The following is a 288358-nucleotide window of genomic DNA, read 5'->3' as shown; positions in this document are numbered from 1 at the left end:
ATGAAGATTATCTGGGCCCCCCGATTTAGTCCCATTAAGCTGTTTGAGTTTCGCTTCTACCTCAGATGTGGTAATATCTGCCTCCATATCCTCATTCCCATTTGTCATGCTACCATTATCCCTAAGATCCTCTTTAGCCTTATTAAAGACTGAGGCAAAGTATTTGTTTCGATATTGGGCCATGCCTAGATTATCCTTGACCTCCACTCCATCCTCAGTGTTTAGTGGTCCCACTTCTTCTTTCTTTGTTTTCTTCTTATTTATATGGCTATAGAACCTTTTACTATTGGTTTTAATTCCCTTTGCTAGGTCCAACTCTACTTGACTTTTAGCCTGTCTCACCTTATCCCTACATGTTCTGACCTCAATAAGGTAGCTTTCCTTGCTGATCCCACCCATCTTCCACTCCCTGTATGCTTTCTGCTTTTTCTTAATCACCTCTCTGAGATGCTTGCTCATCCAGCTTGGTCTACAATTCCTGCCTATGAATTTTTTCCCTTTTCTTGGAATGCAGGCTTCCGATAGCTTCTGCAGCTTTGATTTAAAGTAATCCCAGGCCTCCTCTACCTTATGGATCTAAAGTTCTTCAGTCCAATCCACTTCCCTAACTAATTTTCTTAATTTTTGAAAGTCAGCCCTTTTGAAATCAAAAACCCCTGGTTGCAGATTTATTTTTGTTAATCCTTCCATTCAGTTTGAACTGAATTAGCTCATGATCACTTGAATCAAGATTATCCCCTACAACCATTTCTTCTATGAGGTCCTCACTACTCACCAAAACCAAATCTAAAATGGCATCCCCTCTTGTCAGTTCAGCAACTACTTGATGAAGGAATCCATCAGCTATCGCATCTAGGAAAATCTGAGCCCTATTATTATTACTAGCACTCATCCTCCAGTCTATATCTGGGAAGTTAAAGTCTCCCATGATCACGCAGTTTCCATTAGTATTTACTTTATTAAAAACATTAAAAAGGGCTCTATCCTTATCCAAATTAGAGCCCGGCGGTCTATAGCACGCCCCAAACACTATCCCAGGGGAGGCTCTAATAGTTTTCTCATACATTATACAAAGAAGTATCTGACAAACGTTCAAGGAGCAGATTTATACCACACAGATTTATACATTGGGAGAACTGATGCACTCTGACTTGTATATTTGGTATACGTTTTTGAAAGTCATAAAATTTCAACATAGAAGATAGTTAAACATTTTATTATTTTGCAAATGGCAGTTGCATACATGCTGCAATTATCTGTGCATTTGACCATCACGAGCATGAATACACAGTCAAGTAATTGAAAATAATCACCCCACTAGATATGAAATTGTTCTTTTGTGAAAGGAGTTGTGCTGAAGGATTGCCACGTTGTCAGAAGTTCAGAAGAATATTGGCCAAGATGAGCTTGTCTTTTCGCCAAAAAGCTCCCGAAGGTTGGAAAGCGGCTCAGGGGAAATTAGGATTAAAGGGATTTATTTGATGGCTCTTACTGGTTATCTAGCACAGTTTCAGTCTAACAGGGAGATGAAGTGGTCCATAAAAGGAAAAGTACAGGCAAGCTTGACACAGACCAAGAGAGAGGAAAAGGAGGAGAAATGATGTGGGAAATATGCCATGAATTATGTCGTGGTGCCATAATTGTTAGATGAACAGTAGGAGTAAGGGAAATATAGAAGATAATTATTTAGACCTAGTTGGAAGATCTATTATTTTCTAAAAGGTATTTATGGATTGGACAGCGCAACAGCGTTTGGCATTTTATAAAACCTCTAGCTTTGTGAAACAATTTTTATGATGGTGGCAGGACAGTAAACATAACAGTGTCTAGTAGAATGGAGAAAACATCCTCCCCAAAACAAAAATGGTGGAACAGTAAACTGGGTGCCTTGTATAAATATACAGGGATGAACATGAAGAAAAAAGACACTAAGAACTGTGAAAAGAAACCACCACAGGAAAAATATGTAGCTCACTTTCTGTGTTTTTTGACAGGTGGGATATGAATTTTCTCCACGGTTAAGAATCGAAAACAGATCCAAAAAGCAGAAGGTGTGCTTCTTCCAGGTCCAGTTATAAAGTAGCCAAAATCTCATGAGCGGGTCTAAAAATGGGATTTTTTTTTTTCATGGAAAGAGTAGGCACCAGCCCTGGCCTTGCTGACTTTCTTGGTTTCCTGTAGATGGCAACAGGCTGGGCAACAACTGTCTATTTGGATGATCTATATCTGCTTTTTCTACCCTATGCTTTTCCCAGGTTAGTCATTACTGATGGGAAGTTTTCATAAAGCCTCTGAAGATAGTATGTAAAAGTGAAGAGTTAAAATGGCCTGCTTGAAGAGAGGTTATATCAAGTTGCTTCTATGCTTTGGCTGGGCCAATATTTTTCTTGCCCATTCTGTCAAAGTAAAGTGTCTACAATTTATATGCTAACCTTTAGTGTTTTCATTAGAGCAATTTCCCCCTCAGCAGGTCATCCAACTTTGAAAAATATAGAAAAACCATGATGCTACTTGTTTGTATTATAGTGTAATATACCACCATTTTCAATTCTGTGTGGCACATTATCAAATGCAATAAAGTATGGGATCATATCTGGGTTAGCCTCACTCCATATCGGTTTTGCAATTTTGACATCAAACTGATTTACCTTGGTGCCTCAGAACAGCTAGCGTGCACGCTGCTTGATCTTTGCTTTAGAGTTTGGCAAGGAAAAGTGGTCGGACAAAAGGATAAAATAAGATGTCATGGATATGGAATTGACAATTTTGACATTAGTCAAACAAGCATCATTTTGTTCATGGCCATGCACATACATTGTACTTCTGTGCAGAAGATGACAATTATGTATTAGCAACTTGGAATGCACTAGCTGGTGCATAACTTTGCCCCCTTGTTAGTGAACCACATTTCCTTGGGCAATGTAGTAGCATGGGGTACCTGGACTGCACCTTTTAACACTATCTTGAGCACAAGATAGATACCCTGTACTTGGGGAAAGCAGCCCTGTATCTGCTTAGTCCTGAGAACTCCCAACTTATTGCTTTTTGTTAGGTGTAGCACTTGGTTTCCATTGCTATTAGTCATTAAACTACCCTAATTATCTAAGGATCCAGGATTGTTCATTCTAATCCAATGTGTTAAAATAAATTCGAAACATTTGGTAGAAGGTTGTAAATAAGGATTAAGAACAAATCAATACTCGGGCTTTTTTTTCCTTAAGCTTGAGGCTATGCTATACATTGTACATCTTAAGTTCATCTACTGCTGCTTATCTACCACATATCACCACTGCTTATGACATTAGAAACAACTTGCTATGGTCACAGAAAAGGGAAGATTATGGTATGCAAATATCCTTAGCAAGAAAATGAGGCAAGAAACAGCAAATGGTGCCACCTCTCATCAAAGCTCAAAAATCTGGCTTTGGGTGGAATATTTTGCCCCTTAACCTGCTGGGTTGGCATGGAATAGCTGCACTGGTGCTCTAGTGGGGTTCCTATATACCTCATACATTGGTTGTCACCTACTGCAGCACAGACCTGTCTAGTGGCTACACCCTCAGCCCTCTATTCTGTTGCAAAGAAAGGCATGAAAAGGGGTATATAGACTTCCCAGCACACACCCTGGTCTCAGCACAGTACAGCTATTCTGCTTGTATTCTGGTTTGGTATATAAACACAGGGTAGGGCAGCACGTGTGACTTAATATAGTGGTTGATTAGTTTCTAAAATGTTTGGGAGGTTTTCTACTCTAGGGGGTGCCGGCTTTCATTCTTTTACACAGCTAAACTGAGCAAAATTGAAGGACATGTAACCTGATCTTATGAGGTCTTGCCCAAAAAAAGCAAGTAATGTCTTAGACCACTTCACCTATTTACCTTGTAGAGACAGTCTCCCTTTGTACAGCTTATAGACTGTCTAGAGTATCTTATATCCTAAGATGCAGGACTGAAGGAGATAAACCTGGGAAATACTTCAGTCACCACAACACATTTTCAGTGTGTATATTTTCTTCACATAATGTGCTTGAACTGTTTTAAGCATTTTGCTCAATTTTACATAAGGTGGTTACATCTTTACAAAAGGAAATATGATCTTATGTATAATGTACATGTACTACGTAGCATGTGCAACATAAAGTGATGCTTCCTGGCCAATGCAATGTTATAACAAATATATACATGTGGGACTCAGTTATGGCTCTAAGAGTGGGAGAGGGCGCTGCACTGCCTGAGTGCTGGAGGTACAGAACATCACACCATGAAAATGTTATATTTCTTCTGGAAGGATTAGACCCTCAATAGCTGAACACATCTTTACCTTGCAACCAGAGTCAGCGCCGGCACAATGAGAGTCCATGAAAATGTTACATTTCATCTGGGAGGATTAGACCCTCAATAGCTGAACACATCTTTATGAAACCGTCGGCCAGAGTCAGCAGCAGCCCTGGCCCGGTGCCCAGAGTTGGCGCCGGCACAATGAGAGTCCATGAAAATGTTTCAGAGTAACAGCCGTGTTAGTCTGTATTCGCAAAAAGAAAAGGAGTACTTGTGGCACCTTAGAGACTAACCAATTTATTTGAGCATAAGCTTTCGTGAGCTACAGCTCACTTCATCGGATGCATACTGTGGAAAGTGTAGAAGATCTTATTATATACACACAAAGCATGAAAAAATACCTCCTCCCACCCCACTCTCCTGCTGGTAATAGCTTATCTAAAGTGACCACTCTCCTTACAATGTGTATGATAATCAAGTCGGGCCATTTCCAGCACAAATCCAGGTTTTCTCACCCCCCCCCCCCACCACACACAAACTCACTCTCCTGCTGGTAATAGCTTATCTAAAGTGACCACTCTCCTTACAATGTGTATGATAATCAAGGTGGGCCATTAATGTTACATTTCTTCTGGGAGGATTAGATCCTCAATAGCTGAACACATCTTTATGAAACTTGCAGCCAGAGGCAGCGCCAGTCTTAGCCTTGCAGCAAACAAAGTCAATATGTACAGCTTTCCTCTGGATGTCATCTTAGGGAAAGGACCCAGAATATCCATAGCTACATGCTGAAATGGAACCTCAATTATGGGGCGTGACTGGAGAGGAGCCTTGACCTGCGGTCATATGGCACTTGGCAGCCAAACAAACTCTTCCTCAAAGTCTAACTTCTTCATTACCCCTATAGTGAAGAGGAGAACCTCATGACAATCATTCCATCACATTGTTTTTAAGCTGTGCTACGTGGAAGAATCTTTTAATCTACTTAAGAGCTATTTGATGTTATCCATCATCTATGACTTCAGGTCTTCCTGTGGGAAAGCCAACCACAGGTTAGATAAAAAGGGAGGAAAACACCACTAATACATCCCCACCCTTATCATCCCACTCACAGGTAGGAGAAAATAGTTTGCCCCACTTTCATTGTAGAAATAGATGACCCGATGTCTTCTGCACAGAACACAAAATCTTTCCACACAGAGCGCCTAAGTGTCTGCATCACTTCTAGGGCTTTGTCAGACCTACCGTCTGGTCCCTATCAGTGTGCTTCCATTACAGCCACCCTGCCAGGGCTGCCCCAGGCTGGAACAATGAGTGCTAGGAGTGTGAAGCTTCAAGTAATAAGAGCAACCAAAAGAATGGTCTCATTCATATACTGGTGTCAAGGTTCCTTCCCCACTCTGAACTCTAGGGTACAGATGTGGGGACCTGCATGAAATACCCCCAAGCTTATTCTTACCAGCTTAGGTTAAAACTTCCCTAAGGCACAGATTTTTTTTCTTGCCTTGGGAACCAGCTTAGCTTAAAACCTGGTATGCTGCCACCACCAAGTGATTTAACAAAGAATCTGGGAAGAGACTACTTGGAGACGTCTTCCCCCAAAATATCCCCCCAAGCCCTTACACCCCCTTTCCTGGGGAGGTCTGAGAATAAACAAGATGAGCACAAACCAGCCTTGGATTTTTAAGACCCTAAAAACCCAATCAGATTCTTAAAAAACAGAACTTTATTAGAAGAACAAAACAAAGATAAAAGAAACACTCTGTAAGATTAGAATGGATGATAATCTCACAAGCAGTCAGATTCAAAACATAGAGAATCTCTCTAGGCAAAACCTTAAGTTACAAAAAGACACAAAAACAGGAATACACATTCCCTCCATCACAGCGAATTTACAAGCCAAAACAAAGAAAACCTAATGCATTTTCTAGCTAGATTACTTACAAATTTTACAGGATTTGAAGGGCTTGCACCCTTGATCTGTTCCCGGCAAAGGTATCACACAGACAGACAAAAGCCTTTCCCCCCCCCCCAGATTTGAAAGTATCTTGTCCCCTCATTGGTCATTTTGGGTCAGGTGCCAGCAAGATTATCTTAGCTTCTTCACCCTTTACAGGTGTAACGATTTTGGCTCTGGCCAGGAGGGATTTTATAGCACTGTATACAGAAAGGTGGTTACCCTTCCCTTTATATTTATGACAACTGGGTTTGTAGTTTTGTTATTTGCTTTTAGTACCCCGCAACATCTTCCCGTGGGATTTCACCCTGGTGTGGAATACAGATGCCTAACACCCTTGGAAGGTCATGGGAGAATGGGGAGCATAGCCCATGGCAATCTGGGGGCTCTGGTAAGTCTGCTTTCTTTGCTTTGCAGAGTGTCTTTCAAAAATTTGAAGCAAAAATCTCAAATTTCTTATAAAAGTGCAGGAAGACTTGGGAGACTCTAACCAAAATGTTTTCATGGTTTCTTCAAGTGATTTTTCTTTTTTAATTTCAGTGAAAATAGTTTTCTTGTTGAATTAAAACCCATTTCCCTGCATGATGGAAACTCCAGCACAACAGTCTCTGCTAGGGCTTGAGAACCAGAAAATGAAATATGACCACAGGAATTGAAGAAAATTAAACAAATTAGAAGAATTTCCCTGCCCAAGCTGAGGAGAAGGCAAATGTTAAGAGATGGAACCAGCAAAAATGGTGAACACTGAATTTGATTTTTTTTTTAATTATTTGAATTCTTTCATCCTAGGGACACAATTGGTAAAAAAAAATACATAATGTGATTTCTCTGCATAACCTCCTTCTGAACACATTGTAAATCATAGTCATCCATGTGGGTACCTCTCTAGCATGTGTTACAATACTAATTGCTCATCCTGTTTTATGAATTATTCTCAATTTTTCACTATTGTCAGTTACTTGGAGTTATCAACAGGACATGATATTCACGCCTTCCAACTTCATCTATTCCTCAGCTACAGTATGTATATAAAGACTTGGAAATAAACAATGAGTTAAGGTTTCATTTTCTCAGAGCATTCTATCTCCTGTGGTTTCACAGAAGGACGATACCAATGGTTTGTGCTGTCTACATTTTAAATGTGCCTTCTAAATTGGAAGAAATGGTTAAAGTTGAGATTTGCCAATATTTTTTCTGAGGCCTAACCCTTTCCTCCCACTTTTACTTCCTCCATGCCTAGCAAACTTTAAATATTTCTAAACTATTTCTGTCTCTCAGATGAAGGAGGTTATGAATGGGAAGCGCACTGGCTGATGAATTGGAGGTTTTTTCCATACCACTTTGGAATTGTAGATGATCTTCTTAAATTATGTAAATTAATGTATGATAAAAAGCCTGTATGTATGTGGATCCAACATGATTTAACAGGGTTGTGTATTGTCATGGCTGGTCACTTTCACCAAAAAGAAGAAGGAGAAAATGTGGTAAAAGAACTGGAAAACAGCAAGAAAAACAGAAAGAAAAACTCTGAAACCTCCAAGAAGGAAAATCTTGTAAATAGAAAATGATCAAAGAAACATTCTCCAACCAAATACTTAAATTCAGAGACATAAAGGAAAGACACAGCAGTCTACGTAGGACCCTCAACAAACTCCAGGCTCAAGGTTCCACACAAAGAAAAGGAGTGTATAAACATCATCATGACCACAGGTGTTTGCTGCATGTTTGCCTCATACTGCTCTTCTCCGCTAAAATCTCATCTTGGTTCTGTACTGTGCTTCATTTCTAGCAGAACAAAATGAACAAAGAGAATTTGGAGCTTATGCAGAAAATGAGCAGAAATTTCCCCTCACAATGCATAAATGAAAGGGCAGCTTTCAAGCCCACCCAGGATGTTGTCCAACTTTCAGTGTCCCAGAAGGAGAATGCCAAGGTGGCAATCCAAAAGATCCTTCAAGAGATCTTCAACATCTTTAGCAAAAACCTCACCCAAAGTGCCTGGGATGGGACTTCCATAGTCAGGTTCCAAAGTAGACTTTACCAGCAAATTCAGCAGCTGGAGGCATGTGTGAGAGCACAGATGGAGAAGGACTTAACCACCCCAGAAAGTGAGGACTTCCAGATTGCCAGTCGGAGAGTGAAAAAATACTTTCAAGGGATAGATGCTTTCCTGAAAGAAAAGCAATACAGCCTGTGTGCCTGAGAGATCATTCGCATGGAAATACCCAGATGTTTTGTACTGATTGACAAACTCACTAGAAGCCTGAGTAACTAAGGTACAGTACAAATCTTTTCTTTGGAGTAAATGAATTAATATTAGTGTCAATTATACAGCTGAACAGAGATAGCGGATATTTTATAACTGTTTATATAGGGCCTGATCCTCTTCTACAGGATCAGTGGCCAAATAGAAATTGATTTCCATGGCAGCAGCTTCAGGCTCTTCCTGTCCTGTGCTGGAAATGGATTTGCAATTACATGGATTTAGTTTTCTGTGTTTCTACTTTTATTTAGGTTTGCGATTCTTTAATCTCCCACATATCAGGTGATGTTGTTTATTACATAATTGGCATTCCACGCAACAAAGTACATATATTTGGAATCCTTAGCCACCTCACCAGTACTTTAGTCATCAAATAATGATACTTCCCCTACACCCCCAAAGTACTCTGACTTCTACATATGTAGTGTGTTTCTATTATGACCAGGGTTGCTATTTATTAATTTGTCCTCATCATATACCACAGCTTGAGAAGTTTCCTAGAGACATTTATAAAAAATATGAACATAGCATAAGACTTGTGAGATTATGAGGTGGAGAAAAGATATTTTCATTTAATTGATATTAATACAATGGAAAATTTATTTTTCCCTTTGTGTTTCAACCAAATCTTATTTCATTCCAGCTGAGGATGCAGCAACTACAGAGGTTAAAACAGTTGGATGAAATTATACCGTGCAGTGGATTCCCTCCTTTCTACTGATCCTTCTCACAGTAACTTCTAAGACTCCATAATGCTTGACCTTGTATTATGCAATACACTCACTCTATAACTAAATTCCAACTGCCTATATTACAATTTATGTGATAATACTTTGTTGATTTACTCAAAGTTTAAATTTCAAAATGAAGGATAGCGATGCAAAAAAGCTACAAGAAAATTAAGAAAGCGTTAGACCTTAAACATTGTTGACATTATGTGTTTCCTATATATTTCTGTGGTTCGACTTTTCTCTGATCAAATCTCATCTCTAAACTGTAGCATGCAGCTTAACCACAGTATAACAGCATAACAAATGTGAACCGAAAAAATTTTCAAACAAAAAAGATGTGCATAATTTTCCTCTAATGTCAGAACGAAGAGAGACGTTTCAGGTGGCCCCAAGAGGTTTTCAAGCCTCGAGTGTCCCTGAAGGGGAATGCCAAGGTGTCAATCCAGGAAATCTTCCAACATATTTCCTGCTGCTTTTGCAAAAATCTCTCCGAAACTACCTGAAGTGGCAGTTCCATTCCGAGATTCCAACATAGACTGATCAGCAAGTTGGGCATCTGGAGACATCTTTGGTTGCAGTGACAGAAAATGGGACTCTCTGACCAGGAAGAAAGGACCTACAGTTTCCCAGGATGAACTTGAAGAGATACCAATTATTTCATAAAAGACAAGCAGTTCAGCCTCAGTGCTAGCAGGAGAATCCATGTGGAATTATGAGGTTTTCAAATCTAGGACAAACTCACAAAGAAGTTTAGAAATTTAAATACCAACATTTTTAGAAGCATTAACAGAAATCAAGTAATATTTTATACATGATTTAAAATGAGATGCAGTGGAATTTTAAAAGCTGTTGTTACAATTTTTTCTGTGTACTGTGAAAATATTTTCAGATCATTTTACCATATTTGTAACAGGATATTTATGTCAGTTTATTATTTATGTATTGTTCTTATTTATGTATTTATCATAGATACTTGTTACTTATAAATAATTATTTTATATAAAATGGCAACCTATAGTAGTAATGATTTGAATTAAATACCTATTGAACCAAAAAGAAAAAAGGAGAATTAAAAAACAAACAAACCTGTAATTGTTCAGCCTTAAAACCCCAATTCCAGAGAGTACTTATGCATGTGGCTAACTTAAAGTATGTGAGCCATTCCACTGATGTTAGTGTTTCCAGTTAGGAACATGCTTAAATACATTGATGAATCAATTTCCCAGTTCGCAGTAATTCCATATTAAAAATAATCATTACAGAATGATAATTAGCCTTTCCATTCAAACAGACCACACACCACACCTGAACTCTGCCACCTTTTACTATTCTACTTTTTACCAGGCTACTTTTCCCCCAAAAAACTTGTCAATTTGGATGCTTGGTATACTAAAAGGTTGAGTTGGTAGAGGCTAGATTGGTGCCCTTTCCCCCCAGTAAGCAATATTGCATGCACCCCTTAACACACACCAATTGTTAATTTGTAATTAGCCTGCCCATACCCCATTAATCAAATTTATGTGCATTCACATACCCTCTCCCCGCACCAAAATCAAATCAGGTTTGTATGTATCCAGCACCAACCCACAATAGATTTACTAGCACTGCCCCAATATTAAGTCTGTGCTCACATACACTCTTATCAGGTTTGTGGCCCCACTGTCTGATCCCATTACCTCTGTGTGCACCCAGGCTAAATTCCCTTTTGGGCGTACACCACAAACAAAATTACATGTGAATAATGAGAGCAGGAATTGGCCATTTTGTATTAGGATTATCAAAGTTTCTCGTTGTCATCTCCAAAACGCAGCTCCCCATTTGGTGGAATATGTCAGTCAGTTACTATCCAGGAAAAATACGGAATTCTTAAAAAGTCTAACAACCCCAACCCTATTCAGCTCTGGGGGAAAACTATTCCCCTTCGTTCCATCACACCTTTAATAAAAAAGGGGGAATGCTGAACGCCGTGTTCAGTTGAGCTCTTTGACAATATCACCTGAATCATAAGGAGCAGCCATGCGTGTGGGGAATCCCAGCTCGCACTTCTTAAAAGAGAGGAAAATTTTGTAAATATCTCCCTCTGAGATTCTTCCACAGCCTTCCACTCATGGGCAGGAGGGACAGACTCATCCGTAGACTTTCTCATGGAAGTGGTTGTCGTTCCATCTCCAGACTCAGCAGATTCTGTAGTTTCTGCGCTGATCAAAAAGGTCTCACCAGACAGAGATCTGCAGTGTCTGTCTCAGCTCTGGTTCCAGTAGATTCTCTGCCCCCGTCCTTTCAGTGCCAAGTAGTATTTTCCAGGGCTGCTCCAGGCTACATGCAGTTGCCTCAGACAACCTTTTAAAGTGTCATTTTTGGGCAGCTGGGATTAGGGTGACCAGATGTCCCGATTTTATAGGGACAGTCCCTGATATTTGGGGCTTTGTCTTATATAGGCACCTATTACCCTCCACCCTCTGTCATGATTTTTCACACTTGCTGTCTGGTCACCCTAGCTGGGATATCAGCTGGGAAGTCTCTGAAGCTTGGGTTGGGCTTCCTCAACTAGGGGAAGTATGCAACCCATGCCTGGTTGGTGTGGTGCTCTGTCACCCTCTAGTCGCAGCTGAACCATCTAGAGATTGAGGAGTCTGCTACAACCTTGGCTTAAGAGGCATGTGGCTTTCAGCTTATACAGTTGAGGCTCATACACTAAGGTTCAAATGTCCCAGGTTTAATCCTGCCTGCTGACAATTGGGGTCTGTCGGTGTTACAAGTGGGGGCTTGTCCGAGATGTCAACTGGGAAGTCTTTGAAGCTCAGAATGTGCTTTAACGTGTCCTCTCCCAGAAGTACACCCATCGGTGTTTACCTCTTCCAGAGGCCATGTCGTAAATGTAGATTATAATACCCAGACACTTTGCACAGGATTCTAACACGCTATTGCTATTTACTTAATCACACAGAAAATACACAGATTGGAACAAAAATTGTAAACCCTATACACAATTCCCTGCCTCAGTTTTCTCAATACACCAGGCCATTCTATGGGCCTGGATCAAGGTCACTTGGGGTCATCCAACATCCTTCTGTTGCAATGCATCACTTATATGCAGAAAACCAGAGCCTTCTCCCCCAGCTTAGATAACCCTGACTTTGGCCAGTTCATCCCCTTCCTTCCTCTTGCCCAAATGTCCTGTAGGTCTCCCCCCAGTGATTTCTTTTAGAACCTTTTGGTTTTTGTCATCTGTCTCTTTGTCGACCTTCAGTAACTTTCCACTCCTAACCCCCATTCTCCTTAACACCAACTTGGCCAAACTGGCTTCCCAATTCGGGCATCCTACTTAGTGTAACAATGCTGTCATCAGAACATAGTTTTAAAGTTAAGTGTCCCGCACTGTCCTCTGCCTAGTGAGTACCTGCTGTAGGCCCTGTCCAACAGGATGGATACATATAGAAAGAGTTTTCCTATGTAGGAAATTTCATGACAACAACTTCATAATATCAACTAAAGTTCACAAGTCTTACAGACAGACCCCACACCGCCCCCTCCCCTCGCCCCAGCCGACACACACACAAACAAATCAGGCTTGTGTATACTCAAGTCAGCAATTCTCTCCCTCAGTTTTCTGACCAACTGGTGCCACCCCTCCACACCCTCCAAATCAGGCTTGTGTGGTCCTTGCCACCAACCACCAGTTTGGTGTACAGAATGTATTAAACTGTCAGTAATAACATGAACAATGCCTAAAAAATTACCTAAATCCAACATTCAAAATTATTAAACCTGCTGGTGGCATCAGACCTAGTGAGGATCCACCTCCCTACCAAGTTTTGTGTAGGTGGATAGTAGTTCTGAAAAACTACTTGGCTCTGAAAGGATGGGGGCGGGGAATCTAATGGGACCAGAGCTGAGACAGATGCTGCAGATCTCTGTGTCTGGAGAGACCTTTTTGATCAGTGGAGAAACCATAGAATCTGCTGAGTCTGGAGATGGAAGGACAGCCACTTCCATGAGGAAGTCAATGGATGAACCCACCCCTCCTTATTCCTGCCCACGAGTGGAAGGATGTAGGAGAATCTCAGAGGGAGATATTTACAAATTTTTCCTCTCTTTTAAGAAATGCAAGCTGGAATTCCCCACAGGCATGGCTGCTTCTTATGATATGGGTGATATTGTAAAAGAGCTCAACTGAATTCTCTGCTCAGCATTGCCCTTTTTTTTTTAATTAAAGATCTGACAGAATGAATAGAAATAGTTCTCCCCGCCCCTCCCCACCAGCACCGAATAGGTTTGGGGTAGCTAGACTTTTTCAGAAAAATTCAGTATTTTTCATGGGCAGTAACTGACTGACATAGTCCCTCAAACCAGGAGCTGCATTTTAGAGGTGGCAAAGTGAAACTTTGATAATCCTAATACAAAATGGCCTCTTCCTGCTCTGATTATTCACATGTAATTTTGTTTGTGGTGTACGCCCAAGAATGAATTTGGTCTGGGCGCACACAAAGGTAATGGGATCAGGTGGTAGGGACACAAACCTGATAAGAGTGCATGTGAGCACAGACTTAATATTGGGGGGCAGTGCTTGTAATATTGGGGGGCAGTGTGGGTCGGTGCTGGAAATACAGAAACCTGATTTGATTTTGGTGGGGGAAGAGGGTATGTGAATGCACACAAACCTGATTGATGGGTTATGGGCAGGCTAATTACAAACTTTCTTAATTGGTGTGTGTTAAGGAGTGCATGCAGTCTTGATTAGTGGGGAGGAGGGCACCAATCTAGCCTCTTCCAACACAACTGTCTATTACACCAAACAAGTTTTTGGGGGGACAAGTAACTGGGTAGAAGAGGAAAAGGAGTCAGAGTTCAGATGTGGTGCATGGTCTGGTAGAATGGAAAGACTAATTATCATTCAGTAACTATTTATTTTAATATGGAAGTACTGCAAACTGGAACACTGAGTCATAAACATATTTCAGTATGTTCCCAAACTGAAGCACTAGCATCGCTGGGATGGTTCACATACTTTGTTAGTCACGGGCATGAGTACTCTCTGCAGTTGGGGCTTTAAGGCTGAACAATTACAGGGTTTTTTTTATTCTCTTTCTTGTTTTTGTTTGTTTTGTTTTGGTTAAATAGGTATTTAATACAAACCACTACCACTATAGGTTGCCATTTTGTATAAAATAATACTTTATTCATAAATAATACAAAACTATGATAAATACATAAATAAGAGCAATAAATAAGTAGTAGATTTACATAAATATACTGTTACAAATCTTGTAAATATTTACAAATCTTAAAATATTTCCACAGTGCAAAAATGGAATAAATAGTAGCAACAGTTTTAAAAATTCCACTGCATCTCATTTTAAATCATGTATAAAATTTTAATTGATTTCACTTAGTATTTTTTAAAAGGTTGGTATTTTAATTTCTAAACTTCGTTGTGAGTTTATCCTATAGCTGAAAACTTTCTAATTCCACTTGGATTCTCTTGCCAGCACTGAGGCTGAACAGCTTCTCTGCTAGGAAATAATTGGTATCTCTTCACTTTCATCATCACAAGCTCTAGGTCCTTTCTTCGTGGTCACAGAGTCCTGTTTCGCATCACTGCAACCAAACATGTCTCCAGATGCCCAGCTGGCTGATGAGTCTATGTTGGACTCTCTGAATGGAACTCCCGCCTCAGCTAGCTTGGGAGAGATTTTTGCAAAAGCAGTAGGAAATACGTTGGAAGATTTCCTGGATTCTCACCTAGGCATTTTCCTTCAGAGACATTCATGGCTTGAGAACGTATTGAGGCCACCTGAAATCTCTCTCTTCATTCTGACATTACAGGAAAATTATCCACACCTCTTTGTTTGGAAGCTGTTCCAGTTCATATGTGTTATGCTGTTATAATGTGGTTATGCTGCATGTTAGGGTTCCAAGATTAGATTTGATTAGAGAAGTGTTGAACCACAGAAATATATACCAAACTCATAATGTCAACAATGTTTAAGGTCCCAACCCTTTCTTTTAAAATTACAATTGTCTGGTAAATGTTTTGCATCAACAGTCTTCATTTTGCATTTTAAACACTGAGTAAATGAACAGAATATAATCACATAAAATATAATTTGTGCAGTTGAAATTGTGTAATACAGAGCCAATTGCATAATTCAAGGTCAAGTGTTATGGGTGAATGCAAATTCTCCACACCCCAGGTTATGCAAACACCGTGCCTTTTTAAACTATGCTCTGAGGAGAAGGCCTTTGTTTGCTGATTACCTGTCACATGAAGTAAAGATCAAAGACCCAAACTGCATAAAGGAAAGACTGATCTATTCATGCATGTGCTTGGCTGAGCAAAGGCTGTTATGAACTGATAACCACAGAAAAAACCCTATGCGGGGTTTGAAGGACTGACTCTCCCACCAGAGCCTTTGTGATCTCTGGTAAATTGTAGGTTTTTTATTGTTTCAGTATGGTTTCTCTGTAATGCTTTCACCTTATGAATAAAGGTGTTTGCTTATAACAAGCTGTGTGGTTACTCATAACTATTGGCAATTACATTGTTCGTAGCCTTCTGAAGAGAAAGCAAAGTACAGATCTGACCTGTTTAGGCAGTCAGACTTGCTGGGAATATCACAGTGTAGGCAGGAATCTGTGCAACCTGGAAAACCCTGGTCAGAAGGGACAGAGACGTGGGTCTCTACCCAAGAGAGGTGACAGCTGAGGAACCAGGAGCCTAGAGTGGAAGCCCTTGGTAGACCTTGGAAGGGAAAACAGGTGCAGTTGCCCTGAACTGTGGTACTCCTTACCACCAGAAATAAGGATGAGCCCATGCTTCAAATCCATTAGACCTTGATTAAGCACGGTACTTGAACACATGCCTAATTTTAAGGAAACAAATAGTGCTACTGAATTGAGCATTCATCCCTTCATGACCCTGAAACATTTCCAGTAGGGACACATTTAAAGTAAATACAGAGGTTGATCGAGAAATGGGCCTGGTGGGCATTTTTAGCATATCACCAGCATATTTGCATTGTTAATATTGGATGGATGGATTTCTGGCACCATACCAACTTATGTAACAGATCTAAACTGAAAGTCTAATTTGTGCACTCATCCTGAGGCTTTGCACACTATGTTCCAAAGCAAATTTTATGCAGATATCTACTGATAGGATCATGTCTCATAATCAGTTTTCCTGCAGACCAAAAGCCATTCAAGCAGAACAACAGAAAAGAAGTTTAACAACATATAAATCTGTGAGTCAGTGAGTCTTTCACTGAGCTATTGAGATAACAAGAAATGATGTAAGATTATCATACTATAGAAGGCTCGTAAGCACATACAGTAGAAAATCATATATGTAAAAAGAGGTTGCTTTCTGATAAAAACTCCTATTTTCAGAGTGCAATGCCTCTACAGAGCCCTGCTGTAGAAATGGGATGTCTAGCCACATAGCTACAGAACCTTTCAAAGCAGTAGTTAGGGGCACACACAATTTCATTGAGCCAGACATTCCACGGAACAAGCTCCTTAGACCGCTCCTCAGTGCGGTCACTGCTAGCTAAACTCTTACAAGTGGACTCTATGGAAGCAATGTAATGACATATTACATACATGTTATGTAATATGTAACATACATGTTACACATCAGCAGTAATTCTTGTACTCTGAGTGTTTTGCCCCCACAAAACCACTCAGAATTCTCATGTAGTTATATTCGCAGGATAAAATCCTGGCTCCATTGAAGTTCACAGGAGCTTTGACATTGACTTCAATGGGGGCAGAATTTCATTCTCAGCCTATGGAATATTGGGCTCAAGGGACTTTCAGTTTGTTGAAAATCTTCTGACCGGTTCTACATCCCACCACAGACTCCATGGAGAGATAGACAACTGAGATATTTAAGGATATAAAGGGGATTTCAGACTGTAACTGCAATGACGATTCAAACATCCTACTCCTGGAAGAGCACTATAAAAACAACAAGATCTATAATTAATAATAGTATAGAGGCTATCAACATATAACTTGTGATCAACTTCTAATAAAAGCAGACTACTGAAAGGTATGAGCACACAGCAACAAAGACTCTTAGTCCATATTGACCACGGCTTGAGGATCCTTGTTGATAAATGAACCTGAATATACTGTACTGACACTAGGCCACTTGCCTGGTCCAATAAACACATTTATCTTCAATAGAGTGGAGAAATTAATTATTCTTACTGTTTAAATATAAACCCAGTAATGCTTCCATAGTTAATGCCAGTTGACATTATATGACACATAGATCCTAAGTGAATCAATCTGATCAACGCAGGGACTAATCTAATCTACTCTCTCAAATTTTCAGAAAATGTGCTCACCACAGTGAGTGGGTCTGGAAGAAAAAGGGGTTATTGTCCCTTTAAAGGCCCACCCTACAAAGGGGACAGAGAGGTAGGAGAGAGAAAGTTTCTAGGGAGGGAACAAGGAAAAAGTGTTCCATACATATTTCTGTTTTGGGGAAAAAAAACAAATGATGTAGTCATATCATATGATTACATGTTTCCCATTACACTAGTATCTCAGGAGAATGTTAAACAGCAGCTACTAAAGTTAGACATTTTTAAATCAGCAGGTCTGGATAACTTGAATCCAAGAGTTTTTAAAGAGCTGGCTGAGCTCCTCACTGGACCGTTAATGCTGATTTTCAATAAGTCTTGGAACACATGGAGTTCTAGAAGACTGGAAGAAAGCTAATGTGCCAATATGTAAAAATGGTAAATGGGCAGACCTGGATAGTTATAAACCTGTGAGTCTGACATCAATCCAGGAAAAATAATGGAAGATCTGATACAGAACTCTATTAATGCCAATCGGCATGGGTTTATGAAAAACAGATCCTGTCAAACTAATGTGATATCTTTTTTTGATGAGATTACAAGTTTGTTTGATAAAGGGAATTGTGTTGATGTAATATGTCTAAACTTCTGTAAGGCATTTGATTTGGTATTGCATGATACTTTGATTAAAAAACTAGAAAGCTATAAAATTAACATGGCACACATTAAATGGATTAAAAGCTGGCTAATTTACAGCCTCAAACTGTAATTGTAAACCGGGGATCCTCATCAAACAGATGTGTTTTAGTGGGATCCTAGAGGGAGCAGTTCTTGGCCATAACAACTTTTTTAATGACCTGGAAGAAACCATAAAATAATTAAGGCTAAAGTTTGCAGACACAAAAATTGGGGGAGTGGTAAATCATGAAATGGACAGGTCACCTATAAAAGTGATCTGGTGAACTGGGTGCAAACAAACAATATACATTTTAATATGGCTAAATGTAAATGTATACATCTAGGAACAAAGAATTTAGGCCATACTTACAGGATGGGGGACTCTATTATGGAAAGCAGTGTCTCTGAAAAAGATTTGGGGGTTGTGGTGGATAATCAGCTGACCATGCGCTCCCAGTATGATGCTGTCAAAAGGGCTCATGTGATCCTTGGATGCATTAACAGGCAAATCTCGAGAAGGAGTAAAGAGATTATTTTACCTCTGTTCTTGGCATTGGTACAACTATTGCTGGAATACTATGTCCACTTCTGGTATCCACAATTCAAAATGGATATTGATAAATTGAAAAGGATTCAGAGAAGAGCCACCATAAGGATTAAATTATTAGAACATATGCCTTATAGTGACAGACTCAAGGAGCGCAATCTATTTAGTTTAACAAAGAGAAGGTTTAGGAATTACTCGATTACAGTTTATAAATACCTACCTGGGGAACAAACGTTTAATAATGAGCTCTTCGATCTAGCAGAGAAAGGTGTAACACGATCAAATGGCTGGCCAATGAAGCTAGATAAGTTCTGGAAATAAGGCTTACATTTTTAATAGTGAGAGTAATTAAACATTGGAACAATTTACCAAGGGTTGTGAAGGATTCTCCATCACTGACAATTTTTAGATAGAGAGCCAATATTTTTCTAAAAGATCTGCTCTAGGAATTATTTTGGGAAAGTTCTATGGTCTGTGTTATACGGGAGGTTAGATTAGATGATCACAATGGTCCCTCATCTAGCCTTCGGATCTATGAACCTAGGAAAGAGCAGGAAGCAGCTGGATGAGGTCAAGGAAGAGGGAAGCACTGTATTTGCTGACCAAACGAGTGGAGGAGGTTATCATCCAGTCCCAGAGTTAAGTGGATAAGTAAGTCTTCCACATTTTTAATTGCCTTCTAAATTATTCTTCTCAGGTGAAACTCCCCATACCTAGTACAGGGTAATGGAAAGCCCTGTGTGTGTGATCCCAAAAGAAAGAATAAGCAGAGGGGCTCTAGATATGCTCGTGAATATATCAAAACTTTCAAAAATATCCAGAGTCTGCTGCAGGCCCCTAAACACAGTGGAGCCAAGCTTCATGGTGGCTCTCCATATAGAAGTGCAGAGGGTAAAGCACTGGAGGGGGCTCAGAAATTAGTACAGGTCAATGGGTCCATTAATTCTTCAGACCTAGTGGCCACAAATACTGCACAGTGAGGATGTAGCAAACTATGTCTGTTACTAGACCCCCAGGATATGGTAATGGACACAGGCTGACTGGGCAAGCACTCCGAATCCAGCCTCTGGGCTGAAAGAAGAGAGGATTCCATCTTTCTCAGCCTCCATATTTGTCCTCCCTATGCAAAGCCTATTTACTTGGGTTTTGAGGAGAGTCGTGGTGGGTACCAGAATTTCAGCCCTAGTGACTATTGTCCATCTAACACATCACTTTTCTCACAAGGAAGAGGAGAAGATGACAGAGAAAAAAAGATATGGCAGAGGGGCTCTTTAAATCCTGATAGTAGCAGATCATTTCTCCCTTTACTGAAAAGTAACCCTTTTCATCTGTGTTTTTAATTAAAAATATAAAAAAATTAGAAATATATTTGATCCCTTAAAATACAGTTACATGTGTTATTTCAGAAGAAAGTTCAGATTCTGGAGTCTGGCTAAAGTCCCCCTCCTTCTCCACTATCAAAAGTTACATGCCATACTTGCATCAAACCATTAATACATATTTTCATGATATTTAAAATATTAATTTACTTTGGCATATCGTAGATATATCTTCCCTGTAGAATCTGCAACACATTCAGTCTGAGAGATCTGGCCACATTTAGTGGTTACTGATTCACATACCGGAAGGCTGAATATTTTGAGATGTATAGACCATCTTCTTGCCTACATCAGCTGATACTAGTCTTTGTACACAGTGTGATCTAAATCAGGCAAACAAAAAATTGATGGAATAGTATATTTCTTTATTTGTACTTGCCCATCATCAGAGGCTAATAATATGTTATTTAATACTATGGATTGACAAATGTAGTGAGTAGGTTTGGCACTACAGCACCCACTAAATGGAAGACAAACGTAACTGAAATCATACCACTACTGTTTCATTAAATATATTAGGCACATTTATTTAAATACATAATGTACAACATATGTGGAGAGAATAAACATTTGATAAGCTGCAGAGCAGTATCAAAGAACATGGAACCATGGGGATAGCCATGTGATAAATGTTATGAACCAATTAAAAAGTCTACAAAACCTATTGCACATACCCAAGGAAGGTTCTAAAAAAAATCTTTTAGTTAACTTGTCTAGTTTAGAAATTTTAGTGGCTCTTAAAAAGAACTGCATGCAGATTCCTCCCACTAAAGTATTATTAGGAGACTATCTGAATTCAATCATGTGTGGAATCATCCCTTTCATTATCAGACATTATTACATCACAAATTATTAATCAGATCACCTCCAATATCACAGCATTCCTTTGGGCAATTTGACAAATGAAGGCAGAGAACTTGAGTCAGATGTTCACACCTCTCATATCTGCGCACAAGAACTCTGATAACATTAACTTTATTTCAAGAGGAGACTTTATTTAATTTCTCCTCATTAAGTTACTGTAGAGCAAATTAATACATGTACATGGAATTATACTACAAGTGCTTATTGAATCTTTCTTCCTTCAATGTTAGTACAAAGTATTGCTGCTTGCCCTTGTTAAACAACTGGGAAAAATACAGAGAGCCACAGTGTATAAATAGAGTTATTTTAAAGCATTAATGTTTATTTAGAAGTCAATTAGGAAATACACAAATACATATTAAAATGCAGATTTTAATAAAGCATTTGATATACTCTCTCATGACAGATTATACACAAAGTTCATTCAAATTTGTTTGGGTTTAGAGGAAAGTCACATGGAATAACTGAAGGAACAAAAGATAAATGACAAATTACTGAATGGAGGGAGGCATCAAGTGGGATACAGGAGGGATCCGGTAGTTTGTCCTGTCATAGGTAAAATATTCTCTAATGATGCAAAATAGGGAGTAAACTGATGTTAGTAAAATTCAAAGGTGATATGACGTTGGGAGATGTCAACATCAGTTAGGACAGAGGAATATAATAAGTTCTCAAGAAATGTTAAGAATGTGGGCCAAAAAGCCCCCCAAAAACAAATACAAAAAGATTCAACTTAGAAAGATACAAATTAATATAGCAGGGGTAAATTGATATGAAGCACATGTTAAATGGGAGAGAGCAATATCAATGGACGTAATGCCAAGTGATGTAGAGTTAGAATGTTTTGTTTGCTCTTAAGCCTACAATGTGACATGGCATCACAAAAAGACCAAGGCAATGTTGAGCTACCTACAAAGATGCAGTGTATCAGGAAACAGAGAACTACTAGTCTTTCTCAGTATTACTCTGGCAAGACCACACTGCAATATTATATTTACTTTGTGGTATCACAATATATGAAAGACATGGAATTCAAAGATTGAGTGACAGGAAATTCAGAAAAGATTAACCAGAATTAATAGGTGCCAATATGTATTGATTTATAAATTAAGCTGGATTTTAACGGTCGGTATCCTCCAAACAATCCTTTATAGGGAGCTAGACAGGTAGCATGTAGCTGTGCCCTTAGATAAGTTAGATGTCTTCACGTAGGCAAGGCCTGAGGAAATACATCCTAGAATACTTAAGGAACTGGCTGATATGATCTCTGAGCCATTAGCAATTATCTTTGAAATCTTTGGAGGACAGGAGAGATCCCACAGGACTGGAAAACGGCAAAAAACAGTACCTATCTATAAAAAGGGGAATAAGAACAACCAAGGGAATTACAGACCAGTCAGTTTAACTTCACTACCCAGAAAGATAATGGAGCAAATAATCAATATGTAAGCACCTGGAAGATAAGGTAAGTAACAGTCAACATGGATTAGTTAAGAACAAATCATTCCAAACCAACCTAATATCCTTCTTTGACAGGATAACGGGGAATCAGTAGATGATATATATCTCAACTTCAGTAAGGATTTTGATACTGTCTAACATGACCGTCTCATAAGCAAACTAGGGAAATATAGCCTAGATGAACCTACTGTAAGATGGGTGCACAACTGGTTAGAAAACCGCACTCAGAGAGAAGTTCTCAATGGTTCAGTCAAGCTGGAAGGGCATATTGAGTGGGATCTCACAGGGATCTGTCCTGGGTCTGGTTCTATTCAGTGTCTTCATAAATGATTTGGATAATGGCATAGAAAGTACACTTACAGAGTTTGTGGATGCTTTGGAGTACAGGATTAGAATTCAAAATGAGCTTGACAACCTGGAGAAATGGTCTGAAATCTGAAGGATAAAATTCAGTAAGAACAAATGTAAAGTACTACACTTGGGAAGGAATACTAAATTGCACACATACAAAATGGGAAATGACTGCCAAGGACACAGTACTGCAGAAAAGGTTCTTGGTGAATCCCAAACTAAATATGAGTCAACAATGTAATAGTGTTGCCAAAAAAATGAACATTTTGGGTTGTATTAGCAGGAGTGTTTTAAGTAAGTATAAGAAGGAATTCTTCCACTCCACTGAGCACTGATAAGGCTTCAACTAGAGCAGGGGTGGTCAAACCACGGCCGGCGGGATTGCCACCCCCATGGCACCACTCAAGGTAAGCGACGCTGGGCCGGAGCCCGCACCCTGAACCCATCTTGCACTCGGCACCCTACCCCCCTGCCCTGAGCCCCCTGCCGTACCCCGCAACCTTCCTGCACCCCAACTCCCTGCCCTGAGCCCCCTGCCGCACCCATCCTGCACCTCAACCCCTTGCCTTGAGCCCCCTGCTGCACCCTGCATCCCTCCTGCACCCCAACCCCCTGAGCCCCCTCATACACCCCACACCTCTCCTGCACCCCAACCCCTTGCCCTGAGCCCCTTCCTGCACCCAACCCCCCAGCCCCAGCCCTACATTCATGGCCTGCATGAAATTTCCCCACCCAGATGTAGCCCTCGGGCCAAAAAGTTTGCCCACCCCTGAACTAGAGTATTGCGTCCAGTTCTGAGCACCACACTTCAGGAAAAATGTGGACAAATTGGAGAAAGTCCAGAGAAGAGCAACAAAATTGACCAAAAGTCTAGAAAATATGATCTATAAGCAGAGGTGGATTATGCTTTTGTGGGGCCCTGGGCCAGAGCAAGTGGGCCCCCCCCCCGCCCATACTCCTGCCGGGAAAATGGGTTTGGGGCGCGGGTGCTTGTCTCATTCTGCCTGCCCAGCGCTCCTGCCGGGGATGGGGATCAGAGCATGGGGGCTTGCCCTGCTCCACCCTGCACTCCTGCCGGGGAGCTGGTTCTGGGTGCAGGGACTTCCCCTGTTCCCTGGCAGGAGTGCCAGGTGGCCAAAGCGGGGCAAGCTCCCATGCCCCAACCCCGCTCCCCGGCATAAGCGGTGGGTGGAGCGGGTCGGGGTGTTGGGGTGCCCATTTTTTCAGGGGCCGACAATTGGCTGGGGCCCCTGGGCATGGGCCCATTGGCCCAGTGGCTAATTCGCTACTGCCTCAAGGAAAGACTGAAAAAACTGGCGGTAGTTAGTCTGTGAAGGAGAAGACTGGGGAAGGGGAGGAAGGACACAACAGTTGTCAAACACATAAAAAGTTGTTATAACAAGGAGGGTGACAAATTTTTCTCCTGAACCACTGAGAACAAGACAAGAATGGACTTAAATTGCAGGAAGGGAGATTTAGGTTAGACTTTAGGAAAATCCTCCTAATTGTGTAAGTGTAGTTAAGCACTGGAACAAATTGCCTAGGGAGGTTGTGGAAAATCCATCACTGGAGGTTTTTAAGAACATGTTAGACAAACACCTTTCAGGGACGGTCTAGATAATACTTAGTGGTGCCTCCTTGCTGGGGACTGAAATAGATGACCTATTCAGGTCCCTTCCAGTCCTACTTTTCTATGATTCACAGCTTGGGGTGAATCAATCCGATGAAGTGAGCTGTAGCTCACGAAAGCTTTTATGCTCAAATAAATTTGTTAGTCTCTAAGGTGCCACAAGTACTCCTTTTCTTTTTGCGGATACAGACTAACATGGCTGCTACTCTGAAACCTCTCCTTAAATACTCTCTCATACACAATGGCTTGTTCATGAAACCACCCTGGGGCAGCACCAGCAATAGCAGCTGCCACCTGCTCCGTTACGCACATGAATGAGCTACTTTGAGGAAACATTTTAGAACTCCATTGGCCAACAAAGATTCAATGACAAAAGTGGTGGGAGTTTGAAGAAGAATGGCCCTGCTTTAAACAGTTAATTAGGGTGCAGTCCTTCTCCCACTGAAATCAATAGCTAAAGAAACAACGGAGCACAAACTTCACCCCACTCCACCAAACCTCTGTTCAGGTGCAGTGGAGTGAGGCTATTGAAGAATATTAGTTGCAGCTCCCTGATAGCCATCCACCACCACTGCAAATTAGCACTTCACAGGAGCACCTCTACCTTTCACCACTGTTGTAAGGTCCACCAGGGACCATAAGTCAACAGAGAACAGGGCACAGCAGAACTCCACTCGGCAGGCACAGGAGGTGGTGGAGCCAGGTTTGACAGCTGGCTGGCTGTGGAAAGTTCCTGTGTGCAAGGGGAGTTCTCCACTGTCTATTTCCAGCAACTTTAAGATTGCTTTGTGCAATCTTTGGCTTTAGTAGACCACAGAATCCATCCCAGTGGCTTCACAGGAAGCAGGGTCAGGCCCTTAACAAGGACAGAAATGACGCAAAACATGACAGAGGACGTGGGCAAGAGCACATGCACAGATTCTTATCACCAAGAACAAATCAACTGAAAATAAGAAAAGAGGCCATTAGTAACTGAATCCAGATTAAAACTTATTGGTCACTTAGTGCTAAGAAGTTTATTAATTATGGAAAAAGCACAACTGAATTTTTACAAATAAAAAATGCTGTCCTACATAAACCAACCCAGAGCATCTGAGTATTAACACAAAAAACTTTTTAAGTTCTCTGCTATCAAATCATAAAAATTTAGCCCTGTTGAGCAGATGGATGAAGAAAATTACTTTGTGTAACTTTAGTAAAAAGACCGAGATGTATTGGTTGATCACAGGATGATGGTGAGCCGCCAATGTGATGCGGCTGTGAAAATAGCTAATGCAATCCAAGGATGCATCAGGCAACATATTTCCAACAGAGATAATGGTACTAACACTTCCCTATACCAGGCACTGGTGAGACCTTGCATTTCTTCAGTCTCCTCTTGCACAACCACCTTACCCTCAAGATATTTGGTGATGTTTTTATCTTTAGAGAATCCACTGAATTCTCAGGAAGAAAATGGCTGGTGTCTCTCTTTTGGGATGAAGACGTCCTTCATCCATCTGGCCTTATTTAACTGATCCAAATAAAAATAATATTTATCCAAAACACTAATATTATGGTCTGACTATAACAGTGGTTTATCATCCCAGCATATCTTTTGGCAACCATCACTTCTTTCTCTACGTGCTTTTCTCCCACGGTCCATTTTCAATTGCTGTATGTCTTCCTCACGGAGGCAATACTACCTCCCAGCACAGCAGAACTCAAATATTTTATATTTTTCCTTTAAATGAAAATATGCTGTGTGAAGATTTTTTGTACTCCTTGATCTCACCACCAGACCTATTTGATCTCTTTGTGTTCACAATTCTTTCTGTACATTTCTCATCTGAGCTATCAACTAGGGCCCAAAAATAAGTACTAGGGTCTTCACATGGAGCCTCTGTGGTTTTACTTGAATAATTGTCAGTCTCACACAAACTGAGGTTGGGGCAGGACACTATGTATCTCTGACCACATATCTTTCTCACCTATATTTTGAAAATTTGATTTTTCTTTGCTGTTCCAGGTTTCATCAGCAAGTGCAAGTTGAGCCAAAATACCCGGGGAGATCTCAGGGTCCTGTCTTTGTCTCTTGTTCCTAATTATTGTCTCTCTCTTATCGTTATTAGCCTGAATGTTATAGAAACATTTGTCAGATCCTCAAGTAGTCTATGAACTAATTCTGAAATACAGGTCTGGCTCATACATTCTCTATGTGTTTCTGGATAATCGTTTCTTGTTCACTTCCTTGATCGTTTACTCCAGATGATCTCTAAATTAAAAGTTTTCTTCCATTGGTTGCATCATTAGGTTGCTGAGAGCCACTTAATGTGGAAATCTGATTTTCTTCTTCTTAGTGCTCACTACAGACTGTAAAACTGCTCCTCTGGAAGCTGATGAGCTTGGATTATTGTCAGCACCACAAGAGCAAATCTTTGTCCTTCCACTCCTTTCATAGTAAGCTAAGTGCCTGGCCCGAAGGAGTTTGAGGTTGCGGGTGCAAGGTATGTCTGTTTCATTAATGATTTCAGCATGGAGCCGTTCAGCTGCTTTTTCAGATAAATGCTCCATCTGCAAAAAATATATGTACACAAAAACGACATTTTTCAGCAAGAGTAGAACTACAAATATAATTCTTACAGATGAACTGAGGCATTCCATGAACATATTCAATGTACCATTACAGGACTGAAGCAACTAACCATAAGCAAAAAAGGTAAAAAATGCATATTGGTTTGGATTAATTAATTAAAACAAGATGCAATTTTATGTTTCCATTCTGAGACTAAAGTCTTGGTTCTGCATCCAATGACGTCAATGGCAAAATTCCAATAACTTATGTGGGTGCAGTCTCAGGCTGTAGGAGCTCTAGCCCCAACTGAGCAAAGTACTTAGGCATGTGTCCAACTTTAAGCATGTGAGTAGATCCATTAACTTCAGTGGAATGGCTCATGAGCTTAAAATTAGACACAATCTTAAGTATCTTGCTGAATCAGGGCCTTAGTTCAGACTTTTTGAAGCGGCGTGAGCTTATTGGCTTTAAGGCCAGACAGCTGCTTTAAGCACACAATTATCTTTTAAAGCAACACCAGCAAAATACTCATGCTGCTACAAAGACTCTGGCTAGAGTTCAGCTGAAGGAATATGTGATGAAAAAAGGTACATAAGAACGGCCCTACTGAGTCAGACCAATGGTCCATCTAGCCCAGTATCCTGTGGCCAATGACAGGTGCTTCAGAGGGAATGAACAGAACAGGTAACCCTGTTGCTCATTCCCATCTTCTGGCAAACTGAGATTAGGGATACTTCAGAGCATGATTTTGCATCCCCACCTATCCTGGCTAGTAGCCATTGACGGACCTATCCTCCATGAATTTGTCTAGTTCTTTTTTGAACCCTGTTATTTTTTCACACAACATCCTCTGGCAAAGAGTTCCACAGATTCACTGTGCACTGTGTAAAAAAATACTTACTTTTGTTTGTTTTAAACCTACTGCCTATTATTGGTGACCCCTAGTTCTTGTTATGAGAAGAAATAAATAACACTTATGTACATTCTCCACACCAGTCATGGTTTTATAGACCTCTATCATATCCCCCCTTAGTCATCACTTTTCCAACCTGAAAAGTCCCAGTCTTGTTAATCTCTCCTCATACGGAAGCCATTCCATACCCCTAATCATTTTTGTTCCCCTTTGTGAACCTTTTCCAATTCCAGTATACCTTTTCTGAGATGGGGTGAGCACATCTGCATGCAGTATTCAAGATGTGGGTGTACCACAGATTTTTATAGAGGTAATGTGATATTTAATGCAAAGCAGAGTAATAATTAAAAATAATACTTTTCACTTCTACAGTACCTTCCCTTAAAGAACCTCAGAAGACTTTACAAACATTACCAGTAGGATGGGTGAATATTATCCCAATTGCCACAGAGGGAGAAATTGAAGAACAGAGTGATTAAGTGACTTGCCCAAAGGCACACATCTGGCACAGATAGGAATACAGCCCAGATCTCATCTACTTTTGCTAGAAAGTAACACAAATGAAGCAACATTAAAAAACATTGTAAGTATTTACAAATAGTTTCAAATGATAAAAGGACAAATAAAATTTATCAGATACACAGAAGTCCATTTCAACTGAACAAAATACTATCTAAAGTCAGAAGAGAATTCTTCAACACTTTAGCTCTCCAACACTTTTTGGCACATACCTGTATACTCAATAACCTGGCCCTTCCGGTAATTAGACTCTGATCTTTAAACCAGGCTTCCTCAATCTTCATGTACCCAGGTTGGTCTCTACAGGAGTAGATCTCAAATACTGCTGCTTTAGAGCTCTCTTTCTAACATGAAGGTCAAATTAAAAAAAAGTGGATCAGGTCAACCTCTCATTTCACTTCTAATAGTTTATCCTATCTCCAGCCCACTTCCCACCCAGAAGGAATGACCCAAAGGAGTTACCATAAACACTTTAGAGATAAGTTATATCACATCAACAAACAATGCTGTATCTTCACTGGAGTGTCCAGACCAGGCTGCTCAAAATGGAATACTGCATTCCATGACAGGTAGTCTGCATGGACCTCTATTCTAGCCCCTCCCTGACTGCTCAAAGTGGAAGTTAGCATGGTATACTCCTCCCACCTCAGATTCTGTCTGAGTCCTTCTCCCCAGTGAATAGTGCTTCCTTTTACAACTGTTCAAAGCCTTCTCAAGAAGCAGAAGCAGAGTAAAATGGAACTTATTTCTGTCAATTACACAGCTCCCCGGAGTGTTCTGAATAGAAGCTAAACAAACTGACAAGACTGGTTAGTGTTTGCTGTGCTGCAGTTTTCACCTTGAGCAGCAGCATACTGGAAACATAAGATGTCTATCTGAAGATTACTCCTGGGGAATTCTGTGACACCACGCAATGCAGAATAGAATGTCCTTTTCCCCCCCACAGAACTGGCACTGCAGTGCTGCTGGCTGTCACAAGGAGTAGCTAGACCCAGCAGAGCCCAGCTCACAAACAAAAGACATTGTCAGGGGAGGGAGAAGGAGGTAGGAGCTGGCGAGTTCCCAGCACCTCCTGAAGGAAGGAGGTGGCATGCAGGAAACTCCATACAAGTCCGGGACTCAGCATCAGGCTTTCTCCCTCTGCATTCATGGGCTCTAGGAGGGGAAGCGAGCAGTTGTATGGGCAGCTGGATGCCTCCCTGAATGGGTGCATGGAGAGGTGGATGATTCATAGTTTCATAGATATTTAGGTCAGAAGGGACAATTATGATCATCTAGTCTGAACTCCTGCACAACGCAGGCCACAGAATTTCACCCACCACTCCTGCAAAAAACCTCACACCTATATCTGTGCTACTGAAGTCCTCAAATCGTAGTTTAAAGACTTCAAGGAGCAGAGAATCCTCCAGCAAGTGACCCGTGCCCCATGCTACAGAGGAAGGCGAAAAACCTCCAGGGCCTCTTCCAATCTGCCCTGGAGGAAAATTCCTTCCCGACCCCAAATATGGCGATCAGCTAAACCCTGAGCATATGGGCAAGATTCATCAGCCAGATACTACAGAAAATTCTTTCCTGGGTAACTCAGATCCCACCCCATCTAATATCCCATCACAGGCCATTGGGCCTATTTACCATGAATATTTAATTACCAAAACCATGTTATCCCATCATACCATCTCCTCCATAAACTTATCGAGTTTAATCTTAAAGCCAGATAGATCTTTTGCCCCCACTGCTTCCCTTGGAAGGCTATTCCAAAACTTCACTCCTCTGATGGTTAGAAACCTTCGTCTAATTTCTAGTCTAAATTTCCTGGTGGCCAGTTTATATCCATTTGTTCTTGTGTCCACATTGGTACTAAGCTTAAATAATTCCTCTCCCTCTCCGGTATTTATCCCTCTGATATATTTATAGAGAGCAATCATATCTTCCCTCAACCTTCTTTTAGTTGGGCTAAACAAGCCAAGCTCCTTGAGTCTCCTTTCATAAGACAAGTTTTCCATTCCTTGGATCATCCTCGTAGCCCTTCTCTGTACCTGTTCCAGTTTGAATTCATCCTTCTTAAACATGGGAGACCAGAACTGCACACAGTATTCCAGGTGAGGTCTCACTAGTGCCTTGTATAACGGTACTGAAACCTCCTTATCCCTACTGGAAATACCTCTCCTGATGCATCTCAACACCACATTAGCTTTTTTCATGGCCATATCACATTGGCAGCTCATAGTCGTCCTATGATCAACCAATACTCCAAGGTCCTTCTCCTCCTCCGTTACTTCTAATTGATGCGTCCCTAGCTTATAACTAAAATTCTTGTTATTAATCCCTAAATGCATGACCTCACACTTCTCACTATTAAATTTCATCCTATTACTATTACTCCAGTTTACAAGGTCATCCAGATCCTCCTGTAGGATATCCCTGTCCTTCTCTAAATTGGCAATACCTCCCAGCTTTGTATCATCCGCAAACTTTATTAGCACACTCCCACTTTTTGTGCCAAGGTCAGTAATAAAAAGATTAAATAAGATTGGTCCCAAAACCAATCCTTGAGGAACTCCACTGGTAACCTCCCTCCAGCCTGACAGTTCACCTTTCAGTAGGACCCTTTGTAGTCTCCCCTTTAACCAATTCCTTATCCACCTTTCAATTTTCCTATTGATCCCCATCCTATCCAATTTAACTAATAATTCCCCATGTGGCACAGTATCAAATGCCTTACTAAAATCTAGGTAAATTAGATCCACTGCGATTCCTTTGTCTAAAAAATCTGTTACTTTCTCAAAGAAGGAGATCAGGTTGGTTTGGCACGATCTACCTTTTGTAAAACCATGTTGTATTTTGTCCCATTTACCATTGACTTCAATGTCCTTAACTACCTTCTCCTTCAAAATTTTTTCCAAGACCTTGCATGCTACAGATGTCAAACTAACAGGCCTATAATTACCCAGATCACTTTTTTTCCCCTTTCTTAAAAATAGGAACTTTGTTAGCAATTCTCCAATCATACGGTACAACCCCTGAGTTTACAGATTCATTAAAAATTCTTGCTAATGGGCTTGCAATTTCGGGTGCCAATTCCTTTAATATTCTTGGATGAAGATTATCTGGGCCCCCCGATTTAGTCCCATTAAGCTGTTTGAGTTTCGCTTCTACCTCAAATATGATAATGTCTACCTCCATGTCCTCATTCCCATTTGCCATGCTACCATTATCCCTAAGATCCTCTTTAGTCTTATTAAAGACTGAGACAAAGTATTTGTTTCGATATTGGGCCATGCCTAGATTATCCTTGACCTCCACTCCATCCTCAGTGTTTAGCGGTCCCACTTCTTCTTTCTTTGTTTTCTTCTTATTTATATGGCTATAGAACCTTTTACTATTGGTTTTAATTCCCTTTGCAAGGTCCAACTCTACTTGACTTTTAGCCTGTCTCACTTTATCCCTACATGTTCTGACCTCAATAAGGTAGCTTTCCTTGCTGATCCCTCCCTTCTTCCACTCCTTGTATGCTTTCTGCTTTTTCTTAATCACCTCTCTGAGATGCTTGCTCATCCAGCTTGGTCTACAACTCCTGCCTATGAATTTTTTCTCCTTTCTTGGGATGCAGGCTTCCGATAGCTTCTGCAGCTTTGATTTAAAATAATCCCAGGCCTCCTCTAACCTTTAGATCTATAAATTCTTCAGTCCAATGATTGAGTGAGCAGGCGCTGGCTGAGTGGGAAAATGAGTGGTTGACCTAGTGGATGGGTATGTGGATTAATGGATAGCTGTATGGATGAGTAGGCAGATAGATGGTTGGGCGGTCATATGGCTGGGTGAGTGAACGGCTAGATGGGTGGTTGGAAGGCTCGGTGGCTAGCATCTGTATGGCTGGGAGGGTGGCTCAGTAATTGGAAGGCAGAACAGGTGGCTGTGTGGGTGCATGTGTAACCCTTCTGCCAGGCCAAGTTGATAGCAGCAAAGGCCGGGTTCAGTACACAGGGGTTCCCTCTCATCAAAGCAAATGCAAAACTGGCTCGAGCCCCCACCCAGTGACCTGGGAAAATCTTACACACCCCCTGGGCGCCTCAAAGAGGCAATACTTCCCCTCTCGCAAGCACAGAGTCTTGGTGTAGCAGAGAATCTTTAATAACATGAGGTAAACAACATCAGCATTAAGTTGGGGAAACACCACAACTAGTGTTCATTAACCAAACCATGAGCAAAGACCCACCCCAGCAAATTGGGCCACATCCTTTCCCTCGGGTTCTTGAGTCCCAGAACCCAAACATCTCTTGAGTCCAGCAATCCACAAATCACTCAAAGTCCAAAAAGTCCAGCCCCAGAGTTCAAAAGTTCATCTGCATAGTGTTACACCCCAGTCTGGCTAAAATGTGCCTGTCTGTGGGGGAAAGAGGTAAGGAGCACCTTACGTGTCCTGAAGCTGACTGCCCCACAGGGCTCTGCTCCGCTCCAGCACGACCGGCTCCGCTCTGCACAGCTCGCCGTCTCACGAACAGCTCTGCTCAGCTTGCCTCGCCATCTCACGAACACTCCGCTGTCTCACAAACGGCTCCACTCTGCGCAGCTCACCTCGCCGTCTCACGAACACTCCGCCAGCACCACGAACAGCACCACTGCACTCCAGATCTTCTGGCTCCCCACTATTTGACGCAGTGCTCAGTGATTCCAGCTCAGAGTAGTGGGAGCCTTAGTGCTGGTGCACCATAAGGCCAAAGTGAATTCAACACAGTACCTGAAGCAAGACTTTTAATAGACCCAAAATTAGCTCTGACATTCCACAGTGGAGAAAGACAGAGGTGCAATTGGTGTTTCAAGCCCCCACAAAGGGGCCCACACCACCAGGTACTAATACTTGTCTCAAGCCTCTCTCAATTCACAGAATTTTGGAACCCATGTCCCTTGCCTAGCGAGTGCTACTAAGGTGATGGTGAGTCCCTCCATCATAACAAAAGGCCAAGTATAGTTCCAAGCACAGTTCCCATAATCAGGGTAATAACAATTTATTCTTCCCACCCCAATAACAGAGACACTGGGGATCCCACAACAGCCAAAGTGACCATTTGGGCAGTTATGGCCTCATTCTAGGCAGGGTGGGTGTGCCTATGCAAATGAGATCAGCCCCTCAAGTTCTTTTCCACAACTTGCCACACCTCACCACCAGATGTCAGGGTGGAGCTCATCCTGACTCTGCTTACACATGGTTGGATGGGTGGCTGGGCAATTGGAAGGCAGAACAGGTAGCTGTGTGGGTGGATGGGTGGCTGGGCAATTGGAAGGCTGGGTGAGTGACTGCCTGACTGGGCAGGTGATAGGAAGGCTGGACAGCTGCATGGTTGGGCACGTGGCTGGCTGGTTGGAAGGCTGGATGATTGTACAGGTGCATGGCCAGGTGGCTACGTGCCTGGCTGCATAGTTGAACCTGCAGCAGTTCCACGGTGGGACAGGCGCATGGGCGATTGCGTGGGCAGTTGAATGGCTGGATGGGTAGCTGTAGAGCTGGAGAAGTGGCTGGCTGCCTAGTTAAACGGCAGGACTGGGGTGAGTGGGGGCAGTTCCTTGACTGTTTGGCGGGAGGGGCGGCTGCATGGCGGGAGGCTGGCCAGGCGCTCGTGTGTGGGGGTGAAACGTTCAGCCCTGCGCCCAGCCCAGCCCGGGACTCCCCACCCACCTTGCCTGCAGTGCCCACGGCGCCGACCCGCTGACTCCCCGGGGCTTCGGGTTCTGCCTGCGGCGCGACCCCTGCGCCGGGCCACACGGGGGTTATTTATGCCAGAGCCGGAGGGTCCGGTCGGACTGGGCGAGTCACCCCTGCCCACAGCCCAGCAGAGCGCGGGGCGAGAGCCCGGGAAGGGCCCCGGGAGCGGGTCTGGGGCGGCGGCTAACACCCGCCGCCTGCGGGGCCGAGGCGAGCCAGGCTGGGGCTGGCGGCTGCCCGGCGCGGCTCCAGGCACTTGCACCCCACTGTCTCCGTGGAAACCGCCGCCAGGGCAGGGGGAGGAGCAGGCTGCCGCCCGCGCCCCGGAGCTGAGGCAGGGCCCGGTCCCCGCCCCGGCCTGCCCGGCTCCTCCCTCACCCCCCGCCCCGTAGCAACGTACAAGCTCCAAAGCCAGGGGCCGGCCTTCCCGCCTCCGCTGACCCCGAGCCCGCCAGGCCCCAGCCTGCGCAGCGCTGCCCCCTCCGCCTCCACTGCCTGTCCCGCTCTGCGCCCCCGACCGGGCGCCCCCGCGCGCACAGGCTCCTTGGCCCCCCCCCCGGGCTCGGAGAGCAGCGAGCGCGAGCAGCGGGCCTGCCTGGCCACGGCTTCAGCCGCCAGGGTCCAGACGCGCGCCCCTCCTGCGCCTGGCCCCCGGTCTGGGCTGACGACAGGGCTTTGCTGGGCTTCATGCTGCTGCCACCGTGGGGTAGATGAGGACTATGGCATGAAGTTGATCAAACCCGGTCGCGTATCTTCCAGGTTGACCCCAAGGGGCCTTAACGTACCATTCAGATTTCCGGCTGTCCTACAAAAACCAACCACCATGCTATTCCGTTAGGAGTTGAACATGAGAAGGCCCTGAGCTCCTTAGCCGGGGAAAATACAACAATGTCCCAAAGAACATACAAGCTGCAGTGGCGTAGCTAGGTGGATCAAACAGAGGGAGCGGCTAACCAAGAGCGACAGAGCCAATAGGATGCACTGAGAAGCCCAGCAGAGGGAATAGCCAACAAAAACATCCTAGTTTTCTCCTTAGATGAAGGTGCAGATCGCAATTACCCTAGCCTGGTTCTGTGAGCAGGTAAAATACTAATGGTTACTTTTAGGAGAATCCTGCACAGATAGTTCTTCTGCTCTCCTAGCTGTTCACGAGAGTAAGGCAAGCATGTCTAGCGCCTGAAGTCTGATGTATATGTTCACCAAGGAAGGGTTTGTCTATAGCGGTTTCTAACAAGGACAGGATTTTGATGATTTTCACTCTTTCCAAACATTTTTCAGTCCCCGGAAAAATCATGGAGCAGGTCCTCAAGGAATCAATCCTGAAGCACTTACACGAGAGTAAAGTGATCAGGAACAGTCAGCATGGATTCACCAAGGGAAGGTCATGCCTGACTAATCTAATCGCCTTCTATGATGAGATTACTGATTCTGTGGATGAAGGGAAAGCAGTGGATGTATTGTTTCTTGACTTTAGCAAAGCTTTTGACACGGTCTCCCACAGTATTCTTGTCAGCAAGTTAAAGAAGTATGGGCTGGATGAATGGACTATAAGGTGGGTAGAAAGTTGGCTAGATTGTCGGGCTCAACGGGTAGTGATCAATGGCTCCATGTCTAGTTGGCAGCCGGTGTCAAGTGGAGTGCCCCAGAGGTCGGTCCTGGGGCCGGTTTTGTTCAATATCTTCATAAATGATCTGGAGGATGGTGTGGATTGCACTCTCAGCAAATTTGCGGATGATACTAAACTGGGAGGAGTGGTAGATACGTTGGAGGGCAGAGATAGGATACAGAGGGACCTAGACAAATTGGAGGATTGGGCCAAAAGAAACCTGATGAGGTTCAATAAGGATAAGTGCAGGGTCCTGCACTTAGGACGGAAGAACCCAATGCACAGCTACAGACTAGGGACCGAATGGCTAGGCAGCAGTTCTGCGGAAAAGGACCTAGGGATTACAGTGGACGAGAAGCTGGATATGAGTCAGCAGTGTGCCCTTGTTGCCAAGAAGGCTAATGGCATTTTGGGATGTATAAGTAGGGGCATAGCGAGCAGATCGAGGGACGTGATCGTTCCCCTCTATTCGACATTGGTGAGGCCTCATCTGGAGTACTGTGTCCAGTTTTGGGCCCCACACTACAAGAAGGATGTGGATAAATTGGAGAGAGTCCAGCGAAGGGCAACAAAAATGATTAGGGGTCTGGAACACATGACTTATGAGGAGAGGCTGAGGGAACTGGGATTGTTTAGTCTGCAGAAGAGAAGAATGAGGGGGAATTTGATAGCTGCTTTCAACTACCTGAGAGGTGGTTCCAAAGAGGATGGTTCTAGACTATTCTCAGTGGTAGAAGAGGACAGGACAAGGAGTAATGGTCTCAAGTTGCAGTGGGGGAGGTTTAGGTTGGATATTAGGAAAAACTTTTTCACTAAAAAAGGGTGGTGAAACACTGGAATGCGTTACCTAGGAAGGTGGTAGAATCTCCTTCCTTAGAAGTTTTTAAGGTCAGGCTTGACAAAGCCCTGGCTGGGATGATTTAATTGGGGATTGGTCCTGCTTTGAGCAGGGGGTTGGACTAGATGACCTCCTGAGGTCCCTTCCAACCCTGATATTCTATGATTCTAAAACTGCAATGCAGGGAAATAGTGAACACTACTACACACACCCAGCACAGAGGCGGTCTTGTGACACCAAACTACTTGAAGTTTTAATGTAATAGTAGTGCCATTTAGCTTCTACTCTGATTCATGGTAATCACTATCACCACTTGTACTGGAGTGCAATGATAATATGCACCCTAATTATCAGGGGGATAAATGGTTTCTCATCTTACTTCAATGAGCCACAGGCCTCTGGAGGACACATTATATTATGCAGCCAATGGGAGCTGCGGGGGTGGTGCCCTGTGTGGAGGAAGCATGCGGAGCTGCCCGGCCATGCCTCTGCCTAGCAGCTAAGCAAGGGGGATGTCGCTGTTTCTGGGGAGCCGCCCAGGTAAGCGCCACCCAGAGCCCGCCTCACCCTGTCCTGTGCCCGTGCCCCTGCCCCTGCCCACACCCAAACTTTTCTGCTGAGGGGGTGGGGTTGAGGGGAGGCTTTGGGGGGCTAAAAGAATGGTGCCTCATGTGAAGATTTATTGGGGGAGGGAAGAGAAGGCTGTCAACTTACCTGGAACCTTTTTATCCCCATTCTTTCCCCCCTTGATATCCTTTTCTTCGAGGGAAATTAACAGCTCACACACTGATTTCAATTTGATCAGACCAGACCTGTGGAAAAACTTAACACAGACAGCACACCCAATCCCACAGATTTGGCATGTTGTGTCTGAAAAGCACCACAGCTATAGATGAGTTTTGTATCTGGTATTTTAGAGACCTGAGTTCTATTCTTAGCTCCATTAGAAATGACCATGTGCAATCTCTCAGCTCCTCCAGCAATGCAGGGAATGATACTTGCCTGTCTCCCAAGGTAGGAGGGTTGAAGTACACCGAATTATTAACACAAGTCAGTAGAAAAGCTACAACTTGAAGATTATTTCCAGGTTCCCAATCCTGCACACCTTCCTCTAAGTCATACAATATTTTGCTGCTGATTGTGCTACTGTGTCCCACCAAGTCTTTAGCTCTGTACCTACTGTGACGAGTTGGTTCACAGAGACCCCCTTGGGACTGTCACCTGATGTGCTGAGGCTACCTCTGAGCCCTTTTTCGCCTCCAGAACCCTTTCTTGTTGAGCCAGATATGCTAATCTGCTGCAACATAGACCCAGGGTCTGACCCATGCCCCCAAAGCTGCAGACTTAACTGAAAATGGCTTAGGAAGTGCTCCTGTCTCTAGCACCCAGACACCCAGCTCCCAATGGGATCCAAACCCCAAATAAATTCATTTTACTCTGTATAAAGCTTATACAGGGTAAACTCATAAATTGTGCACCCTCTATAACACTGATAGAGAGATATGCCCAGCTCTTTGCTCCCCCAGGTATTAATTACTTACTCTGGGTTCAATAATAAACAAAAGTGATATTATTAAGTATAAAAAGTAGGATTTAAGTGGTTCCAAGTAATAACAGACAGAACAAAGTAAGTTACCAAGCAGAATAAAACACGCAAATCTAAGCCGAATACAGTAGGAAACTGAATACAGGTAAATCTCACCCTCTGAGATGTTCCTATAAGCTTCTTTCACAGACTAGACTCCTTCCTAGTCTGGGACCAATCCTTTTCAGACCAACATTGTGGCTTATGGCCTGGGTCCAGCAATCACTCACATGCCCATAGTTACAGTCCTTTGTCTCAGTTTCTTTCAGGCATCTCTCTGGGGTGGAGAGGCCACTTCTTGAGCCAGCTGAAGACAAAATGGAGAGGCTTCCAAGCCCTTTTATATTCTCTCTCTCTCGTGGGCGGAAACCCCTTTGTTCTTCTGTGCAAAGTCTCAGCAACAAGATGGAATTTGTAGCTTCCTGGGCAAGTCACATGTCCATGAATGATTCAGCTTTTTGCAGGCCGATGCCATTGTTTACATGTTAGTTTGAACATTCCCAGGAAAGCTCAGATGTAGATTGGCATCTCCCAAAGTCCATTGTCAGTTAAATATTTCTTGATTGGGTGCTTACAGAGAATGGTCCTTTCTCAAGAAGCTGGCCAAATGCTTCACTGAGGCTACTTAGAATCAAACACATTGAGATATAAGTACATAGCCCAGAGGTGGGCAAACTACAGCCTGCGGGCCACATCAGGCCTGTGGGACCCTCCTGCCCGGCCCCTGAGCTCTTGACCTGGGAGGCTAGCCCCCCTGCTGTTTCCCCCACCCCCTGCAGTCTCAGCTCACTGCGCCGCTGGTGCAATGCTCTGGGCGGTGGGGCTGTGAGCTCCTGGGGCAGCGCAGCTGCAGAGCCTGGCCTGACCTGGTGCTCTGTGCTGCGCTGCGCGGTTGCCTGTCCTGGTGCAGCCGTCAGTGCTCCAGGCAGCGTGGTAAGGGGGCAGGGAGCAGGGGGGGTTGGATAGAGGGCAGGGGAGTTCGGGGTGGTGGTTCGGGACCGGGGGGTAGATAGTGGTTGGGGTGGTCAGAGGGCCGGGAACAGGGGGGTTGAATGAGGGCAGGGGTCCTGGGTGGGCAGTCAGGAATGAGAGGAGGGGTTGGATGGGACAGCGGGGGGTGGTCAGGGGACAGGGAGAAGAGGTGGTTGCATGGGGCAGGGGTCCTGGGGGGGAGGGGCAGTCAGGAAGGAGAGGGGTTTGATGGGGCGGTGGGGGGCAGTTAGGGGTGGGGGGTCCGGAGGTGGTCAGGGAGAAGGAGTGGTTGGATGGGGTAGGGGTCCTGGTGGGGGCTGTCAGGAATGAGAGGAGGGGTTGGATGGGGCGGCAGGGCACAGTTAGGGGCAGAGAGTCTAGGGGTGGTCAGGGGACAGAGAGCGGGGGGGGGGTGGATGGGGCAGGGGTCCCAGGGGGCCATCAGGGAACAGGGGGTTTGGATGGGGCAGGAGTCCTGGGGAAGGGCCGGGGGGGGGGGGTGAGAAGCAGGGGGGTCGGATGGGGGCAGGGGCCATGCCACACCTGGCTGTTTGCGGAGGCACAGCCTCCCCTAACTGGTCCTCCATACAATTTTGGAAACCCAATGCGGCCCTCAGGCCAAAAAGTTTGCCCACCCCTGACGTAGCCAATATTCATAACTTCAAATACAAAAATGATACACTCATACAGACCGCATAATCATAACCAGCAAATTACAACCTTTCTACAACCTTGACTTCCTTTGTACAAGATTTGGTGCACCTATAGGACCTTGGTTGCGACAATAATCTGTACGGTCACAGTTCATGTCAATAACTTCACACCTACCATGCAGGAAGCTCCTTGGAGCCTGAGGGCATATTTCATGGAGATAGAATGTTTAAAGATTTTAGCAGCAAGCCTCTAACAAACTCCAGTGAATATGTAGAAATGGTGATTTTCAGTGTCTGATGACTTGGCCAAATCTGTGTAGATTATTCACGGGGCAGCAGAAGACATCTCTCTTGCCCCAAGACTGTTCCCCTGCCAAATTTCCAAGTTCCTGTTCCAAAGTCTGAAGGTGCTAAAACACAGAAATAAAGGTTTTGGTTTAACATTGGGAAAACTACATTTCCCCCCAATCCCATTCTCAGAAACAACTGAACCATTTTTTATTTTTATTTTTTAAGTTTAGCAAAATCAGGCTGTGGCAGGGAAGCAGCATGGAAAATTTCAGCCCAAGTTGTTACAGTTTGGAATAATTATAAGCAACTAAGAACGGGCCTTAAAATGGAAAGTATTATGTACTATAGGTTTTGCTGTCAGCTCAGTCCATAATTAATGTAGTATAGATTTAAGATGGACCTACCTGGATTACAGAAATGGGACAGGACCCTTAAGTCTGTGTGCTTTTTGTGCTCAAACTCAGTTTAAGCAATTTAAAGCAACCTCAGGGCTATTCTAAATTGTGCCGTCTATCCACAGGCCCCAGGAGATGTTCTAACAGCTAAGAATGACCAATGTGTAGGAAAATCCCAGTCATACCTCCTTTTCATCAACCTTGTCCACTACCCAGAGGTGAAAGTAAGCCGGTCCGGTACGCCATGCCAGACCGGACCGGCTTCCCCAGCAGTGATTTAAAGGCCCGGGGCTCCAGCCACTGTGGGGAGCCCTGGGCCCTTTAAATCACCACCAGAGCCCAGCTGCTGGAGCCCTGGAGCTCTGGCAGCCGGGCTTGGGAGGGGATTTAAAGGTCCTGGTGCACTGGGCACTGCGGGGAGCCCCGGGCCCTTTAAATCACTACCGGAGCCCTGCCACCGCTAACCCGAGCAGCCACAGGGCTCTGGCGGAGCCCTGGGGTAGCGATAGCAAGATTGTGCAGTGATTTAAGGGCCCTGAGCTCCCAGCCACCTCTGCAGCTGGTAGCTCCAGGGTGATTTAAAGGCCCTGGGGCTCCCAGCCACAGCCGGAGCCCGGGGGCCTTTAAATCTTGATTTAAAGCCCCCACCTCTTCCGGTTGAGGCCACACCCCCACTCAGGACTCCGGCGTACCGGTAAGTCCTTTAAGTTACTTTTACTCCCGCCACTAGTCCAAGGGCGAGGAGGAGACGGCTCTACACTAGTTAGAATTTCCTAATGTAGGGAGAATCATCTACTGGCTGGCTATGCCAGCTTGAAAACAGCTTTTCACCAGCAGAGAATCACAGTGTTGCCACATGGCAGGGAAGAATCTAAGTCATTGGCTTAGAGTAAAATAACATTACAGAGATCCTTCCATTCACAGATGTATTATTTAATTTCCCAGTAAGAGACTGGGAGATCTGCTCCAACAGGAAAGATGAAATACAATCAATTAATAAAACCTTCAAAATATTCAAATTTGATTTATTTCTATACTTGTTTTTAGAACTGCCAAGCAGTTAAAATAGTGTTGCCGGCAACCAGTGCCCAGAGACAAAACAACAGCAGGGGTTTGTTGCCCGATGTGCGTTACTTAATAAACACAACGGAGTGGAGAAGCATAAAAGTTTATTTGGAATTTTAAAGAAAGGTACAGGGAGAGAAATCTCAAATCCTGCACACCAGAGCAGGTTATTATATACACTTTTATATTTTTCAATGCTACTGCACTACATATTAGTTAAAGCTTTGCACAAATACTTTGGTTTTTTTTTATATGGGTTACAACAATGTTTATTTTTTGCAATTTTTAATAAACATTTTTAGCAACTTAAACAACTAGCACATTTTGTCTGGCTTTGTAGCTGTTTTTTTAAATTATTTTTAACTTGGCGTTAGCAAACTTTATATTATGAGACATTATTTACAACTGCAACATTGTTTTAAGAGCAAAAGAGCTTACTTAAACCAGCCAGGCCTGAGTTTTATTAAGGGGGGTTGAAAAGAAGCTCTTAGGCATACAGTAGGGAGACTTTTTTTACTTTTATGGCCTTTTATTTTTTTGACTTAATTAGTGGCTATGCCCTGGGGTTTTTAACAATTTTTTTTTTTGAGAATACTTATTTTTGTTGCTTGAGTTTTTTTTTTTTATTTGCTTACTAGCATAAAATTAAAATTTTTAAAGCTATGTAAAATAAGCATTTTTATATAGGACTACATATAATACAGTAAACATAACATGATTAATACTGGAAAAAAAACTTAAATAATAGGCTAAACAACCCACTTAGCCACGGGGAAAGGCCCCAACCAGAAAATTAAGAGCCTAGCCAATCCTCCCCAGTTTGTTGGTGAATGCTTTTTGCCAGCTGCTGTAAGCGTTGTAAATTAGCTTTTACGGATGGCCCTGCTAATCAACTGTGGAACATATCATTAGAAGATGAGATATATCTACCAACTAAGCTTTATGACTTGTGGGCAGAAATATACTCACCCTAAAAAGTGGCATTGTGTTGGGTCTGTAGCAGTAAAAGGCCGATGAACAAATATTATACAGGTGTAACAGGTTTCGAGGGGAACCGAGAAGAAAAGCAATTCTAAGCCCCTTCTCCCAAGAAACAACAAAAAAACAACCATCAGGAATTCTTACCATGGAGAAGACTCATAAGTATTATTGATTGCCCTCCGTTTATGGCTTGCTTGTTTACCTGGAGCCACAGAAGACAAAATCTAATTTGATTCCAGGGAATTTCAAAGAATTATGAGTAAACCTATACATTTCTGATTCAACCATGTTCCCAAGTCTTTCGTTACTTTTGAGGAAGATTTTCAAAATGTCTTAATCCAAAAAAAAAAAAAAAAAAAATCCAACCCTGACAGATCTGAAATATCTTGGTCCTTGTTAAGGAGTAGACCAACCTCTGAAAGATTACTGTCAAGTGTCACTAGAGGGCAGTCTTTCACTGTTTGCTTGCTTTATGAACAAATTTTATGTGTAATTTCTTTCATAGCATTAGTGCAAGAGATGAGGACAAAGTTCTTCAGACTGACCAAGAGAAAAGATCAGAGTTCAAATGGTAACTATTTAATAAAAAGTATTTACCATTTTGACTTCTGCTTATATACCTGTTGAGCTAATTATTTTAGCTGCTAGAACTGTGACCCCAGTCCAAGTGAGAACTGGAAACTGTGTCCTTCCGTTCAAATTCTGTGTCAGATTCAGCTCTTCTTTCCTGACATACTTATTTATATACTGCCGTAACTCCTGCCTCCAAGTGTTTTTCCTCAAACTGTTAGGTTAGTTTCCTTGAGTAGGTTTTTCTTTTTTAGTTCAATTGAGTTATTCAATCTCAATTAATAATTACTTTTAGACATTTAGGGCAAAATTTGCTAGCAGGATACAAACAAGAAATTCACAGACATACTTTTTGAGTATGTGCTTTAGTTATTTGAATTAATATAACCCAGTGTGACAGAACAGAAATACAAACATAAGAAAAGGTCTTCTTACTTTACAATGAAAGCTGATGAAGAGGTGGATGCTTTCAATTATTTTCAACCATTTGTAATGGCTTCCCTGGCCTAGTCTAGACAGGAAAAATGCTGCCTTTCAAAATCAAGTTACTAAATGGGATATGAAAAACCATTTTGCATCTAATGTAGACACAGTTTAACTACCTTAGAATCATGTTAGTTGGTCCTGGTGTACTGTAGACTGTCCCTTCAGATAGCTGGCCATGGTAATTTTATTTGGAATAAATTATTTTAATAAATTTTAAAATGAAATTAAGCAAAAATCACAAAATAGATAAATGGGACAGTCATCAGAGCCTCAGTCATTATTCTTGGCTGGTTGTTAGATCTCCCACCTCACCCCACTTCACATCCTTATTTGCCCATACCACATTCCCAAATTGTTTGACTTGGTAGTAGTCAAGTGGATGCAGATAAGGGCAGTCCTCCTCAGCTTGACTGCTGTGGACAACTCTGATGTCTTTCTGCCAAACTCATTTAGATAATTGCATAGTTTTACAACAGGCTACATAAAAAACACTAGCAAAGTCAGTACAAACTAAAATTGCATTTAATGACTTGTTTATACTACTATATATACTATACTCTGAAATTTAAGTACAATATTTATATTCCAATTTTATAATTATATGGTAAAAAGGAAAAAGTAAGCCATTTTTCAGTAATAGTGTGCTCTGATACTTTTGTATTGTTATGTCTGATTTTGAAAGCAAGTAGTTTAAGTGAGGTGAAACTTGGGGGCATGCAAGACAAATCAGAGTCCTGAAAGGGATACAGTAGTCTGGAAAGGTTGGGAGCTACTGCACTAGGCTAGCTCTGATCCATTGTCACCATTCCACTAGTTTGGCTTCAGCTCATCACAGCTGGCTCCAAATGGATGCTGGAGTTAAAGACTCTGGATTGGCACCTCTCCCCAGAACAAAGTGAGACCTCAGAGTTCTCACTCTTACTTTATCTTTCCACATACATGCATTCACACAAAATATGTTTAACACAGTTCCTACCAGACAAAAAGAAATACAAAATCAAATAACCGGATGCACCATAAAAAAATAAATTAAATTTAAAAAGCACCACTTTAGTAGATATAAATTATACCCTGCATCAGTAGGAAACCCCCTCAATTTTACCATTTTACCCCTCAGATGAGCCAAAGAGCTGAATATACAAATTCACCTGGCAGCTGCTAAGAACACACCCAGAATTTTCCCTTTTCATTTTGAGGGAGCCAAAAAAGCCATGCACTCCCAGCCTGGCTTCCATTTGTAATGTGATTTATTTCTGTGAAAGGTGCTATGTAAATGCTGAGTAATAATTATTATTAAATTTCAAATTTGCAAACTTTTTATACCCTTTTTTTCATCTCATTAGCCATGATTAGCTCTCATGTTTTGAGAACTGTCTTTTGAAGTTTCTGATGATTGATTTTGTTGATCATTCTACTCAGATGGTGAGGCCAGAGGGGGTCTGATGACTCTGCAATGACACATTTCTATGCAGAGCAACATAACCACCAAAAATTCAGCAGCGTAAAGTAATCCAGTCATTACTGAGAAGCAGGAAAGAAGCCACATCAGCGGACACAAATCTTTGAAGCAGATGTTCCTAGTCTTTCTGCCAACCCTGGTGGGTGCTGGATGGGCAAGGTAAGTTAAACCTTCTCAATTATCTAGCCATATGTACAAACTTCAAAAATGAGCCTATTATAATCTATAAAATCATGTTTGCTATAATTGGGCATTTTTAGGGTGTTCATAGGAATGGTGAGTATAAATGTAAGTAGATTTATAGAAAACAACATTTTATATCCTACCAATGACACACAGGAAATGATTGAACATGTTTTACTAACCTGGGTGACTTACTGGTTCAGTCACAGTAGTTCAGAGAAAAGGGTTTAGAGGTACAGTTAATTTTAGTGCAAGCAGTATGCTTTCAAAATTGGCTGTTTCAATGTAAGGGCTGCTTTTCAGAATGTGACAAAAGAGGTAAAAATATTTCACTGTGTATGAATTATCAAGCACTTAACCTGCCTCTGCCAGGGAGCTGCAATAATGCAGCTGAACAAAAATATGTATCCATGGCTCTTTAAAAGGACCATTTCAAAAGATGAAGATAATTATGAGCTCATAATTATGATGATTGGGAATTGTTTAAGAACACTTTATTAGATAACAAAAAAGGCATAATTTGACAGTCATGAAAGAAAGTGACCACCGTTAAAAACCATCCTGGTGAAGAGAGGAAAAGAAACCAGCACCAAAAATAATTATAAACTTTTATTATAGACAGAGCTGTTAGTGTCACCTATAGTTAAGGTTTCCATAATAAGACGCTGTTTTCAGTTACTTAGAATTTTGTCTATCTTTAGCAGTTTGGGCTGGAATTTTCTTTCCTGGGTGACTGTCAGGCTGTATTTTTTGGGAAGTTTAAGATAAAATGGTTCTGCCATTTCTGAAAAAGGGATTTGGGAAAATTATGTGTTTAAAAAATTCTTAAAATTGTTTAACTGAAAGCTGTAGCACACCTTTGCTTTGGAGCAATGAATTGAAATTCGCCAGAGGGATCAGTCTGGTGTCAGGCATGTGCCTTTTGCTGTCACTGTGAAAATTCACTCACATTTGACCAAGTTATGAGCCATGAAAAATCAAATTGCACATGCTCAGAAGATTTGTGGGTGGCTAAGTTCTCCAAAGCTTTCATCTGCACTGAGAATGCTCCAATCTGTGAAGCTCCTATGTGCCAACTGGACTAAGTTTTTGTCCTCTGCACAGTCATTGAATCTTCTCCATCCCAAGACTACAGGTGCTGAGCAGGATTTACCGTTATTGCTGTTCCAGATTGCTATGGGCCTGGGCACCAGAACTGAGAGCAGGAAGACTGTGTCTCCTATGCTCTCAATGTACCCCTCTGCTGGCACTGAGACAGCCTGGAGGAGGAATCCTCATGACTTGAATGCAGAGAGGGTGAGGAACTGGGGCAGGAGGAAGAGATTGCAGGGGGAAGAGGACAGCAGAGAGTGAGGGGTATAAGATTAGAGGGGTTTGAAAGCCACTAGGAAAATGTGTGTCTCATTCTTTTCTGATGTTTTGGTCCACATAGAGGATAACAACCTACTACTGCTACCAATGACTGCATTACTTCAAGTGGCAGAGGTCAGTGCTACTTTAGTGCTTAGGAGCCCTAGCCCTAATCTCCCCACCCCCACCCCTGCACTAGGCGCTGTACAAACACAGAACATATTCACTATTTCATCAACAAGTTATTGGACTCAATATTCATTTATATAGTAGAGAATAATAATTTTTTCCACTGTAGAAATGTCTAGTGAAACTATATGGCCTGTGTTATGCAGGAAATCAGATAAGATTATCATAATGGCCTTAAAATCTATGAATTTCCAATAGGTCACTGAATAACTTACTAGCCAGCAAAAAAAACAAGAAGTCCTTGTAGCACCTTAGAGACTAACAAATTTATTTGGGCATAAGCTTTCGTGGGCTAGAACCCACTTCATCAGATGTATGAAGTAAAAGATACAGGAGCAGGTATAAATACATGAAAGAGGATGTGGGTTGCTTTACCGAGTTTTAGGTCAGTCTAAAGAGATAAATCAGTTAACAGCAGGATACCAAGGGAGGATAAATAACTTTTGAAGTGGTAAGAGAGTGGCCTATTACAGACAGTTGACAAGAAGGTGTGAGTAACAGTAGGGAGAAATTACTATTGGGGAAATTAAGTTTAGGTTTTGTCATGACCCAACTACTCCCAGCCTTTATTCAGGCCTAATCTGATGGTATCTAGTTTGCACTTGGTAAAGCAACCCACATCCTTTCATATATTTACACCTGCTCCTTTATCTTTTACTTCATACATCTGATGATTTGGGTTCTAGCCCACAAAAGCTTATGCCCAAATAAATGTGTTAGTGTCCAAGGTGCCACAAGGACTCCTCGTTTTTTCTGCTGATACAGACTAACATGGCTACCACTGAAACCTGTTACTAGCCAGCCTTAAAGAAGAAAAGTTAGTTACAACTTTTGATTAAAAAACCTTGTCACAAATATTGCTTGCGAATGATAACTGTTGAACTCTGCTACAATATTGAATATGGGTGGATTTTATGCTTTTTTCAGAACCAAGGAAAAACAGCTTTGTTTTTCCTTTTGTGTGATTGTCTAGGAAGATGCAAAGACCATGATTACCTACAAGTTGAATAACTTTGGCATGACAAATTTGAATTTGTTCAATTTTTTGGTGTGCACAAAATGTTTAGGATTTAATAATTACAAAAGGATTGTTGAAAGGACCTTTGCCAGGTCCAAAATAAACTGACAGTAGTAAAAGCTGTTCTGAAATAATTCATGGCCTCCAGCAACCATTGATAATTAATTTGGGGGTTCTCAAACTGTGATGTGTAGAATACTTGGTGGTGGTGAGCTGCAGAGAATCATAGCTTTGTGGGGCTCACTTTTTTTCCTTATTTCCAGTTGCTAGATTGCATTAAAAGAGCCAAAAATGAATCAACCTCTTCCCATTTATCACGTTTTTTACATAAGCTATTGAAGTTGCATTGTATTAAAAACAACAGGAAAAATATTTAAGTGATTAAAAAAGTCCCTTTTTCAACATACATTTCATAAGCTAATTCTTCTTGTTAATTAAAGATTCTAAATAGGGCACACGGCAATGTAATTGAGAGGCTTTTCAATTTCTTTCTATTGACAGTTACCTCCAGTCATGTATAATTATACACTCCCTCCTGGAACACAATCAATAATGTTAATTATTTTCCAAAATAAGAAATTCACCTCATCTCACCTCAAACATTGCTCTAATTAAACCAATCAGAACATAAAAAACCATAAGACTGAACTTCAAGAACACAGTCTCTATCCAATGGGACACAATGCCCAAGTTTTCTTAGGTCACTGTTTACTTCCTTTCTGCATTGTATTATCTGCTGTATAGAAATAAGATAAAGGACCTCTCTCTACATAGAAAATGAAAGCTAAAGTGAGAGAGATCAGAATGCCACAAATATACAGTGTGTCTTATTCATGTTTTATTTTGGAGTATTTTAATTAGCCCATAAATTATGGACAGTGTTTTCATCCCTTCTCCCTGTCCTCTCCCCCCAAGTGAAAGCAGAGATCCCTTGTTCTCCTTTATTATGATGCAGTAGTATTGACAGGATTGATTATGACAAGCTGACTGTATGTTACAAAAAAAAGACTTTTATTGTTAAAAATTACACCATAGTTTTAAATTCAGGTCATTCTACGTCTCTATGCATCATTTGAAAGGACAGAGAGCAGCTTAATTCTCCGTGAGGGAGCTGTGCAGCATTTAGGACAGATTGTGGCCCCTTACAGTGGTGTACAATGGAATAATCCCACTGACTTTATCTGGCCAAGGTGATTGCCATTAAGCTATCTTGAAAAAAATCAAACACAAAGGAGACTGCTTCAAAGACTAAGATGGGGTTCCTATAAGGATCTGCAGGAGAGGGGTAAATCCCGCTGAGGAATGACTGGACCAGTCACTGGCCTTTGTAGAGCTAAGGAATGAAAAATTGCTAAACACAAGAATGTGGACCATTGTCTCTGCTGTCAACAGGGCCATTAACAGCTGCAATGGCTGAAGTAGACACAGGGAGATCACTCAGACATTTCTTGAAAGCTGACATGAGAAAGTCCAAATACGCTGGTGCAAACAGGACAGGCAGTGACGTTCCTGGAGTCACACAAAGCTGATGAGATCCTCCAAATCCTACTGCAGTTTCCCGTACTTTTGAAAGCAGAGACTCGCTTTACCAATCCTACCATGTGTCTTTAAAGGTCTACACATCTTAGTTTATACAGAGTTTGTGCTATTTCCGCCCCCCAGTTAGTCCTTTACACACATTTATTTTGGGAAATGGTTGTGCAGAACTTCATAATACAATACTTTGTCCCCTTCATGCTTTGATGAGTAGTAAACAATTTTGAAATTTAAAGTACTGTATCCTCATTCTCATTGGCATTTGAGTTAGCTCCTATTACCAGGAATGGGCCAATTCACAACTTAGAATTATTGTTTCAGACTCTCTGTAAACTCATTTTTAACTGGAACTAATAAAATATATTTGTTAACTTCCAGAAAATTTGTTCAGCATTCAGAGTAAAAGCAATAATTTTGGGGAGGATACACTGTATTCTTCATATGTTACAAAAAAGTTGAGTCCCTGCTTAAGTGCATAACTCAACACTACCTTAGCTGCAGAGTTGCAACTAGCAGCTCCATAACTGGGTATGTAGTGGCTTTCTATACAGAATACAAACATACATATGTAGAAATACGGTATAAGTCAACCGAACCTGGTTGGGTTTAGTGTGTGGATGCTGGGTGTTATATGTGGCCTGTGACCTAGAGGACCTCAAACTAGATGATGTGGTGTTCCCTTCCTGCCTCGAACTGCGTGACTTTATAACACTCTTCGAATGTTCAGAAATACAACAAAAGTCCAAACTAAATATGAAAATTGTTTTACATCAAAAATATCTTCTTTTAAAGACTGAGACATACTGTATACAACAGTTACTAAAACATAGATAGAAAACATCAATTTCAAACAGTCCCACATTCTGTACCATTTCATAGGACAGCACAGTCCCGAAAAAGTACATTGTGAACACTACATTTTGTTTGTACAGGATTAATATGAATTTAGGTTGATATCCAACACTAAGAAACATTCCTTTATCATAAGAAGTGCCATCATTGCGGAGTGCTTTTTTTCCCAGTGTATTTTTATTAGGGATTCCTGCCATCATATCAACATACAAAACAATCAGGATATTGACAGAGAAATGTGAAATGCACTATACAAAGATAAGGCTTGAGTTACAGGTACATTTTCCCCCCCAGGTCTTTTGTATTTCAATGAAATAAACCCATTTTTAATTCTTCCCAGAGTAGCATTTATAAATATTAGACAAACCACAAAATAGATTTCAAGTACATAACATTTTACCATATATCCAAGCACAGACAAATACACAATACTGTACCTACAAATTCTTCATAATCCAACTCTGTCATAGTCAGCACTAAATACAAGATTGTTTCTACGTGTGCGGATATGTATATGCCATACTGTGTGTTTGTGTATTACACACAGTGTGTGTATATTATACAAAGTTCCAGCCCTTTAAAGTCCCAAGTCTTATGTCGTAAAATGGTATGTTACAGGAACTCTATGTTTCTCAGTGGAATTCAGTTTATAGACCAGAAAAGCTCCTGCATGGTGGGAGGAACTTTAAAGGCCAGGGCTGTATACGCATACAGTAAAATATACACACACAGTCTCTCTCTTGCATTTAATCTACATATCTCCTTATTGCATTATCAGTTCTCTGAGGTAATCTTTTCCTCATGCAACTTAACCATTTTCTGATAGAGTTAAATCAAACAAAACAACTGCTCCTGTTTCTGGAGCTCTATGAATTTACATAGATAAAACTACACTTTAGAACACAGCGCCTAACTTTTTATAATAAAAGGACTTAATTAATAGGATCCAGCATGGAACCCTGCCCCTGTATTCTAGCAGACTGCCAGCTTTCATAACTATTACCACCTAGAATCCCTCAGCTGACATCTTTGTGTAGGAAATCATTTGTATGAATAATATCCTGTTAAGGGCAAATGTCTACTTTAGTTCACTCTCAAAAGTTCTATTAGGCTGGATAATTCTTGTTTAAGGGGAACAGATCGTTTAGCTGGATGTTACGCAAGATGAAATACACACAAGACGACTAATCAATAGTGATTGTCATTGGGACCAAGCTAGTGACGAAAGAGAGTTAGAAGAGAGGGGACTAAATGGTTCTATGTAGTCTTTGTTCGTTGGGAAATGGGGAAACAACCCAAATGGTCACAATGGAGAAGAACAATTCCTAAGAGCTATGATTGTTTTATCCTTTTAGAGGTGTCAAAAAAGAAAAAGGAGGAAAAATTCCCCTGTTGGAAATTTCATACTGATCATTTGCAAAGCTTTAGAGGAAACAGCGTTGCAATTCCCATTGTCAAGCATAAATGATTCTGAAGTATATGAATTACAGTTACAATATGTATGTACAATATGACAGAGACTCAAATATATCTCTTATTGAAAAAAATCTCTTTATAAAGTACACAGACATTATGAGGTGAAGTTGCAGCCAGTACATAGGCAAAACTTCCACTGGCTTTAATGGGAGTGTTATGGCTGAAGGATCACGCCTAATGATTTTGATTTAAAAAACAATCCTCTAAGATGATGTTCCAGTGTACAAAATACAATTTCCTTTTTTCTGCAGCATTTGGATTGGGATGGGGGTATCCTACTGATCTTTTTAAATGCTTATGAGGTTTTATGTATATTCTCTACACAATATTGGGAGCAAATCCTTAGCACACTAAAGTAACAATGAACCTCATTGACTGGAGTCCTATCAATAGGGAAATAGTACGGGTACAATGCCACACATACATGGTAAAACAATCAGCATGCACAGGAAGTAAAAACACATTAAATGATGATTCTCCGGGATGCGTTTCACAGAATAGTGACAAAAGGAATAAAGAACCAAGATATTTCTCTTAAAAATATTTTGACCTTTTATTATGATTCAGTAGAATATCTGCATGTCAACTGTACAATCTAACACCTTGATTTTTAAAGTATTGTATACTGTTTATTCTCTAGCCATTTAAAAAAGTAGGTTACTTATCTACCAATATAGCTAGACATTTCTGATACTTACTATCTCTTCATCTTTCCATGTTATGTACAATAATCTACATTTAGTCCAAAGATCCATCACCTTCTAGCAAAACTTACTTACACTGTCTTGTAAAAATTTACCTCTGATTGAAGTGTAAGATGACAAGACACAGATGAAGGTGGATTATCATTGTCTCAATGATATTCCCCACCTTTAGCTTTAGAACTGTGTCATTAAAAACTTGAGGATTTTGTGTCATTTCATCTCCCCTCACCAGTCCCCCCGCACTTGAATAAACTTTCTGTATGTTCTACAAACTGCAGGCCATCTTTTATAGAGTTATAATAAACGCATTGTCCATCCAAAATATTTTAAAAACAAACCATTGGTAAAACATTAAAAAATCCCCTACATGCCTTTGTGCATTAATTTTACCAATCTGTACACTTAAATAACTTCAGAAGTCATCTTTTGCTAAAAATTTACCAAAATATTTTAAACACATAAAAATATTTAAAAAAAACAAAAACAAAAAACAAACCAAGAAACAAAAACCCAGAATAATAAACATTGCTTGTATAGGCATTGGTTAGAAAAGATTGTTACACCACTAAGGAGTATATTCAAAAACATTTCCCTCTCGATTTTACTATCATTGAGATTCAGAATGTCATGGCTTGTAATGTTACAGATAATGAACTCTAGTACTATCCAGTCTTGTCTGATACAACAGATGATCAGGAAGTCAACACTGAAATAAAAATAAGACCTCTTCTTGGTTATTTAAAGGCCACCGGATAAGCCTATAACTAAAGCAACTGTTTATGAAAAGCAAATGTTAGATCTTGAACAGTCTGTAATGGATTGAAAATGAAGATAGCTACCTGCTGATGGCCCCATGGGCATTATGAGAAGCTAATGCTAACTAAAATTTTGAATATAGCCCTTAGTTGTATCATATTTCTTTAACATTTAAGAGTTTCCCAGCATGTCACGAATGAAGTTTATTTTACAAGCTATCCACTGCCTAAGAGGACAGTAATATTCAATGTGAAATTGCTGAAACTCTGGCGTCTGACGGATTTCATGAAGAAAGGAGATATCAAGGTCCGACTCCAAGAGGACAAGGAGGAGTGGAAACACAAACAACAACAGTCCAAGACCTACAAAAAGAAGCCTGGAGAAACTCTTCACGAAGGCATTTACCTGTATGTTGCCCATTACAAAGTCATAACTGCACCTAAGTGCTCTACGGGCTTCTTTCAGCTCCTCTTCCTCAGCAACCAGAAATGCATTTTCATCCGCTTCCAGTTCCTCAAATGAATCTGTATCTTCTTTCTCATTCTCTGCTCTTGATGGGGTGTCAAAGAGCATGTCAATCTCATCATCATCAACTGGGGTGGGCAGCAAGCTGGCACTTGGGTTGTACACCAGTTCTGAGATGGTTAGAGGTTCCTCTTTGATCTTCTCTTCCTCTTCAATGGTGAGATCTACACTCTCCCCAGCATCCTTAGCAGGGGAATTAGATACCACAGGTACGGAGATTTCATCTTCCTTAGGCAGCTGGATACCTAAAGAAGGGAGATAAAAAGGACTCAATTTCTGATGTCGGACAAATTCATCCTTTCAGTAGGATCTTGTATAAGAGATTGTACAAACGAAATGTTCTTTCAGAACACGGCGGCACGAGGATTCCACAATCACTTGCTTATAACTTGATTACTGAAATCAGTAAAGTTTTAGTACTGTATAGTTGTGGCTGGCTTAGATTAAACATGACATTCCCTTTTTAAATTCCACCTATTCTGCAGAAGAGGAGGAGTGTCTTTTACAGGAACTCAATCCTCTGAAACTTGAGACCTGGATTACCTTTTCATCTTAGCATACAATTAAGGCCATTAATATTTGTGGTTAACTGCAGCATATGGCAAGCGAAAGAGATAATTTTCTACTAGAAGGCAGACTTCCAATCATCCAGCTCCTGTTTTTACTATACAAACAGGTGTTACTAGGATGCAGCTAGGAAAATGTAGCTTCACCCTTCATTTGAAATGAGAGAGACAGGAAAGTGATAGGATAACGCCTAGAGGTTGGGAAATTTAATCCCTACCATTCAACCACAGGTATCATGACATCAAGACAGGTTATTATAAATTCTTGTCAAGAGGAGACCATGTGAAAGGAGAAGAGGGACTACACAGTAGGAGATATGGATGGAAGTGAATGGATACCCTGGGTCCTGATAGGAATCTCTCTCTCCCATGTCTGTCTCCTTCCTTTGTCGTCCCTCACTCGCCTACACTCCCTCCTTGTTATTGGTCTCATTTCCCTCTCCTTGATGCTTCTCTCTTTTCCAGCCCTCCTCCCTCACACTAAATCTTCCTTATTCTCATCACTCTGTGCCTTTTTCTTCCTTCCTTTTGTTCTCGAGTTTTCCATCTCCCCAATGCCCTGAAGTCTCTCCCTTCACTTTCTTCTCTGCTCCTAACCCACTAGGTTTCCTCCAATATGACACTATATTCTCTTTAGTTGGCACTGACAAGGATTCCTGCTTCTGATGTACTTAAAACATTTTTTGCTGTTAGTTTTTGTGTCTTTTGCTAGTTGATATTCATATTCTTTTTTGGCCTGCCTAATTATACTTTTACACTTGCCTTACCAGAGTTTATGCTCCTTTCTATTTTCCTTACGAGGATCAGACTTACAATTTTTAAAGGATGTCTTTTGGCCTCTGATTGCCCCTTTTACTCGGTTTAGCCATGGTGGCTTTTTTATTTTTGTGGTCCTCTATTTTTTTTTAAATTTTAATTTTGAGTACACATTTAGTTTGAGCCTGTATTATGGTCTTCTTAAAAAGTTTCCAAACAGTTTGCAGGCACTTCACTCTTATGAGTGTTCCTTTTAATTTCTGTTTAACTAGCTTCCTAATTTTTGTGTAGTTCCTGTTTGAAGTTAAATGCTACTGTTTTGAGTTTGTTTGGTTCCCCCACATCCCAGTGATGTTAAATTTAACTACATTATGTTGCTAATACCGAGCAGTTCAGGTACATTCACCTGTTGTACAATATCCTGTGGTCCACTTAGGACTAGATCAAGAATTACCTTTTTGGGTTCCAGGACTAGCTGCTCCAAGAAGCAGTCATTTATGGTGGCTGTAAATTTTATTTCTGCATCCCATCCTGAAGTGTCATGTACCCAATCAATATGGGGGTACCTGAAATCCCCCCATTACTGGGTTTTCTGTTTCTGTAGTCTCTCTAACCTTCCTGAGCATTTCAAAATCACCATCTCCATCCTACTCATAAATACTTATATTGTCAATGGGTGAAAGAAACATTGATTCCCCCATGCAAGTTAGACAGCTGAACGTCTATCTTTCCCTGGTTTGTGAATCGCTCTGGGGCTTAGGTGGGAAATACGTGTCCAGATGCCTAGAGTGAGGTGGCAGTGCACATGCCCTGAGGCCAGAATTTAGGCACCTACAGGGTTCAGTGGGGGTTTTGTGCTTTGCAGTGGTCCTGAAACTGAAACAGGGACTTAGACACTTAACTCCTTTTGTGCATCCAGGCCTTAGAGCTTTACAAATGATTAATAGAGCCTTGCAACAACCCTGGGAGGTACACAGGTGCATCCATCTTCGGAGGACAAAACCAAACACAAAGAGATTAAGTGACTTGCCCAAAGTAACCCCAGAACCTCATGTCAGAGCTGTAATTAGAATCCAGATCAGCTGACTCCCAGTACTTTGCTTAAAGCAAAAGCCTAGGTACCAATAGAAACAAAGGCCGTAAGCCACCATTACAGTTTTAATATAAAATGAGAGTAATGCCATGGAGGATCACAGTCAGATGCTACATGACAAAAGTGAGGTATAAAATAATAAGATGCATGGCCATTAATTACTGGATAATGAGAAATAAAATGAAAGCTGTTTCTCCAGTGCCACGTGTACTAGACCTGCAAAGTCTTTCAGTGTTAACAAAAGTGGCGATCAAAGTAGAGCTCCTTCATAGGACAACAGATATAAAACCAAATGTAAAATGAATACACATGAGCCCTTGCTTAACCTTGTATAGGAAAGATGTGAAACTCTGGGTTCTGCCACAGAGATGTGTGACTGCTTTGTAACCATATAAAACAGGGCAAGGACTGAAAAACAATAATCTTAGTTAAAAAGACAGCCACAGTACAGCCAGTTGTGCAGACGAGATCATTCTGAATAGGTGTTCACTACTTCAGTTTTAAAATGTAGCTGCATTATTGCTCAAATGACCAATTATATTAAAAATGATTTGACTCAGAAATCAGGGGCCTTCTCACTTTTTTTGAGGGGGCGGGAGGTCAGTACACATTTTTCTTGTAGTTACACTGTAAAGCATTACTAAACCAGCTTATGGAGACTGCTGGTGTAAACATATACATTATGTTTTCTCTAGTTGACTAGCTAGCTAAAGAAGACCACTATCATTCCATTTGTCTATGATCATTAAGACACCACCCAACATGCACAGTCTATCAAGGACTGTTGCACCAGCCAGAGTGGCCATGGCTGATGGCTTCACACCAGGCTTCGTGTAGTAAAGTTCCCAGATTCAGTCAAACCTAGGTCATGAGCCGTGTAATTGATTTTTGACCATCTCAGCACAGATGTCCTTACACTGGTATGAGAACACTAATACCTTCTTAACATAATTCCTATAACACAGGGGACAACTGCAACTGCTCCAAAGCAAGGTCACCCTCATTTGTGCCTCTGAGCCATCTCCCCCTCCCCATGGTGAATTCCAGTGTGCATAATACGCATAGAGAACACATACAAGGAAGATCATATTAGTATGATTAACATTGTTCTCATCTCAGACATCTAGCAAACTTCATTTGGCTTGCTGGTAACATGCAGGAAGAAGGCAGCGGAGTAAATTCCTTCAGCTCATGATTTTCTGAGAGGTAGCGTGAAGCGTTAAGACATGAGAATGGAATGGCAGGTCCCAATTACACAGCGCTATTATTTAGTTTGAGCTAATTATTTAGGAGAAAGGCTATCAAGGGGACCACTCATGAAAAAGCCAAACCAATTAGGGCTATCAATTTACATTATCCACAGTCATTCACCAATATGGTACTTAAAATATTATACATTATCCTCAACTTCAGCAAAAGAAAAATAGGGCATTCGCATGTTGGCAGTGGGCAGAAGATTTTTCTGAACGTCAAACAGGAATTCTGAATAAAACAGCTACAGCATAATCCAATGCTGCATGTCATGAGTAAATGTCCTATGTTGAGTTCTCACCATAAATATAAGCTTCAGCAGTTATCCCCTGTAAATGTGGGATTATGGCTAGAAAAGTGATCTTGTAAACATGTCAGTGTTCTACATTTATTCTCTGTATCAAGTGCCCTTAGTTTGCAAGTCAAAAGTGGGCTATTTTTTCCACTACCTTGCATATCATGTTGTCCTTTATAGTGGTGTAAAAGCCTATCAAATCAGAAAGGTAGTGTTATACACCTGCTTGGGACAAGTGTAAATTACTGCAGGTGGTGTCTGGCAATGAAGAATACAGGCCAGTGTTTCTAACTGCCAGGTCGATCTGAAAAATAAAAAACTAAAACAATCTCTTCTCTTCTTTCCTTCACACTCAGCACTTACAAGAACTTTTGTGGAATCAAGGATTCTGGAAACTTGCATTGTCCACTTATTTCAAGTTAAATTTCCAGTCCTAGTAAAGTAGAGTAGTATATATTTTGGGGTTCATTACAGTTTGATAGAGTCATGTCATGACATGGCATCATATCATAAGTGCCATGCCATTATGGCAGAACATGATTCAAAATGTTGAGATTTTATAAAATTATATGAGAACACACAGTCAAGAAACAGCAATGCAAACATTATGACATTATGCCACAACAAATTTTCCAGCAGAGTTTACATCATCTTAGAAGTTGGCCCCTTTGTTAGTGTTTGGATATATTTCAAGAGCATTTGATTGAAGGTTAACTAAAATGATGAGCCCATGTTAAAAGAAAATCCCTAAGACTTTGAGATCCTGGTGAAAGAGAGATGAAAAACCCGAAAGTAATCTTGGAGACAATTTTATTTAATTTAGTCTGTCACACTTGGGAATCTTTTGCACTTACGCGTGTCTGAACCCTATTTTCTGTTCAACCCTATTCAGTCAGGGAGGATACATTATTTAATAAAGTTTTCTGGGAGGTTTACAGTCTACTGTTTTTTCAATACTAGTTAAGGTGGGTTTTTTTTTTTTTTTTTACTGTGAGTATTTGGACTAAAAAAAGAATCTCTGGGTTGAATATTAAATTACATTCTGAAAGCACTGCTTCTTTCATTCATGCTTTGTGTACTTTATAGGCACTTACAGTCCATAGATAAAGATCCTTTCATACATATTATTTGCATCAGATCACTTTAGAATGGCATCTCTTTTATCTTCTATATTGTATCTCTATACCAAAGGTTTGCAACAGTTTGGGGCAATTGTACCAGTTTCACAGAATAAAATCTTACTGAACCAGTCAGGACCCAATTCCTCCCTTCAGCTATGTACTCTATACTCCAAAACAAGTTGGGATGGCTCTAAACCTCATTTCCACAACTGCAGATTAAAACATGAACAGTTGTATAAGAGGCAAGTAAACACTACAGCAGGAGTACACTGTGCACCAGGACCAAGCTGGTCCCCTGGCATAACTTTCACCAGCTATTATTAATGGCCCAAGACCATCAGCTGAAGATTAAGTAGGATCTAGAGGAGCCCCAGCTCCATTATATTTCCAGCTAATATAGATTCTTTATAGTGACCTAGAAAAATGTAGTGCATCTTAGTGAAACTTCTGCTTTAGGTGACTGGATATATTGTACAGCTTTACATACCAACTGGGGGGAAAAAATGGTGGGTGGGTGGGTAGTAGTAAAAAAAATTACATGAGGAGGAATGTTAGTTCTGACAATACGCTCAAAAGTAAAACTAAATCACGCAGAAATTTCAAAATGACACAAAGTAAAACAATTAAACCTGAGATAAGGCAGTTTCTTCTCCCCATCTCCTTTCTTCATCCTGCAAGTTTTTAGATAGGAAGGGAGATACTTCCTTGTGCATACATTATTAGTGCAGAGGAGTTATCAGCTACAAGTAATAACATCCACTCAAATATTGACTAACGTAGAAATACAGGGCATTTGCATGTTGTTTTCAGTAAGAATGAAATTCACCTGTGCAAGCCCACCATAGCACTTAAGCCTCAGAGCAATACTGTGTTGAGATAGTGAATACAATTATCATAGAGTGGGGGCCTTCACAATCCCGTGTGGGGGAGGAGTTGTCTGGCTTGCTTAGACCATAGTGAAGCATGGCAGTATGGGTGAGTTGGGCGATTACTGGGATCCCTTATCTCAAACTTCCTTTACAATTGGTTGGAGTAGCATAGCAGCCGCATGGGAACTCCACCACTGCCCCTGTGTTGTGGTCTCAGGGTTGAAAGTGAGTGGACTTCATCTCAAGCCTGCATTAATTTTGTACTTGGGGTTTATGTGCACTCTGGTTTTATGCAAGTGAAATGAATTTCACTCTGAAGAAGAGCTCAAGCTTTCATATCTACCTTGCATAATTAGCCAGCTGCCTGCTTTCCTGCTGGTAATTCCAATTTGTTTTAGTTGTACTATAAAGCTAACTAAAATACCATTGCAGTTGCCAACTTTCACAGCAATAATAAAACTAGCCTCTGACCAGAAGTGCAGGCAGGCAGGCAGGGATTTCTGCCTGACTATAACTGATGCTGCAGTTCTCACTGCAGCCACCGGAGGCTGCTGCAGGCTTTGGACAGAGGCCCAGGGCTCTGCTTTGTGTGTCCTGCAGAGACACCCTTTTGCTCCACTGATGGTGCTGCTGCCTGTGCCCAGGAGGGAACCAAAAGAAGCAGGGAGTTGTGGTTGGGTCAGCAGAGGCCGTTCTCACTCATCCTCCCCGTCTGTCCAGCATTAAGTGGGGTGAGGGAAGAAAAGCAGAGCAAGCCATAGAAAAGGGATCCCAGGAGTATGTTTCTCCCCTCCCTCCAGCCTCTAGGAATTCAGCTCCTGCCTAGCTGCCGTGTCCCAGAATTGGGCATAGGCCAGGGAGAGGGGAAGGAAGAGCTGTTCAGGAGAGCCAGGGGCAGTGTCCTGGGAGGAGGTACATAGCATAGGATAGAGTGTGCACTTGGCAGGGCCAGCACCCAGGGCGTTGGGATGACTGGAGCAGCAGGCTGTCTCCAGCATTAAAAGCTGGACAGGAGCTGTGCCCTGCAGAAGTAGAAAGAGCAAGACAGGAGGCTGCAAAGAGCAGGGCACAGAGGTGGCAGCAAAGATCAGTGCCTGGGGAAGGGACATGTGGGACACCATCTATCAGAAGTAAAAGGGAGGAAGGTCCCCAATTTCTGTGTGGCTTTTTTGAACATTTTAGGATGAAATTCCTGAAACACACTCACTCAAAACAAGACACTTTCCTCCAAAGTGTTCAAAAACCAGAACACACACCCAAAAGCATCAAGTTTGTCTTTTTTAAACATGATTTTTAAGTCAATCCAAGTATTTTGGGAGATTTCTCTCAAGATGTTTGTGAGGTTGCAATGCTGTAGCCTGAATATGAATAGGTTCCCTATCCAAGGCCGTTTTCACATGGGTTCACTTGCATCCACAGAAATCATGACAGCAAGGGTTTAAAACCAGGCAAACATACATTTCTCCTGGCCTTGTGTGGAGTGGAGGTCCCACAGCAGCAGCTCCTGCCCTGCAGGGCTGGGCCCAGCTCGTCACTCCGGATGTTGCAACCTGGTACACGGGGTCACAGCACCACTCAGTTTTGGCCCAGCCAGTCCAAACCTGAGTGGTGTTGTGACCCCATGCATTAGGCTGCAACACCACCCATTTATATTTGGCCCAGCTGCCTCCTGTCATGACAGAAAGGCAGCCCGGCCAAACATGAGTTATGCTGTGATCCTATGCACTAGGTTGCAATGCCCAAGTGAAGAACTAGGCACAGGGCTGCAGGACCGGAGCCACTGTGCAAGGCTGGCTCATTCGCCAGCCCGCCCCCCCCCCCCCCCCCCGAACCTCCACTCTGCACCAGGCCAAGATTAGGTTTGCAGTGCTAGGGCACAGGGTGCTGCTGCAGGTGGCCAGTGCCCCCTTGGCAGTTTAATATAATGCAGCCATTGCATCAGGAGGCCACATCCACCCCTGTTCCCACTTTTCTGTTTTAATCGGTATAGGGATTTTGTATAAGTTTACCAATAAGGATGAAAGCCATACAAGTAGCATTGTTTTCAATCCACATTATCAGAAACTAATTTATGTCCCAACGTCCAGATTAATCACTGCACTGGCTGTAGGTCCAGCAGGAGAGGTGATTTGCATGTACTCAGAGACTGCGTTTGGGCCACTGCAGGGATGCTGAATTTCTGGAGTGTAACACCACCCAGGCCATTCTCTCCCCCTGCCATCCGCCCTGGAATGCCCCCAATGCTGGGGCATCCTGTTGGGAAAGGTGGAGGTGGGGGCACACCCCAAAAGCCCTGCTGCACTGGGGGGGTCTTATGATACCTTTGTAACCCCTTTGTACCCACTACAGCAGCACCAAGGCATGGGGTGATGCAGTGAATTCTCTTGGAAATTTAGGTTTTGGTCAAAGAGAGAAGGGGTTTAAAATCTTAATATTAATAGGGATGTAGTTTAAAAGAAAATTAGACAAAAAACACATTGTTCTAAGTGCATGGAAACCAAAAAATTAAACTGACTGAAAAGAAAGTTAAACTGACCAGTCAATGTACATAGCCCTGGCTGACTGAAGTGCAATAAGTAAACAATCAGTATCACAAAAAGAGATATTATATAAAACTGGACTTGAGTCTGACTACATCTATTTTACGGTTAAAATTTTTTACTTCCATGGAATTAGTCCTGATGTACATCAATATCAAGCCCATTATTTTTCAACTGCACCCCATTAATTAACACATTGAATAAACCTTCAATTATTGCAAAATAAAGAAATCCAAAAAAACACTGGGGTTCAATTACATGAAAAAAATGGCATGGATTGGCAGTTCAACCTGGTCAGTTGTAATTAGTGAAATATCAGAGATAAGCTAAGAATAGTCATTATTGTATTTCAGCTATCATTCAAAAGGTCCCTAACTACTCTTTCTAGGGCTGTTTTGTTGTTTCTAAACTTATCATAGGTTTATATCTTTTTTTCTTTCCTGAAAGGCTGCAGGAGTAAAATTCCACTTGCTAGCAAAAATGAATAATTCACACTTAAATATACAGCATGTTAAATAATTTATCCAGTGGATCTCATTCATCTTTTGATCTTATCCTTTTTCTAGCTCTCAGTAGTTCCTCCTTCTCTCTACCCCATTAAAGTAGTATTCTGTTAACAACAATATATTTTGCTTCCCTCAAAATGATCTATTTTTAGTATGACAAACTACAAAGAAAATCTGGACACCAGACTTCTCTGAAAAGAGTCCAACAAGCAGCTGAGTATATTAGAATGAAACTTACCAGCACTTCTAGCTATGATCCTTGACCCATGCCTCAGCAAGCGAATACACACATCTTTGCTACAGTGGTTAACCATATGCAAATGAATACTTTTCCTGGTTTGGATTTTTACCAGACATTTCACCATACTGACTATTATATTTTCTATCACAGCCTTGTTAAACTACCACCCATACCGGCTCTGACCTTTCACTAAGTTTCCACTGTGTTTAAAGGACTAAAGCCAGTTGCTCAGAACGAATCAAATGACAGGCTTCTAACATGGCCAATAAAAATATCCCACTAGGGAACAGAAGAGGAGGTTATTTTTAAATATTTCCAACTGTCTCATAATGTATAATGCAATATCTTCAATACCATCTTTCTCACTTAGCAGTTGCTAATAAAACAGCTGAATTACACACAAATATAAAAATATGTAAAACATTACAACATAGCAAGGTGAAACAACAGGCCATAACAAAGACACACAAAGTATCTGGACAAAATGACACTATGATCCTTATTTTAAAAAAAATTAAATTCAGCCGTCAGAGTTCCACAACCAATGTTATCTGTGGGTGCATTTGTAATTATCTAGGGCTAGATCCCTAGCCGATGCATGGGACTTAAAGCTGCTCTCACCAGGAAGCTGGGTATTCCTCTTGCATGGGGAGGAAGGTTATAAAGGTATTCTACATTTCAAGGTTTGGGACTTAGATTCCTCAGCTAAGGGCAAAGTCTGACCTGTCCTGTGCCCTGGAATAGGTGGGAGAAGAACAGAAAAGTGCAACTGTGAAAGTGCATCTCCCTTTAGAGATGTGCTCCAGTTCTCGATGGTGGACAAAACCAGAGGATGTTCACATCCATCAGAAAGGTGTTGCTCTAGGAAGCACATTGCATTCACCGGTTAGCAAAAGATATGCTGGGTCACTAAACAGACTTAACCCATATGTGCTTATAGTTCATAACTAGTTCCAATTGGAAAATGGAATAAAACAGCATACATAGTGCCATCCTGACAGTTGTACTGGCAGTCCTTGCTGGTGCCAATGAAGCCACATGTCTCTTTCTACTCTAAATACACCAGAGCAAACCTTTTGTCTTTATTCATAAACAGGACAGCATCCCAAACTGACAGCATGCTTATCTCATGAAAGGAGAGTCCCAGGCCAGCCTGGCTGTAAAGTGCTTCAAGGATGTTGGGTGAGCAATACACTACAAGACATGAGAGCATCCTGTTAATTAAGTCTAGGCTCTAGAATGCATGTCATGATTTTATTTTATATGTATACATTTGTTTCCAGTACTTCTACTTGCTATTACTTGAATTCTGTGCTTTGTTAAATAAATTTATACTGGATTTCACTGTAAACATATGTAAGTGCTGTGTGTTAAGCGGAACAGTGATCTGAGGTGGAACTGGTAAGCTGAGACGTACTGTTTCTTTAGAAGCAGAGGATCTGTGAATACTGCTATTGTTCAGTGGACCAGGGCCTGGACACTCCAGGAGATGCTCAGAAGGTTCACGGGTTGGCATGTGCCAATTGCTACCTGTAGAGTGGCAGCAGGGCCTGCGAGGCTAGAGGGGAGCGCTTGTGTTGCCCGTGACCAGTGCAGCTGGGGAGCTGACCCAAAGCAGGCACAAAGTTTCCTCACATGAAGGGCAGGCGGTAGCAAGGTGCCTCACAACCCTGGGTATCCCGGGAAACATAACAATATGATGTTCAAACAAATGCAGAGAATATCTTAAAGGTCAGAATTCACAATTGTGTTCTGAGGGAATCCTGGCACAGCTGCTAATTGCCTCTAAAGGACATTAATCAGTATATTTTTGTAGGTTTTTCAGAGGGAATGTGGGGGAACATTTGTTATTTTTGCATTGACAGAACAATTTATGCTTGCAGAACTGGATGTTTCTGTCATGGGTGATTAAACCTCCAGTTTTGTTTGATTTGAAGTTAGAGGACTGTAAATTTGAAAAGCTCATGAAAAACAAATTATGCATTCTATTACATGTAGATCCACTAGGGGACTTCAGAAAGAAATATTTAAGATTCAGTACCAAGATAAGTAAAGGCAGACACTTCAAGTCACACACTATGGACTTGGCTCCACAAATGAGAGAAATTTCTCAACATCCAAAAATAACTGAGCAATAAGCAAGAAATTAAATTACAGGTAAATTGAGTAAAAGATGTCTATTATGTTTACAGGAATTTGCAAGAAAACTAGAAAACCTGCCTCCAATCTGTAGCAATCTCAAAATGGAATTATTTAATTTTAAAAAGCCACGGAGCCTTGATGCCCTGCTGCCTGCTCGACCCTGTTTTGTACAGCAGGTATAATCAGCACTCAGAAGTACTATTCTGCTAATTTTAAGATCAAAGGCAGTTTGTTTCTACAATGCAAGATATTTAACATTTTTCTCACCATCTGATATACAGAAATCTGTGTTGTATTTTATATTCAACTGGAATGATTTTAAGAATGCAAATGCATAATTGTACATATGTTTAATGGGTGATGTGCAGTTCTAACCTGAAGTAATGATTTATCAATAAAAATATTTTTTAAAAATAAAATTGTGTGATATAACACTGTTCCGTGCACTGAAAAAAGAAAAGTGGACTAGGTTATAAGTAGTACAGAATCCTTACTGCACAAAGGATCTTTCTGAACTTTAAAGATTGCATTAAACCCCCATACTAAAGGCCACGGACTGTTATTTTGTGTTTTTATTAACCTGTTTTAAAACATCAAAATTGTTATGCAAAAGTGGCCAAATATTTAAAGTTGTGTGCCTAAGATTATGCATAAGATTTCCACGTGTACCTGCTGCATGCATGACGTTCATATTTTGACATACAAACTTGGATTGGCAAATGTAAAAGGGGTAACAACTGTAAGCACCTGAGTGTGTGTATAGTTATATATATATGGGTGTGCAAGTGTAGGTTTCAAGTGAAATATCAACAAAGAAAGAATTACAGGTAAAGCATACCATCTGTACAGGTTTCTCACTCAAAGACTGAGCTGCTTGAAGGATTTGTCAAAATAAAGTAAAGCAATAGCACACAAATCTAGGCCAATGCCCAACGTTACTAAGCATTACTAAGAGAGGTAGCCGTGTTAGTCTGCATCCACAAAAACAATGAGGAGTCTGGTGACACCTTAAAGACTAAAAAAAATGTATTTGGGCATAAGCTTTCTAAGCTATTATTAAGTAAAAATGTATATCCAATTGTATACTCACTATATATCTATCTTTTAATTAGATAGGTAAAGGTACGTACAGAGAGCAGGATAAGATATCTCCAAACACAAAAAGAGGCACATACACAGACCCTGTCAGTCCCAGAGGATATATTCTCAGAAAAAATATGTCCCAAATGTGGCCAACTCAAATAGAACAAAGGTAAAAAAGTACAGAACTCTCTGTGGAGGAAGAGCTTGGGAAGCTGACTTTGGGAATTAGTTCTGCAGTGCCAAGAATCAGAAGGGCTCTTTCCTGGAGCCAACTCTCAATACTAAGACATAGTAAAAGTGTGCAGAGATTCATGCATAAATCTTCAATTGAAAAGGACTTGAAGCTAACAATTAAAGCTACTCTGCTTCAGACTGTTTGACATATGATCTGCAGCCCTCCATAGGTCAGAGCAGTAATTAATACAATGTCTTAAAATAGTCCCTCAGTCATTTAGACGTGGATTTTAAAACAGTGCCGACTGAATTAGTGTCAATTAAAACAAAAAGTTGGGTGGACTTCCTAAAGTCTTAGTCTACTCCAAATAAAGTATGACGGACCTTTGGCTGTCGAGCTAGTGGAAAAGGACCTCAAGGGGATGGGCATGAGAGCAAGAAAATGTTCAGAAGTGGCAGACTGAAGTGGAGATCCATCACCAACTTTAGAAGGAATTCCGGGTGAGACTAGAGCACCATCCTTTTTTGTTGTAAAACTTGGCATAAGGTAGAAAGTCACTAAAAAGACTCAAGGTTGCTCACTCAATTGGCGAACTAAAGTCACTGCTATCAGCAGAATAACCTTCCATGTAAGAAACTTGAGCTTACATGTATCAAGTGGCTTAAATGGCACTTTCATCAGTTTGTCAGAACCACATTCATATCCCATGACTCAGGGGGCTTTCAAATGCGTCAAGCCCTGCTTAACGGGGTGACTAAGGGATCCAGAGACACTGGTCTACTTCTGCTAGTTCCCGACAGGCAAAATAACAGCTGAATAAACACAAAGAGAATTAGGCTTTATTACAGACACAGAAAAAGAGAGCAACCTAGCAGGTTTTGTGGGGGTACTATGCTGATGTTCACTTGGGTCCAGCAGGCCGAGAGAGCAGGACATGGCTTAACAGTCTCATAACATTAGGATGGCCCTGCCAGGCAATCTGAGGGGCTGGTGGCCGAGTTAGTGTCCACCATCCCCTGGTACTTCCTGGGATCCTCCAGTGTCGGGGGGCATAGAAACGAGTGGGGGAACTGGGCCCTCCCTTTCCACCAGTCCCAACCCAGGGCCAAATAGGGAACAGGTTAAGAAAGTCTCAGTCCCCACTTGCTGGTACAAAAGACCAGCCTCCGCGGGGCCACTGCCTAACTCCCCTGTTCTCTCTTCATGTTTGTGGCATGTCCCAGCACTCATTTTCCCTCCCAGTTTCAGTAATTCAGACAGTCAGTTGTCCAGCTCAGTGCCCAGTTGCTCTCTCATCAGGAAGAACAGGGGTAGAAAGAGGACCCAGGCCCCTGGCGTCCCAGCTGGGTCTTACCCACAGTCCAGATCCTTCCCAGGTAGATCCCTCTGTTCCAGAAGCTAAAGCCTGGCTGCCTTCCTGCAGAAAGTCTCAGAGTCCCCTTTTAAGCAGGTCCTCCATTTGGAGCGTGCTCTGCTGCTGCTGTGGGGAAAGGCCTTCTTGGCCTAATAGTGCTCCACAATTCCCTTAGCCTCAGTGTGGGTCTGTAAACCCCATCACAGGCACCTAAAGAGATCCACATGGGCCCATTTGCCCCACACTGAAAATCTTTTTCGTGGTCCATAATACAGGGAGTCAACTTAGGCTTCTGCTTCAAGGATCAATTGTTTTAAGTACTCCAATTCAGCTTATTGTATGGACAGGTGTTTCTGAGGAGTGCCTCTAGAAATGTCCTTGAGCACTCCTCTCAGAGTTTCATGGCTCTGGATGACATCTCCAAGCATATCTGACACTCACGCCTGTAATGCTCATCTCCATAGAGAGGTCACGCTCACCTACGAGGGACATCTTGTACTTATAGTCACACTTTTTGAAATTACTGTGCTCCCTTCCTCCTTCTGCCTCATAGCCAGGGAAAACAACATTGCCGTATGTTGCATTTGTAGAAAGCAAGACTCCGGATCCATGCTGAGAACTGTACAAATCTAAGAGCGCTTTAGGCAGAGTCAATATGGATCGGGGGATTAATCGATCTGGAAAACCTGGAACATGACAAGTATTAATTATTTTTCTTCAGAAAAATACTCCAAAGCTGGCACTGAATTTTTTTTTTCAGAGTTCCTAACACACTGGAGTCTTGAGAACGCTGATCGCTAAGGCTTTGTCTACACTACCACTTTTGTTGGTAAAACTTCTGTCGGCCAGAGGTGTGGGGGAAAAAAAAAAAAAAAACCACTCCTGAAGACACAAGTTTCATTGGCAAAAGCACCGGTGTGGACAGCGCTATGTTGGCAGGAGAGGCTCTCGTGCCAACATAGCTAATGCCGCTTGTTGGGGGTGGTTTCATTATTCCGGCAAGAGAGCTTTCTCCTGCCGGCAAAGAGCGGCTACACAGGACACGTTACTGCAGCACAGCCGTAGCGCTACAGCTGTGTGGTTCGTAGGGTAGCCATAGCCTAAGAAATGCACCAAAGTGACACATAACTTGTGACAGACTCCAAGTGTTAAGGCTACGATGCTAAAGCATTAAAAAAGGTGCTCTGAGGATACCAATGAAGCATACCAGATCAGCCCAGAGGCAGTAGGAGGTCATGGATTCTGAAAAGGATTCTACTTCTGTGATCACCAAGCCAATAGTGCAGAAGAACAGACAGGCCAGTAAAAACTGAACATTTATTCAAGCAAAGATACCTGAGATGCTGTCATTGGACGAGTCGGACACCTGCAGAGAGCTCCTTCCCTGACCAGGGTTGAGAAAGAACCTGCTAGGAGGTTCCAGGAACTAAGACAGCGGAAGCTGGAGTGTGACTGGGAGGGTGTGAAAGGTTTAATTGTCTCACGTTTAACTCCCATGGCCTCAGAGAATAAAAACTGGGAGTTAGGGGAGTTCTGCACTATCGTGCACTGGGAGTTGGAGACTCAACATTGAGACTCCTGAGAGGACAGTATCTTTAAAGAAAAATATTTTCCATTAACTGTAAATAGAAAGACATTGACCTTCATTTCTATCATATCACCAGGGAAACTGTCCTGATAATTAGTGCCATCTCCCAGCACATTTCTTAAACAAATCTACTCGTTTCTCTAGGGGTCTGCATTCCTCTCTCTCATCTTGTCAGACTTTTCAAAGTTTCAGGTTGCTCAGCAATATAAACAGGCACCTGTTACTAGTCTGAAAAATGCAGGAGTACTGTCATTTTAAAAACTTTCAGGGGGGGGGGGGGAAGGACATAATTAAGGTATAATGTTGAAATGAGAGTGTGGCCTGCCCAGGACACATTGGGACAGGCTGGGTGGGAGAGGTGCTGACAACGTGCCTCTCAAGGCAGTGCTCCTGTGAAGACTAGGCCAGATTTTAAAGCTGTCCTCCCTAAACTGTGAATGTGACCTAGTAGTTTTGTTAAAATGTTTTAATGGTATGAAGACAAAGATGTAGAGCTTCAGAAAAGGGTGTTTCCCACTCTCCCTCTTAGCAGAACCATTGCTTTTAATTATAGCTGTTGACCACTTAGACTGTGTCTGTATGAATCAGCACTCTGTCCAGTGGTTCTCACGCACTTGTTGTTACAATGCATTGATTGAGAATGATCTTTTGAATGCTCAAGACACATGGGAGTGCAAAATCTGACACCTGGCACAGGAAGGGGCAAGGAGGTCCTTGCCAACATAAAAAAAATTAAACAAAGTATTAGAGATACATTTCCATCTCAATTCTGTTACTCATAGGCAGAGTTTTATCATTTTCCCTGAAGACATTCTAGTCAGTGTGACTAAGTACGAAGAATATTATCCTTATACTTGTAGCTCTTCCAGCACTGATCTGGTAAACCATCCACAAGAAAAAATGGTTACCTACCTTACATAACTGTTGTTCTTTGAGATGTGTTGCTCATATCCGTTCCATTCCAGGTGTGCTCGTGCCCATGTGCACGGCCGGAGATTTTTGCCTTAGCGGTATCAGGTCAGCTGTGGCGCCCTCTTAAGTGCCGCGCTCATGCATCAGTATATCAGGGGCGCTGGCCCTACGCCCTCTCAGTCCCTTCTTGCTGGCAACTCTGACAGGGCAGGAGGGCAGGTAATGGAATGGACATGAGCAACACATCTCAAAGAACAACAGTTACTAAAGGTAGGTAACTGTTTTTTCTTCTTTGAGTGCTTGCTCGTGTCGTTTCCATTCTAGGTGACTCACAAGCAGTATCCCTGGAGGTTGGCTCAGAGTTCACGGTTGTGCGGCTTGCAACACTGCTCTACTGAAGCGAGCATTGTCTTGGGCTTGCTGGGTAAGTGCATAATGAGACGTAAACATGTGGACAGATGACCAGGTAGTGGCCCTGCAGATATCCTGAATCGACACCTGGGCCAGGTAGGCTGCCAACAAAGCCTGATCGCTAGTCAAGTGGGCGGTCACAGTTGCTGGTGGAGGCACTTGTGATGAGATCCCCCTGGGGTGCCACCTGCAACTGCGGTACCACTGAGCCCCCTGACCCACCAGCCTGGGCTCCCTCTCACACTGTACTGCTGTGGAAAGCTTCAAAGCCCTCCAGCCTGTACTTTTACCAGAATTCATACAGGTAGGGACACACCCAGCTGCAGTTACACGCAGGCTCTCTAGCAGCTTCCCAGCCTGGGACCCCAGAGCAGTACCATCCTGCCCTGGTCAAATCTGGTCAGTATATGGGTTTAATACCCAGTCCGCCTCTCCCTCAATGTGAAGAAAACAATGCACACTTGAGTGAACCAAGCAGAGATATTCCGCAAGCACTCCGGTCAAAGCTCACTAGTTCAGATTAAAACATAAAATAACTAACTACTAACTAACTACTGTAAACAAACTATTTACAAGGCCTTAAGGCTTGAAGACTGAAGTAGAAGAACTGCTAACCCTTGGAAGGAAAGGGAAAGGCGCTCCGACTACCCACCACGGGCAGTAAGAAGGAACTGAGAGGGCGTAGAGCTGGCAGTGCCTAATATACCGATGGATGAGCGCGGCACTCAAGAGGGTGCCACAACCAACCCTACAGATACCGCTAAGGCAAAGATATACAATGGCTCCGCACGTGGGCACGCACCCCTACAATGGAATCGACATGAGCAAGCACTCGAAGAAGAATATAATTTTGAAACTTTGGGGCTTAAGATAGAGCAACCAGTTCTGCATGTGGGTGTTCAAACTGGCATCACGTCATCTCAACCTGATATTTGAGTGATTACTTGCAAATTTAAGTGCCCACATGACGAACCGGGCACCAAACTTTGAAAATTCAGATCTGCTTGTTTGTTCTAAACAGAAATGTTTTTTTATTATTCACTTTTAAAACTTCTCTAACTGACAGAACAGTAATTTTTTATGCCATCATCAAAGTCTATTGGCTTTTGCCTGCACTGCCATGACCTCTTGTCCAGTCAGAACACCTTTCCTTCTGTACTATTCATGCTTTGGCCTCGGAGAAAACTAGCAATACCACACAGCATTGCTGAACAACTTGTGTATTTATGGAAGAGAATTTCATTTTACAGGCAAGTCTACACAACGTGCTTAGATTTTTAGGAATGACATTAGATAGGTTAGAATGATGGGGATTTATTTTTAGTCCCTACATTCTGTTTGTTTTCTCTTCTGAAACAATTCTCCTACGCACAAACAAATAGGATATTTTGAACAACTTCAGACCTACACAAGGTTTCTTGTGCTGGAGTTCACTCTGATGTCTTTGTTACCTAGCAACTTTCAAATAATTGGCATGAAATCTACCTCATTACTTGACAGAAACTGCCAGGCAATTTAGTTTCATACTTCTCATAGACTTGACCAACTTGTGAATTAATCTCTCGGGCAATTTTAGGAAGCAAAGGGATATTTTCAAGGAGCTCATTAAAATGGCAACACGAAACCACCAAGTCACTGCATATTGGGCAACTCATTCAGCTACCATGTATAAGGTTGATTGAAATTCAGGGACAAGCAAGAGGTGCTAGGCTAACAGGTTAAATATTGACAGTGCTAACACTGGTCTGGGAGTCAAGAAACCTGGTTTTTACTGCTGGCTCTGCTACCAGTTAACCATGTGAACACAGACAAGTCATGTAACTGCTCTGGGACTCTGTTCCCCATCTGTGTAAAGAAACTACTAATGCTTACTCCTGTTCATAAGACTGACACAAGCACCTCTGTAGTCACACCCTACACACTATTGTAATAATCTTTGTACAAAATATGCTTTGTGAGGTATCATCTGAAAACTAATAACTCACTAATAATTAATATTTTTGCATGATGTAAGCACACAGTGGGTATTAAGAGTTATGAATATATGCTCAAAATTATGACTAACGTGTGTTTAAAGTAGGCATGCAGGGAGAGTTGGTAAATAGGTTTGCCTTAGAAAAAGAAACATGTATTTGATTCTCTGACCACCCCAGTCTTCAGACAAAGACAACGAAGGTCCATTTTTACATATTAAGTAAACAAACCTATTAAGCTAACAAGTGGAGGAAGAAAGAGCATAGAGCTTCCTTCTCCACCGGAGAACATAGGAATGGCCATCCTGGATCAGACCAAAAGTTCATCTAGCCCAGTATCCTGTCTTTCGACAGTGGCCAATGCCAGGTGCTCCAGGGGGAATGAACAGAATAGGTAATCAAGTGATCCATCCCCTATTGCCCATTCCCAGCTTCTAGCAAACAGAGGCTAGGGACACCATCCCTGCTCATCCTGGCTATCCTCCCTGAATTTATCCCGTTCTTTTGAACCCTGTTATAGTCTTGGCTTTCACAACATCCTCTGGCAAAGAGTTCCACCCGTTAACTGTGCATTGTGTGAAGAAATACCTCTTTTTGTTTGTTTTAAATCTGCTGCCTAGTAATTTCATTCGCTGACCCCTAGTTCTTGTCTTATAAGGAGTAAATAATACTTCCTTATTTACTTTCTTCACACCAGTCACGATTTTATAGACCTGCGGTTCTCAAACTGTGGGTCAGGACCCCAAAGTGGGTCGTAACCCCATTTTAATGGGGTTTCCAGGGCCAGCATTAGACTTGCTGGGACCCAGGGCTGAAGCTGAAGCCCAAACTCTACCCACACCTGGGCTGGCGGGGCTCAGGCTGCAGCCCCCTCTCCCTCCACCCGAGGCAGCGGGACTTAGTCTCCACCTCCCTCCTGGGGTCATGTAGTAACTTTGTTGTCAGAAGGGGGTTGCAGTGCAATGAAGATTGCGAACTCCTGTTATAGACCTCTGTCATATCCCCCTTTAGTCATCTCTTTTCCAAGCTGAAAAATCCCAATCTTATTAATCTCTCCTCATGAGGTTGCCTTCCTCACAGCTTAAATGAACTTTACTTTGAGGGGTAACTCTCAGAAGAATCCATATAAAGATGGGAGGGCTGAACCTTAAGTGAATTGAATTACCTGAATATATACAATATTAAATGAAATGTTTATATACAATATTACTGTATTATAAAAAAGTGTACTGAATGAGATCTTTTCTGAAAGCTGATAGCACACTGTTAATTAATATAATTGTGAAATGCCTGTATTAACACTAGATGAGGATATATGGATACTTAATGATACTATTTATTAAAGTATGTGGCCAAACAGGGAGAAATGGGTTCCCTGCCAGACAGGAGAGAAGGCAGCTATTTACCTGTCTCCTGTGTAAAGTAAGCATGGTGGAAGCAAAACAATAGAAGCCCCATTTACACAGAAATGAGCAAAGGACTGGGAAGTTCACAAGAAGAGAAGAAAAGCATGAGGTCATCCTGACTCTTGAAAAGAAGTCACTGAATGTTGGAAGATATAAGAAAAGACAGAAGCCATCTTTGGCCTCCATCACGAGACAGAAACAAGGGAGTGGAGTTTGTACAAGCCGAGAAAGATGGGTCCTTCAATTTGGGGTGTGGGGTGAGGGTCTAAAATCTCTGGAAACTGAATATGGTTGAGAAACCTGTCTAGGCAAAGATCTTTCACCTAGGAAGACAAGGAAAGACAGCACCTTGTACTTCTGTGGAAGGTCCTGACTGAGGGAAAGTCAGCCATGGCTGGGAAGAAGGAAGATTCGTGAGAGAAACCATCTTGAACAGTCCGTACCTTGCCAGATTAAGGTTTAGACTTTTAAATGCATGTTTTCACTTTTATTTGCTTGCAACCCTTTCTACCTTTATTCCTTTTACTTGGCATCACAACTTATGTCCTATTCATAAATTTGTTTTATTTTAACTATAAGCTAATTCAGTGTGGGTTTACCAGGAAGAATGTATTTACCCCAGTTAATAAGCTGTGATGTGCTTGTGTGTCTTTAGAGGAACAAACTAACCTTATTATTTCTCTGAGTGGTCCACAAGAGGGCTGGACATTACAGAGCATATGGTTTTGGGAAAATTCAGGACTGGCAGTGTGGTGGGATCACCTTGCTGGATGTGACCAAGGCTGGTGGTGTAAGCCAGAGCGGAGCTGTAGACAGGCTGCTGGGGTCACAGCCACTGAACTAGGGCTGTCTAGCACACAGAAACTTCAGAGTGTGACCTGTATGCTTGCAGGCTAGTTGTGAATATCCCAGGCTGGGAGCTACAACAGCAAAGCTGTTGAGAGGCATCCAGGGTTGCAGAGGAAGTGGTGACATAGCCCCTCTCTGTGCTGGATTGCACCCCAAACCCCATAACAAAGTCACTTTAAGATCTATGGAGGAAAATACTATACAAGTGCTAAGTATTATTACTAGCAGTCATAGTAATTTAATTAGAAAAAAGAAAAGGAGTACTTGTGGCACCTTAGAGACTAACCAGTTTATTTGAGCATGAGCTTTCGTGAGCTACAGCTCACTTCATCGGATGCATCCGATGAAGTGAGCTGTAGCTCACGAAAGCTCATGCTCAAATAAACTGGTTAGTCTCTAAGGTGCCACAAGTACTCCTTTTCTTTTTTCTTTTTACGAATACAGACTAACACGGCTGTTACTCTGAAACCAGTAATTTAATTATGCATATGGTACCTCCTAGGAGACAATCCATAGACAAACATTCACATTAGGTCTTACAACTTTACCTCTAGAGTAACTATATCAATATCTATTTGAAAGTCAAGGTGGCTACTGAACTGTACACGTTATTTATTTGAAGTGTATCAACATTATTCAGTGAGCACTACCCTTGACAGTTTTCAAAATTGGATTTCACTACTGCATACTTTTCATCATAACCAACAGTAAATTCAGCTGCTCCAGCTATATATACTTCTGCAGCTAGGAAACCCTAGATGGGACATTAGCTGATTTTGCAAAAAAGACTGTTTTTTACAAGTAACAAGGTGGATTATTCTGTAATTGTGGTAACTGTCTTCTAGTAACACAGTATTTGGTGGTTATCTGGGAACCAGATAAAGAAGTCACCATAAATACACACCTTTCAAAGCTGTAGCTAACAAGTAATTTATTGTAAATTAACACTAATTACATAGTTATCTACAGTAATGGGTGAATGACCAGATGTTTAGCTAAGTACCCAAACATTCAAATGCTTAGCCAATCATCATCCAACCCCTTTGGATGAAATCCTGACCCCACTGAAGTAACAGGCAAAATTCCCATTGACATCAATACAGCCAAGATTTCACTTTTGGGGTCTGTTAAAGGAAGGTAGAACTCTTATGAAAAAACAGACACACTTGTGAGATTTCTAGTACTTCCTGCTGCAGCAACGTGAAACCACAAATTATTTGATCTCCAGCCCAATGAAATCTAATTCACTGGTGAAATACCATTGGCTTTCCATATTTCTATTGAATCTACAGGGGGGAATTTTTAGGTAGAAATAATGTATTTATGTATGTTGAAATTAAGCCAAGATGTTAAGATTCATACCCTTACTTTTAAAAACCATGCTATGGGATCTTTAATGAACACTTTATCTGAGAGTAAGGTGCAGAATGTGGAGAAAAAGCAGTGAATAAACAAACATGTAGACATCCTCTTTACATAAATAATATGCTCAAATGTTCAGAGTCTCCTCAGAATAATGTCCACAGGAGCCAATGGAGTTACATTAGCAGAGAATTTGGGCTGGTATTCTTCACTATGTCCTTAAATTCTATGTAGTTTTGCAGTGCAATCTCAAACAGCTGCCACATTCCATCACAGAGTTCGTTGCATGTCATTATTTAGTGGAATGATCCCCATACTTCTTACCTATTTTGCAGGTATGTTGTGAGGCTATGTGTGTTTGTTTTTGAGTGCCTTTCACCTGAGGATCTCCAAACTGTTATCCCCATTAATTCCTCACCAAGACAATTATTCTTAAGTCATGCTACTTGCATGGAGCTTTCATACCACACAGCTCTCAGAATTAGTAATAATTTTTCAATACGGTGCACTGAGGAGTTAATGGTGTAATTCCTAGTGGTAACTGTACAGCTATTTCCACACTTACTAAGTTGATATTGCACCTTTAATTAATCTTTCCATGTGCACAGGAATGTTTTAATAACAGTTTATAACAGTTATGATTTCGAGTATGAACCAGTGAGGTAATTGACTCACCTTCATCTAAAGGAACCTCTTCTTCCTCACTTGGAGAAGGAAGGAGGGGCTGCAGTGGTTCCATATTGATTATGAGTTGTTTATTCAAGGAATGAGAGCTACAACTCTGAGGAATGCTGGTTCTAAAAGCAAAGATAAACAGCATCAGTTTGTTCACAAGAAATCATTACAAAATAAATACAACTGCCTTTACCCTTGCCTCAAAATAATTTTGAATAAGTTATAATGGGCCCCCAAGGAGAACATGCCACTTATGTTATGTTAGTGAATATGCTTTGACTCCTCCCCTATTAGGTCACACCCTTGGCTGAATGGTGGCTCTGCATCTGAAGTGCTGCAGAGGGGCCAGTAGTGGCTCTGCAGTAGGGGGGCTTCCTGCTTCATTTAGCCTCACATTTTCTCATTTTATACCGCATTTCAGCTTTACTGCTCCACTCTACGCTGCACTGCAGTGAGGAGAATACGGCCCCTTAGAGAGAGAATGCTAATCATTTTGCTGAAGAACCATGCTCCACTGTCTTTGGGACTGGGTCAAGGATCTTCTGTGGTTTTGGAAGTGTAGACTTAAGAATAAACCATGAGTGTTTCTGCCACTCTTGTCACTACATGAGGAACAGCTCTCACTCCAGACACTGTCTCTACAACATGCCTTCAATCTGTTTTTATTAGTTGTTTATTATTATTATTAGCTCTTTGGTACAGCCTTCCCTGTTAGCAAGTGTTGATCTTGTTAGGGAAGGTAAAGAAGGTTCTAACTGACTCACTCAGCCACTTGGCTCACTATCTTAGTCACGTGTTAAGAAGACAAGGACGTTAACTCACCTGTGCAGTAACTGACATTTCTTCGAGATGCGTGTCCTTGTGGGTGCTCCACTCCAAGCGTTGATGCATCCCTGCCCCTTCGCTCGGAGATTTTTACAGCAGTACCTGCAAGGGCCGCACATGTGCGGTGCCTGCCTCACGTGCTGACAGTGCCTCAATATGGTGCGCGCGGCCCAAGCTCCTCAGTTCCTTCTCTACAATGGCGACCACTCCACACTCCGAAGTGGAGGGGAGGAGGGTGGGTAGTGGAGCGCCCACAGTGCTCAAAGAACGTCAGTTATTGCATAGGCAAGTAACCTCCTCCTCCTCCTCCTCCTCCTCTTCAAGAGACGTCCCTGTGGGTGCTCCACTCCAGGTGACTGAAAAGCAGTCTCTCTTAAGGAGGTAGGGACTTCAGATCTGGTAAGAAAGCTGTAGACAGCACACCTCGGCCCATTCAAGTGTCGGTCAGGGGCTTCTGAGTTAGAGCATAATGTTTAGTAAAGGTATGCGCTGAAGCCCAGGTGGCAGCTTTGCAAATATCTGTGAGGGGAATGTTACGTAAGAATGCCACAGATGTTGACACAGATCTGACGGAGTGTGCCCTAACAGAAGTTGGAGGATTCATCTTCTTTAGTTGGTAGCATAGGCGGATGCAGTCTGTTATCCAGTTGGATAGTCTCCGGGTAGAGGTGGTATTTGCCTCTGGATCATTCTGCGATTGAAATAAAAAGTTTTGGGGAAGCCCTAAATGGCTTAGTCCTATCCAAGTCAAAAAACAAGGCTCTACGCACGTCGAGTGTGTGCATTTTTGATTCAAAAGAATTTGTGTGCAGTTTAGGGAAAAAGGTTGGTAAGTGGATAGGTTCGTTGATGTGGAAGGACGAGTGGACCTTGGGAATAAATTTGGGATGCATTTGGAGCATGACTTTGTCCTTAAAAAAATATATAGTGTACGGGGGTCAGCCATGAGTGCTCCAACACGTCTGGTGGATGTAATCACAACTAAAAACTAAGTTCTCATGGACAGATGTAGGAGGAAGCATGTTGCTAGCGGCTCAAATGGTTGGTGCATCAAGCATGTGAGAACCAAGAGCAGGTCCCAGGGTTGAGCGAGCGGTCTAATGTCCATTGCAGATTGCTCCTGTCCGTCCGCTGCAAAAGTGTGCACAGGTTCAGGAGCAGATCTTCGTGGGCTGTGTTGGTTACTGTGGTCCCTGCTGTAGAAAACCCAAGGGCTCCAGTAATGCCATTGTCTGGGGAAGGTTGCCATCCATGGGTGTCCATACCAGGGTGGTAAGTCCCTGGAATATGAGGACCTTGATCTCCTTGGTCCCATGCTAGCAGGAGTCAGAAGTGGGGAGGAATGGTATGGTTAAAAAACTCCCTCCAGTTTGTCGTCCTCATCACTAGAAAAGTGAGAGGGAATAGGGGATAGTTGTCAGTGCCATGCAGACAGTTCCAGCGAGAGACCGGTACCAAGTAATGGGGGTTGGTGAGACTAGCAAATCGCTCGAATGAATAAACTGCAGTGCCGAGGTAGAAGGAGCCAGAATATACTGCGCTGGGTGCAGCGGCGGTGCCATAGGGTCGGCCAGCGCAGATTGGTGCGGCACCGTATGCGTCTGCATAGGTGGTTCAGGTGTGGGTGCCACAACAGCAACTGTAGTTGTGTGGCCTGGGCAGACTCAGCTGAGTTGGCACCGAGTCCTTTGCAGTGCTGAGCAGTGGCGTATTAGAAGAGGCAGGCAACTTTAAGCCTGTAGCATAGACACTGGAGCAGTGCATGCTGGCAGCAGCTGGGGTACGCATGGTACCGGAGGTGCCCAGAGTGTCATATGTGCTGAGCAGGAGACTTGCTCGGAGACCATTTGGAGGCCGACTGGTTTCTGTGAGGTGATGAAGCCGGCCATTTTTAATCCTTCGTGGACTTAGGCGGGCTTTGTCTTGAGTAGGACTCCTGACCTGGATCAGAGACAGGTCTGAGGGACTTCTCCATTAGAATTAACTTGAGCCTCAAGTCTCCGTCCTTTCATGCCCTAGCCTTCAGCTTACTGCAGTGGGCACACTTTTGGGGGACGTAGGAATCCCCCAAACAACAAACACATTGAGAATGGCCATCAGAGATAGGGATGGCCTCTCTGCATGTAGTGCATCTCTTAAAACCTGGCAAGCCAGGCATAATATAAACTGTCTCAGTGAGTGACAGAAAAAAACTGGGAACGGGGGGGGGGGGGTAGTTAAGAGAAAAAGGGGAGAGAGGAAATAAAACTTATTGGACTAAAATACTAGATAAACTGTATAAACAACTGACTGACTGTCTAAAAGTGAAAATCCTTGAGTGAGACGGCTGAGCTCTGTCTCAGGCCGGGGACAGTAGAGAAGGAACTGAGGAGCCCGGGCCACGAGCGCACAATATTGAGGCACTGTCAGCGCGTGAGGCAGGCACCATGCATGGGCAGCCCGCAAAGGTACTGCTGTAAAAATCTCTAAGCAAAGGCACACACCAACACCTGGAGTGGGCACCCACAGGGACATCTCTCAAAGAAGAATGGAGTAGTTCTTTCAAGAGAATATTTTGGGTTGTTGTGGTAATTGGGCCCACATATTTACTGTAGTTGTGTGTTAACTATAAGAAGTGAGTGAAAGTTCGTAAGAGGTCACAGTAACTTAGAACAACAAATGTTGATGGGAAAAAGTATGAAAGGGAGTCAGACAGACCGAATTAGTCCAAACAAAAAGGCTACTGATATAAATCAATGACTCTGTTCAGATCATACTTGGTAAACAAGAAAAGCGTGGAACCAGAAATCAGTGAACCAAAATTGGTGTATCAAAAACTACGTCTTATGGGTGGACAAAATAATGAGGGGATAGGCTATTCCACCAATCACTCCCTTTGTGGGTCCTTACACAAAAGGACTTTCAGGAACAAAATTGGCTAGTGGAGGAGGCTTCACCACCCAAGCTGCTATCCCCACTGTCTCCTGTGACCCCGGACCTTCTTTGTCCTACTCCTTAGAGATGTTCTGACCAGAGAGAGAGAGAGACACACACACACACCATCACCACCTCAAATGTTTCCAGATGAATCCCAACCACCACCTGGGATGAAACAGGATCAGACAGGCACTGGCTTCCTATGGACCCCGGGATGCTCAACCCCCACCCCGCCCCAGGTCCCACTCCTTCCCTCATGCCCCCACCCCTGTCCCGCCTCTTCCTGCCCTGCCCCAGGCCATGCCCCCACCCCACTTCCCAAGTCCCCCGCCCGCCTCTTCCAGCCCTGCCTCTTCCCACCCAGTTCCACCCCCTCCCCTAAGCATGCCCCATCCCAGCTTTGCCCCCTTCCCCCCAGCGCCTCCTGCATGCTGTGAAACAGCTGATTGCGGTGGGCAGGAGGCACTGGGAGGGAGGGGGAGCAGTTGATCGGCAGGGCTGCCAGCGGGTAGGAGGCGCTGGGGGGGGGGGAGCTGGCTGCCAGTGGGTGCTAAGCACCCACTAATGTTTTTCCTGGAGCACCCACAGAGTCGGTGCCTATGGGATCAGACCTTAACAGCAACAGTAGCAGCTCCAAGCCGTCTCAACTAGCTTCTCTTTTCCCCCAAAGGACAGTCATTACCATCTCATCTACCATACTATCTAAGAGACTGTCAAACAAGGTGGCTTTTCCTTCTCAAAAACTCACTCCAGCTAAAGGGAAATGGAAAGTGAAAAGGGATGTTGTTAAAATGAAGGCCTCACTTAATACTTTACATTTCAAATGCTTCAACGGTTTTTCCTTCTTTTCTTCATCTTTAATAAAAGGGTAAAATAATTTTTATTAATGGTGTGTTTGCCATGGTGCTAAGCCGGCTGAGGTCTCCGTATACCAAACCCCAAACCTTGTTTAAACACTGGACAGTGAGTGGGTTATACTAACATCTTTGGGCTATATATTCTATTTAAATTAATAGAACAGGTTGTAGGCAGGAGCCCCAGTAGTATGCTGTAAAGGTTTTTGTTAAAAGAGCCAAACACTCGAATGAGGGCAAGTTTCCGATTCCACATAGTGTGTGGACCTTGTTTCAGTATAGGGTGAGAAGGGTACTTGCCCACATTCTACTAAAGCAATATTCTTCTCATCACAAAATGACACACTACTTAAAATAGTTATCAAAAGAAAAGGCAGTTAAGTTCATGCAGCAATTTTGTGCCATGTAGAGTAAACCCTCAGCGTAGGCAACAGAAGTTATGTATTTTGTCACCATTCACTTATATTATTTTTGCAATGCTTTAAAACACAGAAAAGCCAAATGCAAAAGAAATCTTTAACAAAAAAAATCAAAATCATATTTATCCCTCAGAAAGGACTGATAGAAAATGGACAGCAAAGAGTAAATCAAGACAACTTGGACAATCATATGGATCTCCTATGTTAATGTGCACTTGCACACTTAAATAGTGCATTCAATCTCAATGGAAGACCTGCCCACTTATTTTTGTATACTCTTATTTAGACACCTAATTTTTAGACCCTCCATTTGGTGCATCATTTAAATGTAACCTGGTTAATGTTATTCAATAACCATGTATACCCATGTTAAGGGCAACACAACTGAATCTTTATGAAGATTACCTTTTAGACATTATTAAGAGCCTAACTTAGGGCAATGCTCCATGCTTCACCAAGGGACAGCTGGTATTTCAGGACACAACGAAAAAAAAGTCACACAAACTCCACACACAAAAGTAATGGAAAATTAACTTTACACTGGCTGTGGCTGCAAATATTCAAAAAACTAAGCAATCACTCTGGTCTCTGACACAATAAATATGTTTTCAAGCTTTCTAATGTGTTTCTTTTCCTCCTGGCATTTCTTTCCTTTCTTCTGCTTAGTCTCTAATCATGGAGTTTGTGCAAGTTTTCCATTTCCATTTGTTTTGATCAGGGTCTGATCAACTCCTGCTGGCTGTACAATGAGTGACATGTCTCAGGAAGACACCTGTCTATTTTCAAAGGTCCAACAGTATAGCTTTAGAAAAAGCAAACCAGAGAACTTTTTCCCAGATGAGATAAGAACTATTCTCCTCTCTCTTTAAACTGGTTTTTAAGTCAGTGGATAAGTTGCTACATAAATCCCTCCTCCTAAAAAATTAAAAACAGGTCAATGACTGGGGCTGAAATGCAGGTGATTTTTTTTTCCCCAGGATCATACTTCCTACCTGGTGATACGGAGGCCAGTGAACTATTTTACTGATTGATTGAAAGGAATTTCAGGTCAATACTGATTCAACTCCCTTACCTAGGACAGAAAAAGTGATACAGAGACACTTGTATTATACTAACTTAGCATCTTCCATTAGGATTGATTGTCTCAAATGGCTGCTCAGAATGATGGTTCCTTTGTCCCATAGTAACCAAAGTGACTTTTTCTGTGTAAAGCAGACTCATCTTCTTTGGTCCTTAAAGTATCAAAACATACCTGTGCACTTCAGGAGGCTCTCTCTGGATTTTAGAGCTTGCTTCCACAACCTCTTTGGCGACCTTTCCACTGTAAGGAAACATGAATTCGAATGGTTTCAGAGTAACAGCCGTGTTAGTCTGTATTCGCAAAAAGAAAAGGAGTACTTGTGACACCTTAGAGACTAACCAATTTATTTGAGCTTAAGCTTTCGTGAGCTACAGCTCACTTCATCGGATGCAAGGTGAGCTGTAGCTCACAAAAGCTCATGCTCAAATAAATTGGTTAGTCTCTAAGGTGCCACAAGTCCTCCTTTTCTTTTTATGAATTCGAATATTCAAGCAACTTTTGAGGGATTTTTTTAATTTATGTTAACATTAATACGTAGCTGTAACATGAACTATTAAAATGGCCACAAAGAAAAGCAACACATTTTTAGAAGACAGGATACCAGAGTACTTTTATTTTTTAATTTATCAGAAATCAATGTAGTGCTCCCCCTGAAAATACGGGAGATCATTTATCTGCAGAACAAGTACAGAAGAGCTGTGTCAGCATGAGTATCACCCCGCTGTCTCACCAGTGTATGTCTACCCTGATTCTAGAAGCATCTGGTGAGAGCAGTTCAATCTCTATGCTATCCAAGTTTTGTCTTGTCTTGAGACTGCAACAAAGGATATTGTGGCTTTTTTTCTTATGTGAAACACTGTTCACTAGGATCTAAATGAAACCACCAACTAATTTCATAAAAGACAGTGAAGAGCAATCAGGCTTTGAATCCCTACTGACCTGCATTGGGTACCCTAGAGGTAAAGGCTCAATTTCCCATTAATAATTTTCCAAGCTCTCTTCCACCCTCGGAATGGTTAATCTTAAAAAAAAACATAAGGACAAGAAAGTGCATACCTATATCGAAATCTACTGCCTTTAAAAAATATTTTGCTGCTGGACATCGTCTTGATCTGACTTGATTTTGCATACCTTCCAGAAAAAGAAGAGTACATGGTTGTCACATTTTCAGAAAGTGTAAAAAGCAACTTAATATACAGAAATGAGCAAGACAAATGACCAACTGTGTTATTCTTCTACTATACCATAATATTCTATAATTGGCAGTTTAAAACTTTTGTAGTGGTATGTGTAATAATTTCAACATAAAATTACATGTGAAACATAACAGAGTTATCTCACAATTTAGATAGTATGGAAAGACTGCATACCAATGAGTGATTATCTGGATAACAGAGCAAGAAAGTAAAACATGTGCCTACAGGGCCCGTAGAAGTTTATATATACACCATGTGAATCAAGCACCATAGAACCCAGCAAGGGTTCTTACAATATCCTGTACATGGGAGGATTAGGACAGAGATGTAGTTACCTCCACACTGCCTAGCCATGCCAGAAGGACAGGAGGTAATGGATGTGGTTTAATTAGGCCACATCTTTATTCACCTAAAAATCTGGAAGAACCTGGCAATAAGTGGTACAGTGCAGATCATCATAATTTGCTTAATCATTTCCATAGAATCCTCACCTGGTCCCAGCCAGCCCATTACTGGGATCCTGCCAGTCTCCCCCTGTTTGAAGTGAACGGGGGCTATAAAAGGAGGGGGGGAATCGTCTCCCTGCTGTGAGACACAATAGCCCCAAAATCCCCCTCCCTCAGCTTCCTTAAGGGATGCTTTCCTTCAAATCCTTTTCCAGTCCATTTTATCTGATAACTGTATCCCTTCCATTATGGACATCTGCCATAAGTTTTATGTACTACATTGTGACATTATAGCCTAATCACCCCTCACACATGAATACACACCCGTCCCACCAGGTCCCAGACCTGCTATGGGCAAGACAAGTACCCTGCACAACCTCGGCCATTTGGTGGTGAGGGAAAAACTATTTCCCAGCCCCCAAAGAAAAGGGCAACTAGCATAGTGAGTAATGAGGAAACCTGGCCCTTTTACAAATTCATGGGTGCAAATGCCAGCCTGATCTGGGTAAGAGAAGGCTTTTTTGGGACTGCCTGGGATATAAATACCCAGCCCTCACACTCTCAGTCAGCAGGAAGGGCAGTGCCCTCCCCAGACCTGTCCCAACTGCATCTTGCTCCTCTCCCCTTTCCTGATCCATGTTGGTAAACTTTCCCTCCCTCCCCTTCTACTACCCATTGTAAGGGGAGGGCCCCTTAAAGTGGCACGAACCCTTTTTCCTCCAGCAAGCCACACAAGGACTCCCCACACGGATGCTGCAGTGAGCATGCTGGTATCACTGAAACAAATATGAAACAAAAGAACAGGAGTTCCTCACTCAGAAAACAGCCAGAAAACATATTTTCTGTGTCTTCACACAGTCTATGTAGGTGTAGAGTCTACCTAGTCCAGTCACTTTGAATCAGCATGCAACAGCCTTTGGCTACATTAATCAGAGCTTGGGGGAGGGAGGGGGTCTGGCTTATGAACATCAAGGAACAATATGGCTCCAGATATGCCAACCTCTCTGCTATTTTGTAGTTTTGAAATGTCAGGTGGATTTCATATTTCTTCCCCAACCTTGAAGAAACTCTTATTTATAACTGTGTGCAAATAATCACACAAATATTTTAATACAAGGCAGGATTAAGGGATAGGCATGTCTAGGTCCCTAGCTCCTAGAGTCACATGAAGAGAACAGAATCTCAGCCTTCATTTTTAAAAGAGTTAAGTTTCTACTTGTTATGGTTGAAAAGAAAGCTTGAAACCATGATTCAAATTTAACCAAGGGAATGTCTCACCAGCAGGAATTGCATGCAAGTCTGTTTGGTTTTTTTTAAATGAAATTATTTTTTGGGTAGCAAATTGATTGTAAGTAATTTTGTGTAGCCAGCCTACAGGATTTGTACTGTATGTAATGTTCCAAAGCAGAACTATTCATAGAGTCCAATTTTATCTTGGTTAGACTTTCAGCAGGGCTGCACAAATATTATGCTGTTGTATCACTTAGAATCATAGAATATCAGGGTTGGAAGGGACCTCAGGAGGTCGTCTAGTCCAACCCCCTGCTCAAAGCAGGACCAAGCCTGACCTTAAAAACCTCTAAGGAAGGAGATTCCACCACCTCCCTAGGTAAGTTTATGCACTTACAGTGCAGTTTATGTACTGTTTGGCAAGGTGGTCCGGTGCCAAGATAGGGATATGGGTTCTGACTATCGCCCCACCACAGTTAGGGAACCCCATTGCAGCAAAGCTATCCACTATGAGCTGTACATTTCCAAGAGTCACTACCTTTGTTAGCAGGTTATTGATTGCCCTGGCTACTTGGATCCAGCAGCCCCCACTGTAGATTTTCCCACTCCGAATTGATTCCGGACTGACCGGTAGCAGTCAGGTGTTGCAAGCTTCCACGGGGCTATTGCCACTCAGGACAGTTCTCATCTTGGTATTCCTGTGCTTCAGGGCGGGGGAAAGCAACTCACAAAGTTCCATGAAAGTGGCCTTACACATATGAAAGTTTTGCGGCCGCTGGGAATCATCCCATACCTGCAACACTATGCAGTCCCACCAGTCTATGCTTGTTTGCCAGGCCCAGAATTGCGTTCCACTACTTAATTGGCAACGTCCAATTTCATAAAGAACTTTATGTTCAGAAACACCAGCAATTTTTTAAAATTCCCCAATTCTGGGTGAAAAGGTGGGAGGTTTCTCTGAATCCCAAATCTGTCTTTGCTGGTTCTATACTATTATCCTAGGCTTTGGTTCACAGTTTTCTTTGGTCCCTCCAGGCTTCTTTTTGACTCTTTCCTATGAGCCATTGGGCCAGCTTTCTTTACTGTCTATGGCCCCCTTGTGCTCCTCTCATCTCCCTGACTTTGAGGTCTTCTGGCTCTACTGGCTCTTTTCTGGTCTCCTCAGCTCTGTTATCAATTTTATAACGTCTTCATGAATCTTCACATTCTCCCACATTACCCATTAATGAAACAGCCAGAAAAATCCCTCAACTTCCTCCAGCAGGCTAAGGAAATACTTCCTTCTTTCTTGTAGCACGTTAGTAGGTTTTGAGTGTAGATGGTTTGCAATGCTATGCAACCTATCTTCATTTCACTTTAACTCTGTAGACTGTTGATTTATAGCAACCACTAATCTAATCTACCAGTATACTCCTGTCCATGGAATGCTACTTCCAATCCTCACTCTACTCAATTAGTAACATACTTCCATTCTGTCTACAGACACTGAAATGAAACAGGAGAGTATATTTTCAAAAGCTTGACGAAACAACCTCACAGGGTTGTATGGAAGCCACATGGAGAGTGTGGCAAGGAAAAGAGTAGATGGGGTAATGATGCCTGAGACCCACATTATGAATATTGCTACTTGGACAGCAAAATGTCAGATGATATTTTATACCAGTCCACATTGGACATTCATACTTTGACAGCTCCTACTGTCTAATGTTCTTAAGTACATCTAATGTTCTTAAGTAGAACCTCTGTAATGATTCAGCTTCAAACATAGTTTTCAAATGGAATATAACTAAATTAATGGCTGTATTGTAACAGGCCTATATTTTATGCCTTTCATTCAATACACTGTTGCATCCGTGTTAAACTGAAAGAAAGAATCTGCTTCAACATAAAACAGATAATTAACAACCTTGTTAAGACACAAATTCTATCTCCCCAGTCACAAGTCATTCCCCCTCCCCTCAGTGTTGGCTACTTTGCAAGCACCAAAGACACAGCATTTTTACAAAACAAAGTATGCCAGATGCTGTAAAGAAACTCAAAGTAGCAGGAATAAAAGGAACATGCCCAAAGGGAAATGTTAGTATACAAGGCGAAAGATCTAATTAAGAAAACTGGGGAAAGGAAAAAAAATGAATGAGTACTTTGATGATTTATCTGCACGGTATCTTTTGAGGTGTAAGAGAGGGGATAGTTTCTGGACTTCTTCCTTCTCTTGCAACTGATTTATAGCCATTTACTTTTTGAACTAGATGAGTGGCAACTTTCCCAAATGCATCCAACAGCAGGTCCACCTTTTTGAAGTGTATTAACCCATGCTGTGGAATTCCTAGTCACCAGTTACCAGCCCTTGTGGCTTCACTGGAAAATAATGTTTATTCAAAAATGCCCGTAAGAATAATACTTACGGCTCAGCACTCTCCTAGCATAGATCTCAAAGCACTTAACAGAGGTAAGTAGAATTATTCTCACCATGTTACTCAGAGGAGAAACAGATACAGAACAGTTAAGTGCCTTGCTCAAGTTTGCAGAGGTGGTCAACAGCTGAACCAAGAGTAATATCCATGTTCCCTGACTCCTGGTCTGTCATCCTGTTCACTTAGCTACACATTGCTGCTACAATATTAGCTAATACAGGCTACTTGGAAGAAAGTTCTTGATCCTCCACCCTAAAAAACACCAAATGCCTCCTCAACTATTATCCTCGTTTGTAATGAAGTACTACCTCACCTCCTAGTATACCAATTTGCATATTTATCCAAATATGCTTTTTTGGCATCTACATTTAATGATGCAGCAATACTATTTTTGTCTTCCATCCTGTTAAAGACACACAGAAGATTTCACATGGAACCATCTTCTACCCTAGTTCACACGCTTTCCTTTTACGATGATGAACTGATGTAGATTTACTTACTTATAAAAAGCCTGGTTCTCCACCCCACACTTCCAAAGATGCTTGCAGGCTGCTGGTGTAGAGGTATGAAATGACAACATAGCCTTTTTCTAAGTGTAGAAAAAAGAAATAAGAAAAAACATAAAAGTTGAATTCTTTAAGACTGTGGAACTGATAGAAACTCTGTCCACTAGAAACATTTAGGACCAAATTTTCCTAAGTGACATCAATCCACACTTCATTGCAACCCATTTGCACTTGATTTTCCCCTCTATCTGTGAAAATGGATTTTTCACATAACCAAGCTACTTTTGTGGGGGAGAAGGAGATGGCTGAGTGATTTGTTAAGAGAGAAATGGACTCAAGGTCATACTCATTTTAGCTGTAGGTAGAGAAAGCTGAGTTTTATGCAAATGAAGCAACATCCCAATTTTCATATTTAATGAATATGCACTACCTCAACTCCCCTGTCAAATCCTTGAATTTTTTGCTTCTTCTGCATATAAAGACAATAAATTCTCTCCCTCAAAGCCATCACTTCCTTCTTGAGTTCCCCCCACCCTCTGACCTGGCTCCCCCTTGACTTTCCACTATGTTCTCCTCTCTTGTTCTTGTTCTCCACATAGCCGTCCCCCCACCCCCGTCCTCCTTCCCTCTCTCTGGCTACCCGTTCTCCCTGCTGACCGGCTCTCTTCCTCACTACTATGTCCATCCCTATCTTTGACTCTTTATCCACTACTTCAAGCTTCCCCCACCCCCAACCAGCTTTCTCATTTAAGTCTCCCTATTTCCCTGGACTGACTCCCCCCATACCATGGCTCATTCTATATCCCCCCTCTAGTTTCTGGTTCCCTGTCTCTAGCTTCTTTCTTCCATCCTCCCTCCCCCGTCTAGACTGTGGTCCTCAACATGGCCATAGCCTTAGAGACAGCGATGCCCAACATCACTCTGACCTGCATTACTCTACCATCCTGAAGGTCATGGGCAGGTTAAGAGGTATGCTCTAGGCAGAGCCTTGGTGGTCAGAACACCAGAGAATGAACAAATACTAGAAGAAACTAACTATACAGACACTAGATAGTGAGCTTTTCCCACAAGTCTGCAGTTCTCCCATTCAGCTGCTTGGGAGTCCAGCAGGATGCACCTCAAATCAGAAGGCTCCCAAACAATCAAGAGACTTTAAAATTCGAGTCTGATTTAAGGCCCATGTAACAGGGTCAGCTGCCTCCTGAGTGCTTCTTGTGTCTGGGGTGACTCTATAGCACCCTGCTTCAGTTTGCCTTTCTGGACTCAACTCCCAGAAGGTTTCACAAGTCAAACAGCAGCAGCCTTTCTTGGGTTCTGGCTTATTAACATAAAAGTCAAAATAATTCAAACTGTCCTCAAAGTCCCAACATAATTCAAGCAATCACACCAAGGCTCCTCTTAACTCAAGTCTTCCACTGATCCATGTCTGCTTTGTCCAACTCTCTCTGGCTCTGAGGGTATATCTATATAGCAGTTAAACACCCACGGCTGGCCCCAGTCAGCTAACTCAGGCTCACAGGGCTTCAGCTCTGAGACTGTAAAATTGCTGTGTAGACATCTGGATTCAGGCTGGAGCCCAAGCTCTGGGACCCAACGAGGGGGTAGGATCCCAGAGCCTGGGCTCCAGCCCAAGACTGAGCATCTATACAGCTATCTTTAGGCCCACAGCCTGAGCCCCAGCAAGCCCCAGTCAGTGGACCCTGAGCCAGCCATGGCCAGGCCACGGGTTTTTTATTCTAGTGTAGACATCAGCAGGCAAACCCCCTTTGCTGGTCCCCTGGTTTCTCAGAGTCACTGCAGGAGCCTTCTGCTCACTGCAGCTCTTTTACAGTAACAACCACAGCATCCTCTCCCTGGTTCCCCCTCTCTCTAGAAACCCGTTGCCCTCTGTCAGGCCCCATAGTTAGACTGTTAATTAGGCTCAAGTGGCCTGCCAGTTCCCTCTTAAAAATCCCAGTCCACCCTGTAACAGCTGTAGCAAGGTGAGCACCCACTCCAGCCCTGAAAGGATTGGAAAAGCCCTGCAGAGGGCTGGGGCTGGGGCAGAAAGTAAAAACCTGGCTGATTGGGGGAAATGGCGGCAGGTGAGGGCCGTGCCCCAATCAGCGCCCAGCTGGCTCTATAAAGGCTTTGAGCCAGAACTTTCAGGAGAGTCTCCCTCTACAGGCACAGGGAGAAGGGCCTGGCTACAAGGTGCTGAGCAGGACACACAGGGCCGGAGGAGCTAGGAACTCCAGCCTGGAAAGGCCCCATTAGGTATGGGGGTTGTAGAGGCAGCAGGTCCAAACCCCCTTGCCTCTAATGAGTGGCTTATACTGCAGTCTGCCCCAGGGAGCAGAGGGGCTAGTTGGTGACTGGCAGTAGTCTAAGATGGAGGTGAGGTGGAGACAGTGGGTGGGGGTTCACATGGGAGGGGGAGACCCAGAACTGTGGGGGTACTGCCAGGGGGCAGCACCCAAAACAAGGGCACCAGGGTCCAGGAGGGACATGGGGGCCAGGGGCTGCAAGACACTGGCCTGAAGGAGGTGCTCTGGATGCTAATTCCCTGATGATGACCAGCAGGAGGTGCTGCTGGGTGAGTCTGCACCCTGTGACATAGCCCACTTGAAAATTTAACCATAGGGGTCAGGGGCTCCTATTTTATGCTGGTGCAATTCCCACATTTAGATCATTTGACCCTTAAAACTAGACTAGGTAAACACTAGGGAACAAATTATAAGGAAAAATCCCTGCACTGCATGGTTGGATTAGATTAACCTAATAGGTGTTGTAAGATCTAATCCCTTTGTCAACTTAGATACCTTTTTCTCAAACAATAAACAACCACAAGTTTATTTTTATTTTACATGTAATCTACAATATATGAAATACAATTTGTCAAACCATCTGTTAAAAAAAACCTGTTTTAAAATTAAAATACACTAGTGACTTTTTAAAACTAAATCTAAATTACTCATACAAATTTAGTATAAAACTAATATCCAACCTCTTTCTGAGCTCCAAGCACATAAAATGTCTTCCCTTCAAATTTCAATTTACAGACATCAGCCCTAAAAAGAAAACAGCTTTTAAGTAAAGGAAAAAATTGCAGTGAACAAAAGTGATGTGCATTTTCATGCAAATTTAACTGATTCACAAATGTAGAGCAGGCTGTTATTATCTCATCAACAGTGCACTCTTGGTAAATAATGTAAAATCCATAGTGCTAGAGCAAATAATATACTAATTTTCTTCAGAGTAGAGAATATAGACTTGGGGTGTTATGCTTTCCACATTGTTGTGAGCCTTTAAAGAGTTCCTTTGGACCAGGGAGGAAAGAGAAACTTATATATATTTGAGCATGGGCGTCCACCTGGTGCGGTTCACCCCTACACCTGAGGCCTGCCCCTTTTGCAGCATGAGGGAGAACCTGGCGCACGCCTATCTTGAATGCGCCAGGTTGCAGCCCCTATTCCAGCTCCTCCAGAACCTCTTGTTGAGGTTCTGGCTACACCTTTCCCCACACTTGTTCCTCTTTGCACACCCTATCGGTGGCCCCACGAAGTCGCGAGACCTCCTTGTCAACCTCCTCCTAGCTCTGGCCAAAGTCTCTAATCTACAATACCAGGAGGAGGATGTTGGACGAGGGGGTGCTCTGCGACTGCGGGGCCTATTTCCGTTCCTCCCTAGTTTCACGCATCCGGGCAGAGTTCCACTGGGCAGCGTCCGCTGGCTCCCTCGACAGCTTTGAGGAGCAGTGGGCGCTGTCTGGGGTTCTCTGCTCGGTGTCCTCATCCGGTATCCTCATTTTGAACCTCTGACCCTCACTCCAGTCCCTGTTTTTCATTAGTTGTCCCCCGTAATCAGTTGGTCCCTGGGTCCAGTGGTTCCTCCCGCTAGGCTGGGGGAGGGGCCTTTAGCAGTGGGTGGGCTTGCGCCCACCCACTTCCCGGGTTTTTCAATAAGAACTTATATTTATGCTTCAGAATTTTTCTTATCTTTAAAATCTTGGAACCCATTTGGTACTTAAAATGACGAACAGGTAAAACCTTTAGGAGCCAGATGCTGCACAGAAAGGTCTGGAAGTTTCCATACAGAATGCTGCAAATGCATCTTATTTCTCACCAGCAATATCCCATCTATTTGCATATCTGCTTATTTATGCATTGATGTCACTCATCATTGTATCTGAACACTTACAAACAGCTCATAATATGCCAAAATGCATGGGTTTTTATGATGCTTAGTATCTCCAATATTGGGTACAATGAGATAAAACATATTTTACTGTGTGTCCTAATCAAGATTTAAACCACTAAAAGAGGACATATCAGTAGTGCAATAACCTCCTTCCCCTCCTAGTTTATGTATTTTCATTTAATTGCATGATAAATTATTAAATGAATAAAACTATTAAAATTACTGTAGTTTCTAAAACATTTCTAAGACTTTAGCAAGCAAATGGTTGGCACTGAAGAGATTCTAGATGCAAAGAGGAATGTGCTACAAAGAAAAAACTTTCTAACAGGTACTGCATTTTAATCATAAATGTACCGTATCAATGAAAGGACTGAGGATTACTCAGACATTTTAATTGAGCCTCTGTGATAAGCCTAATATTTTGCTGCTTTTTTCTTTTTTGACTGACCCATTTATTTGAGATGAGCATGTTTTGCCAGTACACAATGAAAGGTTTGAACCCAAGGGAAGATGCCTGAAGGTTGCAGATCACCAGAGCACCATGTGCTCCAACCACATTTCAACCAGACCCCTAGCCCCGCCCCCAAGAATGCTTTCATTTGACTGCAGTTTAGAGAAATAGATAGAGGTGGCTACTCTGACTTTAGGCAAGTGGGGGATTCCAGACTGGCCAACTTTATGGGTTTTTAGATGTTTCTGTACATCTGCAGGAAAAAAAAAATCTACAGAGAAATCCCCATCTGTACGGCTGCTCTTCCCTATTCCCCCACCTCTTGGGGAATGGCAATCAATGACAGCTCAGTTCCATCCCCTTCTAAGATGATGCTCTGGGAATATTTTGTGTGAAGAGCCATCTAGGAGGCAGTTGCTCCTGTCATCTGTTCAGCAATTTCTCTGATTACTTGAACTTCCCACTTAAACCTTTGGAAGGCTGAGGCGTCAATGAAAACTCTCCCAGTGCTCCCCACAATACTTTCAGTATGTGTGTGGGGATGTTTTGCAATTAAATTGGCATGGAGTGTTGGTTTTTGGAGCGGCGTTTGGTTTTATCTTGCAATGAAGGTGGTTATTTTGAATGGGGCTGCTTTTATTAGCAATTAGCAAAATTAAACTGATTTGGAAGAAGGGGTTATTTTGCAACGTAGATGATTGGGGAGCTGGAATTAAATCCTGGTAATAGGATGAGACGAATAAAACAATTTGCCAGGAAACAAATGGCAAAGAATATGAAATTCTGAAGACTTTTGCATTTCTTCTTTCCTCTATCCTTCTTTCTCTTAGTCTTGGTATGTATCTACAGAATTATTCAAAATTGTACACATTTATGAAGACTTGAAAGTACTAAGGTTTGCTCCAAGAATGTTGGAAGGTATGGGATTAGGCTATGACAAGAGAATCCCCCTCTGGGGCAGCAGTAATTCTCTTGTACCAATGGAGTCATGTAAAGGGAAATTAGCCTGTGCCAAAGACCTGGCTGTATGCCACACCAAATACAACTATAACTGCCAATAATTCTAATCAAAGCAGTGGCCTATTCTAGAACTTGACCATTGACCTTCTGCATAATCCATTTTGCTCATCAGAGCTATTTAAGATGAAAATAAGTGGAGTACACCATAATTTCTAAGTTATTCCATCAACCTCCGAAAAGCCGGAGATTTTACGAAAGACTGGCAATGCTGGCAAGAGAGCTTCAATCTGCCTTCACTAATGTTGTCATAGCTTCAGATGTGCCCTATAACAGTGAAATCCTTGAGATATGAAGCAAGTTGCCTTAAGAAAGAAAAAACATTAGGACCAAATCTACTTATATTTAGAAATCTGCAAGGGAATGATCATTTATAAACATATAAAATCCCACCTCCTCTCCCACCTTAAGTCCTTCTTTAAAAAATCCTATTTTTATTCATATTTGAATGAGAAATTGACAGCACATTCAAGAGCCAAGCATAATGTAGTAGGAATTGTGAAACCTTCCTAGGTACCCCTGCCATTATACCTCCAACGTCATAGCTATTCAATTTTTGAGCATCTCTGTCAATTAGTTTGACTTATTCAAGTTTATCATGTAGACTAATTTCCAGTAAGAAGTAGAATGAGACCAATTTCTTTTTCATATGTGATCTAAAAATCCTTGGAAAAATAAAATGTGAAAGGGAGAAGTGAATCTTCAATATTCCACCTCTAGTTTCCTTAAAGGAATTAGGGGGGAAAACACAAATAAAAGAATATTTAATAATCTAATTAGTTGATATGCTTACCATTTTAACAAATGAATTCTTTTATTTCCCTGGAAAACTACAAAGCCCGTTGCTGTGAATCCTAAAAAGGTAGTGGTCCCGGTTGAATCCTTAAAATAAGAGAAAAAACACAAATTAAAGCTATTTGTTTGTTTGGTTCCCCCCTCTCTGCCCCCCAATATATAACATTCATGGTTGATGGTGTAAAGTCTTAGTCCATTGCAGTCACAGATATGGTATCTGTGTCTTTCTTAGGACTAAGCCTTAACGGTCAACTAATTTTTTTTCTCAACATCTAAGTTCCCAGCTATAAAAAGTCTTGTTTGTTTCTTACTATTTGACTGGATAAAACGGTCTTATGCTTTTTCTTCACATGTAGATTTTGGCACAATGGTAGCACTTAAAGGCTTATTCTTTTCTACAAATACATACACAAATAGTCCCATTTCATATCAGAATGCCCACCAATACAAGCAAGGGATTCAGTTTTGCCCAGACGTGGTATTCTCATCTTATGTCCTTTCAGCCTTGAAATTCATAGGAACAAACTCTCTCATGTGATTTCCAATACTTCACAACATCGTCTGTGCTGGAAATACTGACACAAGACAGTCTTTCTTGCTGTATTTAGATATTTCCAATTTTGGTGGAAACCAGAAGTGCAAAGATAAGTGGTTTTCTTTTAAATTAGTACACCAAACTTTTTTGAATTCCACAAAGAAAAGGTGGGATTCAATTTTTTTGAGCAAAAGTTTAAGTCCGTTTGTTTTACACTAACCAGCTTTCCTATGGCTATTTCCAAACTCTCATTTGCCTGGCATAATCTGCTTCACTATTCTAGAAGCTTTATTTCAAATCATTATGCAGTCAAAGAATATTAGGGTTTTTTTAAGCTTCCTGTGGAAGGTAAAAGCAAAAACACAGAGGGACACAGTTTCAAATGTAAGTACCCTATTGTGATTACTATTAAAAAGTCTATAATAACCATACAATGACATCTAAAATAATGCAGAATGGTTCTCATCCAAAGCTGACTGAGGTAAAGGGAAGTCTCTTCATTGACTTCAGTGGGCTTTGGATCAGGCCCCATATCTAATTTAGAATAGAAATACCTGCAATAATGCAGATACTGCTTTGGATAAGGGTTGACTGTTTAATGGTGAGCACTGTAAACTGCTACATGTGTGCGTGGGATCTATAGGTCACTTAGTTTGCCCCATAAACCATGCAGTATTGTTGAAATATAACAATGCAAAGTAACAATTAGAGCATCATAAAAACGGGCAACCTTAAAAGCAAATTATACAGGCAATGCACCATCACTCAAAAATGCAGATGTATGGTGGCTTCATTTGTACATGAGACAACTAGTGGTTATAACCAAAGACACCTTTGTAAAAGAAACACAGAATAGTAAAGTAGTGGACTGTGAAGTTGAATACATAAGTACATGTCCAATTCACCCTTTTGTATATGCAATTTCCTGTTTGTGTTATGGTTTGTATATTTGGCTGCTGCAACTGAAACACGTGTGTTTGAAATGTCAGCCTAGAAGTCCTAGCAATTGGTGGTGGCTTCTGGACAACAGTAACACTGTTACTGAAATTCTCGGGAAAATGTCAAGTATTTCCCCTCTAGAGTATTTGTTTAACTCTAATATACTGTTTCTCAAGAATTGCATGTGCTATATAAGATTGAAACTTAGTAAACCCCTCCATAAGATGGCATTAAGAGTGTTTTGAATGGCAAAGAAATTATCAGTTATCAAAACTTTTCCCACAGTACACTTGGCAAAATATACTCTACTTAGTATGTTTAATTAGGCTATTTTCTGTTGGCTAGAAACAGTTTGAGCAATAACTGTTGTAAGAGGACAGCACAGAACTACAGGTTGTTCACATGGTTGGGATGGAATTATAATACTTGTGACCTGCCAGGACCCCCCAAAAATCTCCTCATACTGACACAGCATGCTAGAGTGTCATACTATGAAATACTGCCTATGCAAGGCAGTATTTCTGGGACTGACACATAGGTGTTTGTCAACCAACATTTTACAAAGCTGCAACATCTCTCACTTTCTGGGGAGGCACTTTTAGAAATGTTTTAGTACACATGGCTGGATAAAAATGGGACTAATTCATTGAATCTGATGGTTTTATTAACCAGTAAGATAATTTAGTTTAAAAACCCTGAACTATTACCTTGCAAGGATGGGGATCAACACCATAAGTTTCCAAAGAATGTGCTTTCAGTAGTAAATTAAATTCAGCAACAGCTGGGCTCTGTCCTCTGAAATTACACAATGCAAATGTAGCAGTTTAACAAAAACAAGGAAAAATGTATAATTCGGTTCAGTTCAGTAGGCCACAGTCATCAAAACCAGACAAAGAAAGAAAAGACCTACCAACACGTACACAATTTCAACCATATAACATTTACAAAGAGGGAACTAGGAGATCTTTCATGTGACTTCTACTGGTGCTCTGCCCTAATGCCTAGTCTTTTCAGATTAAGTTTTGATGTTTTTTGCATACTGCCAGGACTCCAGTGATCTGTGCAGTTAATCAGGGTTATCAAGTATCCATGAAATGTTCTCGTATACGCACAAGTCGAGTCTTACCATGAAATAAATCTCAGCATCTGTTTTTTCCACACACAACCTCCCAAACTAATTTAAAAGGATTGTCCAGATTAAGATACATTCCTTCCAGCTCAGGGTACTGACAAGGCAATCATATTACACAGACTACTGAGACACATGCCTAATTATAGCAAACCCCACTACCACCACCGTAGTTTAAAATCTGTCAGCATTTCTATTATATGGCCTTATTTTTAGGAAGCGCTCCATAAAATCAACCACAAATATTCACTAAAGCCTAAAACCTGGAATGCAAAGTCAACCCTGAAGCAAATTTTACTGGTTTTAACTCCTTCATTGCCAGCTTCCATTATAAACCATTGCAAGATTATTTTTTTAAGATGCTGTGGAATGCCAATATTTTCAAAGAGAGGTATTGGTGATTTGAGAGACAACTCTTTGTGGTATCCTGATATCTAGTTTGCTTTGACCACAGCTGCACACTGAAGCAAGGACTTCACTGAGCTGCCCAGATCCCTGTCCTGAGGTGATACAATCAGTTTAGTACCCTGTAAGGCATCAGAGTAGTTCAAATGCTTTCTTCCAATGTGCATGATTTTGCATTTACAAAACATTGAACTACATCTGCCACTGTGCTGCCTGCAGTGTTATCCTAGCTTGCTTAGGTCCTCTCTGGCATTCCTCAGTCTCCCTGGGGGTGACTAACCTAAGCACCTTTGTCATCTACAAATTTGGCTATGTCACAGCTCACCCCTCTTTTCAAATAATTAGTAAATATATTAATCAACATCAGATCTAGTACACAATCTTGCAGCACCCCGCTGTTCTCTTGCCATAAAGAAAATTCACATTCGTTTCTATGCTTTGACTTCTGTCTCTTTGCCAGTTTTTTATTCAGGAAAGTCTAAGTTATGTTGGTTCTCTACTAAAAGACCATAGATGAGAGATCCAGGAACAAAGCCCAAGTCTCCTGAGTCCCAGTCTAGTGCTCTCTATCCCCTGAAGAACAGTGCCTCACTGACTCACTATTTACTTTGGCATGTCTGTTCCTTATAATCTACATCAGAGCAATGTAAAACATTAACTCAGAGAATAAGAGAAGAGCTAGTCAAAAATTTTTCATTGAATTTTTTCATGATAAAATTTTTTTGGAAAGAAATGAGTTTTCACAAATTTTGGTTTCCTTCTAAACTGATTATTATTAAACTGAAAAAAAGTGCATTTTCTTTCAAATCAAAATTTTCATTTCACTTCAAGGTGAGGGTTTTTTGGGGGGGTAGAGATTGGGACGAACAAAGCATTTCTTCGCTTTTCCTCAACTTTTTCCAGTAGGAAACAAAAGGGTAAAGTATGAAAACAAAGCCATCTGAAATGAACATGTTTAGCCACACTGAAAAAATTCCATGAAAAATTTTAAAACTAAAAATGTTCATTTTGTTCAGAAATTTTTGCAGAAGAGGAAACCCACGTACCTCTTTTTGACCAACCCTACTGAAGTGTAAATCAAGTAGAAATAATGAGCCGGACCAATATAAATGAATATTATAAATTCTACAAGATTTTGCCTCATACTTGTAGATTACAGAGCACAAATTGACCGAAATAACTTCAGTTGTTGAAGTCACACAAATGGGGGGAAACTGGAGGCTCCGGTTGCTCATTCAGAACTGGTCCTTTTAGTAGAGACCGACCTCAAAAAATCCACGGATTTTCTGTCTCCCTTTGCTGGAAGGAAAGTACGCACTTTTATGGAGTAGCAGAAATTTTGGAAGCTAGCTTTTTTAAATTTCTAAAAGACAGGTTATATTTAAAAAATTATATCAAAAAACACAATTAATGTCCTTCATGCCCAACATAATGGGAAGAGCTCTCCAAATTCAATAATCTTTGTGCATGTCACATCGCATGCTGTACTCAAAACACAGCAGGGTGAGAGGTTTGGTCTTAATTAATTACAGACATAACTCAAAATAGCTATTGCACAAAGTATTAAAATAAGAAAACAAAAGTGCAAAATAGAGATGTTTTTAAAGTCAAGCACAGTATCAAAAATTTAAAAATGATATGCCCTCTATCAGGGGAATTATAGCCAACCATTGGTAATCAACTGCATTTGCAAGCAACCTAATGCACAACTGTGATAAATGAAGTGGGTGGGGGGAGCTTCCTTTGATGGACAGCCAGCCAGTTCGCTGTAAAATCCCTCTTGGTAGCTGTTCTTTACTTGCTTTACCTGTAAAGGGTTAAAAAGTCCACCAGATAAAGGGGAAAAAAAGTGGGCACCTGAACAAGAGAGCCAATGGGAAGGACAGAACTTTTAAAATTGGGAAAGAAACTTGCCCTTTGTCTGTTGCTTTCTCTGGGCTGAAGAGATGGGCAGCAGGAATGCTGTGTGAAGTTTGAACTGGATATGAAAATGATCAGATCATATCTAGAACGACTTTTAACAACCCAAATATGTAAGTAAATTAGAAATGTTTAGGAAGACACGATTAGGTTTATTTCTGGTTGTTTTTTTTAAGGCTTGTGAACTCCTCTGTGCTAACCTCAGATGCTTCTGGTTGCCTGTAACCTTTAAGCTAATCCCCAAGAAAGCTATTTTGGGTTCTTAATTTTTGAAATTGCTCTTTTAAAATCTAGCAAAAGCCAAAGTTCCAGATGTATTTTTTACTTTTTGTTTTTAATAAAATTTACCTTTTTTAAGAACAGGATTGGATTTTTGGTGTTTGATTAGCTGGTTTTCTTTCTCAGGTCTTTCTTTGCTTTCCTTCTCAAGTCTTCCCCAGAGGGGGTGGGGGTGTGTGTGAGAAAGGGCTTGAGGGTACCCCACAGGGAGGAATTCCCAAGTGCTCCTTCCTGGGTCCAAGCATTTTTTTGCATTTGGGTGGTGGCAGCATTTACCAAGCCAAGGTCAGAGAAAAGCTGTAACCTTGGGGGTTTAATACAAGCCTGGAGTGGCAAGTATTATTTTTTAAAAATCCTTGCAGGCCCCCACCTTCTGTACTCAAAAGTGACAGAGTGGGGATTTAGCCTTGACATGGTGTCAGAGTGGTGGGATTATTTTAAACCAGAAGGACAGACCTCAGGATTTTAAAAGGACACATTTTTCATTTTGGTTGCTTGAAAGCCAAGGAGTTCTTTTTCTTTTCTTTGCTGCCTGAGTGGGAACAGGCACCAAAGGATTAGATTGCAAAGCCAGGGAGTACAAGAAGCGTTTTGTTTTGTTTTCCCTAGCTTCGTGGCAACGAAATAGTTAGGCTAGAGATGGGATGAGGTTGAGGTCAGGCAGCATTACTCTTCTATCCATCCAGAGGAAAGTTTTTGCTTCTGTCTTATTGGCCTGACCCTCAGATATCTTCAGAAAAAAGACCATAAATTGGCTTCACTCCCAGCCATTCCACAACAGAGCAAATCTTCAGTGTGCCAGCTTATTGAGAAGGCATGAGAATTCAAGCATCCCATTCACACTGCATCTGTTATTTCACAACCGCTTTTCACTATTAACAGGGAATTGCTTTGACTGATTTTGAAACTTGCAGGCTTCCTTGACAAACTCTGTAGAATGTTCCATCTCTTATATGATGGCTCCTCAAGCTGCATTCTTGTAAATGGGAAAATAACTGCCTTCTTCTGAATTACATCAGGTGTTCGACAAGGATGCATTGCATCCCCAGAACTCTTCAATGCAGTCAAAGACTAAGTGCTTGACCAGACACTAAGTAAATGTATTTTAGGCATACCCTTTGATAAGAACCTTACCAACATCGATTTTCCCAATGGCATAGTGCTAGTTGTTGAACTAGTGGATGAGCTGGTTGTGGCACTGAAAGCCCTGGAAAGCTCAGCCTGAAAATTAATCGGAGAAAAACCAAAAGTCTTCCAGTTGGTGGTTTTGAACATGCTGTGGGCTCTAGAATCTTAGTGGGCAACCACCCAGTCAAGATTGTCAGTGATTTCATCTACCTTGTCTCTGTCAATAACATGGTCAGCAACAAGAAAGCACTTGAAGCCCACATTGCAAAGTTGTTATAAATAAGAGGGTACCTCATCAAGAACTTCTTTCACAAATCAAAGACCTTGATAAGCAGAGAGATGAAGCTAAGGATATATGCTGCTTTGGTTAATATGTGACTTGTGGCTGATCACTATAAAGAGGTTTGACACCACTCAAATGAAGTATCTACAAATGATCAAAAACATCAAACAGTATGAATTCAAGTTGAATGAAGAGAGCTTCTTCCTAACTAGGCAGATCATGCTCTCTCAAATGGATGTCCAGCACTCTCTAAGGTAGTACAGTCATCTATTCTGCCTGAGCTTTCCTGTGAGAAGTATCTTTGACTTTGACCCAATGAAAGCAGGATGGAAAAGACCCCACAGAAGTCCTAAAACATGATGGCTAGATGGCATCAACAGACATGTCCCTCACAGCCATCCTACTGCATAACATGGCAAAATTGTCTCAGGACAGATCATCATGGAGGCACAGAACATGTTTGACCTCTATGCTGTACAAGCAACATCATGAGAATGAACCAAAGCTTACCTTAATAATCTAATTGGCCCTTTTCATAGTGAGGAGATCATTTCTTTTTCTAAATAAATGTACCTATGTCAAATCCTAACATCAGGGCGAGCTGCAAATTGATCACTGTCTTAACATTAGATGCTACTTTTGATCAGAGTCAGGAGCCTTTAAACTTTCTGTTTAAGATGGCCTCACACAGACAAAATCCTTTCATCTGGGGGAAATCCTCTAATTACTGCCCTTAACCTGCAAACTAGGAAGGAAACTGTTCCCTTATCTCTGTGGCTTATATTTCACTTCAATCAGGAAAGCTAGGTATGCTTTCCTGATTGAAATTATTGTATTTCCAGTAGGCTTCACATGTGCACAGATATATAATTCAGCATGAAAGAGAATCCTATTACATCTTCAGAAATTTTACATGATCAGTTTCCAGGTCAGAAAGCCCAGAACCATGCACTCAGGAAAAAGGACTGGTTTTTTGGGGGGCAGAAAAGCTTGGCAGCCTACAGTACAAAATGAAAAAATGCATTTCTGATTTGAATTCAGAGCTCTACAACTGGGATAAGCTATGTATTAATGCCTCATCCTGTGTGCACTCTGCAACTATCCCATAGGAATCTATCCATTTCAAAGCTCCAGCTAAAACTCTGAAGAAGAGATACTCCAACTGTAGAACTGAGCAGCTCACAATGTGTTCTGCTATTTTCTTTTAAGCTAATGAGGTGTACATTAGCGGATGCACAAACTCTCACTATTTACTTCCATATGCACCTCTGGCTCTGATGCACTTTGAAGGCCAGGGAGTTATGTAACTCAATGGGAAATGCTTTCCAGGGATGTGGATTAAGGGAGATGTACTGGTTTCCCCCCCCCCCACTTGCACAAATTCACTTCTAAAATACTTTTTTCTTTCATTCCCTATCATTTGGGGCCTGATGAGAAGCAGAGCACATCCTTTGCTGCAGTCAGAGTTGAGGGTGCACTTTAAAGGATTATTGGTCTTGTTTCTTTAAATAGCTTGATATATATGTTTTTTTTAGGGAACCATGGAATAGTGAATCAAAAAAATGGTCAGATTTATTTCCTGCCACTGGCCTGCTGAATGACATTGGGCAAGTCACTTCTGCTCTCTGTACTTCAGTTTCCCCATCTGTGAAACGGGGTAATGACACGTATTTCTAAAATGCTTTGAGAGACTTACCAGTGCAAAGCATTATTTAAGAGGAGTTGTTGTTCATGATTTCGTAATCACTTCTGTATCACTTGGAGCGACCTGCTGCTGAATATTTATACTGTGTCCCTTCCAGAAGTCATTGCTCAACATTTAAGATCTAAACTGTGGACAGGTTAAAAGCAATTCAAAGACTTACGAAGTATGCACGTAATCTAATATTCGTAAGTGTTCAGCATCCTCACTTTCCACTGAAACCAATGTAAGCTGTAAGCCCTCCACTCCTCTAAGGTTATACAGGTTTAAACAACATAGAACAAAGTCCCTTTTGAGATTCCACTCAGGGTTGTTGATGCTGATCATCCTGTACTGCAAGATAGATCACAGGGACTTTCTATGAAGGCCCTCCATCTCTGAAATGTTCTCCACCTCATTATATGAGATCACGTGTGGCATCTTTTAGAAGAACTCAAGACATTCAAGTTTTCTTAAGTTTATGTAGATTTGCCTGTGTCCTATAAAGGATTCTCTGGGTGATTCATTTCTTACTTGTCAGGGGCAGCTACCAGATTGTGTGGGGTTGCTGGTTTTTTTAATCTTTTTTATCCATAGTAGTTGAGAATTCTACAAAGCTATGTGTCTAGTATGCTGACGTCCTTACATAGTTTTTAGTTTGCCCTTATTCAGACAAACTTCCTATGTGCTCAAGAACAGTTTTGATTGCAGGCTACATTAAAACCCAAGTAAAGACTTCAGGACTTGGTATTAGGTTTTCAGTTTTTGGTGCGGAGACGAGGAGGATTAAGCACCTAAAACTCTATCAGAATGAGGCACCATTTAAATACAAATATATTAATTACTAACAGTGCCTTTTTTACTTCTGGGCTAAACTCAGTTAGTATACCATTTTTGACTACATTGCTTTGCAGTAGTTACAATGAAATTACTATGCAGATAACTTTATAGAGAAGTGTAGAATGAGAAATCTTCTAAACTACTTACTTTCTAACCCTGTTCCGTAGTTTGTCAATGAGTCTTTTAAATTAAAAATAGCAAGACAAAACTTTGCAAATTATCTAAGCAATGGCACTGCTGCTCTTGGAATTCCCCTGGCAACGGGGATCACAACAGAGCAAAAGCTTTAAATTATTCTGTATGTGAAAAAGAAGAAACACTAGCAACTAGTTAACAGCCTAATTGCTGAAATCCTAGTGGAAAATTTGAAAGCCAGGAAAAAACAAACACAAACATCAAGTCCATCCAGATATCAGAATCCTTTGTGTTCTTTATGTAAATTTCCCATTCCTGATCATAAAATTTTGAAGATCATTCATTTAAAACAAATATTTACAGTATTTGATTTAATACCACAACAGTAATAACACAACTTCAGTTCCTTATCAGATTTCAAAGCACTTAACTAAGATTTCTGAAGTCACACTATCTCAAACTGTGTTTAAGCAAACCACCTTTTAGATACTTGTATCTCAACATAATGACATTCCATCATAACAAAGCAGTGATGAAAACAACTTTGTGCTCCAGGAGCTTATCCTAGGAAATGGACAGCAGTGAGACTGGCCTCTGCCCAAATTGAAAGCCCTAGTAAACCTACTTCCTAGGACACAGTTCTCAGTGTGAAGGAGAAGGGGAAGGAAAAAAGCTGGCCACTTCCCCTTTATTGGATAACCCAAAAAAACCCTGCACTCAAGAAACCCTTAACTGGAATGCAGAGAGGCATCTGGATTCTTTCAGCTTTGTGATGAACAGCAGAACCCAATCCCCAAAGTCTATATCAGCTAGAGGATGATAAACATGGAGAAGACAACAAATGCCTTCTATATTCATGGTTCCAACTACCTTTTCTAGAAGAGAACTTTGCTGGGAAAGCAGCAGTCTCTGGGCAGCTCTAACAAATGGCACAGCATGAGATGACCATATTTTTCCACTTTAGCAAGTCATTCCTACTACTGAACAGCATGTGCTCCTGACTCTCAAGAGATTCCTAGTAAAATCATGCAAACCAATCTAAATTTTGTTTCTTGTTATTCACAGTAGAAGTATGGGGTGGATTTTTTTTTTTTTTTTTTTTTTTTTTTTTAAAGACACAGAGGGTTTCTCCAGACGTTCCACTGCTGCTCTAGTCACCATTTCTGAGACACATCAGCTGGTTTCATATGGAGATTGCTCCCTAACTCAATGCCTCCAAAAACTCTCTCCCGGCTTACTGTGTAAATGTTAGTTCTGGTCTGATTCACTCTCTCCACCCTCCATTATTCACACACAATTACAGATTGAACTTGTTTTTTAAAATTTCTTTGAAATGTTTTTTCCTATGAAAAACAGCTTGTTTTCCCCCCATGGAAGTTTCCGTTTTTTTCTGAATATTTTTTGGGGAGTTGACATCAAAAATCCAAACCCAAAACTTTTCTTTCATTTTTCGCAACCAAAATCTGCAAAATTTCAACCTATCTGTTTTGCCAAAATGAGTGAAATGTTTCAGCTTTTGTTGCTGAAATATTCCATTTTCTGGTTGTCAGTAAAAAATATTGTAGAAAAAAATACGACAATGTATATAATTTTTGTCAAAATATTTTATGGACAAAAGAAACACTTTCTGACCAACTAGTTACAGGGCTTACAAAGCTTGAAAGGGTGCAGATATTTTGTGCTGGACTGGGTCCTTATTCTGCTTAATCTCTATTCCCATCCTACAATGTGTCTCCTCTGATGTTAACCCACATTGGCTCCTTAGCTGTAGAGAAGGCGTTCAAAGAAGGCAGACTAAAGAAGTAATGTTAGTGGACAAATGACTGCCTCCTTTAAAATTGGACAAGACAAAGCCATTAGACTGAGGTTTGTCTGCTGAAGGGATCTGCTCACAACCTCTTGACAGGAAAAATCTCTCAATTCAAATAGACTCATTTGCCTACGTACTGAGACCAACGCAGCTACCACAGCAAACAAACAATCTGCCTATGTCAGTCAAGACTGAAATGGAAGTCCATTAATCCAGACCGGTGGTTATGTTTGTTTTTTAAAAATATTCCATGTATTTACAATAGCCATTTAAATACATGCTGAAGATATTGAGGGTTTTACTGACTTCTGAAAAGCGCAAAGTGAATTGTGGCTGATGCTTGTTCCCCCAAATGCAGTTTATACTAGAATGGGCATGTTGAGTACAATGATCATAAGAATGTAAATTCATTCTCTATCAGACATTTCTGATAACTGTCTGGTATTACTATGGCAACACAGGCTGGGCAGTAGCTATACAGCTTGGATACCTCTAATGCCAGCAATAGAAAGAATTTTCACTGTTAAAGGGCAAGATCTTTACTTTGATGTAGTTATTTTCATCCCCAATGATACGAACATGCTTTACAAACAAAATGAAACTAAATATTAAGATCACTTCATTCACCACTGAAATGCAGCCATCTCTAAATATGAGCCACTTGTTTCAACAGCTTTCAGATTTAATTCAGTGTCCCCACATAAAACAAAACAAACCACTATCAAAATAGCTGTTTTTATAAGACATGCCAACATTAAGCATAGAAATGTCTGGGACTCCTGGAGTTAGAGGTATCTGCCCTGCAAAATCAGGATGAATGTACACGATGATATTTAGTAGTAAAGTAACAGCCAGTTGAAATTGCAGGAATAAGTCAGACAGGCAGAATGCAATTTTTGGTAATGAATACATTTTATTTAAATTATGAAAACAAAAGATATATGACTATATTTAAACTGACTGTACTTAAATATTTTCCATATTAAGATGGTCCTAACGCTTCAATGTCATTTTCTTCTCAAAAGAAAGATACCCCACAATGATCACTGATTTCTTATTTGTCTGCAACCAGATTGAAAAGTCTTTTTTTAACTGTAATACATCTTAAGTACAACTATGCATATATCAGTGTAAACAGAGGTGCGATATAGTTGAAAGTTTATTATAATAATTACCTAGTTTCCCCTAAACAATAACCAGGAAGTAAAACCAAAACTAAAAGGTTAACCAATTATTTGTTTTTTCTATAAAATGAAATGGCCTATTCAATCTACATCCTCAAAATCTAAAAGGTAAGGTGTAGAAGCTACTACAGTAGCTGAGAACTGAATTAGATTCACAGCCTTTTCAAGCATTTGCTTTTGATGTCTTTTAAGGACATTCAGTCTTCTCTACCAAATGCAGCTCTACCTTTGCTGGGAGATTAAGTTATTGAAGAGAAAACTGGAGAAAAGCAAATGTTCTTCAACGAGCAAATTGAACTGAGTCGCTAGAGAGGTATCCGTTTCCTTAAGAATTTCAGTTCCCATCAGAACAGTCTCTCAAAGACCATTAAGATGATGTTGGAGCATTTCACTGCAAATTCTCTCATCTCTAAAACATACAATGGCACAATTATGTTAATTATTTGTTCTCTATAAGTCATCAGGCAGTTATTGATCAGTGTTAAAGAAGAAAAAGCCTCAAAACATTTGTGCGAAAACTTACATCCAGCACAGACAGTTATTTAAAAGTTTCTTTTTTTTTTTTCAGGGAGATACTTTAGTAAAGTATTTTTGACTTTTCCACTAAAGTATCATTTGAAAAGAATGTCTTTACTTGAGACTGCCATTTACTAATGGAAAGGGATCATTTCCAGCCTCTCCACTTGCTGCATCAAAAATGTTTGCTGTCATGTTAAGATGAATTATCCTCCTGCAAAACCTCCTTAAAACTCTCCTCTGCCATATTGCATAGAAAAAATGTAAGTTATGTTGCTAGCATGCTGATACTTCTGCTATCATGCTGACCAACATTGTCTCATTGTTTCCTTGTACTTCCCCATCTGCATCCATCTGTTATCTCTTGTCTTACACTTTGACTGCAAGCTTTTGGGGGCAGGAGCGGTCATTTTCTTCTGTTTATATAGCACCTAGCACTATGGTCCATGAGTAGATGCTCTGGTAATATAAATAAATAAATAATAAGATATTTATTTTCAGTGTGAGAAATATAAAAACAGATTATTAATCAACGCTTGGTGTAACAGAGCCTTCGTTTTCAGTTGTTGACATTCATGCTAGTGTACTTTCCAGTCAAACTGGCAAAAAATATGCCAGACCACTATAGTCTTGAAAAGGAAATTTGAGTATCACAACCCTAGCAGTCTTAGTTCGTCTCATATGTCTCATCTCAGGGAATCCTGGCTGTCAGCCAGCTGTCAACAGCTGTTGGACTGTTATCAAAATGGTAAATCCTCCATTAGAAAGTCATATGATTCCTTGTAAACCATACAGTGTATTTGTGTCTTTGAACAAAGAGCAATCATTTTGATTCCAGTAAAAACATTTGTGATGTTCAGCATTATTGTTCTGTCCTTTAAAGTGAATGCAGATATTGTATCAGCAATAGGGAAACCATTTGGAAATGGCATATTTCCTTTCCTCTGTAAAAGGAGTTGCATAAAGTCATACACTAAGAGCTGCATCTCTAGTTGGACCAATAATTATTATGACTTAGTAGCCGAAGGAAGCAGAGTCAGTTATGTAATAGAAAACATACAGTCTGGTGAAGGAACTACAGTAATAGAGACTAATTACTGTGGATGTTTTTCTACATTTTCAAATATATTTTAATTACAACACAGAATACAGTGAACAGTGCTCACTTTATATTTTTATTACAAATATTTGCATTGTAAAATGATAAATAAAAACTATTTTAATTCAGCTCATACAAGTACTGTAGTGCAATCTCTATCACTGAAGTGCAACTTACAAATGTAGATTTTTTTGTTGCATAACTGCACTCAAATACAATGTAAAACTTTAGAGCCTACAAGTCCACTCAGTCGTATTTCTTGTTCAGCCGATTGCTAAGACAAACAAGTTTGTTTACATTTATGGGAGATAATGCTGCCCGCTTCTTATTTACAATGTCACCTGACAGTGAGACTAGGCAGTTGCATGGCACTTTTGTAGTCAGCATTGCAAGGTACTGAGTGCCTTTCTTAAAGAGACAGTGCACAGCTTCTGAGATTTGCCCAGCAGCCAGCTCACACTGTCTGTCTGTCTCTCTCCCCCTCCCCATCTCCACAGAGCAGGTGAGAGAAGACAACAGGACTCATGACAGAGCAGGAGAACTTTCAGTGAGTGCCTTAAAGAGACAACGCACGGCGTCTCAAACTTCCCCAGCACATACATAGTCTCTGTGTCACACACACAGTCTGTTTCACAGTCACCTCACAACACATACTTGTATCATCATTGTTGTTGTTACTTTCTTGGTACTTCCTAAAATGCACGCACATTCTCTAATTTTATTTTTCAAAGTGTGCTATTTTAGTGTTTTGATCAATCTATGCATTTCATAATTTGTATTTCTCGTATACTTGAATTTAATTCTTTGAGTAGTGAGTTCTAAAATGCCTAACCTGCCCTGGCTGGAGTAATTATCCCTATTGTAACTTCTTAAATATATATATAGGTCTTTTGTTTCTACTGGTGGTGCACATCCACACTTACCTTGGTGCACATAAAATTTATTCCACACATGCATGGAAAATACTAGAGGGAACATTGCATGCCGGATATGCTAAACATTCATATGCCCCTTCATGCTTCAGCCACCATTCCAGAGGACATGCTTCTATGCTGCCAATGCTCATTAAAAAAATAATGCATTAATTAAATTTGTGACTGAACTTCTCCGTTATTCTCAGTACTTCTCAGATACTTCTCGGTACTTCTCAGAATTATAGGTCTCCTGCTCTGTTTTACCCACATTCTGTCATACTTCTTGCCATCCTATACTTCATGTTATATCAGTCTTGGATGATGACCCAGCACATGTTGTTCGTTTTTAAGAACACTTTTCACTGCAGATTTCACAAAACACAAAAGATATCAATGTGAGATTTCTAAAGATAGCTACAGCACTTAACCCAAGGTTTAAAAAGCTGAAGTGCCTTCCAAAATCTGAGAGGGATGAGGTGTGGAGCATGCTTTCAGAAGTCTTTAAAAGAGCAACACCCCAATGCAGAAACTACAGGACCTGAACCACCAAAAAAGAAAATCAACCTTCTGCTGGTGGCATCTGACTCAGAAGATGGAAAATGAACATGCGTTGGTCCGCACAGCTTTGGATAGTTATCGAGCAGAACCTGTCATATGGTGGTTGAAGCATGAAGGGACATATTTACGGTATCTGCCACATAACTATCTTGTGACACCAGCTACAACAGTGCCATGCAAATGCCTGTTCTCACTTTCAGGTGACACTGTAAACAAGAAGAGGAAAACATTATCTCCTGCAAATGTAAACAAACTTTTGTCTTGTTCAGCAATTGGCTGAACAAGAAGTAGGACTGAGTGGACTTGTAGGCTCTAAAATTTAACATTGTTTTTGAGTGCAGTTATGTAACAATCTACATTTGTAAGTTGCACTTTCATGATAGAGATTGCACTACAGCACTTGTATGAGCTGAATTGAAAAATCTTTTTTACAGTGCAAATATTTATAATAAAAAATAAATATAAAGTGAGTGCTATACACTTTGTATTCTGTGTAACTAAAATCAATATTTGAAAATGTAGAAAACATCCCAAATATTTAAATAAAAGATATTATTGTTAATAGCATGATTAATCGTGATTAATTTTTTTTAATTGCTTGACAGCCCTATTTAAAATGTTACTAGACTTTTTTAACCTGGGCAGAACCAATGTTCTTTTCCCTCCTAGCCTTATTCTCTCAAATGGCTGGGCCAGTTTGGCTGAAGTTCTCCAAAATAAATGCAGTCTTAGGCAGACACTCAGCACGGAAAATTTGAGCCCAAATGGTTAAAGTCTGGCACAGATATAAGATTCTGTTTTCAGTTGCTGTAACAGGAATTGTCAAGCAACAGTGCTACAAGGCCTGCCTATGAGAGATAGATATATATTAACTAAGGGCTTGTCTTCACTGGCAATTTACAGCATTGCAACTCGCTGTACTCAGGGGGTGTGTTTTTTCACACCCCTGAGCAAGAAAGTTTCACCACTGTAAAGCACCAGTGTAGACAGTGCTCCCAGCGCTGGTAGCTACGCCCCTCGTGGAGGTGTGTTTTTTTTTTTTTAAAGAGCGCTGGGTTTTTTAGTGTGCCACGACCACACAAGGCATGTTAAAGCGCTGCCCGCTTTAGCGTTGCCAGTGTAGACTAGCCCAAAGTCAGGGATGCCTTTTGTTTCAGCAAGGAAATACATCTGTTTCTCCCTTATAACAGCTGGCATATTGTATTGTCTTAAATACCAGGGCTGCTTGTTGAAGGTAATATTGAAATTATAAACTGTTGCTATTTGTACATAAAAATAATGAAAGTAATAAAAATTATTAAATGACACCTTATATGAGTCATAATACAGAATTTGTGAACTTCAACTGTTATCCACAGACCATATCTGAGCTGAGAAATGGCTTGATCTTGCAAGCCTCATGAGTAGCCCTTGCTTCGTGCATAAGCAATGCCAGCTAGCTTGACTAAGGATTTGCAGAATCAAGTCCTTAGAATTATCTCCAAGTTTACATCCTATCACATTGTACAAGTACAGCATTTTAATTAAAAAATAATCTTTCCATAGTTATTTTTATTCCTTTTCAACAGCATATATAATAGAACTTTACAAAGGTACGTTAAATTATTCAATTGTGTTTAACAAAAAATAATCACGGGTTGAAAATAGAGCACTGCAATTATGTTTCATTAAAATATTGTTAGATTTATAAACTTGATACCATTTCTTCTTTCAGGCCCTGATTCAAGAGGATATCCCTATTCAAGACAGCACTTAAACATGTACTCAGAGTTAAGCATTTCCTTACATATTGTACTGAACAGGGGGTGGACTTAAGCACATTTAAGTGCTTTCCTGAATCAGAAATGTCTATATGCATTTATTGGCCCTGCTCCTCCTCCTATATTCCTTCACTGTGCAGTGCAGTGCAGCCAGCCCCACAAGTTGTCCTTTTGCTTTATTGGTTTATCAGTCATAATTTGCTCCTAAGGACATAGACCTCATCTTCCAATTGTCAATTTGTATATTTCTACTACTGGCAAGAGTGTGTATCTCTATGGTGCTATATAAATAATAAATAGCTGTAGCTGAGCTCTGGTAAAATTTGACTGCAGTGATTCCAAACCCTAATGGTATAGCCATTTTAATTACAAAAAGCTATGTTAAAGCTAGGTTTTAATTGCACAAAAATAGGCAATTTCTTAGCTGAGTTTCTCTCTGCAATCTTAAATCTGCCCCTTTTGTGAATGTGATTAAAACACCCTACTGTAATATGTACAATCAGCAAAATTTTACTCATGTACTGGGGCAAGGTTTTGGGGGTTTTTTTTATTGTTACTGGTATAAAAATATTATTCATGTTTTCACTTACAATCATCATTGTATCACTGTAAAGGCGAAAACAAGCTCTGGAGAAGGAGAAGCCAGAAATCCCAAAGGCTTTGAAACAAAAAGCAAGGGGGGTGGGAGGTTTGTTTTTAAAAAACGATGTGCAACTGTTAGCTTGACATTAATGGTAGGAGCTCCAGTTTTAAGAGGGCTAGAAAGACGTTGTTTCTATGCAAAATGTTCACCCTCTTCAGATTCGTTTTCAAGCAGCAGCAAATTATACGCTGGAGCATGTCCCCAGGCTCACCAAGCCCAGTTGATACGAGTCCAGGAAGACCAGAAGTCACATTTATCAGTATCTCTACTCCCCCGCACTCTGCCAGTCAGGCCAAAATTTAAAGGTCAGGCTCAACCCTCCAAAAAGCTGAGCACCCTCAATTCCCATAAACTTCAGCAGGAGTTGAGGATACTGAACACCTTGCATGGGTGCTCAGAATCCTACAGAATCCAACCCTAAGAGGCAGTCCTGAGTCCTTAAGTCACAAGGCTCCTAAGGGTTATCCCTGTTTGCTTCTCCTCGGCCGTGTAAGGTGCATGCGCAGAAATATGACAGGACTCCATATTCAAGTCAGACAGCTGGAGATCAAACAGCTTTGATTTATTTAAAGAACCATTCACAAAGTCCTGCTAATGCATCTTAAATCTTCCAACATCTACTTTGCTTCTAGTATCCAGTTACAAAAACTGCTTCTTCTCATAGGTAAGCTGCATTTCTAAAGAGCCTTTATTTGTGATGACATGAAAACCAGAATATCTGTTATGAGGACAGGCCTGCATTTAGCCCCTGGTAAGGTTTGATTCGATTGTTACAGTACCCCTCCCCTACTTTACTGAGGTGGACAACCATTAATTAAAATTCACAAGACAATTAATCACAGCTCTATAAAGCTGTCATGTGTCTCTGCCTGTCACAACCTCTGTATCAGATTAAATTTGTTCAGTCAGGTTCAAAGAATGGTCACATGAAAGGTCACAATTTGATAAAAACCTAACAATGTATTCACTACCACATAAAGAGAGAGAGAAGCAGCATATTGTACATCTGTTTAATTAATTAGAACAAGCCTTCTCATTGAGTCACCAAGTCATTTGTAGCTGTCACTGTGCACTATCAGCTACTTTCCAGGCATTTCTTTCACTGTTTTCATGTTGACATCAGGAGACAAACACTTCCATCATGCACTGGGATAGTAGAAAAGATGTGCCCACTTAATGGGCCATGAGAATAATGAGATAGGATTCAGTGAGGAAGCAGATTATTCCAAGCTACAGGGGCCTGGATGATGGAACAACATTCTGCAAAAGTGAGAAATCCTGATTTGTATTAACTCATTTAGCCCTGGTCTACACTAGGAGTTGAGGTCGAATTTAGTAGCATTAAATCTATTTAACCCTGCACCTGTCCACACAACGAAGACCTTTTTTTTGACTTAAAGGGCTCTTAAAATTGATTTCCTTACTTCACCCCCGACAAGGGGATTAGTGCTGAAATCGACCTTGCCAGGTCAAATTTGGGGTACTGTGGATGCAATTAGATGGTATTCGCCTCCAGGAGCTATCCCAGAGTGCTCCATTGTGACCGCTCTGGACAGCGCTCTCAACTCAGATGCACTGGCCAGGTAGACAGGAAAAGGCCCGTGAACTTTTGAATTTCATTTCCTGTTTGGTCAGCATGGCAAGCTGCAGGTGAGTGCGGAGCTCATCAGCAGAGGTGACCATGATGGAGTCCCAGAATTGCAAAAGAGCTCCAGCATGGACTGAACAGGAGGTACAGGATCTGATCACTGTGTGGGGAGAGAAATCCCTGCTATCAGAACTCCATTCCAGTTTTCGAAATGCCAAAACTTTTGTCAAAATCTCCCAGGGCATGAAGGACAGAGGCCATAACAGGACCCAAAGCAGTGCCGCATGAAACTTAAGGAGCTGAGGCAAGCCTACCAGAAAACCAGAGAGGCAAACGGTCACTCCGAGTCAGAGCCCCAAACATGCCGCTTCTATGATGAGCTGCATGCCATTTTAGGGGGTTCAGCCACCATGTTGTTTGACTCCTTCAGTGGAGACGGAGGCAACACTGAAGCAGGTTTTGGGGACAAGGAAAATAGCTCACAGCAAGCAAGCAGAGAAACCGGTTTTCCCAACAGCCAGGAACTGTTTCTCACCCTGGACCTGGAGCCAGTACCCCCCAAACCCACCCAAGGCTGCCTCCCGGACCCGCCAGGTGGAGAAGAGACCTCTGGTGAGTGTACCTTTTAAAATAGTATACATGGTTTAAAAGCAAGCGTGTTTAATGATTAATTTGCCCTGGCATTCGCGGCCAGTACAGCTACTGGAAAAGTCTGTTAACGTGTCTGGGGATAGAGCGGAAATCCTCCAGGGACATCTCCATAAAGCTCTCCTGGATGTACTCCCAAAGCCTTTGCAAAAGGTTTCTGGGGAGGGCAACCTTATTCTGTCCACCATGGTAGGACACTTTACCACTCCAGGCCAGTAGCACGTAGTCGGGAATCACTGTAGAACAAAGCATTGCAATGTATGTTTGCTGGCGTTCAAACAACATCTGTTCTTTATCTCTCTGTGTTATCCTCAGGAGAGTGATATTATTCATGGTCACCTGGTTGAAATAGTGTGCTTTTCTTAAGGGGACATTCAGAGGTGCCCGTTCCTGCTGGGCTGTTTGCCTCTGGCTGAACAGAAATGTTCCCCACTGTTAGCCAAGGGGAGGGAGGAGGGGCTAGCCACGTGGTGGGGGGAGGCAAAATGCGACCTTGTAACGAAAGCGCATGTGCTATGTATGTAATGTTAACAGCAAGGTTTACCGTGAAAGAGTGTACTCATTGTTCTATAAAATGTGTTTTTTTTAAATACGACTGTCCCTTTTTTTTTCCTCCACCAGCTGCATGTGTTTCAAGGATCACAGGATCTTCTCCTTACCAGAGGCTAGCGAAGATTAGCAGGTGAAAAAAATGCACTCGCGATGAAATGTTCTCTGAACTCATGCTGTCCTCCTACACTGACAGAGCACAGACAAATGCATGGAGGCAGACAATGTCAGAATGCAGGAAAGCACAAAATGACCAGGAGGAGAGGTGGTGGGCTGAAGCGTGATGAGAGGAGGCAGGAATCAATGCTGAGGTTGCTGGAGGATCAAACTAATATGCTCCAGCATATGGCTGAGCTGCAGGAAAGGCAGCAGGAGCACAGACCGCCGCTACAGCCCCTGTGTAACAAACCGCCCTCCTCCCCAAGTTCCATAGCCTCCCTCACCCAGACACCCAAGAATGGGGTGGGGGGCCTCTGGCTACCCAGCCACTCCACCCCAGAGGATTGCCCAAGCAACAGAAGGCTGGCATTCAATAAGTTTTAAAGTTTTAAACTTTTAAAGTGCTGTGTGACCTTGTCCTTCCCTCCTCCACCACCCCTCCCAGGCTACTTTGGCAGTTATCCCCCTATTTGTGTGATGAATTAATAAAGAATGCATGAATGTGAAGCAACAATGACTTTATTGCCTCTGCAAGCGGTGATCGAAAGGAGGAGGGGAGGGTGGTTAGCTTACAGGGACGTAGAGTGAACCAAGGGGCAGGGGGTTTCAGCAAGGAGAAACAAACAGAACTGTCACACCGTCGCCTAGCCAGTCATGAAACTGGTTTTCAAAGTTTCTCTGATGCGCACCGTGCCCTCCTGTGCTCTTCTAATTGCCCTGGTGTCTGGCTGTGTGTAACCAGCGGCCAGGCGATTTGCCTCAACCTCCTACCCCTCCATAAACATCTCCCCCTTACTCTCACAGATATTGTGGAGTGCACAGCAAGCAGTAATAACAGTGGGAATATTGGTTTCGCTGAGGTCTAACCGAGTCAGTAAACTGCGCCAGTGCGCTTTCAAACATCCAAATGCACATTCGACCACCATTCGCAACTTGCTCGGCCTGTAGTTGAACAGCTCCTGACTACTGTCCAGGCTGCCTGTGTATGGCTTCATAAGCCATGGCGTTAAGGGGTAGTCTAGGTCCCCAAGGATAACAATAGGCATTTCAACATCCCCAATGGTTATTTTCTAGTCTGGAAAGTAAGTCCCTTGCTATAGCTGTTCATACAGACCAGAATTCCTGAAGATGTGAGTGTCATGTACCTTTCCCTGCCATCCCATGTTGATGTTGGTGAAACGTCCCTTGTGATCCACCAGTGCTTGCAGCACTATTGAAAAGTACCCCTTGCAGTTTATGTACTCACCGGCTTGGTGCTCCGGTGCCAAGATAGGGATATGGGTTCCGTCTATGGCCCCACTACAGTTAGGGAATCCCATTGCAACAAAGCCATCCACCATGACCTGCACATTTCCCAGGGTCACTACCCTTGATATCAGCAGATCTTTGATTGTGTTGGCTACTTGCATTACAGCAGCCCCCACTGTAGATTTCCCCACTCCAAATTGATTCCCGACTGACCGGTAGCTGTCTGGCATTGCAAGCTTCCACAGAACTATCGCTACTCGCTTCTCAACTGTGAGGGCTGCTCTCATCTTGGTATTCTTGCGCTTCAGGGCAGGGGAAAGCAAGTCACAAAGTTCCATGAAAGTGCCCTTACGCATGCGAAAGTTTCGCAGCCACTGGGAATCATCCCAGACCTGCAACACTATGCAGTCCCACCAGTCTGTGCTTGTTGCCTGGGCCCAGAATCGGCGTTCCACCGCATGAACCTGCCCCATTAGCACCATGATGCCCACATTGCCAGGGCCCGTGCTTTGAGAGAAGTCTGTGTCCATGTCCTCATCGCTGACATCGCTTACTCACCCGGTTTTGCTTTGCCAGGTTCTGGTGCTGCATATACTGCTGGATAATGCGCGTGGTGTTTAATGTGCTCCTAATTGCCAAAGTGATCTGAGGGGGCTCCATGCTTTCCGTGGTATGGCGTCTGCACAGAAAAAAGGTGCGGAACAATTGTTTGCTGTTGCTCTGACAAAGGGAGGGGCGACTGACGACCTGGCTTACAGGGTTGGCTTACATGGAATTAAAATCAACAAAGGGGGTGGCTTTACATCAAGGAGAAACAAAAACAACTGTCACAGAGAATGGCCCCCTCAAGGATTGAACTCAAAACCCTGGGTTTAGCAGGCCAATGCTCAACCCACTGAGGGGAAAAATTAGCATGGGGAAATAGTTTTTAGTTTGTGTAATGACTCATCCACTCCCAGAATTCAAGCCTAATTTAATGGTGTCCAGTTTGCAAATTAATCCCAGTTCTGCAGTTTCTCGTTGGAGTCTGTTTTTGAAGTTTTTTTGTTGAAGAATTGCAACTTTTAGGCCTGTAATTGAGTGTCCAGCGAGGTTGAAGGGTTCTCCTACTGGTTTTTGAATGTTATAATTCTTGACGTCCGATTTCTGTCCATTTATTCTTTTGCATAGAGACTGTCCGGTTTGGCCCATGTACATGGCAGAGGGGCATTGCTGGCACATGATGGCATATATCACATTGGTAGATGTGCAGGTGAACGAGCCTCTGATAGTGTGGCTGATGTGATTAATTACATTGATCATAGGACCTAATCACATCAGCCACACTATCAAAGGGTCATTCTAATTTTTCCCCTACTGTTACTCACACCTTCTTGTCAACTGTTTGAAATGAGGCATCCTGATTATCACTACAAAAGTGTTCAGTTTTTTTGTTTTTTTTTCTCCTGCTGATAACAGCCCACCTTAATCTATGAGTCTCCTTAGAGTTGATATGGCAACACCCATTTGTTCATGTTTTCTGTACATATATATCTTCCTACTGTATTTTCCACTGAATGCATCTGATGAAGTGAGCTGTAGCTCACAAAAGCTTATGCTCAAATAAATTTGTTAGTCTCTAAGGTGCCACAAATACTCCTTTTCTTTTTGCTGATACAGACTAACACGGCTACCACTCTGAAACCTCTGAAGTCAGTAGAACAACACAGGTTAAAATCAGTGAGAACAGAATCAGGGCCAATCGCCTGCCCTTTACATCAACAAATACATCACTCAAATGCCTTTGTTACAAAACCTTGGTAACCTATTCTCAGATTTTTTTTTACGCACTGGCTGATTGACAAACTCCTGATTCACAGGTTATCTGCCTATTTTTCTTATTGGAGGAAAAAATCAGGAATCTGAATTTTATAGCACCTATCAAGTGAAAGACATGCTAATAAAATACATCAACAACATATAAAAACTGATAAGATTAATGCCTTTTCTGATTATTTGTCATAGTATACAAGTTTTTATTCTACCATTACTGAGAATGTGATATCACAAAAATAGAATGCTGCACTTTCCCAATTACAATCAAGTTTCAACGTATTCTCAATGTCCACTATGCGCAACAAAAGTAAGGACTTGTTTTCTTGACCTTAGCCTCCACTTGTGCACATACGCACGCCTGTGCATTTATTTTTCCAGCACTGGAACTTGAATGGAATAGGTTAGATCAGACAGACAAACATGCCAGTGACATGTTTCAAGAATCTGTGCACACACATGATGGAATCTATCACCTCTGTGTGCAGGCATTAGTGCTGAGAAAATGCATGCATGCATTTTGTGTGCGTGCACACAAGATTGTACATGTATAAATGGAGGCCAAGCTGAGGTCCCAGTGGAAGTCAGGGCCTAAAACAAATGTAAAACAATTTTGGTAAACAAGTTTACAGAAGAATGTTTGAGTACAAGATGTATTGAATAAATAAATCCTCCTTCCCTCATTATTTTTCTGCAATCTGTTTAAGGGAGTAGTCTGTTCTTGCACAAGAGTTTTGACTAAATTCTCTTCTCTAACACACACACTTTGTCATTGAAATCAATGAAAGTCCTGTGCCTTTGGGAATCTAGAAGACATGGTTTGGAAGAGGTTTTAAAATCAAAATAATATTTATTGAAAAATAGAGTGTTTTTGGCTTCTCTTTGGAAATTGTTTTAGTTTAAAAGTTTAACGTGGTTCTAGATACTTCACTCATGAGATATTATCTTTATGTCACTTAAGGTATGATCCTGGCAAAAGAGATACAAAACAAATACATAGGCTTTGGAAAGGGAAAAAAGGAAGGGAAACAGGATAATGCTGGCACAGTTCCTTGCACTGAGGTATAATGGCATGTTCAGGACATCTAGTAAAAAACTAACTATTGCTGTGACTGTCACGGAGGTTGTGTTCAAGTGTATAAAAAATACTTGATACACTTTAGCTGTTTATCACACAGGCAATATTTAAAGCTTTAACTACATAAAATCTGAAAACTTTCAGTTTCAAAGTTGTTCGGGTTTTTGTTTTTTCCATTCCCCACCCCTTTATGGTAAAAGTGATACTTCTGCATAGAAAGAGACCATCTATCTACCCAGCTAAATACAGTCATTATTTAATATAAGAAATACAATACAAAAGCAAGTAGAGCTAGTTGAAGTCTTAATTCCTGAATCCTTAAATAACAATCATTCTCCCTCCTCTGCGTAAACAAAGAGTTACAGTGAAAATTACAGAAATAGCATGCAGATCACGTTCTGTTCAGGTCACTACATTGCCTTTCACTGCAGTTTGTAGAAACAACGTTTTTTAAAGTTATGAAATTTCACCGGTACACCTCACTGTTACTGTCATGTCATGTCACATCAGCGTGAACAAATTCCTATTAGTTCCTGACAACTTCAAGCATATACAATGCACTGTGGATTATAAACATTATGTAATGCAATCAATCTATTTTTCTTTACTTTTTTCCATGTCACATTCATCTTCCACTTCTCCAACAACTGCTCCTTTCCTCTAAGCAGGCTGACAAGAGCACAGTTGCCTTTATTACTACTGTCCATGTTATTCTTATATGCGATGTTGCTGTAGCTGTGTTGGTCCCAGGAGATTAGGTGGATGAGGTAATATCTTTCATTGGACCAACTTCTATTGGTGACAGAGAGACATGCTTTTGAGCCACACAGAGTTCTTCTTCAGCTCGAAAACATCTCTCTGTCACCAACAGAAGCTGGTCCAATAAAATATATTACCTCACCCACCCTGTGTCTGGTTATTCTTAGGCAGTCCTGAAGGGAGTATACATGCACAAAGCAGTGATTGTTCTCCATAGAAACACAGGGTGCTTCATCTCAGGATCATGGTTAGCTTCTATTAGACTAAGAAGTATTTTAATTTTTGTCTACTCTGGTCCCATATTTAAAGATCAGAGAAGAAGAGGGAAAGGGTCCTGAATCTAATCCCCCTCAGCTTTCCAAAAAGCTTTATACAGAAATCACCATCCTGGCTATTGCTCTGTTTTTGTATGTGCGTGCATGCACACATATCCATAAATGCAAAACACACACACACACTCACACAAAATCATAGCATTACAGCAAGTGAATAGTTCCAGCTAAAGATACAAACAAGATGACAATATGTGCAATTTAATACACAATGCAAGTGATCAAGTATCATAAATCTCACTGTAAAAAGCTCTGCATGGCTACCAAGTTTTCATTTGAAAATCAGATTCACGTGAAAGACACAACTAGGGTGACCAGATGTCCCGATTTTATAGGGACAGTCCCGATTTTTGGGTCTTTTTCTTATATAGGCTCCTATTACCCCCACCCGCTGTCCCAATTTTTCACATTTGCTGTCTGGTCACCCTAGACACAACTCTGTACATAAACAGCAGCAGCCCTCATAGTGTAAGCCATGCCCACTTATGAGAGCCATACATTTCATGCTCACCACATACCATGGTAACCGTTGGCAGCACACACGCAGCAGTCAGTTGTGATTTATAGTGGGTTTTGCATTCCTGTTAATATTTTTAAGCTGACATTGCATTGTCAAATAATGCACCTTCGACAGCATGGATGTATAGAATGCGTGTGGGAGAGAACCTGTATCTTTATGTATATTTAGGGCCCTTCATTTTCGGTTTTTACTGAAAACCCCTTAAAAATTCCCATGTTTTGAAAAACCCAGTATTTGGATTTTTCTAATTTCTACCCAGATTTTGTACCTGCTTGAACTTCCCGGACCCGGTGCCATGGCCACTCTTAGATTCCCCACTGACCTCCTCAGCATGCCTGTGTCAGGGAGGGTAAATGCTGGTTAGTGGCCGCTGCCACAGCTGTCCAGTGAAGGAGCAAAAGAGGCAGGGACACTGCTGAGACCACCAAACACTGTAGTGACAGGCTGCAGGGAGAGGAAGGCTGTACCCTGTAAGTCCTGGCCCTCTTCTGGCCCCGGCCTTACCCCTGTCCAGCACCCCCTTCTACGCCACCCACTGCCAGTGTATCAGGCACCCCCTTGCTCTCACTGGATGCCCCCATGAGTTCCAGGAGCATCCTCCCCACCACACGTGCTGCCACCATGAGTACTGGACATGCCCCTCCTCCCCATCCCCTTCATAGCCACTGCGAGCAGCTGGGTCCAGAGATCTGTCACTGCCTGGCGAGGAACCCCAGGGCACAGAATCCCCTCCTGCTCCCAGGACGGGAACAATGAAGAGGGTGGAGCTGAGGAGCACCGAGACACACTGGAAAAACTGTTGCAAGCCTGTACCTTCAGGCTTTTAGAATTCACACACTGAAGATCCTTATATCAAGTGTAACTGCACAAGTCACCAACAGTGAACTGACTTAGTTTTAAATGCAGTTTTATTTTTGTACTGGGAATTAGATATACACAATAAATTTTTACCGTTCTCTATTTGTTGTTTTTGTTCTGATCTCCCATCCCCAATATTAAACCTGATATTCACCTAGAAAACTTCTAAATTAATTTTCTGTACTTATTTTCACCCATTTTTCATTTTTGAAATAACTATCAACACATTCCTCAGAATTTAAAAAGAAATAACCAGAAACCAAAAGGCTTATGCATATTGTATAGAAACAGACACACAATAATTTACAACTGCCTCTTTCACAAGCAGCCCTTTAAATTACCTGAATTCATTTTGATGTATTTCAGCAATTTTCTTTTCCAGCTTCTGTGACTGTTTGGGAAAAATCTTGAAGTCACTAATGTAATTGTCTGGGTGTTCATCAGGATCATAATCACCGAGCTCAGCTGGACAGGTTAAAAAACAAAACAAAGCAGCAGAATGAGTTAAATTAAAGAGTAAGTTAATGATGGAAAATAGAGATAGTGAATGAATGTGTCCTCCTGTAGATCAACCTCCATGTGTCATTCAGAAAGTTGCCAATTTTAGTAAGAGTTCAATAAACTGCATTTCCAAAGGAAAGCACGCTTGTTGCATTCATAATTAAACTAAGGCTACAAAATATCTGGAGAGATATCTAGTCTTTGAGGAATGTGCATTACCACTTTGGGAGCACAAACTCCTCCCCATCCAATAAATGAATTTCAAAGTACAGTTTGCAGGTAATTGATTATAAAGGTAATTGAAAACCATTATTTGGTGATAACATGCTCTGAAAAATATATATAGTTAAACCAAACATCTGCCCTTCATCACTCGGTAGACAAGCAATTTAATAAAACAGACCAAAACACTCTGAACTAGATTCTCCTCTCATCTATTCCAGTGTAACAACACTGAAGAAAATAAGTTTAATCCTACCCTAGTATATAAGCACAAAAGCTGTGCTCACTAACATTAGTCAATTTGCACCAGTTTATGCCAACGGTGAATTTGGTCAACTGACTTCGATGGGAGCTGTTGGGTGTTCAGCTCTTTAGAAAATCAGGCCACTTATTTAAGTGCCTAAATATGGATTTAGAAGCCTAGTATTAGGCACATATTTTTAGCCTTGTTGGCCTTTGCTATCCAGCTCTGGGCCTCAGTCTGGCTTTGGATATACTGTACATGAGGGACAATGCTCCCTAATGCAGCAAAAGCTGCATGTACGAATCTGGAAGCAGAATATACAGCCTCTTTTTCCAAACCTTTATACACTCCTGCTGATCATGCTAATAAGGTTGCCAACCCTCCCAGTTTGGCCGGGAGTCTCCCGGTATCGAGCTCTACCTCCTAGAGGCGACCGAAGCCAACCCGGGAGATTTTAGGATGCTAAAAGTCCGGCGGCACAGTGGGGCTAAGGCGGGCTCCCTACCTGCCCTGGCTCTGCACCGCTCCCAGAAGTGGCAACATGTCCGGCAGCAGCTCCTAGGAGGAGGCGTGGCCAGGGAGTCTCTGTGCGCTGCCCCCGCCCCGAGCGCTGACTCTGCAGCTCCCATTGGCCGGGAACAGGGAACCGTGGCCAATGGGAACTGTGGGGGTGGTGCTTGCAGGCAGGGGCAGCGCAAAGAGCCACCTGGGAGCCTAGGAACCGCTGCTGGACATTACACCACTTCCAGGAGCCACCGGAGGTAAGTGCCGCCCAGTCAGAGCCTGCCCCCAGAACCTCCTCCCACACCCCAACTCCATGCCCCCTACAGCCCGCACCCGCTGTGACACCCCAACCCCCTGCCCCAGGCTCAGCCCGAAGCCCCCTCCCCCACACTCCAAACCTCTTGGCCCCACTGCCCTGACCAGAGCCCGCACCGCATCCCCCTGTCCCAGCCCAGTGAAAGTGAGTGAGGTGGGGGAGAGCGAGCGACAGAGGGAGGGGGGCTGGAGTGAGCAGGTGCAGAGCCTTGGAGAAGAGGCAGGGCAGGGGCATGGCCTTGGGGAAAGGGTGGATCAAGTGTGTTTGGGTTTGTGAAATTACACCGTTGGCAACCCTTTATGCTAATCACTTAGAAATTATTGTGAAGGACATTATTAAAAACACTAAGATAAATAATAAACAAAACTGTAAATAAATTGAGGTATTTACTAGGAACAACATAAAGGATAAGAGAAAGAAATGTCACTTCTAAAAATATTACAAAGATTTTAAAAAGATTATTTCAAAAGAGAAATCAACTGAGCTCTTTTTCCTCATACACTATTTCACCACTCATTCATGTGGGCAAAAAATTGGCATTTACATCACAGTACTACCCCTCTTTCTATAAAGGCCTATCCCCTTTCAGGGGTTTGGTCACTTCTTGGCATATGCAACAGGCACTAGGGCAAATGTAATTATCAAAGTCTCCCAATCTGATGGTAGAATTTGGTGATATACTTCCAACACATTATTGCTGCCAAATTACTACAGCACAATGTATGCCTACACATTGGGTATCTGTGCACACAAATTTCCAGATAGACATCTAACTAGCAATCTGTGTGTGCAATCATAGAATTGCCTGCACCAGTATAAGGATCCAGTTACATATCCAAGTTTTGCATGTGCACCTCCAGTTTTTCCTCAAAATTTGGCCCTAAAAGTCAGGCCAGTACAGAACAGCCAGGGAGAACCTATTCCCACATTTTTAAGTTGGTGTCAGGAATCTCCAGCATCTTCAATATTTCCGGAATGTCACTGTCATACTCTGTTATCCTCATGCCCAGTCCTCAGTTAACACAGACACAAACAGGCTACATCTTATAGTGCTCATTAGCTTTTCTAAAACTGACTTAGTACAGCCTTTGATTGGCCACCAAACAGTAAAGGAAATGAGGATGGTACTCCAATCACCTAGAGACTGAGACCCCATAACCATGATAATCTACTTGTCTCCCTCTGCCCTGGGGTCCAACTATCATTCAGCTCTCCTTTGTTTCAAGGTGGAAAATGCAATCTGAACCACTGCCTCTGAATCAATTAACTTTTATCTTTTGTTTAGTTCATACGGAATTGAATATGTTTATATTCAGAAATATAAAGGTACAGAACCTCGATTTCTTTTATAGCTAGAGCTGAGTACCATACACAAAATACTGTATATTCTCATATAAAAACCTAACAGGATTAGTTTGTTTTTTTACAATGTCCTAATTTGTTGCTGGTTTCTTACACTTCTGAACCCCCTCCATTTTTGAAGCACATGTTCAAGTTTAGAGAGAGGATGGCATAAGGACAAAGGGCTCACTATTTCTTTTCACCTTATTCTGAAATACACTTCTAAACCCTTTGCTGTTTATATTGAATACCACTCTCAAGGTGCTGAAATAATTCACAATGTGCTGTGGGTTGTACTTACCTTGGACAATACAGGCACCGAGGTAGGCAGCATCAGAAAAAGAGCACAGCAAACGACCATGGAAAATGTCCCTTTTTATTTGTAGATACAAAAGATATCTGCAATATAGTTTAAAAAAAGCACTTTAGAGTAAGAGTGAGGCCCTGTTGTGAGAGCTTTTCATGTTGTATTTACTTTACCACCAAGACCATCATTGGGTCAACTATTCTGGGTCTTTCACTTGCTGCATGAAAGGCAGTGAAGGGGAATGGGAAGGAAGGTATGACCTGCAAAAAAACTAGACTACTGACAAGAAGAGAGCTGTTGATTTCCCTCTGGAAAAATATAATTGGGAAAACAAGAGTGACAGTACTTTACTGAGAGAATGACGAAGAGCACAACATAAGGTGAACCCTATTGTAAATTTAATGTCAAAAATCTATGTTAGCTCAGAGAAAGGGTGTTTGGGGGTATGTCATCCCCTTTCAGAATGTTCATCTGAGCAAACTCAAACTTCTGAAAACCAGGAAATGAAATGTAAAAATTGCCCATGTAACCTTAACTCTGCCCTTTTTCAGCAATGCCCCAATATGCCCAGTTTATTAAAAAATACCTTTATTCTGGCAACCCCACAGTTACTGAAATATACATGCTCTTCACCTCCTTTTACAAGCCATTCACTTTCACCCACAGGATTCTAACTAACACTATTTAAAGGACAAAGCAGGGGGAGGGAGATTGCCCATGCCGTGTTCACCAGAACATCTGGTAGGTCACCACCTCTTAAGTCACCAGTTAGACTCTGCAAAGTGGGCAAAACATGATGCCAATGCAGGCCACCCCAAATCAGACTGTAGTCAGCAACCCCTATATAGTCAGTTTACTCCTTGCTCTCCCGCAAACTACTGCAACCTCCTGGTCCAAGAATCACCCAGTATCCACACACTGGCAACCCCGGCAGCATACACATTTATTTTCCATCAGCGGTCAAGCTACTGTGTGCTGTCGATTCCAAATATCCACACTGTGCATCTTGGGAAACACCACATTAATCTGCCCCGAGATCAGGAAGTAGCCACTTGGGTCCACTCCCAAGGCTAGTAAAATACAGATTTTCTCAAACCACCAATCTAAGGTTTGTCTACCACCCATCCTCATGTCCCATCCCCTCCACAGCCAGAACTCCTCTCCCTGTTCCTGTCCCCACCACCTGACACAATATCAGTCTCCAGCTCCTCTCCCAATATAAGAAAAATTTTCGTTAGACCACCTGCTGATTATTCTGCTGTGTTCACAGTAAACCTCCCCATAAAATAAATATATTATAACAGACACCACTTGTAGCAAGCAACATGAATTATTAGATCTTCATTCACAGGGTTACAAAAGTTCCAAATAGAAACATCAGTGATGGGGTATTCACAAGGGGAAACGGCGTTGGCACGTTCCCTCAAACTATCCAGGTAACCAAAAAGCAGCTGCCTAAAAACCTTTTTTTTTTTTAAATTGGTGCAAGCACAATTACAATCCTTCCACACTACACATCTACCCACGTGAACATGTTCTTAAATACTGATCTCAGTGTTGATCCCCCAGGGATTTAGTGAGTTCCAAGCACTACCTTGGATAACGCTTGACAGATTGAGACCATTTTGACCCATATCACATCAATAGTTTGATCTGTAGCTCCGCACAAAAAATCCCCACCTAGAAACTTTTTGAAAAATAATTTTTTTTCCAGGGCTTACATCTCCACAACCCCTACCTCAAACAATTCCAAGTTTGGCTTACTAACCTTATCCTCCAACCTCCTGAGGCACACCAAATTTCAAAGGAATCTAACAAAGCATCTATATTTTAGAGGACTTGGAAAAGTTGACTGTGACGGGTTAGACTACCCTTCTGGGATGCCACCTGATGTACTGGGATTTCACTGAGCCTGCCTGCTCCATTAGCCTGGGCTCCCTCTCCCTGTTTTGCTGAATTATGCTATCCGGCCTCTGGCAGCACACATACACACAGGTAGGAACACAACAGCCGTGGAATCACAGAGTCTGCAAAACAGTTCTCTCTGAGAAGACTCAGCTAGGAAATCACCCAGCACTCAAGTACAGCTCCCCTCTGGAAAGTACCCCCAAAATAATATTGTTTTGTGCTGTAGAGAAATCTATACAATGTAAGCTCATAAATTTGCCCCGTACCTCAATGTGGAGGAAGATACACACAAGTTCTTGCCCCCCCCCCAGTTAGTAATTGCACAAACTGGGTTTAATAATAAACAAAAACGTTTATTAACTATAAAAGGCAGATTTTAAGTGATTATAAGGGATAGCAAACAGAACAAAGCAGATTATACCAAGCAAATAAAACAAAACATGCATACTAAGCTTAAGATTTTAAAGAGACTGGCTTCAACAAGTAATTTCTCATACTTAATGTTGTTTTGGGCAGGATGCAGAATTTCTGTAGCTTAGAGTTCCAGTTATTTCTCTTTACAGACTAGACTCCTCTGTCTCAGTCTGGATTCAGCCCTTACCTTTCTCACTGCTCAGCTCCTTTGTCTCTTCAGGTACTTTCAGCAGTCTTTCTTCTTGGGCAGGAAGGCAATGGAGAAGAGTCCTGATTGCCTAACTTCCCAGCCTTAAATAAGATTTACAGAAGTGGGAATCTTTTGTTTCCCAGACTTGACTTCCCCCTCCTTTCAGTGGTTAATTACTAGAAGTCCAAGGTGGTGTTTAGTACCAGGTGACAGGACCACCTGACCTAGTAGTGTCACAGCTACATCCCAGGACACCTCTCAGGAAGGAGAGAGATTAGTATCTTTAAAGTCTTATTGTTTCTTCCTAATGGCCCATCAAAGCCAATGGCCTGTTGTTTGGTGGGTGTCTCCCAAATACACCCCCAGTTATAATTGTTACATAGTCAATATTCCTAACTTTAGATACAGAAATGATACATGCATACAAATTGGATAATCTCATTCAGTAAATCATAACCTTTCCGATGATACCTTACAAGACTCATCTTACATAAAATATACCTTAGGCCATATTCATATTATAACCATATTTCTATGAAGAACATGAGGTGTAATCTGACATTGACCTTTAAACAGAAGTTTAACAGCACCACCTTAACAGCACCACTACACTATACACTGGTTAGAATACTCACTTGTTATCTGAAATGCCATAGTAAATTGTTAGTTTGTGTGGACCAACCCACTCATTTAAACACTGGCTGCACTATGGAATCTCTCTCTCATAATACTACAGATAATAGAAACAATATCCACGACGAACGCACTGGCTCCTGCTGAAATTCTCTCCTTTAGCTCTATAGAATCTGAGACAAGCTTCCAAACAAAGCTGAGAGGCCTTGGGGCAGAAGTGGGCACTGGGGCACAGGACACCTGGCTGGGAGAGTCCCACCCCACCAGAGCTGCTCACATTAGAACAGAACTGATGAAAAGGCAACAGTCACCTTCTGTTGGCTACACTACAGAGCAGCATTGAACACCAGAAGCAAGAAGAGAGGCATTTCTTTAGAGATATTTCTCTAAGGGACAGCTGCCCAGGAACTCAAGTACAGTACCACCAACAGCAACAGATCATCTTGGAGCTCAGGTGCCAGCGCTGAGCTCCCTTGTGAGCCAGCTGGCTCCTTGCAGCTCCACCATGCAGCTTCCTAACCCCTTGTGGGAAAACAAGCCATTTGAGCACAGCCGCAGGAAGGAAATCAGCCGGGAGGGATTTTTGGAAGGTCTGTGTACTACTGGAATCCTTCAAGACTTGCATTCACCATGCTCGGTCCACTCTCATCTTCACCTGCATGGACAGCTTATGGAAATGAACCTCCTGGGCCCCTAAGGCAGCATTGTCAACAGACATCCTGGCCGGGGTCTCGGTTTACATGTCTAGGTTATCTGGCTATGTATTTACCGCATACATCCTGTGCCAAGCAATCTTGCCTGTAAATCTGTAATGAACTCCAGAATGGAGCATGACTCAAAAGCGTTAAGTCTTCCACCAGTGTGCCTCCTCCTTCCCCCAGAACAGACTATTGCTAAATATTAAATCAATAGAACATTATATCCCTCTTCAAGCAAGTAAAAAGGTCACTTTTCAGGAATTGCCTTTAGTGTCTTACAGTGTTGGATGTTTCCGTAGGAATCTTGTCCCTGAGAGGCTTCATTTACTCTCACACTGCTCTCTACTATTTATTTTTTTCTGTCTGACTAATGTAATCTTTGTCCAGTCACAGTTCACTAATCCATTTTAAACTTGACATTATTGGATCACAGGTGGTCCCCATGAGGAAAAAATGTGCTCCACCTTAGTAAACTGAAGGCCTTGGTGATACGAAAAATCCTTAATCTGCAATGATAATGTGCTAAAAGAGGTTGCGGTAGCACTGCATCGGGGCAAACCAGCAGTCTCAAAGCTTGTTTTAATCATCCTCTCCAGTATTTAAATCAGTCTGCACAGCCCTGGGAAAAACCAAAACTCTGGGAACAAACTTGAGAAAGCATGTTCACTGTCTAGTGAGTAACAAAACAAATCCTATGAAAAGGCAGCTCATGGGTTCATCACAGCACTTCCTAGCCAATTCTGAGGCAAACAGGTCTGCTCTAACACTGCAGGTTGATGGTTTCCGAGTCTGAAGGTGGGGTAAAGTGAGATAATATTAACCAGCAAATGGTGAACAGAACTGAGGAGAAGCGACATTAATCATTTAGTCCTGGCCTGCACTAGGCATACTTCTGATTGAGAACAAAAGGTACACACACTTTCAGAATACAGCACAGGAACAGAGATCATTAAAACAACCATCTTCTCTTGTAGTATCAACTGCAGTTGACACACTGACAACAGTTGACCCCATTAAATTACATTACTGCACACGATGGTCAATAATATGTGCTATACACAGAAATCATCCCAAACTGCAAATTCCTTAGCCAACCACTTACACCTAATGGCGTCCTGTAGCATTTCTCAGGCAAATAACAAAGAAATGGTAGAAGTGTTATGTTTAAGAAAGTTAATATACACCGGATTATTTGGTATTGACTTAGAATTGTATTAATGGAACCAACTGTTATTAAAATAGGAATGTTTTTGCTAATTACATCACTTTTAATGCAAATGGGAAGAGGGAAAAGGCTTGCACTGTAAAGGAAAGAAAAACACAGTATATTCTGCCTTTACTGCTCCATTATGGGGTGCAAAACGCTGACTGTCTAGGCTCTTCCATGTTGTTAGGCACCCTCATCCAGAAAAACAACCCCAAACACATACATGTACATTTATTAGCACCCAAAAATAGACCTACAAATGAGTGAGAACTATTTTGCCACATCAGTGACAACATTCTGCACCTAGTGGATAAGATATTACTGTGCCACTTTAGGTCAGCAGCAGCATTTCTAGGGCAGCTGGAAAGCTAACCTAATTTTTCATATGCATTCCTGTAGATCTACATACAGGGAAAGGGAGTGGACGAGTGCAGTATTTCTAAGCAAACAGTCTGGGCAATTTTAATCTCATGAATAGCACTGTCTTTATTCTACTTGTTTGCCTACAACAAATTAAAACAAAAACAAGCCTGTGCTCTCTACTCTCCCAAAATAAAATCCAGACAGTTTTAAAATCATAGGTCTTAAGTGTGGAAGACTGTGATCAGTAACTCCAATGAACTCTGTATTCAAAGATTTCCTGTTAGAAAATTATAGCTGTATAGCCAGCATTAATCAACAACTCTGGTCTCTAGTCCTATTTAAGGTTCGGGGGGCAATCTTCAGAGCATCCGTGACAGCAAATGTCTGATTTTCTGTTAACATTACCAAAAACAAATAATGAATGAACTATACAATAAAACAGAACCCTTATTTTAATGAATTAATTGGGTATTGAGGAGTTCATAAAATTGAACATTTCAAAATTACAATAGGTATGGTGCATAAATTGCACTATGGCGCACTTCATCGCTTTCTTCTTGTGCTTTAAACCGCTGCAATTGCGATGCATTGAAGGCACTGGAATACGAAGAGATGTCAACTTGTTCTTATCGCTGTTATGACGCGGGTATTTTTTTCCATGTTAGGAAAAAATGGTTCATATGACAGGCTGCTCATAAGACTGGTGTTCATAAAAATCAAGGTTCTACTGTACCCCCATTTTATTACTATAACCCTAGTTGCAATAAAAAATACTAATATTAATTAAAATCTTTTCTGGCTCCAAATTAAGTCATTACCATGACTCCTATAAACAAAAGATGTTGGAGCAGTGTGGGGCTTTTTGTCTGCCTGTTGCTTTTTTGTTGATTTGTTTGGTTGGTTTGGTTTTTTACTTTTTCTGTAGTAAGACAATGTTGTTAATTTAGTTTATAATGATCATAAAAGAAAACAGAGCAAATATTTGAAAACTTCTGAAAGGGCAAAAGTTGTACATAAAGACCAAATAAGTATCTCTAATAACTAGTGTGTGTCTATTTCTTTCTGTTTCATTTAAGTCTTGCGAGTTGTTGGCCCTAACATGGGCTGCTTTAAAATATAACTTTTATTGAAGCACCTAATGAGTAAAAGCTTTTGTCAAGCCACTTTACAGAATGTACACTGCCTCAGATGCAAAAATAATTACTGGATGGGGTGTGCAGAATATAAGATCACAAGAACATACAACAATTGATATTTATCAAATCTAGCATTTGCATCTCAAGATCTGCACAGTATTTTTCCTGATGTATACATTACAGATACTGAGGTAACAAGAAGCAACATCTAAGGTCAGTAGCACAGTCGACTGTTTCTCTCTACTAACAGATTTCCCCTAATCTCAGTCTCTCCAAACATCTCTCTCTATGCATATAAAGTACAGTGTGTTACAGTTCCCATGAGCAGATAGCTTTTAGATTCCTCTTAAAAATTTGAAGTTTTGATATCTTGGGAGCCAGTTTGTAAATTGCCCCTCCTTTATGCTTTCTATCTGAATGATGAGTAAGTACATTATTTTGTCTGATACAGAATTGGTAAAAAAATTGTCAACATTTTGTAAGACGGTTGAAAAATAGCAAAACCAATTTTTTGAAATTTTGAAAAACCATCTTTGCAAAAAAATTTCTAAAAATTTCCACCAGTTTTATTTTCATATCACATCTTCCCTTTTCTTCTCATCTGCTTACAAAACCAGACCAATTTCTTCTTCTTTTGGAACTTCAACAAAAAAAACAACACATTAGTATTAGGATTTTTTTTTTTTAAATCTAAAAGTAGTTAATTTCCTCCCTCCCCCAGTCCTGGGTATACATAACCTGAACTCATTATAGAACGTCATAATTTTGCAGATCTCTAAATCTCCCCCTGTTGTAGGAGAGAGACTAATTAATCTAAATGTTTGCTTTTTAATGCAGAGAAGCGTTTCTTTTAATTGAAGCGAACAACAAATACCATGCTCTATCATTAATTTTGGAATGAATGATCATTTGTACTAAATTTCATTAAACTTTCAGGAACTTTCACAAATAAACCAGCAGTCGTCACAATACTCTCAGTTACCACGATTACTCATAAAAATATTCATAAGGGGTCCAGCCTACACAGAGACTTGAAGGAATAGGGCCCCGTCTGCCCCTCAGCTCCCTCATGGCATCCTTGGACCTTGGTCTGGGGGGCTCAGAAGCATTGTTTGCCCACTATTCCTCACCTACCCCAAAGCAAGTGAGGTGGGTGTAGATAGAACCTTGGCTCTGGCCCACCCCCCCACACTCCCCCCAAAGCACCAGCCAACATAGCTGAGCTACTATGGGGTGGAGGGTTACTACCCTTCGGAGCAAGGGGGAGCAGGTCAGGAATCATACCTGAGAGCTATGATTCTCTTTGTGTTGGACTTTGAACGACAGAGTCCTTACACCGAGTCGATCACATCCGTGCACTCTAGCCATTCGTGTGCTATTTGATTAGCTCTACTTTTAACTATTTATATCAGCAGCAGCATTTTAAATTCTCAGCAGGCAATTCTATTTGTTCCCCCTCCCCCTTAGACTTAGAGGAATTTTCTTATTTTATTCCAACTTTTGAAGTGCTCTCTTAGTAATTTAGAAGCCCTCTTTTGTCTTCACTGAGGTTCTACTCAACCTCACAAATTTGCTGGATTTGTTTGACTGCAAGATCCCATTCTTGAAATCAGGATTGGTTCACAGATTCAAGAATTACAAGGTCAGAAGGGATCACTGTGATCATCTAGTCTGACCTCTTGTACACCACAGGCCATAGAACACCCCCAAAATAATTCGAGCATTTCTAAAGAAAAACATCCAATCTTGATTTAAAAATGGTCACTGATGGAGAATCCACCACACACTTGGTAAATTGTTCCAGTGGCTAATTACACTCTTAAAAAATTACATCTTATTGCCAGCCTAAATTTGTCTAGCTTCATTTTCAGCCATTGGATCATGTTATACCTTTCCCTGCTAAATTGAAGAGCCTATTATTAAACATTTGTTCCCCAGATAGGTACTTATAGAAGGTCATCAAGTCACCCCTTAACCTTCTCTTTGTTAAACTGCATAGCAAAATGCTCAAAGAGCTCAATCTATAAGACATTTCTAATCTTTCAGTCATTCTAGTGGCTGTTCTCTGAACCCTCTACAATTCATCAACATCCGTCTTGAACTGTGAATGCCAGAACTGGACACAGGATTCCAGAAGCAGTCGCAGCAGTGCCAAATACAGAGGTAAAATAATCTTCATACTCCTACTTGGGATTCCTTTGTTTATGCATAAGCCCTTTTGGTCACAGTGTTGCACTGGGAGCTCATGTTCAAATGATTATCCACTGCAACCCCTACATCTTTCTTAGAGCTTGTCTACACTACCAAGTTTTGTTGACAAAACTAATGTTGACACCCGAAAGTCGACAAAACAAAAATCGCTAAAGGGTGTTCACACTTGCTCCCTCGGTGGACAGATCATGTCCACATTGGGGACACCATCATCGAGAGGGTGAGCAATGCTCTGTGGGTATGTATCCCACTGTGCAGTGTTGTGGGAAGGAAGAGCTGATCTCTGCGCATCTTGGGATTCTCTCCGAGTTCTCCCACAGCCCCCTCAGCTGCCGAGAGCAGCATCATGAGTAGCTCTGTGAGCACTAGGTGCTGAGAAACGGCAAAGCAGCACAGCAGTCTGTCCCCCTCCCGCTATGGCTGTGTTCTTCGGGCAGAACAGGAGCATTCCAATGATTTGCTCTTTGTTTGTTCCCCAAAGGGAGCAGCACACAGATACTTCCCAGCGCTTTGAAAGGGGAGGGGCGCATGCCTGCAGGGCAGCAGAGATCAAAACACTGAGCAGAGCAATCAGGGCAGGCATTGTGGGATACTGGCAGGAGCCAGTTCTGTCGACAAAACAATCAGCAGTGTCTACGCTGGCTCTTTGTCGACAAAGGGAGGGGAAAAGAAAAGTATCTCATAGGGGTGGAAGTTTTTTGTTGCCAAAACAGGATGTTTTTCGTGACAAAAATCCCATTGTAGTGTGTCCGCTCTTGCTGTTTTGTCACCAAAAGGCAGTTTTTGGTGACAAAACTTGGTAGTGTAGACAAGGCCTCAGAGTCACTAATTCCCGGGATGGAGTCTTCCATCTTGTAAGTAGGGCCTACAGTCTTTGTTCCTAGATGTACACATTTACATTTGCATCCGATGAAGTGAGCTGTAGCTCACGAAAGCTCATGCTCAAATAAACTGGTTAGTCTCTAAGGTGCCACAAGTACTCCTTTTCTTTTTGCTTTTTACATTTACATTTAGTTGTATTAAAACTCACAGTGCTTGCTTGCACGCAGTTTATCAAGCGAACCTGCCCTCTGTAGTGACCTGCCCTCTTCATTATTTACCACTCCTAGGTTGTGTGTCATCAAACTTTAACAGGGATGATTTCATGTTTTCTTCCAGGTCATTAATAAAAATGTTAAATAGCATAGGATCCAAACCACACCCATTTGATGATGATTCTCTATTTACAATTACATTTTAGATCTACCAATTAGCCAGCTTTTAATCCAATATATAATGTTAATTTTACATCTTTCTAGTTATTTTTAATCAAAATGCTATGCAGTCCCAAGTTCAATGCCTTCCATAAGTTTAAGTATATTACATCAGCACTATTACCTTTATCAAGCAAACTTCTAGTCTCATCAAAAAAAGTTATCAAATTACTTTGACATGATCTATTTTCCATAAACCCATATTGATCATCATTAATTATATTACCCTCCCATAATTCTTTATTAATCAAGCCCCATATCAGTTGCTCCATTTTCTCGACGTCAGACTGATAGGCCTATAACATCCTGTTTACCCTTTTTAAATGTTGAAACAACATTAGCTTGCTTCTAGTCTACTGAACTTCCCTGGTATTCCACGACTTATTGAAAAAATCAACATTAATTGTCAGTGAGCTCCTCAGCCAGCTCTTTCAAAACTCTTGGGTGCAAGTTATCCAGACCTGCTGATTCAAAAAATGGATGTGCAACTTTAGTATCTGCTGTTTTGTATCTTCCTGAGGAATCAGTGGAATGGAAAGTGTGTTATCATATGATACAACCACATCATCTTGTTGCTTTTAACTACCTAACACAGGGGTACGCAAACTTTTTGGCCTGAGGGCCACATCTGGGTATAGAAATTGTAGGCGGGCCATGAATGCTCAGAAAATTGGGTTTGGTATGGGAGAGGGTGAGGGCTCTGGCTGGGGGTGCACCTCCAGAGTGGGGCCAGAAATGAGGAGTTCAGGATGCAGGAGGGGACTCCAGGCTGGGGGGGGGAGGGGTAAGGGCTCTGGTGTGAGGCTGAGGATGAGGAGTTTGGGTGTAGGAGAGTACTCCGGGATGGGACTGAGGGCTTCAGAGGGCGGGGGGGGGGCAGGGCTGGGGCAGGGGGTTGAGGCACGGGGAGAGGCTCAGGGATGGAGGCTCCAGGCGGTGCTTACCTCAAGCAGCTCCCAGAAGCAGCGGCATGCTCCCTTCTCTGGCTCCTATGTGAAGGCATGGCCAGACAGCTCTACTGCACGCTGTCCTGTCCGCAGGCGCCGTCCCTTCAGCTCCCATTGGTCATGGTTCCTGGCCAATGGGAGCTGCAGGGGCAGCGTTTGGGGCAGGGGCAGCATGTGGAGCCCCCAGGCTTCCCCTACACGTAGGAGCAGGAGGGGAGACATGCCACTGCTTCCAGGAGCCGCGCAGAGCAGCCCCCTACCCTGCACCCCAGCTGGAGTGCTGGAGCGGGGCAAGCCCCAGACCCCACTCCCCAGTGGCAGCTCAAGGGCTGGATTAAAACGGCTGGCGGGCCGGATCCAGCCCACAGGCCGTAGTTTGCCCACCTCTGACCTAGTACAATAGGGCCCTAAACCGGCTGAGGCCTTTGGGAACTAACTCATCATAAATGTTAGATAATAATACCACCACCATAGGAATAGAATCATAGAATCATAAGAATATCAGGGTTGGAAGGGACCTCAGGAGGTCGTCTAGTCTAACCCCCTGCTCAAAGCAGGGCCAATCCCCAATTAAATCATCCCAGCCAGGGCTTTGTCAAGCCTGACCTTAAAAACTTTTAAGGAAGGAGATTCTACCACCTCCCTAGGTAACGCATTCCAGTGTTTCACCACCCTCCTAGTGAAAAAGTTTTTCCTAATATCCAACCTAAACCTCCCCCACTGCAACTTGAGACCATTACTCCTTGTCCTGTCCTCTTCTACCACTGAGAATAGTCTAGAACCATCCTCTCTGGAACCACCTCTCAGGTAGCTGAAAGCAACTATCAAATCCCCCCTCATTATTCTCTTCTGCAGACTAAACAATCCCAGTTCCCTCAGCCTCTCCTCATAAGTCATGTGTTCCAGACCCCTAATCATTTTTGTTGCCCTTCGCTGGACTCTCTCCAATATATCCACATCCTTCTTGTAGTGTGGGGCCCAAAACTGGACACAGTACTCCAGATGAGGCCTCACCAATGTCGAATAGAGGGGAACGATCACGTCCCTCGATCTGCTCGCTATGCCCCTACTTATACATCCCAAAATGCCATTGGCCTTCTTGGCAACAAGGGCACACTGCTGACTCATATCCAGCTTCTCGTCCACTGTCACCCCTAGGTCCTTTTCTGCAGAACTGCTGCCTAGCCATTCGGTCCCTAGTCTGTAGCTGTGCATTGGGTTCTTCCGTCCTAAGTGCAGGACCCTGCACTTATCCTTATTGAACCTCATCAGATTTCTTTTGGCCCAATCCTCCAATTTGTCTAGGGCCCTCTGTATCCTATCCCTGCCCTCCAGCGTATCTACCTCTCCTCCCAGTTTAGTATCATCCGCAAATTTGCTGAGAGTGCAATCCACACCATCCTCCAGATCATTTATGAAGATATTGAACAAAACCGGCCCCAGGACCGACCCCTGAGGCACTCCACTTGACACCGGCTGCCAACTAGACATGGAGCCATTGATCACTACCCGTTGAGCCCAACAATCTAGCCAACTTTCTACCCACCTTATAGTGCATTCATCCAGCCCATACTTCTTTAACTTGCTGACAAGAATACTGTGGGAGACCGTGTCAAAAGCTTTGCTAAAGTCAAGAAACAATACATCCACTGCTTTCCCTTCATCCACAGAACCAGTAATCTCATCATAGAAGGCGATTAGATTAGTCAGGCATGACCTACCCTTGGTGAATCCATGCTGACTGTTCCTGATCACTTTCCTCTCATGTAAGTGCTTCAGGATTGATTCTTTGAGGACCTGCTCCATGATTTTTCCGGGGACTGAGGTGAGGCTGACTGGCCTGTAGTTCCCAGGATCCTCCTTCTTCCCTTTTTTAAAGATTGGCACTACATTAGCCTTTTTCCAGTCATCTGGGACTTCCCCCGTTCGCCACGAGTTTTCAAAGATAATGGCCAATGGCTCTGCAATCACAGCCGCCAATTCCTTTAGCACTCTCAGATGCAACTCGTCCGGCCCCATGGACTTGTGTACGTCCAGCTTTTCTAAATAGTCCCTAACCACCTCTTTCTCCACAGAGGGCTGGCCATCTACTCCCCATGTTGTGATGCCCAGCGCAGCAGTCTGGGAGCTGTCCTTGTTAGTGAAGACAGAGGCAAAAAAAACATTTCAATTAAGGGCAAAACTCACCTATATGATCACATCTTTAATGCATATACTGCAGCTATTTGGCACACAGAGCCCCCACTGAGATCAGTAGATGCCCATGCGCAGAATATGTAAGAGACTATCTTCATTGTGGTTGCAGATCACAAAGAGGATTTTAATCTCAACAACCATTTTCTTCTATTTTATGTCCAACTAAGCAAATAAAATAATTTTCTAGTAAACCTTGTGCTGTTTTACACTTAATGGATTTTTGTAATTTAGTCTGCAAAATAATTCATCTGCTTCTTTAGACTACAGATCACATCTCCCTGTAAAATTTCAAGTAATCTTGTCACAAATATCATACCTGATCCTACAAGTGGCTCCCCATGGGTGGACCCCACATGAAGTTCACCACAGGACTGGGTTCTACATTCACAAAATTGCAGGGAAAAATACAGCTGACCACTTCAACCTTCTTTTATATAGGTTCTTCGTCCACGCTGTCAACCTCCCAGGGGCAATTTGGGTTTATTGTCCAGAGCGCATGGAATAGTGCATGGGAGTATACATTTCTAAATCAGCCATGAAGTGGAAAGGGGAGCATGAAAAGCAGTGAAAATGCTACAGTCCTCTGCAGATGTCCTGAGGCCCACGGGATCTCCCATATACACATATATCAAGATGTGTGAGTATTTGGAGGATCATACCCCCTGCTCACTCTGCAAGCAGCAAAACACCCCTTATCCCCCACAGAAATCTCAAAAGTTGGAACAGAGTTTCTGGCTCTTATCCAAACTTTTCCTGCTACAGAGATGATTTGGCTCTCAATTTTTCATTGAAAATATGGAAGGTCAGGGAAAAATGGCTGAATATCCAGCAACTACTATTTATATTGGCCAAGATATTTCAACCTGAGTGCCTAAAATTAGGCTCTTAAATCCAAATTTGTGTACCAAATCAACTGGCCTTATTTTTCAAAAGTACTAAAGACTAATCACCAAATACTGACCTGCTGAGTACGCCGCATGTTTGAAAATCAGACCACTAAATGTTAGCCCTTATATGATATTCACAAAATTAAATGCTAATCTGACCATAAATAATGTTTTTATTTTATCTACTTTGCTTGCACAGAAATATTTTATAGTGCTTTTTTTTTACAACAACCAAATGATTCAAAATCTGTTTCTAAAACATGATTTAGAAAATAACACGAGGGTTTGCTGAAAGAATCCACCTTTAACATTGGTGTGTTTTATTTCCCCTGTAGGGATATTGGTTTCAGCTGCAGATAATCACGGATTATGGCTGATTCAATATTATCTTTTAGACCTTAAAGGGACTTCGGATGCTCTAATTTTAACAACACAATTATAGACAAGACACACTTCTAGTCTTTTAATAGGACTATGTAGGGATTAAGAGTTAGGAGTGCATGAGGCCCTTGGGTTTGAATTAATGGCACAAAAATAAGTAACACTTTTTTTTTTTAACCAAAGAAAAGTGAAATGAACTGACATTTTTAAAAAAATAAAAGTTTGTGCCAAAGTAGATCTGAGAAACCTACAGATCTATTTGTCTTGCTCCTGTCACGGACCCATTCTTCCCATGCACAATCCTACATACTTCCATAGAGCAAGCTGATACACAGCCCATCTATAGGACAAACAGGGGTTTTGGAGACCCTCTCTAAGGCTTCTCTACAGGCTGCTCTGAGCCCCTTGCTTTTTCTCTCCACACAATACAGTTACAGCAGTTTAAGCAACCCTAAATTTCAAACTAAATAAATAAAATAAATCACCACTAGTACAGCTAATTAAAGTGGATGTTACTCTCCCCAGAGCAAACTAGATTAGATGTTTATGTAACATGCTGGCTAAGTGCATTGTTTCCCTTTCTAGTGTCTGGTCTATCAAGAGATTAAAAGCCTACTTATACTAATAACAAGCAGTTGCACCGTTAGCTCCAGTGGTAAATATGCTTTGGAGCAGAAGATACTGAATTCTATCCCTGCTGATGACCGTGGTGATGGGGTTGTTACACTTGTATCTCTCTGCACATACACACCCACGCTGCTAACCCTGTCAAGTCTGTGATGCTTATGTGACACAGGTTTGTGGAGGATTAGTCAGTTGAAATGTGACAAAATAAGGCAAGATGGTTTCAAAAAGAAACTTGGAAGAACACTGAAAATATGTATGCTTTCAAGCTCTCTATCACAGTCCTGCAGAGTCTGTGCCCCGAAATCTGGCTGCAAGAAGGGGGTTGAGTCAATGAAAAGAGAAACTAAACTGTGTTTGTACAGGGACAAACAAGCAGATGAAAAACACAGGATGTTGACTACTTAATTACTGTAGGTTAAAAATTAGTAGTTACTGTTGTGGTCTGGGATGTTCAATAAAGTCAGACACTTTTTACAAGCAGAGTTCATTACTCTATTAGAGACAGGCTGCTGCCAACATCAGACCTCCAGATATCTTGTATTTCCTGTATCAGGCTATGTCATGCAGAGAGACACACACACACACACACAACGGACATAGTATCTGAGGCCAAAATCACACAGACTACAGACACTCCTAGTGAAATTATAATGCCTGCTCTACAAATACCAGCTCCTTTCCCCACAGTTCCTCCCCATGGCTGCTTCATCAGGTGAGGGGGTGGGGGAGGGGGTACGGCTCACAGGTCCCCTTCCCTCTATTGCTCCCTGATCAGCTGAAAGAACTAAGAACTCCTGAATTAATCTGTAAGAGTAGAGTGCTAGTTTGTGCATTATGGGTAAGGCTGCAAGTTTGTCACAGAGGTCATGGATTCCATGACTTCTGCAGCAGCTGGTGCACCTGGCTCAGGGGCAGCTTGGGCAGCCCCTGCACCAGGCGCACCGACTGCTGCTGGGGCAGTCTCGGGCCACCGTGCCCACCCCCCAGCAGCATAGTTTGGGCATGGGAGGGGGCAGGGGCACAGGACGGGGTGAGACAGGCTCTGGGCGGCACTTACCTGGGGTGCTCCCCAGAAGCAGCAACATCCCCCTTGCTCAGCTGCTAGGTGGAGGTGTGGCCAGGCAGCTCTGCGGGCTGCCTCCGCCCAGAGCTCTGGCTTCGCAGCTCCCATTGGCCGGGAACCGCGGGCAGTAGTAAGGTAGTGTTGCATTTCCTGATTTTCAGACATTAAAGTTCGTATTTCCTTACCTCTACCTTTCCTGGTTTTCAGAGGTCTGAGTGTAGCTGAACTAAATGTTCTGGAAGGGCATCAGGCATCACTGGGCAATCTTAACTTTGCCTTAAGAAGTTTTCATGCAGTTAATTACAGTGTGTTTATCCTTCAGTCTATATAGGCACCAGGTTCTCTCAGGCCTCTGTTTAAAATTTGATTTCTCTGTTATCTAGTCTAATCCTAAGAGAACATAAAATAACCTAATAATAAGAATTAAATGGAAAAAAATCAATATTTTGTTTGTTTTAGTTTGGTTTTGGCTGCAGCTGTTAGCCCTTAGGTCACTTTCTACATTGATTTGCTCTAACACAAGCATTACTTGGCTAAAACCAAAAAGATCCCATGATATCTTTCACAAGTCAACAGCTGAAGTGGAATGCCACATGAAAAGTTTCCAACTGAATCCTTCTGCTTCTAGTTTGCTCTGTTTCAAAACCTAATGCCAAAGGTGTGTTAGGCTGCTGAATCCTGAAGCTACCTGGTCCCACAGTACAAAAAAACAACAGATTAGCTAAAGGAGTCTAGTGGAGTCTACTGGAATTGCCATTAAGGAGCAGGGGCTGACCTTAAATAATCTAGCATCCAGATCTGTCAACTTCTAAAAGGGCAAATCTGTAATATGTTGGGTCTGACGACCCAGCTACCCCTTCCCACCGCTGTGCTAATTTATTGGTCCCTGAGCACTGTGGTTTTCAACAAGGGGTACGTGTACCCCTGAGGGTACACAGAGGTCTTCCGGGGGGTACATCAACTCATCTAGATATTTGTCTAGTTTTACAACAGGCTACATAAAAAGAACTCGCAAAGTCAGCAGAAACTAAAAATTTCATACTACTTGTTTACATTGCTCTATATACTACTATACACTGAAACGTAAGTATAATATTTATATTCCCTTTGATTTATTTTAGAATTATATGGTAAAAATGAGGAAGTAAGCAACTCTTCAGTAATAGCATGATGTTTTATATTTTTATGTCTGATTTTGTAAGCAAGTAATTTTTAAGTGAGGTGAAACTTGGGGTATACAAGACAAATCAGACTCCTGAAAGGGGTACAATATGGAAAGGTTGAGAGCCACTGCATTAGCAATTTGAAACACTTTACACAATTAAAGCTACCTGCAGCTTCACAGTTAAATTTACACACAGGTCCTTTATCATTTCAACATGTGTAGCCACCGTTTAAACGGACATCTAACAAGAGACCCGTTAGCTTCACTGTTGGTGGCACCCACCAGGCCTTTTAACTCCTACTTAAATTCTACACCCGTTACCACTTCTCTCATTTTTTTCAATAAGCAAAAAAAAGTCAGCAATCTGATACGACTTTTTTAAACACTGGCATTGAAAAGCAAGGGAAATGAGACCACCTCTTGTGAAAGATCTTCCCCTTTCCATCTATCTATATATCCATCTCTCTTTGATGATTATATTCCATTAAAAGTTATTTCTATAAAGCTCTGTAAAGACTACAATGTACAGTAGTTCATATTGTATATTTAGAGAGGGTCAGCATATGTCAGATTTAGCCTTGTGTATCAAACAATGCAAGAGATGTGATACAATAAATACCACTCTATATACAGCATAGGGAGTACAAAGCTAAGTACGGTCAAAGAGAAATGCTCAGAGAACTATAGCTAGGATTCGTAATTTGTGCACTACAGCAGTGGTGGATTAGCCACTGGGCCAATGGGGCCTGTGCCCAGGGGTCCCGGCCAATTGGAGCTCCCCCGCATCCCAACCCGCCCAGCACTCCTGCCGGGGAGTGGGGTCAGGGCATGGGGGTTTGCTGCACTCCTGCAGGGAAGCCCCTGCACCCTGACCCCGCCCCCCCAGCAGGCGGGGCAGGGCAAGACTCCGCTCCTCAGCAGGAGCACTGGGGGACTGCAGGCAGAAGGGGTGAGGAAGGGCCCCCACTTGCTCTGGCCCAGGGCCCCACAAACCCCTAATCCGCCTCTGCACTATGGGACCTCACCCATTTTTTCCTTGTCATATAGCTGTAATCTGTGCCTATAAACCGACTTGCTTTTGGGCCTAGCGATTAGAACAGGAGATTAGGAGAAAAGAGACCAGATTTTATTCCTGAGTCTTCCACTGACTTCATGTATGGCCTTGGGCAAGCTACTTCACCTTGCTGTGTCTCCGTTTCCATATTTAAGCAAGATACACTTATCTTGCTTGAATATGCGTGAGAATAACTTCAGTGAAGTGCTTTGATCTTTGCAGACTCCAGGTGCAATCAGGAGTGCAGCATACTATCATGCTGACTCCACCACTTTTCAGGAGAGAGGTACACTCCTGTGGAGCACAACTGGTGCAGAGGTCAAGGTCCCAGAATGTCCTTAATTTTTTTTCCCAGTGAAGTATCTGAAAACATCCACGGCAGGAGATGTAACTCGTCAGCAAGGAAAGGTACAATGTGTGTGTGGAGGTGTCCTACTGAAAAAGGAAGCCAGGGCCAAGAGGAAATAACTGTTTGCACACTGCTAAATACTGACACCTTTTATATCTTTTTAAATCCATGGTCATTTTGATAGAAGAAAATGAATTAACTTAATTTAGTTTATAGAGGGGGTTTTACCTCCCATTTGTAATCCCACACACTGCCTCCTGTTTTAGCTGCTGCAGCAAACTCTCAGAGCCTGTGTGATTATACAATTACATTTTCCTGTTTTTAGAAATGTTTCCTATTCCCTGTCTCTACGTGAAAGACCCATACAAGCAACAAAAAAACCTGCCAAAATGACAATATAGGGGAATGAGTGAAACGGACTATACATAAAATGCTGTCAAATGAAAAAGTTAAAATGAAAAAGAAATTAATCTTCCTATAGTATTGCTTCTTAGCTTTTTGGCTAAAATTAGAGTATGTTGCCTTTAGCGTCTTTCAATTTATAGTTATATTAATTTATACTTATAAAAACAGTAGTTAAAAAAAATTTGGACAGCAACGTGATTTTAAAATGACAACTTTTTTTAAATTAACCAGAATCCCTCCCAAAAAGCCTACAGCTATGCTATTTTGCTTCTCTAGGCCCTGTACAGTGCATAGTTCCTAAAAGAAAGCAACATAAAAACAAGAGAAGGCTTTGATCAATTCAAAAGTTTTATAAATAGCAAAATACATAGAGTAGCATTACTTATATACCATAGCTGTTTTATACCTATAATACACGTTAAAAGAATGCATTCTGTGTAATAATTTATATGGATGACATAAGAATGGCCATACTGGGTCAGACCAAAGGTCTCAAGCCAGTATCCTGTCCTCTGACAGTGGCCAAAGGCCGGTGCCCCAAGGGGAATGAACAGACAGGTTTTCATCAAGTGATCCATGCCCTGTCACCCAATCCCAGCTTCTGGCAAACACAGGCTAGGGACACCATTCCTGCCCATTCTGGCTAATAGCCACTGATGTACTTATCTTCCATGAATCTATCTAGCTCCCTCTTGAACCCCGTTATAGTATTGGCCTTCACAACACCCTCTGGCAAGGAGTTCCAGAGGTTGACAGTATGTTGCGTGAAAAAATACTTTCTTGTGTTTGTTTTAAACATACTACCCATTATTTTTATTTGGTGCCCCCTTGTTCTTGTATTATGAGAAGTAGTAAATAACACTTCCTTATTTACTTTCTCTATACCACTCATGATACCATCGTATCCCCCCTTACTCATCTCTTTTCCAAGCTGAAAAGTCCCAGTCTTATTACTCTCTCCTCATACGGAAGCCATTCTATACCCCTAATCAATTTTGTTGCCCTTTTCTGAACCTTTTCCAATTCCAATATATCTTTTTTGAGGTGGGGCAACCACATCGGCACGCAGTATTCAAGGTGTGGATGTACCATGGATTTATATAGAGGCAATATGATATTTTCTGTCTTATTATCGATCCCTTTCTTGATGATTCCCAACATTCTGTTCGCTTTTTTGACTGCCGCTGCACATTGAGGGGATGATTTCAGAGAACTATCCACAATGACTTTGCACTTATACAAAAACTTTCATTATATGGCCTCAAAATATTTTACAAAGATTAATTAAAGAAGCCTTGCAGCAAGTTTGTTGCATGGCCCATGGTTAAACCAAGTTTACACAGAGACACACAAAGAGATTTGTCCAAGGAAAGATACTAATGATTATCCCAAATATCCTAACTCACAGGCCTGTTCCCTATCCAGTAAACCACTTAGTTCTAATATTTATCAAAGGAAAATAAATGTAATATGAACACCATTCTATGTCGGTTGTATAAATACATACATATCCAGAAAAACAGCATTTAGCAGAATGCAAGCTCCATCTTTCAGTACAATATTCAGTAGTAATGGGACCATCCTGACGCATCAAGATAGTCACTTGTATAAGAATCTGCAGGATTGGGGAGAATGCTATTGAAGTGCTTTGAGAATTTCCACAACATAGGACTTATTTCATTGCACTCCCAGCTGTGAGGCATACATGCACTCCTGAAAAACAAAACTGGTGCAGAGGTCAAGAGGGCCACTACCAGACTCAATTTTTTTCCAGTACATTTTTTGAAAATATCCATGGCAACAGAACACATGTGTTAAACAAGTGAGGGCTACTTTAAATAAATAAATAAAATAAACGATAGATAGCAAGCCTTATCCCCCATCCATCGAACATGACTGTTCTGCTGCCACGGGCATCTTCAAACAATTTATTGGAAAAAATTCAGCCCTCGACCTCCATACCTGCTGTGCTCTGCAGGAGTGCATGCATGCTTCACAACTGAAAGTATAATCAGCTGAGTAATAATAATAAAAGTATGCAGCAATTCTATAGCACCTTCCTAAGGAAGGTCTCCAAGTTCTTTACAAAAACAATGTACCTAGTCCTGCAAACATGTGCACATGTCAGTAAATTCAGTGGGACTACTCATGTTTATATTTGAAGCATCAGGGTCATTACTGAATTAAGCTTTTCTACCACAATGGTATTATCCTCCTTATTTTCAGATGAGGAATCTGAGGCAAACTTACCCAAGGCCATACTGCTAGTCAGCGGCAGAGCCCACAATAAATCCTAATTCCAAGTCCCCTATTCTAACCACTGCCTCAATCTATGGTGCATTCCGTTGGAACCCACACTCTGTCACCGCTCGTTTATGTTAATCAGTTAAGCTCCCAAAGAGTGCTTGGAAAAGTGAAAGATAAATATATGTTAAATAAATGCTAGCAACAGCTCAAATGTTTAGCACAGCATATGTGACTTTACATTTTGCTGTGAACCAAGGGAGACCAATCCTGTAACTAAATGTATGATTTCTTGACTTGGTAAAGATTTACATTAAATGCACAGACAGAAAAAATACCTGGTGAGCTCTTCTTTAATCTTCAAGGGTTCATGTGGGTAGAATTTCACTCTAAAGCACATGGTATATGGTGGATGAGCTGAAACATTATTAAAAAAAAAAAAAAAGCATAAGAACAGCAGCAAAGAACATCACCTCAATCACACTCCAGGAGAAGCTTTCAACAGTCTTACCAAATAGCCTGTGAGATGATTTGCTCTGCAACATCAGGCAGCACACCAAACAAAAACAAAAAATAAAAATATTCTATGGAACTTATTACAGGAAAGCCCAAAGCATATGCAGGATCCAGCCAAACTACGCAAATCAATTATTACATGGTTTTGCCTCTCACAGTATTTATTGCTCAACACATGCAGTGGAAAAAAATGTAGTTGTTTTTCATGTCAATTAACATAGTAAATCAGAAGCTTTAATCTCCTCTCTTGTTGCAGTGAAGTGCAAATATGTCCTGTATAACTGTTTTTCCTGGTGATGGTAATGCCTAGATTACAAAATGGAACAAGCCATTCACTGAATTTCATTTGTGTCTGCAAACAACTTACCTGTATCTGAACCAACTGTTTTGTAATTAGAGATCATCATCACTTTCAGATAATCAGATCTCAAACTGAAGTACTGTTTCAGCAGTGGGGTTTGATTAAGTTTAATGTTTTAACCTTTCCAAAGAGGACATATGCAGTGCTTAATTACTCCAGTAAAATTACAGTAACACAATCTATATCTATTTCACTGATCTGATATTTCAGCTGTCATTCTAGTGTTTGCCTATTATACACACACATTTTTGAGAGGGAGACAGCACACGAGAGAGAGAGCGCGCGTATATTAATGAACACAGCATTACACTTTCTTACTTCATGCCTTAACATGGCAGCAGGGAGATTCTGTAGTTCTATTCCAATAATGTAGTTTCCAGTGAGCACTTAAGTGTAACTGCAGCCCCGGGAGGCCTAATATCTAGTAATCATGCTAGGGTGAGAGAACCATGAGCATAGAGCAGTACTAATGTGAAAGTAAGAGACCATGATCTATTCAGTTAGGAGGAATCACCACAGATTACTTTTATATATATATTTATATTATATATATATAGGCCGTCAAACAATTAAAAAATTAATCATGCTGTTAAACAATAATAGAATACCATTTAAATATTTTGGGATGTTTCCTACATTTTCAAATATATTGATTTCAATTACAACACACAATACAGAATGTACAGTGCTTACTTTATATTTATTTTTGATTTAATATTTGCACTGTAAAATACAAAAGAAATAGTATTTTTCAATTCACCTAATACAAGTACTGTAGTGCAATCTCTTTATCATGAAAGTGCAACTTACAAATATAGAATTATGTACAAAAAACCAGCATTCAAAAATAAAACAATGTAAAACTTTAGAGCCTACAAGTCCACTCAGTCCTACTTCTTGTTCAGCCAATCGCTGAGACAAAGAAGTTTGTTTACATTTGCAGAAGATAATGCTGCCTGCTTCTCGTTTACAATGTCATCTGAAAGTGAGAACAGGAGTTTGCATGTCGCAAGATATTTTGATGCCAGATGCGCTAAAGATTCATACGTCCCTTGATGATTCAACCACCATTACAGAGGACATGCATCCATGCTGATGACTGGTTCGGCTCGATAACGATCCAAAGCAGTGCAGACCAACACATGTTCATTTTCATCCTCTGAATCAGATGCCATGAGCAGAAGGTTGATTTTCTTTTTTGGTGGTTTGGGTTCTGTAGTTTCCATATCAGAGGGTTGCTCTTTTAAGACTTCTGAAAGCATGTGCCACACCTTATTCCTCTCAGATTTTGGAAGGCACTCCAGATTCTTTAGCCTGGGGTTGAGAGCTGTAGCTATCTATAGACATTTCACATTGGTATCTTCTTTGCATTTTGTCAAATTTGCAGTGAAAGTGTTCTTCAAACGAACATGTTCTCGGTCATCATCCGAGACTGCTATAACATGAAATATATGGCAGAATGCAGGTAAAACAGAGCAGGAGACACACAAATCTCCCCCAAGGAGTTCAGTCACAAGTTTAATTAACACATTTTTTTTTAACGAGTGTCATCAGCATGGAAACATGTCCTCTGGAATGATGGCCGAAGCATGAAGAGGTATACAAATCTTTAGCGCATCTGGCACGTAAATATCTTGCGATGCCAGCTAAAACACTGCCATGCGAACGCCTGTTCTCACTTTCAGTTGACACTGGAATTAAGAAGTGGGCAGCATTATCTCCCGTAAATGTAAACAAATTTGTTTCTCTTAGAGATTGGCTGAACATGAAGTAGGACTGAGTGCACTTGTAGGCACTAAAGTTTTACATTGTTTTGTTTTTGAGTGCAGTTATGTCACAAAAAAACCTACATTTGTAAGTTGCACTTTCATGATAAAGAGATTGTACTTCAGTACTTGTATGAGATGAATTGAAAAATACTATTTCTTTTGTTTATCATTTTTACAGTGCAAATATTTGCAAAATATAGAGTGAGCACTGTACAATTTGCATTCTGTGTTGTAATTGAAATCGATATATTTGAAAAATGTAGAATACCAATTGAAATTTAACAGTGTGATTAATTGCGATAAATTTTTTTTAATCAAGATTAATTTATTTGAGTTAATCACGTGACTTAACTGCAATTAATTGACAGCCCTAATATATATATAATTTCAGTTTTTAGATTTAAATAAAAATTAACCTTATTTTATAAGAAAATACTGTTTATTAGGAAAGCAGACATTTGTGGACAAATGTCAATATTCTATAAACCACCACCACAGCTTTGCCAGAAGAGAGACAAGTGATGGAATGAGCACAGAGACTGCACTTTCCTCTCAACAACTCAATTCTTTGTACACTTACCAATATGAACACCTTTTTTTTTTTCATGGCTACCACTAAGCTGCCACAGGCCAGAGGCCTTTAATTTTAATGAATATTCATGCTGGCACGTATCAACACTAACCTCCCTAATATGCCTGGGGGCATTGCTTTTTCTGAATGCCTAATCAGCTTGGGAAAGAGAAGAGTTTTAAAAGAAATAAGAGAAAACAGACAAAACAGGCAAAGAGAAATTACCGAGGAGGAAAAAAAAAAAAGTTGGAATGGATGTAAGACATATAGACATTTGAGTGAATACGATCCCATAAATCAGAACATAAGAATGGCCATACTGGGTCAGACCAAAGGTCCATCTAGCCCAGTATCCTGTCTTCTGACAGTGGCCAATGCCAGGTGCCCCAGAGGGAATGAACAGAACAGGTAATCATCGAGTGATCCATCCCGTCTCCCATTTAAACCTGCTGCCTACTAATTTCATTTGGTGGCCCCTAGTTCTTGTGTTATGAGAAGGAGTAAACGCTTATTTACTTTCTCCACACCAGTCACAATTTTATAGACCGCTATCATAGCCCTCCTTAGTCGTCTCTTTTCCAAGCTCAAGAAGTCCCAGTTTTATTACTCTCTCCTCATATGGCAGCCGTTCCATACCCCTAATCATGTTTGTTGCCCTTTTCTCAACTCCAATTCCAATTGTATTCCAATTCCAAAACATCGTTTTTGAGATGGGGCGACCGCATCTGCATGCAGTATTCAAGATGTGGGTGCACCATGGATTTATATAGATGCAATATGATATTTTATGTCTTATTATCTATTCCTTTCTTAATGATTACCATTCTGATTACCATTCAGATTACATTCTGTTTGCTTTTTTGACTGCCACTGCACATTGAGTGGATGTTTTCAGAGATCTATCTACTTTGACACCAAGATCTCTTTCTTGAGTGGTAACAGCTAATTTAGACCCCATCATTTTACATGTATAGTTGGGATTATGTTTTCCAATGAGCATTACTTTGCATTTATCAACACTGAATTTCATCTGCCATTTTGTTGCCCAGTCACCCAGTTTTGAGAGATCCTTCTGTAGCACTTCACAGTCTGCTGGGACTTAACTATCTTGAGTAGTTTTATATCATCTGCAAATTTTGCCACCTCAATGTTTACCCCTTTTTCCAGATCATTTATGAATATGTTGAATCGGACTGGGCCCAGTACAGACCTCTGGGGGACACCACTATTTACGTCTCCTCGTTCTGAAAACTGACTATTTATTCCTACCCTTTGTTTCCTATCTTTTAACCAGTTACCAGTCCATGAGAGAACCTTCCACTTATCCCATCACTGCTTACTTTGCTTAAGAGCCTTTGGTGAGGGACCTTGTCAAAGGCTTTCTGAACATCTAAGTACACTATATCCACTGGATCCCCTTGGCCCACATGCTTGTTGATCCCCTCAACGATTTCTAGTAGATTGATGAGGCATGATTTCCCTTTACAAAGACCATGTTGACTATTCCCCGACAAATTATTTTCATCTATGTATTTGACAATTTTGTTCTTTATTATAGTTTCAACCAGTTTGGCCGGCACTGAAGTCAGATTTACCAGCCTGTAATTGCCAGGGTCACCTCTGGAGCCCTTTTTAAAAATTGGTGTCACATTAGCTATCCTCCAGTCATTTGGTACAGAATCGGATTTAAATGATAGGTTACAGACTACAGTTAGTAGTCCTGCAATTTCACATTTGAGTTCCTTCAGAATTCTTGGACGAATACCATCTGACCCTGGTGACTTATTACTGTTTAATTTATCAATTTGTTCCAAAATCTCCTCTAACACCACCTTAATCTGGGACAGTTCCTCAGATTTGTCATCTAAAAAAAGAATGGCTCGGGTTTGGAAATCCCCTTCACAACCTCAGCCGTGAAGACCAATACAAAGAATTCATTTAGTTTCTCCACAATGGCCTTATCATCCTTGAGTGCTCCTTTAGCATCTCGATCGTCCAGTGGCCCCACTGGTTGTTTAGCAGGCTTCCTGCTTCTGATATACTTTAAAAAAATTGCTATTACTTTTGGAGTCTTTGGCTAGCTGTTCTTCAAGTTCTTTTTTGGCCTTCCTAATTATATTTTTACACTTCATTTGCCAGAGTTTATGCTCCTTTCTATTTTCCTCACTAGGATTTAACTTCCACTTTCTAAAGGATGCTTTTTTGCCTCTCACTGCTTCTTTTACTGTTTAGCTATGGTGGCTCTTTTTTGGTTCTCTTACTATGTTTTTTAATTTGGGGTATACATTTAAGTTGAGCCTCTATTATGGTGTCTTTAAAAAGTTCCCATGCAGCTTGCAGGGATTTTACTTTTGATGCTGTACCTTTTGATTTCTGTTTAACTAACCACCTCATTTTTGTGTCATTCTCCTTTCTGAAATTGAACACTACAGTGTTGGGCCACTGGGGTGTTTTCACCACCACCACAGGGATGTTAAATTTAATTATATTATGGTCACTATTACCAAGCGGTCCAGCTATATTCAACCTCTTGGACCTGATCCTGTGCTCCATATAGGACTAAATCAAGAATTGCCTCTCCTCTTGTTGGTTCCAGGACTACCTGCTCCAAGAAGCTCTCTCTGCATCCCTTGCTGAGGTGATATATACCCAGTCAATATGGGGATAGTTGAAATTCCCCATTATTACTGAGTTTTTTAGTTTAATAGCCTCTCTGATCTCCCTGAGCATTTCACAGTCACTATCACTATCCTGGTCAGGTGGTCGGTAGTATATCCCTACTGCTATATTCTTATTATTTGAGCATGGAAATACTGTCCATAGAGACTCCATGGTACAGTTTGGTTCATTTAAGATTTTTACTTCATTTGATTTATGCTTTCTTTCACATATAGTGCCATTCTCCCACCAGCACGACCTGTTCTGTCCTACAATATATTTTGTATCCTGGTATTACTGTGTTCCATTGATTATTCTCATTCCACCAAGTTTCTGTGATGCTTATTAGATCAATAACCTCATTTAATACAAGTCACTCTAGTTCACCCATCTTATTATTTAGACGTCTAGAATTGGTATATAAGCAGTTTAAAAACTTGTCACTTTTTAGCGGTCTCCCATTACATGATGTAATTGAATAAGACATTTTTCATTTGACTGTTTCTCATCAGATCCTACCTGTATTTTATCTTCCATCCTCTCCTCCTTACTAGGTCATGGAGAATCTCCATTACTAGATCCTCCCCTAAGGGATGCCTCTGTCCAAACCACATACTCCTCCGTACCTGTCAGCTTTCCCCCAGCTTTTAGTTTTAAAACTGCTCTACAACCTTTTTAATGTTAAGTGCCAGCAATCTGGTTCCATTTTGGTTTAGGTGGAGCCCATCCTTCCTGTATAGGCTCCCCCTTTCTCAAAAGTTCCCCCAGTTCCTAATAAATCTAAACCCCTCCTCTGTACACCATCGTCTCATCCATGCATTGAGACCCTGCAGTTGTGCCTGTGTAACTGGCCCTGCACGTGGAACTGGGAGCATCTCAGAGAATGCTACCATGGAGGTCCTGGATTTCAATCTCTTACCTAGCAGCCTAAATTTGGCCTCCAGGACCTCTCTCCTATCCTTCCCTGTGTCATTGGTACCTGCATGTACCATGACCACCGGCTCCTCCCCAGCACTACATGTAAGTCTATCTAGACGTCTCGAGAGATCCGCAACCTTCGCACCGGGCAGGCAAGTCACCATGTGGTTCTCCCGGTCATCACAAACCCAGCAATCTATGTTTCTAATGATCAAGTCACCATGTGGTTCTCCCGGTCATCACAAACCCAGCAATCTATGTTTCTAATGATCAAATCACCCATTACTAATACTTGTCTCTTCCTATGGAGTTCCCTCCCCCAGAGAGATATCCTCAATGCGAGAGGATACCACATCATCATCTGGGAGGAGGGTCCAATCTATGGGATCGTTTCCCTCTGTTCCAGATGGATGTTCTCCTTCCCTGAGACTTTCATCCTCCTCAATAGCACAGAGGCTGTCAGACCGCGAGTGGGATTGTTCCACTGTGTCCCGGAAAGTCTCATCTGTGTACTTCTCTGTCTCCCTTAGCTCCTCCAGCTCAGGCACCCTGGTCTCCAAAGCCCGTACTTGGTCTCTGAGGGCCAGGAGCTCCTTGCACCGAATGCACACATATGCCACCTGCCCATAGGGCAGGTAATCATAAACTGGGTCACCCCCACTCTGTTGCTGGAGGTCTCCTGCATTTTCTTTTTACTCCTGCAGCTGGTTCCTTTGTTGCTGTTTTTATCAGGTGGTGTTTCTTGGCTTAAGTTTAAAGAAGTTTAAGGAATGTTAAGTGTATGTAGCCCCTCCTCACACTCCCATTGTAAACTCCCTTGCAAAACTCCCGTTAGCCGCTCCTGTCCCCTAGCTCCTCTGGTTGCTTAGCAGCGGGCTTTTTAAAGCCCTGGTCTTCCTGAGTAGCCCCGCCCTCTGGTTAAGGGTTGCTGGGTGCTAAAGGGCTTAGGGATCAAAGCCTCGTTAAGAAGCTCTCAGCCTTGCCTAGCAGGCCGCTAGGCTCAGCACCTACGCAGTCCCCCAAACAAACAGATCACACAGTATATTTCAGTCCAGCAGCAAGCACACCACAACACAAACACACACAACAGACAACAAACTTACCCCAAGGGTCACATAATCGCTTCTCCTTCACCTGGAGAAGTCCCTCACAAAGCTCCCATTAGACTTATTCGATATCTGGATACACATATATAGCAGCTTCCCAGACTTATTAACTCATGTGCTAGTTATAATGCCTTGTGAATTGTGAAGTCATTTTCATATCATGTACGGAAGTGATAGGAAACAAACATTTGTTTCCTTCTTTGTTATGGTTGGATTTTTAGGTTTATTTGTTTTTTGTTTGTTTGTATTTTGTTTTTTTTTTTAAGGTGGTGGTTGTTATACTTGTTTTCAGGAGGAATATATTTTACAAGATTTCATATTTGTATATATGGCTAACCACTACAGAATGTATATTGCACTTTTTAAAATAAATAAATAAATATAGTCAAAAGAAACATTGGGAGGAGTGCAAAAAAAGAAAAATATGAGTGCAATAAAAGACAAAAATAAAGAAAGGGAAAGGACACAAGTAGAAGGTGTTAGTGGAGAAGAGAATACATAAGTAAATGGAGACAGAGCAATGAGTTTGGTTCAACTCACAATGGCACAGAGTTTTCTATCTTTTCTCTGTATATTTCTGTTACTCCACAATGTACAATACAGTGACTATGCCATGGTCAGTGTTTGAATACTGAAGCTAATTGATCATAGGCCTGACCCAAAGCCAACTGAAGTCTAAAGAAAGACTCACATTGGCTTTGCCTTCTGTGGACTTTGGATCTGGTTCCTTGTTATCAAACACAATGCCAACGTCTTCCGAATACAATTGCAATCCAGCAGTAAAACAGAGAAGGGAGTAAACTTCTGGAGGTTTACTGTATACTCATCAGGTGCGCTGTGAGGGGGCAAAGTGGAAGGTCAAGTGAACCCCCCCCCCAAATGAAAAGAGCTGCTGTCAGATTCAGAGCTAGCCATGTATGAAATCACCACATAAAGAGCTAGTACATGCTATAGGCTAGTGCAGGGCCCTAACGCATAGTGGGCCTGATCCAAAGACCACTGAAGTCAATGAAAAGACTCCCATGGGTTTCAGTGGGGGCTTTGGTTCAAGACATTGTTTTTCACACAGGGAAAAACACATCTAAAGAGATAAAGAAAGGTCAAATTCTGGCCCCCATGCTGGCGATGTGCGGCGGACATAAAGGAGCCATAACAGCCCCAGGGAGAATTCCCCAGGAGCAAGAACAGCATTGGGCCAGCACTGGGTCTTGGATGAAGAGTAACCATAGGTATAGTGCCTTGTGCTGTGGCTATTTTGGGCTTCAGAGTAGCCCATAGGCAGACATGGATCATGAATCTAGCCCAAAATCTTCAATATTTTTCCCCTTAGCATGTGACATTTCATGGACATTTTGAAAAGAAAGATGACAACATCACTAACAAGTTCTGTCCTATGATCCTAATTACAGTGTTGTTCAGAACAAATGTGGCCCTGTCATAAAAATAAAGGGAAGGGTAACCACCTTTCTGTATACAGTGCTATAAAATCCCTCCTGGCCAGAGGCAAAACCCTTTCACCTGTAAAGAGTTAAGAAGCTAAGATAACCTCGCTGGCACCTGACCAAAATGACCAATGAGGAGACAAGATACTTTCAAATCTGGAGGGGTGGGGGGAAAACAAAGGGTTTGTCTGTCTGTGGAATGCTTTTGCCGGGAACAGATCAGGAATGCAGTCTCAGAACTTCTGTTAGTTAGTAAGTAATCTAGTTAGAAATGCGTTAGATTTCCTTTTGTTTAATGGCTGGTAAAATACTCTGTGCTGGATGGAATGTATATTCCTGTTTTTGTGTCTTTTTGTAACTTAAGGTTTTGCCTAGAGGGATTCTCTATGTTTTGAATCTGATTACCCTGTAAGGTATTTACCATGCTGATTTTACAGAGGTGATTCTTTTATCTTTTAATTAAAATTCTTCTTTTAAGAACCCGATTGATTTTTCATTGTTCTTAAGATCCAAGGGTTTGGGTCTGTGTTCCCCTGTACAAATTCGTGAGGATTTTTATCAAGCCTTCCCCAGGAAAGGGGGTGTAAGGCTTGGCGGGATATTTTGGGGGAAGACGTCTCCAAGTGGGCTCTTTCCCTGTTCTTTATTTAACATGCTTGGTGGTGGCAGCATACAGTTCAAGGACAAGGCAGAGTTTGTACCTTGGGAAAGTTTTTAACCTAAGCTTGTAAAAATAAGCTTGGGGGGGTCTTTCATGCAGGTCCCCACATCTGTACCCTAGAGTTCAGAGTGGGGAAGGAACCTTGACAGACCCTATCTATCCAATCCCAGGAAAGTGACTACAAGATATCCTATATTTCTTTGAATTGAAGGTTATTAGGTACAGTATTCTCCTTCCCCCCCCCCATTGATAAATGAGGCAGATCAACCAACATGGGGGGGGAACTCATACAATTTCTTTCCCCCATTTTACTTTTAAAATAATCATAAGCCTAATGGAATCCTAGTAATCAATCTTTTCAGTGTAAGTGACCAGCAAGTAAAGTCCTTATTTTGTGCATATTACAGCACTGAAGTCAACAGCAAGAAAAAATAATCATCTCTCTCACACATTCCTATACATTTTATGACAGCAGGCATGACCACAAGAACAGCAACAAACACTACTGGTTCAGGGGAAACATGATTATCAAGCTTGCCAGTCACTTTCCTAAGACAGAATTACGTTCAACCAATCACTCAGACATTAAAAGTGGAAACGGTGACAAATAAAACAGAACTTCATTTTCAAAAGAAAATTTCTCCACCAAAAAACAAAAATAAATACAAAAATAAACAAAAATAAAACCCCAAGGAGAATATAATTGGGTTTATAATAGCTATAAGGCTTTTCTGTCAGAGAAGTCCTTTATCTGTCAGATAAGGACCAGCTGCTGTAGAAAAAATGCCCTAAGGCTTTGTCATGATTTCCTCCTGTGAGGCTTTGCCATATTGCTTAAATATATTCATAATTATAATTATTTCAAAGGATTGTAGGACAGAGAATTGCACTGGCTGCAACTTCCTCACAATTAGGTTATTAATTCAGCAGTTTATATACTAACAGAACTCGGGAGGTGAAGGAAGTAAATGGAATAAAATCCACTTGAATTATATCCTACATTGAAACTGTCAGCTGCAGTAAATCAAGACACAAATTCCATGTGAAGGAACTTTACACATAACATGGCATGTTTCCAGGCAATTAATTGTAATGTTTGTATTTATACCCAGTTGCAGAAAGCAACACTTAATTGTAAGAAGTTCTTAGTTGAAACTAGGCATCAACAATGATTTCTAGAATAATGAGGGCCTTGTGTCCTTTCACTACACACACTGGTGTACGAGTATCTGTCTCATAAATGTTTCAAAGCAAACCCACCTGAACAGCTCTGCTCTTCAAATACAAGGCAAGGAGAGTTGACTAGACAATTTCAGGAGAATGATATGCCTAAGAAAAACTATACACTCACTTCTTCCGTCACTTCGTTCACAGAGTGATCATCATCAAAAGCAACCCTATTCTGGAGAACAGCTATTTATATCAGAAAAATCCTCTTGAAACAAAAACTCGTGAAAAGCAGGTGTAAAACATAATCCAGAAACTTCAGGTGGATGGGTGGCAAGTAGAGAGGCATGCCAACTGGTAGGATTTCTTAAACAAGCTGCCTTTGCATGAGGACAGAGTGACAGGGCTCCATATATACCCCCAATAACACTGTTACTTTCAACCAACAACATGGAAGAGAGGCAGTCACTGAAGTCCAAAAGCAGATGTTTAAGCTATTTCTGTATTTCTGAGAGTGCAAGTATGCAGAAAACTTTCTGCCTACCTCAGTGATGTTCCATGTTGCCTGGGCAGTGTTAACCTTAAAAGCTAGCAGGCTTTTTAAAAAAAAAAAAAAATCTAGTATCCAAATATTTCCTATTGTTCATCAGCTCTGCAGAAAAATCTCTGGAGAACCCTGAGGATATGCCATTATTCTGCTTCCCCTCTTGGCAAGTACATCAAATGTTTATGCAATCCACTTGCTGAACACCTGTAAGTGAGCCTGAGAGAATGCTAGTCTGTATGTGGTGGGGATTTTTGGTTTTTGTTTTGGGGGAAGGGGAGGAGAGGGATACCAAATGCACCATAAAATTCCATATCACAGGTTCTTCCTCAATTACTGCACAACACAGGTAGGAAGAGAACACAGCCTGTTGACAAACCTAATGATTCAAAGTATTTTAACAAGACTTTGTTAAAGGGAAGTGATCATATGGGAAGGAATATATGATTTAACAAAACTACTTAAACAGGGATTCATGCAAACCCTTTCTACCCACTTTGCTTTGCATGGAGTCACATCTATTGAATTTTTCTCTCAGTGTCTGTTTCTAATAGGTTGCAGAAAAGTCAGAACCAAACTCAATTAAAATCAAGTTTCAGACAGTTTTTAAAACTCAGAATGCTTAGGGTATGTCTACACTTTATTTAGAGACCCACAGCTGGCCCATGCCAGCTGACTTGGGTTCATGGGGCTCAGGCTAAGGGGCTGTTTAATTGTGGTATACATGTTTGGGCTCAGGCTGCAGCCCGAGCTCGCAGACCCCCAACCCTGCAAGGTCCTAGAGCCCAGGCTCCAGCCCGAGCCCAAACATCTACACTGCAATTAAACAGCCCCTTACAGCCCAAACCCCATTCAGGTGGCATAGGCCAGCTGCAGGGTTTAATTGCAATGTCAATGTACCCTTAGACCAGTGGTTCCCAAACTGGGGTTCGTGAACCCCTCGGGGTTCATGAAATGTTACAGGGGGTTCTCAGGAAAAAATTCCCTAATGGCAGACAGAATTGTCCATAGGGACCCTGGGCAGCATGGTGCCAGGAGCCTGGAGCCCCTGGACTTCCAAGAGCTAAGCAGATCAAAGCAAGCATATCTATCACACTGATGAGCTTCAAGACTCCTTATAAGAAATGGAAAGGTGGATATTTTTTGCTGTTTTTAAAATTAAATAGGAAGCTAGTATTGTTTTTAAAATTATTATGAAGAATAAGTTTAAGCTTTGTTGTAACGTGTGGTGTTTGCTCAAGACTTGAATGCTTGTGCAGGAGGAACTCTTTGAGTTGGCTTCTTAAATACCTTCATGCCGTTTCACATCTGATACTCCTTGATGAAACACAGGAGCCTTGTCTTAGAACAGGATTATTCAAAGTGATACAAGCTACGAAAGTGAGATCTTGGAAGAGTGTTGCTGTTTTCGTAATGCAGTAAAAATACTGTAATGATAAATAATAATTAATAATAGTGTGTAATAAGCATGGCATAAAAACAAATTTTATATTTCCAAGATCACTGCTTTTATAATTTATACTCAGGTAAAGGAGAAAATCCCTGGAAATATTCATTTTTAGGAGGGGGTTCACAAGACTTGACATTTTAGTGAAAGGGGTTCACTGGTTGTTAAAGTTTGGGAACCACTGCCTTAGACAAACCTGGCCTTTGGTTTAGGTTTCACTGCAACAATGAAAGTCAGGTGAGCTTTGCTTGATTTAATATTTTGTTATGAAGTTCTGAACGGGTCTAATTTCTGCATCTCTCTTCATTCTGGACTACCTAACTTCACCTCTTCTCGGGAGCATCGGGTGCGCGTGTTCTGAGAGCGCTGCTGCCCGAACCCTTTTGGCTAGCATAGCAAACAAATTACACTACTCCCAGATAGCAATGTCATTAGGAGTGGAGGTGGTGAGAGATTAACAAATTGCAATGGCCTCGTGCCAAGAATATCATCCCAGCTCATCCTAGGAGCCAGGCTGCTGAAGCCTAATACAAACTCTGATTTTGTGGATTGTAGAGCAATGTGTTACCAATCAAGCCACAGAACTGATCTTCACAGATTTTATTCCTTCTACCATATCATTTCCTTCCATAACAATTATAAAGGCCAGTCGGGAACTAGACCCCATAGGACTGAATGTTTCTCCCCAATGAGCCAAGTTTACAGAATGGCTACAGTACGTAGTACACACACAATTTACTTTTTTTAAAAAAAAGGGGTGGACAAATTGCACCCTTGAATACACTCAGCACTGCTGTTGAGGGAGCCATTCTGGCATAACCAAGGGCAGAATTTGCCTCAAGAAACTTGAGGGTGATGGAGGGAGAAGGAAACTTTATAGATCAACATTTTGGGAGGAGAGAGGAAGGAGTGTTGCTTTGTCTTTATGACTCTTAATATAGCAAATTCACCCCAAGGACAGATGTGTACAGAAGAGAAAAAAAATGTAATTCCTAGTTCTACAAAGACATCTACCCTACTTACCAAAGGGGCACCTTTGTGAATTTTCTAATAATACATTAGTGTAAGTTGATCCCACTGACAAGAAGTCTGAAGCGTGCAGGACAAATCTATTGATTGCTAGCCCTGGACAGATTTTTGACCTGTAAAAAATGAAACTGGCAGTAGTTCAACAAATGGGAGACCCTTGAGAGCATGTTTCCTTTCACAGGCAGAACTAAGGGCAGTAAAAATGGCCAGGGGGTATACTTAGAACTTGTGTACCAAATGTTCTGATGCACTCAACTTACTAATGAAGGTAGAAAACTAAAAGTAAAGTGCTAGGAGAAAGGCTGGATGCTGTGGCAGCACTCATACTGTGTTGTCCCAAAGCAGGCTAATGTATTAGTACATGACAAAATAGAGCAGAGATTCCTCTCCACTTCCAGGTATTCTTACTAAATATAAACAACACTCTTACCATAGTTAAAGAGGAGGAAATTGCAGAGCATCATATAAAAAAAAATCAATATAACTTATCCAGTGTACCTTAAAACTTTCTTACAAGAATTATTATGACCTATTGAATGTATGGCTGCTGAAATACGATAGCTTTGTAACATGATTAAATACAGGGATTATGTTTGAATTGTTTTATGTATTATTCAACACCAAGAAATCTAGTCCCTGATAAAATATGCATAAGAAAACTATTCCCATCCGTTCCTGTCTGCTCATCAATGCTGCACTCTCTGTGAATACAATATATAGAAAGCTTGGTACTGTGCTGGAGGAAAATTAAATCCCCGCATATGCCAGCTGAGATCAAGTAAACAGTCTGGTTACAGACACAAATGGGTTTTTTCCATGCTTTTCTGTACTTTTGCTCTATCTAACCAAGAGCTTCGTAATCCTGTCTAAATCTCACTGGTCAATTACGTTTAGAACATTTTAAATCATTAGTAGTAAGAACAGCCTATTTTTGCACCGTAAGGGAACGGATGTCCCCCATGACAGCGTATCACTGTTTTCTGAATTCTCTATATTATGCTTACTATTATTCCTAACTTTTTACATAAAGTCCCTATCTAAGACACTCCATGTAAAATACTCCCTACCATCCCTCTCCTACTCCTTCTCCAGTCCCCCACACAGAAGTTTTTAACTGAAGGCTGTCCTATTTGATCTGTTTACCAATCACTTCCTCGTTCTTGTTTTCATACTCCTTATCCTCTACTGATCTCAGGTTTTCCTTTGGCCCACCTGGAATCATGATTTCATTTTTTATTTTTTAATATATTTATTTATTAGTGAATACCCTTAAGTTATAAAAATGGCTTTTGAATCTGAACCTCTGAGATATATTAGATATTTTTGATTTATACAAGAAAAAATGCTTTTTGCTGGATAAAATGAACATTCATTTTGGGTATTTTTTAAAAGTGCTTATTAGTTATCATTGGTATGATGACTTAGGTGTGTATGGCCTTTGACAAATAAACTTGCAGGTCCCTGCTGTGAGAACAGGGCAATTTTGAGTGATCCATTCCCTGTCATCCAGTCCCAACTTCTGGCAGCTGGAAGTTCTTGAAGGATGCTCTATCTTCCAATCAATACATTTGTTTACGAACTACCCTCTTTTTTTTTGCATAGTAGATAAAAGCAAACATTAAATTTCACCTCTTCAGTCTCACCACATTTTAAAATAATGAAATAGCCTCATATGTAAGTAATGTGAACTCTGCCACCCAGTGGAATCAAACTCTATACTGAAGCATTCATGTTTTTTTCAAAAAGATTATGCCTTCAATGGCATGTGAGCAAAATTCTCCCTCCAGTCATAAATAAAGCAGGTTGACAACACTCTTTAGTAAATCAAGCAGCAGACCCCAATGACTGATTTCAAGTCTCCATAGACTATGAAGCGAACACTCTCCTCAGCTCCTGGAAGGAAAGCATTGACAAGCAAAGTAGTTTTGCTTACTGAACTTTTGCTTACTTTGTTATTGGTCCATTTATGAAAAAATAATCCAGGCCATAACATTTCCAAAGCAACTTGGCTGATCTGACCGCTAAAGAGCAGGCAAGGTTTTGGAAAACAGGAAGCTCAGACAAATGTGAAAAGATTTAGTCTAACTTTTTAGAAATCTTTGATTAATTCCTAGTGAATAGAAACCAAAACGTCCAGTTAAATATGAGTGAGCAGTGTAACGCCATTGCAAAAAAAGCAAACATCATTCTGGGATGTATTATCACCAGGATTGTTGTAAGCAAGACATGAGAAGTAATTTTTCTGCTCTACTCTGCACAGATTAGGCTTCATCTGGAGTACTGTGTCCAATTCTGGGCGCCACATTTCAGGGAAGATATGGACAAATTGGAGAAAGTCCAGAGAAGAGCAACAAAAATGATTATAGTCTAGAAAACATGATCTATGAGAGAAGATTGAAAAAATTGGGTTTGTTTAGATTGTAGAAGAGAAGATTGAGAAGGGACAGAATAGTTTTCAAGTACATAAAAGGTTGTTATGAGGAAAAGGGAGAAAAATTATTCTCCTTAACCTCTGAGGGTAGGACAAGAAGCAATAGGCTTAAATTGCAGCAAGGGAGGTTTAGATTGGACATTAGGAAGAACTTCCTGTCAGGGTGGTTAAGCACTGGAATAAATTGCCTAGGAAGGTTGCGGAATTTCCATCATTGGAGATTTTAAAGAACAGGTTAGACAAACACCTGTCAGGGATGGTCTAGATAATAGTTAGTCCTGCCACAATTGCAGGGGACTGGACTAGATGACCTCTCAAGGTCCCTTCCAGTTCTACGATTCTATGTCACTCTCCTTTTCTCTCCCACCTCACTCCTTTTCTCTCCCTTCTGGGGTGGGAAAGGAAGGGGGAACAGGGGAGGGGAGGGGGAAAAATAAAAAAAATAAAAATTTAAAATAAGACTACCCTTAAATTAATTGATAGCCAAATGTCATGTGTTGTAATTTTCTGCTTGACTGTTCCTGGTATTTAGCAGCCCACTGAAACTATCTAGCATTTGAGATTAGTGGACTGAACTGATGGTATAGGGCTGTGTCTACACATAAAACACTAAAGCAGTACAGACGCAGCAATGCAGCTGCACCGCTGTAGAATTTCAGTGTAGACACTTACTTACAGCAATGGGAGGGAGTACTCCCGTCACTGCAGGTAATCCACCTCCCCGAGAGGTGGTAGCTAGGTCGATGGAATAATTCTTTTGCTGACCTAGTGCTATTTACACAAGGGGTTAGTTCAATTTTAACTCTTGTGGGGAGGAGATGGATTTTTCATATCCGAGAGACATTCTATGCTTACGTAACTTTTCAGGGTGAACCAGCCTTCACACTCTGCATTGCCACAAGGCAGAAGACTCCAGTTTGATTGCCACTGTGTCTTGTTTCTATAGTCTGAAAAGGACTGGGTGCACAACAGAGCCAGAGCACTCAGTTCTTTTCATGAGGGAAGGATGCACTGAATCACTCCAGAGATGTTGCCAGGCATCTGGTTATAGTCTTAACCCAGAAAGTCTGTAGTCATAATGAAGGGCCTTGATGGTAAGTGCTGTACAATATCAGAAGTAGTGAGGAGAGTATAGAGTTCACAGGGCTTCAGCAAGAACACCAGGAAACAAACAAAACACACTGTAAATGACTGCAGAGAAACACAACACAACTCATGGGCATTTCAAAACAGAGTACCAAGACAAAGTGGGCTGTTAGCACTTACATTTCATTTGCTTGGAGATGGACTTGTTGGGCTCAAGCCAGTGCTGAAAAGAAAGAGCAGAGGTCAGCAGTTAACGTGTTGTACAGTACAGCATATACTTAAAATTAAGAGGCTGTGATAAACTGACACACAATATTTTCATTTTCCAGTAAAAGCTAGTTTATAGGGGGCACCTCAAAGGTAGAGAAAACAACTCCATTGTGTTACAGTATAACCATAGTATATAGAGAGAGTATGGCACAATTATATACACAAATGATGCTCTAATAATAGAGTAAGAATTGCTATTTATTGTCTCTATTTAGCATGATACAACAAGCATTCCAAAGAGATCCATTCAATCAGAGTAGCGCCACTGATCAGTCCCCAGCAGTGATTTAGACCTTATTTTTTCCTCCTCTATTCCAAAGGAGATGTTCATGTTTGTGAAATAAGGAGAGAGACCATTCAGAATCTAAAACCTATATTTGCTAATCCCATTAATGAATTGGATACATAGTATAGTCTTTACAACTGCTGCATATACTAAGTTTTACACTCTCAACCCATATCAGCATAAAAGTTCCTATCCTTTTCCAGCAAGAACTGGAAACCTGATCAAAAACAAAAATGGGAAAGGACAAAATACATTTTAAATTGAATGGTGTCGCTATTAGGATCATACAATGCACAATGGGTGATTATGGACATGTTTTGGTCTCTTCACAGCCCACGGGGGACAGGGTAATAATAGCTAACATTAGTAAATTTTTGTCTTCTTTGGAACAACAAACAGTATGAGGTTGGGAGAGATTTTCAGTCCTGCAAGATGGACTCATACCTATACAAATATCTTGGACTCGGATCTCAGCAGTAGATGGACTAGGGCACTTAACTAGCAATTGCAACAACATTGAGCTGAGCCACCGAGGCAGCTGTTTTGACCGATGTATGGATGGGTTGATACTCATTTGTCACTTTTGAAGCAGCCTTTCCACTGAGATTTTTCATGTACGTGAAAAATCTCCACATTAAAATGAGATTTGTTCTGCAGCAACAGTTGGTCAGCAAGTGTGCTGTTCAACTTCACAAAGCATAATCAACACTGTGGGGCCTCGTACATGCTAGCTCAAAATCAACCTTTAAAAGTTGTATAGGGGCACTAAGCAATGTAAAAAAATACCAGGAGAAAGGGGCTTTTTCAGTGCCTACAATGTCTGTAGTATTGCCTGTCATAGCTATTGTAATGGTACCAACATGCAGAACAAGCTCAAGGTAATTTACAGTACTTGTTAATGGGGTGGTACAGTAATTTAATTTAGAAACAAACTGGTGACTGCCTGAAGAAACAGCTAAATTCAGCTGTAATTAGTGGTGTAGTGGGTTGCTCATGTACAATTGAGAATGAAAGACAAATGCCTCTAAAAAACACATTTCTGAAGGTGTGCAACTCACAATTTAGGGCTGTTAAGCATCAGTATTAATGGCAGTATTCTGGGTGGCAAGCACTGCTCCATAGTTATTTTAGGTTGATTTTAAAGCCCATCCCTAACTGCCTCAAAAAGAAACCCATTCCTCCTCCCTGACATATCCCACACCACATTTCATCCTTGGGCGGAGAAAGTTGGAGAAAAAAATTAAGACTGGAATAAATTTAAAAACCAGAAAAGCAGTTTTTAAACTAGGGTGTTTAAAAAGCATGACCGTCACGAACTTACTGGAAAATGTACTAGCACTTATTTGATGATCTCCCCCCCCCCCCCCCAAATCTACAAAACAGCTTGGATTACACGTGATAAAATGTTGTTCACCTTGCACTGGAATAATGCATTTTAGAGAATTTCTTGGTGGGAAGTAGGCGATTATTGAGGAAACTACAGATATATATTCTAAAGAGTTTGCAGTAGGATCTACATAACCCATGCTAAGTGAGTAGGGAAGGGATTAACACGGAGCTCATTAGAGTAGGGATATAAGGAATTTGCACTCTCTCCCATCTCCGTTCAGGCAGGGCCAGGAAGCTCCTGGGCCCAGATTCAGGTAGGAAGGAGACACTTGGAAAGTGATGACCCTGCTGACTTGGTATGCAGGAGAATTTGAGAGTTAAGAAATGTTCCTTTTATCCCTGACTGAAGCAAGCTGTTTTTGTTTGCCATTTTCTTTTTAAAAGGCCAGGCTGAAGTAAGTGTCTCTGCTGTTTCCCATACACTATGCCAGGACTGAAAAACACTGTACATAGCTGTGTGTGCCTTAAAATGCTAGGATGCAGATTTATTTCATGTGTCACAAACACCAAAAGAAAAAAACTGTTTTGCTCAGAGTTGAATTTCAGTTAAACATTGCAGCTTCTATTATTTACCAAGCAAAATTGAGGCTAATTCATCAGATTAGATTTTTTGCTTCAAGGTTAAAGAGGGATCAAAACAGTGCTTAAAAGATCAAGTTTCTGTGATGACCTTCCATCAGTGGGGATCAGGGGAATTTAAGGATAGCTTGTTTGAATACACATGCGGAGGAAGCATTCAGCTGGGTATCTGAGACATCTGAGCAGTTACATCAGCTTTTTCCTGTAGTGTATTGGTGGAGATTGTCAAAGGCACAGACAACCTAACTGTTGTTTGTGCCTTTGAAAGGCTCCACCACTGTACATTTTTTGAATGTTCTATGTAGAGTTTTGAAAGATTCTCTCTTAATATCTCTCTTCTACCTTTGCAGAAATAGATATTAACCTAGACTACACCTCACAGAGTATTAATGTTATATTTAGTCTCAGACTATGAAATAGTGTTTATATTTAGGACCAAATTAAGGCTTCTACATGTGAGGAAGGGGAGATGTATTTCTCAGCAAAGGGTCCCTGCAGACTACAGCTGTTTGGGAATTCTCACAATGGTTTTTGCTACAGAAAGTCTTTATGCAAAATCAAAATCTTCTTTGGGAAATTTTCAAATTGTACTGACATTTTTCAAATTTCTCCTGGAAAACTGAAACAAAATGTTTTATTTAAAATGTGTGTGTGGGGGGGGGGGGGTTAAGCCAAATTAAACAATGTTTTCAGGTCAGTTTGACATTAAACTCTGCTCACCTGTGTTGCTGCACTCCCTCATGAAAAAAGACAGTTTGGGTGCCTCATGTCCCTATTTTTCTCTATGGACTGGACTCCCTGGCTGGACTGCATCTCCTTTGATACACTGTGGTCTCCCCTCTGGCTGACCCACCATGATGCATCATGGGTAAGGTTAAGATTTTTTGTCACAGGTATTTTTAGTAAAAGTCACCGACAGGTCATGGGCATTAAACAAAAATTCACAGAAGCCCATGACCTGTCCCTGACTTTTACTAAAAATACCGGGGGGGCGGGGGGACGGGGGGGGACGGGACACAGGACGACTAACAATTGGACCCCTGCCACAGGCTGACCACCAGCCACTGCTCCAGTCCCGCCGCTCTTTCTGCAGCATTGACTCAGACCGGCCGCTGCTCCAGCCCCAGCTGCTGCTCCTGCAGCGGGGGCTAACCACCAGCCCAACCAGCTACTGTTCTGGCCCCAGGCCACTACTCCAACCCCACCACTGCTCCTGGGTGTGGGCTGACAGCTGCTCCAGCCCCACCATCGTGGCTGGCTAAAGACGAAGAAGTCACGGGGGGTCTGTTGAAATCATGGAATCCGTGACAGAATCAGATCCTTAATCATGGGAAACCCATTGCCATAGTGCAATACAGGAGATGGACTCCTACCAGGGAGCCTGGCCCACAGAAAAGAATGGGAGTATGGGGCATCTGAATTATAACTCTCGTGTGGCAACTCAGCCACTCTCGTGCTCAGCAGCTCAGGCAGACACAATTTAATATCAACCCTAGCCAACATTAAATATTTTGATTCAGGAGTGTTGAAATACCTAGTTTCTAGCAAAAACGTTGATATGGGATATTCTGACATTTATAAATTGAATTTTTTCCTAAACTTTCCATTAAAAAAAAAAATCAGTATTTTGACCTTTTGTCCCAATTTGGGGCAAAAACAAAAGGCCAAAATATCAGAATTTCGTGTACAATAGAAATTCCAATTTTTAAACAGCATTACTGGAGACATTCAGAGGCCACTGATGGTCCCTGTGACACTTACAGAACAATTAGAATGATCTGATCTTATTCAGACCAACTCCTTTTATTCACTCTAGTTGTCAGGCAAGTATAATAACTGAACAAGTTAGTAACAACAGGATCTCTGAATGTTAAAGCAATTTGACTCCTATTTCCCTCCCCTAGGATGCACCTGTAACTGCAGTGCTTCTCATTATGTGCTGCATTTTTAACTAAATGGGGCTTTACTTTGTAATGGCATGTTGACACTTAAAAGGCTGCAAAAGTGCAGCTGCACCAAGGCAGCTGCGCAGCTGGAGCGCTTCCGTGAAGACACTACCTACGCCAATGGGAGAGCTTGTCCTGTTGGCGTAGGTAATCCACCTTTCTGAGAGACAGTAGCTATGTTGACAGGAGAAGCCCTCCCATCAACATCATGCTGTTGCTGACTACACCGCGAGTTAGGTCAGCACGCCGTCACTCAGGGGTGTGGATTTTCCACAGCCCTGAGCGATGCAGTTATACTGACATAAATTGGTAGTGTAGACTAAGCCTAAAAGTATTCACCTCTGATCAGCAGAAAAGTGACACTGAGTAGCTATTTACGACGCCAGGTGTCCTCTTATTGACCCACAATGCTGATGTGTTATGCATGCTTCCACAGCAAAAAATTTACAGTTAGAAAGGACACCACAGGGCGAAAAACAATTTAAAAATACATAATATTTAACCCAGAAAGCACCAGAGCTTTTCCACATAAGTATATTTAACAAACTGATTATTTCATTTAATGTAATTAACTGACATACAGGGCCAGATTATGCGTAGGATTTATTTATATATCTGAGAGATTGAGAACAGTGGGGTAAGGAGAGTGCAAGGAGCCTCCCAACCCTCCTCTCAGGGACAGTGTAAGGGTATGTCTACACTACGGAATAAGGTAGAATTTGTAGAAGTCGGTTTTTTAGAAATCGGTTTTATATATTCGAGTGTGTGTGTCCCCACAGAAGTGCATTAACTCGGCGGAGTGCTTCCACAGTACCGAGGCTAGAGTCGACTTCCGGAGCGTTGCACTGTGGGTAGCTATCCCACAGTTCCCGCAGTCTCCGCTGCCCATTGGAATTCTGGGTTGAGATCCCAATGCCTGATGGGGCTGAAACATTGTCGCGGGTGGTTCTGGGTACATATCGTCAGTCCCCCCCTTCCCTCCCTCCCTCCGTGAAAGCAAGGGCAGACAATTGTTTCGCGCCTTTTTTCCTGAGTTACCTGTGCGGACGCCATACCACCGCAAGCATGGAGCCCACTCAGGTAACCGTCACCGTATGTCTCCTGGGTGCTGGCAGACGCGGCACGGCATTGCTACACAGTAGCAGCAACCCATTGCCTTGTGGCAGCAGACGGTACAATACGACTGGTAGCCGTCCTCGTCATGTCCGAGGTACTCCTGGTCGCCTGTGTGAGGTCGATCAGGAGCGCCTGGGCAGACATGGGCGCAGGGACTAAATTTTTAGTGACTTGACCAGGTCATTCTCTTTAGTCCGGCAGTCAGTCCTATTGAACCGTCTTATGGTGAGCAGGCAGGCAATATGTCCTTCTGCACCGTCTGCTGCCAGCCAAAGATGTAAAAGATAGATGGAGTGGATCAAAACAAGAAATAGACCAGATTTGTTTTGTACTCATTTGCCTCCTCCCCTATCTAGAGGAATCATTCCTCTAGGTCACACTGCAGTCACTCACAGAGAAGGTGCAGCGAGGTAGATCTAGCCATGTATCAATCAGAGGCCAGGCTAACCTCCTTGTTCCAATAAGAACAATAACTTAGGTGCACCATTTCTTATTGGAACCCTCCGTGAAGTCAACCCTGTAAGCCGTGTCCTCAGTCGCCCCTCCCTGCGTCAGAGCAACGGCAAACAATCGTGCATCTGAGTTGAGAGTGCTGTCCAGAGCAGCCCAATGGAGCACTCTGATTGGGCTAAAACATTGTCGCGGGTGGTTCTGGGTACATATTGTCCGGCCCCCATTCCCTCCCTCCCTCTGTGAAGGCAAGGGCAGACAATCGTTTCGCGCCTTTTTTCCTGAGTTACCTGTGCGGACGCCATACCACCGCAAGCATGGAGCCCGCTCAGGTAACCGTCACCGTATGTCTCCTGGGTGCTGGCAGACGCGGTACGGCATTGCTACACAGTAGCAGCAACCCATTGCCTTCTGGCAGCAGACGGTGCAGTATGACTGGTAGCCGTCCTCGTCATGTCCGAGGTGCTCCTGGCCACGTCGGCTGGGAGCGCCTGGGCAGACATGGGCGCAGGGACTAAATTTTTGGTGACTTGACCAGGTCATTCTCTTTAGTCCTGCAGTCAGTCGTATTGAACCATCTAATGGTGAGCAGGCAGGCAATACGGATTGCTAGTAGTCGTATTGTACCATCTTCTGCCGGGCAGGCAAGAGATGACGATGGCTAGCAATCGTATTGTACCATCTTCTGCCGGGCAGGCAAGAGATGACGATGGCTAGCAATCGTACTGTGCCATCTTCTGCCAGGCAGGCAAGAGATGAGGATGGCTAGCAGTCGTACTGTGCCATCTTCTGCCGAGCAGCCATGAGATGTGGATGGCTTGCAGTCCTTCTGCACCCTCTGCTGCCAGCCAAAGATGTAAAAGATAGATGGAGTGGATCAAAACAAGAAATAGACCAGATTTGTTTTGTACTCATTTGCCTCCTCCCCTGTCTAGGGGACTCATTCCTCTAGGTCACACTGCAGTCACTCACAGAGAAGGTGCTGCGAGGTAGATCTAGCCATGTATCAATCAGAGGCCAGGCTAACCTCCTTGTTCCAATAAGAACAATAACTTAGGTGCACCATTTCTTATTGGAACCCTCCGTGAAGTCCTGCCTGAACTACTCCTTGATGTAAAGCCACCCCCTTTGTGGATTTTAGCCTCCTGAAGCCAACCCTGTAAGCCGTGTCGTCAGTCGCCCCTCCCTCCGTCAGAGCAACGGCAGACAATCATTCCGCGCCTTTTTTCTGTGCGGACGCCATACCAAGGCAAGCATGGAGTCCGCTCAGCTCACTTTGGCAATTAGGAGCACATTAAACACCACACGCATTATCCAGCAGTATATGCAGCACCAGAACCTGGCAAAGCGCTACCGGGCGAGGAGGCGACGTCAGCGCGGTCACGTGAGTGATCAGGACATGGACACAGATTTCTCTGAAAGCATGGGCCCTGCCTATGCATGCATAATGGTGCTAATGGGGCAGGTTCATGCTGTGGAACGCCAATTCTGGGCTCGGGAAACAAGCACAGACTGGTGGGACCGCATAGTGTTGCAGGTCTGGGACGATTCCCAGTGGCTGCGAAACTTTCGCATGCGTAAGGGCACTTTCATGGAACTTTGTGACTTGCTTTCCCCTGCCCTGAAGCGCATGAATACCAAGATGAGAGCAGCCCTCACAGTTGAGAAGCGAGTGGCGATAGCCCTGTGGAAGCTTGCAACGCCAGACAGCTACCGGTCAGTTCGGAATCAATTTGGAGTGGGCAAATCTACTGTGGGGGCTGCTGTGATGCAAGTAGCCCACGCAATCAAAGATCTGCTGATATCCAGGGTAGTGACCTTGGGAAATGTGCAGGTCATAGTGGATGGCTTTGCTGCAATGGGATTCCCTAACTGTGGTGGGGCCATAGACGGAACCCATATCCCTATCTTGGCACCGGAGCACCAAGCCGGCGAGTACATAAACCGCAAGGGGTACTTTTCAATAGTGCTGCAAGCTCTGGTGGATCACAAGGGACGTTTCACCAACATCAACGTGGGATGGCCGGGAAAGGTACATGACGCTTGCATCTTCAGGAACTCTGGTCTGTTTCAAAAGCTTCAAGAAGGGACTTTATTCCCAGACCAGAAAATAACTGTTGGTGATGTTGAAATGCCTATATGTATCCTTGGGGACCCAGCCTACCCCTTAATGCCATGGCTCATGAAGCCGTACACAGGCAGCCTGGACAGCAGTCAGGAGCTGTTCAACTACAGGCTGAGCAAGTGCAGAATGGTGGTAGAATGTGCATTTGGACGTTTAAAGGTGCGCTGGCGCAGTTTACTGACTCGGTTAGACCTCAGCGAAACCAATATTCCCACTGTTATTACTGCTTGCTGTGTGCTCCACAATATCTGTGAGAGTAAGGGGGAGACGTTTATGGCGGGGTGGGAGGTTGAGGCAAATCGCCTGGCTGCTGGTTATGCGCAGCCAGACACCAGGGCGGTTAGAAGAGCACAGGAGGGTGCGGTACGCATCAGAGAGGCTTTGAAAACCAGTTTCATGACTGGCCAGGCTACGGTGTGAAAGTTCTGTTTGTTTCTCCTTGATGAAACCCCCCGCCCCTTGGTTCACTCTACTTCCTTGTAAGCTAACCACCCTCCCCTCCTCCCTTTGATCACCTCTTGCAGAGGCAATAAAGTCATTGTTGCTTCACATTCATGCATTCTTTATTCATTCATCACACAAATAGAGGGATGACTACCAAGGTAGCCCAGGAGGGGTGGTGGAGGAGGGAAGGAAAATGCCACACAGCACTTTAAAAGTTTACAATTTTAAAATTTATTGAATGACAGCCTTCTTTTTTTGGGGCAATCCTCTGTGGTGGAGTGGCTGGTTGGCCGCTGGCCACCCCACCGCGTTCTTGGGCGTCTGGGTGTGGAGGCTATGGAACTTGGGGAGGAGGGCGGTTGGTTACACAGGGGCTGTAGTGGCAGTCTGTGCTCCAGCTGCCTTTGCTGCAGCTCAACCATACACTGGAGCATACTGGTTTGGTCCTCCAGCAGCCTCAGCATTGAATCCTGCCTCCTCATCACGCTGTCGCCACATTCGAGCTTCAGCCCTCTCTTCAGCCCGCCACCTCTCCTCCTGGTCATTTTGTGCTTTCCTGCAGTCTGACATTATTTGCCTCCACGCATTCGTCTGTGCTCTGTCAGTGTGGGAGGACAGCATGAGCTCGGAGAACATTTCATCTCGAGTGTGTTTTTTTTTCTTTCTAATCTTCACTAGCCTCTGGGAAGGAGAAGATCCTGTGATCATTGAAACACATGCAGCTGGTGGAGAAAAGAAAAGGGACAGCGGTATTTAAAAAGACACATTTTATAAAACACTGGCTACACTCTTTCAGGGTAAACCTTGCTGTTAACATTACATACATAGCACATGTGCTTTCGTTACAAGGTCGCATTTTGCCTCCCCCCACCGCGTGGCTACCCCCTCAACCCTCCCCCCTCCCTGTGGCTAACAGCGGGGAACATTTCTGTTCAGCCGCAGGCAAACAGCCCAGCAGGAATGGGCTCCTCTGAGTGTCCCCTGAAGAAAAGCACCCTATTTCAACCAGGTGACCATGGATTATATCTCACTCTCCTGAGGATAACACACGAACGGATGTTGCTTGAACGCCAGCAAACATACACTGCAATGCTTTGTTGTACAATGATTCCCGAGTACGTGTTACTGGCCTGGAGTGGTAAAGTGTCCTACCATGAAGGACGCAATAAGTCTGCCCTCCCCAGAAACCTTTTGCAAAGGCTTTGGGAGTATATCCAGGAGAGCCGCGAATGCCAGGGCAAAGTAATCCTTTCACATGCTTGCTTTTAAACCATGTATAGTATTTTAAAAGGTACACTCACCGGAGGTCCCTTCTCCGCCTGCTGGGTCCAGGAGGCAGCCTTGGGTGGGTTCAGGGGGTACTGGCTCCAGGTCCAGGGTGAGAAACAGTTCCTGGCTGTCGGGAAAACCGGTTTCTCCGCTTGCTTGCTGTGAGCTATCTACAACCTCGTCATCATCATCATCTTCTTCGTCCCCAAAACCTGCTTCCGTATTGCCTCCATCTCCATTGAAGGAGTCAAACAACACGGCTGGGGTAGTGGTGGCTGAACCCCCTAAAATGGCATGCAGCTCATCATAGAAGCGGCATGTTTGGGGCTCTGACCCGGAGCGGCCATTCGCCTCTCTGGTTTTCTGGTAGGCTTGCCTCAGCTCCTTCAGTTTCACGTGGCACTGCTTCGGGTCCCTGTTATGGCCTCTGTCCTTCATGCCCTGGGAGATCTTGACAAAGGTTTTGGCATTTCGAAAACTGGAACGGAGTTCTGATAGCACGGATTCCTCTCCCCATACAGCGATCAGATCCCGTACCTCCCGTTCAGTCCATGCTGGAGCTCTTTTGCGATTCTGAGACTCCATCATGGTCACCTCTGCTGATGAGCTCTGCATGGTCACCTGCAGCTTGCCACGCTGGCCAAACAGGAAATGAGATTCAAAAGTTCGCGGTTCTTTTCCTGTCTACCTGGCCAGTGCATCTGAGTTGAGAGTGCTGTCCAGAGCGGTCAAAATGGAGCACTCTGGGATAGCTCCCGGAGGCCAATACCGTCGAATTGTGTCCACAGTACCCCAAATTCGACCCGGCAAGGCCGATTTAAGCGCTAATCCACTTGTCAGGGGTGGAGTAAGGAAATCGATTTTAAGAGCCCTTTAAGTCGAAATAAAGGGCTTCATCGTGTGGACGGGTGCAGGTTTACATCGATTTAATGCTGCTAAATTCGACCTAAAGTCCTAGTGTAGACCAGGGCTAAGGGTCAGATGATATACTTGCAGGCCCCATAGCTCCCAGCACCACCTCACACTGCTCCAAGACCATGGCCCAGCAACACTCCACAGCAGCCCACAGAATAGGAAAACAGCGTAGAGTCCAATGTTGCAATCCCCTGCTACTCTCCCTGGAAACTCCACACAATACAGGGATTATTATCTTAAAAAGCTAAATTAAACCCATGAAGATTTATTGATGAACAAATCATGGACCAACACTGGGAACCTGGGGCCTGACCATAGGGAAGACTCCCATTGACTGCAGTGCACTTTGGATCAGGCCCCTGTTTGGCAAGGATGTGGGAAGGGGGAAGTTTGCCAAATAGTATGAATATTGGTCATATTCAGAAGACAGTGTTCAATCACATACTCAGGAGTGCATGTGGCTGAATGGGATTACAAGGAGAATGCCAGATTTCATAAGTGCATTCCAACCAACCTGTATTTAGCGCTAAAGATGCCCATTCATGCAACAGTCATTTTACTATAATTTTGTATGCTATAGGGAAGCAGTTTCCTGGACTTTTCAAAGTGGAAGCAGTTTGCTTCTGTTCATGGAAGAGGTAACAAGAATTATCTGAAGAAGGAACAGTAAAACAAAAACAAAAAAACCCAAAAGCCTCTGTTATAAATTAGAGCCTCATACGGAGTTTTGGGATAGAAGCAGAAACTGAAAGATTGTTATAAAGATGTGACAAAGAGAAGTACAGTAAGACCCTGAGTTTTATTTCCTGATCCCAGTTATATGATTTGAGTCAGGAATGCAAAAGTTTGGGTCTGTCACATAACAGAGGTCAGTAGTCACTGTACAGTTGTATCATCTTGTTGTGTGCCTAAGAAACCAAGTTTGTCCATTTTAAACAGGACAACCAGATGCAAAGAGCACAAGAACATATAGAAGATACATTGCAATATTATTGAAAAACTACTGGAGATGGAACAAAATTAAAGTCTTTTATCCAAACTTCAATCCAAAGCTAAACTTTAAGATAAATACCATCCTGCACCCCTTCTTTGAAAAAACAAAACAAGAAACAACCCCTTTTTAGTCACAATGCAGTTCCTTTCTTCAGGTCATTGCCAAGAACAGACACAGAGAAGGACAAACAACAGTAACAGCAGCTATAGCTAGTACAGGACATCCAGGCACAGACAGGAATTCATGGGTGACCACTTTATGCTGGTAGAGCTGATGCAAAGTTGTCAACACCAGCTCCAAGTGTCCCACAAGCAATATCCACAGTGTAAGGGGACTACCCAGCAGGTCTGGAGCCTTGCCACTAGCTCTGCATCCCCAGCAGGAGCTCCTAATATAGGAAGCATGACAGGGGCTTTCCACAGCAGGAACGAGCTCTAGGGAGAGAGGAGTGTGCTGTTACAACCTGGCTATTCTGCATTGATATAATAGCTCACAGGGCATCCTACAGGGACACTCATTTGGGCAGCACCCAGGAGACCCCAGAATAGGGGCGGCACAAGCAAACACCTCTCAGTCCCTGCATTGGTTTCTTCACCAGTACAGGGATGAATCTGCTCTAGAAGAACAGCTACGAGAACAAGACCACCAGCGTTGGTGGCCTTCAGCTGCATTGTTGTGGGCTGAAAACCAGTAGTGTGGCCTGGCAGATATTTCAGCTTCGTACAACGAATATCACACAAGCTGTATGAACATACAGTAATGTGACATGGGAGAAACCCACAGTCGAATCCTCTCCAAAACCACATACTCCTATTTAATTCATGATGAGCACCACTTGGTGCAGCAAAAGAAGCCGCTTGTGTGGCCCAAGCCTAGTCCCCTGCTGCCTATTTCCCTATGCCAGCACATATTCTGAATCACTTCCCGAGGAAAACAACATTGTGACACAATCTCTCTTCCCCCCTCCTACTCCTCCATGTCATCCAGTTTGCATACTGCTGGCACTCCCACCTCTAGGATTGCAGACTGCTGGTATTTTTCTTCAAGAGGAAAAACGCTGAATGATCCATAGCCATCAAGCAGAGCACATAGTTAACCTACGGAATCATGTGTTCTTATTCCTACTTCCCTCATCCTTCCTCCCCCAGGCCCTCCTACGATTTGACAAACCCACTTGTGGTTGCCTTGTCTTAAATTAGACTAAGTTCTTTGGGCAAGGGACTGTCTCTTCCAATGAGTATGATCAGCATCTAGAATAATGAGTCCTGACTTCACTCCCGGGTGCTACTATAATTATAGAGGTGCTGTTCGCATTACCATATGTAAGATCGTAGTAAGAGAGGAGCAGCTGTGACCTTGGCTATATTAGTGCCCCTCAGCAGAAATGACAGTCTGGCAGTGCCAGTAGCAGCACCATCCATGAATGGACAGAGGTTCAGCATTTCCCTGATTGATGTATAGTTGGCAAGGACTGAGATGCACTTTCAGCTGAAGATTTATTTCAGATTTACACTGATGAGGCCATCCAGCCAACCCTCTGGGCTAGTGAGCTCAAAGGCAACACTCAGAGTCACAGAGTTTAAGGCCAGAATAGACCACTCGATCGTCTAGTCTGACCTCCTGTGTATCACAGGCCGCCACCACCACCACCCACCACCTGCACACTAAGCCCAACAGTGGAAAGGAGACCAAAATAAATGAGTCCCACCAAAGACTAGACTATTATGTGCCACAGGCAGAGAATAGGAGGGAGTGTGGTACACCAGTGCCTGAAGCCCCTGCAATGGCAGGGAAATTATTTAATGTGATATACCCACATAATACTGACTAGTGACCCTCACCCACATGCTGCAGAGGAACGGGGGGGAAAAAAACCAAGGTCACTGCCAAACTGACTTGGGAGAAAATTCCTTCCCAATCCGACATATGGCGATCAGTTAGATCTGTGCAGGTGAGCGTTAAGCGCCTGAGAATGTTCACTGCCCCCTCAAAGCACTGACTCTCCCCTGTCCAGTGACCCATCTCCAGCCCTGGCCATCCCTGATACTTCAGAGGAAGGAGATTTTTAAAATGCCCAGACTATATTGGGGGAGGAAAACAATGCCTTCCTGATCCCTGCAGGTGGCCAGCTGAAACCCTGAAGCATGAGCCTTAGAAATACAAGACCTAAACAGGAAGTGAGCCCCAGGGCAGTTGACCCCTTCTTCCCACGTCACAAGCAACTGAGTCAGACAGTTGCGCTCATAAATTTGGTCAGCTCTCTCTTAAAACTAATTGTTTGGCCCCGCAATTCTGTGATCGAATGTACCCCTGTATTCACACCCTACACACCACTGTAATAATAATGTACAAAGTAAGCCTTGTGAGGTATCATTTTAAAATTCATAATTTGCTGATCAGTATGGTCCTGATAAAATGTGTGTCAACATTGTATGTGAAGTTATAAGATAACTCTATATGGTGTTTTTAATGCATGTTCCTAATGGAGGTCTGTCTTAAGCAAAGAAAAGTGTTCTATGCTTAATTTGCATTAAAGCAGTAAACAGAGTCATCAAGCAGGAAGGGAAAGAAAGGAAGCTCAAGTAGGTGAGTAAAAAGTAGCAGGGGACATCCTTCCCCATAGACTTGTCATCTCCTGGTATCCAGCTGGAAATGTATTTTTCTTGTAACCACTGCTGACTTTTATGCCTCATTACTTGTACTCACTTAAAATCTCTTTGTGGTTAATAAACTTGTTTTATTGTTGTATCTAATCCAGTGTGTTGCAATTGAAGTGTCTAAGTGGAAACTCCATTTGGGGTGGTAAATTTGTGCATATTATTTCTATTAAAGAAATAATAGACTTTATATAATTTGTATTGTCCAGGAGAAGACCCAAGGCTGCAGGACAAAGGTGCCACAGCTGCTCATTAGTCTAGATTGTTCCCTGGTATGTCACGAACTCTGACTAGGAGGCTGTTCCAGAACCTCATCCCTCTGGTGATTAAAAACCTTCTTCTAATTTCCAGCCTGAATTTGTTCATAGCCGTTTAGAGCCATTTGTTTTTGTGCCAGCTTTATCCTTTAAATTTAAACAGTCTTTACTCTTCCTGGTATTTACCCCCCTAATGTATTTATAGAGAGCAATCATCTCCCCTCTCAGCTTTCTTTTGCTAGACAAAACAAGTCAATCTCTTCCAGTCTCCTCTCATAAAAGAGGCCCTCCATCATCATAGTAGCTCATTCCTGCACCTGTTCCAGTTTAAGTTGACCTTTCTTGAACATGGGTGACCAGAATTGTAAACAGTATTTAAAGTGAGTTCTTACCAGTGCCTTGTACAATGGCATTAATACTTCTCAATCTCCACTGGAAATTCCTCGCCTAATACATCCTAGGGTTGCAGTTGCCTTTTCCCCAGTCATATCACATTGGTGGCTCAGTCATCATCCTGTGATTGACCCATGCACCCAGGTCTCTCTCCTCCTCTGTCACTTCCATCTGATGAGCCCCCAGCTTGAAGGAGAAATTCTTATTAGACCCTACATGCATGACCTGCTGTGCACTGTCCACCCAGTACCACCTACGTCGGTCTTCAACTGCTGCCAGGACTATTGCATAAGGTCAGAAAAATATCCAGAGTGCTTCTCTCCAGGCTATTTTGATACTGCCATAGCCCTCACTCTGCTGCTCATCATACTTTATACTTTACCCCTCTTAGCTGGAAACCCAGCTATTCCAAAATAACGTTTAAACAGGACTTCTGAATCCAAATATCAGTTCCTTTCCAAAATCTGATTTCAATATTAAAGTAACATTCAGAGAACCAGACCCGCTACTGAAATAAATCAGCACAATTCTACTGAAGGCAACAGAGCTACAGTGATTTATACCACGTAAGGCCCTAATCTGCATTCATCAGCATACAGCCAGTAGGCCACACTTTTCAGTAGACAGTGATGTACGTGTGCTATTGATGGAAACTGGCTGATTTGTTTTAGTTTTGTTTGCATTCATATTAAATTGTTTAGCCATCTGTTTGGTTTGTGAAATCATCATTTAAAAGATATTAATTTTCACAAATTATTTCAATTGGTGATACTATTGCAGAATATTGTGTTTACAGTTACACTATTGATTTTGATTATTTATTACAAAATTTTAGTTATTAGAGGAGTACTGGAGAGATTCCCACCACACTTACACACAAACTATCATCTAACCCTAATCTATAGGTCTAAGACACAATCTCTTCCTGGCGCTATACATCAATCCCTTCTACGAGTCTGTGGCCTAAAAACCACAATCTAGCCCTCATATATAGCTGAGCTTTATAACATGCTACATGTAGGTGTAGTAAACAACTCTTCTACCACAGCTGGCAATTGTCTAATTTCTCTCCCTTCCTTCTATTTTAAACCATAACCATCACCTGGGACCTAGTGCAGATTCTAGAGAGCAAGTGTAATATGTTCTCCTTAGCCAGCATGGCTCCGTAAGACAGCAGCTGCACCCTGCACTTGCTGAAGCTGCCAAAAGGTCTTAGTGATGCAGGATGTTGTTTTGGATACTCTGTGTTAAACATTGTGTGGCTTCACAAAACTACCTGGGGGTTTTCCTCCTGAAATAAACCTACCTGCCAGTAATACAAATAATTCTGTGCACTTCTTAAAGACTCTACAATTAAGCTGTATCAACTGACAGAATGAGTCTCTATTATCCTTAGCTCAGAATAGGCTCAGTGCAGTATTTGAGTAATATCAGCTGATGCATGAAAACCAGCTAGCTGAAGCTGAACCGTGACAAGCCAAAAGCTGGTGGGCAGAAAAAAGCATTTTCAAGAGTTTGCAGCCACAGTGCAGCTTTCTTTGGTTGAAAGTCCACACCCACAACTGTCAATTCAGCCAGTAGTTCAGGAGCATTCTTTGATTCCTAGCTTGTGCTAAGTTCTTGAATAGCAACAGCCACAAGTAATGCCTTCCATCATATCCAGCTGGCCACGAGACTCCATCCCATCTTGGAGAACAATGACCTGGCCTCAGTTATTCGTGCCTTTGTCATTTTACAGCAATGCGATATACCTGAGCATGAAGCCTTCAGCACTTACGAAACTCCAGTGCTACAGAATACTGCAGCACATCTCTTCAGCAACACAAACTACCATGAGAGCACATCTATCATCTGCCCTCTAAACTTTCTGAGGGGCCAGTCTGTGTCTGTGCAATGAACGCCCCCAAGACTCAAGGACCAACACAAACCTCATCACATTCCACTCTAAGAGCAAGGCACGTCTGTGACCATGCCTTCTCTAATATATGCACACATAGCAACAGGTATATTTAAAGAAACAAAACAAAAAAATACCAAAACAAGATACTCCTCCGCACATACTTCTCCCCCTATGGAGAGCATGAGACAACAAACACATGACAGATATTAGTCAGATACCACAGTAATGACTGCAGTGTAAAAATCTATATAGAAGTGTTCTCCTATGGAAGTGATGGATGCATTCTCAATGTCAGTCACCCTCAGTGCTACACCCTCTGTCTGGGAGGATTGCTGGGTTTCATACTTCTTACAGAGAGTTTGGGAATTTGTCCAAATCCTATTTAGAAGAAAGTCTCTAGACACTGCATCACTGCTAACTTGAGAGTCTGCAGACTCTCCCTTCACTCATTCTTTTCCCTTGCCTACACTGTGATAGGACAGTGGATTCCAACTTCTTCCAAGTGTCTAACAGTTAACTGGCTGAACCTGCAGAATTCCGCTGTCCCTCACTTATTTCTGCCCATATGTAATGCAAACTAATCTTGGGATTGCAAGACAGGATATGGCAGCAACCCAAGATCCACTGTGGGAAAAACTATGCACAACTGAATGGGAAGCAAGTAGCAGTGGCATTCTCGAGACCAGCTCAGAGGCTCATCATTAAAGGACTTTGGAAGGATTTTTAGGGGAATCCTACAGCACCTGTTAAAATACTGGTACCTGAAGTACCCAGTGTTGGTACATGTACTGGACCAGTAACTGGGATCAACTCTGTCAGAAGTAGGCAAACAGCAAAAAGCACCAACCTTTAATCTCAAATATTTACAGCCCCATGGCTGGGGAAGACTGTTTATTAAGTCTACAGTTTATTCTTAGGCATGCTGAATCATATCCAGACTGAAGCAATTGTCACATTTACAGAGAAAGTAACTATGCAGTTGGGCATATGTGAAACTCTAGCAGCAGAATTCACAACTCCAGAGAAACAATTCTACAGCAGCAAGAACTTTACTTTTTAGGTATCAGATTTTTCTGATTCAAATTCAGATTTTTCAGATTCAAAAAACGTTCTGTGCATTATTTGCTACCCACCTCAACAACACTATTTTCATATGGGATCTGTGCTTGTTTTGGCTTTGCTACTAGAATAAAATGCAATGTTAAGGTTGAACAAATGTAAATGGTAAGGCTTTGCTATGGCAATTGTGCAAGTTAGTCTTCATTTATTGTCTAAAGTTACACCCCTTTGTTGGCATATGGGACACTGAAGCATATTGTCAAACATAATGCTAAATAATTTATACACTGCAATGGTTTATCATAAATCAAGTTCTGAAGAGCTCTTAGTCAAACCACCAGACTCCACAGCTTTAAAAAGAAGAAAATCTTATTTTAATAATGCAAGAACACCACCTTAATTTCACATAATGGACCTGATACACTCTGTTTATGGACTTTGTTTGAATTCATTCATTCCTGTTTTATTATAAGCAAGATCAAATTAATCAGTCAGCAGGTATTATGAAAAATAGGGACTTTCTTCTTCCTTGCAGAGGCTGTGAGAACAGTGTGACACTTGGGAAGCCTCTTCCAAAGAGTACAGTTGCTTGCCGGTGGCAGTCTCTGAGCAGTACTTGTGCTGCTACCACCGGCGCTAACCTCTGTGCTGAGGACCAACTGTGATTTCATGCTTTCCACAACCTTTCTGTATCTCTACAGCTTCATCTCTCACAATTCACCTCATCTGCTGGGACCTCACTTTTTATTAGCACAAGTGACTAACCTCAGGAAGCTGAATCATACAAATGAAAGTATGGAAAATGGTATGTGTAAAGCTATGACTCCGACGTCACTTCAAATTTACTGTTCCAGCTATTTTTTGTTGAGCTGCATATTTCTGAACTTCATCCAGTATTTTCAAGACAAGTTAACAATGTTTGGGCCCCAGCAGGTTACGTGATACGTGGCCGACCATTTCACAGTAGTAGGAACCCAGGGGGAAGAATGTGCATCAGGATCTGGAGAGAGTCTCCTATTCACTCATTTACAATGGACAGTGAAATTGCACAGATTTTCCTCACAAGCTCCAGCTACATGTGACACTTATGCCTGTGTCCGAGGTAGAGGTAAAACTCAGATAAGTGAACTCAATCAAGATCATGAGTAAGGGGAATACAGAATAAACAACGTTGCTTCCTTGGAACAAAGGTATTATATTTTTAATCCATATTCATCACTCGATATGCATTGTCTGAAGTCAAGACAGTAAGGGACTCAAATATTTGTTTAAAACCATAAGCAGCATTGGTAGCAGCAGTACCCAATATTTATATTATGGTATTGTCCAAAGGCCCTCATCTGGACTGGGGCTCAGCTGTGCTGTGCGCAGTACACACGAGATAGCATCCCTGCCCTGAAGGGTATACAGTATAGTCCCTCAAAGAACACAATCAAGGTATGTATCACTGGCTTCCATGAATTCAGCGTCCAGGCAGCAATCCTGCAACTCCTAAGAAAGGCCAAAACAGAATCTACAACTAGCATAAAAGTGCATATTCCTGACAGCGAGTAGTCAGTGACTGCATTGGTGTATTGACTGCACCTTTTGACTTCTCACTTCTTAAACAAATTTGTACTGGGGGATAATTTCATGTGCTTGCTTAAGACTACGCACTGCTTAAGGGAGGGTGGCCCTTAATTTCCCATATAATTCCACAGCATTAACATATTTACCCATGAGAGGTTTAGGATCACACAAAAAAGCCAGAACTGTTGTCTAATTAGAAACAGATATCCCTCTATTTATGCTGGTGTTTAAAAATTAAAATATATAATTGTTTCTGCTCATTCTAATTTGGGGTAAATATCTTTAGTTTTACTGCTTATGAAGGATTAACTACATTGATCTGAGCTATTGCTAACTGAGACTCTTCTAATAAGGCAGGTGACGTGCAAGTGGCCCAAACATAGCTTAGCAATGCAACTTCTACAGTATTCCAATTCTATAGGTCCGAGCAGAGGGTGCTAATCATCCTGATTTTTGCCAAATTTATTTTATTTGTGGTGCTGACAAGTATCCAATGGGAGCTACACTGAGATGATCAAACTCGTTTACATTTTTGACCCATATCCAATTTCAGCCTATTGTAGGTCCCCAGAGAGAAAAGGCTTGTGTGCTTGCCACTGTGCCATTTAATTCCCCAGCTAAACCTTATCTGTGCAACAGAACTATACGGCGCTGAAGCTGTTCTCAATTCACTGTCCAAAGGCTTCAGTTTCTAATGCTGATTATCGCTTACCACTCGCAACCAACAATATTCATTCAAAACCACACAGAGAGAAAATAAGGATACACAGACATACAAAAAACTGTGACAGAGGACAAAGTGCAAGGCCACCTTCCCCTAGAGGAAAATGTGCTCATTGCTGTGCAAATGACTGCACACAACATTGGCATTAATACACTTTGCAAAGTATATCACCTGATAATAATGCAAAGATGCTAATGGTGAATGCTAATTGGAAAATTTCATCTGACGAGCTGTTTTCTATATTTACAGCTCTCCAAGCTCATGCACCCTGTAAAAAGTGAACTGGGATAGCGGACTGCCTTTTGCTGTTAAACTGAATGTTCTTTCTGCGAGCAACTTCAGAGAAGCAGTCCCTGCATAAAATGTACTGCTACAGAATCCACTGCACTGTCAGAGCCTGGAGCTAGAACCCTTTAGCACAGCCGCTGCTCCTCATGAGTCATGACTCAATCTTGCCCCCCTTCACTAGCAACTAAGACAACGGCAAGGTGCAGTGCGCAATTTAAAATACACCAATTATCCTCACGTCTATAGACCTACCTTTATTGGTTCATTTGAATCATATGAAGTGAGGGAAATGAATTTAATAAGTGAATTTAGAATGAATTATGGATTAGGGTCTGAGAGCACTTCAACAGTAATACTGTAGCTTTGCATTAGAGCTTGCCTGCTTGTTACCCATATCAATACAATGTAACTTAGAAATAAATGTAGTGAGTGTTCCTCTACATACCCGCTGTTTCTCAGGGTCGACATATCGAATGCCAAAATAGTCTTTTTCCAGTAAGCTGTAATAGTTGCAGATATGATCTATGAGAAACTGACCTTTGGTCTCCTTCTGGAAAAGAAAAAAAATAGTAACCTTATATTGTATTACTCTAAATATACTCAGCACACATTCTAAACCCATTATTTATGAACTTTTAGAAGTCTAATAAAGAGAGTTACAGAAGGCGGGAATAAGAGCTTTTATGGCAATCAGGTGAGGACAAAAGCAATGAATAACCACTTCCCTTGAAGCAATACAAAAAATAAAATGTGTTCTAAAAATGCTCTTGTATTCATCTCTGTCTCTTCACAGATTGCTACATCAGAACAAAGGGTGGCGTTTCCTCAGGTATACTCCTGATTACTTCTAAAATTGCACATTTAGAAAATCCAGTTACAGCTTTCCAAGCTCATGCACTCTGTAAAAAGTGAACTGGGTAGCAGACTGCCTTTTGCTGTTAAACTCAATGTGCTTTCTACGAGCAACTTCAGAGAAGCAGTCCCTGCATAAAATGTACTGCTACAGAATCCACTGCACTGTCAGAGCCTGGAGCTAGAACCCTTTAGCATAGCCGCTGCTTCTCATATATATACTGTTAACCACGTTTCTATGGGATGTTAGTCTGTCCACTTAACCTTCTGCCCACACCTTATCCATCCTTCTCTGCAGACATAAGCATTTTGCATAATGGCACTATGGGCCATTTATTTAGCCACAGAATTTCAAACCATTCACATGTTTTTTGCAGTCATAAGACTTATGTGTTGGACCTGATTTTGCACTTCTAAGATCTGTTTGCAGAGGCACACCCACTCTGTGTGCACCACTCCAGATACACTCATTTGTTCTACCCATCCACTCATATGTGCATGCAATTTATGGATTTGAGTGCTCACACAGATGTGGATAAATCAGTTATAGAGATGCCCAGGTATCTTGGGGCTGAAGATCAAATTCCTTACTATGCACCAACACCCTAAAGACTTATCAGGGATTTCTCATTTAAAAAAACAACAACAAAAAAAACCTAGCCACAGACAAATCACTTGAGAATTTTCATCTCTAGTCAGACAATTCTGGAGATGATTCCCTGATATTACAGACAGAAGTAGTATTTATAGCATTTATTATATACCATACCTACCAATAGTTTAAAGCTACAAATACCAAAGGGACATTTGTGGATAAAGATATGAATATACTTTTTAGCACTACTAAGATACATAGGATTAGGATAGTTTTGTGAGTTTTTAAAAGTGACATGGGGGCAGGGAATATTAAACAATTTACTTGAAAAATAAATATAATTGATAGATATGCAGTACTTCTCATTGTTGCGCACAGTGACCCTCAGTGGAAAGAACTCCCCACCTACTAAGGAAAACCGTGAAAGTCAGAGAGCCAGGGAATAAGAGCCTATGCTAAAGGTCTAGCACTAAGTATCACCTGTCTTTCTTGGGACCTTTTTGTGGATAAGGGATTCCCAGTGCCTCTATCCTCACAGCACAGGTTGTAGGGGGGACTTAACTGCCACATCCATACAGATCATTTAGTCCAGTATCCCCTCTGATAATTGCCAATACCAGTAATTCCAGAGGAAACTCTGGGGAACCCCATCTAGAAAGATACGGAGAAGCTATCCATGAGGTTAAACGATTACTTACGCTCTGAAGCATGAGGGTATTTAACCCCACCCAACTACATACATTTTGTTTTAATTTAGCCAATGTAAACTAATCCTTTCCTGAATCCTGTAAATTTTGGCTTCAATGGTATTTTCTAGCAATAAGTTCCACTGGTTAATTAGGTGTTGCATAAAAAAGAACCCAGAATATAAACTACCTAAGGAAACCTTTTTAATTTTTCATTCTGAAAGGAGTAAGATCATTTATACAAGCCTTAACACTGATTCACTCCAGCAGGTTTAAAAAAAAAAAAAAAAAAAAACAATTAAGCAGGTTTTGAGAATGTCACAATAAATTTAGCTACCTTGAAAAGCTTTCATCACACAGAGGACACATTCAATTGTTTGAAATTAAACCTACGTCTTGCACAACAATGCTGGTATCCAGCCAGGCATAAGAGGCCTTTGGTACAGAATACATCATACTGAATAAGTTATTCCTTTGTTTCCTTGTTATCAGCATGAATCTAATGATGATCAAGCTATAAGGGAATATGGGATTCAGAGCAAGCAATACTTTCCAAGTGAAACACACGCATCACCACACCTCCAAAATGCACAGGTCAAAGGTTAAGAAATTAAGAAATTAAGAAAGCAGAGCATGCTTTTTTCCCCAAAGCGTATGTTGAATTGCAGAAGTTTACTTTCGGAACACATTTCAATCCTTCCATGACAACTGGAGTTCCAAGCTGCTTGTTGTTGCACTGTTTCTCATGATAGTCATACACGAAAATTTCACTTGTATTGCAAATACTGAGATTTCAGATTACTTATTCCAAGAATTGTATTCTCAGTACTATACACCCTGATACTATGGGTGCACAGAAATATCTGTTGGTCTCATCCCCTGCATCTTGTCGGTACCTAGACTGTGAGCTCTTTGGGGCAGGGACTGTCTTTTTCCTGTATGCCTGTGCAGTCCTCACCACAATAGGGCCCTGATTCTTGATTGGTGCTCCTAGGCACTATTGCAACACAAATTATAAACAAACAAACAAATAAAATAGACTGGGATTAGACAGACATTAAAGTACATAAAAATAGCTCCCTTTCACCCCTCAGACAACAATGTCCTTAAGAGACTTTAATTAAACTGCACTACACATGCTGTAGTTACCAACAAGATCCAATATCTGGAAGTTGAAGTAGACAAATTCAGACTGGAATTAAGGTGTAAATTTTTAACACTGAGAACGATATACCCACTGGAACAGAGGTTCTTGATCTGAGGGTTGTGATGCAGGGGGTCATGAGGTGTCAGCCGTAGGCCTGGTGTGGGGCTCCAGCTGACAGCCCAATCCCCACCAGGTGCAGGGTTGACAGCCCAAGCCCCTGTTAAATTAAATTAACACGCACACATGTTTTTAATTCATGGGGCAGTGTCACACTCAGGGGCTTGCTGTATGAAAGGAGTCGCCAGTAAAAAAAAGTTTGAGAACCACTGGACTAGATGATCACAATGTTCCCTCGGCCTTGGAACTTATAAATCTATGAACTTCCTTCCTTCCTCCTGCTGCCCTTAGCCTCAATGCAGCCTTCAATATTGTGTATCGTCACCCACTCTTCCTGGACTATCATGTCTCTCTCTCTCTCTCTCTCTCTCTCTCTACTCTGCATAAAGACGCTTCTTCTGTGGAACCCAGAGGTATCACACTTTTTGAGCCTCTGTCCTTTTCTATTTTCCCTCTTTTGACCATCTCTTTCTCACAGTCTCTGCCTTCAAACCCAGCTACCACTTATGCACTGATAGTCCTCACTTGAATCTGCCTTTTGTTTAAAATCATGTTCCCTTTGCATCTTCTGTTTCTCCACAATGCATGTACTTAAACCACTCCATTTTTTCTCCTAGTCCATTCCCTGAAAACTAACATCCTATATTTCAATTTTTAAATGGATCGTTAAATTACAAGCTGTATGGGTAGGCAAAAAACTAACAATTAGCTCTCCCGCCATGCTTGCTATAAATAGATCGCATAGCACTTTACAAATGAGGGTGAGTATTATCATCAGCGTTTTATACAAGACGTAGCTGAGGCTCAGAGAGAGAGATGGAGCGACTTGCCCAAGGTCATACACTAAGTCACTGCAGAGGCCAGGTCTTCTGACTCATCAATAGTCCAGTGTACCTGACTGCTTTCCACAGGTAAAAATTTTGTACATCATGATTATGCAAAGTGTTACACAGATAACTATGTAAGCAATAACTATTGCAGAGCTTTGTTATTTGTATAATTACCATTTTACAGGCAAGTTTTGGTACGTGCATACACTTTTGGTATGGATACAGTTGCTCTTCCCTGAATCCTCTTCATTGTTCAAAAACTTTTCAGATTCTCTCTAGGGTCCCAATCCGGAGTGGTGCTGAACAGCTTTTACATGGAGTTGTGACTCCTTAGCCCCTTCCAGGATTGCTCTCTCCCTCCCTTCTGCGTTACAATGATATACTGAATCTTCTCTCTTCCTCTCAGCCCATCTCTAGCTCATACTCTAGTTATTCAGACTTTTGTCTCTGTGTTGTTAAATTCATTTCTAGATTTCTTTTTTGCTGTATGTGGGAGCATCTGCCATTTCCGCCCTCCCCCCAACACAAGCTTCTCCTGTTGTGTTCTCCCTTCCTCTCATTCCTCTCCACCTCCCATTTCCTATGTATTTAGTCTTCACTGTATGTCCCCTACTCTTCCAATCAAAACCCTGCTTCTTCATGCCCAGGAGATACTACTGCCTTCATTGATCTGCCCTTTATTTCCCTGTCATTAATAACTTTCCGCACTTCCAAATGATGTTAAGCCAGTTTGTCTTTTGTCTCCTTGTATGTCATCCTCCTAGTGACAGAGGATGTGGAAAAAGCTAATGTACTCAATGCTTTTTTTGCCTCTGTCTTCACGAGCAAGGTCAGCTCCCAGACTGCTGCACTGGGCAGCACAGCATGGGGAGGAGGTGACCAGCCCTCTATGGAGAAAGAAGTGGTTCGGGACTATTTAGAAAAGCTGGACGAGCACAAGTCCATGGGACCGGATGCGCTGCATCCGAGAGTGCTAAAGGAGTTGGCAGATGTGATTGCAGAGCCATTGGCCATTATCTTGGAAAACTCATGGCAATTGGGGGAAGTCCCGGACGACTGGAAAAAGGCTAATGTAGTGCCCATCTTTAAAAAAGGGAAGAAGGAGGATCCTGGGAACTACAGGCCAGTCAGCCTCACCTCAGTCCCTGGAAAAATCATGGAGCAGGTCCTCAAGGAATCAATTCTGAAGCACTCAGAGGAGAGGAAAGTGATCAGGCACAGTCAGCATAGATTCACCAAGGGAAAGTCATGCCTGACTAATCTAATTGCCTTCTATGACGAGATAACTGGCTCTGTGGATGAGGGGAAAGCGGTGGATGTGTTGTTCCTTGACTTTAGCAAAGCTTTTGACATGGTCTCCCACAGTATTCTTGCCAGCAAGTTAAAGAAATATGGGCTGGATGAATGGACTATAAGGTGGATAGAAAGTTGGCTATATTGTCGGGCTCAACGGGTACTGATCAATGACTCCATGTCTAGTTGGCAGCCGGTATCAAGTGGAGTGCCCCAAGGGTCGGTCCTCGGGCTGGTTTTGTTCAATATCTTCATAAATGATCTGGAGGATGGTGTGGATTGCACCCTCAGCAAGTTTGCGGATGACACTAAACTGGGAGGAGAGGTAGATACGCTGGAGAGTAGGGATAGGATACAGAGGGACCTAGACAAATTGGAGGATTGGGCCAAAAGAAATCTGATGAGGTTCAACAAAGACAAGTGCAGAGTCCTGCACTTAGGATGGAAGAATCCCATGCACCGCTACGGACTAGGGACCGAATGACTGAGCAGCAGTTTTGCAGAAAAGGACCTAGGGGTTACAGTGGATGAAATGCTGGATATGAGTCAACAGTGTGCCCTCGTTGCCAAGAAGGCCAATGGAATTTTGGGATGTATATGTAGGGGCATTGCCAGCAGATCGAGGGACGTGATCATTTCCCTCTATTCGACATTGGTGAGGCCTCATCTGGAGTACTGTGTCCAGTTTTGGGCCCCACACTACAAGAAGGATGAGGAAAAATTGGAAAGAGTCCAGCAGAGGGCAACAAAAATGGTTAGGGGACTGGAACACATAAGTTATGAGGAGAGGCTGAGGGAACTGGGATTGTTTAGTCTGCGGAAGAGAAGAATGAGGGGGGATTTGATAGCTGCTTTCAAGTACCTGAAAGGGGGGTTCCAAAGAGGATGGATCTAGACTGTTCTCAGTGGTAGCTGATGACAGAACAAGGAGTAATGGTCTCAAGTTGCAGTGGGGGAGGTTTAGGTTGGATATTAGGAAAAACTTTTTCACTAGGAGGGTGGTGAAACACTGGAATGCATTACCTAGGGAGGTGGTGGAATCTCCTTCCTTAGAAGTTTTTAAGGTCAGGCTTGACAAAGCCCTGGCTGGGATGATTTATTTGGGGATTAGTCCTGCTTTGAGCAGGGGGTTGAACTAGATGACCTCCTGAGGTCCCTTACAACCCTGATATTCTATGATTCTATATGCTCACTCCCTGACTCTCTCTCTCCACCCCTCTCCCACTAAGAGTGCTACAAAATATCTGCTTCTATAATTAGCTCTGTATAGCCTCCAGGCATTTACAGAATGACTTGGTACTGGAATAGTTTACACGGTGGCTTGTTAAACTATATGTTTATCACTATGGACACACTAATGAAGGCAGAGTGAAGTGTTGGCTCAAAAGGAAGATGTCTGTACCAAAAAACACAAAATGTGAAAAGGGAAGGTGTCTACTGGATGTCTCTCTGATTGACCAAGAGAGGTGGTGTACTCATCAGACTTAGCTCTGTGACAGCAAAATCTAAAAGAAACATCTCTCTGATGCAAATTTTAGGGGTCACTGCTACATATGCACTTCATGTTTGTAAATATGCTACAGAAAGAAAAGCAAAGAGACTAAAACAAGAACAGTGATGCCTTATTACACAGGCAATCAACAAATCTAAAACACAAATTGTTGAAATTCAAGATGTATTTAGTTATAAAATAAGCATGCAATAATCAGATTAACTAGATTTTAGGAATAAAAGCCATTTTGGTGAATCACAAAAGGAAGCAACAAGACGTGAATTTTTCTAACAAAATACATAAAGGAATTCCATTTTTAAACTAACAGTTAAAAAAAAAACAGACCTAAAATGACATTTTCATTTTACAAAAGTTATACAGAGGCAGGAAGAACAGTCAATGAATGCACTCACTTTTATAGATGTACTTTCTAAACCATTCATTTTAATGAGTCTGTTGCATCACCCAAATCACCACACGTGGTATTTGAGCTCATTAGTGTGTTATCATCAAAGGCTGGAGCAATCATCCTGTTTTTCAAAACAACAAAGCTCTCCTTCTGAAATCAACTGCTGCACTAACTCTATTGCATGGAAGATTGGTGGATCAAAAAAACTGAATTGAATAGAATGGAATTTTGTTTTATATATGACTTTCATATTCCAGGTATCCTTAAACTCTTTATAAAGGAGAATGCAAAGATAACCATGTAGGTAAATACAACATTTCTTATACACTCAACAATAGCTCACGTATAACCTCAGGATTTCATCCTGCAAAGATTTAACACATGCTTAGTGAGCAGGCCTACTAAAGTTAATGGGTTTTAAATTCCACCTGGACTCTGACCAGGTTTAAGAAAAAATTCTACATTAATAAACACACACAAAGTTACATTTCTCAAAGTTGCAAAATTTTGCCCCTTCCCACAAACACTGTTTTAAATATTAGTTTAAAACGTTTTAAACTAGAAAAAAGTAAGGAAAGTCTCAGTTATGGATTTTTTTCCTCATTAGCTTATAATGAAATCAGAGGTTCTGAAATCTGGGGGCTGGTCCCCCTGGAGAGGGGTATGGAATGTATTCTGGGGGAGGGAGCAAGAGAAGCTTTAGGGGAAAAAACTCAGGGGGGGGGTGGATAGCGGTTGGGGCAGTCAGGGGACAGGGAGCGGGGGGGGTTGATGAGCTGGGGGTTCTGAGGGGGGCAGTCAGGGGGCGGGAAGTGGGAGGGGGCGGGGACCAGGCTGTTTGGGGAGGCACAGCCTTCCCTACACGGCCCTCCGTACATTTTTGCAACCCCGATGTGGCCCTCGGGCCAAAAAGTGTGTCCATCCCTGCATTAGGGGATGAGTTGGACCTTAATCTTTCATGACAGACCGTTTGCTTCAGTGTTACAAGGCAGTGGGTGGGTCTTAAAAATCATCAAAATATGTGCTGTGTAACTTATGGACAGCTCCTAAGCATGAGTAGTTTTATTTGTGTGAGTAGTCCCTTTGACTTCTATTGGGCTACTTCTATTAATACAGTTACATGCACTGCTTAAATATTCGGGAGATTAGGCCCTACAGCTGCATACTTTTAGTCCCATTTTAAAACGGGTTTTAATTGAATTTGCTTGTGTTCAGAAAATACCATTTGAATGAAAACAAACAAGGTTATTCTGTGTAATATTGTAGCAGAGATAGATTACAATATTAATGGGACACCATTAGTTTGAAATCTAGCCAAAGTTAAAGTGAGTGTGAAATAGAAGCACCTGCTTCTCTGAGTCCCCCTGTCAATTTTGGTGGTTTTGCAATGCTTTTCCCTCTCCTGTGAAATATGCGGAAGGCCCACAAAAGCAACAGGGGAAACTGACTGAACTGATTATATGCAAGTGATCTCAAATGCACAAATTAAATAAACTGGAAAGAGGGGCAATTTCCTTTTCCTCTCATTTTTTTAAATTATAGTTAATGCTAGGTGTTCCTTGTAACAATGGTAGAAACTAGGAAATTTTAGTAGGTAACAGTTTTTCAGGCAAAGAAGTGATATTTCAGTATGAAGAATTTATATGTCATAAAGGATTTATATATGGAAAGAAATACCTGAAGCAGCACATGATGCCACTGAAGCCTGAGATCATAATGAATGATTTAACAAAACAGAGAGTGGTGTAATGCTTCGTCCATCCATGCACTGCAGAAACCATAAACAGCTGCTTTCATGATTATTGTAACATTGCTGAAAACCCTCTTGAGCTTTGACAACTTAGTGATATCAGTCTTTTCTTAACTATATGTTTGGTACACTTGTCACGTATGGTAAAAAAATGGATATGTTAAATACAGTTCAAAAACTATTCTTATTTGCAAAGGAATATGGACAAATTCAGTGAAAAACTGCCAATCACACACAACAGAGCATGGGAATCAATCTGGATCTTAGAATAATGAATATCAAATCCATCCTGAAACTCAACAAGCACCCAATAATAGAGCCAGGTTTCAAATTAAACACAATCCTTACCTAAAATGCCATATTAAGAAGCATGTCAATGCATGAAAATAATGTATATGTTGGAGTGTAACATTCTTGTAAGAAGATGACAAAAAGGCTTTACCAAAGTACATTACTTGAAACTCCACACACATACGAAAGTGTCAAAGCCAGGCTGGGTCAATACAGAAATTGAAACAGCTGCAGGGGCATGAGGGCAGCACTCAAGCCAGATTTCTAAAACCTGCCAGCTAGAAATCTCAGAGAATAATGTTAAGATCTAGCCTGGTGACCATCAAATGTTTCTCAAGCATATGATGCAAGACAGCTGGAGAGGAACACAGCAAAAGTCACAAAAGCATACAAAATGGAAGAGCTGAAATATTCTGGAATGTTAATCAACAAAGTGTCCTTGAAATACTGAATAAGAATGCCAAACAATTAAACCATTTAAACTTTTTTAAAAAAGCAGTACCATGTAATTCAAATCTAACATGTGACCTACATCAAAGCTGATGTGGAGTATCTAAAGGGAAATGTCATCCATATTCCGAGGAACATCTTCAAAATGGCTTTAAATCAAATCCCAAAACAGCACAAGCTGTGCACAAAGAGAGGCATTTGCACTTACACGTTGAGTAGTCAGAGGCAGCATTATCTGACTTAAAAACAACAAGGAGTCCTTGTGGCACCATAGAGACTAACAAATTTATTTGGGCATAAGCTTTCATGGGCTAGAACCCACTTCATCAGATGCATGGAGTGGAAAATACAGGAGCAGGTATAAATACATGAAAAGATGTGAGTTGCCTTACCAAGCATGAGGTCAGTCTAACGAGACAAATCAATTAACAGCAGGACACCAAGGGGGGAAAAAATAACTTTTGAAGTAGTAATGAGAGTGGCCCATTTCAGACAGTTGACAAGAAGGTGTGAGTAACAGTAGGGGGAAATTAGTATTGGGTAAATTAGGTTTAGGTTTTGTAATGACCCAATCACTCCCAGTCTTTATTCAGGCCTAATCTGATGGTGTCCAGTTTGCAAATTAATTCCAGTTCTACAGTTTCAAATTGGAGTCTGTTTTTGAAGTTTTTTTTGTTTAAGAATTGCTTCTTTTAGGTCTGTTATTGAGTGACCGGGCAGATTGAAGTGTTCTCCTACTGGTTTTTGAATGTTATGATTCCTGATGTCAGATTTGTGTCCATTTATTCTTTTGCGTAGAGACTGTCCGGTTTGGCCAATGTACATGGCGGAGGGGCATTGCTGGCACATGATGGCATATATCACATTGGTAGATGTGCAGGTGAACGAGTCACTGATGTGGTTAGGTCCTATGATGGTGTCACCTGAATAGATATGTGGACAGAGTTGGCACTGGGGTTGGTTGCAGGGGTTGGTTCCTGGGTTGGTGTTTTTGTTGTGTGGTGTGTAGTTGCTGGCGAGTATTTGCTTCAGGTTGGGGGGCTGTCTGTAAGTGAGGACTGGCCCCCCCACCTGAAGTATAACAAGGTCAACCTTTTTGTTGCAAACATCTGTTAAAATCCACTCTACCAGTAGGATCAGAGTTTTGTTTTCTATTCACTGCTGAAGCTTCAAGTATGCATCAAATAGATGAGAAGAGTAACAAAGAAGAAAAAAAAATGTAAAAGCAAAAACAATGGACACCTCTCAAACCCAGGGCCTGATTTTGTAAAGTCCTCCAACTTCTCACAAAAGGCACTCAGCAACTCTGAGGATCAGACCCTTTTTTCCTGATTGTTGTTGTTTTCAGATTTGGCTATAACACAGCACAGACATGACACTTAGTACATACAAGCCACTGAATGCCATTATAGTGAAGTTTTATATAACTGCAACCTGGCAAATTTACAGCTGCATATCTGTACCTATTAGGCCATATCCTTCAAGGCTGGCACTTAGTCAATAAAAAGATCATGCTGACTATTGTGCATTTAAAATCTCATACCATAATAATGCAGCAATATAGCTTTCTTCTTCTTGGCATTTAATTTGCCTAGTTTCTCTATTTACGAGAGAGAGAGAAAAAACTGTAATTGTTCTCACATTCAGAGAGAGACAGTGAGTCTGATTCTCCTCCCACGTAGAGAAGATTTACGCTGACAGAGTTGCACCTAGTTTACATTTATGTGAGAGGAGAATCAGGACTACTATATGCATTTATTGGAGTCCCTAATTTTATATTAAAATTAAGTGGCTAGTCTACGTGCATTTATTTGAATGTGAAATGTGAGAATCAAATAAGTGATCCGAGCCTATTTATTTGAATGCTGTCACAGATATAAGGCATCAACATAAGCAGAGACAATATATGCATGTGCCCTGATCCTGCAAATGTTTTTATACATGTGAGAAGTCTTCACAGCTGTAATTGTGCTTGCAAAAGATGTTTGCAAGAGATTAACTTGCAGAATAATCCATCAACTGCCCAAGAGAGTTAACAATTCAAAATTGTCCAGAGACCTAGGATTAGAGGACACATTTTTTGGACAAAACTTTTTTTTAAATGAAGATTTCAGTCAATCAAAACATTTCATGAATTTATGCCAAATTTGCCGAATTTTGTTCAAAAATCCAAAATAGTTTTTAAAAAAATTTCAAAAATCTCATTTTTACATTTTTAAAAATGAAACATTTCATATTTTATTTTAAAAAAGATAAACTAGAAAATTAAATATTTCATTTTGGGTCGAACAAAACATTTAGTTCAAACTAACAAAAAAAAATGTAATCGTTTTGGTTCAGCCAGCAAACCGAAAAATCAGTTATTTACACAAATCTGCTGGGGATACTCCCTGACCATCACCTCCTTCATTCCCCAGCTCTTATATCACCATGTCCAGTCATTCATTTCAAGCAGCAAGAGCCTTTTCTTTCTATATCTTTGTATAATGAACTTGTGTTTTCATCCTAGCAAGAATAGAAAGTCCGTGCTATTGACATTTAGTCTGCAACCAAAGACAGAGGACTTGCACTTTTACCCAGAAATGTAGCTTTAAAAAGGACATCTGGGAACAATCCTCTGTTCATTTGTGGTTTGGAACAGTCAACATTATGTTTGTTTTCATTTGCACTGGTGTAGCAATAAAGCTCACTGAGTAGCACTGCCAGATAGGGCCACGTGCTGTGAGAATTGGACAGATTTTAAAACAACATTGTAGAGACGTCTTTTGCTGCTTTTGTGGGGGATGGGAGGGAGGAAAGGGGAGAGAGAACATGAGTGAGTGAGAGCGCACGCCTGCATTTTCCAATAAGGAAAAGCTTTTTAAAAACTAAATTCTGAAAGTTCAAGTCCTGCACTAGCAAACAAGATCCAGCCAGTGACAGGATGGCAATAACTGGTGGTAGCAAGCTCATGTGTTGAAGCTGAATCCCAACCCCACCCTTGCACCCACTCACTGAGAGGCTCTGGACAAGTGTTTCATGACTTGGTGAGCTCAATGGGATTACTCATGGGAGTAACTGCTCATCAGTGTGAATAAACTGGCCCTCAACCTCTCTGCCTTTTTTTTTTTTTTTTTTTTTTTACACATGAGAGAAATAAAGAGGCAGTGTTAGCCTGTTAGGTGCCCTGCGCAGGAATACTGAGGGGCGCTTAACCTTCAAAAAATACTAATTGCATTATTTACACAGATCCAAAAATATACCAACACAACACACACTAATACAGATGTTAAAAAGTCCATGTTAAATAAGGTGAATGGTATTTTGGAAATACTACTAAATCAGGTGCCCTGTAAAGGTTCGGACCCTGCGGCGCCTCCTGCTGGTAGTCGTTGGGAATTAGCTCGTCCAGCCCCAGAGCGCCCTCTGCAGGCTGATGATCCGCCTTACCGCTGGCCCCTGTGTCCCTCCCAGGACCCGGTGCCCCTTTCTCTGGGGTGCTGCCCCCCTGGCAGTACCCCCACACCCTTGGGTTCTGGGTCTCCCCACCCAGGGGAACCCCCACCCTCTAACCCCACCTCACCTCAGTTTGGGCTACTGCCAGTCCCCACTTACCCCCTTATTCAGGGGAAGACTGCAGTGTATACGCCACTCATCACCGGCAAGGGGGTTTTGGACCTGCTGCCTCTGCCTACCCGTGGGCTGCCCCTCTGCAACCCTGCACCTATTCAGCCTGTAGTCAGGCCTGCAGCCTGAGGCTTTCCAGGCTGGAGCTCCCAGCTCCTCTGGCCCTTCTCCAGCCCTGCTCCACTCTAGGTGTCCTGCTCAGCACCTTGCAGCCAGGCCCTTCTCCCTCTACAGGCAGACTGACTGGACTCCTGACTTATAGCCTCTTATAGGGGCAGCTGGGCCTGACTGAGCTGGCCACAGCTGCGGCTGCTCCCTTAATCCAGCTGGGCTTTTCCCCAGCACCCCAGCCCTCTCCCCAGGCTGGCCTCAGCCCTGTCAGGGCCGGAGAGAGTAACCACCCCGCTACAGGCCCCTTGAGTTGCTTCTGGCCCTAAGCAATTGCTACGCTATTGCTTCTGACCCTAAGCAATTGCCTGGGCTATACTGGGCGGGGTTCGAACTAAGATACGCAACTTCAGCTACGAAGTTTGCTAGTTTGATTTACCTGGCTGTCCTCACGGGAGCGAGTCAATCGCATTGGCTCCCCCGTCAACTCCACTTACTCCTCCTGACGAGGTGGAGTACAGGCGTCGATTTGGGGATCGATCTGGCGGGTAGTGAAGATGTACCCTAAAGTCTGCTTATGCCTAGCCCCACCACTGTGTATAATGGAGATAGTAATAATCACCCTACATCATAGGAGTTTTGTGAAACTAGATGTTTAGATTAAGAGTGCTTTGAAAATACAAAGCACAGTAGAAACGCTGTGACCTATCAATGACATTCTCCTTTTCCTCTCACAACTAGCTCCCTCCAATACGTTGCAAGTAACAAGTTATTATTATTCACTTCTAAGTTGCAAAATTTGTGGAATACCAGGAAGACCCAAATGTTATTTTCAAGTTAAACAAACAAAACGAAAAACAATGTAAAAGAGGCATTTGGAGCTGAGCAAAGCCCAGCTTGGAACTGGAACATTTTATGCCAGGAACAAAACAATTATGCCAAAAAAATTGTCTTTGCTATGGAAAAGTTCACACAAACGTCTACACGTCTGAATCATCATCAATATCAACCCCTCTAGGATAGCTCAAAAGCAAATACTGCAAACAAGCACATTTACCAGCTGGTCAGTCAATTAGAAAAGCCCTCTCCCCTAGACTATCTTCGCATGAATAAGGTCTTGCACATGGTATACTTTACTGTGTATATTCAAACATCTAAGTATGTTTTGTATAACCATTTCCAACATTAAAACATGCAGGTTGTTGGAAGTTTTTTTTACTAGTGGTTAGTAATGCATTTTGTAACTCACTCATAAAGCTCACTCATTATACTGTGCTCTAAATTTAGATTTTGTAGAAACTAGGTGTTTTCCAAACCCCATTCATCTGTGCTTCCGCAGCAATTCCATCACTGTATATAGGCATATCTAACAAACAAATTAATAAACATCCATTTTTTAATAAATGATTTTTTAAAATTTATTTTATTTTAAAAACATTCCTCTGCAACATTGGAAACAGAACCACATCATCGCCACACACCTGTAAACCAGAAGGTGAAACTATATATAATCTGAAAGTCAGCTAACTGATTGGTCTTGATTCACAGGCCACATTGATTGAGTGAAATGAGGGGAAACAAACAAAGCAATTACATGAATATAGAAAAGTACTGTCAAAGGTCGGGAAGTGACAATCTAATCCAAAACAATATCACTTATTAGAAAAAGTAACTACTTGCGAAATGCATACACAAACACACAGAGAGAACGAAGCTCAGAGAAGATATAGTTTTATTTACAGTAAAGCTGCTAAGGACATGCAATTAGATTACATGCTTAATTCACTCACCGTCCTTTCATAACATTATACAAACCTCAGTGAAGGGCTTTTCTCATTGTTTTAGTGAAGGGGTGAAGAATGGTATAATTCATAGGGTGGTGTCAACGAATAACCCAAAACTGAGAGGTTAATCATCAAAAGTAAAGCTTTCTCTCTTTATTGATCCATTATCTTAGACCAATTTAAAGTGGTAGAGGCTTTCAGAGAAAGGAATGTGTGACTACACAAAACAAAAGCACAGTGGAGCTACAAGGATATGAGCCCGTTTAATTAGGAGTGTGGCAGTCTCTAGTGATGACTTGGCATGCAAAAATACATCACATTTAGTACCAGTGTGAGCTTTGAACTATATAAAACAAGCACCTCTGGCTTAAGAAGGCAAGAGTATACAGAACTGTAGGTATTATAATTATACTGTACAAGAGAGTCTTCTATCTTGAACATGCAGAGCTGATCTTTATTTATAGAATATGTAAGCCTATGTTTTGTTAAACCAAAGTCTCAGACCTCAAATTCCACGGTTCCCTCTCAATGCCACCTGGTGACTATGCTTTCTGTACATGAACAATACATGGCTGCACAGTGCATTACATAAAAAGATATGTATTTCCAAACATCTTTATTAATTTTCCTTTCCCTCAGAAAAAAACAACAACAACATCATCAAACTGCAAAAGCATCTGAATTGCCTTTGTCAATGCCTACATCTTACCCAGGATTATGTGATCAAGTCTTATTTCTCCCACAGGCAATGGAAAGGATTAGCTTAAAAGGAGAAAAAACACTGCAATCTCCAATGTGCCATAACTCAGGAGACAAATTCAAGAACTGTATGAAAGACACACCACAGTGTAGTTTTCTTACATAAAATTTATTAGCTGATGGATTTACTTCTGCAGAAGGGCCGGGATTGAACAACAACATGTCTCCCATATGGGCAGGGGTACTACAATGCTGTTTGCAAACCTGATTCATGGATTTGCAAATGGGATCTGAAAACATTTTTAGAATGACATTGCTATCTCCAGGGCCAGGTTTCTGAGCCCTTAATTATTACTCAAACCCCAAGTGTTAATTAATAATTACTGAAGTGGAATAAAATCCTTTCCCTCTATTCCCTTTGGACCGTGAGGAACAAATGACTAAGGCTTTGTCTACACTGGATTTTCGTCAGTAAAACTTTTGTTGTTCACGGGTGTGAACAAAACACACACACCCCCAAACGACAAAAGTTTTACCAATGAAAAGCACCGGTGTGAACACCGCTTTGTTGGCAGGAGAGCTCTCCTGCCAACAAAGCTATCACCTCTTGTTGTGGGAGGAATTTTTTTTTGTCGGCAGGAAAGCTCTCGCCCATCAATAAAGAGCAGCTACACTGCGCACCTTTTAGCGGCATGGCTGTAGGGGCACAGCTGTGTCGCTAAAAGGTGCATAGTAGAGACATAGCCTAAGAAAAAGGAGACATAGTCCAAAGACAAAAGGGAGGCAAGAGAAAAACCTTTTTAAAAAATTCCATGCATGTTAAAGAGTGTAAAATTTCAGGGTTGCATGTGTACATTTAGCTTTGTAAGTCCCATTGCTGTTAAATGGAACCGTACACCTAAACCCGAGCCCACTGAAAATTTAGTCTGTCAAAGCATATGCTGAAGTGAGCTCAGAAAGAGATAGCTTTTTAAAAAGTTCAATTTCATCTGTTCCACCTATTATCTCAGATGTTACATGAGAAGGGTAAATTGGAGTTACCTATTTTTCTTTACTTTCAGATTCTGAGTTTGCAAACAGCTGATAATACTGTCCAAATAACCAAATTTAATGAGGTATTCTCATCCTCTAGCAAATAAGAATAATTATAGGGCAATATTGGTCAAATAATAGATTATGGAAGAGAAACTAAAGGATACAATTATACAATAAAAATAAAGTGAACAATATGCCATTTGCCAACCCACACTATCTTTGCAAAGCCATCATCAATCCATAATTATACAGGAAGATGGGGGTTGTATATTGCTGATTGTACAACAAAAAGGGATAGCAGGAGTAGATTATAAAAATAGTGGGTAAAGAGACTTCCCCAGATAATTTGCTTTCTATTGATCAGCTATTGACCTGACTTCTATCCAGCCAGTAAATTAGCCTGACCTGGGAGTAAATTACAAATATTTCTTTTACATACTGAGGCTCTCAAAGCCCCCATCAACACACAGAACAGCCAAATGTACTGCACACTGAATGCTCAGCTGGAGAGTTCATTATCATTACTATCGAGTCATGTTCCTCTCAGTATGGGCAACACTTGGCCATTTAGGTTTCAATGGCCCTGAAGTGCTAGCCTTACAGAATGCCCTCCAGCACTAATTGCTTGGTTCTGCTAGTTGTTTCCATTAGTGCAGTAGTCACAATGCTATCTGAAGGCACAACTGATTTTCTTAAAAGGAACGTGCTTCCATCAGGAAATCTTCATGACATTTTCTTCAGTTTTCAGCTTAATTCAAAGGTATCTGAAATAATCCCTTCCTGCTCTCCTGTTATGTATTCTGAGTTAAATCTAACTTGCAGAAGACTGACACTACATAGAACCACAGTAGACCAACACACCAGAATTGACACAGCAGATGAAGTCGACATTAATTGGGTATGACACTGATGCGAGGGCAAGGATATAGACTTCAGACCTGCTCACTGTGACAAAGTGGGAATGTTCTTAATGTTCTCTCTGAATACTGTGTGGGTGCCTCAGTTTCCCCATGGCATTTCTTAAGTATCTAGGTGGTGGGATAAGGGTGTGAGATTGTTGCAGAGCCCTACAGGGCCAGTGTGATGGTGTCTGCACAGAGAATGGCCGAGACCCTATCTCCTGGCAACTGATGGCCTGGGGCCCTCCTCTGCAAAGGTGCCAACTGAAGGTGTTGGAGAACAAAGAGATCAGGTGCTCTCCTGGCCCAGGAAAGAGACAGAGGCCAGAGGAGGGGCGGGAGAGTTTCAGTTTGGAGCTGGCTGGGGAAATGAAGGGAGGCTCATTTGCGGCTCTGGGTTCCCTGGCCCCCAAGATGGACCTGACTGAAGGGTCCTGTTTCCTGTACCTACAAGCTCTGTTTTAGACCATGTTCCTGTCATCTAATAAACCTTCTGTTTTATTGGCTGGCTGGGAGTCATGTCTGACTGAGGAACTGGGGTGCAGGGCCCTCTGGCTTCCCCAGGAGCCCTGCCTGTGCGGACTTGCTGGGGGAAGCACACGGTGTGAGAAAGGGATGCTGAATGCCCCAAGGTCAGACCCAGGAAGGTGGAAGTTGTGTAAGCTTCTTGCCCTGGAGACAGTCTGCTCAGGGGTCAGAGTCCTGACTGGCTTTGTATAGAGCAGTGCCAGAGCATCGCCCGGTGACTCCGTGACACCCACAAACTGAGATGCCTAACTGTACATTTGTATTTCAGCATAATTGATCAGGGCAGCCAATTTTACATGCAAGAAGAGGGCATTCTGCCATATTTGTACTGTAATTATGAAGTTAAATTATCAGAAATTATTAAGAAAATGATACTTCAGTTGAAACTTAAAAGTTAGATACTATCACTCTAATGCAAACTAACAAACAACTATATAACTAGAAGTAATAGTGATTATAGTAGGGCATAGTTAAGGTTGCACCAGGATTTCCATTTTAACAGGAATGGAAATAAGAAGTCTGTGTTTTGATCTAAAAGATCAATTCCAAATACATATTGCAGTGTTTGAACTTTCTTGAACATTGCAGTTTATGAACTTTCTATAACAGTTTGTGGAGAAAAAAGTTAGTTATGACTGTTTTTTAAAATGCCATGTAATGAATTATTCTCATGTCCAGTGTTTTCTTCTGATCCCTTATTTCCTACAGCAGTCTGAAGTAGGAAATTAAATGTATGTGAATGTTTGCTATTAGTATAATGAAAAATGTTTAACCTTGCAACATGTTTTGAATAGTTAAGTTTTAAAAAAAATATCAGTGTTAGGATTGATAGAAGGTTACTGCTCAGGGTTGATATTTTTCTACATTCAGCTATTTTTTTTTTAAAGGAACCTTGGAATAGCTATTGATTTTGAACTAAAATGCTTCATACAGAGTTCCCACTGAAGTAAAAAACGACTATATTCAAGGGCAGAATTTCGTCTATTGTTTATAACGTCTGCTGGGAAGAGGGAGCTGTCAGATTTTACATATAGAACATTAAGTATACCCATATATGTCCAAACATGTCCAAAATCAAATGTTTATATCTATATACATCACACATACAGAAGTGATTCATATAATAAATTTATCATGAACTGTTGAACACCTTGCCTACACTCTACCCTATGTTGTGATGAGAACCAGACAAGCACCTGGATAGAAAAAATCCATTTCCCCTAGGACTTATTCTAACATTCCAACTCCAAGAGCAACTTCAAAGAGCCAGCATTTTATTTTTCCATTTGACCTACCAGAAATGTTTCTCCTTCTCCTCCCACCTTGGATAGAATTTCCTTCACAAATTAACCCCTCCCAAAGCCCAGGATGAATAAAATTCAATCTGGGACCAGCAAAAATGTTTCTGCATATAAAAATGCTATGATTTTCAGCCTGTTATTTTTGCGTTTCCACTGGGAGAGCCCAACACTCTCCTAATAGCTGTCCCTGAATCAGCCTCTTGGTTAATAGAGTACTCTAAGGGTGCAGCAGTGTCTTTGGATCAAGACTGGACAGAGTGATGACATAAGGCTGTTCCTAGAGTAGATCCAGTCTTTAAAGGGGAAAGCAGTCTTATAAAGCTTACCAAGCTTACCCGGGTCCAATATTTCACATAGTTTTTGGAAAGAAGAGGAGCTTATGAGAAGCTAGTATTTACAGTCTCTTATTTTGAAATAAAAATTAATATCCAAGCCTAATTCTGATATTTTCATATTGTGTGCCTCATCCCCCTGCTTTTCCCAAAAACATTGTTCATAAACTGTACACTTTTTTAAAATGTGAAAGTTCCAAAAACAGTGGAAGAACAGATACGCAGCACTCAACACACCCTTTGCTCTTAGGAATAGGATTCTTGCAAGTACTTGAGAAAAGAATGGATGAGCAGCCAGTCTTGTGTCTGAATACAGCATTAATTAATTAGCTGCAGCACAGGAAAAACCAATCAGCTAATAAAATATTCAACAATCCACCTCCTCTTCCCATCCATTTCACAAATAATTCCAAAAGCGTGCACTCAGATGTGCTTGTTGTTTTCCTTATATCTCCACTGAAGTCAAAAGCAATTATGTCTAAGAAACTTACTCTATGTAGCTGAGTAGACAGCCATCAGCAGTAAATAGTACACTATCATTTTCATATGACACACAGTCAGATTCATCACTGAGTGTTGTGTGGGTTTGATTCAGCAGCAGAGACTCAACCTTGTAATCAGTGTGATGGTAATAGCAAGTTTGAAACAAAATCTCTTGGAGTGCTATAAACTGGAGACAGATTCTGCTATGGCAAGGTCAACAGCTGCAAGTAACTTGGCTAAGAGTGTAACAAATACAAGTGTAATAAAGACCCAGATAAACTCTTAGGGATGGACAATAGGGAGGCCTTCCCTATCATGTATTAGTTGGAATAACTGAAATCTGTACATTATTACATGGAATGGAAGATGGTAAAGAAGCCCAGCTAGCTCCACTACCTCATGATGAATTAGCAAGATTAACAAATAGTTTTTCTTCCACATACTCCTCCTTGGCACTGCTGACAAGTAGAAACCACATTTTATTTTAGCTACAGCCAGAACACAAAGTGAAGACAGTCCTTTTTGTGTTAACATTACATTGTCCTCAAAAGACATCAAATGGTATTTCCAACAATCAGTTAGATTTAATCCAGATTAAATAAACTCAAAGACGTATTTATTTCAAAATACAGAAGCAAACACAAAATAAAGACTTTAGACAAATGTCCGGCAGGAAAACTACAAGAAGATTCTGCAAGCTGTTTTCAAATAAGTTATTTAGTTACAAAGCAAAGACTGTAAAAGTAATAAACTTTACAACTCTCGTAAGAGATAAATTGTTGCTTCTCCAAAGATAAGAAATGTTTAATTAAAATGGGTATCAAGACTGCAATCAGAGGAAAAGGTGATCCTCAGAAAGCCACTTTGGGACTGGTAAGCCATCAAGTGCTTCTTGGGCACATATCATAAATCACGTATCATGTCTCAAGACATCAACGGGAGCTGCATCTACTTACACCAGAACTGAATTTCACCCATCCATTATCCCTAATGGAACAAACTCTGAAGTTGCACAGATGCTACGCTTTCAGACAGAAGGCGCTTTCAGGCATTTTCACTGCCAATGGAAAGTTGCTGTGAGTGTACAAAGGACTAGTCTGCATAGAATCTAGCATCACAAGGAATATCGCTGAACTATGGAAAAGAAAAGTCACTTATTCTCCCAGGGCAATCAGAGTCTCTTACACAGTGTGCAGCATTTGAAAGACCTAGAACACATTCAGAACAGATTCACATAAAAAAGTACTGGACTCGTGTCATTTACAAATGAATGCTGTCTGAGATTCCAAACTCTTGAAGTCCTACCAGTACCAAATGACAGTGATACGGCTCACACTCAGGTGACTCCATTCTGGATGGGTTTCAACCACTAGCTTGCAATAAAGAAAAGCACATGCACAGCAATTGCATATGTACCTATTGTGGATGCCACACCAGCTGACATGGCCACAGGCTGTACTACAAAGTTGAAATGTAAGGAAACGTCAGCAGCTCTGGGACAGCAGCAGGCCATTCAGATCATGGATCAGCAGCTGTATGCTATTGCTCAGCAACCGAAATACACTCTCTCAAATGAATCCTGGTACCGATGTGATTTGTCTGTGTGGTTTTCACACCCGGTGCTATTTTACTGCATGTATTAGGAAATTTTGGGGAGGTGCAGGATTGCCTGACCTTCTAGTGGATTCTGATGTGTATGCGGCATGTACTGCAGATCAAAGGCTTGCTGTTTATCAATTCAGTCATGCTATATGGGGCTTGACTCTAGCATTTGAGGCCCTGAGTGCTCTGAAATTTTATTCATATGTTAAATGGTGTGAGCCGGGAGGAGATACTCATGTTGTTCCAGCATTTGTCTGGCAGATGTTGGCTGATACACAAAAGGTGCAAGGATTCAGTGTGTTAGGACTCAAACATGTCATTAAAGAGCTTGATGATACTGTAATTCAGCATATGTTACCACCACTGGAGGAATTTCAGACATGGGAGTATGCTGAGTCTCCTAGATTAAAGTTATGGGATCATTTTCTCCAGATTATGCAGATACTACTTCTAAATGTCCATGCAGAGTAAGACTGTGGTTGGAAACTTCACCTGCATGCGTGTGCGTGCACGCATGCGCGCACACACACGCACACACACACCCCATGCCATGCTTCCATACTTCTTTACAGCAAACAGGCCCAATTATAGGCCTGGTGGATACTTTCAAAGTGGATATTTCAAAGTGGTCATTTTAATGTATTGATGGTGTCATTGTTTATCTCTGTTTCTATGGCTCGACAGCACCACATCATACCTCACATTGAAATACACATAATAAGCTTTCAAATGATGTATATTGTGTTTGTGTGTGTGTGTGTGCGCGCGCGCGCGCGCATGCACACAGAGAGGGTGCATTAAGTTGACCAAATCAATCGTGTCTGCCTCTCACCTACAAGAATAGTGGGAGGTGATCAGGCAATTTCACTCAGGTTGAAATATCCCAGAGAAGGACTACCATCTGGAGAGGCTCCGTGCACCCGTTCACACTGGATTCTCCAGAGACCAACAGACAAAGAAGGAAGTTTTGGATAAACAGACTGAGTTAGGACCTTCTTTCTGATCCAGCAAACAGAAAGGACCTTCGGTCCTGGGGGGCCCCCAATCAATCCTGGGAGGGGTTGGAAGGACTTTGGCTCACTGAGGCCCCAAAAGACTGATGGGTGACCTCTGGTAAGCTTTTAGCATGTGTATAAGAACATTAATTGTTTTCAACATGTCTTCTCTGTAATGCTTTCACCTTAATAATAAATGTTCTTGCTTATAAAAAGCTGTGTGGTAATGTGTAACAGCTAGCAATTACTCTGTTCATAGCCTCTGGAGAGGAAGCAAAGCACAGATGCTGGCCTGTTTAGGCAGCCTGATTTGCTAGGAATATCATAGTCTAGGCAGGAAACTGTGCAGCCTGGAAGATCCCCATAAGGAAGGAGACAGAGACATTGGTCTCTTCCCAAGAGAAGTAATAGCTGAGGAGCCAAGAGCCTAGAGTGGAGGACTTCAAGGGAACACGGAGGAGAGTGGGAAGAGGGAATAAAAGGGGAGTTGCCCTTAACTTTGACACTTTTTTAATACATTAAAACTACCGCTACTACTTTGTTCTAGAACGAAGATATAAACGCTATTCACTTCTCTGAGTGGAATGCAAAATCTCATTAAAAAATAAAAAATACAGGGTCAAGGCCTGCATTCTGTCTTCCACAGAAAAAGTACTCCGGAAACCTTTCAGCATTTGGTCCTTATGGCAGGATGGGTTTGCCACAAGACTAGGGGGTACCTGGAGGCTTTCAAGAAGCACAGAGCCTAAGGATCCACAAACGAGTCTAGGCCCATCCTTCTGGATCTCAGAGCCTCCAGGCCCCTCAATGAGACCTTTTGTCCCCGGCACAAAAACTCCTTCAGGAATTATACTGACAATGTTTTCCCAGCATAGCTGTACACTAACACCATCCTCTGAGGGCAACTGTCACAGGGCATGCTGGCCTTTTCAAGGGGGTTCTGGGTCCAAGCTGTAATTGGTTTCTGCTTTCCACCCAGAACAGAGTGATTCTGAGACCCAAGACCAGAGGGAACATAGCAGTTGGAGGCTGTCAAGGGTTACTGGGAAGGGGGCTGGCAAGCTATATGCTCCTTTCCCCCAGCACAGGTTTGGAGAGGGAACCACTTGTGGGGCTCTCCTGTTCTTGCATAACCAAGCTGTGGATCTCTCCAGTGAGAGGGATCTTGGGTGGCTGTTGGATGAACGAAAAAGAGTCAGATGGAGAGAGAGAGAAAACCAGGAGAGGAAAGTTTATATTTTGAAACAACTTATGGAAGGGCACCCCAGAGAAGGCAGAACGCTGGCAGCAAGCAGAGAAAATGGCCCCTGGGGGCACCAGACACTTGCTTCCTCTTCTCAGCTCTTCTCCAGAGCTGAAGCTCCCTCCCCTCCACGCTATTGGACTAAGGGGAAGAAAGCACATCAAAGGAGGGAAGGACTGGATTTTCATTGGACTTGCTGTCCCATTTATTTCTGAACATTTGTTGCCGGGGCCAGAGTTTTCATTTTAGCCATGTGCTAAACTACCCAGCCAGCAAGAGGCTGCATTTGTACAGCAGACCAGGCAACAGTTGCACTGCACAGGGACCAAAGCCACTAAGCAGGAGTTAATGCCACGTGGGCTTTCCTTGGAGAGAAGCAGGCTTCCTAGCCTAGTTGTTCTTCCCTCCAAATACTCCCTTCTGCACCACATGTTGTAACATGCTACCCAGGCTGTTTCTCCTCTTTCCATGCTCTTTTTCCTCTGCTTGGCTCCTCACTGTATGTCACAGCAGAGGAGAGAACAATAACTGACAAAGGAAGCTAAAACTGGGGTCTCTCACATTTGCATCCTTAGTGCAGGAAGCAGAAACAATCCTGGTCCATATGCACCTAGAGCACGAGGATCCAGAGAGCTTTAGCACTGCCAGAGAGGCTAGCTTGCAGACTGAAATCAGATAGGGAAGTGACAGTCACATGCTACACCTCCAAGATGTAGGTATAGAAACCACCTCTGAGTTCCCCCCACTCCCAATGCCCCAGAAGCATGCACCTGCCTGTAGGCTTGAGAAGTCAAATGCCTTAGATGGCTGGGCTATTGCACTGAGCCTTGGAACACCCAGGTCTCATTGTAGCTGAGCTATGAAAAAGCCCTGAAAAACACTAAAGGAACAAAATAGAAACAATGGAGGGAAAAGGAATGCAAGACAAAAGCAAGATAAATGAGTCACATCTTGTGAGCTCCAAAAAGTTGTTGTTTTTTAAAAGCAGTATTTGTAATGCAGGCTGAATTATGAGGCAAGGCATGAAAGCAGGGGGTGTTAGTAGTAGAAAACTACCAGAAAGAAGCGAGTTTCTGAAGGACTTAAGGGAAGAAAACAAGTTTCCTTGGGCCTAGTCTACACTAGAAAAGGGTTGCTGATATAGTTATACTGGTGTACTGGCAATCCTCCATATAGATGTCACTTATACCGCAAAAGAGTGCTTTTGCTGGTATAGCATATTCAGGCTCCCCGAGTGAATTAAGCTATACCAGCAAAAGCACTTTTATGCTGGAATATAACTGCATCTACACTAGAGTTTCTGTTGGTATAGGAATGTCAAAAAAAAAAAAAAATCGCACCCCTAACCAACCTGACTATACCAACGAAAATTGCTTGTATAGACCTGGCTGTGGTGTGGTAGAGAAGGGAGGCTTCATTAATTACATGTGAAAATAGATACATGCATCAGTACAGTTACCTATTTGTGCATATCTTGTACAACTACAGGTGCACAACTGCACATGAATTTTGGGGTTTCGTAGATCTTTATTTTTGATAATTTGGCTTCTAAGTCCTCTAGCACATATATCAAAAATATGTATAAGGCTGATCAATATACCCATTTTTAAAAGTTCCACTTACAACTGATAAAATACATTTGCATGCCTGGCTTATTAGGATGCATTTTTGGTATCACTTCTTTATGCATTTTTGCTTGGTTTTATGTATCTATTCACTATACATGTGAGTGTGTGTTACAGAAAGAAAGAATTAATAAATTCATAGATTTAAAAACCAGAAGGGACCATTAGATCATCTAGTCTGACCTTGTTTATAACAAAAGCCATAAAATTTCAGGCAGTTGCTTCTGTATTGAGCCCTATAAACTTGTGTTTGATTAAAGTATCCCCCAGAACGGCATTCATTCTTGATCTGAAGGCTTCAAGAGATGGAGAATCTACCCTCCCTTGGTAGTTTGTTTTACTGCATGAGGTTAGAGCTTTTTTAAAAAAAGCCTGAAAAATCTATTTTACTAACTGGTGGCACAGTATTCAGTGAACATCAGATTAAGATTCAAACTTCTGAGATTTTTTTTTCTAAAGATTGATCCATCCAGCACGTACTCCTGCAATCAAATCGGTTTAATGAAGGACAAGAATCTATTTGACAACATTCAAAAGTTGTTAGTTTTTTTTTTAAATACATGCTGTCACATTTAATAATATCCACTTGGGGAGCTATTTTGGTAAAACAGAAACCTTGAGTATAAGTATTCATATAAAAATTCTGAAAAATAGCCTCATCTTTTACAGAGTTCCCAAGATAGCTATGAACAGCCCAGCACTACACTTCATGAAATAATCATTTTTTCCCCAAGCCAAACAAACTCTATATCTACATACATACTAAATTTCACATTTCCCATGTTGGTCATCAACATCATAATTTAAAGAGTTGATGTAATTTTTTGTTTTTCACAGAAAATCATGAAATTGTGAATAATTCTGAAGATTAAATATTCCTCCCCAAAAGTGTAAATTGAACAAAATGTTCGAACATATCCAAAGAACAAACATATAATAACTAGTCATTTCAATTGCTAATTTTATGTTAAAAATAATTAACATTCCACAGGGAGTTTGTGGTAACATTTACTAAATGATGTGTAATTTCTAACAATTTCTCTGAAAATGGCTGCATCCCTTGCACACAAGGCAAAACTCTCTCCTAGCATAAACAGACAACTCCATTGACTTGCAGTTTTGCTTGTTTTCTCCATTAGAGAATTTGGCCCCTTATATGTCAGGGGTTTTGCCCACTGAATCCTCAGCCACAGAGCAGTTGCCATGCTAGCACTCCTCCCCAAGATTGGAGGAAGAAAGGAAAGCAGCAGAATACGGACCCTGGACTTCAGAAAAGCAGACTTTGACTCCCTCAGGGAACTGATGGGCAAGATCCCCTGGGAGAATAACATGAGGGGGAAAGGAGTCCAGGAGAGCTGGCTGTATTTTAAAGAATCCTTATTGAGGTTACAGGGACAAACCATCCTGATGTGTAGAAAGAATAGTAAATAGGGCAGGCGACCAGCTTGGCTTAACAGTGAAATCCTTGCTGATCTTAAACACAAAAAAGAGGCTTACAAGAAGTGGAAGATTGGACAAATGTCCAGGGATGAGTATATAAATATTGCTCGGGCATGTAGGAATGGAATCAGGAAGGCTAAATCACACCTGGAGTTACTCTTAACATCTCTCGCTAGCTGCAACAAGAAGGGTTTCTTCAGGTATGTTGGCAATAAAAAGAAAGCCAAGGAAAGCGTGGGCCCCTTACTAAATGAGGGAGGCAACCTAGTGACAGAGGATGTGGAAAAAGCTAACGTACTCAATGCCTTTTTTGCCTCTGTCTTCACGAACAAGGTCAGCTCCCAGACTACTGCACTGGGCAGCACAGCATGGGGAGGAGGTGGCCAGCCCTCTGTGGAGAAAGAAGTGGTTTGGGACTATTTAGAAAAACTGGACGTGCACAAGTCCATGGAGCCGGATGTGTTGCATCCGAGAGCGCTAAAGGAATTGGCGGATGTGATTGCAGAGCCATTGGCCATTATCTTGGAAAACTCATGGCAATCGGGGGAAGTCCCGGAAGATTGGAAAAAAGCTAATGTAGTGCCAGTCTTTAAAAAAGGGAAGAAGGAGGATCCTGGGAACTAAAGGCCGGTCAGCCTCACCTCAGTCCCCGGAAAAATCATGGAGCAGGTCCTCAAGGAATCAATTCTGAAGCACTTAGACGAGAGGAAAGTGATCAGGAACAGTCAGCATGGATTCACCAAGGGAAAGTCATGCCTGACTAATCTAACTGCCTTCTATGATGAGATAACTGGTTCTGTGGATGAAGGGAAAGCAGTGGACGTGTTATTCCTTGACTTTAGCAAAGCTTTTGACGCGGTCTCCCACAGCATTCTTGTCAGCAAGTTAAAGAAATATGGGCTGGATGGATGCACTACAAGGTGGGTAGAAAGTTGGCTAGATTGTCGGGCTCAACGGGTACTGATCAATGGCTCCATGTCTAGTAGGCAGCCGGTATCTAGCGGAGTGCCCCAAGGGTCAGTCCTGGGGCCGGTTTTGTTCAATATCTTCATAAATGATCTGGAGGACGGTGTGGATTGCACCCTCAGCAAGTTTGCGGATGACACTAAACTGGGAGGAGTGGTAGATACGCTGGAGGGCAGGGATAGGATACAGAGGGACCTAGACAAATTGGAGGATTGGGCCAAAAGAAATCTGATGAGGTTCAACAAGGACAAGTGCAGAGTCCTGCACTTTGGACAGAAGAATCCAATGCACCGCTACAGACTAGGGACCGAATGGCTAGGCAGCAGTTCTGCAGAGAAGGACCTAGGGGTGACAGTGGACGAGAAGCTGGATATGAGTCAACAGTGTGCCCTTGTTGCCAAGAAGGCCAATGGCATTTTGGGGCATTGCCAGCAGATGGAGGGACGTGATCGTTCCCCTCTATTCGACATTGGTGAGGCCTCATCTGGAGTACTGTGTCCAGTTTTGGGCCCCACACTACAAGAAGGATGTGGAGAAATTGGAGAGAGTCCAGCGAAGGGAAACAAAAATGATTAGGGGACTGGAACACATGAGTTATGAGGAGAGGCTGAGGGAACTGGGATTGTTTAGTCTACGGAAGAGAAGAATGAGGGGGGATTTGATAGCTGCTTTTAACTACCTGAAAGGTGGATCCAAAGAGGATGGATCTAGACTATTCTCCGTGATAGCAGATGACAGGACAAGGAGTAATGGTCTCAAGTTGCAGTGGGGGAGGTTTAGGTTGGATATTAGGAAAAACTTTTTCACTAGGAGGGTGGTGAAACACTGGAATGCATTACCTAGGGAGGTGATGGAATCCCCTTCCTTAGAAGTTTTTAAGGCCAGGCTTGACAAAGCCCTGGCTGGGATGATTTAGTTGGGATTGGTCCTGCTCTGGGCAGGGGGTTAGACTAGATGGCCTCCAGAGGTCCCTTCCAATTCTGTTATTCTATGATTCTATGATTCCCTTCATGTTGGCCTTACATGGAGCTGGCACAAAGCCCAGGTCTACTGCCCCACAGAGCCATGCAGTCTCCTCCAGCCTGCATCCACTCTGCAACCATTCACCCAGACATAGGGAAAATGCAGTTCTGCTGGGTCAGAGCAGTTGAATCTCACTCAAGGGACGTTATGAATAATTGATATAAAGGCTTAGTAAAAATATGTTGTGCATACTTATTCTTGTTATTTCTGAGATGAAAACTTCTTTGTTGTTTCAAAACAGTTTATGATAGGTTAGCAGAGAGATGGCTACTCTAACAATTCCCATAAGAAGGTAGGAAGTCTCTTCTCTTGACCCACCCTGCCAGTACATCTTCAAACTCTGACTGGGGATACGGTTTCCCGCTGACTTATTGTGGCAATACACGTTATTAACTCCACCCTACACATAATGAAACGAGTGTGGCTCTTCAAGCACGAAAGTCTTAGGAACAGTGCACAGAAAACTTAGGCTGAAGTTTACATCTGATGAGTTGCCAACAAAGTTAAACTCCAGGACAGGGTGACCAGATGTCCCAATTTTACAGGGACAGTCCTGATTTTGGGGTCTTTTTCTTATATAGGCTCCTATTACCACCCACCCCCGTTCCGATTTTTCACACTTGCTGTCTGGTCACCCTAGACAGGGGTAAAATTTTGGACTAAATACAGAGAGTAGATTCTGTTTAGGGCAGGATGAAAATTCCACCCACTTATGCATCTTTACTATAATATAGCCTTTTCAGACTCTTTTGCTTTACTCTAATTGGAATATATCCCCAATTCATTTCAACTACGATCACATGCTACCTAGTGACTAGGGCTCTGTCTTCAACAAAATTGGGAAAGCCTCAAAATATGAAGTTAATGCATTTAATTACAGTTTTACAAAAAAAAGTCAGATTTCACCCACATGTAAAACCCTGACATTTTAAGGGATTTTTGCTCAGAAATGGTTCTCATTTTAAAATGAAAAAACTTGAATGCCTTCAATATTTAAAATTATTAATTTTGAATTACAAAATATCTGGCTCAAGAACAATTTTTGCATCAAAATGTATGTTAAATCTGAAATTCACATTTTGATGTGAAAAAAATCTCATTTTGTATATCTTTATAGTAAAAGTAAATTTGGGGCCAGGGGTTCAAAGATGCTCAAAATAATTATCAACATTTTTGTTCAATGGTAAACATTTTTTGCATGTGCCTATTGACTATCTTGTAATTAGATTATTAAAGGACACCATAAATAATAAGAAGCACAACATTTTAACTCATTTTAAATTTCATATTGTAATTTTATTTTAACCTCCTAATACTGAGAAAATGCACCTGCTCTCCGAAACAAGGGCTGCAACAAGGGTTGCAATTTCTCAGCTTCTTCATTGAGCAACCAGTCAATATCCACCCCACCTCTCCATAACAGGGGACATCTACTGCATTCCAGAACACTGCCCTCTCTTAAGGAAGCAACAGACAGGCAGAGTAAACACTGTTGTCAACTCTTAGGATTCTATTGCAAAATGATGTGATATTTGCTGTTTTTCTGAAAGCCCCAGCTCCTAGGGTCATGCAAGTAGGTGAGAATCTCAGATTTAATTTAAAAAAGTAAGTTGTAGAGAAAATATGAAACCTAAATTTTCAAAAATTAGAAGGGAAATACAAGGAATTATTTTTAAAATTCATATTTTAATATAATTCATAATTTGGGGGGGCTGACTCCATTTTTTTTATTCTTGTGATTGGCACACTTGTGGTGTGCAGAACAGCCTGCACACTAGTATCACATGCAGCAGGCATACTGGTAAAACCAAAACTCAGCCAGTAGACCTGTTAGTCTCGACATTGTCCCTTTAAGACTGTGCAAGTTAGACAAAACAGATCTCTGCCTTAGAACTGAAAGATAATTAATCCATATCAAGGACTAACTGCAAGAGATTCTGCTTTCCTAAAACTATGCTTTTCTGTCTTATATAGTGGAAAAGATAAAACTCTTAACACCTGCAGATTTCAAGTTTTAAAAAGGAAAAAATATATATATATATAAATGTTTTTTGAATTAGAAACCATCATTTGATTTAGCTCAATGGCTTGAAATAACTGCACTATAAACACCTGAAAACTGGCATAATAATAGAAATACTGACAGTGCTTTAACTAGAGTGGCACTGACCAAGTCTAGTAAAATAACTTGTGTTAAGACACTATACCAAGTGCATATATATTTTTTACATTTATAACATCTGTTTTTTTCTTCACCTCATGAACTCTAAGTTCAGCCAAGAGTTCAGTATGGAATTTTCTAGCTTTAATGGGCATATTTTATAGCTTCCTGCTTTAATCCCCTGTGAACTTTTTTTTGTTGGGGGGGGGGGGGTATGTACAAAACTGTTTCTGCATTCCCTGATATTTCACAGCCTGCTCTGATAAACCACGGGACAAGAGACTATGGGTCTCCAAATCCTTTTCTACTATATTTTTCTTGCACTGGAAACACAGAGACACACTCACAATGTGAAAAGAATGCAACTGTCCAAATTCTGGTTTCATGAAGACAATATACTGAATATCCAATCCATTCCATCCTTTGGTGCAGTAACATTTGTGCCAGTGTTTCAGTTAAGAGAGAAGTCTTAACCCCAAAGTTAAGTGCAATAACTGAATCAGCCTCCACAATAAGACACAGCAAGCAAATTCAAATGGCTTTTTAATTAATAGCATCACAGTGGTCTCATCATGGGCATCTAGACCGTTAGTAACTAATGTATTTATACAACCTAATTTCTGCACTGCACTGGTGGAGGCCCAGGAATATGGTCCAGCATAGTAATGTCACAGACTATTTTGTATATAGAATATGACTAGCCAATTTATTTAAAGTCACATATTTTTCTCTGCAAAGCAGTGTTTCTTTTACAGATCTTTAAAAATCATTCTGTAATAAGGTGTTTGAGTGCACGAATACAAAATGATGCAGAGCGTCTCCTCAGCAACCAGGACTACGGAGACCATATCAGACCTGTCCTCTGCTCTCTACACTGACTTGCCATAGAACATCGGGTCAAGTTCAAGGATTCAGTCCTTATCCTCAAAGAGCTCAATGGCCTGGGCTCAGGATATCTTACGGTAGCTCTACACTGAAGAAAAAACCCTGCAGCAATGAGTCTCAGAGCCTGAGTCCATTGACTCAGGTGCGCAGTATGGGGCTAAAAGTAGCAGCACAGACATGACTGCTTGGGCTGAAGCCCAGGCTCCGAGGCCTCCTCTCTCACCGGGTCTCAGACCCTGGGCTCTAGCTTGAGCAGAAATATCTATGCTGCTGCTTTTATTCCCATAGCACAAGCCTGAGTCAGTTGACTGGAGTTATTTTTGCAGGTAGACATACCCAAAAAGATCATCTGAAGCTCTGGAATAAGGACAATGCTCCTCAGGCACAACGAACCTGTCCACCACAAGGGTAAAGCTAATCTGAGCAAGGTAGAGCGCTTTCTCACACAGGAATGAAGGACCATCACAAACCTCATCACTTTCTGCTCCGAGCACAAGGCGCTCTTCTTCCATCTCGCCTTCTTTGGCGAACACATCGCAGCATGCGCATATAAAAAGAACCTACTAAAACAAAGTACAACACTGCACACACAATTTTCCCCATATTGAGAAGATAAGAGTAAAAACCAACCATACATATCCTATATTAGTCACAGCGCTTAATGCACTACTAAAAGGCATTTGAATATTATGGTGGTGAGGGACATATAAGAACTTGAATAGAATAATGTTCCTATATCACTGATATTAGCAATCTTTAAAAGGAAGGGGTAAATGAATGCTGTCTGCCACTGACTGCAGTCCACAACCATACATACATACATTCCTTTGACTATAACACATTCTCAGACAACAGGTCACTTTTGTAAAGTTTCAACAAAATGTATTAAACCATTTTAATCAGAGTGTGTTTTTAAATATGAAATATTTTATTAAAATATGTCAAAGGGTAACTTTTTAGGTCCTGCATACTTATAAGCAGTGTGTTTTAAATAATATATTATTTATTTTTATACACCAACTATGCTTCCTTGCGCAAGTTGCTGGGATACCAGTCAACAGAATAAAACTAAAAATAAACATCCATAGAAATTAATGAATAGAATCCAATTTAGAAGAAAAAAAAAAAAGAACGAACCACGTGTGCACAGACTCCTCTTAAATATATATTTTTAAAAATTCAATAATCATCCCCAAGCAGTCAAGTACCCTCATCTTTCACTGGTTTATGGAGTTTGAGTACATTCAGAATTTTGCAGTCTGAGTTATTAGCATTCTGAATAAGTACTGAGTGCTTCCCCATCTGGATACAAATGTGTGCCATTCCCAGAGGGAGGAACCTGACTTTCAGCGTTTCCAATGCAGAGTCGCATGCCAAAAATTTGCCAGGTGAGCAAGCTATTTGTGTATCACAGAAGGACTTCTGTGCTACATTTTATTTGCAGAAGCTTTCATACAGTAGTTAAATCCGCACAACGCACTTCAGGACTTCAAGTTCTCAACACTGAAAGAGTTCAGTACCGTGGCTAGTTCTTTGTGGTATATGACACATACCAACTCTCCCCCAAGCTCACCTCTGCTTTGTCCTCTGTGTTTATCTCACCCTTACGCTCCTTATCTACTTTCTGTTCTCTCAAATTAAAATTTCATTCAATATTTTCAGTGTGTTGACATCATGAAATGCAGATTTGTAAATCATACACACCTTCGAGGATTTGAAATGTATACAAGTATACGTACATTGCCATAAGCATTACAACATGTATTTTGGTACATTCCCAGTATGTAGGTCAGGGTTCAATGATATCAGCCAGAAGCTGGTGGTGAGGGAAGGCTGCAGAGAGTGTCTTCCCCACAAAAGGAATGAAGCAGAATGTTAGGCCTCGCATCGCCTTAGTGCAGGATGGGGATGGCTAGCAAAGCCAGCAGCCTCAAGAGGCCACAGCAATGGCCCACAGGGATCTATCTGCAGGAGCAAGAGGGAGCACATGCCACACCTTTCACCAGCAGGTGAATAAAAATTGCAACTCAGCACCCTTCCCTGCCTCAAGCTTTCCAGGATGCATTCTGCCTGCCTCGGTCCTCCACAGATGGAATACTTCCAGCCATCTCCTCTTGTCCGTTACTGCTCTTCGGAGGTGAGCAAGGGCCCAACATGCCCTTTGTTAGGCTGCCAGTTTCTTGTTGTTAGAGCTCCTGCTGCTCTTCTAGGGGCAGTTTTCTCACTCAGTGACCAGCAGAAGTTGGCGCTTCTAGAAGTTCCAACTTACTGCGGCAAGGAAAAGAAATATTTTAAGATGACCAGAAAGCCTACAGGTAATATACAGATGTTTCATTACTTCCTGAGTGGGAGGTGTACTCTCTCAGTCTAAATGTGTTGTGTCCCCCTCTAGTACATGGCCCACAAGAAGGATAACAGCCTACTACTGCCACTAGCAAAGGGAATAATTCCTTTAGCTCAAGTAACAGGAGTTTATGTTTCTTGTTGAATGAAGGTAAGTAAGCAACTAAGACACCTAATATTCTAACTTAAACAAGTTCTTCTCACAGGTTCACCAAACCACAGAAAAGCAAGTTTTGCTTTCACTGAGATTTCTAGGTTGCTGGTTGATTTTTTTTTTTTTTTTTTTAAGCGTAACGTGATGTATAGCATGGCCACTTTCCACGTCTTCATGCTTTATTATTGTAAAGACATGGACTAATGAATTGACAATCCTGATGCTTGTAAAAGCAGAAGATGAGAAGTATGATAAATTCTGAGTCTATTATTCCCTTGATATGTACTTGCAGGTCCCACTGATGCAAATAGGAGAAGGAGGAGACATCAGTGAAAGTTTGGAACAAAGACAGAAGGCAGACTATAGCCCAAAAATGATCAAAATGAATAATGGCTGACTTGTCTGAATTTTTAAAATCAAGTCTGTCCAAGGAATATTACTTTGGATTAACATAAGATAATAGTAATGTTAAGCAGAGTCTCAAAAATAATGTGAAATGTATTCTTGAGAGATTAAAAAAAGAAGGCATCTATAAAGCTTCCTGCAAACTGTGCATTAGTTTTCCCATTATGGTCATCTTATTTAATTCAGTATTTCCCTTTGTCCTCTCAAAAGGTGAGTTTGGGAGTAATTTTCTTTAAGCAGTGAGTATTTTTAATTTTATTAAGCTCTCACGCCTCCTCATTCACCCACATCCAGCAAGAAGTGGAATTAAATCCAGCATTTGGTTCACTGTGGATCAAGTGACCGGCATAGGAAATACCTTGGGCCCTGATCTTCCAAAGTAACCTATGGGAGCAAATGCTTATGCCAGCATGGAATTCCACTGGCTGCAGAGGAATCCACATGGCATAATGATCTGCTCCTGTAGATCCTTTGCAGGATCATATTTGGTGTGCACTTCAGCTTCATGTCCAAACTTTGTAGCGTAAGCCCATCTCTGTGTACAGTTTGGAAGTTCACAGCATAGATTTAAAGTACTTTTTAAGTGCCCAGTCCAACTCCAGTTGAAGTTGATGAGGGACTTTCAAGCCCAAAAAGGAGTACTAGCATTCACAACTGCTGGTAAAAGTTAAGAGATTACATTTAATGTCCTAGTTTGCTTTGTAGTTTCCTTTAACTGTTTTGGTTCACAAGTTAAGTTAAACTTAAAAAAGAAAGAGACCTAATATTCTCTCTGTCCAGTCTGAACTGTTTCAACAAAGCTTACCTGAATTAAATCCCTTATTAGTAATTAAGAATGGTTAATTTTCTGAATCATCCACTATGCTTAAAGAGAAATTCAGACTGAGGTGCCTCAGACAGCAGAACTAGGATAGTTCTGCTGCCCAAGGTGGGAGATGCTAGGAATTCGGAACAAGAACGCGGGAGAAGATGGGCACCCCCTGTCCAGTGTGGTGATCTGTTCTGAAAGGGGGTCCTCCCGCACAGCAAAGGGAGGTGTCAGAGCATAACAGAACTAAGGGAATCTGCTGCTGCACAGATCCTCCAGTCTTCCATCCTACAGGGAACCATAAAGCCTAGGCCTATTCCAGGCATTTAACTCCATAGAGCAACACTGCAGCTGCTCCACAGCCTAAGTATGAGGGTTCTTCTCCTTCTCACCCAGTGCATCACGGTGATAATTAATGTAGAAGCCTTATACTGGGAGCTGGGGAGGGGCAGGCTTCATATTACAATTCTATTCCTCCTGCTTCCTAAAATTGAATTCAAAGATTATTTAATAGTGTAACAATTTTTTTTTAAGTTTACAGGAGATACTGCTGCCTGCTTCTTATTTACAACATCACCTGAAAGTGAGAACAGTTGTTCACATGGCACTTTTGTAGCCAGTGTTGCAAGGTATTTACATGCCAGATGCGCTAAAGATTTGTATGCCTCTTCATCCTTCGGCCACCATTCCAGAGGACGTGCTTCCATGCTGATGATGCTCGTTTAAAAAAAAAAAGTGTTAATTAAATTTGTCACTGTACTCCTTGGGGGAGAATTGTATGTCTCCTACTCAGCTTTACCCTTCTTCTGCCATATATTTCATGTTATAGCAGTCTTGGATGATGATCCAGCACATGTTCGTTTTAAGAACACTTTCACAGCAGATTTGACAAAACGCAAAGAAGGTACCAATGTGAGATTTCTAAAAATAGCTACAGCACTCGACCCAACATTTAAGAATCTGGAGTGCCGTCCAAAATCTGAGAGGTGTGGAGCATGCTTTTAGAAGTCTTAAAAGAGCAACACTCATATGTGGAAACTACAGAACCTGAATCACAAAAAAAGAAAATCAACCGTCTGCTGGTGGTATCTTACTCAGATGATGAAAATGAACATGCATTGGTCTGCTCTGCTTTGGATTGTTATTGAGCAGAACCCATCATAAGCATGAACGCATGTCCTCTGGAATGGTGGTTGAAGCATGAAGGGACATATGAATCTTTAGTGCATCTGGCACGTAAATATCTGGTGACGCTGGCTACAACAGTGCCAAGTGAATGCCTGTTCTCACTTTCAGGTGACATTGTAAACAAGAAGCGGGCAGCATTAGCTCCTGCAAATTGTAACTAAACTTGTTTATCTGAGCAATTGGCTGAAATAGGACTGAGTGGACTTGTTGGCTCTAAAGTTTTACATTGTTTTATTTTTGAATGCAGTTATTTTTTGTACATAATTCTACATTTTTAAGTTCAACTGTCATGATAAAGAGACTAGTATTTTTCAATTCACCTAATACATTTATTTTGTATTTTATAGTGCAAATAATTGTAATAAAAATAAATATAAAGTGAGCACTGTATCCCTTGCATTCTGTGTTGTAAATGAAATCAATATATTTGAAAATGTAGAAAACATCCAAGAATACCATTTATTTAAATATTTTATTATTGTATAGCAGCACGATTAATCACGATTAATCTTTTTAATTGCTTGACAGCCCTAATTCAAACTTAACAGAAATAGCAGGGATATTTATAACTCAGGTCCTCCTGATCCAAAAGCCAAGGCCCTTACCATATGAGCTAACAGGGAACCTCCTTTAAGTGTAAACGTTACAGAGTCAGTGACAGGCAATTAACCATTCTGATTGTATCCAAAAGAGGTAAAAGGGTGCATGCTAGCCAGTCCATTACAAAGTATGGGTTTCATAACACTATCATCTTCTTCCATTAGGGCTCCAGATAAGGACCAACAAGTGATGCCAGTCCAATTTTACAGATGACTTCTTAAGTCTATTTTCAGTCTGTTTAGAGAATAAAATGCAATATTTGGGGATTTTAGTAAGGCTAAAAGAAAATGCACGGCAGCCACTCAGGCTCTTGAAGGGAAATATTATCAAGTTCATGGACAGCTAGGGTTGTCAAGTAATGAGTTTATTTAGATCCAAACGTTAAGGGTTTCCTTGCAGTTTCTCATTATTTAACCAAATACAGTTGTTGTTTTTAATGTCTGAAAAAGGCTAAGGGCTAAAAAAAAATTCAAACTTTCCTTAATAGAAATGCAATGTTTTGGGCATATTTTCAATATCACGTGTAAATTAGACCCAACAACAGGGGAAGATAGGCTGCAAATTTTGTGTTTTTTAGCCTACTCATTAAAGAGCTGTCTCTTGGGTACAGAAATAATTCTTCACCACTCAATTAGTCTCTACATCAGTTTTTTCAGCCTCATAACAGGGATGTATCAATGGGAATATTGTGGTACTGAATATGAAGGAAATGCTGGCATGACTCACTACGCTCTGGGCCAATACTCAAAAAGTTGCAGTTGTCATGGGAATGGAGCAAAAGCTTGAAGCAACACAAATGAAAGGAAAGGGGAAAACCTTCTGTGACTACTCCCTTAAGGGAACAAGATGAACAGGGGGAAAATAAAATGAAGTGCCATGCTGATTTGCTCAAGATAATGAGATTTAAAAGCTTCTGTACTAGAAAATGTTTTTTTCCCCACCCCTTTTACTTCTCAAGATTCAATTCCTTAAACTTTTATCCCCAACAATGAGAATTAATACTATTTTCTGCAATAAAAGGTAAAATTAACAATTGATTTCCTAGCTACAAACTACTGTATGCAAGGTCCCTGAAGTTTTGCTCTACAGCTGGAGGGTGTACAGGTGAATGAAAGCAGGTAATGTTGGCTGAGTGAACAACCATTGCTGCCAATTGCTGGAACAGCCACATGTCTCCAAAGAAAAGGCAAAGGGGAATGGAATTTAGCTTTCCTATATAAGGATTTTTTCTATAGATAGTAGTTATGAACGTGCAGTGACTTATATTCACAAACAACATTAAAAATAAGTATTCTACAAGAGTCTGAAAAGAAAGGGGTTGCTTCACCAACAATGAATTTGGTTCCATATCCCTTTTCTGTTGGAAAGACAATGGAGTATGTATTCAGTTTCAGTTGATCACAATGAGAACTTCCTGAGAAAACTTGATCCATATATAAGGCTCCAAACTACAGCCTTTATTCAGGAAAAACTCCCACTGAAGGATTTGCCTGAGTAAGAACTGCAGGATCTAGCCCTAAGTGAAGCACTTGCAATTACAGCTTTTAATCCCTTTTAAAAACCCTTCTATGATGCTCTAAAGTTCGACATGGCAGTTCTAAACCCAATAATGTATCCTTGAATTAAAAATAACTCTCAAAAATGGTTATAAAAAAGTGAGGTGTTCAACTATTTTAAGACCACCTCTACAGTAGCTAGAGAGCAGATTTAAAAGCAGAGATGTTGCTTCCATTTCGACCTTCATTTGGGCAGATGCTTGTAAGTTTTCTTTTGAATGTAAATTGACAAGATTTATTAAGTCACTGTCTGATGGGTGTTCACCCCACACACAATGGGAAAGGGTTAATATTGGCCTGGAGAGCCAGGCCTAATTAGAGAAGGTCCAGCTAGGAAAGAGCAGGGCTTTTTTCCTTGAAGAGCTGGTGAGGGGAGGCCAGAGGAGAGGAGGTCGATATTTCCCTCTCTCTGGGAAGCAGCCTGAAAGAAGGCTGAGAACCAGAGCCACAGACAGTCAGGGATGTTGGAGCAGCAACTTTCCCATATGCTTATTTGAAATATAGCTGTTGTAAACGACTGTACTAATAACATTAGCTAGTGTGTGAATGGCAACAGCTAAAAAGTTGGTAAATGGTAATGACTGTATTCCAACCCAACATGGATGCCATCAGAACGTGCAGAGATATGGAACATGCAAGACCTGATGCGATTATAAAGGAAGCGTCTCAGAGACTGCAGACGGGGAAAATTAGTATCTTCACCATTGTATATAGACATGTTTAGGATCTCAAAGGAAGAACTGTAATGGGGCTAAAGAAGCCTCAGATCCACAACAAAGACAACAGGAAAAGTTTGCTTCTAAAGGGCCTGACACTGAAGCGCAGAGCATCACCTGGGAAGTGCACAGTACCCTCAACTCACCAGACTTGGGAGCTGATGCACAACCTGCTAAGTACTTCTCAGGATCAGACCCAAGGTGTGGTGCCTATACCGGTTGCCACAGTGGGATATATGTTTGCTGACGGGCTGAAGAACTCCAGAAGAAGCACATTTAGTCTTGCAATGCACAGAATTCCTTGTGTCACTGTGCAGTGACAGTTCTAGTTATCTTCCTAATGAGTTGCGGGGGAAGTGACTCAGGAAAATAAAAAGAAAAGGAGTACTTGTGGCACAATTTGTTAGTCTCTAAGATGCCACAAGTACTCATTTTCTTTTTGCAAATACAGACTAACACAGCTGCTACTCTGAAACAGGAAAATAAAAGGAATTCCCAAGTCTTCAAAGATCCTAGCTCTGGAATAAAAGAAAAAGGAAGTTAAACAAAAAACCAACAGAAGTATAACATTATAGTTGAGACAAACTGGAAGTTTTCAGAAATTCATGATGTGCCTTAGTACTGCATGCGTCTGAAGCTAATGTGCACTATCACCACGTTTCCTACATACAATGCTGGTGAGAGTCAAGGGAAGAAGACGAGGTATAATGTCCCTGCTTTCTGTGTTTGTTTTCTCCTGACTTCAAGACCCAGATTTTCAAAACTAACAGCCAATGGTCACACACAAAAATGCATGTGTAATTGAATGCCTAAATTTTATAAATACAGTCACCAGGTTTGCACACACAAATTGTTAGTTAGGTGCCTAACTAGATGTCTGCATGCGCCATCGCCCAATTGGCCATATACACCATGACTGCAAAATGTTTGCAGAAATTCTGTCTGTTTGTATAGATACTGATACAGGACCCCAACCCAGCACTTCATAGACTTTTAGTCAGAAGGGACCATCATGATTATCTAGTCTGACCTCCTGCACATTGCAGGCCAGAGAACCTCACCCTCCCACCCTATAATAGACCCCTAACCTCTGACTGAGCTACTAAAGTCCTCAAATCATTGTTTAAAGACTTCAAGTTACAGAGAATTCACCATTTACACCAGTTTAAACCTGCAAGCGTTCTAGGCCCCAAGCTGCAGAGGAAGGCCAAAAAAAACCCCAGGGTCTCTGCCAGTCTGACCAAGAAGAAAATTCCTTCCTGCCTCCAAATATGGTGATCAGTTAGACCCTAACCATGTGGACAAGGCCCACCAGGGAGCTATCTGGGAAAGAATTATCTGTAGTAACTTAAAGCGCTCCCCATCTAGTGTCCCGTCTCCGGCCGTTGGGGATTTTTTTCTCGTAGCAGTCGCTGATGGGCCAAATGCCATTGTAAGCAGTCCCATCATACCACCCCCTCCACAAATTAATGGATTTATCCTTGCAGCATCCTTGATGTAAATTAGCAATGTTACACCCATTTTACAAATGGGAAACCGAGATGCAGAACATTAAGTGATTGGTCCTAGGTCACATAGGACATCTGTGGCAGTCATGTGAAGAAAAACCAGATCTCCCAAGTCCAAATCCATTGGCTTTCATCTAGATCTCAGGGCCTCCAGTTTTAAGAACGAGAGCTAAAATGTAAATTTTTTTGTAGTTTTCCGATGTTGAATTTAGATTTACTTCATTAGTCAGAATCCCCCCTTTACCCAGAATCATTCCTTCCTACCCTCCACCACTACCACCGCAGATGAGGACCAACAGAACTACACAGACTTCAGGCAACTTGCAAGGAAACTAGTACATGCATACGCAGACTTTTCTCACTTGGCACTATGATGTTATATTTACTATCTGTATACTGCACCACTTTTTCTCAATCTCCTACCATTTTTGGGACCTCTTGTGATGGCTGGATCTGGCTAGTACAGGACTCAATCCCCACCGTGGAATAACATTTTCCCCAGTTGATGTGTTCTCTGGATTCACAGCTGGCTTGTCTGGCAGCTACATAACAGGGCTGGTGCAGGGTCAGCTGCACTTGATTCATCTGTGTGTCATTCTTCTTCATGAGCTTGCATGAACAGAGTCTACTCACTGTTGAAAATATGGCAGAGGTTAAGACCTATGGAAATGCAACATGAGCATAATGACCTTGTAGAGCGGTAAGAACGGAATGTGTCCCCACGCACTTTTACAAGTTCTGCCAAACATCTGTGGGGGCCTCACATTCTACTGAACATCCCACTTGCATACCAAAATGTGTGTGAATCACAAGTTAACCCTGGAGCTTCTGCTGTGCAGTGAAGCCATTCAATGAAAAAAAATCAAACAATTCCTTTCCAAAGCATCTGTAAATTTTCTATTCAGCTTTTTAATTTTAAGCATGTGTTGTTACATTACTATATTTTAATGTTATACTTAATGCACCAAGCACCACAGCACAAAGAGAATTTGCTTTATAAATAAAAGTGCTTATTACAAATCATTAGAAATTAATTTTTCCCTAAAATTTTCATTAAAAAAAATCAGAAAGCATGGGGAATGTGACAGTATATTAATGCTCTAGAGGGAAAATTATACTGAAGTCCATAACTCCCATTGATTTTTAATGGGAGTTAGGGCACCAACTGCCATTTATGCCGATGAATATCTCTCTGCTTGCCCTCCATCTATGCCATGGAGACTTGGGTTTAAATTCACATGGTCACAAGCGAAAACATATCTGGTGATCTCAAACTATGGTCTATTGGACACAAATCCACATCATAAAGGGGCCGATTCTATCACTGTTTTTCCATGTTGAGTAGCACCTTACTCAGTAAATAATCCTGGTGATTTCAATGAGACTATTCAGAGAGTAAGGAACTAGTCTACAGGAGTAAGGGTGGCACAATGGGCCCAAATTTGGTAACTTTAGTAGTATCTACACAGGAGCATGGCCAAAAGGTAAATGAGTAGCAAACCTGTGCCCAAAAAAGTACAAATAATCTCTCTCCTTACCCACGTGATTTTAAAGATTTTTACGGAATATACATTAGGAATTCTTGAAAGACAGAGCAACAGCACTTGCCCCAAAACACACACTTCTAAAAAGACATCACCAAGACAGGAACTCTGTGAGGATCTCTACTGGGATTAAGATGCACCGAGCTGTGTTGGGGAGTGTACACAAAACTAATCCACATTATGCCTGGTTGAAGCCAGATCAGTTTTAACAGAGAACAGATTCCTTCAAAAATGAGAAGAAGAAAAAAAACCAAAAAACCTGATACTCCCTGCTTCTTGAGGAAAGTATGTGTTTTCAGGTAGAAATACAAGAAAGCAGCCCTCCAGAAAACTGAAAACAAAACTGCCTGTAATTATTGCCAGAGCTTCGCCAACAAGAGGGTGTCACCACCACCAAACAACTTTTTGCAAAAGTTTTTATAAAAACAGTAGGTGTTCCAAGATTCCATTTTACTGGTTAATGTCACTCTAACGCAGGGGCGGGCAAACTTTTTGGCTTGAAGGCCGCATCAGGTTTCGAAAATTGTATGGAGGGCTAGTTAGGGGAGGCTGTGCCTCCCCAAACAGCCAGGTGTGGCCTGGCCCCCGCCTCTCCCTGCTTCTCGCCCCCTGATGGCCCCCCCAGGACTCCTGCCCCATCCAACCCCCTCTGTTCCCTGACGGCCCTCCCAGGACCTCTGCCCCATCCAACCACCCCTTCTCCCTGTCCCCTGACCGCCCCCAGAACCCCCACCCTGACTGCCCCCCACCGCCTGATCCAACCCCCCTCCTTCATGACTGCCCCCCGGGACCCCTGCCCCCATTCATGTGTGTTACCATACACACTGTAACAAGGGAGTGGTCACTTAAAGTGAGCTATTACCAGCAGGAGAGTGGGGGGGGGGGGGCCGGGAAGGACCTTTTGTAGTGATAATCAAGGTGGGCCATTTCCAGCAGTTGACAAGAACATCTGAGGAACAGTGGGGGGTGGGGAAATAGTTTTACTTTGTGTAATGACCCATCCACTCCCAGTCTCTATTCAAGCCTAAGTTAATTGTATCCAGTTTGCAAATTAATTCCAATTCAGCAGTCTCTCGTTGGAGTCTGTTTTTGAAGTTTTTTTGTTGAAGAATTGCAACTTTTAGGTCTGTAATCGAGTGACCAAAGAGATTGAAGTGTTCTCCAACTGGTTTTTGAATGTTATAATTCTTGACGTCTGATTTGTGTCCATTTATTCTTTTACGTAGAGACTGTCCAGTTTGACCAATTTACATGGCAGAGGGGCATTGCTGGCACACGATGGCATATATCACATTGGTAGATGTGCAGGTGAACGAGCCTCTGATAGTGTGGCTGATGTGATTAGGCTCTATGATGGTATCCCCTGAATAGATAGGTGGACACAGTTGGCAACAGGCTTTGTTGCAAGGATAGGTTCCTGGGTTAGTGGTTCTGTTGTGTGGTTGCTGGTATTTGCTTCAGGTTGGGGGGGGGCTGTCTGTAAGCAAGGACTGTCCTGTCTCCCAAGATCTGTGAGAGTGATGGGTCGTCCTTCAGGATAGGTTGTAGATCCTTGATGATGCGTTGGAGAGGTTTTCATTGGGGGCTGAAGGTGATGGCTAGTGGCGTTCTGTTATTTTCTTTGTTGGGCCTGTCCTGTAGTAGGTAACTTCTGGGTACTCTTCTGGCTCTGTCAATCTGTTTCTTCACTTCAGCAGGTGGGTATTGTAGTTGTAAGAATGCTTGATAGAGATCTTTAGGTGTTTGTCTCTGTCTGAGGGGTTGGAGCAAATGCGGTTGTATCGTAGAGCTTGGCTGTAGACAATGGATCGTGTGGTGTGGTTTGGATGAAAGCTGGAGGCATGTAGGTAGGGATAGTGGTCAGTAGGTTTCCGGTATAGGGTGGTGTTTATGTGACCATCGCTTATTAGCACCGTAGTGTCCAGGAAGTGGATCTCTTGTGTGGACTGGTCCAGGCTGAGGTTGATGGTGGGATGGAAATTGTTGAAGTCATGGTGGAATTCCTCAAGGGCTTCTTTTCCAAAGTAAAACTATTTCCCCATGTTTATTCCCACCCCACCCCCCACACTGTTCCTCAGACGTTCTTGTCAGCTGCTGGAAATGGCCCACCTTGATTATTACTACAAAAGGTTTTTCCCCCACCCTGCTCTCCTGCTGGTAATAGCTCACCTTAAGTGATCACTCTCGTTACATGTGTATGGTAACACCCATTGTTTCATGTTCTCTATGTATATAAATCTCCCCACTGTATTTTCCATTGAATGCATCTGATGAAGTGAGCTGTAGCTCACGAAAGCTTATGCTCAAATAAATTTGTTCGTCTCTAAAGGTGCCACAAGTCCTCCTGTTCTTTTTGCTGAAAAGATGTTTCACTTCTGTTTATTCCCAAGACCAAGTTATACCTCCCACACATTGGCTGTTCAGCAGCTACATGCAGACTTCTGTAGGAGGCATAATGTGACAGTAGTACAGTCTAAAAATGTCTGGTAAATTATTACTACTAAGCACACGACAGTAGAGGCTTGACTAGAGGAAGCATTTTCCTGTGTTTTCCTCATGGAGAATGAGGGAGAAAAACACAATATAGTGTTTTTACTCATTTAGGAGTAACAAAGAAGAGGGAACTAAATACTGTAAAGTAACTGCAACTGTTGAAATAATGAACATGGTACAAAGCTTAATAGAAACTCTGTAACTGTTTACTGAAAATATTTCTAATCAGATATGTCCTTCCTCAAGATTCTCAACTCCACTAATAATCAGAGCTTTTTTCTAATAAATAATACTTGAGCAAATTTGGGACAAAATTTACATTGGGCCAGATGCTTAGCTGGTAAAAATCAGCATAGCCCCACTGAAGTCAATCTGGGGATTTGGCCCATTGTTTGTAAAAATCTTCATTAGATTAATACATTTTACTCTGAATAAGGGACAGGATTAAGGCCTCCTGCCTTGTAAATCATGTATTAAAAATAATATGTATTGTGCCTTTCAATCCCAAATATTCCACATTGTTTGTAAACTACATATATAGATTACCACTGAAAAGCAGGCACACAGCAAGCCACACAACTGGGAAGAGAAGGCAGGAGGGAAAATTTTCCACTAGGCCTCCAGAGTAAACTCTTGTTCTTACTAAAAGTGCATAGGAATCTTTGAGAGCCTCTCTGCTTTGTGTAGCTATTAAGTTTGAGATCTTTTGGGTGATCTTATACAAACTGCTCAGGACTCTATTTTTCTACCTCAGAAAGATAAAGGGCCAAGAGCAACCCATTTCAATTAATTAAATATACAAGTTCAGTACATTACATTACATTACAAAGAAAAGACTAAAAATGAAACCTGACTGCTTCAAGCTGAGCAGCATTAATGCAGAAAGCAAGTTTGACAAAATAAAAGCCTTTGCTGAGTTGGCCCCAGCAGAGAAATACAGAATGCAAGAATTTGGGACAACAGCCCTGACAAGCAACAGTATGTACACATTCTTCCTTTAAAAAACTGTAATTGACCAGAAAACATATGAGTTTGTTATTCAAGTGGAAAAATGCATTACTGAAGAACATCACATGCACAAGCAGGACATTTCTTTTTTTCTCCTTTGTGCAAACACACACTGGAAGAGAATCATTGCCCTAGCGAGCTTGCAGGCTAGATGGATACAGAGAGAGAGGAAGAGAGAGACCTGCACAGCATCACGCAGTAGGCAGTGGCAGAGGTGGGTAGCTTGGTGTCCAGATTCCCAATTCAGTGCCCTGTTCACTAAGCCACACTCCCTGTTTTGTGCTGGTTGCTGTATACACCTGCATTACGACAGTCACTCTCCTGAAGATCTTACAGTTTGCTGCATAATGTCCTAGTGACTGTTCCGTGGCATGTTTAGTTTAAGAGGCACATGAGGTACTGGTATGGAGAGATTTTGCCCAACTGTTGCCTATACTGTTAAAATCATTACAGAGAAGAAGGGAGAGGTAGCTGCTTGTGTGTCTGTAGATTAGCATGATTCTCTTATAATACATAGCACTTGCATGTTCACCTTCAAAGGAACTGAAAGGAGTTAGGTGTCCAATGGGGCTTGACACCTATTTCTAGACTCCTTTGAAAACTTCTAGTCTTAGATGGCAACAAAGTCATCCGTTCTCCATATTTACTGACTGGGGACGGGGGAGGACATGAGACACATGACAACGTACCCAAGAAGTCAGTGGCAGAGCCAGAATTATACCTCAGACTTCCTATTTCCCAGCCCTGCATTCTGATTGCTACGCATTGCCTCTTTGAACATTTCAATGCCACAATCTCTATAGCCATGGAGAGGATGGAAATGTATTTAAATCAGAGCTAGTGTTAAAAAGGTTACTTGGGAACAAGATCTTATTTTAAGATTAATGCAAGAAAAGGTTGAGATAATTTGATCACAGCCTTCAAGTACCTAAATGGGAAAGCGATTTCTGACAGACACCTCTTTAATCTAGCAAAAGAGAGTTGAATCAGATCCAATGGTTGCAAGCTAAAGATAGATTCAGACTGGAAACAAAGGTGCACATTTTTAATAATGAAAGTGATTAATCATTGGAACAACTTACCTAAGGACATCAGGCTTCTTCCATCAATTGAAGCTCTTAAATCAAGAGCCAAGATTTTTCCAAAAGTATGATCTAGCTGACCCAGATGTTAAGGGTTTGATGCAGATATTGGTCAGTGAGGTTTTTTGGCCTGTGTTATACAGTAGATCAGGCCAGATGATCATAATGGTCCCTGCTGCCCTTAAAATGTAGGAATCCATGAAATGCATTAATTGGGGATCAGTTGCAGTTTCTCTCCAAGGCAGGCAGTCCATGCTGCAAACTACACCAAGGAATATTTGTTAATGGAAAGAGACATATTTCCTCCCTAGTATTCAGGCTGAATGTAATTGGTATGTGGCCTTTGTTCACTAATGCTGGGAGAATCGATCAGTAATAACTCAATACTGGAGCACCCCCTTATTAACAACATGCTTTTTCCCATGCATCCTGGATGAAACAAGAGTTGTAATCGGTCCCTTTATGGGGTCAATTACATTTAAATACTTTAAGAAAATGTTGTGGATACAGATTTTATTGTTCCATCTTTTTGGAGAAAGGATTACATACTTTGAGAAATAGACTGATTGGTTTTTACAGAAGCTACACTGAAATTAGACAACCTATGTATCCTATTCTTTTTGTAACTTCAGAAGTATTCCTTAATAAATCATAAGATCTATCCATACGTCTACTCTACCTATAAGACTCATGGAACTACATTTTTTCTTCTCCAGTAGTAGAATACATCTTAGATCAAAAAATTGTGCCAAATCAGGACAGTGGCCAGTCCTGCACTGTCTCTAGTAGGTCCTATTCTTAGATTCATACTGTGACAAAGCTCTGTCCTTGTCTCTGTGGGTCCCACGTTTCCTGGCGGATTTCGCTAGTCTCAGAGGCTCCCTGTGACCCTCCACGTAACCCTTCTCTCTCTAGAGACAAGGGTCACAGTCTACTGAGCCATTTTCATCATAAGCCAGTGAGGGAGGTGAGGAGAAGCTATCCTCCCTTGCACAGTCTCTGTTGTCTCCCGGTCTCAGTGATTAATCGGGGGGGGGGGGCGGCGAGGGGCAAAAAGGGGAGCCCAGGCCTGCCTTCTACTCCGGGCTCCAGCCAGGGACCTTAATAGTATCAGCTATGGTAGCTGACCTTTTAGAAACATGACACATACAATTCCCTGGGCTACTTCCCCACAGCAGCCCCACTTCACCCTTACCTCAGGGCCCCCTTCCTTGTGCCTGATATGGTGTGTACTACTCAGTCTCTCCAACAGCGCAACTTCCTCCCTCAGCTCCTGACATCCGCACCCACCTGACTAACTGGGAGGCTTTTAACTAGTTTCAGACAGTCCCTGATTGGTTCAGGTGTCCCAATCAACGTAGCAGTCTCCCTGCCTTCTGGAAAGTTCTTAATTGGCCCCAGGTGTCTTAACTGACCTGGAGCAGCTGCCATTTAACTTATCCTGGTACCAGGGATTTGTTTAGCCTGGAGCTAATATAGCTATCTCCCACTACTCTTCCGTAGCCATCTGGCCTTGCCCCGTCACAATACCTAAAACAGAAATGGACTTCATCTCATTAGAGATACTGATAGAACAGTCGCAGAAAAACTGATTGGAGCCACACTTGGCCAATAAATTGCTAATGTGTAATTAAGCATGTCATATGAACACTACACATAGTAGCAATGAGCTTAAGATTCAAAGGATTAAAACACTGTCCCTCAACAAGACTATCACCTGAAAAAGAAGAAAAATCCACACGGGGAGAAGTTACAGTTCAGTCATAAGGGTGAATATTTGTCACCTACTAGCAATATCAAGAGTTTCAATGAGGTGTACAATTAGGTTAAAGGCAATTGAATGTCAAAAGTCTCAATCTATTAAATAAACTTTAAAGTTCAATTTTATGTCAATTTGTGCTTTTATCCTGCTTGCTCTCTCTACACAGAACATCAACAGAAGGAATTTATTTTAATTTGGTATTTTTAAGAAACTATAGTCTATCTGCTCAGATCAAGATGGAGTATTGCTTACTGGGACCACTGCTGTCCTGAAATACACCTCTGAACTGAAGACGAATGCAGCTGCAAATCTGCTGCATTGTTACACAAGGCCAGCCTGAGAAGCTCTTTTAGCCATGCAGGGTTTTCACACCCTTAAAATAGAATGAACTGGATATGACAATTCATGATAAATATCTCAACACTATCAAACTTTTCAAAAGAGTAAATAAAACCTATGACACTCAAAACACCAGCTGATCGAGAAACATAACATAACAAGTCTTTAAAGACACAAAGGAGTGTAAACAAATGAGAGAATATTTTTAATACATTAAACTGATTACATTAAATTTAAAAAGGTTTCCATCCTTCACAGACTGCAGCTGCAGCTTCACTGCCAGGAAATCCTCTGCAATACGCACAACTGTATTAACCAATCTGAAGCCAACTACCACTAATACTATAAGAAGCTGCTGCCCTCAATTTAATGTTTGATTTACATTGTTTGTTTTTCCAGCAGATGTTTGACCAGTAGCAGAATCCACACAAGCAGCCTTCTTTACCAGGTTTTCCAAACAACTCTATTAAACAAAGAATTTAATCCTGTTACTGGATTCTTTGAGGAAAGAAATGTGTTTTATAAGATAATACCTTATGCTCAATTGTTTGTGTGCCTGCCTGAATTGATCTGTACAGTAACTCCTCACTTAATGTCGTCCTGGTTAACGTTGTTTCGTTGTTACATTGTTATGTCGCTGATCTATTGGAGAACATACTAATTTAACGTTGCACAATGTTTGCTTATAACGTTGTTTCGCCACAGGGGCTTGAAACTAGGGTGGGCCAGCAGCCCCCCATCAGCTCCCCCCACCTGACCAGCACCTCCCACTCGCCAGCAGCCCCACAGATCAGCAACTCCCCCCCATCTCCCCGCACCTCCCACCCGCAGCAATCAGCTGTTTCGCAGCATTCAGGAGGCTCTGGGGGGTGCGAGGGAGACTGGGGAGAGCGACGATGCAGCATGCAGCTTCCCACCTCCCTCCCTGTGCCTCCCACCCACAGCAATGGTATTCAGGAGGCTGGGAGGAGCAAAGATGTGGCACATTCGGGGGAGAGGGGGAGCGTGGGCGGGAAGAGGCAGGTCAGGGGAAGGGGTGGAGTGAGGGCAGGCCTGGGACAGAGCCAAGGATTGAGCAATCTCCAGCACTTTGGAAAGAACAGCAAGAGGAGCAGCCAGATGATCCACCCTCTTTCACCCTCTGACTCCACCACCTCAACCAAGCTTCACAATCATCATCATCGAGTACAGTATTACACTGCTTAAAATTGTTTAAAACTTATACTGTGTATGTATATGATGCCTTTTGTCTGGTGGAAAAAAATTCCCTGGAACCTAACTCTCCTATTTACATTAATTCTTATGGGGAAATTGGATTCGCTTAAGCGAACATCGTTTCACTTAAAGTTGCATTTTTTCAAGAACATAACTACAATGTTAAGCGAGGAGTTACTGTATGTCTCTATTGCTCCATCATACCAGGGTGATAATGTGTTTCATATAAGATGTGTTTGAATCTATCCCAGGACAGGAAGAAACCCATTGTAAATAAGCTGTCCAACTTCACTGGGTTCATCTGTGGAAATATCTTTGAAGAAATATATCGTAAGTGTCAAAACTAGAATTCCAGATCAACCGATAAAATTAAAAATACATCAAAACAGAAGTTCAAAATGTAATTAGATCAAAGAGGCATCTTCTTGTTTTCATTTATATTCACAGAGGGTGTTCCAAATGAGTATAAAGAGCCCTGTATAAGTATGAAGGTAATGAATATTTATTTCTTGTGAACATGAAAATGAACCCTGTATGTATATAAGCCCTAAGGCATAAACAAAACCTCTGAGAAGCACAGTCACTTCAGAGTTCCCCTGATGTGCACAGTTAACAGACTCACAGAGAAGCAGGAATATATATGACTATAGCACACATTCTGCAACACTAAAAATACAACTTCCAGAGGACTGGATGAGGTCTAGCCATGAAAAGCAACAACAACATTACTCTCCATGAAAAACTGGAGTGCGGTATCTTATTTAAGTTGGAAAGAAGTCAACCTTTATCATTGGTGATTCTCAATAAAGAAAATTTACCACAAAATAGAGAATTATCAAACTGCTTCTTGCTCTTGCACTGTTGCTGATAAAAGCCAGGCACAGTGAACTGTGCAAGTTTGCAGATGACACTAAACTGGGAGGAGTTGTAGATACGCTGGAGGGTAGGGATAGGATACAGAGGGACCTAGACAAATTAGAGGATTGGGCCAAAAGAAATCTGATGAGGCTCAACAAAGACAAGTGCAGAGTCCTGCACTTAGGATGGAAGAATCCCATGCACCGCTACGGACTAGGGACCGAATGACTGAGCAGCAGTTTTGCAGAAAAGGACCTAGGGGTTACAGTGGATGAAACGCTGGATATGAGTCAACAGTGTGCCCTCGTTGCCAAGACGGCTAACGGCACTTTGGGCTGTATAAGTAGGGGTATTACCAGCAGATCAAGGGACATGATCATTCCCCTCTATTCGACATTGATGAGGCCTCATCTGGAGTGCTGTGTCCAGTTTTTGGCCCCACACTACAAGAAGAATGTGGAAAAATTGGAAAGCGTCCAGCGGAGGGCAACAAAAATGATTAGGAGTCTGGAACACATGAGTTATGAGGAGAGGCTGAGGGAACTGGGATTGTTTAGTCTGCACAGAAGAGAAGAATGAGGGGGGATTTGATAGCTGCTTTCCACTACCTGAAAGGGGGTTCCAAAGAGGATGGATCTAGACTGTTCTCAGTGGTAGCAGATGACAGAACAAGGAGTAATGGTCTCAAGTTGCAGTGGGGGAGGTTTAGGTTGGATATTAGGAAAAACTTTTTCACGAGGAGGATGGTGAAGCACTGGAATGAGTTACCTAAGGAGGTGGTGGAATCTCCTTCCTTAGAAGTTTTTAAGGTCAGGCTTGACAAAGCCCTGTCTGGGATGATTTAGTTGGGGATTGGTCCTGCTTTGAGCAGGGGGTTGGACTAGATGGCCTCCTGAGGTCCCTTCCAACCCTGATATTCTATGATTGCTATCTGTGATATCATGCTAGAATAGTGAGATTTTAATGAATTGTTTTATATGGAGTCAATCAAACCTCCAGGACTGAAGAAATAATAAAGCCGGGTGCCTACTCTTAAAATAATTATAAGAACACATTTCAATAATGGGTTTGATACTTTTCTTCTAGCCTACAACATGGGCAAGACTCTAGCCTCCTACAATTCTGTTTTTTGGTTTGCTTTTGTAGAATGCTACCTGTTGCCCAAAGAAATCTCTTTGCCTAATGCCAGTTTTGCCTTTCAGAACACTTTCAAAGATAACTATTGCCAAAGCATGTACATAGCACACATAAGGAACGAATACAAATAAGACTGCCACATTTTTGTGAGCTTTGTGCAGTGAAGAAAAACTGCATTTTAAAAACCATTCGAGTAGAAATTAATCATAATAATACTCAGGACCTTTTACTTTTTCTTCCTTTCAAAGGGCTGTACAAATTGTATAATCTAATAAATCCTCATAAGTTACCTGTGAATTGGTCATTCGCTCCATTTTACAAAGAAGGACAAAGATGCATAGAGGGGTAAAAGGACTTGCCCAAGACCATGCAGTGAGTCAATGGTAGAGCTGGATAAGAATTTAGGAGTTCCCACCTCCCGGCCTTGTGTTCAACCCACTAGATTGCATTGCTTTATAAAATGGAGTCACATGTAAGAGTGAGGTCCTGTTTCTCACAATGAGCTATCAGACAGAGCAGCTAATTGTCTCTATGAAACAAAAATAAGATTTGTGGGAGAAGATCTTTCGAATGGCTCTCGAACAGAAAATAATCTGTAGTCTTGCCTTACAGGCCAGCGAAACAAAAACCCTCACTTTAACAAAGATAGAGGATAAAAATCTGGCCCCAACTTACACCTCATGCAACCATCATGAAGTGCACAGTTTCTCAGGAGGGCAGAATTTTGCCCACAATGTAACTGTTAAGGTGCTGTTAAGAACTGTGGAACATTTTTTCCATCAAAACATTTTTGGACAAAATGGATTTTCAACAAAAATTTTAATTGAAGTCAAAATATTCTAGTTTTTCAATGAAAAACTGGACACTGAAAAAAATGGTAAAAAATAAAAATCATTCTGGGTCTGGTTTTCAGTAAAAATGGTCAGAGCTTGGTTTTATTTAACCCAAAAAATGTAACCAAAACCCCAAATATTTTCACCAAATGTTTTTTTGAAAATCGAGAAGTTTTCAGGCTTTGTTTTATTTTTAATGGAAATTTTATTTAAAATGTTTTCCATAAAAAAGACAAAGGCATTTTTCAACCCCCTGTAGTACTGATACTGCTGTGCCAAAGTAAGGTCTGAATTTCAACGGCTCAACGACAGCCACTGTTTCAGGTTGTTTGTATAAAAATAATTTTTAAAAGGTGGAGGAGTTTAAGAGACACTCGTTTTCTCACACCTACTTATTTGTAGACATGAATAAACGTTATACAAGAGTAATCTAAACGAGACAATGAGAGTGATTAAGTAAGCAAGCAAGTACTGTGGCCAGAAAATAGTGCAAAATATGGATTCTCAGCTTGCTATGATGCCTGTACAGCTTATTATTCTCCCCTTTTGCTTCACAACTCAAACATTGGAGCCAGAGTCAAAAAGCATCACCTACAGTTTCCTATAATCATTATCTGTGTGGATCAGGTATAAGGCAGTTTTGCTGTAGCTCACGAAGAAGAGAATCCCAGTTTCCTGACAGAGCTTTTGAAGAAGATCCTACCTTTGGATAAACTCTGCACCATGTCACAGAGCCACATAATCTCCAGCTTTTAAACAGTCTCTTGAAGGAACCCCTTCAATGTTGCAAACCCCAAAGCAATGCCAGTCTTCCTTCATGGGAGGCCCTGGAGCCTCACTGCCTCCTAGACTGGAGCATCTGGGTTTCAGCACTCCTGTTTCACATTGTGAGCTCTGCCAGCAAGTCCAACTGAAATTGACTCCTGTTAGAAAACTGTACACTCTTCAGAGACTAATGAACCTCAGCAAATATTTGCTGTGATGTTTCATTCCATATGTTTTATAGAAATATGCTAATGAGTGTGAATATGACATAACTGGAATATGCTTCATGCAAAAGTTATCTTGTAAGGTATCATTACAAAGCTTATAATCTACTAAGTGTGTTCATCCTATTTGTATGTATGTATCATTCTTGTATCTGAAGCTAAAAATATTAAGTATAGCTCCAAGGTCCTATTGTAATTATGGAAAGTGTGGACCATTGATGGTGGTTTAGAATCTTGATGGCTCCCATTGACTTAGAAAATTGTTTTTCAATGGCTCTGTTTACTTGCAAGCCTTCCTGTGAGCCAGCCCTGGTAGAATGGAAGATGGGGGCTCACAGGACATGGTACTTTTCCATTTAGAAGGAGGGGTGGGGACCCAGAGAGACAAAAGATTCCTGCCTTGTGCCAAAGATGTAAAAGGGGGTGGAACAGAACAAAAGGGGCTGCCAGTCATGAGAAATCCCCGAGTTACCACCTGTGCTGGAACTAACAAGGACTGTACCGGGGAAGGGATTGGGCCCAGACTAGAAAGGAGTCTAGTCTGTGAAAGAAGCTTATTGGAACATTTCTGAAGGTGAGACATTATCTGTAATCAGTTTCTTAATGTATTAGGCTTAGACTTGCATGTTTTTGCTTTATTTTGCTTGGTAACTTACTTTGTTCTGTCTGTTATTACTTGAAACCACTTGAATCCTACTTTTTATACTTAATAAAATCACTTTTGTTTATTAACAGATCCAGAGAAGTGATCAATACCTGTGGGAGCAAACAGCTGTGCATCTCTCTCTCTATCAGCGTTAGAGAGGCCGGACAATTCATGAGTTTACCCTGTGTAAGCTTTACACAGAGTAAAATGGATTTATTTGGAGTTTGGATCCCAATGGGAACTCGTTGTCTGGGTGCTGGAGATAGGTGACATGCTGAACAGTTTTTGGTTAAAAAGTCTGCAGCTTTGGGGGCATGGTTCAGACCTGGGTCTGTGTTGCAGCAGGCTAGCATGTCTGGCTCAACAAGGCAGGGTTCTGGACTCCCAAACCATCAGGGAAAACGGGCTCAGAGGTAATTTCAGCAGTCCCAGGTGACAGTCCCAAGGGGGTCTCTCTGACCAAACCCGTCGCATTTGCACTGAGACCTCAACACAAAGTAGGATTTATTAGTAAACTGGAACACAGCATTAGAAGTCCTTAGGTTAACACAGAGAAATAAAGGTTAAAGCTTAGTCCATTCTCGTCAAGCCAGAGCAATTCAACAGCCAAGCTGTAGTGAACTCCATTGTCAGACTCTGTCTCTCTCTGACCTCCTTACACTTACAGTTCTGCAGCAGCACAGCTGCACCGGTGCAGCTGCATGACTGTAGTGCTTCGGTGACGATGCTATTTATGCCAACGGGAGAGCCTCTCCCTTCGGCAGAGATACTCCACCTCCCCAAGAGGCGGTAACTATGGTGGTGAGAGAAGCCTTCCTGTCAACATAGTGATGTCTACATCAAACGTTAGGTTGATATAAGTGCATTGCTCAGAAGGGTAGAGTTTCCACCCCCCTTAAGTGATGTAGTTATACCGACATAAGATCCTAATATTACCCCCGAGGGAATTCTGCACCACTGCGCATGTGTGGAATTCATGTCCCCCACAGATTTCTTTGATTCCCTGCAGAAAAATGACATTCTGAAGGGGAAGTCATAGAATCATAGAATATCAGGGTTGGAAGGGACCTCAGGAGGTCATCTAGTCCAACCCCCTGCTCAAAGCAGGACCAATCCCCAATTAAATCATCCCAGCCAGGGCTTTGTCAAGCCTGACCTTAAAAAACTTCTAAGGAAGGAGATTCTACCACCTCCCTAGGTAACGCATTCCAGTGTTTCACCACCCTCCGAGTGAAAAAGTTTTTCCTAATATCCAACCTAAACCTCCCCCACTGCAACTTGAGACCATTACTCCTTGTCCTGTCCTCTTCTACCACTGAGAATAGTCTAGAACCATCCTCTCTGGAACCACCTCTCAGGTAGTTGAAAGCAGCTATCAAATCCCCCCTCATTCTTCTCTTCTGCAGACTAAACAATCCCAGTCCCCTCAGCCTCTCCTCATAAGTCATGTGTTCCAGACCCCTAATCATTTTTGTTGCCCTTTGCTGGACTCTTTCCAATTTCTCCACATCCTTCTTGTAGTGTGGGGCCCAAAACTGGACACAGTACTCCAGATGAGGCCTCACCAATGTCGAATAGAGGGGAACGATCACGTCCCTCCATCTGCTGGCAATGCCCCTACTTATACACCCCAAAAAGCCATTGGCCTTCTTGGCAACAAGGGCACACTGCTGACTCATATCCAGCTTCTCGTCCACTGTCACCCCAGGTCCTTTTCCGCAGAACTGCTGCCTAGCCATTCAGTCCCTAGTCTGTAGCGGTGCATTGGGTTCTTCCGTCCTAAGTGCAGGACCCTGCACTTATCCTTATTGAACCTCATCAGATTTCTTTTGGCCCAATCCTCCAATTTGTCTAGGTCCCTCTGTATCCTATCCCTGCCCTCCAGCGTATCTACCACTCCTCCTAGTTTAGTATCATCCGCAAATTTGCTGAGAGTGCAATCCACACCATCCTCCAGATCATTTATGAAGATATTGAACAAAACCGGCCCCAGGACAGACCCCTGGGGCACTCCACTTGACACCGGCTGCCAACTAGACATGGAGCCATTGATCACTACCCGTTGAGCCCAACAATCTAGCCAACTTTCTACCCACCTTATAGTGCATTCATCTTTACCTTGCTGACAAGAATACTGTGGGAGACCGTGTCAAAAGCTTTGCTAAAGTCAAGAAACAATACATCCACTGCTTTCCCTTCATCCACAGAACCAGCTATCTCATCATAGAAGGCGATTAGATTAGTCAGGCATGACCTTCCCTTGGTGAATCCATGCTGACTGTTCCTGATCACTTTCCTCTTATGTAAGTGCTTCAGGATTGATTTCACTAACTTTTAAAACTTAGCACATCTGAAAATCAAGCTCACTATATTTATTTGGGCATTATTTTATATTATGCATTCTGACCGGACCACATCCTCTCATACGACCTATAGACACACATGAAAATATACTGAAATAATTTTAAAAATGAAATGTAACTGAAGATATGTTGATTTACATTTTCTGAAGTCTGGTACTCAAGGATAGCACTAAAAAGAATACTTATATACACACCTTACATTCATTTCTGACATGATCAGTCTTTGCATAATATCACAGAATAATTTATGAATAATAGAATAAAGCATGCAACCAATTCTTTTTTACATTTTTTGGTCTCCAGGAATTCAGAATCCTTTCAGTCTAGTAACGTTCTCCTCCTTTCCACAGTCCTTAAGCACACTAAACAATCCTTTAAAAACCAACTGTGAAAAATTCATTAAAAAGTATTTAAGCTCTTCAGCTCATTAAGTTTCTAACAACAGACTCTTTCCAAATTACACCAAAAGTATTAGTTTTTCTTGTAGATCCCAGACTGTCACTGGTTCCCTAACTCCTGGAATTTGTTACCTAGTCTAATTTTGGAAATTAGTTTTATTTTACAAAAAAGTTTTCCACGTATATTGTGATTTTTCTTATTCTTTCCTCACACTCTCACGCGCGCACACACCCCCACACCCCCCTCCTCTTTTCCCTCTTCAAGATACATCTGTAGACTGTTCAACGGTAACATTCATCAGCATTGACATCCTTCTGCAATGTTCCCTACCGGAGAGTTCAAATCAACCGCTAAGCCAGGGGAGACCAACGTGTGGCTCCAGAGCCACATGCTGCTCCTTGTATAGGCACCGACTCCGGGGCTGGAGCTACAGGTGCCAACTTTCCAATGTGCCGGGGGGTGTTCACTGCTCAACCCCTGGCTCTGCCACAGGCCCTGCCCCCACTCCACCCCTTCCCGCCCCCTCCCCTGAGCCTGCCATGCCCTCGCTCCTCCCCCTCCTCCTGCACACCATGATCGGGAGGTGTGGGGAGGGGAGGGACGGGCAGGTGCTGATGGGTGGAGCTGCCGGTGGGCGGGAGGCGCTGGGAGCCGGGGGGAGGGTGGGGCTGATGGGGGGCTGCTGGCGTATTACTGTGGCTTTTTGGCAACGTACATTGGTAAATTCTGGCTCTCTCTCAGGCTCCGGTTGGCCACCCCTGCACTAATCCAACAAGCTAAGTAGCAGCCAATCATCATGTGTTCCTTTTTCCCCCAGAAGCAAATATGCTCAGTTTTCTTGCCCTAGGCATTCATAAACGTGAACACTGTCCAATCCAAACATTAAGAATCATATTGTGACCTTTACAAGCAAGATATTTGAGAAAGTGGCAAAGAGTCCTGTGGCACCTTATAGACTAACAGATGTATTGGAGCATGAGCTTTCATGGGTGAATACCAGCTCTCCCTCTTCCTACAGTTCAATCAGAACTTTAACAACAAAAGCATTAGTAGTGTTCCTATGTTGAGTTATTTAAAGAGTATAGCTAGAATTATATTTTTTCAGTTCAAGCAGGTTTCAAAATCCCTTTAAGCATGAAAAACCATCTATCATATTAAGTTACACTACTCACTCACAGACTACTGTCTATTTTCTGGAAAATTACAGATAAGTCCACTTAGTAGCTGAAAATAACTAAAAACAGGTCCTTTATTAAATGTTATAGCTAGGAGCCAACTTGATCAGATTCCTCTAAGATACAAGTGGCTTTGTTTAAACATTTCTAACTTCAGGCAGATTTAGATCTCAAAAAGTAAACACAGACAGAGGCTGGTTTTTAAAAAAAACAAAAAAAAAACAAAAAGTGTTTTGGGTTTTTTTTTTTAAATGGGGAATGCAAAGAAGATACAAATTTTGCCACATACCAAAGAGTGTGTCTACACTGCAACCAGAAGTATGACTGTAGCACGGGCTTGCATAACAGTGCTAGTTTTAATCTAGCTAGAACTGCTGAAAATAGCAAGGAAGACAGTGGCAACAGGGGCTTCAGTGTGGTGTGGGCTGAACAAACAAGAGACCTATGTACCTAGTCACAATGTTAGCCCTCACTGAAGCCTGTCATCATGGCTTCACTGCTGGTTTTAGCTATGCTAGCTAGATTAAAGCTAGCACCGTTATGCCAGCCTGTGCTGTCAATCACACCTCCGACTGCGTAGACATACCTGAAGTGTAATATTGTACACATCCAAACTACAGAATATAAAGTTTTAGATGCCAGCACTTTTGAGAGAAACAAAACATGACTATCCAGTGGAACTTAAGCTCAGTGGAAGCAGGGAACTTTTGAGGCTCTGCTAAGTAGGTAGCTTCCACAGCAGTGTCTCCCCCAGAGCGTACAAGGGAGGGAGGGAGGGAGAACCCCGAGCGGCAGCACACTCGGGGGAGGCGGCGGCGGCGAATCAGAGGCGAGCTGGGGCAGGGAGCGGTTCCTCTACCCCCCCTTACTTTCTTCACTCCCTCCCCCCCCCCCCCGCTCACCTCCGCTCCGCCTGCTCCCCTGAACGAGCTGCCTCTCCCTTGCCTGAGAAGGAGGGGGAGAAGTGGAGCAGCGGCGTGTTCAGGGGAGCAGGCAGAGCGGAGGTGAGCTAGGGTGGGGAGTTGCGGGGCAGGGGGGGGAGCTGCAGGAAGCAATCGGGGGGGGGGGGAAATGCGGCACGCCTGGGGGAGCAGGCGGGGCTGGGGATTTGGGGAAGGGGTTGGGAAGGGGCGGGGGAGACACGAAAAAAAGGGGGGGGGGCCAAAAATTTTTTTGCTCGTGGCAGCAAAAATCCGAGAGCCAGCCCTGACAGTAGATGCGTTGCCTTGTTGTGGTCCCTAGGAGATGGGCATGCAGTAGCAGAGCCTCTTACTAAAAGGATTTTAGGACACCTCTGGCACTGCAGCTCCTTTCCTAACACGTCTCCACACCTTAGGTGGTGCATAGGAAGGCACAGCCAGCAATGATTGAATATTAGGCCATCTGCCCAAATTCAGAACAGAAAGGTATGCAAGGTCCCACACCTTCCTGGGGGATTCCAGTAGTACACAGCATACCCAATCCCTCTCTTGGGGGCATTTTTAAAGCTCCTGCCTCATCCAATGAACATTTTTAAATATATCAGACCTGATATTCCTTTAAACATATGTTGTATCCTGTGCAGTAAGGATATGATTTTAAAAAACAATAGCTTTTATGTTGCAATTCCCACAAAGTAAACAAAAATGTGTTAAAAAGTACCAAGACATTAATACATCTATGGAAATAAATGAATCCGTATGTTCAGTTCTCTGTGTAGTTTCAATTTACATTTTGCCCTAAGCTGGTTATTTTAATTTGATACACCTAAATGGTTGGAGCAACCGAGATATTTAAAATAGAAATGAAATTGTGTACATCGGATTGCACAGCCAAAGAAAAAATAATTGTCTTCAAAACTCAGAAATATAGTCTATCATTTAAAATAGCAAATCAGGTAAAATAAAAAATATAGTATGACAAAGGAAAGCAGAAATAAACTCATAGCACTGCAGAACATTTAATAGTAAAGTCCCGCTGAGCAGATCTAGACAACATGGGAGGAATCCAGTGTGAAGAGAAACGTTAGCATAGCTAAAGCCATTGAAAGGCAATGGCTTTGAGTAACCCAAAGAAAACTCTAAAGCTCATAATTTGGTCAAGCTCACAAAGTCATGCACTAAATATCTGCCGTAGATTGTTGTGCAAAACAAAAACAAAAAGTGCACAGCTCAGGAGGGATTCAATGCACATGCACGCATGGTTAACTTGTGAGGAGCAGAGTCAAATATGTTGCTATGCACTGGTAGGAGTACCTGAGGCTGAGGGGAAAGACCTGCTGTGGCATAAGCCCTTGCCTCAGCTCCTGTTTCGCACGTGGCAAGCCTGGGAGGGAGGGGGGAGAGAAGTGGAGTGGCGGCGGCGGCAGCATGCTCACGGGAGCGGGCGGAGGCGGAGTGGAGGGAGCGGAGGCGAGCTGGGGGCACGTTTCTAGGGGAGGCATGGCGGAACACCACCCCTAGAAATGTGCCGCCCCAAGCACCTGCTTGTTTTGCTGGTGCCTAGAGCTGGCCCTGTCTACTGTGGACAACCTAAAGTCATCAGGGGAGGAACTCCCATCTTGTACACTAAAAAACAACACGGAGTCCTTGTGGCACCTTAGAGATGAAAATTTATTTGAAAGCATAAGCTTTCATGGTCTATAACCCACTTCATCAGATGCATGGAGTGAAAAGAAAGTAGGCAGGTATAAATATACAGCACATGGAAAGATGGGAGTTGCCTTACTAAGTGCTAACAAGGCCAACTCCCTTCTTTTCATGTGCTGTATATTTACCCTGCACACTTTTTTTTTTTTACTCCCTGCATCTGATGAAGTGGGTTCTAGCCCACGAAAGCTTATGCCCAAATAAATGTGTTAGTCTCTAAGGTGCCACAAGGACTCCTGGTTGTTTTTGCTGATACAGACTAACATGGCTACCCCTCTGAAATATCTCCTAAGATATATCAGAAAAGAAGCTCTCTTCTAGACCTCCAAAGGTGAACGGAACAGAGCACTCTAGTATCAGACCAAATAGTTCCACCTGATGGAATTTACAGATCTATTGCCAAATTTTTTGCAGGCCAGCAGAACTTCAAAGTTCTGGACAGTGCAGCCCCTTCCTTGAATGCCTGCCCTGTCACTATGTATCTTTAACCCCCTCCCTACCACATATAGGAAACCCTGTAGAGAACACTGGAAATAGACCTGTAAGTATCAACAGTTAAGCACAAGAAAATAGTCATGGAACATATGAGGGCAGAGTTAGTGTTCTGTTTGCATGAACTATTTATTCCCTGGAAAGATTATGACCTCAAAGTCACAAAAGCCAGCTCCACTCTTTTGTATGTGATTCTGACTGTGACTGGGTTTTCTATACCCTACACTTCTTTCAATATCTGGTGGTCACTGTATACATAAGTCTAGCACAGGATCACTATTGGAATGTTTTGGTCTCACATTTAATTATGTTTAGCTAAAACGAGACATGATTCTTAGTCACTCTTTACCATTTATAAATAACTGGCCACAATAAATGACATTATGTTACAAATAGAAAATCTTTGGCCAAAACTGCAGATCCCAACCTGTTTAGTCAATGCTCAGAATGCAATGTAAATAGACTGCCTGATGTTTGCCACCACCATTTTTCATATTCTCTTTGGAACAGCTGCAGTCACGAACTGCATACTGCTCAACAAAATAATGCATCTTATCAGTAGATGTTGCAACATTGTGTGACTTGCCTCTTCATGGGAAAGGCATTTCAGAATCTGGCTTGCCAGATTCCACCTTAGTTGTGGAATACCCCAATGGACAAACTGGGTTGTAAAATATATTTCTCTTCACGGAGAAACATGTTACATATTAATATTGAAATCTCCCTCCCCCACATTTTTATAAACAATTTCTATCCATTTGTGCTCTTCCTACATAAAGACTATAACTAACGTTACTAACGTGCTGAATTATTTTTGGATGATTAAATGAAGATAGTTATCAGTATTATAGCAGATACTTCACCAATTAAAGAGCATCTACATATATGGAAGAGTAATCATGCTTTATGGACTCACTTTTTCTCCGGAGTGTCACAAATCCCCAAAATGCCCTTAGTGCTGGCATTTGTTTTTGATCTCTGATTAGCTGAAAGATGTGTAAAACCAGGCACAGCAAACTCATAGAATCATAGAATATCAGGGTTGGAAGGGATCTCAGGAGGTCATCTAGTCCAACCCCCTGCTCAAAGCAGGACCAATCCCCAATCAAATCATCCCAGCCAAGGCTTTGTCTAGCCTGACCTTAAAAACTTCCAAGGAAGGAGATTCCACCACCTCCCTAGGTAACGCATTCCAGTGTTTCACCACCCTCCGAGTGAAAAAGTTTTTCCTAATATCCAACCTAAACCTCCCCCACTGCAACTTGAGACCATTACTCCTTGTCCTGTTCTCTTCTACCACTGAGAATAGTCTAGAACCATCCTCTCTGGAACCACCTCTCAGGTAGTTGAAAGCAGCTATCAAATCCCCCCTCATTCTTCTCTTCCGCAGACTAAACAATCCCAGTTCCCTCAGCCTCTCCTCATAAGTCATGTGTTCCAGACCCCTAATCATTTTTGTTGCCCTACTCCATTGAGTAGGCTTCTGAGGCAACCCGCAGGGTGTTATTTTTTCCAGAGAGTGCATGAAATATCTTGCAGTTGTAGGTCACAGACTAGTGATACTTGTTTTAAACAGGAGGGTACAATTCATTGGTTCATAAAGCAGAAACCTTTCACTTTGGGCAAGCCACATCTTTTATTCTGAGATATTTTTTCACAGAAATCCTCAGATATCAACACAGGTAACCGAATGCACACAATCTTTTACTTTAAAGAGCCTTTTTGAGCAAATGTTTAGCTGTTTGACTTTGGTAGTGTGCAAAGGTGCCAACTTTTGTCAGCGATGGTCGGTGCTCGCGCCCATCCCGCCCCCGGCCCCGCCCCAACTCCACCCCTCCCTGCCCCTATTGGATCCCTCCCCAAATACCCACCTCGGCCCCGCCTCCTCCCCCAAGCATGCCGCGTTCCCCCTCCTCCTTCCCAGGCTTGCCGCGTAAAACAGCTGGGAGGGAGGAGAAGCAGGACCCAGCAGTGCGCTCAGGAGAGGAGGCAGAGGTGAGCTGGGGCGGAGGGAGAAGCTGCTGGTGGGTGCAGAGCATCCACCAATTTTTCCCTGTGAGTGCTCCAGCCCTGGAGCACCCATGGAGTCAGCGCCTATGGTAGTGCGACAGGTTGAGTCACAGAAACCCTCTTGGGAACTGCCACCTGATGTGCTGAGACTACCTCTGAGCCCGTTTTCCCTGGCAGCTTGAGACTTCAGTGCCCTGCCTGGTTGTGCCCGACACGCCAGCCTGCTACAAACACAGACCCAGGTCTGAACCACATCCTCCAAAAGCTGCAAGCTTAACTGAAAACAGCTTAAGAAGTGCTCCTGTCTCCAACACCCAGATACCCAGTTCCCAATGGGATCCAATCCCCAAATAAATCCGTTTTACTCTGTACAAAGCTTATACAGGATAAACTCATAAATTGTTCACCCTCTATAGAACTGATAGATATGCACAGCTGTTTTGCTCCCCCAGGAATTCATTACTTGCTCTGGGTTCATTAATAAGTAAAAAGTGATTTTATTAAATATAAAAAGTAGAATTTAAGTGGTTCCAAGTAATAACAGAGAGAACAACGTGAATTACCAAGCAAAATAAAATAAAACACGCAAGTCCAAGCCTAATACAGTAGGCAACTAAATGCAGGTACATCTCACCCTCAGAGATGTTTCAATAAGCTTCTTTGACAGACTAGACTTCCTCCTAGTATGGGTCCAGCAATCACTCACACCCCTGTAGTTACTGTCCTTTGTTCCGGTTTCTTTCAGGCATCAGTTTGGGGTGGAGAGGCTCTCTTTTGTGCCAGCTGAAGATAAAATGGTGGGATTTCCAGGGGCTTATATAGCCTCTCTCTTGTGGGTGGAAACCCCTCTCTCCCCCTGTGTAGAATCACAGCTACAAGATGGAGTTCTGGAGTCACATAGGCAAGTCACATGTCCATGCATGACTCAGTTCTCTACAAGCCGAGCCATTGCCCACATGTTAGCCCGAACATTCCCAGGAAAGCTCAGATGTGGATAGGTGGCCTAACAAGGTCCATTATTAGCCAAGGACTTCCATTTACCTGAATAACCCCTTTCCACTATGTTGACCAAATCTGCCTTAGGTGCTATCTACAGCAAACACTTTAAATACAAGCATAGAGCCAACGCTCATAACTTCAGATATAAAAATGATACATGCACATGAATAGGATGAATACATTCAGTAGAACATAACCTTTGCAAAGATATGTTACATGGCATATCTAGCATAAAACATATTCCAGTTTGTCATACTTACAATCATAAGCATATTTCTATAAAGCATTATGGGGTACAACGTCACAGGTAATATGTGGGGAAAGGGAGGAGGTGTGGCTATCCCGGTCAAAAGGAAGGAAGAGTATTTTGTAAGGGCTGATTGTATGAAAACAACATGAAAAGAGAATTCATGAGATTCTTATTTTCCCTGGATTCATAACCTCTCTCCATCATACAACCAGAGGGGATAAAGCATTCTGAGAACCTTCTCCTTGTAAATATTTCGTGTTCTGCATGAGTAATAAATCCTCAAGAAGCAGAACAAGCAGAAGGAGTTAGGAAATGCAATGCCTTCGGTACCTCACATGGAAAGAGGCCAAAAACATGATTTAAGGCACAAACCTGCTCTGCAGGTTTGTGATGATCAAGGTTCTTCTTACCGTCTGTTGGCACTGTCAAGTCATCAAATTAGTAGTTTAAATTATTGTTTACACCCTGCCATGCCTGATGATCACAGTACGAAAACAGACCAGGAAAAAGAAAAAACTTCTGACCCAGTGAACAGAAGCAAGGTATTTTATTTACCCCTACCAAGAGAGAGTTGATTGCATTGCCAATTTTAGATTTGATGGGGGTCGAGGGGAATAACTCCACAACAGACCACAGTTATTTCTATGTTTATGGGGAAGCAGGAAAGTCCTCCAATCATATCATTTCACATCTCAAATGCTTTCCAGAGCGATCAGCTGAAAAGATGTCATATGCAACAAAACCCTCCAATCCTCAACATATTGGTTAATTGGGGAGTGTGGGGTGGAGAGGAGGAGGAAGAGGAAATCCAATTTCCTGACTATTCTTTTGGATATCCATTTGAAAAAGAAAATTCTAATCAGAGAGCAAAAGCATAAAAGCAACACACTCCAGAGAACAGGCATTGGGGCTGCAAATCCAAGATTAAGTTTGTATTTATTTTTGCATACCACAATTTATCAACTGAACACTGGTTAGGAATTTTAATGTATGAGAGTCCAGAGGCCCTGGGCACCTTAACCAAAAAATGAAATACATATCTAAATTTCCTATAAACAAAGTAACATGTCCAGACAAATCCCAGCATATAAGCAAAGAATGGAAAGTCTAACATGCACACAGAACACAAGTCTAAAAATTTTTTAAAAAGTGTTTAGACAGATTTAACAGTAAATTTCCTTGAACACAAATCATTTTTAAAATGTAATTATTAAATGAAAACACATCTAGGGTCTCTTTAAAAAATTGTAAAGTTTTTGAAGGTCACAGAAACTTTTCTAGTAATCTTTGATCCCTTCCCCAGTATTTAACATATCGTTCAATTTTAATGTACTGATGCAAATGTTAAACAATTAACATAAACCTGCACTAGAAAGAATGTTCAGGACACTAAATTACGGTGACCAGACATCCTGTTTTTAAAGGGAGAGTCCCGCATTTAAGGCCTTCTGCAGGTATCCCGACTTTTTTTTAAAACAGGCAACTTGGCCCGTATTTTCTGTCTCTGTCCCCCTCCCATCAGTACTGGCAGGACCTGTTGCTGGCTGGATCCCTGCTCCCCAGCCACCCGTCCACCAGCGATGAGTTGGGGGGGTCCAGGGGCTGACGATGGGGGTAGGTGTGCAAGGCTGGTTGTAGGGTGAAGCTGCAGCACACAGATATATCTGCAGCACACAGGGCCTGGACATTCCCCCTGTCAGTCCATCATCATCAGTCTCATTTCCAGCTGGCCTTGGCTGCGTGATGCAGTGGCTGGTGTGCGGGGGCAGGCGCCAAGCAGCGGCTGGTTACATGTCGCCTCTGCTGTTCACCCATCGGCCCTTTACGTGCTCTCCCTCTCACTGTCCTCTCCTTGCTTTGCCCCTTCCCCCCAACCTCACTGCTCCTCCATGGGAAAAGCAATATGCATATTCAATCTGAATAGCTCATAAGGAAAACTGTTATAAACTACTGCATAGATGGCATTTGATTCCAGTTAAGATCCATCATGTTTTTGCTACTAGGAAGGCCCTCTGTTAGAGGATGTGCAGGGAAGGGGGGAACATATTTGCACAAGGTGGTTGTGTCCAGGAATTAAATAGTTTTAGGAGGAAATTATTAAAGAGATTCATTTTATGACAAAATGCTGGCTTCTTAGAGATCCCTTGACCTGCTTACTGAATGTTCCAGTAAATAATCTACATTTTAAACAATGGGTTTCAGAGTAACAGCCGTGTTAGTCTGTATTCGCAAAAAGAAAAGGAGTACTTGTGGCACCTTAGAAACTAACCAATTTATTTGAGCATGAGCTTTCGTGAGCTACAGCTCACTTCATCTAAATTGGTTAGTCTCTAAGGTGCCACAAGTACTCCATTTTAAACAATGAGTTTATTTTTTATTGTTAGCACTTTGTATTGCATATTAACAGAAAAACGTGACTTCTCACCCACGGGATAGTGGTACTGGATAATAAAATATAGACTATCCTTATAATGAAAAAGCTTTCAAATCAAGTACATACACAAGAGAAGCACCAAAAAGATAAGCACTTAGAAATGTGGTCACCCTTCTTAGCATATTCAGCCAGCCAGCAAGTCAGAATCTTTAGCCAGGTTATTAGAATATTAACTCGATCCTGAGTAAGTAACATATTATGTAGCATGTTAAAAAGTTTTATTGTAACTTTGCCTTGATAAAGTTTAAAAAAAACCCTACAAACATCTAGAGAATAGCAGAAGCATAAGTCATGATTAGCATAGGTTTATAAAAAACAAACCTGATCACTCTTTATATAAATACAAAACCAGTGGACCAAGGGAATAAAATACATGCAATATTTGTAGACTTTTGTAAAAGCACTTTGCACAGTGTCTCACCATCATCATATTTGAACATTTCAGAATTGGCTTGTGCACATTGTATTGTCACAAGGACTGACAACGGGCTGAACATCAGAAGACAAAGGGTAACAAGAAACAGCGGCGTATTGAGTCATATGACGGTCTCAGTGGCATGTTGCAAGGATCTGCGTTAGGCCTGGTGTTAACATAGTCATCTAATATATGGAAATGAACAATGTTAATAAAGACTGAAAAGCAATAGTGGAAAGGAAAGCAAACATATCTGCAATGCAGGATCATCATGCCATGGTCCAGGGAGGTGGGAGTCCCTCTATATGCAGCACTGACAAGATTCTACCTGAAATACTGAGTTCATTTTTTGAAAACAAGATAAAAAAAGATCATCAAGTTGGAAGGAATTCAGGTTACGGTAACAGATGTCACTAAGTAGCTGATGGGACCGGGAAATATTAGAAGAATTATACTTCAATTAAAACAGTAGCTAAAGCGAAGAACAAGATAAACCAGCTATAGAAATTTGAAGGCATGAACACATGGCCTGTAACCTTGGAATCTTTGTTGACACCTCCATCTCTCCCCCCGTCTCACATAGGCTGCCTCCAAATCTTGCCTCTTCCTCGTCCACAGCATTTATTTTTCTCTGCCCACCCAGCCAGAATACTCTCCCAAGCCCTTAGCTTGGTCTCAGTTACCGTAACCCCCTCGTCTCTTCCCTTTTGATACCCACATTGCTCCTCTTCAGCCCACACAAAATGAAGCTGGCTAAGATCATCCTTCTTGTCTGCTGCTCTATGCACACACTCCCTCCCTCTCCCACCTTGAAATCCACTGATGCAGTGGAAATAGGGAGAATCAAGTTTAACCTTCCTGTCCTCACCTTCAGGACCCTTTACAACTGTGTCCCTCCCTACTCACATTCTTTATCACATCGCCCAGAGGTAGATTAGGGGTTTGTGGGGCTCTGGGCCAGAGCAAGTGGGGGCACCTCTCTGCCCTTCCATCTGCAGTCTCCCCTGCCCCTCCCCCCAGCACTCCTACCAGGGAGCAGGATTGCAGTGCAGGGGCTTTCCCTGCCCCAACCTGCCTGGTGCTACTGTCAGGGATTGGGGTCGGGGCACAGGGGCTTCCCATGCTCCGGCAGGAGCACTGGGCGGGCAGAGTGGTTCTGGGCACCCATTTTTCCAGGGGCTCCCCAGTTGGCTGCGGACCCTCGCATGGCCCCATTGGCCCAGTACTTAGTAAGTCACTGATCCTGCTCTACCAGTCTTAAGCCCTTTGTTTGCTTCTCCCACAATCATCTTCATGCTTTTTTACATCGCCCTTACACACAGAAAACCCACCCCAAACTAACCTATAAGGCTATTCCCCCTCTTCAGAGTCCTCCCCCGCAAGGCTGCTATGTCCATATCTCCCTTTATATGCAAGGTGTAAACCAATTATTTCAAAGTGTGAAGCTCTGAGCTTGCATCCAATGAAGTGAGCTGTAGCTCACGAAAGCTTATGCTCAAATAAATCTGTTAGCCTCTAAGGTGCCACAAGTACTCCTTTTCTTTTTGTGGATACAGACTAAACGCGGCTGCTACTCTGAAACCTTTTCTTTTTGTGAATTATAAAAAAGTTTCCTAAACAAAATAAACATGTTTTTTTTAAAAAAAGGCCATTTTTGAAGTAACACCTACAGAAAATGCCAGCAAACGATAGCTAGGCTGAGCAGCAGTCTGAGATAGTAGATTTTATTTATTTTTAAATTAGATTATGTGAAGCCACTGAATTGTGCACACAGGTAACCTATATAGCCATGCAACTTTATTTCCCCCATCTTCCCTCCTGCCCTTGTCTCATATAGTCCCTTGTTATATCTTGTTTCAAAATTAGATCATAGACACGGGAAGAGTTTACTTGTACATTTGTACAGTGAGAACTATTAGACGATGGCACAAACTCCCAAGAAAAATACTAAATTTCATCAGAGATTATTTTAGACTTGGACTAGGTAAGGCCCTGAAAAATATGCTGTAGGAACAAACCTGCATCTTCAGGTTAATGAGTTTAAGGACTATAAAGGAGGTGTTAGATCTTAGGGTTTTTTCATCAGTCTCTGATTTCTACATTTCTCTGGTTAGCCAGCTAAACATAGAACTAGAATGTCTTGAGACTGTGTAGATTACTGTTCACATTTCACTTAGCTGTGCCATTATTATTAATGCTCGGTTGGAAGGATTTTGATTACATCCTTCCTTTAAACCTCCCCAGTTCCTATGGCTGTTTCTGAGGTACAAACTGTGAGACAACGTAGGAAAATGAATTCAAGGATCCTAGCAACGTGAGTGGATTCTCCAGTCAAAACAAAACAGGATTTCTCTAGTGACTGATTCAAGTATAGTTGGTTGTTTCATTAGCTTTATGTTAATGGACAAGTCTGCATAATGACTCACATCAAGCACTATCTGTCATAGTCTCTCTTATTTCTGTTCATTTTCCAGGATGAAGCTAAAGAAAATTCACACAGATGGAGTGAGCAAGAGAAACTGGCATCCGTACGTTTGATGGTGTACCACATATTGGCTCACTACATTTTCCAGTGTAAGTCCCAGAGGTGGCTCATGTTCAGAATGGTACTATATAATTTAAGCTCTCATCCACAGCTCTGATTCACTCTCTCATGCTACATTCTAAGAACCAGTGAAGGATAAGATTCTCTGATGCATCTGTCAGTACAAAAATAATATACAAGTATTACAGTGAGAGTAAGAAATGTGTCATATTTGTAACACATGATCTCAGTGTAACTAAACATGGCAGGAAGCAGAAGTGCTGATCATTTCTCTATGTACAAAAGCAACATTTGAAGCTGCCATTTACTTCATTAAACAGAAACACAACACTTTTACACAGAAAAGCCTAAGGAGACAACTAGAACCTGGATCTCCTCACATTTCCATGCACCCACTGCATCAGTTAGAATTATTTTCTAAGTATGTATTTAGCTCTGTGGAAGAAAATTATAAGATTCCCGATGAGAGATGTATATAATCTAAGGTTATGTTTTCACTGACAGAGATGTGTTTTTACAGTGAGATAGCTAACGTGCATTAGCTATCTCTCTGTAAAAACACAGTAGAGACAAGGCACTTTAGTTTTACTGTGAGGCAAACTATGCACGGTCAAATCACAGGTGGGTAGGGTATAGTACCAACCTTGTGGGAAGCACTGCAAATGTCTTGTTTGTGATTTGGATTTTACAGCAAAATACGGTAACCTGTGAAGGATAGTTAACACTTGTTTTGTTAAAACGGAACACATGGTGTCAAAGAAAAACCCTACAGCCCTGTTCCTGTAAACTGATCCCATTGAAGTCAGTGTGGCTCCCCAAAAACACAGGTGTCTATCCACATAGAACCAGTTGCATAATCAACGTCTCAGTGTAAATTAAGGCCTGGATTCTATAAATACCTTGTGCATATAAGGACTCCCAATGAAATCAGTACTTTCACTAGTTCAAACCAGCAGTGATGGTTTACAATATTACCCACACTCTTAAAAAGTTTCCATTGACAAGGATAACAGTAATGTTATGCACATAAAGCTTTCACCATTTTATACTTCCTTCATTTTAGAGTGCCTCACATATACGACATGAGTCTTTCTTATGCAGCTATTAGGATTGCATCTTTGTACATATATACACTCTACAAACCCGATCTAAATCATATGTACTAGTTTTCCTAAAGAGTGACCATCAATGTGAAACTGCTTTCAATTATTTAACAAAAAAAACCACACCCCCGCACACTAGATTGGAGGTACTACACCTCACCTGTAGGTTCTGCTGCTCATTTCTGTTTTATCATTTTCCTGTGTTGTTGTGGGGACAGGGGCGTTTAGTTGGTTGGTTGCTTTTTGTTGTTTTTTTATAGTACACACACACCCCTGTATGAAAGACCTACACAGATAAGTGTGCATACAGATTTTTTTTAGAGGAAATAGTGAAACTAGGTGCAAAATGTTGTCAAATGCACAAAGTAAATGAGCTAGGGGGGAAAAACTCGGGGGGGGGGGAAATCTATTCTTCCTCTAGTCTCTCATTGTATCACCTATGGTTACTACAGCAGGCCAATAATTTCCAGATAAGAGCAGCTTTTTACCTTTGAAATGCATGGATTTCTCAAACTAGATTGCTTTTAGTTTAAGCTAAGGAAATCAATAAACAAGGAACAAATATAAAGTCTCCACAACAAAAAGAAAGATACATGGAGTCATTTTAGCATTCTGCATCTTCAGTGAAACACAGAACAGCAGCCACTTCACAGCTGTTGCTACTGTCAGAGAATAGGCCTCTGTACTTAAAGGTGTGCTACAAAAAACAAAGTGAAAACATTCCCTTCTGCCAGTTACATCGCTACATACACAACACTAAATGACATTGGGGGTTCCAGATTTATTCCTGCTATGTGACTTCCATATCAAATATACTTTGTTTATAAGAAAAAGGATAGAATTGCTTATTATCAATACTGCAAACTACTGAGCGCCCCGGTAATTCCACATCACTAGTAATAAGACTGAAGTCAGAATTTAAACAGTTCTGTGAATGATGTTCAAGCCTCAATGCCTCAATCCCCACTCCTGCATAGTGTAGGAAATTTCAAAGAAATAAAAAGCTAATAATTAACAAAATACTTTATGTAACACTTTCAATTCTAAGCTCTCAAAGAAATTTACAGGAGTATTATTTTTGCCCCTTTTTACAGAGGAAGAAACTGAGATGAAGTGAGATCAAGCAATTTACCCCAAGTCATATAGCAAGTCAGTGGCACAGTTGACAACAGGAGTCAAAATACAGATTCCTCATGCTGTGCTTTAAACATTAGACCATGTGTCTCCTATTTTTACATTCTGATTGGTTAATAGGCTCCAATAGAATATACACATACAGTATTTTTATTACGTTAACAGCAGTATTATGTAAAAGGATTAATTCCTTACTGGTTAAGAAGATTATTTTGAATAAACCACACAGTGCTAGAATTAATTTATTTTACTATCCTGTCTGCAACAGTTTAAGTCTCTTTTAGAGTAATGCTAACAGATTTTCAGCACTGAAATATATGCAAAGAGAAGCAAAGGGGGAAATGAAGGTTTTGGGGGTTTTTTAAGCAAATGATCATTACCTCTTCTACAGGAATCATTCATTTTTGTTTTATGGTCATACTGCACTGTTTCCAAGGTAAGTAGAGAGTATAAAAAGACCCATTAAGTGTTCTGTTTTATCTCAAGTTTCCAGGGTCACTTTCAATGACATAGCGAGTTTTCCTTTTCCTCTAAAGTAAATGTTACCAGAATATGGATTTCCTTATAACAATAAAGTAATACTTTGTACTTCATGTTTTTCATCCCTCAACCTTTCTTAAGTAAGCTTCACAATACCCTGTGAGGTCAGTAACGATTATACATATTTGCAAGGCTCATTTCACTCACTACTGAAATGCAGCCAACTCTGGGGTTGGAATGCAACAGCTGTTTAACAGTATACACAAACACCAAGATTTTGTTATCAGCTGATGTTTATACAAAATAAAAATAAAGTAAAAAAAGGAAACAACAAGATTTGCATGGGCAAAGAGAATGGAACAAGACTGGATATCATAAACAAAGGAGGGGATGTAGGAGAGATGGGTCATGTAAAGATTTGAAGAAAAGGACCACAATATTAAACTTGATTTAATAGGCATGGGATTAGAACAGGAGCAGAATGTGGTCTAATATGCAGGCATGGAAAATTATTTTAGCTGCTCAATTCCGGATGAACTGGAGAGAAGCAATGGAAAACGAGGAAGCCAGAGAGAAATAGGCTGTAGTATTTAAGACATCAACTAAACAAAGCATAGACATGCAGTGTTGGGATTAGTAGGAAGTGATGTATTTTCACTATGTGATAGAGAAAGGAACAGCAGGGTTCATTTGGCGACAGCTTGGATGTGACAGGAAAGAGAGAGAGAGAAAGGAGTCCGAGATGACCTCGAGGTTATGAACCTTGGTAACAAGAAGGATGGCAATAATTGTCTGCACCAGGAGAGAAGAGAGGAAAGGGCTTAGAAGGCAATGGGAGGAGACAGAACTTATCTACAGTATGTTTAAATTTGATAAACCAGGACACCCAAGAGATAGCAATGCCACAAAAGTGCAAGTATATTTCTACATCCACAGGAATCATAAATAAAAGAATATATCAGATACCAACTTTGCTCATTATCTGGCCTGAATGATTGAGCCGTCGTCAGCTATGTACAGACTGTCAGATGGTGACAATCTAAATCTGTAGGGAGAAAACGCAGAGATCTTATTCCCTCTTCTCAGAGGGATTCAAATCCCATTTTTTTGTGAAAGATAACTTACTTGGCCTCCATCATATTATGGAAAGATGATTTCAAAGAAATATAAAAGTTTGGATTCAAGTGAATGCAACAAAAGATCCTAAATAGGATGTTTCCACACTGCTGATTTGTTCTGGCTCTAACCTTGAGTGCATTATTCCTGTTAAATGATCTCCCAGTTACATCAAGTGGTTGATTATATCTAGACAGAACTGAGCATCTCAGAATGCCAGAAGTCCCTATCTTGTGAGGTACACAGTACCTGCAGTTCTCTTGCAAGACAGGGGAATCCATTAAGTCATTAGGAGTGGGAGATGCTCTATACCTCACAGGAGTCACTCAGCACATAACAGGATCAAATCCATTATTTGAGGAAATTTCAGTTGTGCTGGACTGTGTCTTATTTATGTTGCTATTTTTTTTCTCCACTGGCTTTGAGGGGTTTTTTTATTTGTATTACAATAGTACCCATAAAGTGCTAGGATTTGTCCAAACATATAAGATGACACAGGCTGCACCTCTAAAAGCTTATGTTCTTGGAAGACAAACAACTAATGGAGGATGGGTAGAAATCAAAACATTAATATATATTATCATATGTATAATTATTATTTTAAATTAGTATCAGCTACTCCCAACTTCCCCTCTAACTAATAATTATTAACTGGCTAATTTTGTGTAGTGAGAAGTGCATTTTTATCTCTTTCCTTCTTCACATAATTCGTAGCAATGATAAGTCAAAATTTTTAGTACATAAGTGTATTTCAATGTGCAGGCAATTTGGAAAAAAAAAAAAAAGACTCAAAAGGTTATTATGTGAGTCTACCGGCATAAACAGAGATCAATTCCTATTCAGGCAGGTACATTTACTTCTAAATTTCACACTAGCGAGAGAGAGAGAGACACACACACACACACTGGTATTGAACAACAAGACAGCTTTGTGATATTAATAAATATCTTCAAACCCTATGAAGGTAAGAGTCAAGATTTTTTATAAATAGGAACTGCTAATATATGTTTTTTGGTTTATATACCTAGCTAATAACAGTCACTGTTTTTTGTTTTTTTTTTTTATAATGGGATTATTCAGTTCTTAAAAGGGCACACAATACATCTACAAGTGTACAAGAGTACATCATTGTAAGCCTGTGCAATTGTATGAAAGGACAACAGAAATCTAGTTTAATACATGCAGGCACAGTCTCAAATTGATCAATGGGGCTTTTGACATCCAGCTCCTGTCAAGTGCACTACTAATAATTGCACAGCTACCAACTCAGACATGTAGTTGAGAATACAGACCATAGTATCACACCTTTAAATGTATCAATAAAATGTGACATGAAACACATTATAATTTGCATCCCCTACCTACATCTTCTATCTCCATTTCCTAATTGCTGAATTGTTACAGCACTATCAAGCAGCTCAAGGCATTTGCAGGTTATGGCTCTGACATCACTTACAGGATAAATATAAATTCACTAAATCTCCTGCCTGCTGCCTACATAATCCCTTAACCTTTCCCTTTCCACAGCTAAGGTTCATTTCGTCATCTTCATCCCTGGCTTCTTAGCTCTCTGATTTCTCTTGTTCCCCTCTCCTTCCCATTTACTTTCCAAGTTGTCAACATCTCACACATCTTCACAGTGGGCGTCATCTCCCAATGGACACTGGTCCTTCATCGCAAAAGCTTGCTTCAGCCTACTCTATTGTTCTTCACATTTCACCGAGCGATGAGAATTTTAAAGAGAACCCTTTAGTTAAAGTTTATTTTGTAAATTGATATATTTCTGTAAGACGCAACAAGAGAATATATTAAATTTATTCAAGAAGATGGGTCCACAATTATTAATAGAAAGATACAGGAGACTGCGAATGTCACATTAAAGAATAAATACCAACATGTTAATCGACTCCTTAAATTACAGCAGTGAACATGTGTGCTTAAGAGAAAAGGTAAAAGAAAAAACGTGTTCATAAATAATTTATCAGTTTCACAATCTAAAATAACTCAGAAATATTTTCTGCAAGGGCTGTAGAAAATTGATATAGAAAGGTCAATGTTAAATTGATGGAGCATTCACAACAGATTGTCATGACCACTCTCAGATTTGGTCTTCCCCATTCTTTTTTTAAGTCATGCACCAAGAGGTGTAAGACCTATGAGCAGATCATAACCAAAGCAGAAGAAAGTTTGTTGTTTTCCTTTTTGAACTGAAAACAATTTTTCCATACCCTTTTTCCCCCCTAGATATGACACCAAGATATGTTTTAATGATAACTAAATCATCATTTATGTACCAAAATAGTAATGTAATGAAACTATAAGCAAATATATACATTTCTATTCAGGAAAGATCAACTCAACTGCAGCATCTTTTGTTGAGAAGGTCCTGTTATTGGAGTTTTACAGCTCAGCTGACTGAAGCATAAGGAGATCAAGTAACTTGCCCCAGGTCATTCAATATTTTTACAAATAGTCACAAAGAAAGTAAAAAGAAAAGGAGGACTTGTGGCACCTTAGAGATTAACAAATATATTTGAGCATTCGTGAGCTACAGCTCACTTCATCGGATACATTCACTACCAGCTTTAATGTCTCAATAATAAAGTATGATTTGGAGGTGGGGAGCTCTTTCACACCAACTTTACAGAGTCTCTTAGCAGAGTCAGAGCAGCTGGAGTTGAAAGACCTGAAATGCCAGAAGCTGTTAAAGGCTATCAGATTGCAGTGTAATTTAAATTAGAAACATGTTACATTTACTAGCCTTTCTGGAGATGAGGGTTAAAATTCTACTTTTGGTCATCTATGAAAATTAATTTAATAGTTTCACAATGGTTCATGACAGACATTTGTTCACATAAAAAACCCACTATACAATTTGATAGTCCAACATAACACTCTCTACTCAAGAAAGATCAGATACTGGAATTAGCACGTGTATATCAGGATTAAAAGTATATTGGACTAATTAAGGCTCCAATTCAACACAGTATACATAAACCCATACTTAATTTTAAGCATGTCAGTTAGTCCCATTGAAGTCAATGTTTGTACAGAACCTAGCACAGTGGAGCCTTTGGGCACTATTGCAATATAAACAACCATAATAATAAATATTGAAGAACAGACCCACTAGTACTTAAAATACATAGTCTCTAAGAACATGTGAGTCATAAAGCATCCTATCATCTACTCATTAAGGTATTTAGGTTATGGTGACAAAGTTTAAACCAGGATACTTTGATATTTTAACATAATATTGGCAAAACCAAGAACAGAATCCCTGTTTGCTTTGCACAACTCTTCTCTGGGTTTCACGGTTCCTCAACAAATTCTTACTGTTCTGAATCTGATTACAGGAAAAGGTTCTAAATCCTATTTCTACCATTATCCTCTCCTAAACCTTTACTGAAATCCCTTTAGTATTGTGCTCAGTCAGGCAGGTCAACTGCCTTTTGCAAATGGAAAAAGACAGTGACCACCGTACCTTTAGGTTATTTTCCATTCTGTCTACCTTTTAGCTATGCAACTACAGCTTTACCCTATCACTGTTGTAAGACTGTCAAATGTGCAGGTCCCAGAATGGCTTAACCCATAAATTAAAAAAAGCGGGAAACAAATGTCATTGCAAGAATTAGTTAAGCCTCAGTCCCCAACCATTTCCTGTGTCACTCCTCACTTTATCTAATTTGCACTCATGAAGCTAAAGAAAGCAATATATTGAATTCTGACCTTTGAGCTACATACCTAGCCCTAAGCTACTTGATGACCTACATGACAATAGTTCTACAGCCTAGTTGGCTAGAATCTGCAAATGCATGATTCATATTAGTCTCTCCCCAACCCATTCCATAGTATTTCACAAAAAAGAATTATTTCCAGCAGTAGACACTATTAGCCTCTTGAGTGACCAAAGTGCCACTGGAAAGAACCTTAATGCTAAAACGCAAATGCTGTTCTTATTTTTCCTTGAATCCCATTACATTTACACAAAGAAAATTAAGCCACTTTTTTAAATACAGTTAACCCCGAGTGCCCTTATGGTTTGGCTGAAGAATGTGCAATTCCGGTTGCACCTTTTGTTGGGCCAAATTCTGCAATGAAGCTGCGAACAGGTATACAAATGAGTATATTTGTTTAGCTTTATGTTGAAGTGCCTATTGTGAGCTCTAAAATAACTCCACACCTGTAACCTAGCTGTGGTCAAGGGTATATATTCAAATAGGATTTGGCAGTGTAGAAGTTTTGAGACGGCGCGTTACAAACTACATATAGCTGCATTTCTCACCCACACCCCCAAAAAAGCACAAACAGAACGTGGGCCCCTCTCTATTTCCTACTACGTCCATACTGCCAGTGCTCAGATTCCATATTTGAGGAATTAGGCTCTACTGTTCTGTTAATGATCAAAACATTACCGTCCAGTGTTTTCCAGCTGTCACAACTCTAGTGTTACTGCTGTTACCCCACAGCACACAACATGGGCTGCTCTCTCCCTTATGAATATGCAGCATTTGGATAACATAGCTAACATGCAAAAAAATTTTGTCCAAACAAGTTTTTCTCAGTGATTCTGGGAAGGCATGCAGGAGTTTTGTGAAAGTGTGAGGATGTCTACTATGGTGCATGGAAATTTTGAAGTGTGTGCGTGCGTGCTCGTGTTTGTGTGTACCACTGAAGAATCGGCTGAGTTGGATTTTCCTTTTCTCATGCCCTATGTTGAACAAAATACACTTCATTCTCCTGCTACAAACACATCTTTTTGCCCTCTGAAAGCAAGTGGCGTTGCATCTGTTCTGCATATCCACTGAACGCCCTATTGGGACAAGTCAGCTTACTTTGATTTCTATATCTACCTTCTATTCATCTTGCATACAAAGATGAACTTAGAGTGTCATGTAGGTTCCTGAAGAATTTTGTCCATTCAATTAAGTCCACACACGATGCAGAAGCTGAAGCTTGGATTTTGTTCATTTGTTCAATAATGGAGTTAAGTTAAGAAAGGCCTAACAAAAGGAAATGTGTTTTAAGCAAGGCCCTCTATGTTCCACAGTGAAGTACCTGGATTTTTGACAGGCTGGAAATTGTGTGGCAGATTCGTTTAAAATTTTAAACTAGAGATATTTTAAATGTTAATATTAAAATACGATCAGTACAGTAGCTATATTCTAACAATTCAAATTTTATATTGTCTCTCCATATTCAGTTTTTGATACACTAAAGATTTTTGCATTGACAAAGTATAATTGCACTGTATATGTTACTGGGGGGAAGGTGGAGGCTTTGCCAGCTAAGCAGGAAACAGTTTGGACTTTTGGCAGATGGAAGAGAATGGAAGGCAGTTTGGGATTGTGAAACATACATTGGCTGGACTTTTTGGCTAAAGTGCTCAGCAGTGAAACAAACAATGTTGACATTTACACAGTCATCCTTAGGTTTCAGAGTCCACAACCCATATAGGAAAATGAAGATCTTCACATCTCTTAGATCTATTGTTTTGGGCTGTTTGCAGACTCCGGAAGACATCATTTATAATCAGTTTAAGTTTTCAGGATTGTCTTCATAACTATGACAGTTAAAAAGACTTTAAAATGTTGTTGTTTTTCTACATATATCGTTTTAATACCACAAATGCAACATTTTTACAGAATAACCTGACTGGTTCCATTACCATAATAAGCTAATCACCTGGCACTCACTCTGCCAAGTCCCTAGAGGACTGCACCTTTTAGCCTTCCAGGCCAGAGGCCAGATTCTCAGCTGGTGTAACTGTAGCTCCAGTAAGTATATTGAACTAATCTGATTGCAGTAGCTGAGAATCTCAACCTAAGTTCTTTGTTATATAGAGATACTCTTTTTTTCCACTGATGTCGGAGATGTGCAGCTTTTTGCAGTATTAAGCTCACACAAGTGCCATTCTGAAGGACATCCAGGTTCACGCACTCATTAAATCTATGATCTCATAACTACACTGTTCAATTACCAAATAATTTAGTAATGCATGTATACGATGTCAGTAATTCCCTGATACTTCTAGGCATTTTACAAGATCAAGAATCAAATTCTACACTGATTTACACCCTGAACAATCCCATTATGTGACAGTCAATGTAGCTGCCCAGGAAATAAACCAGAACAGAATTTGGTTCAAGCAAAAAAAGTTGCAAAATTCATGGGTCCTGATTTTCAGAGGTGATGTGCACTCACAAATCCTAATGACTATAATTCAAGTTGTGGGTGATCAGTATCTCTGGAAATCAGGCCTGTGGTGACCTATGGCCTAGCAAAGGAAAAGAAGCACTCTCTTCTGACATGAAGGGCCAAATTAGTGAAGTCAGTATGGTTACTACGGTTACACAGGGAAGAATTTGGCCTCAAATGCTTACAGAATTCTCTGCATTCCTCATGAGAGGACCATATCCGAGTTTGGGTTTTATTAGGAATAGTCCCATTTCACCCAAACCGGTCTGTCAAAAATATTACCACAGGCAGACAACAAACTCTGCTCCATTAGAAATTTCACAGGCTTTTCTACATTGTGTGGTTCTCTCAAATGTGGTTCTCTCTTTTTTCATGCTGGTCAGAGCAAGGAAAGGTGAGCACAATTAAATCACCCTGATTTTAACTGTTCAGCGGTGTTAAATTTGATTAAAAATCCTCATGTGAGGAACTATTCTCTACCTTAAATCATGGGAAAATACCAAGAAGTTCACTTCATTCCTTCAGATACGGTTCACTTTGAATGCTATGAACTTTCTCAATGCCCAGTATTGCCTAAGCGCAAACACTTTTGGATCCTGCTTTCAAAATAATGTTTTGCTGACAATTGTAATGAGGTCCATCCATCACACACCATCATAATGAGGAACAGGTCAAACACTTCATTAGTGCATGCTGTTGTACTGGAGCTTCTTTTATCCTAGGAAACTTTAAGTACAAGGAATACTGCCGGCTTTATACATATTAATAACATTTTTTGTCCAATAGATCCAACAACACTTGTAATTCATGAAGCTTCTCATATAACTTTCAATAGGAAATCAAGATTACTTCATGAGAATATTGAACAGAATCAGATGCCAGGCACTTCAAAATAAATGGGGGGGGGGGTTAATAAATTCTCACATGGTTGTTGGTCACTTTGCCAGGACAGAGTGGAATTTAAAAAAAAACAAAAACAAAAAAAACGCAGCACATCAGTCCATAGTGTATTTCAGATGTAAATTAGCATATCTGCTCTTCTGTTAAACACACCCTGAATATATTTCCTTCATCGTACACAGCAGGAGCAGCAACAAGGCTGCCAGAGGGCACAGCATCTGCTCATTCACATAGGAGGTGCTCTCCAGTCCTAGACAGCAAAAATAAAGGACAGGTGGAAAGGGCATCCCATAGGAACTGCCTACCACTTTGCCATTAACAAATGATGTAGAGCCTAACGATAAGTAGGCCCTTTGGAGGTGAAAGAGGGTCTGGCTGTGACCGAATTACCTACACAGATCAAAGCACTAGGAAGCACTTATTTCCTGTGCAACAGGGCAGCAGCCCAGCTGTTCCCAACAGCAGGGTGAGGTCTGCTGCTGCAAAAGCCTGCAACGTACAACAGCGCACACACCCCAACTCAATGGATTTTGTTACTGCCGAAAACCAAACAAACAAAAAAAAACCACACAAATCTTTCAGTGTGAAGAAGGAGATGGAACACACAAGAAAAACTCCAGGATCCACCACTATCAGAAAACAGAAATGCAATTTACATTCATAATCAATAGCTAATTGCTCTCAGGCAGATTTAGCATTGCAGTACCAACTGTAAACCGTGTTATACTTTGTTTCTTTTTTCCATTACAATGTTTTACAAGGAAATAAATATTTTCCAGTATGTCATGGAGACACAAACATTACACACACACACACGGACCAGATTTGTCCCTGGCATCACTCCTGCTAAGTCAACAGAGTTACAACAGAACAACTACTACAGCCAGCATTTCCGTTAGTGAGTTCCTAGGTGCTGGAACTGGGGTGATGCTGCACCCCCCTGGTTTGAAGGGGTTTCCATCAGACACAGGGTTTACAGTTTGGTTCAATGGCTCTCAGCACCCCCACTATACAAATTGTTTGTTATTCCAGTGAAGTTCGTTTATTTGCAGTACAGTACTGTCCTTTCACAGCAATTCTCTAACAATTTTTCTTCTGGCAGTTTTCCCCAATCACTCTCTCTCCCGTAACCACTCTGTTTATTTGGCCTTTGCTTTCCCTGTCTGCTTCTCTAGAGGCTCTCACTCCCCACGTATATAACTTCTCCATACACCCGTAGTGAACACACCAGGCAGTGTGCGTGTGTGAGAGAGAACAGAACTGGATGGAATGACACGCCGGGTGTAAATGTCAATGCACGATTATGTGCTGAAAAGCACATGGACTAAAAGGAAAGAGGGGACGGGGGTATGTTACCAGGGAAGGAAGAATATATTAAGGGGGCCAGACCTGTAAGTGCCCCCTGGCGTGGCTGATCTTGCAGAGGGACCTGAGGGGCCAGAGGGTTGGAGTATTGTGTTTTACAGCCCTGGGGCTGCCTGTGATTTAGACCAGGGAAATCCTTCCCACTCGCCCATCTTAGGGCACTCCCCACCCCATACCCCCGCACCCCGGCAGGCACCTGGATATGGCAGGAGATCTCAGAGTCGTCCAGCAGCCGGATGGTGCATTTCATCTCCTGGCTCAGGGACCTGATGCTCGAGCTCCGGAACCGGATCATTTTCATGGTCCTCCTGCCGCCTCTCCTCATGCACTCGCAGGGGGCGAACATGCACCAAAGCCCCCGTGGGGAGCGAGCCCAGCCGCCCGGGCACCTGGAGCCACCCACCCCGGGCCGCGCAGTGCAGCTAGAGCAGAGCTCGGCGGCCGCTCAACCCCGAGGCGGCGGCTCCAGCCGCGGAGCGGACACCATCCTGCCGCCCTTGCCTCTGCCTGCGCCGCCCGAGCCCGGGCTCTTCCCCGCAGCCAGCCCCGGGGAGGGGGGCCGCGCGCCGGAACCACAAGCCCCGCCGGCGTGTGAAGAGACTGGGAGCCCGGGGTCTGCGCCAGGGGTTGGGACCGCTGCTGCTGCTGCTGCGTCAGGCTCTGCTCGCCTCTCTCCAGCCCAGCCTCAGCATCCCTCCACCCCTCCCTGCCTCGCAGCCCGCCGTTGCCCCTCCCTACGCCTCCTCCCCCTTCTCTCTCTCTGGCTCACCTCTTTTCTCTCGCGCCCAGTCGCCACCTCTTGCCTGTCGCTCTCCTTTCCCCTCTTCCCTCTCACATTCTCTTCCTCTCCTCCCTCCATTTCTTTCTTCTCTTCCCTGCCTGCCTGCCTGGCTTCCTCCTCCCATTTTCTCACCCCTGTTCCCATACACTCAGTGTCTGCTGGGGCACAAGTGGGGTTAAACTAAGGGCTTGGTCTCAAAGCACCCCCAGGAGAAGGGGGTCCTTGCTGCAGATTTGGAAAAGACAGCATCTTCCACCTTTGCAAGGAAAATTATGAAAGTGCTAAGGGTGCAACTGCTCTGCTTATTTTAGCATGGCATTTGGCAAATAAACACAAGTTCCTTGACCTAAGGAGTTTATAGTACAAAGCCTCACCCGAACGTCCCCTGCACCTGAGTAACTCAATTTTGGGTTTCCAGGAGTTGGGCCCTGCTCAGAACAAAAACAGTGGGTGGTGGTGGACACGGATGGAGTAAGAAGATGGAAAGGTATAGAATGCTGTAATTACAACCCATTATCACTATATCCTATTTAAGAATGTGTGTCTTGGAGCCACGTGACTCCAGTGAGAGCTAGTCCGTTATATGGGATATCTTCTCATCCCATTAGCTGGTCCCTACCTATCTATGATTCGAAAGGAGAGAAAATGAAATCATCAGGTCACCAGGAAGCCACTATCTTGGCTGCTGCACCATCAAGAGGGTGCAACTCAATGTGCCACCAAACTACAAACAGGGTTGCCAGGGATCCGGTTTTCAACCAGAATGCCCAGTCGAAAAGGGACCCTGGCGGCTCCAGTCAGCAGCACCAACGGGGCTGTTAAAAGTGCGGTTAGCAGCGCAGCAGGGGCCTAAGGCTAAGGCAGGCAGTGAATGAGAGTGGGGGATAGGGTGACCAGATGTCCCAATTTTATAGGGAGAGTCCTGATATTTGGGGCTTTTTTTTTTAATATAGGCTCCTATTACCCCCCCCCATCCTATTTTTCACACTTGCTATCTGGTCACCCTAGTGGGGGAGAGCAAGTGACATAAGGAGGGAGGATGGAGCAAGGGGGGGCAGAGCCTCAGATGAGGGTCGGGGCAGGGGTGTTTGGTTTTGTTCAATTAGAAAGGTGGCAACCCTAGCTACAAAGGCTTTGGCATGTAGTGTAAGCACTAAGAACAGGTATGGTATAGACAGCAGTGGTTCTCAACCTATACAGACTCTTGCACCCCTTTCAGGAGTCTGATTTGTCTTGCATACCCCCACGTTTCTCCTCACTTAAAAACTACTTGCTTACAAAATCAGACAAAAATACAAAAGCATCACAACACACTATTACTGAAAAATTGCTTACTTTCTCATTTTTACTATCTAATTATAAAATAGATCAATTACAATATAACTATTCCACTTACATTTCAGTATATAGAGCAGTATAAACAAATCATTGGTCAGTATGAAAATTTTAGTTTGTATTGACTTCCCTACTGCTTTTTACATACCCTGTTGTAAGACTAGGCAAATATCTAGGTGAGTTGATGTACTCCCTGGAAGACCTCTGCGTACCTCCAGGGGTACATGTACCCTGGTTAAGAACCACTAGTATAGAGGCCTCAACAAGGCTTTTAACAGTCCCAGAACACATTCTCATAAACCAGCTAGGGAAATGTGATCAGATTAAAGTACAATTGGTTGAAAGACCATACTCAAAAGGGTAGTTATCAATATTTCACCATCAGATTGGCAAGGCGTATCTAGTGGGGACCTACCAGGGGTGAGTTCTGGGTCAGGTTCTATTCAATATTTTCATTAATGACTTAGATAACTGAATGGAGGGTATGCTTCTAAAGTTTGCGGACGAAGAAGCTGGGAGGGGTTACAAGCACCTTTGACGACAGGATTAGAATTCAGAATAACCTCGACAAATTGGAGAATTGTTCTGAAATCAACAAGATGAAATTCAATAAAAACAAAGTACAAAGTACTTCACTTAGGAAGGAAAAGTCAAATGCGCAGCTACAAAATGGGGAATTACTGAGTAGGTGATAGTGCTGTTAAAAAGGATCTAGGTGTTATAGTGGATCTCAAAATTGAATGGGTCAATACTGTGATGCAGTTGTGAAAAAGGCTAACATTCTGGGGTGTACAACAGAATTGTATGTAAGATATAGAAGGTAATAGTTCCGTTCTATTCGGCCCTGGTGAGGCCTCAGTTGGAGTACTGCGTCCAATTCCGGGCACTACACTTTTGGAAAGGTATGGACAAACTGGAGCAAGTCCAAAGGGGAGTGCCAAAAATGATAAAAGGTTTAGAAAATGTGACCTGTGAAGAAAAGATTAAGAAAAAAAAAAAAAAGGCTGTTTTTCAACCTGAGCGTGGTTGGCGCATGAACCGCTGGCTAGGGAAGGCTAGTCCCCCAGAACCCCTTTCTGCCTGAGGCCCCGCCCCTTCCGTGACTTCCTGCCAGAACACCACCACCCCCGCCCCAGCCACTGGCCCCTGCCCTGGCTAGTGCCTCCAGCCCCGGCTAGTGCCTCCAGCCCCGGAAGGGCGGGTGGTGTGGCCTGAGCTGGGACCACCCCACAGGGAGACTGGAGCTGCATCTAGCAGGAAGGGCAAGCCTAGGGGCAGAGCATGGGTGGGGCTACGCCTGGCTGTTTGGGGAGGTACGGCCTCTTCCAGCCTACAATACCCACCACCCATGATCTTGAGAAAACAAGACTGAGAGGGGACCGAATAACAGTCCTCAGATATGTTAAGGGCTGTTTGAAGGAGGACTGATCAATTGTCCCCACTATCCACTGAAGGTAGGACAAGAAATAATAGGCTTAGTCTGCAAGGAGATTTAGGTTAGATATTAGGAAAAACTTTCTACAAAGGTAGGTAAGCTCTAGAATAGGCTCACAAGAGAGGCTATGGGTATGTCTACACTACTTGCCAGATCGGCGGGCAGCGATCGATCCAGCAGGGGTCGATTTACCGCATCTCAACTAGATGTGATAAGTCGACCCGCACGCGCTCTCCCATCAACTCACGTACTCCACTGCCGCGAGAGGCGCAGGTGGAGTCAACGGGGGAGCAGCAGCAGTCGACTTACCACAGTGAAGACACCATGGTAAGTAAGTCTACTTCAGCTACATTATTCATGTAGCTGAAGTTGCGTAACTCAGATAGATCCCCCTAGTGCAGACCAGGCCTATGAAATCCCTATCATTGGAGTTTTTTTAAGAACAGTTTACAGAAACTGTCAGGGATGGTCTATGTTTACCTGTATAAGGAATAGTGATAAACTGTTTTCATGTATCCTGAAATGGGAAAGAGTTCTCCCTCTCTCTGAGAGCTCCATCAGTATTTCAAATACTGTGTATGAAAAATATATATTTGTGAGCACTTTCATAGTACTTACCACTGCAGTAACTGAAAAATCTCACAGGACCAAAGATACATAATTTAATTCAAGTGGTAAAACTCCTATTGACTTCAATGAGAACAGAATTGGGCCAACACTGAGTGTTTTGAAATGTGCTTTTATTCATATCCTGGAGCAGCTATATGAAAGTTTGAGTTTTTGGAGTTTGATTTTTAATCTTTTATCCTTTATTAAAAAGTTATAGATTCATTGAATTTAAGGAGAATGCCATGAAGAATAAATAGAAGCCTATAAAGTATCATAACAATGCCACACACAATACAAAAGTGAAACATGATTTCCATGTTTGTATTTATGTGCAGATTTACTGAGTCACATACATTCTTAGTATAATGCCACTGAAGCCAAGGGAGTTACATGAGCGATATTTCTGTCCCATTCTTATCCTTAAAGAGAGAGAGCTAGAGTCCTGTAATTAAATCCTATCACTGGGAGTTTTGCATAAAATGTATGCCCAAAATTTGTCCTCAGAAACTTTGTGTGCACACACACCTGGGATGTGAGCATGGAGGTACATGTTACACTGCATCTGCTCTGTCAATTATTTTGGGGGGGGAACTGGCAGAATATTTGCCTAGTCACATAAGTGGAAGGTGGAGTAAAGTTAACGGCCTGGTGGTGCATGCTTGCAACAAGAGCTCAAAGTCTGATAACAAAATGGATTTCTTTAATAAGACCCCTATTCAGGAAAACATGATTCAGGATCTTAAGGAGAGGAGAAAAAGGAACCTTCCCCTTGAGCAGCCTGTGTCATTTGAGTCCCACTCATGTCAAGTCAATGTCCACAAACCAAACAATTCTACCACCTAGCATGTGTTATCACAATATAGTCAAACACAGAAGCTGAGCTTTTAAACACTCTTGCAGCCAACAATTTGTAGCTGACAGCTACGTTTGTGGCAGGAGATATTAAAGAATATATAAGAGGCATTTAGACTTGCAAACCTTGACAGTGTCTGATCTGTATCCAGAGAATTTTATAAGAGTTACTATCAGCTTGAATTTTTTTTAAATTAATACATTATAAATATATAATTGTATGCTCCAATTGTATATTCTGATGAATTTTTAAAAATTCATTTAAAAATTGTATAAGGGTTTTTCCTGCACTCATGTTGCTATTTATCAGGGTCTTTTATACAGCTAAAGGCCAGAAGGCACCATCATCTAGTCTGACCACCTGTTTTCACAGGCAATTACATGTCACCCAGATACCCTATAATGAGCCCACTGACTTTAGTTGGGCCAAAGTATTTCAGTCCTCAGAAAAGCTAAACTGTTGTGTGCAACAGGCAGACAACAGAAGACACCACATTTCTCTCTTGCTGAACTTTTTATGCATGTGCGTAACCCAAATGGAGTCAAAGATAAGCATATGCAGAATCAGGGTCTGACTATGCAGGGAAAATAGGATGTGACCAGACACAAAATGCTGTCAAATGCCTCAAGCAAGCAGACTTTAAACATAATTTTTGCTAACTTTTCAGTAGTAATAATCTTCGATGTTACTTTCAGGTCCAACATTTTAAAATATAGATCTCCCCTCCCCATTGCTGGTCTCTACCACAGAGATAGCTACATTTCACTAGGGCTTTGAAAGCCTGTGACAGGGAAAAGTCCTGCCCGTCCTCTACTCGGTCTACACAGACTGTTTGAAGACCTTCATTTGTTAACCACCACCATGTAGTTTATTTACATTGCCATTTCCACCATACATCTCATTTATAGCACCAGTTTCTCCTCTCAATAGAGGGCTGAGGAAAGATCTCTCCACTCAGAGATTCTTCTTGTTTCTGGCTCCACAAGCCTGCCTCTCCCCTAGCACTTCTTTCCTATGCCTTGTTTTACCCTCTGCATTAATGGGATAATCGGCTCTTTAGTCCTTACCAGCCCATTCTAATCCACTAATTGGGAAGAGTCAGGTATGTGGGAAGAAAGGGGAATTAATTGGTGTTTAATTTATCAGAGTGCTGGCTCAGCTACTGGTTCCCAGTGCTCTGCCACAGAGCCTTCAAAATGGGTGGTGTTATATCAATGTAAACTATTATTATACTAAGTAATGCTGAAATACATCATTGCATAAGTTCTCAGGCATGGCTGTTAGGAGGAAAAACAAAAGAGAAAAGATTAAACAACAACTTTGTTGCAGAACCTGTATTACAGTTGGAGGAAAGACTTTTAAAAATGAAAAAGTAACCTCTTTGAGGCTGATCTCACGTATATTGTGGTTACGTCAGTAAAAAACCCCATTGGCCTCATCCTCAGCTGCACTCAGTATCTGCTGGATGCAGCTGAAGCATCACATTAGTTTGCAGCTCCCTGAGCTTAGGACCTGATTTAGCCCCTGCTATATTTTTAAAGTAGCTTAGACATTGCTCTAAATTACACAACTGGCTGCGGCACCCGCAAAGGGCCAGCCACAAGTTGCCAGAGTGCAGCATATTCTAGGCATGTCTCCCTGTCCCCCCACCACAACCCTTATACTGGCAGCTGCAGAGGACGCAGGCCATACCAGGGGAATCCCCAAGTAGAGTGAGCTAGATGCTCACCAGCCCCTTTGCCTGACAGACTAGCTCTGATCTTGTGCTGTTTCTGAGACTGACTTCAGAGTCACTTCTAAATTGGCTGATTCAGCAGAGATCAAAATCATGCCCTTTATCACTATTCAGTTATTGTTCTCATGTTTCGATTTATTCTGTTAGAGATTGTGTTGTCTTTTTATCCCAGCACAGTGAGAAGCAGGAAATTATGTTACATGACCAGGAGCTCTGATAAAGATTTGTATTTTGTACAACTTCTGGTAGAAATTACTTATGAGGGTTCTTATACAAATGCCAGGTTTCAGAGTAGCAGCTGTGTTAGTCTGTATCCGCAAAAAGAAAAGGAGTACTTGTGGCACCTTAGAGACTAACAAATTTATTTGAGCATAAGCTCACGAAAGCTTATGCTCAAATAAATTTGTTAGTCTCTAAGGTGCCATAAGTACTCCTTTTCTTTATACAAAAGGGTTTACTTTAATCAGTTCACATGGAGGAACTTTTCCTAGGCCGATACAAATTTTGATTTCTTATGTTAATCACTTTTGGCCAGATTCTGTTATTAGTAACATTGATCTATAACTAACTTGACTAACATATGCGTAAGATTCCACTGCTCTATACAATTAGACTCAATTCTAAATATAAAAGCCACTTTATTTTTAAATTCTGAGCAAGATAGTTGATCAGGTATTGAGAGAGTGTAGATACATTCAGAATATTAGCTTTCCCGGACACTGAAAAACATCTAAGCTTTATGGACCAGATTCTGCTGTATTGAACTGGTGTAAATCCAGAGTAATTGCATAGATGCTAACATAGTTATCCAGATTTAAATCAATCTGGGGTATGATCTGATTTGTGCTCCTCACCTTTAATGGGATTCAGTTACATAACTTACTTTCAGTTCTTAAACTTCAAGATCAAACTATGATTATGCTTTATATCATCAGCAAGAAACAGCATTTATTGTTGTCACTCCTGTTTTTGTGACTAGTGGGCTGGAAAAAGAATAGCATAGGACTACAGGTGGCTAAGAGCTCATGTTTCAGTTTTTATTTGGATTGCCACATACAGTGTGCCCTGGAGGAATATACTACACTAAGAAAAATTGGATAAGGTAAAAACAAAGATATCAAATCTGAATCTCACATCTATTCAAGCAGTTTTAATTTGGTCTATTGGCACAAGGCTGCCCTAAGCCTAGCAGATCCAACAGGGGGAGGGATTCCCTCTGCATAGGGAAATCCTCCACTGGGGTAGAGCTGCCATAAAGGGTCCTACATTGCCCTGCTTCTCCCACCCCCACCCCAGTGATAGTATGGCCAAGGGAAAGAACTGTAGGCAGGGTATCCCTATGATCAGCAGTCCCTGAAGACAGACTGGAGCACCCATGGGGAAAAATTAGAGTATGGAGCTTTTCTTCCCTTTTTACTCAAATGAGGCTTTAGAAGAAAGTCAGTAAATAAACTGCTTGATTAATGTGAAATTCAGCCACTTTAGACAAGAATTGTGTGAAGTCAAAGGAAAACCTGGTCCCTAAAAATTTTATAGGGAAGCTCTGATACTAAAGCTTGCAGATCCCCTACTCACCTGGCCAAGGTGACAACAACCATGACAGCCACTTTCATAGAAGGTGTAACAGAGAACAAGGTGCTAGTGACTCAAAGGGGCAACTCATCAACTTTGCTAGAACTAAGTTTAAATGCACTGTGGAAGCAGGCTATGACCCTATGGGTATAATCTGAGCAGACCCTTTAGCAATCTGATGGGCATAGGGTTGGAAAAAATTGATTGGTTATCCACAGGAGGGTGGAAAGCAGCCAAATGGACTCTGATGGAACTAAGATAGTCCAAGATACAGCAAATTGGAGTTTGAGCTGGGGAGACCTCTTTATAATGGATCAACTGGAGAATATCTTCCATTTAGCAAGGTAATTAGATTTACTTGAAGGCTTCCTACTTAGCAGCACTTCCTGCACTCCCTTAAAGCAAACATTTTCCCAGGTTGTTGCCATGAAGCATCCATGCTGTCAGGTGGAGGTCCCGAAAGCTGGGATGAAGGACGTGGCCATGGTCCTTGGATATCACTGCAACATCTCTTGGGAATAGCAGCAGAGGTCTGACCGATTGGTTTTTGACTCCACTAACCCCTGTGTGGATAGGGCCATGCTGGGGCTATTAGAATAAGGTGAGTAGAATCTTGCTTGACTTTGGGAAGGAGCAGAACTGGAGGGAAAGCATACAGCAAGCCTTTTGATCAGGCTAGGAGGAAAGCGTCTGTCTGTGAACCTAGGCGGTGATCTGCTTGGGAACAAAAAGGATGACATTTTTTGTTTTGTTGCAAACAGGTCTATTTGGGGAGTCCCCCACTACTAGAAAATGGACCTCAACACATCCGTCTGAAGAGATTATTCATGGTGACCTGGAAACGACCTGCTCAGGTGGTCTGCCAGAGTGTTTTGCAGTCCTAGAAGGTAAGCAGTTTTCAGGTTGATGGAATTGGGGATGCAGAAATTCTAAAGGAGGATTGACTCCTGGCATAAGTGCCCCCCACCCCTGCATACACACACTTGTTTGCTTACCTAGAACATGGCTGCTGTGTTATCAGATTACCAAAAAATTCCACCCTTTGATATGTGGAAAGAACACCATTCAAGCTAAATGGATGGCCCAAAGCACCCTGATATTGGTATGGAGACTTAGATCCTGAGAAGACCAAAGGCCCTGAGTCTGAAGGGGACCTGAGTGAGCTCTCCAACCTAGATCTGATGCATCTGTGACTAAACTGAGTGACTGTTGTGGAGGGGCAAAGGGGATGCCCTCAAACATCTGTAGGTTCTACCCCCCAGTCCAGGGAGGAGGAGACCTGAGCAGGTACTTGAACCACCAGGGCCGGCTCGAGCAAAAACAAAACAAAAAAACGCTGTCCGGACTGCCGAAACACCAAAAAAAAAAAAAAAAAAAAAGGCAGACGGAGTGTCGCTGAAACACTGCCCCAAGAATGGACGAAATGCCACCCCTTCACAGGAGCCACCCCAGGCATGTGCTTCCTTAGCTGGTGCCTGGAGCCAGCCCTGTGAACCACCATGTCCTTATGACGATGGACTGGTGAGTACACTAAGGCCAGCCCACACTGTACTTCTGAGGTGCAGCCTGGCATGCTGCACCATATAAGTGCACACCGCTATGTGTCCTAGAAATTTGAGGCAATTCCAAAACATAGTGACAGGGTGTGCCTTTAGATCTAGAGCAGTGACCCGCTTGTTTGAATCCTCAGGTCCAGCAGGAAAGCCATGGTCTTTATAGAGTCCAGGACTAACCCCAATGAATTCTATCTTTGGGCAGGCATCACGACAAATTTTTCAGTATTAAGAGCCCCTGTGTGTTGAAAGTGGACTGAATAGAGGCTATGCTGGAAAATACCTGAGACTTGGACCGGCCTCTCACTAGAGAGTCATGCAGGTAAGGGAACAGACTCCTGACCTTTTGCAGGAATGCCACTACTACAACCATGCATTTCATGAATACACAAGGGGCTGCTGACAGGCCAAAAGGCAGTACTGCAAATTGGTAAAGGGATCTATTGACTATGAATCTGAGAAATTTTCTGTGGTTCTGGTGAACAGCCACATGAAAATAAGACTTCTTCTGGCGCTGGTGGGTGGTTGGCCCCTCCCCGACTCCACCCCTGCTCCCTCCTCCCCCATTCCAACCCCTTCCCTGAAGTCCCCACCCCAACTCCACCCCCTCCCTGCCCCTATTAAACTCCTTCCCCAAATCCCTGCCTATTCCTCGCCTCCTCCCCTGAGCGCGCCACATTCCAGCTCCTCCCCACTACCTCCCAGAGCTTGCTACAGCTGTTTGGTGGCAACAAGCACTGGGAGGGAGGGAAGAGTGGAGACACAGTGCGCTGGGAGGAGGCAGAGGTGAGGCAGGGGGAGCTTGACTGCTGCATGGTGCAGAGCAGCCACTAATTTTTCCCTGTAGTTGCTCCAGCCCCGGAGCCGGTGCCTATGAATAAGCATCCTTTAAGTTGAGAGCAGCATACCAGTCCCCAGGATCTGAAGGAAAGAAGAGACAATATAGTAACCATCTGGCATTTTGTTTTCTTTAAGAACTTGTTTAAGATCTAAAATAGGCCTGAGACACCTCCCCCTTTGCCTTCAGGATCAGGAAGTAAAAGAAATAAAACCTTTTCCCTCTCAATGACATGGGAACTTCCTGTATGACCCCCACGAGGAGGAGCGACTTGACCTCCTGAAGTAGCACGCTGTCATGAGAGTGGTCCCTTAAGAGAGACAGGGAAGGGGGTATAAATTGGGGATAGAATTAAATTGAAGGGGTATCCAAGTTCCACCATGCTTAAGACCCACTGATCCATGGTGATGTGGGTCCAAGCACTTAGAAAGTGGAACGGATGGTTGGCAAAAATTGGGGTGGGGGAAAGATGGTACTCTGGTAAGTGGTAGACTGCTCTTGACCAACTGGTCAAAATGATCTTTTAGGCAAACTGGGTCCTCTAAACTAACTGGTAGCTGCACAAGAGATAGGAGGAGGAAGATATTACTTGTAACCCCTGCCCCTCTTTTTGGGCAGGTTCTGGGCACAGCAAAAAAGGCTGAAACCATTGGGACTGCTGTGGGCAGAACAGCTCTCTTATTGCTGCTCATGTATAAATCCCCAGAGATTTAAGGATTATCCTTAAGACTATGAACCTGCTCATCTAGCTTATTGGAAAAGAGCGAGTGGCCTTCAAATGGGAGTCTTGAATGGTTTATTGCACATCGAGGGGAAGACCTGATGACTACAGCCAAGATGAACACCGCATAGTCATAGCAGAAGTCTTAACTTGAGCCACAGAGTCTGCTGCATCCAGGCATGCTTGCAATGCTGTTTTGGCAATTAATTTGCCCTCCTCCACCATAGCAGCAAATTCTTGTTTGCCTCAACAGGAAGCTTGTCTTTGAACTTCAGGATATTATCCCATAGGCTGAACTCATATCGACCCACAGAGCCTGCTGCTTCATGATCCTCAGCTGTAAACCTCCTGTGGAATAAAGTTTCCTGCCAAACAAGTCTAGCTTTTTTGCTTCTTTTCTTTTGGGGTAGAGGCCTGAAGTTTAAGTCCCTCTTTTTCATTAGCAGCAGCAACTACCAGGGAGTCTGGAAGAAGGTGGTTATAGAAGTGCTCAAATCCCTGTGAAGTGACAGAATGTCTTCTCCCCATCCTTTTAGCAGTGGAGACAGACATATCAAGGTACAATTCAGACTGAGGGGCTGTGTCACTCATGCCCTTCAACCTTGGGTGCCTTTCAATGCCTTGCTGAAGTAGCTCCCACCTGGGTTGCTCATAAACACCCTTCCAGCATGCAAGCCACTCCCTGAGTGTCTCTGTATAATAGAAGCCTGCCAGTTACACTCTGGCTCTCATCAGCCTTGGTTACACTGCAGAATGACCCCAATGCATTCCCAGTCCTGGATTTTCCCCTGGAAATGTATGTTCTGTACTACCCAGCCCTCTCCTCGACAATACAAATATATTAAGTGTTATTCCTTAAAGAGAATATGCCATTTTATTACCTTAAAAGGTAATAACCCAGACATTCACTTAAGCACACTGGATTAGATTAAACAAGTTTATAACTACAAAAAGATAAATTTAAGAGAGTACAAGATTTTAAATGGGTACAAGTAATGAGTAATAAAAGTCAGGGATGGTTACAAGAAAAGTTAAGATAAAATGTATACTAGTACCTAACAAACTATGTTAGATTCAAGAAAAATTTCTCACCACATGCATCCAGCAACATTCCTGACCTGAAGAGTTTGGTCAGTAGTCCCCATCCTTTCCCTCCCCCCCCCCCAAAGTCCAATGGCTCTTTTCCTTTGTCTGCCTGTCTCCAGCGTCACACCTAAGAAGAGAGGAGATCCCTTGGGGGTGTTTGTCCCCTCTTTTTATAGTTTCAGTCCCCCTCTTGAAAAAGATTTCCAACTGAGAACCAGGAGACAGTATATGTGGAAGGATATTCCCTGCTGAGTTATTTTATCTGTTTGAACTTCCTTTGTTTTCCCTTCATGCTCGATGACTCTGTTTACTGCTTAAATGATAATTAAGGGAAACATATACCCCTTCGTTCAAGGCAGACCTGTCTTCTGCCTAGGCAAGGTTGTGGCATTTGGAACATGTGTTAAAATATCCTACAAGAATATCTTGTAACTTCACATACAGTGTTGCCACTCATTTTATCAAGACAATACTGACAAGCAAATTATGAGTTTTCAAATGATACTTTACAAGATTATTACAGTAGTGTTCAGGGTATGAATACAGGGGTGTATTCAGTCAGAGGCAGGGAAGATAAAGTTTTCCATAACACTTTGACAGGTTCAAGGATAGCTCACTAGTAGGGAGAATTATCCTAGAGGATCCTGCAGGGGCTAGAATGTACACAAGCCTGTGTGACCTTTCCTGCATCTCTTCTGGGTTGGATACCCAGAGCTGCAGCCACCTTCCTCAACAAGTCTTGAGCTCTGAAATCATCAGGAGGGGGAAAAAGTAGGCTCAGGCCTGGTCTACATGAGAAAATTAAGTTGGTTTAACTACATCACTCAGGGGAGTGAAAAATCCAAACCCTTGAGAGTCATAGTAAAGCCTACCTAAGCCCCAGTGTCGACAGCGCTGCCTATTGGGGAGGTGGATTAATGTGCCAATGGAAGCAGTGCAGCTGTGCCGCTGCAGCATTTTAAGTGTAGACAAGCCCTCAGTCACTACTGCATCATCAGGGGAAGAAGAAGAAGAGACTATGAATTGTAGAGGAGGACCCTCCTCTAGTTCCTCCACAGGAGAGTCCTGAGCACACAGTTTCCTCTGCACTGTAACAGTACTGGTACTGGAGGAGAGAAGACACTGACCTTGCTGTGGATGCTCCTGGTGTTGAGCTAATGTCAAAAGAGCGGGAAGGGAGCAGAGAGGTTCTAGAATGTGGAGGGAAACCCCAAGGGGTCCAAAAGACCCACTGATATGGAGGCAGGACCCAGCTACGTGAAGAGCATTGGTCCTTAGAGTGCTGTGGCCGTTATCACAGTGGGCAGGCATCCCACTGGGTCTTCTGGGCAGGACTGGGTTGAGACACATATGGTCCTATCTCAGAATTTGATGAGGAATCCGCTTCCTCAGACCAGGGGGGAGCTGACCCCCAACAATACCCTCCATTAAGTCTGGAGCTGGGGGTACCAGCAAGATCATCACTGGCTTCCCTCTAGATGGAACTATAGAAGCCACTGGTACAGAACAGTGCTCTAGGGCTGGAGCCAGGACTCTGGGAGCATACACTTCCAATCCTGGTACCAGGCAAGATTCCTGAACAGCACAGGAAGCTGGCACTGACTGGTTAAGCAACTCTCTGGTTGCCTCAAAATCCTCAGGTCCAGACAGCACTGAAAAGGGCTCCTGAGTATGAGGTATCAACAGGTGTGCCAGTCCTTCAGTGATTGGTCTCAGACCCTTCTTGGGCTTCCGAATCACTCCTGGCTTACAGACTGTGTCTGAGGGTGTCTTTTGTTTGAGCACACTTCTGAGTCCTGGCCTTTGCTCAGTGCCTTCACCGTAGACTTCAAAGGTCCCAGTACCGAGTCCTTGGGAGACTTATGTTGTCTCTTTTTAGGGACTGGCAACAAGGATCTGCCTCGGGACCCAGTCAGAACAGGGGGAATGTTCCTAACTTATTTGGACATGCTTGGTACCTGTTCTGAGTGGAAAGGGTCTAATGGCAGGGGAAGTGCAGACCCCCTAAGCTGGTACCCTGTCTTTTCAAATGGGGTTTGAACCGTCTACGAAGGACATTTGTCACTCACATTTGCCTCTCCCAGACACTTAAGGCAGCTGGGGTTTGGGTTGCTCACTGGCATAGTCTTGTTACATGAGTCCCAGGCCTTGAAGCCAGGAGAATGAAGCATTAGTCCAGTAACGAGCCCAGTATCCCACCAGGACCCAGAAACCCAATTCTAGAAAATTACTTATTCTTATATCTAAACACACTACACTAGACTAAGAACTAACTCTACAGCTACTATACACACTAAACGAGGGAAAACTGGCAGATAAAGACCGGAGCTCCGACAGCTGCACTGGAAGTGAGCAGGGACGAGGGCAGTGCAGCCAGTTATAGCTGCATGCAGTGGTGCGAGGCACCAGAGGGCACTCACACTGTACTCTGTGGGAGAAAGTTTGACAATGTGCACTGGCTGCACACACACACACACACACCCCTACCATGGAATGGACATGTGCAATCACTTGGAGGAGAACTAGTAAGTCAAGTTAAGAAACTTGTTAGTGCCTCAGCTCATAGGAGCTGACTTCCTCATAGATGCTCGACACCCACTCCACCCCTTCCCCCAAGCTCCCACCTTGCCTCTTCCCACCCCTGCTCATCCCCCTTTCCCCCCCAGCACCTCCTGCATGCCACTAAACAGTGGACTGCAATGCACAGGAACTGCTGGGAGGGAGCAGGAGAAGTTGATTAGCAGGGCCACTGGCATGCAGGAGGTGCTGGAGGGCAAGGGGGAGGCACTGATCCACAGGGCTGCTGAGCATCCACCGTTTTTTCCCTGTGGGTGCTCCAGCCCCAGAGATCCCATGGAGTCAGTGTCTATGCCTCAGCTCATCTACCTTCTGCATGCTACCTATTTCTTTTCCGTCACATTCCTATAACAGAAGATTTCTCTGTCTAAGCAAAGGCTGTAGAGTAATTGCAACACGCTCCGTGGGCCTGCACTTTCAAAACACTTGGATATTGCAGCTAGTGCAGAATAAAGTGGCCAGCATATTAAGTAGTATATCTTGCAAAGAGCATATCATGGTAGTGCTCCATAATTTGGATTTGCTGTCAATAAATTTCCAGGCATTGGGTTTGACCTTTAAAGTGGTTTGGGACCTTTCTCTCCTTTTGAAACTGAAGCAGATCAGATTATCCAATGTGCTTGAACTATCAGCTCCCTAGTTTGTGTAAGAAGGAAGCAGATGGCAGCAGAGTATTATTGGTGAGGGGTCCTTTTTATTATTATTCATATGGTGGTAGGACCCAGTCAGGAATCAAAGCTCACAGTGCTAGGTACTGTACATTCTCTTCCTTTCTGGGCTTGCCAAAGCCCAAATTTGGTGGCGCTCAGGGCACACTTTAAAACTCACCCTTTTTCAGGCCTTTCCTAGTGTGTGGTGGGGAGGGAACAAATCTGGTGACAGTGAATATAAATGGAGGCCACTTCAGGTTTTGGTCAGGAGGTCTGCTTTAAAGTTTGATAGGATTATCTACAAAGTTATAGTGATGTGTAGCTTTCATATTCCTAGAGCTTAGGACAGATACCACTGGAAAGGCGGCAGTTTCTATACATCTAAAAAATGTGTATTACTTCCAAAGAACTCAGGTGAGTGAATTTGATTAGTTCATCTTTTTTGGTGTGTGAGAGCGCCACAGCATCACCAAACAAATACATGCTGCATGCTATTTTACATGATTATCTCACCTGCCCTTAGAGAGCATGCCCTTCTTCAGTAGGGTCATAGACAACTGGAAACCCTATTGGAACCATATAACTAAATTTGCATGCCTCAACATGGCAAAATCCTTATGCTAAAAATAGATTTAAAAAAAGAGACAACTGGTCCTTCAAAAACAGCTATCTAAAGAAATTATATAGCTGGCCTAGCCTCTACTGGACATATTCTTACATTTAAAGCTTTGCAGGTAAAATATAACATTCCTAGTAGTCTGATTATCAGATATTGACAATTCAGGGAACGTATCCAATCCCCAGTCAATAATTTTAATACTAACCAGGCTCACAGATATAAAATGATGTATACAATGCCAATTTGGGCACTTGACTCTTTTAGTCGCCTTTGAAAATCCCAGCCTTAATCAGCAGCCCTTCTTACACCCTCAATCCCCTAAAGAAGTAGTCGCTGTTGGTCATCATCATATAATAACAAAACTCAGTTAAACCATTTTAAGGGTAAAAAATTATTTGGGAAATGCTTGCTGTCATTTCCCCCCCCATCATCTAGTGGGCAGAGAAAAGTTTGGAAGAATATTCACAGTACATATACATCAGTGTCTGTCAGTCAGTCTTGTTATTTCTTGCTTCTCAAAGTGGTGTAGACAGTAGTTAAAATACTGAAACAGGGCTATTGCTGATGTGTCAGGCAGCATAAGGAACATTTGCTAATACACACCTTAATTGCTCCATCACTTATTTGTTATAAAATAAAGTTATAATCATTCTTCCAAACAAGTCTGTCATACAATTCACTCACCCATAGTGGCACCTCCTACTGGCCATCCTCAAAATTAGCTCCACCAGGCTTGTATTTTCCCTGTGGTGGTGTCTTCCCCTATCTTGTCTCACTCTGCAGCCTTATTCACTCTCAGATCTACAGTCTCTTCTTGGTGGCTCAGTTCTCTAGCCAGGTCACTAAGGTCCTCCCCTTCCAATAACTTCAAAGTCCTTCCAGACCCACTGGCTAGCATTGCCAATTCCTTTGCCATTTGCCAGTGGCTGGCAGGGGAACCCAGGCCTTCCCTCTATGCTGGGTAACAGGTTCTGGCCCAGGGACCCTATAACAAGCAGCCATGGTCCCTGTGCAATCTTACCTCTTGCTGCTGTTTCCCTAGGCTTCTTCTATACATCACTAGCTCCCACACTCTCTAGGTTTAGGAGGGTCTCTAACTCCTTCCACTCAGGTAGGAGCTGCAGCCTTTCCCAGCACGAGCCCATGTCTGCAGCCAGACAAGTCTGGCTTTATACAGGCCCCACCTGCTCCTGCACTGCTGAACCTGTTTCTAATTATCTGCCTCCAGCCTAAAGCGGCCCAGCTTGCAGCCTAATTAGCTGATTGGTCCCATCTGGCCTCATCCAGCTCTTGCTGGGCTAGTATGGGGAGTCCATCCCATCACAAAGTCATAAAAACCTAAAACAAAATAATTATCCTTTTCCTTTAAGGCCCAAACATACTTACAACAGGGCTCCTCTGGGTTAAATTCCACAATAAATGTCTAAATTGAGGCTCTTTTCAGTCAAACCTCACAGGTAGACAGGAAAGCCCTGATTCTCTTCTCATTTCCAGGCTTCTCTCTTGCAACACATTCCTTTTGGGTCTATATGCCCCTCCACATCAACTCAAAGCGGCACCAGACAAAGCAGCCAGAACAACGGATGCAAAACTTGCAGACATATCTCACTGTTACAATGATCAGCACCCTCCACAACACACATTTCAAGATCCATGAATCCTACCCTGCCTATCACAACCGGTGGTGTGCCTCATCCAGTGCCAATAACAACTATGTGGGTGAAACCAGCCAATCACTATGCTCTCAAATGAACTCACACAGAAAAATGATAAAAGACAAAATCACCCTATCACCTGTGAGTGAACACTTTTCACAAAGTGGTCACCTCATATCTGACTTATCAGTCCTCATCCTCAAAGGAAACCTGCATAACACTTTCAAAAGACGAGCCTTGGAGCTTAAATTCCTAACTTTGCTAGACACTAAAAATCACGGTCCTAATAAAGACACTCGATTTATGGTTTATTACAACAATCTGTAACCCCTAACCCCCCTTTTTATCCTATGAGCCCCTTCACCGTGAATGATGCCTTAGAATATGTGCTTAGAATACTTATGGTAAACTATCTGTTCACCTTTGTATTTAGCTGTTTGTGACATTCTATACCTTGGGGGAGTGTGCTGTAACCCCCATATTCCTCATTTTCATATAATTGTGATCTTACAGATAAAACATGCCTTGTAAGGTATCAGGAGAAAGGTTATAATCTGCTGAAAGTCATTTCTCTATCCATATATGTGTATCATTAATGCATATGAAGTTATGAGAATTGTGTACTATGGTTGTCACTAAAACATGCTGTAAGTTAGGGGAATCAGCCAGATATTAGCTCCCCAGAGGCAACAGCAAGAAAAGTAACCAACGCCCAGGCGGGGTGTCAAACAACCCATCAACAGCCATTGTCCAGCAAGGGAGCTACAATGCAATGACTCATCTGCATGAGGCCACAGCAGGGGAATTGCTCATCCTTGCTTGGAGAGACCCAGTGATGCTCACCTGACACTGAAGTGGGGGGCAAAGCCAAGGGGAAGGAAAAGTCATGATAAAAGGAAGAGACATTTGCCATATTCTTCCACCTACATCTACAGACATCACCACCAAGCAACTGAAGCACTGATTAAAGGAGAGAGCCTGGCTGAAG

General features: G+C 41.9%; 2 protein-coding genes across 4 annotated transcripts; both read right to left on the bottom strand.

The window, feature by feature from the left end:
• Window positions 1-50190: 50190 nt before the first annotated feature.
• FRMD3 (FERM domain containing 3) lies at window positions 50191-270219 on the bottom strand. Of its 3 annotated transcripts, none has more exons than XM_074953197.1 (14): window positions 270121-270219; window positions 185981-186085; window positions 165086-165128; window positions 147538-147616; window positions 125863-125960; window positions 122775-122898; window positions 97306-97393; window positions 95123-95211; window positions 91669-91732; window positions 88677-88765; window positions 83947-84021; window positions 83062-83130; window positions 76796-76917; window positions 50191-53872 (listed from the first exon to the last, which is right to left on the bottom strand). In XM_074953197.1, the coding sequence occupies exons 1-14, from the start codon at window positions 270208-270210 to the stop codon at window positions 53274-53276; spliced, it is 1734 nt and encodes a 577-aa protein (XP_074809298.1). In that variant the 5' UTR covers window positions 270211-270219; the 3' UTR covers window positions 50191-53273. The 3 variants fall into 3 exon arrangements, with proteins under 3 accessions (XP_074809298.1, XP_074809297.1, XP_074809299.1); XM_074953196.1 differs by lacking the exon at window positions 270121-270219 and adding an exon at window positions 269548-269878 and having other exon boundaries at window positions 50196-53872; XM_074953198.1 differs by lacking the exons at window positions 122775-122898; window positions 125863-125960; window positions 270121-270219 and adding an exon at window positions 269548-269877 and having other exon boundaries at window positions 50197-53872.
• Window positions 173925-177359, bottom strand: LOC141987898 (uncharacterized). Its single transcript, XM_074953739.1, has 4 exons — window positions 177290-177359; window positions 176255-176346; window positions 174812-175163; window positions 173925-174232 (listed from the first exon to the last, which is right to left on the bottom strand). The coding sequence occupies exons 1-4, from the start codon at window positions 177357-177359 to the stop codon at window positions 173925-173927; spliced, it is 822 nt and encodes a 273-aa protein (XP_074809840.1).
• Window positions 270220-288358: the final 18139 nt, after the last annotated feature.

The sequence above is a fragment of the Natator depressus genome, chromosome 5, assembly GCF_965152275.1.
Source record: "Natator depressus isolate rNatDep1 chromosome 5, rNatDep2.hap1, whole genome shotgun sequence".
NCBI classification, from domain to species: Eukaryota; Metazoa; Chordata; order Testudines; family Cheloniidae; genus Natator; species Natator depressus.
This window is presented reverse-complemented; position numbering and strand designations above follow the sequence as displayed.

Excerpts from the sequence above, each read along its gene's own strand:
- LOC141987898 (XM_074953739.1), bottom strand. The coding sequence starts at position 177,359 with ATGCAGCTGAAGGCCACCAACGCTGGTGGTCTTGTTCTCGTAGCTGTT. Across the intron at positions 176,347-177,289 it reads TCTAGAGCAGATTCATCCCT|ATAATTCTTGTTACCTCTTC; the intron begins GTACTGGTGAAG and ends TTCCTTCTTCAG. Across the intron at positions 174,233-174,811 it reads AGGCGGAGAAGGGACCTCCG|CTGCATGTGTTTCAATGATC; the intron begins GTGAGTGTACCT and ends TTTCTCCACCAG.
- FRMD3 (XM_074953196.1), bottom strand. The coding sequence starts at position 269,697 with ATGTTCGCCCCCTGCGAGTGCATGAGGAGAGGCGGCAGGAGGACCATG. Across the intron at positions 165,129-185,980 it reads TCGACCCTGAGAAACAGCGG|CACTGGCTTGAGCCCAACAA; the intron begins GTATGTAGAGGA and ends CTTTCTTTTCAG. Across the intron at positions 95,212-97,305 it reads TTGATCCCCATCCTTGCAAG|GATTCAACCGGGACCACTAC; the intron begins GTAATAGTTCAG and ends TCTTATTTTAAG.